This window comes from Oncorhynchus mykiss, chromosome 12 (genome assembly GCF_013265735.2).
Source record: "Oncorhynchus mykiss isolate Arlee chromosome 12, USDA_OmykA_1.1, whole genome shotgun sequence".
NCBI classification, from domain to species: Eukaryota; Metazoa; Chordata; class Actinopteri; order Salmoniformes; family Salmonidae; genus Oncorhynchus; species Oncorhynchus mykiss.
In genome coordinates this window covers 83,467,353-83,755,710 of record NC_048576.1, presented here as the reverse complement: position 1 = coordinate 83,755,710, position 288,358 = coordinate 83,467,353, and the positions used below count along the sequence as shown (strand labels likewise).

The following is a 288,358-nucleotide window of genomic DNA, read 5'->3' as shown; positions in this document are numbered from 1 at the left end:
TAATGTATATTTGCTTGTATGTATAGTATACAATACTACTGTAAGTATGATCTTACTATCCTTTCATATCATTATAATGTTGTATAGCTAATATGTGACATGCTGTATCATAATCAGTCATAAGTCACACTCATTTTCAGATTAGAATCATTTTGTAATTTTAGTTATCTACAAGTAATGGGCTGTTTTGAAATTTCAACTGATTTCACTTAAACACGTTTCCTAACCTATCCAGATTATAGCTGTCACAGAGAATTAACTTAATAAACTGTTGAGGTTTCTGAAAATCAATGTGCAGTAAAACACACTGGTCAGAATGTGTCTTGAGGTTGACATGACTGACGATGATGAAGCTAGTCACATATGTGTATCTTATCATAAGTACTGTATATCATATATTACTGTATCTTATCATAAGTACTGTATATCATATATTACTGTATCTTATCATAAGTACTGTATATCATATATTACTGTATCTTATAATAAGTACTGTATATCATATATTACTGTATCTTATAATAAGTACTGTATATCATATATTACTGTATCTTATAATAAGTACTGTATATCATATATTACTGTATCTTATTATATCTTAATAGGTTTTCTTTTGTTATACAAACGTCCACCGTTTGTTACAGTTCTCCTCTACTTGACTCCATGTCATTAGGTCCTTTGTCCTTGGGGAAAAACACAAGAGTTACAAATATGTTGGAGCAAAAAGAAAACGAGCCCCATCATTTTAGATACCAAGACAAACAGTTCACCAGTTGTCAGAGGATATTAACAGTACTTACTATTAACTCAGGGGGTTTGGTGACTTGGTCCTTGTCTAAGGCCTGTTTGTCCAATAGAGCAGTGGTCTCCTCTGCAGCTCTGTTAGACATGGGAGGTCCTCCATTCATCTGAGGTGGTCCTGGACTCTGTGCACCAGGAGTCGCTTCCTTAGTCTCATCGTTAACCCTGTTGGAGTAATAAGACATCAACATTCACATTCATGATCCACCATAATACTGTTCCCTATAGAGATAACAGGGTTTCCTAAACATGACCTCAACCAGTTATTTAACCTCCTCTACCATCCCATGCAACTTTACACACAGATACATACACATTCTCACCTTCTATATGGCACATGTCCATTGCTCTGAGGTTGACCAAGAAGCTGTGGGTCATCAGTCTGGCTGTTAACCCTGTGGGAGCAATAACAGGGATATCATCAGGATTAAAACTCTTGATCCACCAGAAACAACAGTCCTCCATAGGATTCTGAAGGGAGAAATTAGATTTCATTATCTGTTGAATGACAGATCTACAGTGCCTTGCGAAAGTATTCGGCCCCCTTGAACTTTGCGACCTTTTGCCACATTTCAGGCTTCAAACATAAAGATATAAAACTGTATTTTTTGGTGAAGAATCAACAACAAGTGGGACACAATCATGAAGTGGAACGACATTTATTGGATATTTCAAACTTTAATAAATCAAAAACTGAAAAATTGGGCGTGCAAAATTATTCAGCCCCCTTAAGTTAATACTTTGTAGCGCCACCTTTTGCTGCGATTACAGCTGTAAGTCGCTTGGGGTATGTCTCTATCAGTTTTGCACATCGAGAGACTGAATTTTTTTCCCATTCCTCCTTGCAAAACAGCTCGTGCTCATTGAGGTTGGATGGAGAGCATTTATGAACAGCAGTTTTCAGTTCTTTCCACAGATTCTCGATTGGATTCAGGTCTGGACTTTGACTTGGCCATTCTAACACCTGGATATGTTTATTTTTGAACCATTCCATTGTAGATTTTGCTTTATGTTTTGGATCATTGTCTTGTTGGAAGACAAATCTCCGTTCCAGTCTCAGGTCTTTTGCAGACTCCATCAGGTTTTCTTCCAGAATGGTCCTGTATTTGGCTCCATCCATCTTCCCATCAATTTTAACCATCTTCCCTGTCCCTGCTGAAGAAAAGCAGGCCCAAACCATGATGCTGCCACCACCATGTTTGACAGTGGGGATGGTGTGTTCAGGGTGATGAGCTGTGTTGCTTTTACGCCAAACATAACGTTTTGCATTGTTGCCAAAAAGTTCAATTTTGGTTTCATCTGACCAGAGCACCTTCTTCCACATGTTTGGTGTGTCTCCCAGGTAGCTTGTGGCAAACTTTAAACGACACTTTTTATGGATATCTTTAAGAAATGGCTTTCTTCTTGCCACTCTTCCATAAAGGCCAGATTTGTGCAATATACGACTGATTGTTGTCCTATGGACAGAGTCTCCCACCTCAGCTGTAGATCTCTGCAGTTCATCCAGAGTGATCATGGGCTTCTTGGCTGCATCTCTGATCAGTCTTCTCCTTGTATGAGCTGAAAGTTTAGAGGGACGGCCAGGTCTTGGTAGATTTGCAGTGGTCTGATACTCCTTCCATTTCAATATTATTGCTTGCACAGTGCTCCTTGGGATGTTTAAAGCTTGGGAAATCTTTTTGTATCCAAATCCGGCTTTAAACTTCTTCACAACAGTATCTCGGACCCGCCTGGTGTGTTCCTTGTTCTTCATGATGCTCTCTGCGCTTTTAACGGACCTCTGAGACTATCACAGTGCAGGTGCATTTATACGGAGACTTGATTACACACAGGTGGATTGTATTTATCATCATTAGTCATTTAGGTCAACATTGGATCATTCAGAGATCCTCACTGAACTTCTGGAAAGAGTTTGCTGCACTGAAAGTAAAGGGGCTGAATAATTTTGCACGCCCAATTTTTCAGTTTTTGATTTGTTCAAAAAGTTTGAAATATCCAATAAATGTCGTTCCACTTCATGATTGTGTCCCACTTGTTGTTGATTCTTCACAAAAAAATACAGTTTTATATCTTTAAGCCTGAAATGTGGCAAAAGGTCGCAAAGTTCAAGGGGGCCGAATACTTTCGCAAGGCACTGTACCAAAGGAGTCCTCATGTGGAGATTTTACCTGACAACCTTGGGTACATTCAGTGGATGGGAATCAGCATGTGTCTTCTGACAGATTTCAGTGTCTGCTCTGTCATTGTCTGACAGCTTTCCATCCTCCATTCCTAGAACACCTTCCTCTCCTTGGCCACTAAAGTTGAGATTATTACATTGATAATGATTTAAGTATCTCTATTGGGAACGATACAAATGTTCTCCATATCCATAGCCTACATTACAGAGGACTGGCAGGTGATTAGTCATGTGGTACAGTTTACCTGGCATCTCCATTCAGCAGAGGGTTGTCAGCGCCTGTCTCTTCATTGTCCATGGGCTGCCTGCTCTCCTCTCCTGGCTCACCTCCTTGGTCACTAAAAGTGAGATTATGATGAGCTTAACTGAAAGGATAAGCAAGGCTCTAAAGGCAGGGTCTTTGCTGAAAGTTGTTGCTTGCCAATAGACATTGCTGGTATTTAGAAATGCCATGCGGATCTATTGAGTAATTCTTCCTTCGCCTTCTATAGCAGGGCTTTCCAAACCTTTTCTTGGAGAGCTACCCTCCTGTAGGTTCTCTCTCCAACCCAGTTCTTGGAGAGCTACCCTCCTGTAGGTTCTCTCTCCAACCCTGTTCTTGGAGAGCTACCCTCCTGTAGGTTCTCTCTCCAACCCTGTTCTTGGAGAGCTACCCTCCTGTAGGTTCTCTCTCCAACCCTGTTCTTGGAGAGCTACCCTCTTGTAGGTTCTCTCCAACCCTGTTCCTGGAGAGCTACCCTCCTGTAGGTTCTCTCTCCAACCCTGTTCTTGGAGAGCTACCCTCCTGTAGGTTCTCTCTCCAACCCTGTTCTTGGAGAGCTACCCTCCTGTAGGTTCTCTCTCCAACCCTGTTCTTGGAGAGCTACCCTCTTGTAGGTTCTCTCCAACCCTGTTCCTAGAGAGCTACCCTCCTGTAGGTTCTCTCTCCAACCCCAGTTGTAACTAACCTGATGCAGCTTTTTAACCAGCTTTCAGGGATAGGCAACTTTGATGGGAGCCACAAACATCGGAATTCATTATGAGGGACCACAGTGGCTTCTGTGTACCCACATTCACACTCACACATGCAGTCAGAGCCGGCCTTAAGCAACATTTTGCTATGGGGATTAGAGAACATTTAGCAGGTTTAGAGCAAGTGTGCTGCAATTCTACTCATTTTGCCATAGGGTGGAGAGAAATATGTGCATGTCAATATGATATCTAAGTGAGAGTGACTTACAAAATCAATGCCCCCTGTAAGCAATTTGACGATGATTACTACAAGTTTAGGTAGCGGGTCAGATTCATTTACCAATCTAAAGAATTTAGTGATTTTCAATGACTGATATGACAAGAGGAAAACTCCTGATGCACAGCCAAATTTTGAATTTGCACCTTGTGTATTCTACTATTCTAGCTGTCAACAGTAAAACGGAGGTCCGCAGGCCGCCTGTTTCCCGTCCCTGAGCTAATTATTAGAATCAGGTGTGCTACAGTAGATTAGGGTTGGAGTGAAAACCTACAGGACAGTAGCTCTCCAGGATCAGGGTTGGAGAGCCCTGTTCTATAGAGACAGAAACTAATATAACCCATAGCAACAGCTGAAGACAAGAGAGACTATCATTCAGTGGTTGATTACAGATCAATAAAGTGATGTGGAAAGGTTTACCTGGCATCACGTTGCTCATTCTGCATCAGAGGAATGGAGTTTGGTTCTGGAATGCCCTGACCCGCTTCCACATCTCTGTGGCCTTGGTTGCTAAAGATGAGATTATTACATTAATAAGAAATTAAGGATAATGTTTGATAAACAACATTAACTTGACAAAATGTCCGGCAAGTCTATAGTTTGTAAGTGGCCTGCAAGTTCCAGACTGTTCTCATCCTGTTTGTGACCTGCTAGGACCCCATTGGTCTGACTTTAAACCCTAGTAGTAAGACAGAGAGAACTAGTCTCATAACTAACATAAACCCTCTGCAACAATTCTAATTGACTTAAAGAGCTCCCTTCACAAACACAAAAACAGTTATATAGGATACTCACCACTGTTTGTCTCTCCGAGATTTATACACATAACACAACACTAAGAGCAGACCAGCAATGACCAGCCCGAGAGCAACACCAACTGAAAAACAACATGTAGTCATCAGATATTGACATATTCACACAAATGAAAAGGTTTTAAAATAGCCTTCTAACTGTAGTTGATCTTGGTAACATCATTCTGAGGTCAGATTTACTTGTCATTTGCTCATACAGAGGAAGCTGTGGTGATAGATTTGCGTAAACACTCCCCAATGATTTTCCAGATCAAACTAGTGTCACCACGGTTTCTATCAGGATGGTCTCCATCTATAATGGTGGTATTAGAGAGAATAAAGTTATTTCCATGACATAATCATGTCATGACCCTTTACCCTTTACTCTTCAATTGTATTCCCCAGAGTTGCACTGCCTTCGGGGACCCTTATCCTGTTTTTATTTGGTTCCGATTGTCACTCGGCTTAATTAGCCACTTTCCTAGCTTCATTTTTTGCATTTTTCCTATTATTCCTATTTTTCTTAGCTTGAGTGGTCATTGTTGTAGATTATGGCTCACCAGGTAACAACTCCAATGGTTCATTCACACCACCTTTGTCCTTGGAGCTGAGGAATTATCCTGTTCAACCTCACTCTCTGTCACGACTCCTGCCGAAGTTGGCTCCCCGCCTGTTCGGGTGGTGCTCGGCGGTCGTCGTCACCAGCCTACTAGCCGCCACCGATCCCTTTTTATTTTCGGTTAGTTTAGTCTCATTAGTTACACCTGTTCCAATTTTGTGTGTTCTTGATTTGCTTCCCTATTTAGCGTGTGGAACCCGCCCCTTTGTTGTGCGGGATTATTTTGGTGTTCACGTTACCTAGTCAGCCATGACACTCACTTTCTGTCATTTCAGCTGAGCTATGTGGTATGTCTGCCCTTCTCATGAGGGCAGGATTGTTGTCCTGCACATAGTGTGAGAAAGTTTCTTCTATGCACCTTATGTTTTTCTGTGTAGTAGGACTGTACTCAACCATCTCCTAACCCCCTCTACAGTAGGACTGTACTGAACCATCTCCTGCCCCCCTCTACAGTGGGACTGTACTGAACCATCTCCTGCCCCCCTCTACAGTGGGACTGTACTCAACCATCTCCTGGCCCCCTCAACAGTGGGTTTGTGTCAGCCAGTTCAGTCTACGAGCAGGGCTTTGTTCATCATAAAATACTTTGATCCAGTTTGGGCCAATCTTTACGGCCATGTGATGGGTGCTGCTTCAACATTAACAAAACTTGATGTATTGTGTTAATGTGGAAAGTCATTTGTTCAACTTTGAAATGTATCAACAAAAATATTCAGCCTTATACAGTGAAAGTTCTTCTTACACAAGAATTGATGGATGGTTGATCCTCAAATCGATACACTACATGAAAGTACAAATACCAAAAGTATGTGGACATTTGCTCGTCAAACATCTCATTCCAAAATCATGGGTATTAATATGGAGTTGGTCCCCCCTTTGCTGCTATAACAGCCTCCACTCTTCTGGGAAGGCTTTCTACTAGATGTGGAGAATTAGTGAGTTCTGGCACTGATGTTGGGTGATTATGCCTGGCTCGCAGTCAGCATTCCAATTCATCCCAAAGGAGTTCGATGTGGTTGAGGTCAGGGCTTTGTGCAGGCCAGTCAAGTTCGTCCACACCGATCTCGACAAACCTTTTCTCTATGGATCTCACTTTGTCCATGGAAGTATTGTCATGCTGAAACAGGAAACTGTTGCCACAAAGTTGAAAGTGTTGCCACAAACTGTTGGAAGAACAGAATCGTCTAGAATGTCACTGTAGTGTTAAGATTTCCCTTTACTGGAACTAAGGGGCCTAGCCAGAACCATGAAAAATAGCCCCAGACCATTATTCCTCCTCCAACAAACTTTACAGTTGGCACTATGCATTGGGGAAGGTAGCGTTCTCCTGGCATCCGCAAAACCTAGATTTGTCTGTCAAGACTGCCAGATGGTGAAGCATAATTCTTCACTCCAGAGAACGCATTTCCACTGTTTCAGAGTCCAATAGCGGCGAGCTTTACACCACTCCAGCCGACGCTTGACATTGCGCATGGTGATATTTGACTGCTCGGCCATTGGAAACCAATTTCATGAAGCTCCCGACAAACAGTTATTGTGCTGACCTTGCTTCCAGAGGTCGTTTGGAACTCAGTAGCTGTGGCGGGAAAAGTACTCAATCGTCATACTTGAGTAAAAGTAAAGATACCTTAATAGAAAATGACTCAAGTAAAAGTGAAAGTCACCCAGTAAAATACTACTTGAGTAAAAGTTGAAAAGTAATTGGTTTTAAATATACTTAAGTATCAAATAGTAAATGGAATTGTTAAAGCGTACTTAGGTATGAAAAGTACAAGTAAAAGTATAAACCATTTCAAATGTCTTATATTAAGCAAACCAGATGGCACAATTATTATAAAAAATGTTTTACGGATAGCCAGGGGCACACTCCAACACCCAGACATAATTTACAAATGAAGCATTTGTGTTAAGTGAGTCCGTCAGATCAGAGGCAGTAGGGATGACCAGGGATGTTCTCTTGATAAGTGTGTGAATTGGACCATTTCTGTCAAAATGTACTTTTGGTTGTCAGGGAAAATGTATGGAGTAAAAGGTACATTATTTACTTTAGGAATGTAGTGAAGTAAAAGTAAAAGTTGACAAAAATATAAATAGTAAAGTAAAGTATAGATACCCCCAAAAAACTACTTAAGAAGTACATTAAAGTATTTTTACTTAAGTGCTTTACACCTCTCAGTAGCGAGTGTTGCAACCAAGGACAGGTGAATTTTAGGCGCTACGCGCTCCAGCACTCGGCCGTCCCGCTCTGTGAGCTTGTGTGGCCTACCACTTCACGGCTGAGCCGTTGTTGCTCCCAGACGTTTCCACTTCACAATAACAGCACTTACAGTTGAGCTCTAGCAGGGCAGAAATGTGATGAACTGACTTGTAGGAAAGGTGGCATCCTATGACGGTGCCACATTGAAAGTCACTAAGCTCTTCAGTAAGGCCATTGTACTCCCAATGTTTGTCTGTGGAGATTGCATGGTTGTGTGCTCGGTTTTACACACCTGTTAGAAATGGGTGTGGTTGAAATAGCCAAATCCAGTCATTTGAAGGGGTGTCCACATCCATTTGCTGGGTTCTTAGTTCTCCAGAAGAACAAATGGATATATCTTTCCAGACCTCAGTCGATAAATCCCGAAAATAAAACCATGATATATGCGACTTTGATTTGAAAAAGTCACCCAACAATTCAAGTACTGTTTCTTGCCTCATAGACTATACACATGGTAATATTCTCACACATCAGACAATTCTTATTCTAATATTGTCTTTCCATACAGTATGCTAAATAATATATGTGGGAACTGGTTTGGATGTAGAATAGGCCATTATCATACCTCTGTCGCAACAGGGGCAGGGGGAAAAGACTGCACTTGAATAGCGAATGGAGGACACCTTTCCAGCAGCTCATTTTCAGCCCAGCCAGGTAGGCTACTCCGGTTGTAAAGCGAAGCAATGTGCTTAATATGAGCAAAGTTGAGAAATAAATATAGTAGGCCTAGCCTATAGAAAGCTGATGGGATCCTTTTTAATATAGGCCATCAAAACTGTTTTCTCACGCAAATACAAAGCATAGCCTATAGAAAACTGTTGTGCAACATGGGCCTATATAGGGACACTTATTTTATTCCATGTATCAACCAGTTATAAGGAGCTGGCTCTCACTGAGCAACAGGTGATCCTACTCCACTCAAACTCTGAATGCCAGGGTTCTGTCAGAGTGATTAGAGGGAACACACCATTAGCGACTGTCCGTTGGCAAGTATGGTAGGCTACTAATGATCATCAGCGGCATCAGAGGGCAATTTTGGAGAAGCCTAGTTACCGTGACTCAACGGTCAAGTGGAATTTGACTGCAACAATTAATTGTCAGAGATGCAATAATATTAAAAATAAAATGAAAGACATAGTTAATGACATTTACAACTGAGAATAATTTGATGACTACCCAACAGAGAGCCAGTGGAAACAGCTCTCATTCAATATGCTCTGCTCTGTTGTTACAGAGAAACACTCACCTGCAGTTGTATTCTCACTGTCAGGCTCTTTCTCCAAAGGCTTCTTTGGCTCATCTAGAACAAGACAATATAAACTATATATACACACTACTGTTCAAAAGTTTGGGGTCACTTAGAAATGTCTTTATTTTTGAAAGAAATGCACATTTTTTGTCCATTAAAATAACATCAAATTGATGAGAAATACAGTGTAGACCTTAATGTTGTAAATGACTATTGTAGCTGGAAACGGATGATTTGTAATGGAATATCTACAAAGGCGTACAGAGGCCCATTATCAGCAACCATCACTCCTGTGTTCCAATGGCACGTTGTGTTAGCTAATCCAAGTTCATCATTTTAAAAGGCTAATTGATCATTAGAAAACCTTTTTGCAATTACGTTAGCACAGCTGAAAACTGTTGTTCTGATTAAAGAAGCAATAAAACTTGCCTTCTTTAGACTAGTTGAGTGTCTGGAGCATCAGCATTTGTGGGTTCGATTGCAGGCTCAAAATGGCCAGAAACAAATAACTTTCTTCTCAAACTCATCAGTCTATTCTTGTTCTGCGAAATTAAGGCTATTCCATGCGAGAAATTGGCAAGAAACTGAAGATCTCGTACAACGCTGTGTACTACTCCCTTCACAGAACAGCGCCAACAGCGACATTTCTAAGTGACCCCAAACTTTTGATATAGATAGATATATATACTTTTGAACGGCAGTGTGTGATATATATATATATATATATTTAGCACTTAGAAATGTCCATGTTTTTTTCCTATTCATATATGAATATGAGAAAAAAACAAGGCTCCTCAAACTTGAAAAGCAATATACACGTCTCACCTGATGCACCAGACACATTGAAATGGGTCAAATGCTCCTGAAATAAGATATCAATATCAAATTATGAACATGCAACTGGAATGTTTGGTCTGGTATTGTAGTTTACAAGGTAACTGTACATAAACCTAAACTGCAGTGATAAATAGCCATACTCACAGACCGAGCACTTATGGCAGTGTGGTCTACATTGACACAGTCCAGGAGGGTGATGCAGGAGTAGTTGACATCAATCACATTGTGTGTTTGTGTAGTGTTTTTGTGTTGACAGAGCCACGAAGCAAGCCACGTAGACGTCTGTGGAAGAAAAAATACAAATGTAAAGTTAGACATCTAACACTCAAAAACAATATTCTTAATGTTTGAATACATTTGTCATTAAACTGCATCTACTCTCTATATATTTGTATTTTATTTAACTAGGCAAGTCAGTTAAGAACAAGTTATTTTTACAATGACAGCCTACCGGGGAACAGAGGGTTAACTGCCTTGTTCAGGGGCAGAACAACAGATTTTCAACCTTGTCATCTTGGGGATTCAATCCAGCAACCTTTAGGTTACTAGCCCAACACTCTAACCCTGGCTTCCTGCCTCCCCTGAAGTGTGAAAGACAGTCATATTTCTGATTCTACAGTAGTCTGATAGTGAAGCCTGTGAATCATATTGAATCCCCTCATATGTCGTTGTAGTCACAAGAGTTTTGTGAGATACAATAAACAGATATCTTACCTTATTGGAAAACACTGATTGCCACTCCACACGTTTAGGTTTCTCCTTCTCCTTTACACAGTATTTGTACGCATTTCCAGTTCGGAGGCTTGCACAACTAACATTCTTGGTTTCTTCTCCACCCCAACAGCCTGCAGAAAAGAGGAAGAGATCATGCATGTTGAAAAACAATTACCACAGCCTTCTACAACACACATCTTTATTTACTGCTGTTGAAGAGATACAAAAGAAGATACCAGAAGAAGCAGCCTGCTTTATAAAGACAATAGCATATGATCATGTTTGTAGGAGGGGGGGGGGTAAAACTCATGACCTGTAGCCAACGCCCAAAAAATGCTTCACTGCCAATATGCTTTTGCAGAAAAACTATATGAGGAGAGTTTATTTTTTCCAATCTCTCTTTCCTGAGAATTGTAACTTTTTCAAGAGACCGGCAAATAGCTGAGAGATAAGCAAACACTCAAGACATCGAAAAAACTAAACCAACTACACCACTGTAAATATTTGTCAGGAATTGGGGAGACGAAGACATGGAATGTCAGCGTCACCCAGAAAAAATACAAGGTCAAAACACAATCTCCTTACCTTGATTTAACAGGAGTGTCAATAATAAACTAAACAGATAAGAAATAGACATGGTGGCCTCTTATTACAAACTACTGCGTGCCGAGTTCCAGTCTGTCGGTGCAAAGCAAATCAAGGCGGGAAAGACACTCTTTCTCTTGTTGAGCGGAAGTTACATCATAAGGAGGAGCAACAATAAACACATCTGGTTTTTGGATAAATATTTTAACGTTGTGACAATTAAACTAGATTTTTTTGTATACAACTTAAGGCATTGATATTAAAATATAATATTTTCAATAAATGTTTCTTTCCCCCCCATGTAAAGCCTCCAGTAGGATGACAACTTGACCTGATTCCTACTGGTGGGGCAGTCTGATAATAGTGTTATGCTTTATTCCACTGTAGGTGGTGCACTGCGATGTGTCTGAAGTGCAGATCTCATTACCAGGTCCATGTTACCCGTCTCCTGCCAACATGACCTGTCTAGAAGGTCACAAAGTCAGCAAAAACTCAGGGTCCTGCACACAACACTTCTGACCACTAGACGGGGCTGTTGTCGTACTGTAGGACTGAAGCACATGGTTTTGTTGAACTGTAGGGAAGAGGGGGATACCTAGTCAGTTGTACAACTGATGCCTTCAACTGAAATGTGTATTCCACATTTAACCCAACCCCTCTGAATCAGAGAGGTGCGGGGGGGGGGGGGGTTCCTTAAGCGACATCCACGTCTTCCGCACCCGGAGAACAGTGGGTTAACTGCCTTGCTCAGCGGCAGAACGACAGATTTTTACCTTGTCAGCTCGGGGATTTGATCCAGCAACCTTTCGGTTACTAGTCCAACACTCCACTAGGTTACCTGCTGCCCCATTAACTCAACCTCATGGTAGATAACTGTTCAAATGATTCCGCGGGTAAAGTGATCACTAGTAGTTAGTGTTTTTAACATGTTTATAAAGATGATGAACACTCTAGGTTGACTGTGACATCTGACCCTCAGTGAGTGGAGGGTGTGAAGAGAACATTATTACAGTCACGTGGTACATTTCAGAGTGGGATGAAATAGGAAAACATCAGGAACTCATCATACACACCATACTGTACCACACATACCGTGCCATACCATCATTGGCTCCTGTATGTTACTGGTGAACACATCCGACATCCCACAAAGACAGACATACAGTCTGTGTACATGATCACATGAACAGCTATTGTAGAAACCAGGAGCATTAGCGTGGCATTGTCACGATCGTCGTAAGAAGCGGACCAAAGCGCAGCGTGGTGTGACTGCATCATTTTAATGGATGACGAAAACACGAAGTAAACTGAACAAAACAATAAATGAACAACTACCGTGACGCTATAATGAGAACTGTGCTGACACAAGCAACTAACATAGACAATCACCCACAATGACAAAACAGGCTACCTAAATATGGTTCCCAATCAGCGACAATGACTAACACCTGCCTCTGATTGAGAACCATATCAGGCCAAACACAGAAACAGACAAACTAGACATACAACATAGAATGCCCACTCAGATCACACCCTGACCAAACAAAACCTATAAACATACAAAGTAAACTATGGTCAGGGCGTGACAGGCATGTGTGTGTGTGTGTGTGTGCCTGTATGTGTGTGTGTGTGTGTGTGTCTGCATAAACTTGAAAAACTAAAAACGAGTGACATAAGACTAAATAAATCAGAGTTTGATCTTTCCCTCTCCTCCAGTGTCTCATTTGAAGAAAACACGACCACAAGCTGGAAAGGAATGTTTTAATGATAAAAGGAAAGCAACTCATCATAATATTAATAAGCGTTGTACCAGTCACTGAAAAGTCACTGGTTTGAATCCCTGAGCCGATTAGGTCTGTCGAGGTACCTTTGAGCAAGGCACTAAAGTTGAATTGCTCCTGTAAGACTCTCTGCATAAGAGCATCCGCTAAATGACTCAAATGTTCATGTATTAAATAAAACAAGTTGTGACCAAACACAAAACTCTGCAGAACAGCCGAGTAGATATGACAATGATGTGGAGGTTTGTTCATACAAATAATACAAGAGTATGAGGGACAATTGTATCCATCAGACCTGAGTCGTTCATTAAACAATAATCACTCACTTGTATGGCAATGTATGAGCAGATCATATTAATCCAACAGTCAAAATGCATAGTACTATACACAGTGTACAAACATTAGGAACACCTATCTAATATTGAGTTACATCCGTTTTTGCCCTCAGAAAAAACTCAATTGGACAAGGGATGGACTCTACAAGGTGTCGAAAGCTTTCCACAGAGATGCTGCCCATGTCGACTCTAATGCTTTCCAGAGTTGTGTCAAGTTGGCTGGATGTCCTTTGGGTGGTGGACCATTCTTGATACACACGGGAAACTGTTGAGAGTGAAAAGTCCAGCAGCGTTGCAGTTCTTGACACACTCAAACCAATGAGCCTGGCACCTACTACCACAGCCCGTTCAAAGGCACTTAAACCTTTTGTCATGCCCATTCACCCTCTGAATGGCACCCACACACAATCCATGTCTCAAGGATTAGAAAAAACGTATTTAACCTGTCTCCTCCCCTTCATCTACACTGATTGAAATGAATTTAAGAGGTGACATCAATTCAGGATCATAGCTTTCACCTGGATTCACCTGGTCAGTCTGTCACGTTCTTAATGTTCTGTACACTGAGTGTAAATTGGTCATGAAAAAGTCATAAATAAAACTAAATACATGTGTAAGGTAACTAACCATAAAAGCATCAGGTGAAAGCCACTCATAACAGTATGGGACCAACCCACAGACAGGACATCAAATACATTACAAATAAGTCAAATGAACATAATCAAAAGATGAAGAAAATGAACCTTTTCTGACACTAAGGTTATAAGGTGTCAATGTATGTGGGTATGTCATTCGCCTAAGTCATTTGACCTGACCGACACTCTGACTGAAATAAACATTCTAATTAAACGGTGAACACAAATGTCAACATAGCTACACAATTCCTGTCTAAAGTTGTGGTATTTTTCACAATGTCACTAGTAGGTGGGGATGTGGGGTACAGTTTCTTCTGCAAGACCTGTGGGTAACACTTCCTATGAATACCCTATTCAGAATGTGTGATAAGTGTATTTATAACACCTTATAATCTATGCATTATACATCATATTGCATGACATAGGCACTAATGGCTAATACATTTCTATATTCCTTCAGCATTTTAAGTAGGCAGTATAATGCCTTATGATTATGAAGCTAAGTGGTATGACCTCATGAAAGACTCTTTAGGAAATTGGTCTATACTGTAACGACTTCACGTAGGAGTTCCGCACTCCTGTTAAAGGCACAGTTCACCCTAATTAAAACATGTATTTAGCTTTCTTAAAGCTGTAAGCAGTCTATGGACAAGCTCAGACAGTAATCCATGCTTTGGTTTCGGATGGGTGGACTTATAACGTGAACGTCTAACAAGCCAAAGGTTGCGTGTTCGAATATCATCACGGGATATTTTAGCATTTTTGCTAATTAGCAACTTTGCAATCGCTTACTACTTTTTAGCTTAATGAGCACATAATGTATAATATAACGATCCTAATGTGGCATCTGGCATAGTAATACTTTTCTTCATGAGGCATTACACATCCTGGTGATAATGCTTTATGCAGTTATAGATGTTCATGAGCAGTTATTAGCACCTATGTTGTGCATCCTGATGCATTATGAATAGAAGGTGTTATTAATGCTCCTATATTGCATTATAAAGAGAACATCCTGTTTGAACTGACCAATCGTGCTTTCGTATGAAAACAGTGGTTTAAATAAAGTCTGATGTAATATCATCTAGAGTGTCAAATGAGTAGTAAAATACACTTTTCAGAATGTGCCTTGGGGTTGACATGACTGATTATGATGAAGCAAGTCACAAATGTGTATCTTATAATATGTATATTATATACAGTATTACTGTGTCTTATCATATGGTGTTAGGTTTTCTTTTGTTATACAAACGTCCACCGTTTGTTACAGTTCTCCTCTACTTGACTCCATGTCATTAGGTCCTTGGTCCTTGGGAAAAACACAAGAGTTACAAATATGCTGGACCAAAAAGACAACGAGCCCCGTCATTTTAGATACCAAGACAAACAGTTCACCAGTTGTCAGAGGATATTAACAGTACTTACTATTAACTCAGGGGGTTTGGTGACTTGGTCCTTGTCCAAGGCCTGTTTGTCCAATAGAGCAGTGGTCTCCTCTGCAGCTCTGTTAGACATGGGAGGTCCTCCATTCATCTGAGGTGGTCCTGGACTCTGTGCACCAGGAGTCGCTTCCTTAGTCTCATCGTTAACCCTGTTGGAGTAATAAGACATCAACATTCACATTCATGATCCACCATAATACTGTTCCCTAAAGAGATAACAGGGTTTCCCAAACTCGGTCCTGAAGGGAGAAATGAGATTGTCATTCAATGGACAATGACGATCTACCAAAGGAGTCCTCATGTGGAGATTTTACCTGACAACCTTGGGTACATTCAATGGATGGGAATCAGCATGTGTCTTCTGACAGATTTCAGTGTCTGCTCTGTCATTGTCTGACAGCTTTCCATCCTCCATTCCTAGAACACCTTCCTCTCCTTGGCCACTAAAGTTGAGATTATTACATTGATAATGATTTAAGTATCTCTATTGGGAAGGATCCAAACGTTCTCCATATCCATAGCCTACATTACAGAGGACTGGCAGGTGATTAGTCATGTGGTACAGTTTACCTGGCATCTCCATTCAGCAGAGGGTTGTCAGCGCCTGTCTCTTCATTGTCCATGGACTGCCTGCTCTCCTCTCCTGGCTCACCTCCTTGGTCACTAAAAGTGAGATTATGATGAGCATGACTGAAAGGATAAGCAAGGCTCTAAAGGCAGGGTCTTTGCTGAAAGTTGTTGCTTGCCAATAGACATTGCTGGTATTTAGAAATGCCATGCGGATCTATTGAGTAATTCTTCCTTTGCCTTCTATAGCAGGGCTTTCCAACCTGTTCCTGGAGAGCTACCCTGCTGTAGGTTCTCTCTCCAACCCTGTTCCTGGAGCGCTACCCTCCTGTAGGTTCTCACTCCAACCCTGTTCTTGGAGAGCTACCCTCCTGTAGGTTCTCTCTCCAACCCTGTTCTTGGAGAGCTACCCTCCTATAGGTTCTCTCTCCAACCCTGTTCTTGGAGAGCTACCCTCCTGTAGGTTCTCTCTCCAACCCTGTTCTTGGAGAGCTACCCTCCTGTAGGTTCTCTCTCCAACCCTGTTCTTGGAGAGCTACCCTCCTGTAGGTTCTCTCTCCAACCCTGTTCCTGGAGAGCTACCCTCCTGTAGGTTCTCTCTCCAACCCTGTTCTTGGAGATCTACCCTCCTATAGGTTCTCTCTCCAACCCTGTTCTTGGAGAGCTACCCTCCTGTAGGTTCTCTCTCCAACCCTGTTCTTGGAGAGCTACCCTCCTGTAGGTTCTCTCCCCAACCCTGTTCTTGGAGAGCTACCCTCCTGTAGGTTCTCTCTCCAACCCTGTTCATGGAGAGCTACCCTCCTGTAGGTTCTCTCCCCAACCCTGTTCTTGGAGAGCTACCCTCCTGTAGGTTCTCTCTCCAACCCTGTTCTTGGAGAGCTACCCTCTTGTAGGTTCTCTCTCCAACCCTGTTCCTGGAGAGCTACCCTCCTGTAGGTTCTCTCTCCAACCCCAGTTGTAACTAACCTGATGCAGCTTTTTAACCAGCTTTCAGGGATAGGCAACTTTGATGGGAGCCACAAACATCAGAATTCATTATGAGGGACCACAGTGGCTCCTGAGTACCCACATTCACACTCACACATGCAGTCAGAGCCGGCCCTAAGCAACATTTTGCTATGGGGAGTAGAGAACATTTTGCAGATTTAAAGCAAGTTTGCTGCAATTCTACTCATTTTGCCATAGGGTGGAGAGAAATGTTTGCATGTCAATATGATACTAAGTGAGAGTGATTTACAAAATCAATGCCCACCCCCCCTGTCAGCAATTTGATGATGATTACTACAAGTTTAGGTAGCTGGTTAAATAAATTTACCAATCTAAAAAATGGTTAGCTGACATGGGCTAATTGAGTGATTGTCTGACATGACAAGAGGAAAACTGCTAATACACAACCACATTTCAAAATTGCACCTTGTGAAGCCACTACCAAGATTCTCTGTTCTGATGAAACGAAGATTGAGCTCTTTGGCCTGAATGCCAAGCATGAAAACCTGGCACCATCCCTAAGGTGAAGCATGGTGGTGGCAGCATCATGCTATGGAGATGTTTTTCAGCGGCAGGGACTGGGAGACTAGTCAGGGTCGAGGAAAAGATGAACAGGGAAAAGTACGGAGAGATCCTTGATGAAAACCTGGCACCATCCCTAAGGTGAAGCATGGTGGTGGCAGCATCATGCTATGGAGATGTTTTTCAGCGGCAGGGACTGGGAGACTAGTCAGGGTCGAGGCACAGATGAACAGGGAAAAGTACGGAGAGATCCTTGATGAAAACCTGCTCCAGAGCGCTCAGGGCCTCAGACTGGGGATGAAGGTTCACCTTACAAATGGACCAATACACTAAGCACACAGCCAAGACAACGCAGGAATGGGAAAAAACTCCCCAAATACAGGTGTGCCAAGCTTGTAGCATAAACAGTCTAAATACTTATGTAAATGTCATTTTTCAGTTTAAGATTTTTAATACATTTGCAATAATGTCTCAACAGCTGTTTTTGCTTTGTCATTATGGGGTATTGTGTGTAGACTGATGAGGGAAAACAACTATTTAATACATTTTAGAATAAGGCTGTAACGTAACAAAATGTGGAAAAAGTCAAGGAGTCTGAATACTTTCCGAAGGAGTCTGAAAAAAATACAAATAACAAGAAGACACGTGTCCTCAAACTTGAAAAGCAACATACACATCTCACCTGATGCCCCAGAGACAATGATACAGGTCCAATGCAACATACACATCTCACCTGATGCACCAGAGACAATGATACAGGTCCAATGCAACATACACATCTCACCTGATGCACCAGAGACAATGATACAGGTCCAATGCAACATACACATCTCACCTGATGCACCAGAGACAATGATACAGGTCCAATGCAACATACACATCTCACCTGATGCACCAGAGACAATGATACAGGCCCAATGCAACATACACATCTCACCTGATGCACCAGAGACAATGATACAGGTCCAATGCAACATACACATCTCACCTGATGCACCAGAGACAATGATACAGGTCCAATGCAACATACACATCTCACCTGATGCACCAGAGACAATGATACAGGTCCAATGCAACATACACATCTCACCTGATGCACCAGAGACAATGATACAGGTCCAATGCAACATACACATCTCACCTGATGCACCAGAGACAATGATACAGGTCCAATGCAACATACACATCTCACCTGATGCACCAGAGACAATGATACAGGTCCAATGCAACATACACATCTCACCTGATGCACCAGAGACAATGATACAGGCCCAATGCAACATACACATCTCACCTGATGCACCAGAGACAATGATACAGCTCCAATGCAACATACACATCTCACCTGATGCACCAGAGACAATGATACAGGTCCAATGCAACATACACATCTCACCTGATGCACCAGAGACAATGATACAGGTCCAATGCAACATACACATCTCACCTGATGCACCAGAGACAATGATACAGGTCCAATGCAACATACACATCTCACCTGATGCACCAGAGACAATGATACAAGTCCAATGCAACATACACATCTCACCTGATGCACCAGAGACAATGATACAGCTCCAATGCAACATACACATCTCACCTGATGCACCAGAGACAATGATACAGGTCCAATGCAACATACACATCTCACCTGATGCACCAGAGACAATGATACAGGTCCAATGCAACATACACATCTCACCTGATGCACCAGAGACAATGATACAGGTCCAATGCAACATACACATCTCACCTGATGCACCAGAGACAATGATACAGGTCCAATGCAACATACACATCTCACCTGATGCACCAGAAACAATGATACAGGTCCAATGCAACATACACATCTCACCTGATGCACCAGAGACAATGATGCAGGTCCAATGCAACATACACATCTCACCTGATGCACCAGAGACAATGATGCAGGTCCAATGCAACATACACATCTCACCTGATGCACCAGAGACAATGATACAGGTCCAATGCAACATACACATCTCACCTGATGCACCAGAGACAATGATACAGGTCCAATGCAACATACACATCTCACCTGATGCACCAGAGACAATGATACAGGTCCAATGCAACATACACATCTCACCTGATGCACCAGAGACAATGATACAGGTCCAATGCAACATACACATCTCACCTGATGCACCAGAGACAATGATACAGCTCCAATGCTCCTGATTCAGAAATAAGATAACATCAATATATTTACTTCTTATAATAAAATAGTTTACATTTGGAATGTTTTTTCCCCTGGTATTGTAGTTTACAAGGTAACTGTACATAAACCTAAACTGCAGTGATAAATAGCCATACTCACAGACCGATCACTTATGGCAGTGTGGTCTACGTTGACACAGTCCAGGAGGGTGATGCAGGAGTAGTTGACATCAATCACATTGTGTGTTTGTGTAGTGTTTTTGTGTTGACAAAGTTCAGCAAGCCACGTAGACATAGAAAAGCATTTGACCCGTATCATCAACTCATAGTGAAAGTTATGATACATGGAAGAGGTAGAGTTAACAGTGACGTCTGACTCATTGGGGAAGTATTGCATCCTTATGCAAATCAGTTTCAGCTCTAGCACTGATAAACCTGCAAGTAATTGAAACCCTGTTTTCCTTTCACAATTTCCATGGACCTGATTCCTACTAGTGGGGCAGTCTGATAATGGTGTCATGATTCAGTGCACTGTAGGTGGTTTCTGTAGGACCAGGACAAACTCAGAGAACCAGAGATCAGAGTTGTACCTAGTTAAGTGACATGGCCGGTAATCACTCAGGTCTACATCATTCTGACCACTAGAAGGGGCTCTTGTTGAATAAATGAAACAGAAGACTTCGTCTGATTCGAGTCATGTTGAACTTCACCTCAAGGTATGTAACTGATTGAATGATTCAATAGGTCAAATGAAGTAGGCTGGTGCATAACATGTTTATAAAGATGATGAACCTTCTAGGTTGACTGTGACAATTGACCCTCAGTGAGGGGAGGGTGTGTGGCTAGTGTAGATATTGAAAATAATATAATTATTGTGATCACTTGTGGTTCATTTCAGAGTGGGAAGACATGGGAAAACATCAATAAACCCATCATCCATTCCATTCCATTACTGTCTATAGGGTGAGCACCCATCAGACACCCCACAAAGACAGACATACAGTGCTTTAGACTCAGTACTGTCTGTGTACATGATCACATCTGTGAGGGTCTACAGTAGCTACTGTAGAAACCAGGAGCATTAATGTGTGGCACAAAGGTCACTGTGTGTGTGTGTGTGTGTGTGTGTGTGTGTGTGTGTGTGTGTGTGTGTGTGTGTGTGTGTGTGTGTGTGTGTGTGTGTGTGTGTGTGTGTGTGTGTGTGTGTGTGTGTGTGTGTGTGTGTGTGTGTGTGTGTGTGTGTGTGTGTGTGAGAGAGATAATATGTTTGCGTGTGTGTGATAGCACAGGACATCCTCCTGTTGTCTTTGGGAGCTGGTCCATGGAGACAGCGTGACAACCCTCCCATCAGATTGTGTCTGTGAGAGCAGGAGAGCAGGCGCTCAAAGGGCCCTCTGTCATCTGCCCCTTCACACTCACTCTCTCTTTCTCTCTCACACACACACGCACACCAACAGATAAAGCAGGGCTGCCAGAAGGAGCATGCTTAATTTACAGATTCACTGGTCCAGCGAGAAAACACAGACAGGAGTCTGTCACTCAATCTGGCCCGATCGCTTTCTCCCTCTTTCTGTCTCTTTCCCTTCCCCCCTCTGTCTCTCTCTCTCTCTCTCTCCCAAACTCTCTCTCTCTCTCTCTCTCTCTTGCCCTTAGTCTATTTCAGGCATGTCCATACCAAAGGCCCATCCATAGAGTTGGAGGAAAATAAAAGCTAAGTAATGTTGAATTACACTCCAAGTGAACATGACATGTTCTCAGTTCCTAAACATACTAGAAACCTACTACCTGATTGACTTGGCCTGAGTTACCAGAGGGGAGGGGACTGGGGGGGGGGGGGGGGGGGGTGGAGAGAGTAAGGGGCTCCATACAATCATATTATCAATTTTCCATAGATATCATGTGACAGTAGGAGGTATTCACATCCTGCCCAGGCTGTGTTCCAGAAAGAGAGAGAGAGAGAGAGAGAGAGAGAGAGAGAGAGAGACAGAGAGAGACAGAGAGAGAGACAGAGAGAGAGAGAGAGAGAGAGAGAGAGACAGAGAAAGAGAGAGAGAGAGAGAGACAGAGAGAGAGAGAGAGACAGAGAGAGAGAGAGAGACAGAGAAAGAGAAAGAGAGACAGACAGAGAGAGAGACAGAGAAAGAGAGAGAGAGAGAGACAGAGAGAGAGAGAGAGAGAGAGAGAGAGAAAGCTGGGGACAGGCAGCATAAACAGAGAGAGCGAGAGAGAGGGACAGACAGAGAGAGAGAGGGACAGACAGAGAGAGAGGGACAGAGAGAGAGAGACAGAGAGAGAGACAGAGAGAGAGAGAGAGAGAAACAGAGAGAAAGAGAGACAGAGAGAGAGAGAGAGAGAGAGAGAGAAAGAGAGAGAGAGAGAGAGGGAGACCAAGAGAGACAGAGGGAAGGAGAAACAAAGACTAAATCAAATCAAATTGTATTAGTCACATGCCCCGAATACAACAGGTGTTGACCTTACCGTGAAATGCTTACTTACGAGCACCTAACCAACAATGCAGTTAAAAAATATATATATACAAATAAGAATAAGAAACAAAAAGTAACAAGTAATTAAAGAGCAGCAGTAAAATAACAATAGCGAGACTATATACAGGGGGGTACTGGTACAGAGTCAATGTGTCGGGGCACCGGTTAGTCAAGGTAATTGAGGTAATATGTACATGTAGGTAAAGGTAACAACAGAGAGTAGCAACGGTGTGAATAGTCTGGGTAGCCATTTGACTAGATGTTCAGGAGTCTTATGGCTTGGAGGTAGAAGCTGTTTAGAAGCCTCTTGGACCTAGACTTGGCGCTCCGGTACCGCTTGCCGTGCTGTAGCAGAGAGAACAGTCTATGACTAGGGTGGCTGGAGTCTTTAACAATTTTTAGGGCCTTCCTCTGACACCGCCTGGTATAGAGGTGCTGAATGGCAGGAAGTTTGGCCCCAGTGATGTACTGGGCCGTACGCACCACCCTCTGTAGTGCCTTGCGGTCGGAGGCCGAGCAGTTGCCATACCAAGCAGTGATGCAACCAGGAGGCTCTGAATGGTGCAGCTGTATAACCTTTTGAGGATCTGAGGACCCATGCCAAATCATTTCAGTCTCCTGAGGGGGAATAGGTTTTGTCGTGCCCTCTTCACGGCTGTCTGTTAGTTTGTTGGTGATGTGGACACCAACAAACTTGAATCTCTCAACCTGCTCCACTACAGCCCCGTCGATGAGAATGGGGTGTGCTTGGTCCTATTTTAATCCTGTAGTCCACAATCATCTCCTTCGTCTTGATCACGTTGAGGGAGAGGTTGTTGTCCTGGCACCACACGGCCAGGTCTCTGACCTCCTCCCTATAGGCTGTCTCGTTGTTGTCGATGATCAGGCCTACCACTGTTGTGTCATCGGCAAACTTAATGATGGTGTTGGAGTCGTGCCTAGCCATGCAGTCATGAGTGAACAGGGAGTACAGGAGGGGACTGAGCACTTACCCCTGAGGGGCCCTCGTGTTGAGGATCAGCGTGGCGGATGTTTTGTTACCTACCCTTACCACCTGGGTTTGGCCCGTCAGGAAGTCCAGAATCCAGTTGCAGAGGGAGGTGTTTAGTCCCAGGGTCCTTAGCTTAGTGATGAGCTTTGTGGGCACTATGGTGTTGAACCCTGAGCTGTAGTAAATGAATAGCATTCTCACATAGGTGTTCCTTTTGTCCAGGTGGGAAAGGGCAGTGTGGAGTGCAATAGCGATTACATCATCTGTGGATCTGTTAGGGCGGTATGCAAATTGTAGTGGGTCTAGGGTTTCTGGGATGATGGTGTTGATGTGAGCCATGACCAGCCTTTCAAAGCACTTCGTGGCTACAGGCGTGAGTGCTAAGGCTCAGAAGTTGTTTAGGCAGGTTACCTTAGTGTTCTTGGGCACAGGGACTATGGTGGTCTGCTTGAAAGATGTTGGTATTACAGACCCGGACAGGGAGAGGTTGAAAATGTCAGTGAAGACACTTGCCAGTTGGTCAGCGCATGACAGACAGAGAGACAGAAAGACAGAGAGACTGAAAGACAGAGACAGAGAATGAGGAACATAACATAGGTCTGTAGATGTTACAGTCCCCAAAGTACCACCCTAGATCTGTGTGAAGACTGTGAACTCAGGCTAAGAAAAGCCTAAAAGTGTTATAGAACTCCATTCAACTACAACAGTCTTCAGCATAATCCCTATTCTCATGGTGTGGGATCAAATATGAGCACCATCTCCAGAGGAAGGGCAGGCCGGCTGCAGACCCACCACGGCCCTCTGAAGTGCTTTGGTCTTAGGGTTGACCAGGGGTGGAATATGCAGGGAGCTGTAGTGTGTGCTTGCCCGCGTTCGTTTGTCAGTGTGTGTCGGTGTGTGTGTGACCACGGCCAGGACATCTGAAAGGCCATCTCCACACTATGGAGTTTCTTTGATGAAGAGCTTAAACTAGGTCTGTGTTGTAGAGCTCTAACCAGGTCTGTGCTTTGGAGCTCTAACCGGGTCTGTGTTGTAGAGCTCTAACCAGGTCTGTGCTTTGGAGCTCTAACCAGGTCTGTGTTGTAGAGCTCTAACCAGGTCTGTGTTGTAGACCTCTACCCAGGTCTGTGTTGTAGACCTCTAACCAGGTCTGTGTTGTAGAGCTCTAACCAGGTCTGTGTTGTAGAGCTCTAACCAGGTCTGTGTTGTAGACCTCTAACCGGGTCTGTGTTTTGGAGCTCTAACCAGGTCTGTGCTGTGGAGCTCTAACCAGGTCTGTGTTGTGGAGCTCTAACCAGGTCTGTGTTGTAGACCTCCAACCAGGTCTGTGTTGTAGACCTCTAACCGGGTCTGTGTTGTAGAGCTCTAACCAGGTCTGTGTTGTAGACCTCTAACCATGTATGTGTTGTAGAGCTCTAACCAGGTCTGTGTTTTGGAGCTCTAACCAGGTCTGTGCTGTGGAGCTCTAACCAGGTCTGTGTTGTGGAGCTCTAACCAGGTCTGTGTTTTGGAGCTCTAACCAGGTCTGTGTTTTGGAGCTCTAACCAGGTCTGTGTTGTGGAGCTCTAACCAGGTCTGTGTTGTAGAGCTCTAACCACTGTAATACACATAAACATGCTAAATGTACTTTCATACACACACCATGTAGTTAGTATGTAGCCTACATGTCTATATAGCCTACATGTCTAACATAAAACTCACAAAATAAAGTTCATTACATAGTCATAGAGAGTTATTTAAGGGTACTACAAGTAGAGGTGGCATGGGAATATGCTAACCCACAAATCCCCATACCTCATCCCCCTTTCCCATATCTCAGCCTCTTCTAGACCGAGCCAAACCCCCTCCTCGTCCAAAAACCACATCTCTCTCTCTCTCTCTCTCTCTCTCTCTCTCTCTCTCTCTCTCTCTCTATGCAGCGATGAAGCAGAGCAACCTGAGCTCTCTGAGAAAGTCTTATAAAAGGGAGGGAATAAAACAATCACATCAAGCACATTGACCACCTCTCCCTCACACCCTGATCTGGGACATCCAAGACAACCTGTGTGTGTGTGTGTGTGTGTGTGTGTGTGTGTGTGTGTGTGTGTGTGTGTGTGTGTGTGTGTGTGTGTGTGTGTGTGTGTGTGTGTGTGTGTGTGTGTGTGTGTTTGTGCATGCTTTGTGTGCCCAGGGGCCTATCCTCACATGCATTGATTACAGGAACTGAATGCAGTATAGGCTACTCATGTCACAGTCATTTCCTGTACTATGTCACAGTGATGCACTGCTTATTCACGTACAGTTAGGTCACGTATTGCACAACCGTAGTAAGTCACTTGGACAGCCCCTATGAATCCGTTATCCAGAGAAGAATCTCCTGAGAGGGATCTCTGTCAAACAAACAAATCACTCTTTCTGAACCGCTTCCTTGTGGTAAACTTGTTAAACTCTCTCTTTTTGTGTTGTTTTCCCCCTCTCTCTTCTCCCCTTCTCTTTCTCTATTGTCTCCCTTTTACACTCTCTCTCTCCCTCTCTCTCCACCTCTTCTTTCTCTCTCATCTCCTCTTCTCTCTCTCCCTTTCTCTCTGTTCTTATCCTTCTTCTCCCCTCTCTCTATCATTCTCTTCTCCTCTCTTTTCTCCCCTTTACTCTCTCTCTACAACTCTCTTCCCCCCCTCGCTACCCCTCTTCTTCCTCTCCCTTCTCCCTCTTCCCTTGTTGAGCCTTGTTGACGTGGGCTCTAGTTCTGTTCCTTCGCTCAGTGAACCCAGGGTAAAGAGTGTCTTGTTACACCAGTACTGGCCCTTTTGATAAAGCCCAGTATTGTGAAGGATAACCCTCAGAAACAATCCGGATTTCACACAGACAGCACCGTGTGTATTTCTGCAGTCCCTAAACACAAATATAAACACACCAAGAACATTCACACACACACTCCCATACAGCCAAACATACGTAGCGTACAATCGCTCAAACACACAACACTCCAGGTCAGAGAATGTATTGTTACTGTGCGCTGCACTCATGTGGTGGAAGTAAATATCAGGACAAAACTCACATCAGGTTACAAACTCTCTCTACAGGTTGTTTTCCTTCCTTTGTACTGTATAATTACCCTGGTGTGCACTGCTTCCTCTACTTCACTACTAAAGCCAGCTAGCTACCTCACCACCGATAACTGACGGACACCAGAGATTGGGAAAGGGGAGCAGAAGTAACAGTGTTATAAACGACCTGGAATGGGAATGTCCTTCTTCTCTCTCACTTCCATGTTTATGTATGGAAGGAACTCAGCTCTTACGAACGCAGGCTCCTCCTGGTGCCTGGAATGCTTCCATACAGCTGTCATCATTCCTCATCATTCCTCATCATTTCCGGTGATTGCGGAGGTTCCCAGAGGATTCCCGACATCAGTTTCTCCATCCATCACTGGCCACCAAAGGGAAGAGGAACTACAAGAAAGACGTTGTCATAACTCAACACCCTCGGGTCACACTAATAACCATGGTCACAGCAGGCAGATGGATCGCTGTGAGACCGTGTCATTCTGTCAATGGGCCAATTACTGCAATAGCTGTTAACACTCACATCCTGTGACCTTTGGCCTAGTGTGCCTGTACACCTACAGGCTGTACAGTTTTAGAGAAGTATAGAAACTAAGTGGTTGAGCGACATGGTTGCCACTGTTCTAATGAGGACAGAGATGCGTGTGGATGTCACCCCATTTTAACACCGATTATTGTCTTTGTCTTGTATCAGCACTCAGCGTGACAACACCTTGTGTATCCAAGCCATTCCTACATCTTGGCTTAACTCGTTGCCAAGACACACACACACATCTCTCACATACACACGCACACACATACACACGTTGGTCCCTGTGGCCTCAACCCCACTAGGTTGTCCAGTCCTCCTTGTTGTTTCAGCTGTGAACACGGGAGAGGAATTACTGGTACTACCACTGCACTGATACCACCTTCCTCCCCATCACTGACACCACACACATACTGTACACACACACATACTGTACACACATGCGCACTCTCAAACACACCACACACACACATTGTACTCCAATTCTTTGTAATAGTTCACACACTGAATGATCCAAAAAAACATCTCACAGCACCACGCAACAGCAACAATACGGGAAAGCCATTATGTCAACGTCAACGTCATAATTGTTTGCAGACATTCTCTGAAATGGACTGGTCTAGAGTCAGCTCATCGCCGGCAGACTGCAGATGAATAAGTGCAGAGAAATGGAGAACTGCAGAGCAGATACATCTGTTACTCTACATGGCTCTTCAGCCTCTATAAACAGACCCTGGATGTGTCTCAAGTGCACCCTATTCCCTACCTAGTGCACTACTTTTGGCCTGGGCCTTGGGGAATGGGGTGTCATTTGAGATACAGGCACTGAGTGTCATGTCATGGTAACATGTCAGAGTGTGAGGGAGTGTGAGGCTCTGTGGACTGACCCTGACCCTGGGACCCAGATGGTTGGTTTGTCTCTCCTCCCTCGTCCCCGACACCTCACTGTTCCTTACCATGCTTTCCCTCTCCAGCCCTTGTTTTCGCATTCCAATCGGTCCTTAACGACCCACAATGCCTGGCGTATAGTATATACACACAAGCATGCATGCACTTGAGTACGTAAACACAAACACACACCCACAGGCATGCAGACACATTTCACATACACCCACCCACCCACCAGGCAGGTAGTCTCTCATCCTTTAGACCGTTCAGTATAAACACGTTGCTTGATATCTCTATCAACATGGTGTCTTGTCTCTGTTCTACAGATAACATTGTTTTTTAGCTCCATGTTTTGTCATAGTCCAACACATTCCTTAGGAACCTTTAGACATTCTTACCTGTCGGACTAATCTAGCTGTTTATGTTCATGTGTGAACTGAGGGGTCAAAGTGGCCCCGATAACCTTGACATAGATAGTGGTAGCACTTGATAGCATACCACCCTCAGGGTAATGTACCCGGCAACGTTCTGTTTCACACCGTCAGACACTGTAAAATAACATCCACACATTGAGCAGCCATATACATCCGACAGAATGACTTCCAGGTAGGTAAATAGGGGCCTGTGGTGTTATTCACCGTCCTCAGAGTTAGGCTGTGTTTATTACACATCCCAGGCCCCAAGGGCCACAACTGCTGCCATGCAACAATATTTGAAATAGAGATTATTTACATATCAAATACTGAAATGCTAGATAAAGGTTACAATCCTTGTTAAGTGTAAAGGCTTGGCAGCGAACAGGAAAGGCAATACTATAGTTAATCTTTCCTGTTAATCTTTCCTTACTGTATTGTTTGAGCTGGCACAGCAGCCATGTCCAAAAATGTGTTTTGGGAAGCTGCTAAATTGATAATGTTGAGATTGGATATTTTTTACCAGTCTGTCTCTCCCACAAATGAAACACTCAACGGTGGGATCCAAATATGTGAAAAAACTGCAACTTCACTCATCAATATTCAACGGTAACAAAAGCTCCCCCTCCACCCCGCTTTGGGTCCATCCTTGCCAAAACGGCTATCCTGGAGGCGGTGTGGCCATGCCCAAATGCTCACGCTATGATACTATCCCCATCAGATATATCATACAGGTGTGGACTCTGAGGCATGTGGTCGTCCAGTGGGTTGAGTATGCAGGTGGGGTGTGTGATGCTACGTGTCTGAGACTACACACACACCATCTGCAGAGTTTCCACGTCACACTAATTGCCATCGCAGACCTGACGTACGTCCACCCAGAGGGCTCGAAAAGCTATTTCTGGCACCGTTTGGGGTGTTTTCTTCTCTTTCTGCATACCAAATGATCTGGCCTGGTCTAATCCCCTCGGTGCAGCATGATGAAGGCAGATTTATCTAGCGCTGTGTTGCTGGAGCATAGAGAGAGACTAATGCCTTTCACAGGCCTGTATCAGGAGTCAGGACACAATGTGCCCGCTCTGCTCTGCTCTCAAGTCTCAGGTCTTAATGGCTGCAGCATTCCCAAACTGTCATTGCTGGGATAGATGGAGTATATGGAGGAATATTCAGTCTAATGGAGCTGAGCAGCAGCAGGTCTCAACTCAAGCATACTAAAGAGCCCATTAATCCCTTCTAATTCTATCAAGAATTGAGCTGCAGAGGGATAAGAACCCCACTAAATTCCAATCCAGAGGCTATGTCTGTAATGCCATGGAGACCGACCCTGGGATTATATGCAAAGCAGAAATAGCTCCTCTTTCTCCACTGTTGATTCAATGTACAACAGTAAGCTGCTTGAAACTGTGCCTTATTATGAGAAGTATTTGGCGGACTGTAGAAGTTTCTTGGTCATTACATTACCAGAAAGAAGCCCTCAAAGGAAGCCTGGTGGGGGAGTTTTAAATGCCTGGGTGATGTTATCCCATCTGATAGTATGATAGGCAGACAGCAGGTATGATACAGGTGTCCTCTCCACCTCCACTAGACAGGTATGCAGGTGAGCTACGTGCCCGTCTGTCTGCCTGCCAGCCTGCCTGCAGTAGTAACCCATCACAGGGTTCCCTACCTCCACACCATTGATTCTGATCGCCCGCCGTAACATCCGCCCATGGAACAATTCTGTTTTTAGACCTGTATTTTATCTGAAAAACAAATGTCTTATCAAACGAATTCCCCAGCCCTAAGTATGGGGAAGAGGGAGAAAGTATGCTTTATTTTATTTCAGAATGGAGCGTGGAGACGGTAATGTGTTTTACAGGCTGAGATTAGTGTTCAATCAGCCTCATCTAAATGACCACAGGCCGGCTGGGGCTACTGTTGTATGTGTATACTAAACTACAGCCACAACTCACACAGTGGAGAGGGCTGGAACTAGTGGGACCTTTCAGATAGACAGGACACACGCCTCAGTTAGTCTGGCCTCTCTGCTCTATGGACTGGAGGGAGAATCGGCCTCCTCTTGTCAATCCCATTCATTTGAACAAGGTCAAAGGGTCACCAAGGAAGACATCTACGGAGCAATCAAGATGTCATGTTTGAAAGGCTGTGTTGTAAGCTTAGTAGAGCACCTACTCTTCTCTCCTGCACACTCAAAAAGAAAACACACACAAACAATGATGACCTAGACAAAAACAGATAGACAACATCTTCACAAGCGCAGGCATTTACAGTGCTAAGGAATTAAATGTGTCTCTTAGTAACAGTATTGACACAAAACAGGCCTGACAACCATCGTCACATTCCTTCCCAGCCCGAAGCCCCACACCCAAATCCCTCCTCCCTCTCCCCCGTCACCCCTTCCCCACTGCCAACTGCTCCATTACTCCTTCCCTTCATTACTGAACCCCAGCGTCTCCCTTCATCCCGTTCTCCCGCTGCATGCCAGCCCTCCCCTTTCCTCACCTCCATACCCACCCATTACTCCTTCCCTTCATTACTGAACCCCAGCGTCTCCCTTCATCCCGTTCTCCCGCTGCATGCCAGCCCTCCCCTTTCCTCACCTCCATACCCACCCATTACTCCTTCCCTTCATTACTGAACCCCAGCGTCTCCCTTCATCCCGTTCTCCCGCTGCATGCCAGCCCTCCCCTTTCCTCACTTCCATACACACCCATTACTCCTTCCCTTCATTACTGAACCCCAGCGTCTCCCTTCATCCCGTTCTCCCGCTGCATGCCAGCCCTCCCCTTTCCTCACTTCCATACACACCCATTACTCCTTCCCTTCATTACTGAACCCCATGCCAGCCCTCCCCTTTCCTCACCTCCATACACACCCATTACTCCTTCCCTTCATTACTGAACCCGAGCTTCTCCCTTCATCCCGTTCTCCCGCTGCATGCCAGCCCTCCCCTTTCCTCACTTCCATACACACCCATTACTCCTTCCCTTCATTACTGAACCCCATGCCAGCCCTCCCCTTTCCTCACCTCCATACACACCCATTACTGCAGCCTTCCCTTTCTCTCACTCTGATCTCAGCTGCCTTTTATTCTCCTCACTCAGCCAGGAAGTGGATTGGAAAAGAAAGAGAATAAATAAAAAGGCCTCCACCTCCCCAGCCCACTATCTAGCCAGGCATCGCCATGGCAGCATGATCCCCAAAAAGCCCAGCGCGCTCTGCTGCACTCCAAAGGGATTGAAAGAGAGAGGGAGGTAGAGAAGGGAGGGAGAAAGGAGAGCGGGGTGGTGGAGGGAGAAAGTAGGTGGGTTCTTTCCCAGTCAGAAACTAGAGGTGAAGTCACTTGTGACTTTAGGATTCAATATTTTTTGTTGCTCTCGGTTTCCCCTCTAACTTCTCCTGAACTAAGCTTGAACTTACTTACTGGTCATGTGTGTGTGACGAACAACTGATTCTTTACTCTGTTGAGCATATAAACAGTCAGACGACAAACATTGTTTCTGTGCAGAAAGAAAAAAAGTGTGTGAGACATTAAGGAATATCAGTGGACAATAGGAGGTCAAAAGATTCAACATTCATTTTATTGGTTTGGTTTTTTGAGTACAGTGGTTATGTTCAGCCATTCTGGCATTCACAGAGAAAACAAAAAACACAAAACTGGAAACACGAAATAGCTTTCTGATAATAGCTCTGGCTCAGTCTAGTCGCTATGACAATAACAACAACTCTGCGTACCTGATCAACAACACAGACACATAACACATAAACGTGAAAAAAAACTGTCCAAAAATGGCACTAATAATACTTTTGAAATTCTGTGTGGTTTATAAAAAAGACATATCTATTTACATTCAATTTGAATAATTATCATTTGGAAAAAAACTAAAACATATACCGTATGAGAGTGACATATTAAGAGAAATAAAACACTGATTATTCAAACTTGAGATAAAATATATATAATATCAATTATACTATCAGAGTAGGTTCCATTATGTAGTTCAAGTGCTATTAATAGGAATATACAGGGGACCTCTGCCATAGGCAACACGAGGCAGCCATTTTGGCTCCCCTGTGAGAGTGGCATAACTCAAGGTGCAGCTCAGAGGTCAGGGTAATAGGTCAAAGGTTACAGGGTTCAGTCATAGCTCCGCCTCTGAGACAGAGTAATAAGTGGTTAGTACAGAGTACAGACATGGAAAAGCGTGGGAGTGAAGGGGAGGGGACGTAACCTGGGCAAAGCAGATTTCCACCCTATCACTCCTGGGTAACTGAAGTTAAGATACTTGGTTTAATACAAAGTGTTCTCTTTTGTCTTTGTCCATGACATCCTCTATTAGTTGCTGTGTAGTTAGAGGGTGAAGGATGGAGAGGCATCCACAGAATTAGAGTCAGGGGGCGTCAATGAGACATCCACAGAATTAGAGTCAGGGGACGTCAATGAGACATCCGCAGAATTAGAGTCAGGGGACGTCAAGCTGAAGAAGTGGAGTCCAGCTGATGATGTCATCATCCAGGCTGGTCAAATGACCAATGAAGATGATTTAGAGACACTGACTGACCGTGTGTTTGTGAGAGCTAACCTAATGCACTGCCCACTAACCACCATCACATATAAAACATTTTCTACTTAGAACAGGAAAAAAATCATTATCATTAGCAGCTTCATCTACGACTCTCATTTGAAAAATAGAAACATTTGTCGTTTTTCATATACAAAATATCTGTAAAATTACTATGCATATCTCCATGTGGACGGGTTGTACTCTACAGTGATTTGGTGTGTGTGTGTGTGTGTGTTAGTGAGAGAGAGGGGTGACACTACGTGTGCGTGCGTGTCTTGACGTATTCATCAGAACATGTGTGTACTTGCTAGAACACTCTTTACCTGCTCTACCTCTTATCTCATCCCCCTTCCTTTTCACACACCTTGTCTCCCTCCCTGTGCTGCTCACCTCTGCTATCTGACTGTCTCTCCCTCTCTCTCTCTTTCTGTCTTTTCTCCCATCCGTCCAGGTAAGTGAGGAGGGGTGTGTTGGGGCAGGTGGTGCTAGCAGACGGTCTGTTGGCTAGACAGGGGGCTCTCCAGAGACATGCTGGTGGGAGGCAGGTCTGGACGGTTGTTCTTAAACATGGAGGAAATATAGAAGGCCTGGAGAGACACAGATAAAACACTGTCTGTCAAACACAGATACATAGAGATGGAACACTGTCCGTCAAACACAGATACATAGAGATGGAACACTGTCCGTCAAACACAGATACATAGAGATGGAACACTGTCCGTCAAACACACAAAGGCAACCAAGAGAATCCGTCAAACATAAGACAGATATCCCAACCGCCAGAGAGACTGGTTATACTGCTCAGCCTGACCCAGATGAGATCCCACCCTATAGGGACTGAATGAGACAAATACAGATTGTACAGGCAGATGGATAGGACATGAAGCCCTGTTATTGTTTAGGCAGGCATGGTTGACATTATTTCATCCTGTAAGCCTGACTGACATAGGAGATCATACATCAACACATTTGTTCCCAATCCCACAGCTCCATAGAGCCAGAGGGAGGGGAGAGACAGACACTTACCACCCAGTAGGCGGTGAGGCCTCCCTGGATGAAGCCGGTGATCACGTCGGTGGGGTGGTGGCGGTAGTCAGAGATGCGGCTCAGCCCGGTGTACACGGCTATCATCACCAGCAGGAACTGCAGCAGCGGGCGCAGCAGACGAGCCCCTCGCCATGACAACCGCGCCTGCAGGTAGAACTGGAGAAGGAGAGCAGCGTCACATGATCAGAGCCTTCAAATATGAGAAGTGTGTGTGTGTGTGTGTGCAGGCACTCATGCATTTTTGCATGTGTCTGTGTGTGTGCATAAACTGCAGTGTAGTTGGTTCTTTCCACAGTGATCTGGTCACATGGTACATTAAACACAGTTAACACACACGTCTAGAGGGTGAGGAAGAGGACCTGGCATTAGTCCATCCACACTGGGCTCAGCACCCTAATAAACCTCTCCTCCATCTCATCTTGCCCTCCAAGCCCCATCATTACTACAATAGAGGAGGAGTGTATGTCAGTCAGGGACCAGACAGAGACTGACTGAGGGGTCAGGGGTTAACTGTAGAGATGCATGGTGCTGTTTCTGAGGTGACTGCTGCCAGGCCTGGGCCTGTCACTGGAACATGTGCAACGTATTCCTCCGGAGGGGAGGGGAGCTGGAAGCAGGTGTCAGTCTTCTTGCCCTCCAACCAGCAGCTGGCCCAGGGCCCTGGTTGCATGTCGCTGCAGGTCCCATGGATTCTAAAGGACACAGTCAGTCTGCAGTAGTAGTACTAGCTATACGCCAGGAAGCCACAGACGGGATGGAGGGAAGATAGAGGGAGAAGAGAGGGAGAAGAGGAGACAGAATGAAGAATGAGGCCCCTTGTTTTTCTCAGGACACTCAACTGCTCTCAATGCCTCACTCTCTTTCTCTCCCTCTTTCTCTCTGTCCCTAAGTGGGGGTGAGGAGGGAGGGGAGGACCCGAGAAATCTATTAACAATGTTTTTGAATGGTGTATCCTCTCCTTTTATCAGATTGAAATTGAATGAGTTTCATATATATTTCCCGTAAATAGTTTTGCGATTATTCCAGTCATATTCCGGGCCATTGGAGACTTAATGAAGTGGAGGAATTCCATTTAGAATGTGAAGGAATACATTATGGGAACAAATGCTTGAGCCATGATGGGCTTTTGTCTTCCTCTGTCATTTCTCACCCCACAATGTGTTCCTCACCAATGGTCCAGTAGAGAGAGAGAGGAGGGGAGTGGGGTTCTCTTGTTGAAAGAAGCCTGTGGATCTCTCAGCAGCCTCTCCCCCCCCCCCCCCCCCCAAACAAGGAGTGCTCTGTCTGCTCTACATCTCTCCCTCTATTCATGTTCCCTGTGGAAAACTTCCTCCCTCTCCCTTGTCATTTCAGGCAGGACGGCTTTTGAAAAGTTGCCTTTCTCAGAGTTTGCAACGTGTGTTTGTGAGTGTGTTTGAATGTCTGAGTGTTTGTGAGTATGTGTGTGAGTGAGTGTGCACTCCATCTCTACAGGGACAAAGTGTCCAATATTTTCTTTCATAATTACAGTGAAAGTTAAAACTGTCAAAGATCATTCTTTCCTTCCTTCAACTAATCTGTAGTAATCCCAGCTAAAGCAGGTGACTTCAAGTGTATAAACGTTACTTGGCAGGTGTACTGTTCTTTGTCGCCACAGGCACGTGCAAGTGTGTGTGTGTGTGTGTGTGTGTGTGTCTCTCCAATTGCCAGTGACACTTACCGCCAGGTAGAGCATGGTGTACATGGCAAAGGAGGAATGGCCAGAGAAAAAGGACTTCCTGAAAGATAAAGGGATAACAGGGATGTCATTCATTAACCCAGTTATCTAGTGTCAATATTGCTCCATCTATATCTATGGTAATAAACATTCATAGCAATATTTTCTCACAAAAACAGACTTTCACTTTGACTAGACTAGCGGCGTTTGGGTCTATTCCATCTCAATTCCAGTCAGTGCATGACTTTTCAGGATTGCATAACAATGGAAAAATCTCATATCCAATCCAACTGACAGGAATTGAGCTAGAATTGAGCCCAACTCTGATACACTGAAGCTTGATTCACATTACAGGACCAACCACAACTGCACTGTGCTAGTTCTGATATTTATTTTCACCTTGTGCTTTCCTGCACAGTTCCAGCAACTATGGTGTGTGTTTAACCAGGCCAGCTCAGTTTGGCCAGGCCTGGCCCTATAGTGTGAATAGGGAAGGCGTCTCTCTCGGAACTGACCTGGCCTCCTCCACCATCTTGTGTTTGGGCTGCCTGCAGGTGACCTGGGCCACGTAGGAGCCGGGGACGCAGTTGAGCGAGGCGTATGTCACGTTGCACACCGACAGAAAGTTAGGTCGCAGGCGCCCCACACTCAGCTTGGCCATGTTGGTCAATGATTGGCCCACGCAGCAGCCGAACAGGAAGCTTCCCAGCTCCTTATAGAGGCAGGACACGTAGAGGTTGTGCACGAAGGCCCGTGATTGCACCTCACGAAATCGGACCCGGTAACACTCGCCCAGCGCAATCTGGCCAGGGAAGAAGAGGAGGAACAAGAGTTAGAATCAGTCCTCTTCATAAAAAAGCTGCGCTAGATACCGGTAGTGAAACGACGCTACACTTTCACAGCGTATTGTAAAAGAGAAGGTTTTTTCAATGACCTGACTAAATAAAGGCTAAGTATTGAATGGCTCATAAATACATCTACTTCCAGGTGGACCTCTTGTCTGCTTACAGTGAATGTGTAAGATAGTATGTCATGTGTATATACTCAGTAAGATCCTACAGTGTGTAAGTGGTGTGTTGTGTTGTGTGTCTCACCGTGAGGCCAGTGATGACGATGCCCCCAGCGATGAGCAGTGCGTCAGGGATGGCCTCTCTCTCCAGGTAGGGGTAGGTGATGCTCTGGTCCCCACAGAAGAAACCCCTCCGGTACGGAGTCACCGCCTTCAACTCACACGCAAAGAACGGGATGGAGGCTGGAGAGACAGAGAGAGAGAGGGGGGTTTAGACACAGGTATGAGGGAGATGAAGAGACAGAATAGGAAGACAATATTAGGAGTGTGTGTGTGTGTGTGTGCGTGCGTGCGTGCGTGCGTGTGAGAGAGAAAAGAGTAAGAGTGATGCATCACACAGCGAGCCAAGACAAAAAGGTGTCATTGATCCTTGATCCTGTTTTATATGAGAAGGGTTTAGGAGACAGGATATAGGCCTGGGTGCAATCTGGGGAGGGGGCGGGTCTTAGGCCTGTCAGTCATCCACTGACTGGATTCAAGATCTCCCAAAGTATCTGGCATTCCTTACATACTGGAGCTCCACCAGAGAGGCTGGAGGAGGGGGAGACGAGAGAGAGACAGAGATGACAGTGCAGAATGAAGGATTATTCAGGAGGAGAGGAGACAGAGAGAGTCTATTACACAGAAAATGACAAAGTGGTGAAAGCCAAAGGGTTTTACAGTAAACTAATAGCCAGGCTACAGTATAGACTATAACGTGACGGCAGAGACATCCAATAGAAAGGGAATAGAGTAGTCTTTTGTGTCCAATAATAAGGGAATAGAAATAGTGTAGTGTGGCACAGAGACGCACAAGGAGCGTACAACATTAAACATTAACTACCACTGTATTGGCAGAATATTTATTAAATCAATGTAGTAACACATTACCTTCTTATTTTTATTTCCTGGTTGGCTAACCAATTAAAAGTTTCTGTGTAAGGAAGGCGTAAAGGGTGGTCAAGGTCTGTCTTTCTTAAGCAAACAAACCTCGCTGCAACCTGCCCTGCTGCTGGTGAAAGTTCATTGGGTAAAGATTGTGCAACCTCGTTATGATACTGGCACCAGTCACACAGCAGGGAGGATGAAATCAAATCCAAGGCTATATCTGAAATTAAATCAAACACCACTACACTCACTCTGAACTTCCAAACTACCCTTCTAGTTCCTCTCTCTGCTCCCCACAGCCCCTCTAGCCCATCATGTAGTCCCCTATCCCATGCCCCCATAGCCCTCTCCACCATGGAGCAGGGAGAGCATGGGACTAATGATTAACCTCTCCCTCATCATAGAGCCTGGAACTGGAGCGGGCCCAGGCAAACACTGCTGCTGCCAGGAAATCTCAGAGAGACTACGTGACAGGAGGAGAGGACAACACAGGCCATTAGAGACTGTAGATCAACAGTAGCAGACGGGAGAAGGACATGGCACACTGACCTTCAGTGTGACTTTCTGTGAGTCTACCAGAGTTCAACAGGTTTCAGTCTACCTGCACTATATAACCATGAATACTCTACAGATATATCTCACTCACAGTACCAGTCAGTCAATCATAAATACTACCAAAACAGATCCATACAGTCACCCTTTCACCCCAAGACATACAGTTAAGAACCTACACACATATCAATGTACCTAAGGACCAATACAATTTAGGAATGAAAATGAGGAAGTAGTGTAGCGTCATTGGCTTATAAGCAGGGTACAGTTACTGTAGTATACAGCAAATGTCTGCTTGTGACCTTTGCTAATACTGGAAGTATGTGTTTGTCAGAGAGAAAGACCAAACACAGATAACGACATATCCTCTGGTTAAGAGAAGGCATGGGAGGGCCAGAAAGACAGAGGGAGGGAGGGAGGGAGGAGAGGAGAGGAGAGGAGAGGAGAGGAGAGGAGAGGAGAGGAGAGGAGAGGAGAGGAGAGGAGAGGAGAGGAGAGGAGAGGAGAGGGAAACACGTTGCAGGCAGATAGCAGAGGCTCTGACGACAGCAGAGAGAGAGGAGAGATAGACGGAGAGGAGAGAGCGAGAGAAGAGAGATAGTGCAACATCTCACCTGACCCTGATCTCTGCCTGATCTACTTTGTACAAACACGTGCATGATATACACACACGGCACACACATAAACACACCATGGCGTGCGACTCCAAGCTGCAGCCCTCTACAGAGCCTCTGACATCACGCAAGGGCCTAACTCCAGACCACCGTAGAAAAGCCAGATCTCTCCCAGAGAAGTGAGAGAGAGTGGCTGGCTGGAGTTGGTAAGGACCCAGTACCATGACTCAGTACAAAGACAGAGATGAAGGTAAAGATGTTGTATATGCATTAGGAGGCCTTACTTAGGTACTTAAAGGGGTAGACAAGGATTTTGGCAATGAGGTCCTTTATCTACTTTCCCAGAGACAGATGAACTTGTGGATATAGTTTGTGTGTATCTGCATGCAGTTTGAAGGAAGTTGTTAATTAACTAGCGTTAGCAGCTTGTGACACTACCTCTAAATTCCTTCATACTGGACGCAGATACATACAAATAGAATCCACAAGTTCCTTCCACTCTGGGTAAGTAGATAACGAGCCTCATTGCCAAACTATCCCTTTAAGTGTCTTTGAAGGTCTTCCAGCTTCCTATGATGAACTGACCCGACGGGGGCCGTGAACTGAACTGACGGGGGCCGTGTTCCAGTCAGTCAGGTGAATCTAATAGAGACATGATTATTGTGGTCTAATCAGGTTAAATACCCTGGAGGAGGGGAATCGTCTAAGAAATGTGTTTACTGAATAGACTGTGGGTCACAGATGATAAGGGTTGGCCTGGGTACAAACCCTGATTTTGTTTACTTGGTGGTTCTGGGTCATGAGAAAACTCCAAAAGCGTGAGGTACCCTAGATCATTCACAACACAAAAACATTTGGAACATGAACCCCCTCCTTTGGGTTAGTCCTGTAGAAATCAGCACGCTTCATCACTGTGGTATTCAGTTCCCCAGACATGCCCCCTGGTGAACACCCTGTACAGCAGGATGAGGGTTGCTGGTCCCAAACCCATTTCAATCAGAATCTCTCTCTAACCTTAATCCTCTTATCGATCTAGGTGTGTATTTACGCCTGATCTGGGAAATAGAGTGAAGACACTCAAGAGTGAGATATGCCCTAAACCATAGTGGCGCAGCGATCTAAGGCACTGCATCGCAGTGCTAGAGGCATCACTACAGACCCCGGTTTGATTCCAGGCTGTATCACAATTGGCCATGATTGGGGGTCCCATAAGGCGGCACACAATTGGCCCGGCATCGTCCGGGTTAGGGTTTGGCCGGGGTAGGCCATCATAAATAAGAGTGTGTTCTTAACTGACTTGCCTAGTTAAATAAATAAATACAAATACTTGGCTAGATACTCCAGTGGCCGCTCTAACAATGTTTCTTAAAAGATGGAAAACAGTCGAGATGGGGGCAAGATCAGGTGGGACCATTCTAGCTAATGAGAGGCCAGATATGCATGTGAACATCAGGCACAATGGTTTCCACTAGTTACCACAGCCACAAGGTCAAAATGGTCTATGTGGTAAAAATGTCTGAAAACAAAAATTTGATTTTTGGTTTTAATTTAATTTAAAGGGCCATTTCAAAAAGCCACCTGCTGCAGAAGACACATTTTGGGCCCAGTTATGTCTCTCGCTTCACCTCTTCCTCTCTGACTAAGCTCATCTTAACATTGGCTGTAGAATGAACCCATCACACCTGTTAAGATCCAGAATTAACCAAATGACTGTGCCCAAACAAGGTGGTCTGATCAAATGGCCCATTGACCCACACTGTGACAGGATGTCACCTTTGACCCAGATGTTAATATTAGTGTGCAGCAGCTGCAGCAGCTGCCTTGTGGCAATGTGACAGTCTGGCAGGGCCAACCAACCCACCAATGGTACTTACACAGGCACACATGAATGTCTCATGGTAGTGTGGGGTATGAAAAATGGGTCAACTTTAAGAACCTCCATCTCCTGAATGTTTTTTAAAAACCTTTTTAAAAGTCCCTTTCTGACCACTTCCAACATGGACAAACATGTATGAAAGGTTTCATTCAAACCAAAAGAGGTGCAGTCAGAAAGGGATTGAAATCATATGGAACGGCCCTGAAGAGAGATGTGGTTCTCTTGACTCAAGCACACACTGACAAGGTCAGGGGCTGAAACCCTGTATAGGTTTTATAGCTTTACTCTGAAAACACATGACATGGTGGCTACTTCTTTACCACAATTATCTCTCTCTCTCTCTCTCTGTATCTGGGCCAGAGTTACGGTTATAATCAATGTTATTGTGGTTTGTCGGTCTGCTAATGGACAGCGTCTCCATTCCTGCCATAATAAAAGTGTGGGGCTGGCTGGTTGAGGCGTTAGTGCTGGATCCTCTAGTGTGTTTCTCACAGTAATGGGAGCCATCAACCACTCAGCAGGCAAACTATGACCACGACCCTGTCAATGATGTATTGACCTCTCTGTAAATATGTGTGCGTTGTCATTTCCACATTTGTGTGTTAAAGTCCATAAGCAGCACATTAGAGCTGCTGCCTATATACATAGACTTGAAATCATCGACCACTTTAATAAATGGAACACTAGTCACTTTAATAATGTTTATATATGTTCCATTACTCATCTCATTGATATATACTGCATTCTATTGTACTGTATCTTAGTATATGCCGCTCTGACATTGCTCGCCCATATATTTATATATTCTTAATTCCATTCCTTTACATAGATGTGTGTGTATTGAAATCGTTAGATATTACTTGTTAGATATTACTGCACTGTCGGAGCTAGAAACACAAGCATTTCACTACACCCGCAATAACATCTGCTAAACACGTGTATGTGACCAATAACATCTGCTAAACACGTGTATGTGACCAATAACATCTGCTAAACACGTGTATGTGACCAATAACATCTGCTAAACACGTGTATGTGACCAATAACATCTGCTAAACACGTGTATGTGACCAATAACATCTGCTAAACACGTGTATGTGACCAATAACATCTGCTAAACGCGCGTATGTGACCAATAACTTTTGACTTGATTTGACAGCCTGGGCTCACATGGCCGGGACCCACCAACGCTCGCTTACAGAGCTCCTCAAAATGCTACTCTCAAACAACACAGTCCACACAAAAAAGAGGCCGCCAGTTTGCCACATACCAACCTCAATCCACAAAACACATCTTATACAAACTTCCCAAACACACACCCCTGTGAAACCATGGAGAACACACAGAACACATATGTGATATGTTCTGCAGCAGAACACACACTGTCAACCGAGCCTGCGCCTAGCCTATACAACCTCAGAGGTCTGAGAGGTCTCAGCCAGTCCCAGTAAAGTTCCAGTCTTTACACTGGGGTTTACACCGGCTCTAAACGCTTTCACAAGAAGATGCAAAAGACACTCCAGAGCCCCTCACCTCATCTGTCAGGCAGCTGTGAGCAAACCGCTGCACCTGGCCAAGAGCAGCCTCAGAGGACACAGCAGCAGAGCAGAGTGGAGCAGAGAGAGAGGGAGGGAGGGAGAGAGAGAAACACTAACATAGACCCACACACACACGGGCCAAATGTGCTGTTGGACGGAGTTCTCAAAGTGGGAATGCTTTCAAATAGTCAAAGGGAGAGACCGAGAGAGGGAGGAGAAACAGGAAGAGAGAGAGGGCGAGGGAATGGGAGGAGAGGGGATATGTGCCTCACTCTTCAGAAACTCTTCTGGTTCTAATTTACACTTCTATGACCACAGCCCAGAATGAGCTCACTGTGAGAAGAGAACAACAACACAGAGAAAAAACAGAACAGCCATGGAGAAAGAGAATAAAGACAGAGAGAGAGAGAGAGCAGAGAGCAGGAGGGTGGAGGAGGGGGCAGATGTTACGTGTTAGTTATTATGTGTGTTATTTATGCAGATGCTTTGAAGGCATATTGCTCATAATGTGTACCAGTCAATAAAACAGTGTCAAACTCAAAAGACTAGGAAAACATGATTAGAGGGGGTACGGAAAATTGACAAACAGAGAAAGGGAGAGAGGGGGATGGATAAAGGGTTGGGGGGCTCTAGAGAGGGAGAGAGGGGGATGGATAAAGGGTTGGGGGGCTCTAGAGAGGGAGAGAGAGATTGAGAATTGAGAGATGTGGTGAAGTGTTTCACAGACGGAGACGATTAGCGGTGGTTCTGGAATGTGAGGGTCAGAGAACTGGGCTCTGTTGGGACCTGCTCTGTAAACAGAACCTCGCCTCGTCCAGCAGAATACCCCCAGAACACACACACACAAACCCCACTTGCACACACAAACAACCCACAAAACACCACATGGACTAACACGCAACCAAACAAGCCACATAAAAACCCAAATTACCCACAAAAACCTCAACCAACCATAGCTAACCAAATAAACCACCCTGGAGCCAAAGAAACCACAGCAAACTAAACAACCCATAGACAGGCACTGAACAAACAGACAGACCCAAACTAACAGCTTCACCAAACAGTACTAGTATATTATTAACACATGAATATCAATACTAGACTGTAACATAGCCTACTACTCAACAGGGCATCAACCAACATTTTAGGTGACAGTCACTATATAGTATACCATGGGTGCTGAGTGACCAGTGACCACTAGATCTCTTGAGGGGTGACCCCAACCAACCACCCACTTGGCCTGCTGTTCTGGGCAGGGGAGGGGACAGTCACTGGGGAAGAGAGGAGAACGCTCCCCTACTACCCTCCAGGGGTGGTCCGTCTCTCTTCAGCCAGGCAGGCCTCTGGGGCCAGTGCCAGGGCCTCTGGTCCTCAACCTCAGGTCTAAGCTGCTTGTTTATCCAGAAGTCAATCTACTGCTACTGATGTAGTGAATCGTCACATAGAGAGGTGCTGTTACTCTAACTTTAGTAAACCCTGCTGTAATCCCTAATAATAGCATTGTAACTGGTGTAGTGAATCATCACATAGAGGTGCTGTTACTCTAACTTTAGTAAACCCTGCTGTAATCCCTAATAATACCATTGTAACTGGTGTAGTGAATCATTACATAGAGGTGCTGTTACTCTAACTTTAGTAAACCCTGCTGTAATCCCTAATAATACCATTGTAACTGGTGTAGTGAATCATCACATAGAGAGGTGCTGTTACTCTAACTTTAGTAAACCCTGCTGTAATCCCTAATAATACCATTGTAACTGGTGTAGTGAATCATCACATAGAGGTGCTGTTACTCTAACTTTAGTAAACCCTGCTGTAATCCCTAATAATAGCATTGTAACTGGTGTAGTGAATCATCACATAGAGAGGTGCTGTTACTCTAACTTTAGTAAACCCTGCTGTAATCCCTAATAATACCATTGTAACTGGTGTAGTGAATCATTACATAGAGGTGCTGTTACTCTAACTTTAGTAAACCCTGCTGTAATCCCTAATAATAGCATTGTAACTGGTGTAGTGAATCATTACATAGAGGTGCTGTTACTCTAACTTTAGTAAACCCTGCTGTAATCCCTAATAATACCATTGTAACTGGTGTAGTGAATCATCACATAGAGAGGTGCTGTTACTCTAACTTTAGTAAACCCTGCTGTAATCCCTAATAATAGCATTGTAACTGGTGTAGTGAATCATCACATAGAGGTGCTGTTACTCTAACTTGAGTAAACCCTGCTGTAATCCCTAATAATACCATTGTAACTGGTGTAGTGAATCATTACATAGAGGTGCTGTTACTCTAACTTTAGTAAACCCTGCTGTAATCCCTAATAATACCATTGTAACTGGTGTAGTGAATCATTACATAGAGGTGCTGTTACTCTAACTTTAGTAAACCCTGCTGTAATCCCTAATAATACCATTGTAACTGCTGTAGTGAATCATTACATAGAGGTGCTGTTACTCTAACTTTAGTAAACCCTGCTGTAATCCCTAATAATACCATTGTAACTGGTGTAGTGAATCATCACATAGAGGTGCTGTTACTCTAACTTTAGTAAACCCTGCTGTAATCCCTAATAATACCATTGTAACTGGTGTAGTGAATCATCACATAGAGGTGCTGTTACTCTAACTTTAGTAAACCCTGCTGTAATCCCTAATAATACCATTGTAACTGGTGTAGTGAATCATTACATAGAGGTGCTGTTACTCTAACTTTAGTAAACCCTGCTGTAATCCCTAATAATACCATTGTAACTGGTGTAGTGAATCATCACATAGAGGTGCTGTTACTCTAACTTTAGTAAACCCTGCTGTAATCCCTAATAATACCATTGTAACTGGTGTAGTGAATCATTACATAGAGGTGCTGTTACTCTAACTTTAGTAAACCCTGCTGTAATCCCTAATAATACCATTGTAACTGGTGTAGTGAATCATTACATAGAGGTGCTGTTACTCTAACTTTAGTAAACCCTGCTGTAATCCCTAATAATAGCATTGTAACTGGTGTAGTGAATCGTCACATAGAGAGGTGCTGTTACTCTAACTTTAGTAAACCCTGCTGTAATCCCTAATAATACCATTGTAACTGGTGTAGTGAATCATCACATAGAGGTGCTGTTACTCTAACTTTAGTAAAACCCTGCTGTAATCCCTAATAATAGCATTGTAACTGGTGTAGTGAATCATTACATAGAGGTGCTGTTACTCTAACTTTAGTAAACCCTGCTGTAATCCCTAATAATACCATTGTAACTGGTGTAGTGAATCATCACATAGAGAGGTGCTGTTACTCTAACTTTAGTAAACCCTGCTGTAATCCCTAATAATAGCATTGTAACTGGTGTAGTGAATCATTACATAGAGGTGCTGTTACTCTAACTTTAGTAAACCCTGCTGTAATCCCTAATAATACCATTGTAACTGGTGTAGTGAATCATCACATAGAGGTGCTGTTACTCTAACTTTAGTAAACCCTGCTGTAATACCTAATAATACCATTATAACTGGTGTAGTGAATCATCACATAGAGGTGCTGTTACTCTAACTTTAGTAAACCCTGCTGTAATCCCTAATAATAGCATTGTAACTGGTGTAGTGAATCATCACATAGAGAGGTGCTGTTACTCTAACTTTAGTAAACCCTGCTGTAATCCCTAATAATACCATTGTAACTGGTAGATGTGTCTACTATACAGAGCTGGACTTCTATTCCCTGAAGACTGTTCTTAGACAATGTGTCCTGGCCACAACATAGTGTGTATGTGATCTCTATCTGTGTTGAGTCAGTGAGAGTCACAGAGCAGGACCAGACGTCTTTTGTGTTTCACCTGACATTTAAGGACAAAGAGTCTTTGTATAAAATAGTAGTTGGGTGTGCAACACACACACACACGGACACACACATAGACACACACACGGACACACACACGGACACACACACGGACACACACATGGACACACACATGGACACACACATGGACACACACCCACTATACAGGGGTGAGCCTGGTAAGCCTCAGACAGGAGATGAAGTCATTGGCACCTGGGCTGTGATTATGACTAGTAAACCACCATCCTCCTGATTAGAGCAACTGTGTGTGTGTGTGTGTGTGTGTGTGTGTGTGTGTGTGTGTGTGTGTGTGTGTGTGTGTGTGTCCGCCCTGTTCGAATATGTGTGTGGATGAGCACTACGGTGTCCTTTCTCCCAGCTTTTACTTGTTGGGCTAATTCAGGTGGTACAGGATAGGGGGGGGGGGGGGCGTTGCTGTCCCCTCTCCTAAATTGTCTGGATTGTTCTAACTGGGTGCACTGTTCACTGTTTTGTCTGCCATGATGCCTACACAAAAAGACTGATCATCAAGGGACAAAGCCTGGGAAACAAAAACAGCCCAACGGCATCTCACAGGCTATCTGATATCAGCAGCATCTGCTGCAGCTGGACTCACATACACACACAACCAGAATGTTATTTACTGCACACATAATCACCAACATAATCACTCGATACACAGTCTATCTGTCCCACGAAACAACAGAGCTAACTCAAAAAACAAATCAGGAGGAAGAGATGAAAGCCTACTTCCAATTTCCAAGCCTCTGAACCCCCCTCCCTCCCACCCACTATCGGTAGTGCTGTCTCTAGTTTCCAGGCTGTGTAACTGTTACTGTAGCTGTCGTCAGGTCCAGACACGCTTCCCCCTAGCCTCTCTGTTCTAACCCCACTCCACTGACTTGTTCCTGCAGCACTGCAGCTGTGCTCTGGAGCTAAGAGTGTGTGGCGAGGGTCTCGGTGGTATGTATGTAAAGGGGTTTGGTGGTCTGTGGCGTGGCGTGAAGGTAAGGTTGTGTGTAGTTCAGGCTGGGTGGCTGGAGAGGCGGCTGTCTGTCTGCAGTGTGACAGTAAGGGTGGGGGGAGTGCTCTGTCTGCTTGTCTGTGGTATATGATAAGTGCAGTGAAGACTGTGCTGTCAGACTGTTTGGTTTAGTGGTTTGCCTGTGGTTGGAAGAGATTCAGACAGCCAGACAGAAGAGGGTTGGGGCTGAGGTGGCTAAAGGGGGATCCGGCAGGTAAGATGTGTCAGGAGGATAGGATGATGGGGTAGATAGGGGGCCATGCTGGGAAGGCACCAGGAGGGGGGCTGTCTGAAAGCCAACATGGAGGAGCAGGGGGTAGAAGGAGGACTCATTTGTTTTGACAGACAGGGAAAGGATGGTTGAGGGGGAACCAGAGATGGCAAACCGACACAAGGCTTTACCCTTCATTCTTAACACCGATTATATGGAAAAACTCACTTCAACAAAGGGAGAATAGGGAGAATTTGTAGCAATTTGGGTGTGGGAGATACCCCAAGCTGACTTCTGACCCCTACAGTGGATCTGCTGCTCCCGCTCCCCACCCTGCCTCTCCCAGCCGGGGGCTGTTTCAGGCCAATGGGCGTAACCAACCCATCGATGAGGCTGAATTTCTGAATTTTATTTAGAGGCTCCTATTTAGGCAGTGTAGAGAATTGTTTGTAATTTTAAATGCAATCTCCTGCAATTCTATGCATTTTGCCATAGCTAATTCCATGTTATTTTGCTTAAATATAATAGCAAAATCAATACTGATATATTAATGTTTTGGGAATTTTCTATTCTCCATGACTGTCTACCTTTCATTTTGGTGATTGTTAGTTCTCAAAGATTACAGTACCGTAAAACTTCAATTAAAAGCAGTCTCAAATAGCCACCCGTCCCTTTTAATAGCCGGGCAGCAGCACACATTTCAGCAAATAAATTCCAGTCTCAAAGAAACGGTGGGTGTAAATGAAGTGTTTACGGAGGTTACCATGAATTACCATAATATTTTAAGCAGTTTAATGTTTGATTTGTTACATTAAATAATTCAGTAATGACTCAAAAAAATTATGGCAACTGTCTTTCTTTAAATCGCCATTAAGAACCTTCTAGCCATTTTCTGCTAACAGCTGAGAACTGCTAGCTAACTGGCAAGCACAAAAACAGTCAACAACTTTGACAGTACAGAACCCCCCCCCCCCAAAAAAAATAATAATTTTAAAAATATATATAATTTTTTTTTTTTAAATGGCGAAAATGCAGTCAAAGGAGAATAATTATTGTCAAGGAAAAGGTTGTTTTTTTGAGAGAGAGAGAGAGGGGCATACTATGATAAAAGAAATGTGACAGTGTGTAAATTATAACACATTTGTGAAGGAAATTTTAAAAATTATTACAATTCTGGAAGTAAATACTGGAATTAAACAATTAACTATGCAAATTAGCAAAAGCTGTGTGCAATTACAGATATAGACACCTGACTCAAATAGAAGCCTCACTCTAATACATTTTACGGTATTTTAAAATATATAGGTCCATTGTCTTTTCTACTTACTTTATATGTGGCTTTAGTCATTTAACTTTACACTGAAAGCGTTTTTCCAACCAGATAATAATGATTTTTTATTTACACTATTTGGACCGAAAAAACACTTATGCGGCCCCAGACGACAGAAAGAGGAAACAAACTGTTATGAACTGAACATCATGTCAGCTGAAGGGAGGACAGTAGCAGGTGACCCATCTGTGGTTTGTGACTACTATGATTTCCCATTGTAGTCAATTCAATTGCAGTAATTGCATTACAAATTTTCCAGTAATTCAATTGCCAATTTGGTAACAGAATTACGCGTTTTAATCCCTTAATAATTAATAAACTTATATTAGTAATATTAGTATTAGTATTAGATATTAGTAAAAACACTATAACTAACTGGTAGGTCTACCTTTAACTATTACTTCTGTGAACTTGCATTATCCTCAGTCCTCATGAGGGAGAAAAATGTGAAAATATCTGAAAGATAATGTGTGTTTTTTATAACGGAATTACAAGGCACAAGGCACTGTTTCTTAAACTTACTGGAGGCAAATAAGTTCTCCAAAACTAAATATACAGTGCCTTGCGAAAGTATTCGGCCCCCTTGAACTTTGCGACCTTTTGCCACAATTCAGGCTTCAAACATAAAGATATAAAACTGTATTTTTTTGTGAAGAATCAACAACAAGTGGGACACAATCATGTAGTGGAACGACATTTATTGGATATTTCAAACTTTTTTAACAAATCAAAAACTGAAAAATTGGGCGTGCAAAATTATTCAGCCCCCTTAAGTTAATACTTTGTAGCGCCACCTTTTGCTGCGATTACAGCTGTAAGTCGCTTGGGGTATGTCTCTATCAGTTTTGCACATCGAGAGACTGAATTTTTTTCCCATTCCTCCTTGCAAAACAGCTCGAGCTCAGTGAGGTTGGATGGAGAGCATTTGTGAACAGCAGTTTTCAGTTCTTTCCACAGATTCTCGATTGGATTCAGGTCTGGACATTGACTTGGCCATTCTAACACCTGGATATGTTTATTTTTGAACCATTCCATTGTAGATTTTGCTTTATGTTTTGGATCATTGTCTTGTTGGAAGACAAATCTCCGTCCCAGTCTCAGGTCTTTTGCAGACTCCATCAGGTTTTCTTCCAGAATGGTCCTGTATTTGGCTCCATCCATCTTCCCATCAATTTTAACCATCTTCCCTGTCCCTGCTGAAGAAAAGCAGGCCCAAACCATGATGCTGCCACCACCATGTTTGACAGTGGGGATGGTGTGTCCAGGGTGATGAGCTGTGTTGCTTTTACGCCAAACATAACATTTTCCATTGTTGCCAAAAAGTTCAATTTTGGTTTCATCTGACCAGAGCACCTTCTTCCACATGTTTGGTGTGTCTCCCAGGTGGCTTATGGCAAACTTTAAACGACACTTTTTATGGATATCTTTAAGAAATGGCTTTCTTCTTGCCACTCTTCCATAAAGGCCAGATTTGTGCAATATACAACTGATTGTTGTCCTATGGACAGAGTCTCCCACCTCAGCTGTAGATCTCTGCAGTTCATCCAGAGTGATCATGGGCCTCTTGGCTGCATCTCTGATCAGTCTTCTCCTTGTATGAGCTGAAAGTTTAGAGGGACGGCCAGGTCTTGGTAGATTTGCAGTGGTCTGATACTCCTTCCATTTCAATATTATCGCTTGCACAGTGCTCCTTGGGATGTTTAAAGCTTGGGAAATCTTTTTGTATCCAAATCCGGCTTTAAACTTCTTCACAACAGTATCTTGGACCTGCCTGGTGTGTTCCTTGTTCTTCATGATGCTCTCTGCGCTTTTAACGGACCTCTGAGACTATCACAGTGCAGGTGCATTTATACGGAGACTTGATTACACACAGGTGGATTGTATTTATCATCATTAGTCATTTAGGTCAACATTGGATCATTCAGAGATCCTCACTGAACTTCTGGAGAGAGTTTGCTGCACTGAAAGTAAAGGGGCTGAATAATTTTGCACGCCCAATTTTTCAGTTTTTGATTTGTTAAAAAAGTTTGAAATATCTAATAAATGTCATCCACTTCATGATGGTGTCTCACTTGTTTTTGATTCTTCACAAAAAAATACAGTTTTATATCTTTATGTTTGAAGCCTGAAATGTGGCAAAAGTTCGCAAAGTTCAAGGGGGCCGAATACTTTCGCAAGGCACTGTAAGTGCTGATATTAGTTGGCAGGGGTCTTTACTTCAATATGGATGCATTTCTAATACCTTGTCAGACTTTTCCTGCTAGATGTTGTCTAAGACCCTTTTTCCATCTGTTTGACCACAAATCAAAGTCTTTGCTTATTCCTCATTTTTAGGATGGAAAATAATTGAAAAATGTACATATGCCTTAATTTCTCAAAAATAGACTCTTAGTTTTGATTTGACATGCTCCTATGAACTTAACATGTTGGTGCTCATGGCTCCTTTTACATGGAAATGTCCTATAGCAACTGGGGAAAGAGCAGCATCACTTTTTCCTTCAGCTAATCGTTTGATTGGGTTTCTTTTATTGGAAGCTGCATCTGTCAACGTCAGAATACTGCCATGTTCCCATGTAATGACTTCATCATGTATTCCATTAGGGCTAAAAACATTGAGTGAAAATGCATCAGTGAATTTGTAAACAGAGGCACATGCACACAAGCGCATACTGTTCAACATGACCATGCAAGAGCACTAAAAACACAGAGACAAACTCACACGCACGGTTACACACACAGGCCCAGAGCGAGAGGACTGCTTAAAATATTCCTGACGCAGTGGCATGCTGCAGCATGCTGGCCCTCTCACTGTCTCACTCGACAGCTTTCCCTGCCAGCTGAACAGAAACACAAGCCCACTTACACAAACATATTGTATGCCCAAGAAAACACACACGCACGCACACGCACACTTCACCACGCGTCATCCCCTCTTCTGGACACCTTCCATCCCAAAATAGTTGACGCAAGAAGAAGAAAGAGCGGGAAAGCGAGCGGAGAAAAGCATGAAAGAAGTGGACCTTTGAACTCGCTCTGAGGTTAATGCTATCCCTACCCTAAACCCTATCCCCTATCCTTAATCTAACCCTAACCCTTTTACATGTAAACTTCAATGAGGTAGGGACGTACCAAGGATCCCAGATAACAAGGACCCTTTCTCTGATCACTCCAGGAGATACAGGCCATCCTCTCTGGTGAGCTACCTCAAGTCTTCTTACCCTCCTACACACAGACACACACACACACACACCCAGTCCCACACACACACACACACTCAGTCCCACACACAACCAGTAATCGTCTCTGTGGTGTTCACCGGTCACTGTCTCTCAGGGAGAGCTTAAAAACGTATTCGGGCTAGGGGGCAGTATTCGGAAGTTTGGATGAATGAGGTGCCCAAAGTAAACTGCCTGTTACTCAGGCCCAGAAGCTAGGGTATGCATATAAATGGTAGTATTGGATAGAAAACCCTCTAAAGTTTCCAAAACTGTTAAAATAATGTCTGTGAGTATAACAGAACTGATATGGCATTTGAAAACCCGAGGACAATCCATCCAGAATTCTATTTTTTTCAGTTCACCCCTGATTACTATGGCTGTCAATGGGAATATAAAAGGAATACCTCCCAGATTGCAGTTCCTAGGGCTTCCACTAGATGTCAACAGTCTTTAGAAAGACTTTCAGGCTTGTTTTTTGAAAAATTAGCTAGAATTTGTAGTTTTAGTAAGTGGCTCCCATTTTGGCTGTAGCGTTTGTTGCACGTTCTGGTGATCGTTATTTATCTCCGATAATGGTCTCCGGTATTCTCCGTCTTACATTTTATCGTTTATTTACATATTAGGGTACCTGAGGATTGATTAGGAACGTTGTTTGATATGTTTGGAAGACGTTAATTGGTAATTTACGGGATTAATTTGTATACATTTTGAACGTGGAAACCGATGGATTACTAAGTCAAGCGCGCCAACGAAACTGACTTTTTGGGGGATATAAAGAAGGACTTTATTGATCAAAAGGACCATTTGTTATGTAGCTGGGACTCTTAATATTACGATTCTTGTAATTTGAATTTCGTGCGCTGCAATTTCAGCGGATGTTGTCAAGGTGACACGCTAGCGTCCCAATGATCCGTAAGAAGTTTTAAGTGCTATTCAAAAACATTTGACCCAGCCTAGTTGAGGCAGTTAAAATCCATGCTCTAATTTTGCTATTGATTTGGGTCTAATTTCATCTATGAATCCTTATCCTGAGCAAATATGAAGGACTGCGTGGTCACTGTAATTGATGGTTTTCACAAACCTCTCAAGACTTCAGATCACCTTCCAATTACTTTTAAGGGCCCAAATAACTGTGATGACAGAGTGAGGACCACCTGTGCTGGAGGGAGAGAGACGGCTGTACAGGAGGCAGGCAAGCAGACTTGTCTCAGCCTGCCCACAGGTACGTCAATGACTGACCCTTCACCTCTGACCCTGCCTATGCTGCTGGACGCAGTGTCTCTAGCACAGCATGGCCACAGAACATGGACTCTGTTCAGACCTGAGCTCCTCTTTTGAAAGCTCAATAATGCGTGCAGGAGGAATGCTCACACACAGATTGAGACATCCATCTGTATGCTTGAGAGACATACTGACACAGTAGAAAAATGCTCTCTCTGTGAAACATCAATCATCCCACTTAGACGTATTTTTGATCTGGGGGACAGTATTACCTGGTCACACACACACACGGTCACACACATATGTATTTAAGTCAAAGCCAAAGTGAAAGCCTTCATTATGAATTGATCCTGGTTTTAGGCTCTGATTAACAGTCATTCATAATGCCATACCACCGTGTTAATAACAGTCATTCGTAATGCCATACCACCGTGTTAATAACAGTCATTCATAATGCCATACCACCGTGTTAATAACAGTCATTCATAATGCCATACCACCGTGTTAATAACAGTCATTCGTAATGCCATACCACCGTGTTAATAACAGTCATTCATAATGCCATGCCACCGTGTTAATAACAGTCATTCGTAATGCCATACCACCGTGTTAATAACAGTCATTCATAATGCCATACCACCATGTTAATAACAGTCATTCATAATGCCATACCACCGTGTTAATAACAGTCATTCGTAATGCCATACCACCGTGTTAATAACAGTCATTCATAATGCCATACCACCGTGTTAATAACAGTCATTCGTAATGCCATACCACCGTGTTAATAACAGTCATTCGTAATGCCATACCACCGTGTTAATAACAGTCATTCATAATGCCATACCACCGTGTTAATAACAGTCATTCGTAATGCCATACCACCGTGTTAATAACAGTCATTCATAATGCCATACCACCGTGTTAATAACAGTCATTCATAATGCCATACCACCGTGTTAATAACAGTCATTCATAATGCCATACCACCGTGTTAATAACAGTCATTCATAATGCCATACCACCGTGTTAATAACAGTCATTCGTAATGCCATACCACCGTGTTAATAACAGTCATTCATAATGCCATACCACCGTGTTAATAACAGTCATTCGTAATGCCATACCACCGTGTTAATAACAGTCATTCATAATGCCATACCACCGTGTTAATAACAGTCATTCATAATGCCATACCACCGTGTTAATAACAGTCATTCGTAATGCCATACCACCGTGTTAATAACAGTCATTCATAATGCCATACCACTGTGTTAATAACAGTCATTCATAATGCCATACCACTGTGTTAATAACAGTCATTCATAATGCCATACCACCGTGTTAATAACAGTTATTCATAATGCCATACCACCGTGTTAATAACAGTCATTCATAATGCCATACCACCGTGTTAATAACAGTCATTCATAATGCCATACCACCGTGTTAATAACAGTCATTCATAATGCCATACCACCGTGTTAATAACAGTCATTCATAATGCCATACCACCGTGTTAATAACAGTCATTCATAATGCCATACCACCGTGTTAATAACAGTCATTCATAATGCCATACCACCGTGTTAATAACAGTCATTCATAATGCCATACCACCGTGTTAATAACAGTCATTCATAATGCCATACCACCGTGTTAATAACAGTCATTCGTAATGCCATACCACCGTGTTAATAACAGTCATTCATAATGCCATACCACCGTGTTAATAACAGTCATTCATAATGCCATACCACCGTGTTAATAACAGTCATTCATAATGCCATACCACCGTGTTAATAACAGTCATTCGTAATGCCATACCACCGTGTTAATAACAGTCATTCGTAATGCCATACCACCGTGTTAATAACAGTCATTCATAATGCCATACCACCGTGTTAATAACAGTCATTCGTAATGCCATACCACAGTGTTAACATGTTTACTTCACTGCAGTAAAGAAGGGACCACACTGAGCAAAGTGGATTCCCTCCTAACTTATAAGGCCATTAGAATGGAATGCCTTGGGGGAATTCCAGAGTGACAGTAATAAATGAGTCCCTTGACGGGGCAGATAACGAGGGTCAACAGCCTGAGGAATCTGCTGCTGACATTTAGGGAAATTTGGTTGGAATCCCTGAGACAAGGCATACTGTTGGAGAGGAGACAGAGACAACTAGAGCCACGGCATACTGTTGGAGAGGAGACAGAGACAACTAGAGACACGACATACTGTTGGAGAGGAGACAGAGACAACTAGAGACACGACATACTGTTGGAGAGGAGACAGAGACAACTAGAGACACGACATACTGTTGGAGAGAAGACAGAGACACGGCATACTGTTGGAGAGGAGACAGAGACAACTAGAGACAAGGCATACTGTTAATTCACAATATAGCTGAAGATAGTGACGCCAATCATTATCTATCAAGAAATAACCAAAAGTACATTTTTATTTGTATTTATTTAATTGAACCTTCATTTAACTAGGCAAGTCATTCAAGAATAAATTCTTATTTACAATGACGGCCTACTAAAAGGCAAAATACCTCCTGCAGGGACGGGGGCTGGGTTTTTTAAATAAATAAAAATAAATAACATATGAATATAGGACAAACATTACGACAAGAGAGACAACACAACACTACATAAAGACAGACATAAGAAAACAACATAGCAAGGCAGCAACACATGACAACAGCATGGTAGCAACACAACATGGTAGCAGCACAAAACACGGTACAAACATTATTGGGCACAGACAACAGCACAAAGGGCAAGGTAGAGACAACAATACATCACACAAAGCAGCCACAACTGTCAGTAAGAGTGTCCATGATTGAGTCTTTGAATGAAGAGATCGGGATAAAACTGTCCAGTTTGAGTGTTTGTTGCAGCTCATTCTAGCTGCAGCGAACTGAAAAGAGGAGCGACCCAGGGATGTGTGTGCTTTGAGGACCTTTAACAGAATGTGACTGGCAGAACGGGTGTTGTATGTGGAGGATGAGGGCTGCAGTAGATATCTCAGATAGGGAGGAGTGAGGCCTAAGAGGGTTTTATAAATAAGCATCAACCAGTGGGTTTTGCGACGGGTATACAGAGATGACCAGTTTACAGAGGAGTAGAGAGTGCAGTGATGTGTCCTATAAGGAGCATTGGTGGCAAATCTGATGGCCGAATGGTAAAGAACATCTAGCCGCTCGAGAGCACCCTTACCTGCCGATCTATAAATTATGTCTCTGTAATCTAGAATGGGTAAGATGGTCATCTGAATCAGGGTTAGTTTGGCAGCTGGGGTGAAAGAGGAGCAATTACGATAGAGGAAACCAAGTCTATATTTAACTTTAGCCTGCAGATTTGATAAGTGCTGAGAGAAGGACAGTGTACCATCTAGCCATACTCCCAAGTACTTGCATGAGGTGACTACCTCAAACTCTAAACCCTCAGAGGTAGTAATCACACCTGTGGGAAGAGTGGCATTCTTCTTACCAAACCACATTACCTTTGTTTTGGAGGTGTTCAGAACAAGTTTAAGGGTAGAGAAAGCTTGTTGGGACACTAAGAAAGCGTTGTTGTAGAGCATTTAACACAAAATCCGGGGAGGGGCCAGCTGAGTATAAGATAAGATCTGCATATACAGTGGGGCAAAAAAGTATTTAGTCAGCCACCAATTGTGAAAGTTCTCCCACTTAAAAAGATGAGAGATGCCTGTAATTTTCATCGTAGGTACACTTCAACTATGAAAGACAAAATGAGGAAAAAAAATCCAGAAAATCACATTGTAGGATTTTTTATTAATTTATTTGCCAATTATGGTTGAAAATAAGTATTTGGTCACCTACAAACAAGCAAGATTTCTGGCTCTCACAGACCTGTAACTTCTTCTTTAAGAGGCTCCTCTGTCCTCCACTCGTTACCTGTATTAATGGCACCTGTTTGAACTTGTTATCAGTATAAAAGACAACTGTCCACAACCTCAAACAGTCACACTCCAAACTCCACTATGGCCAAGACCAAAGAGCTGTCAAAGGACACCAGAAACAAAATTGTAGACCTGCACCAGGCTGGGAAGACTGAATCTGCAATAGGTAAGCAGCTTGGTTTGAAGAAATCAACTGTGGGAGCAATTATTAGGAAATGGAAGACATACAAGACCACTGATAATTTCCCTCGATCTGGGGCTCCACGCAAGATCTCACCCCGTGGGGTCAAAATGATCACAAGGTGAGCAAAAGTCCCAGAACCACACGGGGGGACCTAGTGAATGACCTGCAGAGAGCTGGGACCAAAGTAACAAAGCCTACCATCAGCAAGGGCATTGAAGATGAAACGTGGCTGGGTCTTTCAGATTGACAATGATCCCAAACACACCACCCGGGCAATGAAGGAGTGGCTTCGTAGGAAGCATTTCAAGGTCCTGGAGTGGCCTAGCCAGTCTCCAGATCTCAACCCCATAGAAAATCTTTGGAGGGAGTTGAAAGTCCGTGTTGCCCAGCAACAGCCCCAAAACATCACTGCTCTAGAGGAGATCTGCATGGAGGAATGGGCCAAAATACCAGCAAGAGTGTGTGAAAACCTTGTGAAGACTTACAGAAAACGTTTGACCTCTTGTCATTGCCAACAAAGGGTATATAACAAAGTATTGAGATAAACTTTTGTTATTGACCAAATACTTATTTTCCACCATAATTTGCAAATAAATTCATTAAAAATCCTACAATGTGATTTTCTGGATTTTTTTTTTCATTTTGTCTGTCATAGTTGAAGTGTACCAATGATGAAAATTACAGTCCTCTCTCATCTTTTTAAGTGGGAGAACTTGCACAATTGGTGGCTGACTAAATACTTTTTTTCCCCACTGTATATGGATGAGAGAGCTTCCTACTAACTACTTCCTACTATATTAACAAGGCTGATGCCAGAAGAGGATGATGCCAGAGGTGATGGTGGTGAATGGGGGAAGATGGTGATACCAGAGATGATGGTGGTGAATAGAGGAAGATGATGATACCAGAGATGATGGTGGTGAATGGAGGAAGATGATGATACCAGAGATGATGGTGGTGAATAGAGGAAGATGATGATACCAGATATGATGGTGGTGAATAGAGGAATATGATGATACCAGAGATGATGGTGGTGAATAGAGGAATATGATGATACCAGAGATGATGGTGGTGAATAGAGGAATATGATGATACCAGAGATGATGGTGGTGAATAGAGGAAGATGATGATACCAGAGATGATGGTGGTGAATAGAGGAAGATGATGATACCAGAGATGATGGTGGTGAATAGAGGAATATGATGATACCAGAGATGATGGTGGTGAATAGAGGAATATGATGATACCAGAGATGATGGTGGTGAATAGAGGAATATGATGATACCAGAGATGATGGTGGTGAATGGGGGAAGATGATGATACCAGAGATGATGGTGGTGAATAGAGGAATATGATGATACCAGAGATGATGGTGGTGAATGGGGGAAGATGATGATACCAGAGATGATGGTGGTGAATAGAGGAAGATGATGATACCAGAGATGATGGTGGTGAATAGAGGAATATGATGATACCAGAGATGATGGTGGTGAATAGAGGAACATGATGATACCAGACATGATGGTGGTGAATGGGGGAAGATGATGATACCAGAGATGATGGTGGTGAATAGAGGAATATGATGATACCAGAGATGATGGTGGTGAATAGAGGAATATGATGATACCAGAGATGATGGTGGTGAATAGAGGAAGATGATGATACCAGAGATGATGGTGGTGAATGGGGGAAGATGATGATACCAGAGATGATGGTGGTGAATAGAGGAATATGATGATACCAGAGATGATGGTGGTGAATAGAGGAATATGATGATACCAGAGATGATGGTGGTGAATGGGGGAAGATGATGATACCAGAGATGATGGTGGTGAATGGGGGAAGATGATGATACCAGAGATGATGGTGGTGAATAGAGGAAGATGATGATACCAGAGATGATGGTGGTGAATAGAGGAAGATGATGATACCAGAGATGATGGTGGTGAATAGAGGAATATGATGATACCAGAGATGATGGTGGTGAATGGGGGAAGATGATGATACCAGAGATGATGGTGGTGAATAGAGGAAGATGATGATACCAGAGATGATGGTGGTGAATAGAGGAAGATGATGATACTAGAGATGATGGTGGTGAATAGAGGAAGATGATGATACCAGAGATGATGGTGGTGAATAGAGGAATATGATGATACCAGAGATGATGGTGGTGAATAGAGGAAGATGATGATACCAGAGATGATGGTGGTGAATGGGGGAAGATGATGATACCAGAGATGATGGTGGTGAATAGAGGAAGATGATGATACCAGAGATGATGGTGGTGAATAGAGGAATATGATGATACCAGAGATGATGGTGGTGAATAGAGGAATATGATGATACCAGAGATGATGGTGGTGAATAGAGGAATATGATGATACCAGAGATGATGGTGGTGAATGGGGGAAAATGATGATACCAGAGATGATGGTGGTGAATAGAGGAAGATGATGATACCAGAGATGATGGTGGTGAATGGAGGAAGATGATGATACCAGAGATGATGGTGGTGAATAGAGGAAGATGATGATACCAGAGATGATGGTGGTGAATAGAGGAATATGATGATACCAGAGATGATGGTGGTGAATGGGGGAAGATGATGATACCAGAGATGATGGTGGTGAATAGAGGAAGATGATGATACTAGAGATGATGGTGGTGAATAGAGGAAGATGATGATACCAGAGATGATGGTGGTGAATAGAGGAATATGATGATTCCAGAGATGATGGTGGTGAATAGAGGAAGATGATGATACCAGAGATGATGGTGGTGAATAGAGGAAGATGATGATACCAGAGATGATGGTGGTGAATGGGGGAAGATGATGATACCAGAGATGATGGTGGTGAATAGAGGAAGATGATGATACCAGAGATGATGGTGGTGAATAGAGGAATATGATGATTCCAGAGATGATGGTGGTGAATGGGGGAAGATGATGATACCAGAGATGATGGTGGTGAATAGAGGAATATGATGATACCAGAGATGATGGTGGTGAATTAATTTTTTTTCTAATTTTGTCTGTCATAGTTGAAGTGTACCTATGATGAAAATTACAGTCCTCTCTCATCTTTTTAAGTTGGAGAACTTGCACAATTGGTGGCTGACTAAATACTTTTTTGCCCCACTGTATATGGATGAGAGAGCTTCCTACTAACTACTTCCTACTATATTAACAAGGCTGATGCCAGAAGAGGATGATGCCAGTGTCACGTTCTGACCTTTATTTCCGTTGTTTTGTATTTATTTAGTATGGTCAGGGCGTGAGTTGGGTGGGCAGTCTATGTTTGTTTTTCTATGTTTTGGGGCATTTCTATGTTTTTGGCCTAGTATGGTTCTCAATCAGAGGCAGGTGTCATTAGTTGTCTCTGATTGAGAATCATACTTAGGTAGCCTGGGTTGCACTGTTTGTTTGTGGGTGATTGTCTATGTTGATGGCTTGTTTCAGCACAGGTCTCATTTTGTAGCTTCACGGTCGTATTTGGTTAATTGTTTTTGTTACTCGTTTGTATAGTGTTCAGTTTTTCTTGATTAAAGATTTGCCATGGACACTTACCACGCCGCGTATTGGTCCTCAGATCCATCTCGTCTCTCCTCTTCGGATGAAGAGGAGGACGGCCGTGACAGAATCACCCACCAACCAAGGACCAAGCGGCGTGGTAGAAAACAGCGACGACAGCAGCAGCAGCAGCAACAACAACAGCGGCCGGTATCACAGGACTCCTGGACATGGGAGGAGATACTGAACGGAGAGGGACCCTGGGCACAGGCTGGGGAATATCGCCGCCCCAAAGCAGAGCTGGAGGCAGCGAAAGCTGAGCGGCGGCGATATGAGGAGGCAGCACGGCAGTGCGACAGGTACGAGAGACAGCCCCAAAAATTTTTTGGGGGGGGGCACACGAGGGGTGGAGCTAAGCCAGGTAGCAGACCTGCGCTCACCCCTCGTGCTTATTATAAGCAGCGCGATACTGGGCAGGCACCGTGTTATGCGGTTAAGCGCACGGTGTCGCCAGTACGTGTCCATAGCCCGGTGCGCTATAGGACAGCCCCCCGAGAGTGTCATGCGAGTGCGGGCATCGAGCCAGGGCGTATGGTGCCTGCTCAGCGGGTCTGGTCGCCGGTACGCAGTTTTGGTCCAGGGTATCCTGCGCCGGCTCTGCGTGCTGTGTCTCCGGGGCGCTGGGAGGGTGCAGTGCGTCCTCTGCCTGCGCTCCGCTCGTGCCGGGCGAATGTGGGAATGGAGCCGAAGGGAGAGGTGCGTGTAGTAAGCACTAGATCTCCCGTGCTTACCCACAGCCCGGTTCAACCTGTGCCTGCACTCTGGACGGTCCGGGCTAGAGTGGTTATCCAGCCTGGGGAGGTGGTGCCAAGGTTGCGCACCAGAGCTCCAGTGCTCCCCCACAGCCCGGTCCTTCAGGTGCCTCCTCCTAACCCCAAGCCTCCTGAAGGGCTCCCCAGCCTGGTGGTACCTGTGGCAGCCCCACGCACCAGGCTGTCTCTCTGTCTCCTCCCTGCAGGTGGTCCTGTCTGTCCGGCGCCGCTGCCGGAGTCTCCCGCCTGTCCGGCGCCGCTGCCGGAGTCTCCCGCCTGTCCGGCGCCGCTGCCGAAGTCTCCCGCCTGTCCGGCGCCGCTGCCGGAGTCTCCCGCCTGTCCGGCGCCGCTGCCGGAGTCTCCCGCCTGTCCGGCGCCGCTGCCGGAGTCTCCCGCCTGTCCGGCGCCGCTGCCGGAGTCTCCCGCCTGTCCGGCGCCGCTGCCGGAGTCTCCCGCCTGTCCGGCGCCGCTGCCGGAGTCTCCCGCCTGTCCGGCGCCGCTGCCGGAGTCTCCCGCCTGTCCGGCGCCGCTGCCGGAGCCTCCCGCCTGTCCGGCGCCTCTGCCGGAGCCTCCCGCCTGTCCGGCGCCTCTGCCGGAGCCTCCCGCCTGTCCGGCGCCTCTGCCGGAGCCTCCCGCCTGTCCGGCGCCTCTGCCGGAGCCTCCCGCCTGTCCGGCGCCTCTGCCGGAGCCTCCCGCCTGTCCGGCGCCTCTGCCGGAGCCTCCCGCCTGTCCGGCGCCTCTGCCGGAGCCTCCCGCCTGTCCGGAGCCTCCCGCCTGTCCGGCGCCTCTGCCGGAGCCTCCCGCCTGTCCGGCGCCTCTGCCGGAGCCTCCCGCCTGTCCGGCGCCGCTGCCGGAGCCTCCCGCCTGTCCGGCGCCGCTGCCGGAGCCTCCCGCCTGTCCGGCGCCGCTGCCGGAGCCCCTCTGCCCAGAGCAGCTGTCTCTCTGTCCCGAGCAGCTGTCTCTCTGTCCCGAGCAGCTGTCTCTCTGTCCCGAGCAGCTGTCTCTCTGTCCCGAGCAGCTGTCTCTCTGTCCCGAGCAGCTGTCTCTCTGTCCCGAGCAGCTGTCTCTCTGTCCCGAGCAGCTGTCCCTCTGTCCCGAGCTGCCCCTCTGTCCAGTGGGGTCATTGAGAGGGGTGGTCATGCTGAGAAAGCCACGGAGGCGGACAATAAGGCGGACTAAGACAATGATGAGGTGGGGTCCGCGTCCCGCGCCAGAGCCGCCACCGCGGACAGACGCCCACCCAGACCCTCCCCTATAGGTCAAGGTTTTGCGGCCGGAGTCCGCACCTTTGGGGGGGGGTACTGTCACGTTCTGACCTTTATTTCCGTTGTTTTGTATTTATTTAGTATGGTCAGGGCGTGAGTTGGGTGGGCAGTCTATGTTTGTTTTTCTATGTTTTGGGGCATTTCTATGTTTTCGGCCTAGTATGGTTCTCAATCAGAGGCATGTGTCATTAGTTGTCTCTGATTGAGAATCATACTTAGGTAGCCTGGGTTGCACTGTTTGTTTGTGGGTGATTGTCTATGTTGATGGCTTGTTTCAGCACAGGTCTCATTTTGTAGCTTCACGGTCGTATTTGGTTAATTGTTTTTGTTACTCGTTTGTATAGTGTTCAGTTTTTCTTGATTAAAGATTTGCCATGGACACTTACCACGCCGCGTATTGGTCCTCAGATCCATCTCGTCTCTCCTCTTCGGATGAAGAGGAGGACGGCCGTGACAGCCAGAGATGATGGTGGTGAATAGAAGAAGATGATGATACCAGAGATGATGGTGGTGAATGGGGGAAGATGATGATACCAGAGATGATGGTGGTGAATGGGGGAAGATGATGATACCAGAGATGATGGTGGTGAATGGGGGAAGATGATGATACCAGAGATGATGGTGGTGAATAGAGGAAGATGATGATACCAGAGATGATGGTGGTGAATGGGGGAAGATGATGATACCAGAGATGATGGTGGTGAATTGTGGAAGATGATGACAAGCATGCCATGCTGCCCTTTGTCTTGAGATACTTTAAAAATACACTTTCTAAATTGCTCACTCATGTTCTTTCAAGCATGCAACCTGGTGATTGAGTCAATCCTAGTGTTGCAATGCAACCGGCAGTCAGGGATAAGGAAAGTCAACACCAGCGCACATGTTCTCATTAGGCTGAGCTACGAAAAACTGAAAAAGTATATTTCCTTCCCATCTTCTGACTCTGGGCAAGTCAGTCTCTGTCTGGCACTTACCAGACACTTCCTAAACACTTGATGAGTGTCAAGCATGCTACCTAGCAGAGGAGGCAATAGCATACCTGCAGGCAAGGAGGAATAACAGGCTGTACGGTGAGAGTGAACCTGTCTGTCAGTGTGTCTGTCTGGGAAGAAACAGGCAGCTCGTAACCGCCAACGGTGCTCTGGCAGACCTGTCTGTCTGCCTGGACGGGTTCCTCCTTATAGTCCTGTTTGTGTCATGTTAACGACTTCAAAACAAACCACTTTTCCCTGCTTTCACATAGTGCCAGCACCAGAGAGGCTGATCGACCCCCCCCCCCCACCCCATTTCATTTCAGGGGTGTAGTTAGGCACACAATTGTCTTTCACTCATGTTAGTTGAGGAGTAACCAATGATAACTACCACAGAGTAGCAACCCAATAGTCCCTCTGTGTTTGTGAGTGATTGTCAGATTGCCTCATGTTCCACATTATGGCTTAACAATGCTAACCCTATCAGCATTCAAACTGTATCCGGGCCATTATCCAATGCTTTATTGAATTATATAATAGCCTCCTAACTTGGCAGAATAACTTTGTTGCACACATTAGCGATATTGTTGCCAAGTACCTCAACTCGTCCATGGAGTTGAGTGCAGACTAGAGTTCCTTAATAACCTCTGACTCACGATATGCGGATACTTTTTTTAAAATAATGTAATTCTTAAACCATTATCATGTACCTATGTTTGTCCTCTGTTGTTGCTTGCCTTTATTTGTTTGCTGAAATCCATTTTTTTAAATTTAAATTAAACGTTAATCAAATACAACCACTGACTGTTTCCTCATTGGTGGTGCTATAAGATGACAACTCAGCCGCGAATGCCAATTGAATCTCAACAAGGAAAACATCGGTGGTTGTATTTGATTAACGTTTTATTAAAAACATTATGGATTTCAAGCAAAGAAATGCACGCAACAAAAGGACAAACATAGGTGGGCCTACAAGGTAAGTATCGAGGCATAGCGACTAGAAGGAGTTGGAGGTTCAATTCAAAAGCTCTAGAATATGCTCAACTCAGTGGAGTTTAGATACTTGGCGAGGGATAATGCTGTAGTGAAGTGAAGCAAGGCAAACAATGAACAAATGTAATTTTGGCATTAGAACACAAGCAGGGAAGGGGTAGCAACGTGTTTTATTCTAATGTTCTTTTCTTGGGAACCCCATGGATGGTTGTCATGGGAACTCAAGAATTCCCGGGACAACTCTCCTGCCAGCTTTTCTTCAGTGCTTAGCTTAGAGTACAGACAGACTCCTTTTTGCCCTTTTGGTTAAGTGCTGAATTGGCTTTTGAAAGGACTTATTATTGTATTGTGACCTGTTGAACTGCTAGACCTGTTGCACTTTGCCGTTGGTTCTTCTCCTTAACTAATTGTGCGAATAAATGTAACGTTAATGCGTTTAATTAAAACACTTGGACAACATGTGAGAGTGAGCCGTCCTAGATTTATGTGCAATAATTTCCCATCCTGTGGCATGCATACTATTAATTATATTCATGTTAATGATATTGACCTCTGCATATTTTCTCGGAAATAAGATGGAAATACTGAGACAGGCTAATAATTAAATTAATGCAAAACAGACAAGCATGTCATGTTGCTACGTTGAGATTCAGTCAAATAAAAAGGGTGAAATAATATGCAAATGGTTTTACCATAATTCTTACCTACAAACAGACAGAAAACATCCAAGCCGACCAGCATCTTTCTCTTGGTACAGAGTGAACTGTCTGCAGGTTCTGCAAGGATGTGATTCTTCCCAGCGCCGTTTTCCTTCATCGCCTCCCCGGCTCCCCCGTTGTCGGCTAAACGCTGCTGAAGCTCAGCGTCCCGAGGAAGAGTACTGGTGTGTGTCGAGTTGAACTTTTGCATGTTGTCTCGTGTTTAAAATACAACGTTGATGTTGTCTTGTTGCTGTTTACTGACAGTAACGTTAAGTATCCCACAGGTGAACATTCAGTCCGTCCAACGTTGAAAAATACAAATTAATGATGGCTGACTAACTTTAGCTAGCTAGCTGTTATTGAAAACCATGTCCAACAACCACAAGTTAAACTTGACAGGAATCAAACCGTTAGCAACAAGCTTATCTGTGAAATGTAAGACAAATTCGACGACAGCGTAAAGAAGAGTAAAGATAAACTGAAAGAGAAGTGTTCTTGCTAGTCTAAGCAAAGCTGGCAGTTCACTGAGGTGTTGCGAGCTAAAGCGCTCACTGTCCCACTGTATCGTGTTCTGTTCAAAGTCTTCAACTACTGTAGCTGACTAGCCACGTTACATCATACGTTACCCTAAAACCAACTAAATCAATATTTTAAAATAATAACTTGCAAAACACGCATTGCTCAATTCGTCTGTCAACTTTCAAACTTGCCCATATACCATTCATTCAACTATTCCAAATGCCCTCTCCATGTGGACTATTTTCTGTTGAGTCCTCCTGTTCCCTCGCATTTTGTCCCTCCCCAAAACTAGGCAGACCCCCAGGAGTTTGTTTTGCAAAATGTTTATATCTCCTTTGCTCCAGTCGCACCCACTGACAACCCACACCCACTTGTTAGTTAAATACAGTAGTTAACCAAATAGCTACCCGGACTATCTGCATTGACCATTTTTGCACTAACTGACTCAACTCATACACTGCTGCTACTGTTTACTATCTGTCACTTTATGTACAGTACATATCTACCTCAATTACCTCGCACAAGTACCCTGCACATCGACACAGGATTGGTATCCCTTGTATATTGCCAAATTATCGTTACTCATTGCGTATCTATTATGTGTTTTACTTTTCTATTATTTCTCTATTTTCTTTCTCTCGGCATTGTAGGAAGGGCCTGTAAGTAATCATTTCACTGTTAGTGCACACCTGTTGCTTACGAAGCATGTGAAGAATAAAATTGGATTATCTTGATTTTTTGTTTTACACTGATAGCTTTGTATTTTTATTTGTTAACATCTATGTTAAGCTAGAATCAATACTATATTTGAGAGAGAATTAAGAGTATAGAGAAATAAATAAATGTTTATTTAATTGCATTAATTTTTATTTCAGTGTGCTTTGATGACTGTGGTATGTGTATTAAATTAGGTTAGTAATCCAATCGAATTGTATTTGGCACATGCTTCTTAGACAGCAGGTATAGACTAACAGTGAAATGCTTACTTAAGGGTCCTTTTCCAACAATGCGGAGTTAAAGATAAAATAGAAAGTGACAAGAGGAATAAATACACAGCGAATAACAAATAACATGGCTAAATATATGGAGTAGAACATAACATGGCTATATATAGGGAGTAGAACATAATGTGGCTAAATATATGGAGTAGAACATAACATGGCTATATATAGGGAGTAGAACATAATGTGGCTAAATATATGGAGTAGAACATAACATGGCTATATATAGGGAGTAGAACATAATGTGGCTAAATATATGGAGTAGAACATAACATGGCTATATATAGGGAGTAGAACATAATGTGGCTAAATATATGGAGTAGAACATAACGTGGCTATATATAGGGAGTAGAACATAACGTGGCTAAATATATGGAGTAGAACATAACATGGCTATATATAAAGGGAGTAGAACATAACGTGGCTATATATAGGGAGTAGAACATAACATGGCTATATATAGGGAGTAGAACATAACGTGGCTATGTATAGGGAGTAGAACAGAACATAGCTATATATAGGGAGTACCAGTATGAGTCTACTGTATGTGTAGGGGTACGAGATAATTGAGGTAGCTACTGTATGTACTGTACATAAAGGTAGGGGTAAAGTGACTAAGCAACAGGCTAGATTAGACAGTAGCAGCAGCATGTGTGCTCGTGCGTGTGTGTATGGTGTCAGTATGCGTGTGTGCATGTTATGTGGGTGTGGATGTATGCAGTTTGTGTTGTGGTGTCAGTGTAAGTATGTGTGAGTAGATTTGTGTGTAATGAGAGATTCCATTATGTTTCCCAGGCCTACTTAAATTAGAAAAATTAAAAACGAGAGAAAATATTGCCCTTTGCCTTACACTTCAAATGTCATCGTTTCTCCAACATTATCTAATCCTTCCTTTGATCAAATAAATGGATGTATCTCTAGCATCAGTTACTTTCCTGGTCAGTTTATTTTATTTTATTTTACCAGGCAAGTCAGTTAAGAACAAATTCTTATTTTCAATGACGGCCTGGGAACAGTGGGTTAACTGCCTGTTCAGGGGCAGAACGACAGATTTGTACCTTGTCAGCTCGGGGGTTTGAACTCGCAACCTTCCGGTTACTAGTCCAACGCTCTAACCACTAGGCTACCCTGCCGCCCCAGGTCAGTGAAGGCCTAATGGGAGACCATGCAGTAGACCCTATGCCTACCCACCTATTTAATGGACATCTCCAACCCTGAATGTCTCTGCTAAAATAGTTTGTATAGGTATAACACAGTTATTAGCATATATCTTATGACTGTCTTGTAGATGAGAATTCCTTCAAATGTATACCTTCTGATCAGTCTCAGATTTTTCCTTACACAGTATGGAATAGCAGGTACAAGAGGTAGGAGAGTGCCACCACCTGGTGAGAGGTACAGAAATGGTCACCTCTTTCTTTTCAGAACTATATATTAAGGTTTATTAGAGACAGACTACACAAGGCAAAATAACTGCAAATTCGTGCAATAGTTGTACATGATTGGTCTACAATTGCTTGCACAGGAAACATCAAACAAGGCAGCTATGTTCATGAATCAAACACATTTATTCACACGCAGGCCAATATGTTTCTCAAGTCCCTCACCAGCGTGCAAGGTCACTTCTTCTCACGTAACATTCTCAGCAATGCTACAGTCAGCCGTGGCTAGGAGCCTGATAGCATGCAAGGGTACTTCCTCTCACGTAACATTCTCAGCTATACTACAGTATTGTGAGAGAAGAAGAGATGATCGAACAAAATTGAGAAAATAAAAGAAAAGAAAATAAGGAACTAACAGCAAATGATTTAGGCTGTCAGGTCTGTGTCATTACCTCCTTGTCTTATTGAATAGAGCTTCAAACTCTCAACCATTGATCTGAGGACGTGAAGAAAATGTTTTAAGTTAGACAGGACCAATAGGCAAAAAATTGACCAGCACATCTGGCATTTGCCCAAAGATGGTCAATCCGCCCCTGCAGGTCTACCTTTACTTAGCTTTTTCTGTTCAAATGTCAGACTCAAAGGTTATGGGATGAGTCTGGACCCCAGCAAGTGAACTAGATAGAAAGTTATAAATTCACTCGTCTTCAATAGAAGAGCCTAAAGCAGTTAGCAGTAATGTTGATAGCCACTAGATGGCTGTATAAAGTAATTTACTGTGTGATAGGTGGGCCAGGAGAGATGAGAAGCCTGCAGCACAGTGGAGGCTGGTGTGAGGAGCTATAGGAGGACGGGCTCATTCGAATGGCTGGAATGGAATACATGGAACAGAGTCAAATTTGTGGTTTCCATATGTTAGATGTGTTTGATACCATTCCATCATTCCCTTCCAGACATTACAATGAGCCTGTCCTCCTACATCTCCTCCCACCAGCCTCCACTTCTTTAGCAGTGATTAAAGTTAAGCTCGCTAACCAGGCTTACATGTCTGAGAACAAAACTTAGACTATAGCCTACACAATGTGTGGGGGAATTAGTTTCCCCCCCAGAAAAGTTTTCTAATTGCATCCAGTGACACTCCCTAGTGATAACCACTATACATACACCTTACACCTATCTATTATAGGCTACTTAGTACAGCCAGGGTTAGGGAGTAACTTATTACATGTAATCTGATTACAAAAAAAAATGCATCAGTTACATTAGCAGTAAAAATATTGTGATCAGATTACAGATACTTTTGAAGAACTAGAGATGATTGCTACTTGGATCATCTTTAAAATCATAAAATATGTTTGCAAAAACATACAGTACATGTCAAATGTTGACACACCTACTCATTCAATGTTTTTTTTATTTAATTTTTTACTATTTTCTACATTGTAGAATAATAGTGAAGACATCAAAACTATGAAATAACACATATGGAATCATGTAGTAACCAAAAAAAGTGTTAAACAAATCCAAATATATTTCATATTTGAGATTCTTTAAAGTAGCCACCCTTTGCCTTGACAGCTTTGCACAATCTTGGCATTCTCTCAACCAGCTTCATGAGGTAGTCACCTGGAATGCATTTCAATTAACAGGTGTTCATTGTTAAAAGTTCATTTGTGGAATTAATTGTATTCATAATGCGTTTGAGCCAATCAGTTGTGTTATGACAAGGTAGGGGTGGTATACAGAAGATACAGTGAGGAGAACAAGTATTTGATACACTGCCGATTTTGCAGGTTTTTCTACTTACAAAGCATGTACAGGTCTGTAATTTTTTATCATAGGTACACTTCAACTGTGAGAGACGGAATCTAAAACAAAAATCCAGAAAATCACATTGTATGATTTTTAAGTAATTAATTTTCATTTTATTGCATGACATAAGTGATGGTGTGGGAGTGCTTTGCTGGTGACACTGTCAGTGATTTATTTAGAATTCAAGGCACACTTAACCAGCATGGCTACCACAAAATTCTGCAGCGATATGCCATCCCATCTGGTTTGCGCTTAGTAGGACTATTATTTGTTTTTCAACAGGACAATGACCCAACACACCAGGCTGTGTAAGGGCTATTTGACCAAGAAAGAGAGTGATGGAGTGCTGCATCAGATGACCTGGCCTCCATAATCACCGGACCTCAACCCAATTGAGATGGTTTGGGATGAGTCGGACCGCAGAGTGAAGGAAAAGCAGCCAACAAATGCTCAGCATATGTGGGAACTCCTTCAAGACTGTTGGAAAACTATTCCAGGTGAAGCTGGTTGAGAGAATTCCAAGAGTGTGCAAACTGTCATCAAGGCAAAGGGTATTTTATAACACATTTTTGGTTCCTACATGATTACATATGTGTTATTTCATAGTTTTGATGTATTCACTATTATTCTACAATGTAAAGAAAAAACATTGAAGGAGTCAATGTCAAAACTTTTGACTGGTATTGTGTTCTCAGTGATATTTAATTCAGCATTGACAAAAAGTACAAGTTTAAATTTGTTCCAACTGAGCGAGTCTGACCACAAGCATTTCGCTACACTCGCATTAACATCTGCTAACCATGTGTATGTGACAAATACAATTTGATTTGATTTGATACCACTTTGATGACAGACCTTTTTAAACTTCTTCTATTGCCTCTAAAGTGAAAGTAATCCAAAAATAACTGAAACTAATCAGATTACGTTACTGAGTTTGGGCAATCCAAAAGTTACATGTCTGATTACAATTTGTGACAGGTAACTGTAATGGATTACATTTAGAAAGGAATCTACCCAACCCCGAGTACAGCACACCTCAGATGACACTGATCAACTGTCAGTCTACCCCACTAAGAGGGTCAGTGCTAATCCAGTATCCTTGGAATGTCCCTACCATAAACCCGAAACCTAACCCCTAGCCTAAACGTAACCATAACCCTTACCCATTTAAAATGTAACTTCAATCCTAACCAGATTGCACGGACCAATAAAAGGTACTCTGGCCTTGTACAGGTAACCATGTACTACCAAAGGTCACGTTTGAGCTCAGCGCCAACTGACATCGATAATGTGTCTTTTACTCAGGACTCTCTGCCCCACCTCCCAAAGGGCCTGCTCACCTTGGCAACATAATAAACTATGGCCACGGCACGTAGAGGAGTCATAAAAAGAAGGGAACGAGGGAAAATTAACACGACATGCCGCACTCCAGAATAACTATTCATTAACCTTTTTATGCGAGTAAAGTACATGTCAGATAAAGAAATGAGACGCCTGATGGAAACAGGACATTCTTCTGTAAACTTTCCAAAATGTTGGCAAAACAATATGCTAGACAAGGTGGAATCTTTGTGTGCCGGTAAAAATAAATTCTGAGATAAATGTCATTGGAAACGCTTTTATGCGCAAATATTGATTTAATAACCATCACATCAAAGTACATTTGGAGTCACGCGATGACATGTTGGGTAGTCCTCCCAGTACACTCGTCGGGAAAGCATGCAGTTTATTAGGCTACAGATTCAAAAAATTATGAACTTCACGGGGTGGTGAAATAGAAAAGTGATGAGCTTGATGCTCCAGTCCAATAAATATCCTGTTTCTTTTTCTGGTGACATGATAATCGATGCCTGGCTGCCATTTGACAATAATTTCACTCTTTTGCCCATAACAATAATAATAATCTCATCGTGGTCTATATGTGCGCTCTTCGCTCTAGCCAACAGCACGTGCCAATACCAGAGTGGCACACTCGCTATATAACGCAATTTTCTATGTGAGAAAACCAACGGTAGAGTTGAAAATGCGTACATGGGAATTTAACCACAACAGGTATTTATATGTGCAATACCTCAGCACACAGAGACATCCGCAGCAAGAGCATTTCATGTGCATATTGTTATGCAGTTTTAGAATATTTGCATGAAAATCTGTCACCAATACCATGGAAACCTAGCTAGTGATACATTTTATTTATAATTCATAACGTTCGAAGCGTCCATGCCAGCAATCTGTTGCTGTGTAGTACATCAACCATGAATACAGAACTAAGGTACGATTATGTAACCAATGTTAGTGTGGAAGAGGTGAAAAATTGTGGTCTATCCAAGAATAGTAAAGCCCCCTTTACTGGCTCAAATAGCTGACCAATCAGCCTGTTTGACCGGATACGATGCTATTTTACTGTAAACAAACTGACAGACTTTCAACATGCCTATAAGGAAGGCATTCAACAAGCACATCACTTACACAGATGGCTCCTGTTTGGCTCAGAGAAATTGATAATAAAAATATTGTAGGAGCTATTTTGTTAGATTTCACTGCGGCTTTTGACAGTCTGCTGCTGGAAAAACTTGTATTATCGCTTTACTCCCCCTGCTATATTGTGGATAAAGAGTTACCTGTCTAACAGAAGACAGAGTTTTTTTTTTATGGAAGCCTCTCCAACATAATACAGGTAAAATCAGGAATTCCCCTGGGCAACTGTCTAGGCCCCTTACTTTTTTCAATCGTTACCTATGACAGGCTTTGATTAAAGCCAGTGTATCTATGTATGTGGATGACTCACACTATACACGTCAGCTACTACAGCGAGTGAAATCACTGCAACACTTAAAGAGATGCAGTTAGTTTCAGAATGGGCAGCAAGGAATAAGTTAGTCCTAAATATTTCAAAAACTAAAAGCATTATATTTGGGACAAATAATTCACTAAATCTCGTAATAAAGAATGTGGAAATTGAACAACATTGGTGACCAAACTTCTTCAGTAACCCTGGATTGTAAACTGTCATGGTCAAAACAACAGTAGCTAAGATGGGGAGAAGTCTGTCAATAATAAAGTGCTGCTCTGCATTCACTATCAACAAGGCAGGTTCTAGTTTTGTCACACCTGGACTACAGTTCAGTCATGTAGTCCGGTGCTACAAAGAGGGACCTCGGAAAATTACAATTGGCTCAGAACAGGGCATTACATGTACACGGAGCGCTAACATTAATAATATGCATGTAAATCTCTCATGGCTCAAAGTGGAGAACAGATTGACTTTATCACTACTTGTTGACATGCTGAATGCACCTAGGTGTCTGTTTAAACTACTTACACACAGCTCGGACATCCATGCATACCCCACAAGTTTCGTCCCAATCCCCTAGTCAAGAACAAACTATGGGAGGCGCATAGTACTACATCAAATCAAATTTATTTATATAGCCCTTCGTACACCAACTGATATCTCAAAGTGCTGTACAGAAACCCAGCCTAAAACCCCAAACAGCAAGCAATGCAGGTGTAGAAGCACGGTGGCTAGGAAAAACTCCCTAGAAAGGCCAAAACCTAGGAAGAAACCTAGAGAGGAACCAGGCTATGTGGGGTGGCCAGTCCTCTTCAGGCTGTGCCGGGTGGAGATTATAACAGAACATGGCCAAGATGTTCAAATATTCATAAATGACCAGCTTGGTCGAATAATAATAAGGCAGAACAGTTGAAACTGGAGCAGCAGCACGGTCAGGTGGACTGGGGACAGCAAGGAGTCATCATGTCAGGTAGTCCTGGGGCATGGTCCTAGGGCTCAGGTCAGTTGAAACAGGAGCAGCAGCACGGCCAGGTGGACTGGGGACAACAAGGAGTCATCATGTCAGGTAGTCCTGGGGCATGGTCCTAGGGCTCAGGTCCTCCGAGAGAGAGAAAGAAAGAGAGAAGGAGAGAATTAGAGAACGCACACTTAGATTCACACAGGACACCGAATAGGACAGGAGAAGTACTCCAGATATAACAAACTGACCCTAGCCCCCCGACACAAACTACTGCAGCATAAATACTGGAGGCTGAGACAGGAGGGGTCAGGAGACACTGTGGCCACATCCGAGGACACCCCCGGACAGGGCCAAACAGGAAGGATATAACCCCACCCACTTTGCCAAAGCACAGCCCCCACACCACTAGAGGGATATCTTCAACCACCAATTACCATCCTGAGACAAGGCTGAGTATAGCCCACAAAGACCTCCGCCACGGCACAACCCAGGGGGGGGGGGGGGGGGGGGGTGACAGGCAGGATGACCACATCAGTGAATCAACCCACTCAGGTGACGCACCCCCTCCAGGGACGGCAAGAGAGAGCCCCAGTAAGCCAGTGACTCAGCCCATGTAATAGGGTTAGAAGCAGAGAATCCCAGTGGAAAGAGGGGAACCGGCCAGGCAGAGACAGCAATGGCGGTTCGTTGCTCCAGAGCCTTTCCGTTCACCTTCCCAATCCTGGGCCAGACTACACTCAATCATAGCCATGACTAAAGTACATGGAACTCTATTCCACATCAGGTAACTGATGCAAGCAGTAGAATAAGTTTACAACAAAAAAAAGATAAAATCCCCTTATGGAACAGCGGGGACTGAAGACACGCATGCACAATACACACACACGTACATTGTAATATTGTTGTATGGTGGTTTTATAAATTTTGTATTGTAGATATGTAGTGGTGTAATAATGTTATATGATGTACTGCTTTATCTTTTGTTTTATGTGTGACTTAGGTACCTTAATGTGTTTGGACCCCAGGAAGAGAAGCTGCTCCCTTGGCAGCAGTTTATGGGGATCCCTAATAAATAACAATACAAAGAGAAAGTGTTTGAACAGGAATTTCAAGTGATAGAACAAGATGCACCTGCAATTCTTGGGAGATCAGCTTGTCTGCAAATTGGCTTAATACAGAGGATATTCAAGCTTGAACAATGGACAGAGACTGACATTTTGAGTGAAAATGAAGATTCATTCACAGGACTTGGATGTGTTCCAGGAGTTCATCACATACAAATAGACCCAGACGTCTCACCAGTGGTTCATTCACCCAGAAAGGTACCTGTAGCACTAAAATAAAAACTTGAAAAGGAACTGAACCGCATGGAAAAGATGTTGTCGCCAGGCAAACTGAGCCTTCTGAAAGAACAAACAGCTTGGTTACAATTGTGAAGCCAAACAAAATATGGGTATGCATGGACCAACAGGATCTTAAAGCCATCAAGAGAGAACATTATCTTTTATGTACCATTGAAGAGGAAGTTGCTGAAATGCCCAACACTAAGATATTTTCAGTGGTTGATGCAAACCAAGGATTCTGGAAAATCCAACTGGATGAAGAGAGCTCCTGACTACACATCAATACGCCGTTTGGGAGGTATTCATTCACAAGACTGCTCTTCTGAATCGCATCCCTCCAGAGGTGCCTCGCGCAGAATTCGGAAGGTCTGAAAGGTGTCATAAACATCATGGATGACTTGTCTTGGGTGATGACACAGAGCAGCACCACCGAGACTGAGATAGCTACTAGACAGACTGAGATAGCTACTAGACAGACTGAGATAGCTACTAGACAGACTGAGATAGCTACTAGACAGACTGAGATAGCTACTAGACAGACTGAGATAGCTACTAGACAGACTGAGATAGCTACTAGACAGACTGAGAAGCATCAACTTGAAATTGAATACGGCCAAGTGCAAAATCAGAATGACAGAAATTCTCTACATTGACATGTGTTAAGCAAAGAAGACTTGAAACCAGCCTCCAAAAAGGTCAGATCAACACAAGAAATGTCAGGGCCAGAGGACAAAGCAGCGCTTCAGAGGTTCATGGGAATGTTGCAGTATATTGCAAGGTTCATCCCAAATCTGTCAGATGTCAATGCACCACTGAGACAACTGCTGGAAGGAGACATTCAGTGGGACTGGGAGTCTGCACAGGAACAGAGCTTCAAAAGCATGAAAACACTTCATCCCAAATCTGTCAGATGTCAACGCACCACTGAGACAACTGCTGGAAGGAGACATTCAGTGGGACTGGGAGTCTGCACAGGAACAGAGCTTCAAAAGCATGAAAACACTTCATCCCAAATCTGTCAGATGTCAACGCACCACTGAGACAACTGCTGGAAGGAGACATTCAGTGGGACTGGGAGTCTGCACAGGAACCGAGCTTCAAAAGCATGAAAACACTTCATCCCAAATCTGTCAGATGTCAACGCACCACTGAGACAACTGCTGGAAGGAGACATTCAGTGGGACTGGGAGTCTGCACAGGAACAGAGCTTCAAAAGCATGAAAACACTTCATCCCAAATCTGTCAGATGTCAACGCACCACTGAGACAACTGCTGGAAGGAGACATTCAGTGGGACTGGGAGTCTGCACAGGAACCAAGCTTCAAAAGCATGAAAACACTTCATCCCAAATCTGTCAGATGTCAACGCACCACTGAGACAACTGCTGGAAGGAGACATTCAGTGGGACTGGGAGTCTGCACAGGAACAGAGCTTCAAAAGCATGAAAACACTTCATCCCAAATCTGTCAGATGTCAACGCACCACTGAGACAACTGCTGGAAGGAGACATTCAGTGGGACTGGGAGTCTGCACAGGAACCGAGCTTCAAAAGCATGAAAGCACTTCATCCCAAATCTGTCAGATGTCAACGCACCACTGAGACAACTGCTGGAAGGAGACATTCAGTGGGACTGGGAGTCTGCACAGGAACAGAGCTTCAAAAGCATGAAAGCACTTCATCCCAAATCTGTCAGATGTCAACGCACCACTGAGACAACTGCTGGAAGGAGACATTCAGTGGGACTGGGAGTCTGCACAGGAACAGAGCTTCAAAAGCATGAAAACACTTCTAATCTAATCTGTCACATGCACCGAATACAAAAAGGTACCTTACAGTGAAATGCTTACTCACAAGCCCTTGACCAACAATGCAGTTAAGAATAATGTGTTCATTAAAACATAGAAAAGTAAAAAAAATATAAAATGAAAGTTAAATTAATAATTAAAGAGCAGCAGTAAAATAACAGTAGCGAGGCTATATACAGAGGGTACCAGTACACAGTCAATGTGCGGGGGCACCGGTTAGTCGAGGTAATATGTACATGTAGGTAGAGTTAAAGTGACTATGAATATATAATAAACAGAGTAGCAGCAGCGTAAATGAGGGGGGTGGCAATGCAAATAGCCATTTGATTAGCTTGTCAGCAATGCGCCCGTGTTAAAGTACTACGATGTAAAAAAAAAAAAAATACGGACTCTCTTTGGATGATCAAGCTCAGAAGGCTTTGGGAGCTGTGATCCTGCAAGATGGTCAGCCAATCGCTTACGGGTCAAGATCCATCACAGACTGTCAAAAGAGATACGCTCAAATTGAAAAAGAGCTAACGCCGATAGTGTAAGGCTGCAAGAAGTTTTGTCAATACCTGTATGGAAACCAGATCCAGGTGGAGTCAGACCACAAACCCTTGGAAACAATCTTCAAGAAGTCGCTCCAGAAAGTACCAGCCAGACTGCAGAGAATGCTGATGAGACTACAGAGATACAGTCTACATGTGACAGACAAACCAGGAAAGGAGATACACGTGAATGATGCACTGAGCCGAGCATACCTGAAGGATTAGAGAGATACATCGTTTGATGGTGAGCTGGATGTAAACTACATTGATCAAAAACCTCCTGTTTCAGAGGAGAAACTGCAGCAATTCAAAACAGCAACAGCAGAAGATGGAGAGTTAAAACTGGTCACAGAAACAGCTAAAAAAGGATGGCCAGACACGAGAGGGAAAGTTGAAAAGAAAATACAGCACCACTGCACCTTCAGAGAGGACTTGAAATACTCGGACTGCTGTTCAAAAGTTCAAACTTGTCCCTCAGAAAATTAGAAGAAATCTGAAAACTCCATGACGCACACATGGGAAGTTCTGTTCTGGCCAGGCATGGCTAAATAGATGGAAGATGTAACAAAATGTGCAGTCTGCAACAAACACAAAAACAACAACCAAACAGCCGCTCATGTCCCATCCAATATAAGAGAGAGCTTGGGCCAAAGTTAGAGTAGACCTCTTCCATTACAATGACACAGAATTCCTACTGTGTGTGGATTACTACAAAATACCCAGAAATCTCCAAGTTCAGTGGGACAGCAAGTAAACACAATTACAGCACTAAAGTCGATCTTTGCAAGGCATGGGGTGATCAATGTTTTGTGCCCCAACAATGGAAGACCGCTTGTGAGTCAAGAGTTTTCTACCAGCTAAGAGTTCAAACATGTCACGTCGAGCCCTAGATTTCCACAGTCAAATGGCCAAGTTGAGAGAGTAGTTCAGACTTAAGAACCTGTTATAAAAAGCAATTTTTTGTACCTTTATTTAACTAGACAAGTCTGTTAAGAACAAAATCTTATTTACAATGATGGCTTGGGAACATTGGGTAAATCTGCCTTGTTCACGGGGGAAATGACAGATTTTTACCTTGTTGCAAGATCGAATCCCTGAGCTGACCTTTCGGTTACTGGGCCAACGCTCTAACCACTAGGCTACCTACCACCCCACATACAGTGCATTTGGAAAATGTTCAGACCCCTTGACATTTTGTTACGTTACAGCCTTATTATAAATTATTTTTCTTCTCAATCTACACACCCATAATGACAAATTGAAAACATGTTTTTAGAAATTCTTGCAAATGTACAAAAAAACTAAAACAGATACCTTATTTACATAACAAATTCAGACCCTTTGTTATGAGACGCGAAATTGAGCTCAGGTGCATCCTGTTTCCATTGATCATCCTTGAGATGTTTCTATAACTGGATTGGAGTCCACCTGTGGGAAATTCAATTGATTGGACATGATTTGGAAATGGCACACACCTGCCTATATATGGTCTCAAGGTTGACAGTGCATGTCAGAGCAAAAACCAAGCCATGGGGTTGAAGGAATTTTCCTTGGAACTCAGAGACAGGATTGTGTCGAGGCACAGGTCTGGGGAAGGGTACCAAAACATTTCTGCAGCATTGAAGGTCCTCAAGAACACAGAGGCCTCCATTCTTAAATGGAAGAAGTTTGGAACCACCAAGACTCTTCCTAGACCTGGCCGTCTGGCCAGACTGAGCAATCGGGGGAGGAGGGCCTTGGTCAGGGAGGTGACAAAGAACCTGATGGTCACTCTGAATGAGCTCCAGAGTTCCTCTTTGGAGATGGGTGAACCTTCCAGAAGGACAATCATCTCTGCAGCACTCCACCAATCAGGCCTTTATGGTAGAGTGGCCAGACGGAAGCCACTCCTCAGTAAAAGACACATGACAGCCCACTTGGTGTTTGCCAAAAGGAAACTAAAAGACTCAGATCATGAGAAACAAGATTCTCTGGTCTGATGAAACCAAAATGGAACTCTTTGGCCTGAATGCCAAGTGTCACGTCTGATGGAAACCTGCCACCATCTCTACGGTGAAGCATGGGGGTGGCAGCATCATGCTGTGGGGATGTTTTTCAGCAGCAGGGACTGGGAGACTAGTCAAGGTCGAGGAAAAGATGAACGGAGCAATGTAGAGAGAGATCCTTGATGAAAACCTGCTCCGGAGCGCTCAGGACCTCAAACTGGGGTGAAGGTTCACCTTCCAAATGGACAAATACACTAAGCACACAGCCAAGACAACGCATGAGTGGCTTCGGGAAAAGTCTCTGAATGTACTTGAGTGGCCCAGCCAGAGCCTGTACTTGAACCCGATCAAACGTCTCTGGAGAGACCTGAAAATAGCTGTGCAGCGACACTCCCAATCCAACCTGACAGAGCTTGAGAGGATTTGCAGAAAAGAATGGGAGAAACTCCCAAAATACAGGTGTGCCAAGCTTGTAGCTTCATACCCAAGAAGGCTCAAGGCTGTAATCACTGCCAAAGGTGCTTCAACAAAGTACTGAGTAAATGGTCTGAATACTTAAGTAAATGTGATTTCAGTTGTTTTCATTTAATTTCCAAAAATATTTGATTTTTTTTGTTGTTGTCATTATGGGTTATTGTGTTTAGATTGATGAGGGAAAACTGTTGAATCAATTTTAGAATAAGGCTGTTACATAGTGAATACTTAGCTCTCATTGAGTAAAGAAACACCCCTGGATGGAGTAGGTCTCTCACCTGCACACCTACTGATGGGAAGGAGGCTGCAGACAAAGATTTTAAAGTCAGAGAGATTGTTAAATCCAGGACTCTATCAGCATATCAGGAACAGGCTCACAAGCAGACAGAGACAAAACACTACCTTGACCAAAGCACATGTAAGCTTTTGGTCATGAAGGAAGGAGAACGCGTCAGGAACAGACAAGACAACAAATGGCAACCAACGATTTTAATTGGGAAAACATGACCAGCCAAGGTCATACATAGTACAAACACAAAATGAGAGAATCTACTGAAGGAACCCAGAGACACCTGTTAAAAACACATGAAACAACACGCCCAGAGAGACACTCAGAAACCATAATGGACTTACTTACCTTATCCAGTGGAAAGAGAACCTGAAACAAGAGTCAGCCTGGAAGAAAACTACTGATCTGTGTGTTCTCCAACACCAACAACACCAAAACAAACAATGTAAAGCAACAATGTAAACACTGACACACCAGTGAATTCAACTCGTTACGGAAGACCTATCAGAATGCCAATTCTGTCAGTGTTTGTAGTTCAAACAGAGACAAAAACAAAAAACAAAATAGAAGAAAAAATTAAACATTGACAAGACATTAATAATAACAATGTCATGACTATTGTGATGTCTATATTAGGAAAAAAAAGCCATGCTTGTTTGCATATTGTTTGCAATGTGAAACACTGAGTTAAAAGAACATTGTTGAGAAACAAATGATCCAAAGAAAGGGAGAAGTCATGTATATACTTACCCGTAGTGCCTGAGGGCTGCTCTGTTACTATTTACTACATGTCATCATCTGTACTTTGCACTTCACCAATTACGTCAGATAAACATGGTTATTGTACCCGCATTCCTGTGCTAGTATATTACAAAGCCTATTGCTCATATGCCACAAGAAAGGAAAGATCAGTTATTTCCTTTACAACCTAAACAACGTTAGAAACGGAGAGTAGTATCCAACTTTCACTTAGGGAAGTGTTTTTGTTCCATAATGTCGATCTAATCATCATATGTGTAAGTGTTGTTTTGGCCTTTGTCATCACTAACCAGGTCAGTGTACTCAAATACCAAGATTGACACCTTAACCCTGTTGTGTGGTCCGGAAACATTTCCCAGGTCAGCCACAAGTAACCAAAGTGAAACCATAAGAGGTGCACAGCACAGCCTGGCATGCAGCTGAGACTGGGAGATTTTAGAGATGCAAACATTTGAAACACAACCTTGTGACATGTTATCATATTAATGTACTGAAGAGTGGGGTTTGAATATGTTGACTTGACCAGTATTTTACTACAGTACTTCTGCACAGAAAGAGAAAGAGGATAGAAAAAGAAAGCGAATTACACTGACACATCAGAAAAGTGAATGCACTCACATTGAACAGTGCCAAAACACTCAAAATCTACCGGTTCGATTTGGCTTATTGTAGTAGCTGACAAATCACATTGTAAAATCTATTTAGGGGAAAGATGTGAATGACTCATTTTCACTTAAAGGTCAATGTTTATCACGCCCTCGTTTTCTCATTGGTTGTGAGTGGTGTTCCTCTTTCTCTATGAGAGTAGTGTGAATAGTAGGAGGGCCATTACCCTACGTGAAGAGTTATCTTTGTTTTCCTTCAGTCACTCAGGAAAGTACCAGCCCGACCTGCCTCCTGTCCTGGACAGCTACAGAGGAACACAGAGCAGAACACAGACATAAAGACGTCCTCGTCGGATACAGACACAACACACACACACAGCAGTGTTCTGAGGTTTCACAGCAGAGGAAGCCAAGAGGACAAACACACAGCGGCTCCATCTCTCTCTCTCTTCCTGCACGCCCTCTGCTGCATCTCAGGGGACTGAGGTTGCTCTACCCGAGCCTCTCCCCCCCCCCCCCCCCCCCCCCCCCCACGGCCAGACGTTGCAGATTGATGATGCCGCAGCAGTCAATGGATCGCTGTGAGGTTTCAGAGAACTGCCACCATCATAGCCCGGGGGTCCAGGGGAGCCAGCGGCGCCTGGTCAGTGGACTCCTTCTCTGGGTCGGTCTCCTCACCGTCAGCCATGTGGTCTGCATCACCCTACTCGTCATCACCAGGCCACACGCACTGGTAAGACTGCTAACCTGCATAGACACACACTTACACACTCTCTGGTGTGTGTTAGGGAGGGACATAGTTAGTGAAATCAAGTTGAATTAAATCTGAGATATGTATTGTAGCTCACTTTGTGTAAAACTAAGATGAGATCTTGAAGTTGGATTAATGTGTGTCAATAGAGAGGAGTATTGTAGCTGTGGAAACACCTGCCTGTTGCACCTGTTGAGTACGAGCCTCTGAAGTGGTTTCAGTAGCATCACAGCTGGTGGGGGAAACGCATCACTATGTGTGGTTTAGCACTGGTGACATCAGAACCCTGTTCTCCAATATGAAAGGGCTGGGTGTGTGCTACTGAATGATCACTGTGTATATCATATTAATACTGTTTCATAAAGCCTAGAGTAGAGCTGAATACTAATGTCTTTCTCAGGCAAAATGTAGTTACTTACAAGTTACTGATAGGACAATCGTCATGATATTTCCCATCTCCCTCCCCCAGCCTCTGCCAGAAATAGTTTCAGCTCCAAAACCCACAGCAGACTCATCTCTGGTAAGCTAACCACAAGACGGGTTTAAACATGTTTCCAACCTCTAAACAAGTTTTAACATGTCCCATGCAAACGATTTGTTCATTTTGCCCCCTCCAAGACAGAGTATTCATAACATACATGACCTGCCAATAGGATATACAATAGACCAGGGTTTCCTGAAACTCAGTCCTGGGTTCTCCCTGGGGTACACGTTTTGGTTTTTGCCCTAGTACTACACAGCTGATTTAAATAATCAAGGCTTGATTATTTGAATAAGCTGTGGTGTTAGGGCAAAAACCTAAACGTGTACCTGTGGGAGGACCCCGGACCATGTTTTGGAAACCCGGCAATAGATCATTTTGAATGCATCTTGGAAGGGACCTGAGCCTAGGCTAGGCCATACCTCGTCAGTCCCGCTTTCTCTGTCTGACTTATCATCCTCCAGGCTCTCAGACAGTAGAGGGCTCAACCACAAGCCTCACCGCACTGCAGGGAAAGGTGACATGTCATAACATCATATCCACATGCAGGGAAATGCCACTGTGCAGATTTTCCTTCTCTGAAATCAGATTTCAATCTCTGTTTTTCGATCATGAACGTGTGGCATACTCCATTAGTAAGTGTTAATGGAGGCAACTAGTTGAAATTCATTCCTAAATGTGATAGGCATGCAACATCTAGCCCAAATCCAGACACCTTTATTTAATTGATCAATAAGCCGGGTCTCAGGGCATTCCATAGAGCTTGTGAGAAATCGCCGACCCGTTGTCGTACATGTTGTAGCAGCACGTTTCCCGTGTTGGATGGTATCCGTAATCGTTTCTGATGGAAACGTTGTCGTACATGTTGTAGCAGCACGTTTCCCGTGTTGGATGGTATCCGTAATCGTTTCTGATGGAAACGTTGTCGTACATGTTGTAGCAGCATGTTTCCCGTGTTGGATGGTATCCGTAATCGTTTCTAATGGAAACGTTGTTGTTTGCGTCACTGAGCAGTGCACAAGAAAGTATTATATCCAATTGTTTGATGCTAACCCCATCCCCTGCAATTTAATTAAAAGATAGATTCCCCAACTGAGCACTCACATGGCACACTCTCGCTTCTAGACAGGTAAACAGAATGTCAGCAATCAGACAATAAAATGTCACTTAAGGCCCCCTAAAGGTTAGGGCCTGCTCTGACTGTGTGTGTGGATATGGGTGTGGGTATGCAGACCTGCGAGACACTGCAGCCCATCATGATGAGGTCAGATAGTGTGTGGCCCCCTTCCCCATCAAAGTTGCACATCCCTGCCCTATATGGAACATTAATGTTAAAATAACTGTACTTACTGTTATATCTGTATAAGTGACAGCAAACTCTGTAGGGATATGTAACAGCTAGACATAAGTAATATAATAACTACAGGTCCTGCTATGCCCATTGTACGGAAACAGTAGAAAGGCAGATATAACATTTTTAAAAGGTTATTAAGCTTAGAGGTTTAGGTTTGCTTGTTGGACACTAAATAAACAGTAAATATTTCACTGAAATATAAAACGCACAACAGAATAAACAATCACCTTAATGGAGGTCTGAGTCACTTTACTGGTTGCTCTCCCTCTCCAAACACAGAATAGTCTGCAGCCAACTAAAAAATGAATCCACTATTGCAGGGGCAGCACAGAATAGAAGATTTTTAATATTGTCACACATACAGTACCAGTCAAATGTTTGGACATATCTACTCATTCCAGGGTTATTGTTAATTTTGGCTATTTTCTACATTGTAGAATAATAGTGAAGACATCAAAACTATGAAATTACACATATGGAATCATGTAGTAACCAAAAAAGTGTTAAATCAAAATATATTTTAGATTCTTCAAAGCAGCCACCCTTTGCCTTGATGACAGCTTTGCACACTCTTGACATTCTCTCAACCAGCTTCATGAGGTAGCCACCTGGAATGCATTTCAATTAACAGGTGTGCCTGGTTAAAAGTTAATCTGCGGAATTTCTTTCCATCTTGATGCTTTTGAGCCAATCAATCAGTTGTGTTGTGACAAGGAAGGGAAGATATACAGGAGATAGTGCTATTTGGTAAAAGACCAAGTCCATATTATGGCAAGAACAGCTCAAATAAGCAAAGAGAAATGACAGGCCATCATTACGTTAAGACATGAAGGTCAGTCAAACCATCAAGCGCTATGATGAAACTGGCTCTCATGAGGATCGCCACAGGAAAGGAACACCCAGAGTTACCTCTTATGCAGAGGATAAGTTCATTAGAGTTACCAGCCTCAGAAATTGCAGCCCAAATAAATGCTTCACAGAATTCAAGTAACAGACACATCAACTGTTCAGAGTGATTCAACTGTGTGAATCAAGCCTTCATTGTCAAATTGCTGCGAAGAAACCACTAAAGGACACCAATAATGAGAAGAGACTTGCTTGGGCCAAGAAACATGAGCAATGAACATTAGACCGGTGGAAATCTGTCCTTTGGTCTGATGACTCCAAAACTGAGATTTTTGGTTCCAACTGCCATGTATTTGTGAGATGCAGAGTATATGAAAGGATGATCTCTGCATGTGTTGTTCCCACCATGAAGCATGGAGGAGGAAGTGTGATGGCGTTGGGGTGCTTGCTGGTGACACTGTCAGTGATTTATTTCGAATTCAAGGCACACTTAACCTGCATGGCTACCACAGCAATCTGCAGCAATACGCCATCCCATCTTGTTTGCGCTTAGTGGGACTATCATTTGTTTTTCAACAGGACAATGACCCAACACACCTCCAGGCTGTGTAAGGACCATTTGACCAAGAAGGAGAGTGATGGAGTGCTGCATCAGATGACCTGGCCTCCAAAATCACCCGACCTCAACCCAATTGAGGTCGTTCTGGGATGAGTCGGATCGCAGAGTGAAGGAAAAGCAGCCAACAAGTGCTCAGCATATGTGGGATCTCCTTGGAAAAGCATTCCAGGTGAAGCTGGTTGAGAGAATGCCAAGAGTGTGCAAAGCTGTCAAGGCAAAAGGTGGCTACTTTGAAGAATCTCAAATATATTTAGATTTGTTTAACACTTTTTTGGTTACTACATGATTCCACATATTCCATATTTTATAGTCAAATCAAATAAAATTTTATTTGTCACATACACATGGTTAGCAGATGTTAATGCGAGTGTAGCGAAATGTTTGTGCTTCTAGTTCCGACAATGCAGCAATAACCAACAAGTAATCTAACTAACAATTCCAAAACGACTGTCTTATACACAGTGTAAGGGGATAAAGAATATGTACATAAGGATATATGAATGAGTGATGGTACAGAGCAGCATAGGCAAGATACAGTAGATGGTATCGAGTACAGTATATACATATGAGATGAGTATGTAAACAAAGTGGCATAGTTAAAGTGGCTAGTGATACATGTATTACATAAGGATGCAGTCGATGATATAGAGTACAGTATATTCGTATGCATATGAGATTAATAATGTAGGGTAAGTAACATTATATAAGGTAGCATTGTTTAAAGTGGCTAGTGATATATTTACATCATTTCCCATCAATTGCCATTATTAAAGTGGCTGGAGTTGAGTCAGTGTCAGTGTCAGTGTGTTGGCAGCAGCCACTCAATGTTAGTGGTGGCTGTTTAACAGTCTGATGGCCTTGAGATGGAAGCTGTTTTTCAGTCTCTCGGTCCCAGCTTTGATGCACCTGTACTGACCTCGCCTTCTGGATGATAGCGGGGTGAACAGGCAGTTGATGTCCTTGATGATCTTTATGGCCTTCCTGTAACATCGGGTGGTGTAGGTGTCCTGGAGGGCAGGTAGTTTGCCCCCGGTGATGCGTTGTGCAGACCTCACTACCCTCTGGAGAGCCTTACGGTTGAGGGCGGAGCAGTTGCCGTACCAGGCGGTGATACAGCCCGCCAGGATGCTCTCGATTGTGCATCTGTAGAAGTTTGTGAGTGCTTTTGGTGACAAGCCGCATTTCTTCAGCCTCCTGAGGTTGAAGAGGCGCTGCTGCGCCTTCTTCACGATGCTGTCTGTGTGAGTGGACCAATTCAGTTTTTCTGTGATGTGTATGCCGAGGAACTTAAAACTTGCTACCCTCTCCACTACTGTTCCATCGATGTGGATAGGGGGGTGTTCCCTCTGCTGTTTCCTGAAGTCCACAATCATCTCCTTAGTTTTGTTGACGTTGAGTGTGAGGTTATTTTCCTGACACCACACTCCGAGGGCCCTCACCTCCTCCCTGTAGGCCGTCTCGTCGTTGTTGGTAATCAAGCCTACCACTGTTGTGTCGTCCGCAAACTTGATGATTGAGTTGGAGGCGTGCGTGGCCACGCAGTCGTGGGTGAACAGGGAGTACAGGAGAGGGCTCAGAACGCACCCTTGTGGGGCCCCAGTGTTGAGGATCAGCGGGGAGGAGATGTTGTTGCCTACCCTCACCACCTGGGGGCGGCCCGTCAGGAAGTCTAGTACCCAGTTGCACAGGGCGGGGTTGAGACCCTACTATGGTGTTGAATGCCGAGCTGTAGTCGATGAACAGCATTCTCACATAGGTATTCCTCTTGTCCAGATGGGTTAGGGCAGTGTGCAGTGTGGTTGAGATTGCATCGTCTGTGGACCTATTTGGGCGGTAAGCAAATTGGAGTGGGTCTAGGGTGTCAGGTAGGGTGGAGGTGATATGGTCCTTGACTAGTCTCTCAAAGCACTTCATGATGACGGAAGTGAGTGCTACGGGGCGGTAGTCGTTTAGCTCAGTTACCTTAGCTTTCTTGGGAACAGGAACAATGGTGGCCCTCTTGAAGCATGTGGGAACAGCAGACTGGTATAGGGATTGATTGAATATGTCCGTAAACACACCGGCCAGCTGGTCTGCGCATGCTCTGAGGGCGCGGCTGGGGATGCCGTCTGGGCCTGCAGCCTTGCGAGGGTTAACACGTTTAAATGTCTTACTCACCTCGGCTGCAGTGAAGGAGAGACCGCATGTTTTCATTGCAGGCCGTGTCAGTGGCACTGTATTGTCCTCAAAGCGGGCAAAAAAGTTATTTAGTCTGCCTGGGAGCAGGACATCGTGGTCCGTGACTGGGCTGGATTTCTTCCTGTAGTCCGTGATTGACTGTAGACCCTGCCACATGCCTCTTGTGTCTGAGCCGTTGAATTGAGATTCTACTTTGTCTCTGTACTGACGCTTAGCTTGTTTGATAGCCTTGCGGAGGGAATAGCTGCACTGTTTGTATTCGGTCATGTTACCAGACACCTTGCCCTGATTAAAAGCAGTGGTTCGCGCTTTCAGTTTCACGCGAATGCTGCCATCAATCCACGGTTTCTGGTTAGGGAATGTTTTAATCGTTGCTATGGGAACGACATCTTCAACGCACGTTCTAATGAACTCGCACACCGAATCAGCGTATTCGTCAATATTGTTATCTGACGCAATACGAAACATATCCCAGTCCACGTGATGGAAGCAGTCTTGGAGTGTGGAGTCAGCTTGGTCGGACCAGCGTTGGACAGACCTCAGCGTGGGAGCCTCTTGTTTTAGTTTCTGTCTGTAGGCAGGGATCAACAAAATGGAGTCGTGGTCAGCTTTTCCGAAAGGGGGGCGGGGCAGGGCCTTATATGCGTCGCGGAAGTTAGAGTAACAATGGTCCAAGGTCTTTCCACCCCTGGTTGCGCAATCGATATGCTGATCAAATTTAGTGTTGATGTCATCACCATTATTCTTCTATGTAGAAAATAGTCAACCCTTGAATGAGTAGGTGTCCAAACCTTTGACTGGTACTGTATATCAGCATGGGGCGGCAGGGTAGCCTAGTGGTTAGAGCGTTGGACTAGCAAACAGAAGGTTGCAAGTTCAAGCGGACAAGGTACAAATCTGTCGTTCTGCCGCTGAACAGGCAGTTAACCCACTGTTCCTAGGCCGTCATTGAAAATAAGAATTTGTTTTTAACTGACTTGCCTAGTTAAATAAAGATAACATTTAAAATATATATATATATATACAGATAATGTAACAAACACACCTTCAGAGCACATTTGACCTCACCCCAAACTCTTTAAAAAAAATCAGCATGGTTCTCAAAATGGTTGCCCTCAAACATGAACTTGCTCAGCATCAATACAGTACAACATCTCCAAATTCTCTTCAGGGACAAAAAGCTCTCTTGAACAAATACCAAAACTGGTGGATAAATTAAGATAGAAGAAGAATGGCCTGAGTGAACTATGGTACAATGGCGTTCGCAACAATTTGATGTGATGTGCATTCCGCCTGCTACTGTGCAGGTGAATAATAAGGATCCCCAAAAAGGAAATAATGTGGGTAAAAATAAATCAAATATCTTACAATCTATCAAAAAATAAGTTAACTAAACAAAATCAATCTGCTTTTCTGTAAAAAAACAAAATTCCAATCAGGTCCCTACACAGGCTATAAAGACTCCTGTGAGGGCAGGACATTTACTAGCAACAATAGTCCTTGCAGTGCTTCTGCCATGAAGTCCTGGAGCCCCAACAACTTCTCAGCTGCAGATATAATGATGTCCAGCTTCTTGGACTTCTTAGACACTTAGTCACTGTGGCTATAAATGCCACAAAATCCACTTTCTTCACCATGAGTGTATCCAGATCACTCAATTGACTTAAAACACTAGCAACTGGTTGGAATGCATCCACCTCCATATCTTCAACACTGTTGCCTCTTGCTCCTTCAACTCTTCACTGACTCCACATAAGAGATCCACATAAGAAATCTGCTGCCAGCCCTGATTCTTGGCACCTCAACCTCTTTCACCCTAACAGGGCATGCAAGGAAGTCCGGAGAATGATCCCCACCACAGTTGCAACACTTTCCATTGACAGATTCTTCAATACTATACTTCTCCCATCTGCAAACATTTGACACGTAACCATGTCCTTTACAAATTCCACACTGTAATGGTTTGGACACAAATGCTCTCACCATGTACCTCACATACTGTATCCAATCTTCACATATTCAGGTAGAGTCTCCTCAAACAACAATAATATTGATAGGCTTTTCTCCTTCCTTCCATTTACCATATGGGTCAGGTGACGTGCACTGACCACTCCTGGGATTTTTGACTAAGGTACTCATGCACAGACTCCAGCTATAACTCCTTTGGCAGGCATTTATTCTGTTCTTCATCAACACAAACAAGGCCACTTCTAGTCACCTTGATTGAATTCACCTTTCCCACTGCTTTATTCACAGTCCTCGATATTACTAATGGATTTCCCAAATGAATCTCCTTGTCCAAAAAACTCAGTTCAATAAGAAATGCATTATTGGACCGGTCGTTGTCTTCTACTACAACTTTTGATAATTTTGTTCCATTCTTTGATTTCACAATTTCCATTCACTGTCACGCACTTCACTTGCCGCACTTTCAGGTTCAAGCACAGTCGCCATTTCCTCCACTCAAGCCATTTACTATTGACACCAATGCAATGGCAGCTTAGGCTGGTCTGGTCTTGTCTACTTAGTTCATTGACTTTCATCAACCCATGCCCCCATGCCCAGCAAGTTGGGTGTTTCACTTCCTCTTCGGTCTCTGCAGATACTGAGGTGAAAGATTAGTGGAATCTGTGTGGGTAGCTGGACAGGTAGGATGACTGACAGTGAAGGTGAACAGGTGGTCACGTGTCAGGTGACAGAGGAATGGATGAGACTGAGGCAGGAATTCCTTTAACCATAAAGTGGTATATTTACTGAGTAGTCTGTGCTGCATCACAAAGGAAACAAAAAACATGTATCCAATCAAATTCATAATCAAAGATCAAATCAGATCATTCATTATTAACATAAGTTAGGGAGTTCAACAGTTCAGTTCATTAAGTCAATAGTAATCATCCGCGAGTCATTTAGGCTCGTAACTATTTATCATAAATCATGAAAGAATACAAACAGTGAATGGTTATCCAATCTATAATCCCCATTATCAAAGTCAATCAGTTAGCAAACAATGACGTTTCTCATTTCAACCCTTTCAATTGTCTTCATGTGTACATATAATTAATGTCAATACATATGAACCATATCGATTGCATAATTGGCCTATGAGGATCCGTAGGGCCGTGATCATTGACAATTCACATTACACAATATGTTTGAAGCTGCGCTCCAAGCCGCGCTCCGCGGTAATAACTATTAACAGTAACTGAATGGCCCACTCTCCCGATCGCCACAGATAATTCAGATGAAAGGTAACATAGTCGGTGGATTTACGTGGATTCATGGACGCACAGAACTTAAGGAAGAGAAAGCAGCGAGATCAGGCGATGGCAATTTCCTCCTTTTATGGAGTTGAGATCTGTCGGACATTTCCACCTGACCTAATTAAAGCGCTCCCGGCCCAGCTGAGTAAATGGCAATGAATTAAAGGAGTATTCCACCATCTCCATGGGCCTTTTCTACATGAGGGTTGCTTTTATACTTTCCTGCCTGTGCTTCCCTAAACAGGGTCCCCAGGGGAACATAGACAACAGCTGTAGTTCGTACCCTGTCACAGATAAAAATGATAGTTTGAAGATCATACTTTGTTCCAGGGTTGGGGTTAATTATATTTCAATTCCAGTCAATTCAGGAAGTACACTGAAATTCAAATTCCAGTTCCAATTATCTTCAGTGCTTTTCAATGAAAATGACTTTTGAATTGACTGGAATTTAAATGGAATTGACCACAACCCTTCTTTGTTTTACTGTTAGGATTTGATTTGTGATGCTTGGATGCCCACCATTACTTCAATGAGTAGAGAGATCAGTGACTAATGACAAGTTATTTCTGTCTTCACAGAGCATACCCCTGGAGCCACAAAGAGTGCCATGGCAAATGATCACCTTTGAACCCACAGGTATAGATGGTGAGAGTTCTTAGAAAGTTCAGTCTCTTTGAATTTTTAGATATAGTCACAATTTAATTTATATTCCAATTCTAGCCACATTACTGATGCCAGTTTTCAATTTATCATCCACAGATAATGATGTCTCGGTGGAGAGAAGTGGGATCAAGTGGAAGACGCAGTCCAAGGCAAATAATTTTGTCTCCCTAAAGGGCGGATCCCTGACCATCAACCAGGATGGTTGTTACTTCCTGTATCTTCAGGTTACTCTGGAGACACCAGAGGTGTCTGGACAGCACATAGTGAGAGTGAACAAGCCCAACCAAGTCCTGCTGGAAGTAAGGATGACCAACACCTCCCTCAGCACAGGGTTCCTGGGCAGGGCTGTGGATCTAGCAGCCTCTGACACCCTCACAGTCACTGTCTCCCCTGGTGCCAGGATCAACACCACCTACACCGCCACATACCTGGGCATCATAGGTCCAAAATGATATTTGTAGATTCTATTGGATATAGACACTCCTGTCTTCATAGACACATGCTGGGGGCTAGATCTGGAAGTCATTTGGTAGGGGTTGATTGAATAGATCCTGGGGATCTGGAGTTAACTGGGATCAACCAATCATCCCACCACCTGTCAGAGAGAGATGGAGTAGTGGGGAAGATCATGTGGGAGACACCGTGTATTTGACTGAAACTGATTCAGTCCGACTCCCTGCTCATCACAGAAGATTATTCCACTCCTTTATCCTCTACCTAGCCTTCCAACCTGTTTTGAGCTGCAAGGATTTTCTTTCCAGAATTCTACTGATTTTTTAATTAGATTTTTATTAACCGTTATTTAACTAGGCAAATCAGTTAAGAACAAATTCTTATTTTCAATGAGGGCCTATCAAAATGCAAAAGGCCTCCTGCAGGGAAGGGGGATTAAAAAGGTAATATAATAATGTGTCTTGTAATGTTGGAAAATATGTTTAAAAGTATTGGTCATCATGGGTTATGGGTTGTACTGTTACTTTAGCATGTTTCTCTCTTGGATGAAGCAGCATTGTTTTTATCGCTCAGGATTATAGTTAGTATGTTTTTCCAGTAAATATTGTTTTTTAAGCTATGAATGAGGGGATTGTCTTATCAAGTCTTGTGCACAGGGTTGTTGAGAGAATGCACAGTATCAACATATCTTTAATGTTTACTTTAATATTTGCGTATTGCTTTGTATTTAAAATATTTGTTTTTTTACCTATTTATGTCTTATTACAATATTATCTTATTATTATTTTCTTATTATTTATTTTCTATATCTATTTTGAAGGACATGTTGAGTATGTTGTAGGATGAGATGTAGAGATAATCAATGAATGTATGTCACTAACCAGGTTTCCATTCAGACGTTTTATGCCAGTAAAGTACGTCAGGTAAAACATTTAATGACAGGCCTGATGGAAACAGAAAATGTTTCGGTAAACCTTCCAAATGTAGACAAAAGGTGGGATCTTTTTGTGTCGGTAAAACACCTTCATGCCCAAATATTGATGTAATAACCACCATGTCGAAGTAAACTTGGAGTCATGCCACTATGACTCGGGAAAGCATGCAGTTTATTGGCTACAGATTAAATGCATTATGATGAACTTTTCAATAACTTTTCAATAAATATCGAGGGTCTTCTTCTGGCGATGATGATCGATTCTTGGCTGCCTTTTGACAAATACAAATAATATTGCTCTTATCCAATAATCGCATTATGTTGGTAGCCAACCGCACTGTATCTCAAATCAAATGTATTTATATAGCCCTTCTTACATCAGCTGATATCTCAAAGTGCTGTACAGAAACCCAGCCTAAAACCCCAAACAGCAAGCAATGCAGGTGTAGAAGCACGGTGGCTAGGAAAAATTCCCTAGAAAGGCCAAAACCTAGGAAGAAACCTAGAGAGGAACCAGGCTATGAGGGGTGGCCAGTCCTCTTTTGGCTGTGCTGGGTGGAGATTATAACAGAACATGGCCAAGATGTTCAAATGTTCATAAATAATAATAATCACAGTAGTTGTTGAGGGTGCAACAAGTCAGCACCTCAGGAGTAAATGTTAGTTGGCTTTTCATAGCCGATCATTAAGAGTATCTCTACCACTCCTGCTGTCTCTAGAGAGTTGAAAACAGCAGGTCTGGGACAGGTCCTCTGAGAGAGAGAGAGAAAGAAAGAAAGAGAGAAAGAGAGAATTAGAGAGAGCATACTTAAATTCACACAGGACACCCGATAAAACAGGAGAAGTACTCCAGATATAAGAGACTGACCCTAGCCCCCTGACACATAAACTACTGCAGCATAAATACTGGAGGCTGAGACAGGAGGGGTCAGGAGACACTGTGGCCCCATCCGATGATATCCCCGGACAGGGCCAAACAGGCAGGATATAATCCCACCCACTTTGCCAAAGCACATAAAAAAGTATGTTTGATGGAAACATCCCTGGCGGGGGAATGCACATACCTTTTTAGCAGATTTTAGAATATTAGCATGAAAATCTAACGCAAATTGGATGGAAACCTACTTTATAGCGCCAAATAAACTAGGATAAAATGTACGTTGTTACAAATTCCACAAGTGAAGTTCCCACTGGGAAACATGAATGTAATCTATTATATTAAGAAAGCAGTGGATTTTTTTTTTCTCCAAACAAATAAATGAAGTAGAATAATTGACTTGTATATGGCTTTTATTTCACCTTCAAATATTGTTTGTTGAAGTCAAAATGACAGAAATTAGGACTAAATCATGACATGTTGGGAAATTATATAAAAATAAAGCACAAATAGATTTAAGTCTAATTGTGTCATACCAACGCTGTGGGGGGTGAGAGCTATTATAAACAGATGTGAAACCACCAGTTGTGAATCATTACCAACACAGTGAAATAAGGGTCATATCGAACTACAGATGTAGGATCATCATTTGATCCCCCTGTTGCAGAATAACTTGTGTATTTGAGGTTTAAAAAGGCTTCTAAAGTTTGTAATTTCTACACTGATATTTCAGACTTGATTTTCCATTAAGAAAACTGTATCTACAGCGCATTCAGAAAGTATTCAGACCCCTTGACTTTTTCCACATTTTGTTACATCACAGCCTCATTCTAAAATTGATGAAATTGTTTTTCCTGTAACAGCTGTCGTGGGAAGAAGGTGAGGACCAAAGCGCAGCGTTGTAAGTGTTCATCGTATTTAATGAAAATTGAACACTGAATAACAAAACAACAAACAACAAACAAGCTCCTGGCTGACTGACGGCTCCGGCAGCTCCTGGCTGACTGATGTGTGCTGGCGAACCGGGGACCCCATGCGTAGGGCTGGTGCCATGTACACCGGCCCGAGGAGACGCACTGGAGACCAGTTGGGCTGAGCCGGCTTCATGGCACCTGCCTCGATGCCCACTCTAGACCGGCCGATACGAGGCGCTGCAATGTACCGCACCGGGCTATGCACACACACCGGGGACACCGTGCGCCTCACGGCATAACACGGTGCCTGCCCGGTCCCTCTCTCTCCACGGTAAGCACGGGGAGTTGGCTCAGGTCTCCTACCTGACTTAGCCACACTCCCCGTGTGCCCCCCCAAGAAATCTTTGGGGCTGCCTCTCAGGCTTCCAACCACGCCGCCGTGCTGCCTCCTCATACCGCCGCCTCTCCGCTTTCGCTGCCTCCAGCTCAGCCTTGGGGCGGCAATATTCTCCAGCCTGTGCCCAGGGTCCCTTGCCATCCAGAATCTCCTCCCATGTCCAGGAGTCCTGCGATCGCTGCTGCTGCTGCCCGTTACCACGCTGCTTGGTCCTTTGGTGGTGGGTGGTTCTGTAACGGCTGTCGTGGGAAGAAAGTGAGGACCAAAGCGGAGCGTGGTAAGTGTTCATCTTATTTAATGAAAATTTAACACTGAATAACAAAACAACAAAGAAACACCTGGAACAGTTCTGTCTGGTGTAGACACACAGACTGAAAACAAACAACCACGAAACCCAGGTGGAAAAACAGGCTACCTAAATATGGTTCTCAATCAGGGACAACGATTGACTGCTGCCTCTGATTGAGAACCATACCAGGCCAAACACAGAAATAGAAAATCATAGAAAAACTAACATCGAAAATCCACCCAACTCACGCATTCAGTCCCTTTACTCAGTACTTTGCTGAAGCACCTTTGGCAGTGATTACAGCCTCGAGTCTTCTTGGGTATGATGCTACAAGCTTGGCACACCTGTATTTGGGGAGTTTCTCCCATTATTCTCTGCAGATTCTCTCAGGCTCTGTCAGGTTGGATGGAGAGCATCGGTGCACATCTATTTTCAGGTCTCTCCAGAGACGTTTGATCGGATTCAAGTCCAGTCTCTGGCTCCTTGAATCCGCGTTGTCTTGGCTGTGTGCTTAGGGTCATTGTCCTGTTGGAAGGTGAACTTTCGTCCCAGTCTGAGGTCCTGAGCAGGTTTTCATCAGGAATCTCTCTGTACTTTGCTCTGTTCATATTTCCCTCGATCCTGACTAGTTTCACAGTGCCTGCCACTGAAAAACATCCCCACAGCATGATGCTGCCACCACCATGCTTCACCGTAGGGATGGTGCCAGGATCCCTCCAGATGTAACGCATGGCATTCAGGCCAAATAGTTCAATCTTGGTTTCATCAGACCAGACACTCTTGTTTTTCATGGTCTGAGAGTCTTTAGGTGCCTTTTGGCAAACTCCAAGTGGGCTGTCATGTGCCTTTTACTGAAGATTGGCTTCCGTCTGGCCACTCTACCATAAAGGTGTGCTTGGTGGAGTGCTGCATAGATGGTTGTCCTTCTGTAGCTCTGTCAGAGTGATCATCGGGTTCTTGGTCACCTCCCTGAAGAAGGCCCTTCTCCCCAGATTGCTCAGTTTGGTCGGGTGGCTAGCTCTAGGAAGAGGCTTGGTGGTTCCAAACTTCTTCCATTGAAGAATGATGAGTCTCATAGCAAAGGGTCTGAATACTTGTGTAAATACGGTATTTCTGTATTATTAATACATTTTCTGAAATTTCTAAAAACCTGTTTTCGCTCTGTCATTATGGGGTATGTGTGTGTATGTGTATGTGTGTAGATTGATGAGACAAGCATTTTATTTAATCAATTTTAGAATAAGGTTGTAACGTAACAAAATGTGGAAAAAGTCAAGGGGTCTGAATTCTTTCCGAATGCACTGTACCCCTACAAAAATGTCTATTAATTATAAAACACATAATAATTCACATTTCCTGGTGCTAAGGGATTATTTTCCTGCTGTAACCAACTGGCTCAAATTAAGATCCTACATCTGTATAGTTGTGTGACTTACTGAACCATGAGACCCCAGAGATCAAGTGAAAGTAGGAGGTCCTTACAGTGTGTCCCCCACACGTTGGTTGAATAACACATTCAAGGGCCCTCCCTTTAACTATGCTGTTGAGGAACAGACCCTCCAGAGGCTGAGAGCTAAGTAAAGAAGATCTTATATTGGCTTATATTGTAAACTGTCACAGTGGTATCACACAACATATCAAATCAGTGATATTATCTACTTATATCCTTGCAGTAGGGAGAGAAAGTGTTGTGTAGCACAGCATGACTCATCACAACCCAGACACAACACACATTTTTTCCAGTCGTTGGGGCTTTCATTTTTTTTTGTTTTCTCCATTTCAACGATAACCTTACATCTTTCTAATCATTGTAACATTAGCTGTTAAAACCACAGATTCCGATTACGCTCTGAGTTTATCCAGAATGCTGTCCCACGTAAACAGAGAACAGAGACTTGCATCCACCCACTCCTTGGAGAGGTTTCATGAGGAAGCCTAGACCACGTTTCTTAATGTGATGACTTTCCACTGCCAGATGTGAGGTTAAAGACAGGAGGTATGGGCAAGTCCACACGAGAGAGAGAGTGTTTTGTGTGTTTCAGTACGGATGCAGTCCGCGTTGCCTCTGCTTCTTATTTCCACACACTAAGACGTCATCATGACCGTTTCCTCAAAATGTTTATTTTCTCTTATCTCTCTCTCTTTCTCTTTTTCTATCTCTCTCTCTTTTTCTTTCTAATGCTCTTTCTTTCTAACGCTCTGTCTCTCCCAGTCAATGGAAAATGATATTGAAACATACAAATATGATTATCCAGAATTCATAGTTCGCGTGACAATGTTTCTGGAGAGAGCATATGAAATCATGCAACCCAACTGTGAAATGATACTCACATATATATCTAACAGTGTGGAACACATTCATCATGGCATGTATAGGTAACTGACAAAGTAAAGGGAACACTGGAGTAAATGAGGGATACAAAGTATATTGAAAGCAGGTGCTTCCACACAGGTGGTTCCTGAGTTAGGTAAGCAATTAAAACATCCCATCATGCTTAGGGTCATGTATAAAATGCCTAGTGGAACATTGTTTTGGATACCCTGGCTAGACAAAGAGAGCCCAGTGACTTTGAAAGAGGGGTCTTAAAGTGCATATGGAGATTTAAAGTGTGTGTGTGTGTGTGTGTGTGTGTGTGTGTGTGTGTGTGTGTGTGTGTGTGTGTGTGTGTGTGTGTGTGTGTGTGTGTGTGTGTGTGTGAGTGAGTGTGTGTGTGTGTCAGTCACCAGATCTCAATCCAATTGAACACTTATGGAGATTCTGGAGCAGCGCCTGAGAAAGCGTTTTCCACCACCATCAACAGAACACCAAATAACGGAATTTCTTGTGGAAGAATGGTGTGGCATCCCTCCAGCAGAGTTTCAGACACTATGTCTAGGCACATTGAAGCTGTTCTGGCGGCTTTAGCAGCTTGTGGTGGTCCAACGTCCTATTAAGACACTTAGTGCTATTAAGGCATGTTAGTGTTTCCTTTATTTTGAAAGTTAGCAGTAGTTTCAAGTGAAATGTTCAAAGTTGGGACCCCCCCCCCCCACACACACACACACACACACACACAGTTGTTTTATTTTTAATTGTCGCATTCACAGGATAGGTGCAGTGAAATGTGTTGTTTTACTGGGTCAGCCCAAATAGTACAGCGCCCCTGAACCATATTAGGGTTAGGTACCTCAATATGCAATCAATGTGCATTACTTCTTTGTTCATATTTAACAAAATAAATATATTTTACTGTACATATTAACTCAAATGGAATATGTGCCAACACAAATTGGATACAACAATCCAGTCTCTGTTTGGTTCCATATAGAATAAGATGCTGATGTATTTGAAGGAGACACCAGGGAGCAGTGTTTAGCTTTAAGTAGGACCACATTTATTCTCTGGGGTCTCACAACATTTCTCACTGACATTACTCAACACAAGACCTTTCTCAACCCAGGTATTTCCAAAGGTTGTAGGAAACACATAATCCATTAAACTCACGGACAAATCTGAACGTGTTGCCTCTTCAAACTGCTATAGGCCTATTGTATAGACAATCCTTCATAAATGTTCCACTTCATGGTTGGTTGATGACTTCAAATTAAATGGCTGCTACAGGCCTACATTTTCAACATGCTTAGATGAGCCATTAAGGACAGGATAAGAAGTCAAGAACAGTAAGAACTGGAAAATCCAACTGCATCTCATGCAGTCATCTCTGTCTTTCCATCTCTACCACAGAGTTACAGGGCATGGTTAGACCACTGAAGGTTGAAGATGTGGTGATGACTCAAGTATGGACACCTGTCGTACACCTGTACACTGTAACATTATGACATGTCTCAACATGCTGTTTAAACTGAGGCCTAAGTCAGTATGTGTCCAAAATCACACCCTATTTTCTATATATAGTGCACTATTTTTGACCAGAGCCCTATGGTCAAAAGTAGTGCACTAGATAGGGAATGTGATGCCATTTGGGACTTTATGTTCACAGAATTAGACATTCTTATGATTGAAATTTGACCTGTAGAAACACCAGCCAAGTTCATACCAGAACAGTGACACAAGTGTGTTTGATTAAACAAACATTTGGATCATTGTAGAGATGATTACTGAGGGGGATGGGTTCAATATCATATTAGCTGCTCATCTACCCCCCTTCACACGCACCCTACTTGGTTCGTAAATGTACTTGTCCCCAGTACATGGGTTGGAAACTTCCAGAGAGAGAAAGGCCATGAATCAGCGAAACAACAGATATACTGAGCTGCTTGCATCGCCCCCAGCCAGCACCCAGAACCCCCACCTCCACTTCCTCTTCAGTTTACTAATATACAACACACGCCTGCACCCGGGGAGACCTCAAAGAGCTGCTTCTTAGAATAGGATAGAGGTGAGAGGAAAGAGCAAGACAAAGACACAAAGATGTTCTCAGGACTATAAAAAAGTGTATGTGAGTGTATGTGAATGAGTGATTGAAAGTTTTGTATGAACATATACAGTACCAGTCAAAAATGTGAATACACCTACTCATTCAAGAGTTTTTCTTTATTTTTACTATTTTCTACATTGTAGAATAATAGTGAAGACATCAAAACTATGAAATAACACATATGGAATCATGTAGTAACCAAAAAAGTGTTAAACTAATCAAAATATATTTTATATTTGAGATTTTTCAAAGTAGCCACCCTTTGCCTTGATGACAGCTTTGCACACTCTTGGGATTCTCTCAACCAGCTTAATGAGGTAGTCACCTGGATTGAATTTGAATTAACCGGTGTGCCTTGTTAAAAGTGATTTTTTTGGAATGTATTCCCTTCTTAATGTGTTTAAGCCAGTCAGTTGTGTTGTGACAAGGTAGAGTTTGTATACAGAATATAGCCCTATTTGGTAAAAGACCAAAGTCCATATTATAGCAAGAACAGCTCAAATAAGCAAAGAGAAATGACAGTCAACTCAAATTTTATTTGTCACGAATACAGGTATACCTTACAGTGAAATGCTTACTTACAAGCCCTTAACCAACAATGCTTTAAGAAGTTTTAAGAATGTTTTTTATAAAAGTAACAAATAATTAAACAGCAGCAGTGAAATAACAATAGCGAGGCCATATGCAGGGGGTTTTGGTACAATGTGCGGGGGCATCAGTTAGTCGAGGTAATTGAGGTAATATGTACATGTAGGTAGAGTTAAAGTGACTATGCATAGATAATAAACAGAGATGAGCAGCAGCGTAAAAGAGGGGTCTGGGTAGCCCTTTGATTAGCTGTTCAGGAGTCTTATGACTTGGGGGTAGAAACTGTTAAGAAGCTTTTTGGACCTAGACTTGGCTAGCTTGCCGGGCGGTAGCAGAGAGAACAGTCCGTGACTAAGGTGGCTGGAGTTTTTGACAATTTTTAAAGCCTTCCTCTGACACCGCCTAGTATAGAGGTGCTGGATGGCAGGAAGCTTGACCCCCAGTGATATACTGGGCCATACGCAATACTCTCTGTAGTGCCTTGAGGTCGGAGGCCGAGCAGTTGCCATACCAGGCAATGATACAACCAGTCAGGATGCTCTCAATGGTGCAGCTGTAGAACCTTTTGAGAATCTTTTCAGTCTCCTGAGGGGGAATAGGCTTTGTCGTGCCCACTTCACGACTGTCTTAGTGTGTTTGGACCATGATAGTTTGTTGGTGATGTGGACACCAAGGAACTTGAAGCTCTCAACCTGCTCTACTGCAGCCCTATTGATGAGAATGGTGGCATGCTCATTCCTCATTTTCCTGTAGTCCACAATCATCTCCTTCGTCTTGATCACTTTGATGGAGAGGTTGTTGTCCTGGCACCACACGGCCAGGTCTCTGACCTCCTCCCTATAGGCTGTCTCTTCATTGTTGGTGATCAGGCCTACCACTGTTGTGTCATCGGCAAACTTAATGATGGTGTTGGAGTCGTGCCTGGCCATGCAGTCATGAGTGAACAGGGAGTACAGGAGGGGACTGAGCACGCACCCCTGAGGGGCCCCAGTGTTGAGGATCAGCGTGGCGGATGTGTTGTTACCTACCCTTACCACCTGGGGGCGGCTCGTCAGGAAGTCCAGGATCCAGTTGCAGAGGGAGGTGTTTAGTCCCAGGGTCCTTAACTTAGTGATGCGCTTTGAGGGCACTATGGTGTTGAACGCTGAGCTGTAGTCAATGAATAGCATTCTCACATAGGTGTTCCTTTTGTCTAGGTGGGAAAGGGCAGTGTTGAGTGCAATAGAGATTGTATCATCTGTGGATCTGTTGGGGCGGTATGTAAATTGGAGTGGGTTTCAGGTTTCTGGGATGATGGTGTTGATGTGAGCCATGACCAGCCTTTCAAAGCACTTCATTGTTTCAGACGTGAGCGCTACGGGTCAGTAGTTATTTAGGCAGGTTACTTTAGTGTTCTTGGGCACAGGGACTATGGTGGTCTGCTTGAAACATTGGTTGGTATTACAGACTCAGTCAGGGACAGAATGAAAATGTCATGAAGACACTTGCCAGTCGGTCAGCGCATGCTCGGAGTACACATACTGGTAATCCGTCTGGCCCTGCGGCCTTGTGAATGTTGACCTGTTTTAAGGTCTTACTCACATCGGGTACGGAGAGCGTGATCACACAGTCGCTCAGAACAGCTAATGCTCTCATGCATGCTTCAGTGTCACTTGCCTCGAAGCGAGCACAGAAGTAATTTAGCTTGTCTGATAGGATCGTGTCACTGGGCAGCTCGCGGCTGTGCTTCCCTTTGTAGTCTGTTATAGTTACTTTAAGACAATCCGGAAAATGTCAAGAACTTTTAAAGTTTCTTCATGTGCAGTCACAAAAACCATCAGCGCTATGATGAAACTAGTTCTCATGAGGAACCCCAGAGGAGAGGAAGACCCAGAGTTACCTCTGCTGCAGAGGATAAGTTCATTAGACTTACCGGCCTCAGAAATCTGCAATTAACTGCACCTCAGATTGCAGCCCAAATAAATGCTTCACAGAGTTCAAGTAACAGACACATCTCAACATCAACTGTTAAGAGGAGACTGCGTGAATCAGGCCTTAATCGTCAAATTGCTCCAAAGAAAAAGGACACATATAAAAAGAAGTGCCTTGCTTGGGCCAAGAAACATGTGCAATGGACATTAGACCGGTGGAAATCTGTCCTTTGGAGATTTTTAGTTGTTGTTCCAACCGCTGTGTCTTTGTGAGACACATAGTAGGTGAACGGATGATCTCCGCATGTGTGGTTCCCACCGTGAAGCATGGAGGAGGAGGTGTGATGGTGTTGGGGTGCTTTGCTGGTGACTCTGTCTGTCATTTATTTAGAATTCAAGGCACACTTAACCTGCATGGATACCACAGTATTCTGCAGCAATACGCCATCCCATCTGGTTTGCGCTTAATGGGACTATAATTAGTTTTTAACAGTACAATGACCCAACACACCTCCAGGGTGTGTAAGGGTTATTTGATCAAGAAGGAGAGTGACGGAGTGCTGCATCAGAAGACCTGGCCTCCACAATCACCCGACCTCAACCCAATTGAGATGGTTTGGGATTAGTTGGACTGTTGGAACTGGTTGAAAGAATGCCAAGAGTGTGCAAAGCTGTCATCAAGGCAAAGAAAGGGTGGCTACTTTGAAAAATCTCAAATTGATTTGTTTGACATTTTTTTGGTCACTAAATGATTCCATATGTGTTTTTTCATAGTTTTGATGTCTTCACTATTATTCTACAATGTAGAAAATAGTAAAAAATAAATAAATAAAAACCCTTGATTGCGTAGGTGTGTCCAAACTTTTGACTGGTACTGTAGGAACAATATTTGTATAATGTGAGTGTGAATGTATATGATTGCATGGTATACATTTTTAATTGAACCTTTATTTTAACAGGGATTCATAATGAGATCCAGGTCTCTTTTACAAATGAGCCCTGCAGAACGGAAACAGAATACACACATCCAATACAAAATACAGAGCCGGTTAGGAATGACATTGGAAATGCATTTTGTTACATGTTTTCAATCAATGAGGTCAGATACTTTTGGTAGGGAAGTAATATCAAAGTTGTGAGCAAATGTGGTTAGCATTGCTCTAAAACCTGCACAGTGCAGTCTTATCACCTCTGTCACCAGTAAACAAGTTAATCAGGTCAGGGAATCAAGATAACAATCTCTATGCGAACACAGGTCACATACTGTCATATACTCAGGTCGCATACCTTACTCTTATCTATTACCGTTGATTTGAGACCTCTGAGGTATTTTTTCTCTATGTCAGTCAAATGGAGCAAAGACACTGTATAAGGGGGGATTATATGCTTCACTGTATTGCAGGGGGTTGGTAGGGATGGGGGACGGTGAAAAGAGAAGTGGTTTTCACCTCGTGTGGTCGCAGGCTGACTGTCTAAAATGCAACTGAGTGGGTGCAGCATCCGCTGCTACTGAAGCCACGCTCTAGACTCTATTCCAGCACAGAAGACCTTTAGTGACACGATGACTCTGTATGTCTGTTTGTGGTTACATGCCTGCATGCATATATTTTTGTGGATCAATTAAAGTAACAAATAATGCTCACACAGAATTGTAAGAAAGATAAAAAATTCAACATTTATTTATTTGAATATTTGCAGGATAGAATATACAAAATACCCAGTATGTGTTACAGCTATAGCCTACTGCTTGCATAGCGCTAGCGTCCAAGAGGAAGAAAAAAAACATATATTTTTTTTTATTTCTCACTATATATGGAAGTTGATAAGTCGTGTTTATCAGAATATGGAGGACAATGACTACTTTACATTTGTATAAAATGTTAAATAAATATAAAACACCAAAAGGTGAAATACAACATGTTGAGGGTATTGAAATGAGTTAATTACTTGGTCATTTTATGGAGGGTATACAAAGAGGGAAATAGATAGTCCAACATTTGACCTTATCATGAACACATAAAAACATTGGTGGTTTTAAATCACTGATGAAGGATTTTGAGGCTGATTCCCTGACCTGTCAATGTTTTTAATTTGCTGTTTTTTAAATTTTGTTATACTCTTGTGAATTCAATGGTTTTTACTAGATTACTTGTAGTTTTTCATATTGTCTGTCTGTAATTTTTTGTAATGACTTGGTGCTGCCTATCTTGGCCAGGGCGCCCTTGAAAAATAGATTTTAATCTCAATGAGCCCTTCTGGTTAAATAAAGGTTTATTTAAAAACAAAAATGAAAACACTATGCAGTGGTTTACATGCAATTTACCTGAATATCTGGTATTCTTAAATCGTTTAAAAAAGTAGAATATATCTACTTGTCAATATATCGAATTATCTAAATATCTAAATATTTTTCTCTATATCTATATTATGTATTTCCTTATACTATTATATATATATATTCTTTTTAATCAGGTCAATATAACATACAAGTAAGAGAATAAAGAGCTGATGTCTGTAAATATGCATTGAGCCCTAGCATACAGAGGTTACGGTCATGCAGTTCTTTTGTTCTTGTTCTTGAGGGCAGACTATCAACATACTGTGTTACCTCCTGACCAAAACCCCCATCAATAACAACACTACTTACAAAAGAGAAGTAACACTGAGTGAATACAAACATCCCTAATAATGTCATTCAGCACTTTCACCACCAAAACTGATCAAAAAATGGTTTTATTCTACAAAAGCTAAATCAATCAATATATTATAATTTTGTCAAATTTTATGATTTACCTTAGCAACAGGGCCGGATTAATGCAGGGGTTTACCGGGGCTGAAACATCTGTGTCCAGGCCCATTGGGGGCCCAAGAGGCAGCAATTCATTTTTTTGTTTTTAAATAAATGTTTAATTATTAAGGAAATATATACTGTATATATATATATATATATATATATATATATATATATATATATATATATATATATATATATATATTATATGTAGTATATATTATATCTGTAGCATATATTTGATACTTTTTCACTCAATACTCAATCACAGGAAGACTCAGGACCCTGCTCTCAATGAGTCTAGCTGCTGCCTGCTGCCGCTCTACTAATCATCAGATGGGGGGAGGAGAGGAGGTAGGGGGTCCCCTGTCTTGATTGGGTAATTGATTAATAATTTTAAAAAATAACTGCATAATAAATAAATAGGACTGGTCAATTGTGTGAGTCAAGGACTGGGCCCAAGAGGCAAAAAATAATAATACTTTTTATTTTATATATATTTATTTTTTTATCCAACCACAGGCGCCGGCTCTCAATATTCAAAATACACTGAGAGCATAATTTAGCCACAGAGGATAAATCGTTTATTTAAAAAAAAACTGTGAATGAAGTTTTATCACAAGCACATAGATGTCTTCCAAAATTAAGCAAACACCAACAAAAAGTGTCTTAAAAGGGTGCTGCCACTATGAGCTGCCAGAACAGCTTCCATGCTCCTTAGATTATACATGTGGATATAAACCATGCCAGGAAAATGCACCCCACACCGTAACATACTGTATCCCTTGGTTACTCGAGTGTTTCCTTTATTTTGGCAGATACTGGTATGCCTACAGTCAGGAAGGTCATGCGCCCCAAATAGGCTACAGCTTGTTGCTTTTTGGCCATAGATATATACTCCATTGAAATGTTTTGTAACCTCTTACCCTGGGAATTTGACTGTTAAACTCATGGGTACACTAGCAATGAATGCCAGTTCTGACTTGAATGGGAACTGCCATCTATGGATCTATGGATTGTAGATTTCAAAATGAAAATGTGGGAAAAACACACTGTTTGGAAAACAAATGCCTACTGGTGAAAAGAGAAGACTGATCAGTCTTTAGAACCAATAAAAAAAAAATCTTAACAACTCCCAATTTTTAGCTAACAGCAGCACTGTTTTTTCAAAGTAGCTCATCTTGAGATAGGCTATTGCCACAGCTAGCGCATCAGCCCTCACCGTGAGAAGCCTATGGCTTCATCTTCATCATCAGGTGAGTCAGTGTGCCACTCAACGTTTTATTTAGTAACCCACTGTAACCGATGATATACTGTATATATATATATATATATATATATATATATTTCCTCTGAATATTGTACAATCCGTGTGTCGCTTCATTGGCCTGGGCTATTGTTTGTTTGAATTCAAGACCAGATTGATCTCAGTTTGTCAGTGTCAGAGTATCCAGTCATTTCAGTCAGTTGTGTGGTAATTACAAGATTCAACTAATGTCTTTCATGTAAATGACGTAGAACTGCATGACATGCCTTTTTTAAAAGGCAGATTATTTTACGACCCTGCTAAAAAAAATCCATGTGTGGAAATCCTAAAAACGCCTCTGCTCAACTGTAGCCTAGTGTATGGCACATTTATTATAAAGGGGCTTTTTCTTCAACAGTACACTTTCCACTCATCGAAATGCATCTTGATGCAAGGATTTGTTTAAAGAAAATGAGGATGTGCCGGGAAGGGGGAAGGCCCTGCGTAGCAATATTACATGTAAATTGGCCTACAGTATTATTATGCCTTAAACCAATGATAATCAGCCAGCTATCTAAAAAACTATCAACATAATGTGTTATCCTCCTGACCAAAACCCCCATCAATAACAACACTACTTACAAAAGAGAAGTAACACTGAGTGAATACAAACATCCCTAATAATGTCATTCAGCACTTTCACCACCAAAACTGATCAAAAATTGTTTTATTCTACAAAAGCTAAATCAATCAATATATTATAATTTTGTCAAATTTTATGATTTACCTTAGCAACAGGGCCGGATTAATGCAGGGGTTTACCGGGGCTGAAACATCTGTGTCCAGGCCCATTGGGGGCCCAAGAGGCAGCAATTCATTTTTTTGTTTTTAAATAAATGTTTAATTATTAAGGAAATATATACTGTATATATATATATATATATATATATATATATATATATATGTAGTATATATTATATCTGTAGCATATATTTGATACTTTTTCACTCAATACTCAATCACAGGAAGACTCAGGACCCTGCTCTCAATGAGTCTAGCTGCTGCCTGCTGCCGCTCTACTAATCATCAGATGGGGGGAGGAGAGGAGGTAGGGGGTCCCCTGTCTTGATTGGGTAATTGATTAATAATTTTAAAAAAATAACTGCATAATAAATAAATAGGACTGGTCAATTGTGTGAGTCAAGGACTGGGCCCAAGAGGCAAAAAATAATAATACTTTTTATTTTATATATATTTATTTTTTTATCCAACCACAGGCGCCGGCTCTCAATATTCAAAATACACTGAGAGCATAATTTAGCCACAGAGGATAAATCGTTTATTTAAAAAAAAACTGTGAATGAAGTTTTATCACAAGCACATAGATGTCTTCCAAAATTAAGCAAACACCAACAAAAAGTGTCTTAAAAGGGTGCTGCCACTATGAGCTGCCAGAACAGCTTCCATGCTCCTTAGATTATACATGTGGATATAAACCATGCCAGGAAAATGCACCCCACACCGTAACATACTGTATCCCTTGGTTACTCGAGTGTTTCCTTTATTTTGGCAGATACTGGTATGCCTACAGTCAGGAAGGTCATGCGCCCCAAATAGGCTACAGCTTGTTGCTTTTTGGCCATAGATATATACTCCATTGAAATGTTTTGTAACCTCTTACCCTGGGAATTTGACTGTTAAACTCATGGGTACACAATTAGCAATGGATGCCAGTTCTGACTTGAATGGGAACTGCCATCTATGGATCTATGGATTGTAGATTTCAAAATGAAATTGTGGGAAAAACACACTGTTTGGAAAACAAATGCCTACTGGTGAAAAGAGAAGACTGATCAGTCTTAGAACCAATTAGAACCAATAAAAAAAAATTCTTAACAACTCCCAATTTTTAGCTAACAGCAGCACTGTTTTTTCAAAGTAGCTCATCTTGAGATAGGCTATTGCCACAGCTAGCGCATCAGCCCTCACCGTGAGAAGCCTATGGCTTCATCTTCATCATCAGGTGAGTCAGTGTGCCACTCAACGTTTTATTTAGTAACCCACTGTAACCGATGATATACTGTATATATATATATATATATATATATTTCCTCTGAATATTGTACAATCCGTGTGTCGCTTCATTGGCCTGGGCTATTGTTTGTTTGAATTCAAGACCAGATTGATCTCAGTTTGTCAGTGTCAGAGTATCCAGTCATTTCAGTCAGTTGTGTGGTAATTAAAAGATTCAACTAATGTCTTTCATGTAAATGACGTAGAACTGCATGACATGCCTTTTTTAAAAGGCAGATTCTTTTACGACCCTGCTAAAAAAAATCCATGTGTGGAAATCCTAAAAACGCCTCTGCTCAACTGTAGCCTAGTGTATGGCACATTTATTATAAAGGGGCTTTTTCTTCAACAGTACACTTTCCACTCATCGAAATGTATCTTGATGCAAGGATTTGTTTAAAGAAAATGAGGATGTGCCGGGAAGGGGGAAGGCCCTGCGTAGCAATATTACATGTAAATTGGCCTACAGTATTATTATGCCTTAAACCAATGATAATCAGCCAGCTATCTAAAAAAAAGTATCTTCATCATCAACCCGTATTATATCATATAGATACCAAACACGTTCTCTGTGGAATGTTGTATCCGAACTTGAGTGACATTTTTCACTTTGACAAAGATGGAGTCATCTTCAAAGAGGTGGAACACCCCTCCCAGGTAGCTGTTTGATGTGGACATCATTTTCCCAAACTTGGGGTGATATCTCCTGGACTTAAGGAGTTCAATGTCCTTCCCAAGGTACCGTGGAGTAGTTCTGCAGACCGAGTGTGTGAACGCAACATCGACCTCACTGAAGAAGATCTTAGAGTAGACGTAGTAGTAGCCTTCCTTCTGGATGACAAGCTTCCCATCTTTGTACTCCATTTCATGGAGGATTGGTTCTGCCTGCATGTTCCATACCATGACTCCATCTCCATGGGGTGCTTGAGGTCCAGCTGGAGAACAAATACAGGTCAATATGTGGGGAAAGTTCTGTCATTTGAATTTATCTTCATGTACTATTTCAAACACCATACTATCTGATGTACTACTACGTACTTCTATTTCACCCTCTTCTGTCATGACCAAATATTAATATAAAGGGTTGTGTGTAGTTGAAATGGCCTGGTGGTAATGGTCTTACCTGTCAGATGTGCAACAGGTTTTGAAGGCAACACAATAGGGTTTGGTCTTGAAGTTGGGGGAACCTCCTTCGGAAATTCCTCATGGTCTGTTTTGGGAACAAAGTTTATGTTGAAGTGATGCACATTTTAGAAGGTGAATGATTCAGAAATGCATTTATCAAATGTGTACAAAATACTCTACCAAAGATGAGTCCCTTGTCATTTTGTCACAGTGTTTGAACAAGAGAAGGAGAAATAGTATGGGACATACCTTGGATACTCATACCAGCTGACCCTGACTCCACCTGCAGTTGAGAATAGAGATTTCATCATAGTGAACAGAGAGGTTTGTGGTAATACAGTACAGGCATGTGTGAGAATGTTCATTTGTTCCTATTTAAGTGGTTCTTTGGGCCTTCAGCAATGTGACCTTTACATTTTATTAGATGATACGCAGGAAAGATAAACAGAACTGCTTATGGTTTCTGGTAATTAGGCAAAGTAGATCACCCATCCCACCCCAGACCACCCCACCCCGTCTTCCCGTCAGTACATGTGCATGCAGCGAGACTAGGTTAGCTCTATCCTCTTCCAATAAACCATCACACACTTGCCACCAGATTGGGTCAGGGGAAATGATGTCACATGAAGCTCAACATAACCACAAACACCTGACCAACAAACCAATTCTGTGGAACATGGAATGCTGGCCCCTGGTACGTCACGGAACATTCATATTCTCCGAAATGATGCCCAATTCTGATAAACTTCTCCATCTCAACTGTTGCCAAATGTACAAGAATGAATAAAACTGTTAAATGCGTATATCAAGGGGAATCCCAACTCAAACTTTGGGCAGAAACTGCTGACCATGACAGAACTTCACTATGCTGTCATGAGACCTGTAACAAGATAAAACAAAATTGACAGGACAAAAAACCTACATCGTGGTGAATAATGCACTGGTAACTCGGAAATTCATATTTTTTTCTATTCCCTATAGACTTGGAAAATTATTTCACAATTAGAGTCTAACAAAACAACCAATTGTAGCAAGGTTCCAATATTCCAAGTGACATATCACCACACATTACTCTATTCTCAACCAGGATAATGCCATAATAAAATGGAGTAAAGGAACAAATGTAAAAGGCCAACAGTAAATTACTACATTGTACAAAATACATAGAGATAGGGTAACCAAATGTGACTTTATAAATAATCATTTATTAATTGAATGTAGTATCTTGGGTTTTTAACGTATTGTCTTGATGTAACTGTGCATTCTGCATCATTTCAGTCTTGTCGACTGCGACTACGAAGTAAATCAAATCAAGCAATTATTTCCCACATGATGATGCACATGGGTTGTACATGTATTTGTGAGAGAGAAAGAACACATCAACTAATGACACTGGAAATGTATTCACTTTCATTTTGGATTGAACAAAAGATGTTTCTGAGAATAGTTGTACACGTTGTGGGGTTGAGAGCAAGAGATTGGGGAAAATAAAACAGTGAGAGATGAAAGAACATAGTAGAAAGAATACATAGTTGTTACTAGATTTGTGTAGTGAGAGAGAGAGAGATGTGTGAAGAGAGACTCTCAGGTGTTGAGGGAGACAGAACAGAGATGGAGACGGGTAGAAGCCACCTCATGGTGATGATACTCACAGATCCCTGTTTGGAGTAGAGGTGGTAGATGAAGCAGGCCTCTATGGCCAAGCCACACAAAGCCAGACCAACCAGCAAGAACAGCAGGCTTTGGGCCACACCACCCCGACCAGGAGGTCTCGGTTTGGGGGGCAGCGGTGGGTAGGCTGCATGGCTATCCACCATGAACACGGAGGGGTACGGGACACCACCCTCAGCCATGATCTCTCCGATCAGAGAATATAAGGAACTGAAAAAGGATCCTCCAAGAGGTAGTCAAGTAGTAAATGAGCGAGGTCCACGCACCAGGGGTCCCGGAACACAACGAGAGACACAGAGAGATTTCCCAGAGCAAGACCAAGCACTAGTGTGGGTTGTACAGTATGACTCCTCAGGTCGTCTTGTCAGCAGACAAGACAAGACAAAAAGTAGTGGAAGAAACAAATTCCACTTCTAGATATGAGAAATGTGGAAATCCTTCACAGAAACGACCACCTCCCCAAAGAGCAGTCACAGAAAGCAAAACTGGTCTTAACCAAAATAAATCTTGACAGAGAGAGAACGGTTACCTCTGGTGTTAAGTTTCAATCAGTCAGAAAGAGCGAGGCAAATGCAAATGAGCATCTTATAGAGTGGCCATGCACTGAGTATGATCACCTCCCCACTACACTACATACACCCTCCCACTCTAGCCTACTACAGCATACATGGAGTTTCGCAATAATTTGTCTCTCTGTTCACACTTCCTCTCACTCACTCTCACCAACTCTCATGATGAGTATCTGATCTGGTAGAGCGTGGTCTGCTATCTACTCTACCAGCAAAAACAATAAAATCATGACAAGACCAATATATTCATGTTCCTTTACAGTGCAGCTTCAAGTAAAAACAACAACATATGGTTCATTGTATTGTTATTTTTGTGTTGTTAAGACTTTTCATGGTATTGTTTTTTACCACATGCTGTGTTAAGATCATGCTGTGTCAAGATCATGCTTTGTCAAGATCATGCTTTGCCCTCCCTGACATTGGAAGGCTGGGAGTTCGATCCCCAGTCAAGTCATACCAAAGACTGGAAAAATGTGTCTCTGCTTGGTACTTGGAGATGGATTGGGGTTTACTATGTCAGGAAGTGGATGAAAGGTACACAGCAGGGGTGTCCATATATAGCTTCAGCATGCTCTCTAAGGTGTGTTCTAAAAGTCATTTTCAATTATTTTACTTTTCAATTACCCACTAGTGAAAATAATCTACAACTGAACCTATATTCATAATCAGATGTAGGATCAGCACCATTTCCAAACCCCCTTAGCTATCAGGCTGGGGTGTTAGAAATCTGATCTTAGATCAGAGGCAAAGATTAAACCTCATCCAAACTAACAAGAGCACATTGCAATAAGCATGTAAAGCTTTTCCTTTGTCATAGCACCACCCACCACCTCTCTGACCATAATGCACACTTCTAAAAAAGCATATGTCATATAACTAAAACGTACAACAAGTTGTCCTTAAAAATGGTATGTACAAGGCATATGCTGTATGTGTGTACATATTTTTGTATGTTTACTACTAGGTATGCTGTGTATGCTGTTGTGTATGTGGGTTTTTATCTAGACAACTTTTATGTGATGTGTATGTTTTACTGAGTGGACAATTCTGGCAAATTATTTTTAATTAAATGAGTGCCCAGTGAGCAAAAAGACGTTGGAAAGAAGTTGAAAATAAATAATTACGGACGTTGAAGTCACGTTCATTTTCAGTTCTAAGTGAAGGTTGAAAACGTATTTTATGGACATTGATAAAAATGTGGTTAGTCCAGACAGGATGAAATCTGAACCAAACATATGCCCCTCCAGAGCTGACCAAATCTTAAGAAATCATAGATGTCTATGTTCAGGCCAAATCAAGGGTGGTCCAGAGCGGATCAAATCTGAACCAATTATAGACTATTATTCTTGGCACAAATCAAGGCCGGTCTGGAAATCAACCTCTGTTGACGTTCAAATCAAGACCAAAGTGGACTGACCAAATTGTACCAAATTTTCAACATCCATGGACATCCTACGTCAGTCAGTGCTCACTGGATGTGTGTGTGTGTGTGTGTGTGTGTGTGTGTGTGTGGATGTGTGTGTGTGTGTGTGTGTGTGTGTGTGTGTGTGTGTTTAACTATACTTGTGGTGACCAGAAAAGAATAGTAAACAAATGTACTTTTGACTATTTCTAAGGGGTTTAGTTAGGGTTGATGTTAGAATTAGGTGTAGGAGATACGGTTTAGGTTTAGGGTTAGGATTAAGGTTAGGTTTTGGGGTTAAGGTTAAGGTTAGGGTTAGGTTAGGGCAGGGGTTCCCAAACTCTTTTGATATTTAAAAAAACCTGTGACCCCACCATGTAAAAAAAAGGGTGATATAATCAAAAGCCAATGTTGACTTTTTAAAAATGGTCTATTACAAATCAGTCTGACAGTGCTTTTGAAAGTATTTCAATCTGAAGAAAGTATGGTTTGAAGTAACTGAAATGCAAGGTTATGGGAAGTTCAGAAGGTCATCAGGCAATCATTTTGTATGATCTTCTGTGCAGTCTGGTGTAGTGTCTGGTCTTGTCCACTCTGTTCTGAGTGGCTTCTGGGCATTGTAGAGGGTCACATATGTGTTCCTGAGAGTCATGTCTTTCAGTGATGGGGTCATAATATTTTGTAGCTTAAACCATTCAGAAGATAAACCATTCATCTCTGTTTATTACAAGCATAATCTAGCGGCTACCGGAGGTTACTGACATAACCCCAGTGGTGGAAAAAGTACCAAATTGTCATACTTGAGTAAAAGTAAAAAATACCTTAATAGATAATGACTCAAGTAAAAGTGAAAGTTTCCAAGTAAAATACTATTTGAGTATCAAAAGTAAAAGTATAAATCATTTAAAAATCCTTATATTAAGCAGTGGTGGAAAAAGTACCCAGTTGTCATACTTTAATAAAAGTAAAGATACCTTAGTAGAAAGTTACTCAAGTAAAAGTGAGTCACCCAGTAAAATACTACTTGAGTAAATATTTTAAAGTGTTTGGTTTTAAATATACTTAAGTATCAAAAGTAAATGTCATTGCTAAAATATACTTAATTATCCAAAGCAAAAGTATAAATTATTTCAAGTCCCTTATATTAATCAAACCAGGCGGCATCATTTTCTTGTTTTTTCATTTATTTACGGATAGACAAGGGCATGCTACAACACTCAGCCATAATTTACAAACGAAGTGAGCGCCAGATCAGAGGCAGTAGAGATACCCAGGCATGTTCTCTTGATAAGAGTGTAAATTTGACCATTTTTTCTGTCAAAATGTAACAAGTACTTTTGGGTGTCAGGGAAAATGTATGGAGTAAAACGTACATTATATTCTTTAGGAATGTAGTGAATTAAATGTAAAAGTTGTCAAAAAATGTAAATAGTAAAGTAAAGTACAGATACAAAAAAAAGACTTAAGTAGTCCTTTAAAGTATTTTTACCTAAGTACTTCACACCACTGCTATACATTGGTATTGCACACCCTTCCAGTCAATCACACGCGCTACTTGTGAAGTTATTGTCAAAGAAGGGCAACAGGGTGAGATTTTTTTCTGCCAGTGGTCTAATCTAACTTCGATATAATAGGTTATTTTGTTGGATGAGATGTCAAAAAATCGACTCACTTTCAGTTGCGCGCACAGTGGTCAGAACTGATCTGAAGCTAGTTGTTCGGTGAAGTAGGCGACTTGATTCCTGCTATGACTAACTTTGATCACAAGCAATAAATAGCCTACAGCTCGTGGTCGCTGACAGTCTATGGAATATGTACGTATACAATGCGGTATGAGTGAAGCGAAGTAGGCTACTAGACTACAAGAACAAGCATTCATGGCTACCGATGAGTCAACAATGATTGTAACTTTTTCTGAAGTCCAAAGTCGCTTCTAGGCTACAAATGGGTTCCATGTTTGATCTGAGCGTTGCTGTAAGACTCTATTTGCTGTCTTGTTTCGTTGTATCTGTGGACTTCACTTTAGGCTTGGGACAAAGCCAAGATACTGAATTCACGTTTCAACTCCCTGCAGGTAGAACAGAATGTTTCTACCAAACAGCTACGAAGAACGGAAGCCTGGAAGTAGAATACCAGGTAGCAGTCTTGGACAATTTAGTTTTCTGTGGTACTGAAAACAGAGCTGACATTCTCTGTGTCATTCTCTCTCTCTCTCCGTGTGTTTGTGTGTGTGTGGTGCAATTTCGTGCCTCTATTATAACAATGTTATAAGTTGCATTAGTCAGTCAGTTACTGGATGCTTTATTGTTACAGCCAAAGGACTTTGCTCAGATGCAAATAATAAGATAAGGCATCTTCCTTCCATACAGGTGGAGTCTATAAGACAAAGCCAGCTTGACAAGCTGCTGGCATCGGCATGAAGGGTCAAGGCAGGGGAAGTGTTTACAAAGGGATCCACTGTGTCAGCATAAGGCCAGATACTCTAACTAACCTCTGAGCTATAGTAGCTGTAGTAGGCCTGTGGCTTCTTCTTCTCCTCTAGACATGTAAAGAGAAGGAGAGCGATTACCACCAAGTGTAGGCCTACTTGCTGTGTTAGTAGTCATGCGCTTTGCTGCAAAATGCATATTAAATATGAAGCTGCGCCATCCCTGGCCCGACCTTGTTACAATTTATATATAGCATTTTAGTCATTTAGAAGACACGGTTGCAGAGTTAGTCAGTTGACTCGTATAAAAGTGTAAACCACTACAGGTTAGGCTCTTCATAGATTAAAGTTGAAGTGATGCTCATCATGCTACGGTATCAATGCCTACTCTACATACTGGAAACCCTGTTCCCAATCCTCACACTGTACCAAGGTCCTCTGGCAGACACATGACTGTGATAGGATGTCATGTTCCTCACCACCCAACCCGCCAAGCTGTGACACATTTCTGTGGACTGTGTGTGTGTGTGTGTGTGTGTGTGTGTGTGTGTGTGTGTGTGTGTGTGTGTGTGTGTGTGTGTGTGTGTGTGTGTGTGTGTGTGTGTGTGTGGAGCCTGGCAGGCTTACTGTGGTATCCACACAGCAACAGCTGAGACGTACAGGGCTGAGAGAGATGACAGCTTGAGAGAGCAAGCTGAAGGACTGTGGGGATTGGGACGTTTTATACAGCAGTCTGTGGTGTGTGTCTGTCTGCCTGGTTGTCTGTCCGTCTGTTACCCTCTCTTAACCAAGACAATGACACCACACTGGCAATGGTAGTGACTCATGCCTAAGGCCTAGTTTATATTGCCTAACATGCTGTGTTTCCCTCCTTATGTTTCTGCTGCCTGAGAGTGGTGTTCCTTTGACATGAACAGACAGGTGCTGGGGAGTGGGTGTTCCTTTGACATGAACAGACAGGTGCTGGGGAGTGGGTATACTGGCTAGCCTCTCCTTGCTGTTGGATTGTAGCTTTAGCTGAAGCTACTGTCGGTTGATCCTGACCTGGTGGATCTATTTTAACTCATATCTACTGTGTTGTAGAGTTTGAATATGGCAATCTGAGACTGCTAATGACCGGATGAACCATGAGCTGTGCAAATACTTGGAACAAATACTATATCCATTGTTGTAGTGGAAGGTATATGCAGGTATACACTGTATACCCACTTGTTTTTCAGTTGGCATTGCATATACTCACAGTTGGCATTGCATATACTCACAGTTGGCATTGCATATACTCACAGTTGGCATTGCATATACTCACAGTTGGCATTGCATATACTCACAGTTGGCATTGCATATACTCACAGTTGGCATTGCATATACTCACAGTTGGCATTGCATATACTCACAGTTGGCATTGCATATACTCACAGTTGGCATTGCATATACTCACAGTTGGCATTGCATATACTAGTGTAGTGGAGGTATACGCCATATCAGTTAATAAGGCTGATGGAACAGATCAGAATGTTTTGCTTAAAAGGTTGCTAAACTATTATGAGGTAGACCTATGCACAAATGTTCCAAAATGACATTTGAATGACAACACTGTTCTAAAAAGCGATTTCATGGACAGAGATGGAAACATCTGTTAGAAATGTAGAAAGAAGGGAGATCTAAAGATGTAACAGCTATCATGGGTTGCTAATATGACTAGGATAATGCCTTTGGCTGCTAGACAATGACAGAAGATGTATAGAAAACCAATAGTACAGGAGAACGCATATGAGGAAGTCTTTCTAAAGGAATTGCCTCTACGTTTCGATGGTGGGATTTTGGCTTTAGGCTACTTTGAAGCAAAGTAAGACATGACTCATATGAAGTAAAATATCCCGGTTTCAAACAATTAAGGATCAGGAAAAATGTAACAATGCATAGAGGCTTTCCCAAAATCCTTGTCAATGAAATGTTAACTAGCTACAAAGTAGTCTATGCTTACCTGGCAGAATTATATCATGATTACCTGCATCAATTCAGTGATCATTTGTTTTGCAAACTCCATATCATGTGCTACAGAAACACAGCTAACCAAACAACAGTGCTGGGTGCTTGTGCACTTGAATTGAAAGGTAACTACATTCAAAAACATTTTTTATTTATTTATCCCAGACCAGTTTTTCTGTTAAATGTGACTTTGAAAGCAAAAAAAAAGTAAAAACCTGACTGAATTTCTGACTCAGTTGACAGCCTAATTTATCTGTTTCAATAGTAAGCCTGTTAACTTATTAGCACGGTACAGCTTGGTTCAGCCTGACTGTGAAAGACCTTAATGGGATTTATCATTTTAGGCCATTCAGAGTGTATGCCACTGTTTGCCATTCCATTTTTTACAAAGGGCACTTTTCCGTCGTCGGCCGTGCCATTTTGGGAATGGCCAAAATTAGTGTAAAATCACTTCTCCAGGTACCACTACAACACTGACTATACCACCACCACAGTGTTCATGTGTCTACAGTATGTATGGAAGTGAAGACGTGTGTGTGTGTAGACATGGTGGATTTCAGTCTGTCTATAGTGTCTGTCTGTAACACTGGATATTCTCATAGAAACACTTTGAGTTAGATTATAATATCATTTCATCCATTCCCTCCTGTTCCAGGTGATTGCAGGTGCAGGCCTGGATGTGGGCTTCACCCTGATCTCCCCCAGCGGATACAAGCTGGCCTCTGAGTTCAGGACATCTGACGGCATCCACACGTGAGTGGGCAGAACCTACTAACACAACCCTGACCTCCTCTAATTTCTCTGGTATGAAGGTCTCACCATGCTCGATGGTGTTTGATTCAAAGTTTTTGTAAGGTGATGCAAAAGACACCTTTCCATCCTCTGGCTTACAGACAGTAAAGTTCTACACTATTCTATATGACAGTCTGAACACTGTCTGACTTGCTCTGACCCTCTCTGACATCATGTTGTTCTTCCTCATTGGTCTGTCTCCCAGGGTGGAGCCTACAGAGGATGGAGACTACCGGCTGTGTTTTGACAACAGCTTCAGTAAGCTTTCTGAGAAGATGGTGTTCTTCGAGGTGATTGTAGAGGGCCAGCCTGGGGACACCTGGGGCGATGAAGAGTGGGCTGACATGGCCGAGCCAGAGAGTATGGTGGAGTACAAACTGGAAGACATCAGGGTGAGAAGGACAGGACCCAAACGCTCAGCCACTGGGACTGGTGTCTTTATTTTGTCTTTTCATCCTGTTCGTCTCTCCTGTTTCACGTTTTTCATCTCTTTCCTGCTTTCAATGTTCAATACATTCCTGTGTTCTCTCTTATCCTCTCCCACCTTACCCACTGTCTCTCTCCCTGCCTCTCCCTGTAGGAGACCATGGACTCAGTGCACAGGCACCTGGAGCGGAGCCGGCAGCTTCAGACCATGCTGAGGGCCTTCGAGGCCCGGGACCGCTATCTACTGGAGGACAATCTGTGGAGGGTCTCGTTCTGGTCCTCCATGAGCCTCCTGGTCATCCTGACCGTGGCCGTCACACAGGTCTACACCCTCCGACGCCTCTTCGACGACAAGAGGGTCTGCAAACCCTAGTGTCCAGTAGTATCTTCCACCACCCCCACACCCTTCCCAGTGGTATCTTCCACCACCCCCACACCCTTCCCAGTGGTATCTTCCACCACCCCCACACCCTTCCCAGTGGTATCTTCCACCACCCCCACACTCTTCCCAGTGGTATCTTCCACCACCCCCACACCCTTCCCAGTGGTATCTTCCAGCACCCCCACACCCTTCCCAGTGGTATCTTCCACCACCCCCACACCCTTCCCAGTGGCATCTTCCACCACCCCCACACTCTTCCCAGTGGTATCTTCCAGCAGACTCACAAACTTCCCAGAGGTATCTTCCACCATCCCCACACCCTTCCCAGTGGTATCTTCCACCATCCCCACACCCTTCCCAGTGGTATCTTCCACCACCCCCACATCATGCCCAGTGATATATTCCAGCAGACCCACACACGGCCCGATGGTATTTTCCACCACCCCCACACCCTTCCCAGTGGTATCTTCATCAAAGATGCCATAGAAGGGTGTTGGGACTAACAGGACCCCACTGTAAAGTAATGGTTTCAGAGATTGAAGAAGAGACACTATTGACAACAGTGATGACTGTTAGTAAGGATTTAGTGATGTTTGTGTGTGATGAGCTTGATTCAGCTTTTGAGTGGCAGAAAAGTGCATGTTTGTATGTGAGTCATAAACACTGTATAATGATGTTTTGACAATTTATTGTCAATCTATCAAACAAGAAACCAATGCAATAGCAGATCATGTGGTAGTATGTTTTTAACATGGTATCTTAAGAGTGACTTTACAAATATAATTTATTTAATGACATGGTTATAACACAACTACAGCAAAATAAACACACACACAAAAAAAAAAACATTATACTCTTGAAATAAATTAATTCTGGAGAAAGAGTAGCCTTGCAAAGCCACTGATCCCGCAAGCTTACATTAAAAGCTGCAGTGGTTATCAGTCTGTTAATTATGAGGCAAGAGAAATAAGTCTTACATGCATCAATGGCTGTCCTCATGGGATGGTTTTATTGAATTACAGACATTACATTTTTATTGAAATATAGTGTTTGCCAGAGATCTGGTGAGACGAAGCCAAAGAGTTGAGACATTCAAAAAATTATCCCTGCCAGGAGAATGTTGCAAAGTCAACCACAAGCATAGTTGTTATATACACCTCCAACACCACAAAACCAGATCCAATCATTCATTTGAAATTTGAGTGTCAAAAGTGTGCAGCAAAAGAAAATAAGGCAATCTTATTGGCTACCACAAAACAGCACTGGATTAAAGGCATATCGCAAAGTTCTGCAGTTGACATCAGTTGGATCTATTATTGACACTGTACTACATTATAATCACATTACCGGTATATGCCCTTCTTCATACAACTATCCTACTATCCATACTATCATACAACTATCCATACAACTATCCAACTATCCATACTATCCTTACTACAGTATAAAGATAACATACAGCATATGCCATATAGAAGAGGCCTTTATTCAAAGTGATTTACAGTCATCCGCGCATACATTTCCAGTATGAGTGGTCCAGGCAGGATTCAAACCTACGACCCTTGGTGTTGCAAGCACAATGCTCTACCGACTGACCCTTGTGCAAGGCATCCACTGGAACATGCATGGTTTGAAGCTCTCTTCTGAACATGACATGACCCTCGCTGTTAAAAGCTTTGTATACTTCTGTGCTCACTCAGCAGTGGAGGACCCAGCACTACCTGATTAATTGAGCTGTTCCTAACATTCTTCACCTCATCCCTTCAAATAGTCACCTTACCGTTTGGTTTTTGGGGCCCTCCCAATACACTACCATATAATATTAAGGGCTGTCATCATCCCTCATCCCCAACTGACACGTCAATTCTCAAATAATCTACAGTTCCACCTACACACAATGTATTTACAATCATCTAAATAAACCAAACTTCTACACTTCAATCATTTTTATAGGAGTGTTCTACAAACGTGTTCAATAGTCATTCAGACACGGATCTGTTGAGAAATGCCCATATTTTAAAACTGCACTGTACATAAAACCAAGAGGAGAGGTTATGCCCCAGGAGATAGCTAACACAAACAATCACTGGATTTCATTACGAATTTGGCACATGAGCAAACAATTTTATCAATACAAAAATAATTTCATTTTCTCAATGTTTGTTTAGTATGGAAATAGTGAACAGAAGTTGAACCCCTACTGAGAGTGGTGTCAGAATTCAGCCAGGCTACAGCTCGCTAAACCCCCTGGAGGGGTTGGAGTTTTCAGAATACACCCCCCACACTTCTAGAACAGTCTGGGTAGGTGCCAGCTATTAAAGGCCCAATGCAGCTGTTTTTATCTCAATTTCACTTTATGAAAAAAAACTTTTAAAGGAGGCTGATTTTCCTGAAATGCCGTCAGTTATTGTAAAACGAGTACGTTTGACAGTTGCCATTGAAAAAGCTGCCTCTTGTATTTCATGTTATAAACTAAGTTATGGCTTTTAGAGTTTAATCAGCTCTGCAACCTGTTCTTTGGAGAATATTTAAGGTTAAGGTGTTCAAGGTTTATGATTCTTCGCAGGTCTGGTTCTCTTGCTGGTTTGTGGACAGTGCACCCCCAATCCTATCCTGCTTTGGGGCAAGGTCACCACTGGTTACGACGAGCAGGAGCAGGCCGCCTGTTCAGGGACAATCATAACGACAGACCAACATTAATAACTCTCTCCCATTCAAGTATTTTTGATGCGTAATACAGTTTGGTGATTGTAAGGGGTCTAACAGACCTTTTTTTGTAAGGGAAGACTTAGGAACATTTATTTCCTAAAATTGTGTTTGTGTCCATCACATTTTTTACATCTCCCTGCTTTCTTTAGCTAATGATTCCTATTACCATAGCTGCCTGTTTTCTACAGGCAATGTGATCTATTATGTGCAGCAAGAGACAAATCAAATCAAATTGATTAGACCATAAACTTGAACATTTAATTGAAAAACAGCATACTTGTACACCAAAGGCCTTCTACAACCCACCACCACTATTATTACTAACACTACAGCAGAGTATTGAGTTGTATAGTAGAGTATGTGCACCTTGTATTCAGAGAAACATCAGGAAGGAAGAAAAAAGAAGAATGAATAAGTTATTATTCCAGGAATTCCTGTCCTTCACAACTTTCCTTCCACTTTTAACTCAAGTCGAAAGGCAAGCAGCCTGTTGGCACAGAAACACCATAGCAACATCCACAGTGAAGGAGGGGGAAGAAGAGAGGAAGGCATACCAGGAGAGAGAACCATGAGGACAACCAATGAGAGAGGAGAGAGAGGGGGGACCACACAAGACACAAGGAGACACCAACCACCAGTCTCTTTATTGTACACAACACCTCTTTATTTAGCGCTCATGTTCCAAATGGGTTCATTTGTTTATTCAAATCCAGGAAATTACTAGAGGCACTTGACAAGGCTTTGCAAAAACTAAAGAAAGATTGACGCAGGTCAGTTCCCCCCACCCACAAGATGAAAGATACAGAGCATGGAGAGTGTGGGGGGGGGGGCATCCATTATGGAGAAAAGGTCGTCACCAACATCTTACACTTTACAGATCAGGAGATGGGGTGTAGGGGGACAGGCTACAGTGACCGGTACCGTCAGGTGACGTTCATAAGGAGGGGACGTTTTCGATTCCCTTAAGACTCTTCAACATCAGAGAGTGACAGCATAAATGTAAGGCCAAATCTCCTCCTAGTAGGGGTTCAATACTTGGTCAAGAGATTGAAACCTTTTGGAGCATGGATAGACTCCATTTCCCAGAGGCTTTAGTTGGAGTTAGCTGAGATCAGAGTCAGACACCCACTAGCAGCACGGTCACTGTAGACAGACCTGATGGGAAATGTATGGGAAGAAAAGCACATTCTGCCCAGAAAATATGGTTTTAGACCGTTCTTACCAAATTCACCCTCGACCTGTACCACAATCTGTAAGGGGTACAAGGTATTGGACTGAGCTCTATATAGTTTGGACAGGTTCTCCAGGCAGGATGTATATGTACACCAGAAAGAGCAACAAAAGTTGAACTCCCGCCCCCTGCTCACCCTCAATATTCATCACCAAATCAAAACATCAATGTCGTCCATTTGTCACTCACCCTCCAAACTCCCCCCCCCATCCCAACCCCAAAATTCACCCAGCAAAAATCAATGATCAAATTACCATCAGAGGAATCAAATGATATTCATCAGTAGAAAATCCCATCTGTGAAGAGACACTCTTCACTCATTTTTAAACCCTCCCAGTGGCAACAGTTATTCCAACTAGAACCCTGTAGTGGAAGTCGCTACCAGAAAGACATTCAGTCTCCCTTCCAGAGGAGGAGTAGTAGACTGAAGGTGCAGTATACAGCTGACATCATTTCTATCAAAACGATACATGACAAATGCCCAGGGTTATAAATAATGAATTAATGCGATCTGGAGATTACAAATCTCAACATTTCCCTACATCCCAAGCGAAGTCAATATAACGGCTGTGTGTTAGTGCTTCAATTAGTATAACGATTACTACACATTAAAATGTTTGGTTTTCAATGAACACCATTAAACATCATTCTCCATCCATTCTTTTTAAAACTGGAGACATCACCATCTCTGTGTGTCTGTACTGAGACTGTCCATCAGCTATGTACAACGGTGTTTCCAAGACACCGGGAGGATCTCTCGTCCATAAAGACAAATTACCATTGAATTGTGACAGGAAGAAGTGTCGGTCCTAAACCGCCGTCTCTCCAGCTCTAACCACATAGCTCCCCCTTCCCTTTCCCGCCTCTCCACCTTCTCACCCTCCTCCAGGAGAACCTACTGTACTCTCCCCTTTACCCGTCCTTGTCCTGAATGGGACTTTGAATGAAGGTTGGCTAAGGCCTCAGTGAGATTGACTTAAGGTGCTGGGATAACTCTATACTTAAAGATGTGTGGAGAAATCATCTCAAAGTGCTGACAACTCTCTCTCTGTTTATTGTGCATAGTCTTAAATTAATGACAACCTCAACACTACCACTGGATGTATGGATGTACACAGAAGTGCTTCAAGTGGTCAATCTAGATTACATTTTCTCAGCGGTGGCAGGACATTCCAATAATAACAGGCACATTTTAGAAGGCTGCTCTCAGCCTCATGTGTAGCCCTGCACTGCTAAATTGTCTTTTTATGCCTCCTTTTGCTGTGATTTGAGACTGGTTTTAAAGCTACATACAGGGGGCATTAAAACAAGTCACTCAAATAAAATAACAAGAAAGTATTCATCAACACCACCGTAGTCGTAATAATAACTATTTTCCCGTATGAAATCAAGTTAGAAAAACCACAAAAAAATGAACAGGATGTCTGCGTATATTACACAGAGGTGTCGGGTGTAGTAGAGCACGAGGTGAGGACACGTCTAAAGATGGAGGGAGGGAGGGTAGCTAGCCTTTTTATGTTTAGAAAGGTTGTGGACTATGCTGTCGTCCACATTTTCAGAGAGGAAATTAACAATTCTGTTACCACAAAAAATAGTTCGCTTAGGGTCATGTCACTTCCATGTAACCATCCACATCGGATGCCGTGACTGCACCCTGCTGGTCAAAGGTGAGCGATTAAGTCTTGATGAATCTTTTGATACATATGGTACAATATCCAAAACAGTGTAATTACATCTCTTCTGATTCTGAGGAGTCAAGTGGTTATGGTTCCTTTGCTTCTTTAGAATGTGGAGACCAGAGAGCCCACATGTGTAGGAGACTAAGGGAGGGTTAGCAGCTTATATCAGAGAACAGTTTGAGTCGACTACATTAGATAAGTCTGGTTGAAATAGCAGATATCAATGTGCATAGATACTGTATAGGGGCCCCCTCCTCCCCTGCTCTCTAGCCCTCCCCTCTGGCCTCAGTACACACAGTCTCACACACACACACACACACACAGGTGAGCCTGGCTGGTTCTACTGGGTAGTCTAGTCTAGCAGGGAGGGCTCGGCAGGGCGGATTATGGTGGGCCGGTGAGGAGCGCCAGGGGGTCTTCGGCTGCAGGGAGGGAGAGAGAGAGAGAGCAATGAAACAAACCCAGACAGAGCGAGCAGGAGAACAGATGAGAGATTGTGAGACGTGAATGGAGAGAAACACTCCCACTGAGAGAGATAGGGAGAACAGATGATAGATTGTGAGACGTGAATGGAGAGAAACACTCCCACTGAGAGAGATAGGGAGAACAGATGAGAGATTGTGAGACGTGAATGGAGAGAAACACTCCCACAGAGAGATAGGGAGAACAGAAGAGAGATTGTGAGACGTGAATGGAGAGAAACACTACCACTGAGAGAGACGGGAGAACAGAAGAGAGATTGTGAGACATGAATGGAGAGAAACACTCCCACTGAGAGAGACGGGAGAACAGAAGAGAGATTGTGAGACGTGAATGGAGAGAAACACTCCCACTGAGAGGATAGGGAGAACAGATGAGAGATTGTGAGACGTGACTGGAGAGAAACACTCCCAATGAGAGAGATAGGGAGAACAGAAGAGAGATTGTGAGACGTGACTGGAGAGAAACACTCCCACTGAGAGAGACGGGAGAACAGAAGAGAGATTGTGAGACATGAATGGAGAGAAACACTCCCAATGAGAGAGATAGGGAGAACAGATGAGAGATTGTGAGACGTGACTGGAGAGAAACACTCCCACTGAGAGAGACGGGAGAACAGAAGAGAGATTGTGAGACATGAATGGAGAGAAACACTCCCAATGAGAGAGATAGGGAGAACAGATGAAGAAACAGAGAAAGAGAGTTGAGCACAAAAGAGAGAGGAGGTAAGAGATGGGGTTTATGAAACCGAGAAGATAACCACGATAGAGGAAAGAGAAAGGAAGAGAAGTGTGTAAAGAAAAGGTTAAAGTAGTAATGTGAAAGGTGGGACTGGGAGGAAACTTAAATCCATCTATTGACGTCAACAGTCTGTCAGAGCCAGGTGCTGCAGTTACAGTGATAACCTGGCAATTCAACAATGAATTAAGAGGGTTACACAGGTTAATATAGTGTTGATGAGGAGACATTATTCCTGTGTGAGGATATAGGTAGGTAGGAACTGCTCCCTCCTGAGAGGTGGTCTTACCTGGGCACGCCAGGGGGGATGCGAGCGGGCCGAGAGGGGATCAGTGGGGGGGCACTGAAAGGGTCCTGATGGTTGTTGCTGCCAAAGGCGTTACTGGGCGGCGGGCCCGGGCGAGAAGGGATGGGGGGCCCCCCAAACGCTGGGGAGGGGTTGAGGGGTGGTCCCGGCCTTGGGCCACTCACTGCAGGAGGACGGCTTGGGGGAGGGGCTGCTGCGGCCGGGGGGCGGCGCTGGGGGGTAGGACTGGAAGGAGACGAGAACAGAGAGAAAGAGGTGTGGGGAATGGAAAAAGAACAGACAGACAATGAAATATACATTATACAAACACTGCACAACGATAATAAGCTTTGGTCGACTGTATAGTCTCTTACACATGACCCCCTTTAGTTCCCACATGACTCCCTTTAGTTCCCACATGACCCCCTTTAGTTCCCACATGACCCCCTTTAGTTCCCACATGTGACAATGGATGAAGCAAAACATCTTCCATTACATGAATGAAAGAATTTAAGGTACATTCACTCAATCCACATTAATGTCAAAGTCAACAAATCCCTTTTGTATGTGTGAATGTGTACACACACACACACACACACACCTGGCTTCCTGCATCCAGCTGTCGTTGACGGGCGGCGGCACGGGGACCGTCACGGTGGTGGTGGTGATGTCACCGATGATGTGCAGTGCCTCCTTGAGGGCGTGGTACATGCGGAGCATCTCGTCGCGGCGCTGCGCCTGGTCAGCTGACTCCTCCATCAGGCTGTTTTGGTCCCCTGACGAGTACAGGTAGGCCAGCAGCTCTGAGTGGATGAAGTCCTTAGCCTGGGGAGGAGAGGAAGACCATGGACTGCAGAGAAACAGAGGTGTCCTACTCCTTTCACTACTCACATCATACTAGTCTGCATGGAAAGATGGAGTCACTGAATAGTCGATCTTCAGTGATGCTAGAAAACACAAACACCCCGGCGCTTGTGGAAACACAACACAAAGGTACACGAAGCTGTGTGATGGAATCCCTTGCTATAAGACAGAGCCTGCTCAGTATAGACTGTCTCTAGGCTTTTTTCACTCACGCTGTTGATCATGAGGTGCATGATGGTCTTGGGCATGAGGTCCCTGATGGACTTGTTGACGATGCCGATGTAGGAGTCCACCAGGTTACGGATGGTCTCCACCTGCCTCTCCAGCTGGGGGTCCATGGAGAAGGTTTCTGACGGGGCCGTATCCTCAGTGTCCACCTGAGGAACACAGAGCGAGACGTTACTTCTGAGTGAGGACACGTGACCGGTCCAAACAGGTCCTTTGAATTGAGGCCACACGTACCTGTTCTCTGAGTGTTTGAGGTCAATACACGATAGCTAATACTACTGCATGCCATTGGGATACCTTTGCGGTAGATGTATGCCATTGTGAATCATGCATCCAATCGCTCTGATATTAGTACCTCATAATCTCCCTTGAGATTCCCATGAATTGGCGTGCATGAGAAGAAACAAGCAGTAGGACAATCATCAGTGACGTCATCAAGAAGTATAGGTGCATGCCTAGTGTTCATCAAATACTGACAAAGGCTGTCACCACAACGCATCCGTTCGTTTGACCTCTGCTTCGGCTAACATTCAAACTTCAAGGGTCGGTTTACCAGACACAGATGAAGCCTAGTCCTGGACGACAAAACCCTTTCAATGGAGAATCTCTGTTGAGCATGTCCTCAAGTCTGTTGAGCATGTCCTCAAGTCTGTTGAGCATGTCCTCAAGTCTGTTGAGCATGTCCTCAAGTCTGTTGAGCATGTCCTTAAGTCTGTTGAGCATGTCCTTAAGTCTGTTGATCATGTCCTTAAGTCTGTTGAGCATGTCCTTAAGTCTGTTGAGCATGTCCTTAAGTCTGTTGAGCATGTCCTTAAGTCTGTTGATCATGTCCTTAAGTCTGTTGAGCATGTCCTTAAGTCTGTTGAGCATGTCCTTAAGTCTGTTGAGCATGTCCTTAAGTCTGTTGAGCATGTCCTTAAGTCTGTTGAGCATGTCCTTAAGTCTGTTGAGCATGTCCTTAAGTATGTTGAGCATGTCCTTAAGTCTGTTGAGCATGTCCTTAAGTCTGTTGAGCATGTCCTTAAGTCTGTTGAGCATGTCCTTAAGTCTGTTGAGCATGTCCTTAAGTCTGTTGATCATGTCCTTAAGTCTGTTGATCATGCCCTTAAGTCTGTTGAGCATGTCCTTAAGTCTGTTGAGCATGTCCTTAAGTCTGTTGATCATGTCCTTAAGTCTGTTGAGCATGTCCTTAAGTCTGTTGAGCATGTCCTTAAGTCTGTTGAGCATGTCCTTAAGTCTGTCCAGGACTAGTCCTCCTCTGTGTCTGGGAAAGCGACCCAAAGACTATTTGAGTGAGTTTGGGTTCAGTACCTGGTCCTTCTCAGGGTAGACCCCAGCCCTCAGGAAGGAGGCTTTCCAACTGTCCACGTCCTCCTGGGTGTCACAGGCCAGTTCAATCTGACGCAGGTCCTTATACACATTCCTGCTTGATGGATGGCAAAACACAAACACAATCAGGGTGGGTGTAAATTCTATTTAATTTCAGTCAATTCACTAAGTAGATTTCCCTCAATGCTTCTCGATGAGAATTTTGTAACATTTAAATGTCAGTTCACTTCCTGATTCACTGAATTGAAATGACAGACTTGCATGGAACAGGATACACAACACATCCATTTCCCTGACCTGGATTCAGTGTTGAAGACGCCAAATACGTGTTTGGTGGACATGAAGCCTTTCTCCACGTCCCTCAGCTTGAGGTTATCTAGGGGAAGCATGTACTTCTTCTCTTTCTCCTAAAACACAGAGAGAGGGGGGACGGGGGATCTGAACTCAAAAAAATTATTGAGAAACAAATCCTTGAAGCCATTAAAAACACTAAAGTACACAAATAAGAGGAAGCCATGAAGACAGCCATGAAGAAACTGCTTCATGGGTAACTTTGAAAAACAGTGGAATAGAACACTAGGCTTCTCCACCAATGAGCAGAGAGAGAGGAATGCATTTCCTCTGTATAAGACCCAGACCACCAGGCTGGTGAGAAGAGAGGGAGAGAGGAGGAGCATGGGGGAGAGAGAGAGAGAGAGATGGGGGGAGGGATGCCAGCTTTGAACTGTTGAGGAGAAGCATCTGGAAGCGTTTATGTCTGCACTAACACAGAGAGCCGCTCAGTCCCAACAGTTACATCACTCTAAGCCAATGTCCTAGTCTCACACACAGACACACACACAAATATATAACCACACACATGAAAACATACAAACACCCATGTGCTTGTGCAAATGCAAACACGTAAACACATAGACGAATGAAAGTGGCATACAACCACAAACCAAGACAAACATACACCCCCACCCCACACACCTCCCACCCCCCCCCCCCCCCCCCCCCCCCCCCCAACCCGCCCCCAGTAACCCAGTACGATTTCCTGCAAATTCCAAAGGCAGATCCCTGCTGGAACATTTCAACCCGCCTGCCACGTCAGTTTGCTTCCACCATCCTCCCTCGCTCCTTCTCCTCTTCTGCTCCTTCTCTTTCTCTCGCTCTTTCCTCCACAGAGGACTGGTCAAACCTGAACGGTACCAGTTGTTTTGAGGCGTAGTCAGAGTGACAGGTTAAAGGTTTGTCTTCAGCTCTGGTCAGCGGTATCTTTTGAAGCTCTGTGTTTCACTGAGAGAGGGGACATCTTCGCCAAGGCCTGGGCTGCTCTGACCGAACTAATGGTAAGTTTAACAGTCAGACTAGATTTCCCAATGCATCCGTCTGTAAATGTTTAACTTGCCTAGGATGATCCCTAGTGCTTCTGGTTTACTTCTTTAATATTATTTCAACTTTGTTCCAGTAAAACATCATAAAGTATCATCGACATGCCTTTTCCATATATTTTCCAGCCTTTGAAATGGCCTACAGAGCATTTTAAATCTGACTGTAGAGAGTAGTGTGGTCACAGAGTGGGAAAACACTTTTCTGTTTTGTTCATGTGCACAAAGTAAATACAGTAATGGCTGTTGGAACTTTAAGTTGATCCAATTCTATTAAAACAAAGTTGTATGCTCAACATCTCTCCATTACATCAACATACTAAATTAGTCAATACATTTATATATATTTGGACCTCAGTCTGAGTTTGGTTGCTTTCTTTATCAGAGGAATGTTTACTCTCCCTCCATCGCTTCCCCCCCCCCCCCCCCACCTCTGTCCTGTCTCTAGGGCAGTGACCTGCAGCCGGAGCGACCCCGCGGACCTTCCCCCCTCCTCACCCCCCCGCCTGCCCAGTGTTCAGACTACCTGTTCATCAGGCTGAAGCTGAACAGTAGTCTGCACATTGGTTAGGCTGGGCCGGGACACACACACAGGACACATCTAACTACCAGCCAGCAGGGGCTCTGGTGAGAGGCTCTGGCCGGGTCTGATTCTCCACCATGACAATGAGAGGGAGGAGGGAGCATGCAATGCAGATCATATATCAGCCCATGGAGTAGTAGCAGAATCTTTCTGCCAGTTTGTATTGTACTATTTTGTGTTGTACTTATCCCAGCGTTAGACACTCACCTCCTCATCCTTGTACCAGGATAGTGACTCTGCGGTAAGGATGAACCAGTACTCCTTGGAGCCTCCCTTCATGATGCTGATGTTGATGGTGAGCCAGCCTTTGCGGATGACCTGTTAGGGGAGAGATAGGGGTGGGGGAACAGGGGAGCGAGGGGTGGTGGGGGACAAGGTATACCAGGAGGATGGAGGGAAAACAAGTCATTAAAGTACTCATGATTTACCTCCTGGAGATCTTGTGATATGACTAACTTAACTGACCAATAAAAACCTTACCTGGGTACTCAGTGTGAGTTTGGTTGATCCTGTCTTACCAATATAAGCACTAAGATGTTCTACATACTCTAAATGAACTCTTCTATTCTGAGTATAAAGATTTACAATTCCAACAATGTTTCTGAACATGATCCCTGATGCATACGGTGTGGAGATTTAAACAGGAAACCTCAAACAAACCTTAATGACCTCAAAACTAACTAATATGGGTCATCCAGACCAAATGGGACCCACACAGGGTCAGGGATCAAGGGTCGGCGGTGGTATGTTAGAGTGAGCGGGTCAGTAAAAGCTAGCCTATACACGGTTAGCCAAAACAGACTAGGGTTAGTGGGTTAACTGGGCAGAGTCGTCAGACATACACTCCAGCGTAGGACACTGTAGGAGGATAAACACCTTTCTAAGGAACAGGACATAGGGAGATGGAGAGGCAAGAGGAGGAGGGCCAGACTGTGGGAGAGGAATACAGCGATATGCAGAGACAATGGAGACGGGTAGACTGAGCCACAGCTCACGGAGTGGACGGGTAGAGAGAGAGGGATGAACAAAAATAAAAGGATTTAAGGAAGGGAGAGAGGGAAGAGAGATGAGGCAGGGTTGAGAGGTTCTTTCTGTAGACGAGTTGTATGGGGTCCTCAACCTTTTTACGCCCAGGGACGCCCTCGCAGGCAAACCGACAACCCAGGGAACCCCATCCTAAGTTAGCAAACATTGTTTTCACGACTTGTCTTATCAGGTGAATGATAATGTCAAGCAGAAGTAATAACATTTTAAAATGAATATAGTTGGTAAATAGTTTTTCATTATTTTGACCTCCCCACATATAACTGGAAGAGGAAGTGTAAACTAACAGCCTATTTGCTAGAAAAGGTAACTCCAAACACATTTTCGCTAAGAACAACTGTTTAGCGCTGGTTAAACAAAGGTTAGCCATGTCTGGACAAAAATGTATGTCCAAGTCAACAAAGCTTTGCAGCAGCACTTGCCACAGTGGTAGTCTATTCACAGGTGCTGTTTCAAAGCCTATGTCAGATACACCAGTGAGTGTAATTATCTTTAATTAGTGTAATATGTTCAATATTAGGAGTTGAAAAATAAAGTTGACATCAGAAAGATACTCTTATTTTCTACTGCATGTAATTCAACATTTGCTTATTCAGTTCCTAGCGATATTCATAAAAACCTTTAAATAAAAATCATTTTTTTGGGACCCCTGCAGTACCTCGTCAGATATCTAGGGGGCTGCTGACCCCTGGTTGTAGTACCCCTGTATTAGAGTAATGCTCTCATTGTTACTGCCATTTCAAAGAACCATCAGGTGAGGCAGATCTCAAGCTTGGACAAGGATGCTGTCAAGTTATGCCGATAAGACAGAACATCAACCTCTCTCTCCCTCTCCTGTGTCTTAAAGACTGATTGGGGTTTATGACGGGGAAGGGGGTAATTAGTAGGAAAGTAGCAAAAGAAATGAGAGGGGAAGAGGCAGTAACATAGGAGTTAGCTAAATTCTCAGTTTGCCTTGGCGAAGAATTGCCTTACACCCCTCTGTAATGAGAACTTTTATTTATTTATTTTTAAACCTGGCTGGCAGTCAGTGGTCAGTGTCGTAAGTGTTGAAGGTAAAAGACAGACAAGGAGTGTGAGGTGACAGAATAGGGATAGTGAGATGCTTTTAATGCCATGACACTTCTTTCCTCACTGTCTAAACAGAAGCCCTGACATGCAGGATAGGTCAGTGATGACAAAATACAGACATTTAGCCTGTTCCATCTTCAGCTACATCTCATGTTCAGGTTATTATCACTCGAGAAAAGTTAGGCCACTTGATGGCATCATTGCCTCAATTCCTGTCAAAAGTTTCCCTACATTGAAATCACTCATTTCTAAAGTAAACACATTATTTTAGGTCTTCTACCAGCTGGTAAATCAAACATTGATACATTAGATGTATGGAACTATACACATTCCAAATTATTGGAATTATTAATTATTAAACCCAATTTATATTACTTCAAAATCAAATTTGATTTGTTATTTTTTGTAAATTATAATCATTGATTGAATCATGACGCCCACCCTCATGCCATCTACTGCCACCCTCTGGTCCCTGATTGGAATGACAGTCACGAGTCTCCCACAGAATGGTTTGTGGAAAGTTGTGAGGTGTGCTACTAACATATTGTTATAGTGATGATTGGAATATTGAGTTGTGGAAAGTTGATATGCCACGATAAGTTATAAAGAGAGAAAACATCAAGAGGAGATTTCAATGACCCCAAAAGGATGAAAATGTGAACCTCTAGTGTATGATTGTTGGTGATTCATGTCTCCTCCCCCCATTCCTGGAATGATCAGGACCCTTCGACAGCAAGGCAAACTGAGGCGGTCACTACTTAAACCCCTGGACAGGGCAGCATGGGTAAGGACCAAAAGCAGGAGAACTGACACCAGCCACTCTCACATCCTCCCAACTCTTCCATAGTCTTTCACAGGGAATCACAACATTACACTTCAGTGTGATTCAATAATTCAAAAAATACAACAATTCTGCCTGTGCTTGGACAGAACTGGTTTCAACAGGTTTGAGAGTAAATAGTAAATGTTAGTAATATTCTATCTACTTGTCCAATTAAAGACAATTGCTGTCTTGTTAAGTGAAAACAATAATTATTGCGCATAACCCGGATGTTATTGAGAAAGCCGTTACCGATTACGGGTAAGGGGTAAAGCCGACGAGAATTACATCTCTACAATACGACTCTAATTGATCTCCGGTTTGCCATAAGTCTTGAGACTTTGAGACTACTACCTTCTCCTACTCGCCCTCTCTCAGTCCCTGTGGAGTAGGGAAGATATGACGAGAAAAAACAGAGGAGTTCTGTACACAGGAGTAACCTGGAACAAGTTGTCATAATACCAATTCCCATAACCTCCCATTCTTTCCTAAGTGTCAGATGTCTGGCCTCAGTTCTCCTGCTCTGGTGACCTCTGCTGACTCCTAACAGGGTATGGCTTGGATCTGTGGGGTACTTACCAGAATCTCACCCTGCAGGGATGGGAGGGGGGTTGGGGAGTGGTTAGGGCAAAAGATGGCAGGATAAATCATAGACCAGGGAAAAAGGGGGAAGCAAGCAAGCCAGGGAGGGAGGGAGATGGGGGAGTGGCAAAATGGGTAAGGGGGGGGGGGGGGGCAGGAAACGTTTGAAATGGTAGAATGAAAGGTTTGAAGGTGAGAGACAAATGGAAGGAATCAATGAGACAACCGGAGAGATGGAAAGAGGTTGAGGGATAGAAAGAACGAAAGATGGAAGGAGAGAAAAGATGGAGACAGCGAGAGATAGAGAGGGAGGGAGCAAGAGAACAAGAGTTACATGCGATTAGATTTCCTTTAAGTACCACACATCGGTTATTTGATATTGGTTGCTTCATTGAGCGAAGCTGGGTCCCATGCACATTCTGAATTACAATACAAAAAGTGCTTGGGTTAGTTGAAAAACATAAAACAATTCTATGATTGTTGCTTTGCTGTTGGGTATCATGCCTTGGTTGTGTTGTAGTGCCGTGCAAATAGTGATAAAGTAGTGATAGTTGTGGTATAAACAGCTGTTCATTTCCTATGCAGGGAAGCAGGGAGGGCTTGAATGACTCTAGTCTAGGGCAACTCTCCCCTCGCTGAAATACAGTGTTAGAAGGTATTTCTATAGGATGTAATGTATATCCTAGAAAATATGTACCCTTACTAGGTTTCCAGGAACCTGAGAAGTGCACTCCATAAGTGTTGATGACATTGAAGCTGACATAACATAGTCACATGATTTCAGGTATTTAGATATCACATCAATAAAGACTTCAAAACACGTTTACAACTGTTTGGATGACACAGGAAGAGAGGTGCCAGGTTTATAACACAGTGGCCAAGGAGGAAAATTAACATCGGACTTAAAGACAGGATGGTATTTGGCCATGATTTGCAGGGGTTATCTTGAAGCTACTTATGCTTAAGTAAATAAGTGCTGTGAGGTTGTAAGTGTCAGGTTAGGTTACTAGTAGTTGAGTCTATTAATTGGTAGCATAGGGTCAGAGGTCAGGTATGTTACAACATGTAAACATGATAGAGGGGGAAGTGTCAGTCTGGGGCAGCTTAATCTGGGGTTGATTGGGAGGGCTGGGTAAGTAAGAGGGTGGGAGGAGGAGGGACAAAGTGTACCTGGTTTGGAATGGCCCTCTTCTTGTTCTGGTGTATATTTCTCTGCTGGGCACTGTTAGAAAAGGACAGGTTCAGACGGAAAAAAACACATTCAAAACCACAATCAGCATCAACAATGTTTGGGTAATAATGTGTATTGATCAATCAAATCGTTTAACAGCTATCAAACCTGTCCTACAATTCAAGTTATCAAACATAGTCATGGGAACAGTGGGAGTGGGGTCTGGGGGAACGGGCAGAGAGGGACACCCGATTCGTGACAGCCCACCTGTTGTTGCCGTACCCTGGTGGGCTACCATCATCGTGCCTTCTGAAGTCAAGACTGAAAGTGACGCCACGAGAGACACGTTACCACCCCTACCTACCTGACAACACTTCTCAGCAATCCATCAACCCATTCTCCATGCGGATGATTGGAAAGGAACCCGCACGGCATTCAGACCCGCAAGGGGCAATGCTATGTTACGTAATCAGATGCATACCTCAGGCAGAGGGAAGAGACCATAGAAACAGAAGTCATTATATTTCTATGGAAGAGACGTTCAACTCAGCTAGCTACATGCTGTGCATCCTACAGTAATTGCTACACTGGAGACAGTGTAGAGGGCAGAGGTCAACGCATGTCAAGCTCTGGCAGGACATCCAGTATGAGTGTCTAGGGCTGACCTATCAGCAAGATGCAGGAAATCAGTATTCCAAAACATCATGCTATTAGAAATAACCAACGCAGTCAACAGATAAAAACTCCACTCGAACTCACTCAGTTCAATCCCTAAGCACACAACAAATAAGGGTCCTTGAAAAATCAAAACAGCTCCAGAGAGACAGGGTCAGAAAGGGAGGGTGCACAACCTAGCATGCTTGATTCAGCTCATTAGAGGCAGAACTAACCGTGGCGGACCATGCAGCAACGATCTAGCAGAGCTAGATCGACCTTGTCTGACCCCTAGCATAGTATTCTACGGTGTTCTAACCACGTTCATTGATCTGCCTTCATGGCGGATCAATCAGACTGACTGAGTCACAGCTGGTTTATAGCCTGTAGATCAAGGATCCACAGATACAGCCCCTTATTAGGATCAGTAATACAGATAAAAGAAGTGGTAATTGTGGTTTATAACGACAGTGGTCTCTCTGAGTGTCTTTGGGGGTTGTGATAAAGTGGCCGAACAGCAATTGAGGTATTGATTGTTTCAAGTCTATTTGGAATGGCACTTACTGTAGGAATAACTATCAAGCACAGGCAGTCAGGCACACAAGCTTATGGGACTCTACCCGATCCATGTTCAGCAGAGTTCAGTTCAGTCCATGCCCAGTTCAGCAAACAGTACAAATCTGGCTTTGGGCAGTAGTGAGTTAGTCTGGTGCCCAGGACTACATCACAACCACACCTTCAGCTGGGAGCTGAGGCACGAGCATTAGGGAGAGAGGGGGAAGGGGTGCTTGGGTAAAGGGTGTGGTGTATTAGGGTGGTGGTGGGGGGGGGGGGGGTAGTAGGGTTCATACTTGGCGAAGCCTATAAAGTCCTCGTGGTTGGTGTTGATGTAGGACAGCTCAATGTCAATCAGCAGCATCACCTAGAATGAAGACAGAGCTTCACTATGACAATAGAGTTCATTTACATTCACTTAGTCGTTGAACAGACGTCATTAACAATCCGCGCATCAACAACCACTTATCACAATCAGGCAAAGCCAGTCCTAGTACAGACAAAACTAGTGCAAGAAAGGCAAGTACAAACAATCGATTTCAAATGGAGAAATATATTTCTTAAAAATATCCTGTTGGGAGGGTTTCTCTGTCAGTGGTCAGGTCCTGCATTAAAAAAGCATCTCAGAGTAGGAGTGCTGATCTAGGATCAGGTCCCTCTGACCACATCATATAATTCATTATGATCTAAAAGGCTGAACTGATCCTACATCAGCACTCCTACCCTGAGACTCCTCGTAAAAACAGGCTAAATGCACTGACCTGGTCCTTGGTCTTGCCCTCTCTCTCTCTGACGTAGGTGGTGACGATCCTCTCGGTCTCCTCTCTCAGCCGGGGGTAAGAACCCAGCTGCAAGGTTATACAAAACAACTGCAACACTGACCATATAGACAAAGAGAATCACTAGCATACACTAACACTCTGGCATGATTATCCAGGCAGACCTACCTTCCATTTACATATACAACAGACAGGAGATGAAATACACACACTAACACTCTGGCATGACTATCCAGGCAGACCTACCTCCATTTACATATACAACAGACAGGAGATGAAATACACACACTAACACTCTGGCATGACTATCCAGGCAGACCTACCTCCATTTACATATACAACAGACAGGAGATGAAATACACACACTAACACTCTGGCATGACTATCCAGGCAGACCTACCTCCATTTACATATACAACAGACAGGAGATGAAACACATAAACTGAGTATCCAAAACATTAAGAACACCTGCTCGTTCCATGACATAGACTGACCAGGTGAAAGCTATGAAACCGTATTGATGTCACCTGTTAAATCCACTTCAATCAGTGTAGATGAGGAGAGGAAACAGGTTCAAGGATTTTTAAGCATCGATACAATTGAGACACAGATTGTGTATGTGTGCAAGACGAAATATTTAAGTGCCCTTGAACAGGGTATGGTAATAGGTGCCAGGCGCACCGGTTTGTATGTCAAGAAATGCAACGCTGCTAGGTTTTTCACACTCAATAGTTTCCTGTGTGTATCAGGAACGGTCCACCACCCAAAGGACATCCAGCCAACTTGACACAACTGTGGGAAGCATTGGAGCCTAAATTGGCCAGCATCCCTGTGGAACACTTTCGACACCTTGTAGAGTACATGCCCCGACAAATTCAGGCTGTTCTGAGGGGAAAATGAGGTGCAACTCAATATTAGGAAGGTGTCCTTAATGTTTATTACACTCAGTGTGCAGGATAGGGGAAGGACATAGGCATTCAGCAGTGAATATAGTAATCATATTGACTACCACACACACACTCCTTAAATGGGCATGCACACAAGATGAATGTCTGTGATCTATGGCATAAGGGCAGAGCTTTCAGCCTCAGCTGGGAATGACCATGATGGACACCTTGAGGAGTGATGTCATGATGATTAGCTCTTGTTGACTGGAGTCAACCTTTAAATGGATCAATGGCTAAAATACATAGAAACATTTAGGAAATTAGATCATTCAACCTAAAAAAAATAAAAAATAAAGTAAGTTAACACTATTGTTTTCCTGTGACAGTAAACAATCATTCCAAGCTGACGGTGATTGCTGATATTATTTCATGTTAGTGAAGAACAGATCAGGAGAATGAAGAAGAAGAGGGTGAAGGACAGAGTGAAGGGCAAATCCTTTCTTCAGCTGAACTAATACCAGAGGTAGAGTGACAGTGAAAGGGATGGACTGTGGTGGGTCTTTGAAATGCAATTCCCCCCTCCATCCTCAAGATGGCATGGTTGTTGAGCAGCACTGTTGCTATGGCAACACAGCAACAGGGCCCGTGCTGGGTCAGTGAGGGAGCACAGCCTCATAGCCCTGGAGCTCTGCAGGACATGTATACATATAAATATAGCCCTGGAGCTCTGCAGGACATGTATACATATAAATATAGCCCTGGAGCTCTGCAGGACATGTATACATATAAATATAGCCCTGGAGCTCTGCAGGACATGTATACATATAAATATAGCCCTGGAGCTCTGCAGGACATGTATACATATAAATATAGCCCTGGAGCTCTGCAGGACATGTATACATATAAATATAGCCCTGGAGCTCTGCAGGACATGTATACATATAAATATAGCCCTGGAGCTCTGCAGGACATGTATACATATAAATATAGCCCTGGAGCTCTGCAGGACATGTATACATATAAATATAGCCCTGGAGCTCTGCAGGACATGTATACATATAAATATAGCTCTGGAGATCTGGGCTCTGATGTTCTGGTAGACAGAGGTCTGGGTCTTGAGGAGGAGGGGAGATGGGGATGGAGGAGGCACGTGATTTGCAAGTCAATGCTTGATTGGACACGTGTGGCTTGGACAAAAGGAGAGGATGTGTGTGGCGAGGGAGGGATACACACAATCCAGGCACTGAGGAGCGATGGCGTGGGGGATGATTAGGATAGGTTGCTGATTGGAGCGCGGTGGAAGAGAGGTGCGAGGGGAACAGGGACGGGCATTCAATCACAGATGAGAGGATACGCTCCAGAACACTCTCTCTCTCTCTTCCTTCTCTTCCCCCCTCTTTCCTGTGAGGGGCGAGGCTGCTCTTGGTTACCTTGACGGAACACTTCATGACGAGCGCGGTCAGCTCGGACACCACCAGATCCACACATTTCAGGCTGGGCTCTTTCAGTTTGAGGATCTGCTTTTTGACTATGGCCTCGAAGGCCAGGTCAGGGGTGAACAACCCCGTTCTGAGGGGGTACGGAGGGTTGGGGGAGCGTAGTGTAGGGGGGCAGCATAGAGAGAGGGATAGACAGAAATAACAAGAGGAGAGAGAGAGAGAAATACAGGAAAGAAAGAAACAAGAAGATTCTTAGTTTAGTTAGTGATCTGTCAAACTAGAAATCTCGTCTCTAGAAATACGAGTAAAGCAAGAAGATAAGGACAAGCCGCAGGCTTTCACATCCTCTTCTCTTGACAGGGCAGTTCTTCTCAAACTAGGTATATAATATAGATATGTGGGCACATATTCAACTCACAGTACCCACATAACTAACACCCTAGCTATGTCAGTCCTAAGTGTGTATCATTCTTAGACAGATGAGACCTGCAGCTTGTCCATGTGAGACCAGTGATGCTCGGGGAATGGCCATCCCCAACCATCCCGTCTCCACGACGACGACACCACAACCGTCACAAAACACGACAGCAGCACCTGGCACACAGGCTAGCTGTGGCGGGCTGAGGGGGAGTCAAACTGACCCCATATCTGCCCCATCCAGTCCTCTGGACATACACCACACTAAATCTACACACGTGTGTATAGCGTGTTTTTATTTTATTTATTTAACCTTAATTAACACATTTTTATTTACAATGACGGCCTACACCAGCCAAACCTGGACGACACTGGGCCAATTATGCGCTATAGTCCCTATGGGACTCCCAATCACGGCCGGTTGTGATACAGCCTGGATTTGAACTGAGATGCAGTGCCTTAGACCACTGCACCACCCGGGAGCCCCCGGGTGGTTACACAGTAGACGTTCTGCTTAGGGCCAGGAGTTTTTATTTACTAACTAACTACATGAAAATCTCTGGGCCCTAGTTGTGCTAAAGGGTCATAGAGGCCATGGATGGACAGTTGTTTTGGAGCAGAGTGGGTCAGTGTTGTTCCCCCCCCAGTGTCGCCCCCTTGTGGCCAGGCTGGGTCGGGACAGGACGGGAGTCTAGACACCAGGCTGCAGTACCTTGTTGGTGCACTGCCTGACTGTGTTGATGAGCTCCTGAATGACAAGGTCGATACATTTGATACAGGGCTCTTTCAGCTTAATGATCTGCTTTTTCACAATGGCCTCAAACGCCAGGTCGGGAGTGAACAGGCCCGTTCTGAGGACGAACAAAGACACAGACAGGGGGGGGGGGGGGGCGACAGAGATAAGGGAACGGACAAAGGGACAAAAAATAAAAAAAACTGACAGAAGTAGGACGACAGACAAGTTATTGTCCAGAGAGATAGCATACAAACAGACAAAAGCAGATAAAGATGAGTCAGTCCAGAAAATGAGAACAGTAGAACAAATAAAAGATAAAACAGACATTCACAGACAGAAATAAGGAAGAGAGAGCAGAGCCAAGGTTAGCAGCATACAAACACGAAACAGCACACAAATCAGTGATTGATGTATGCACAAGGAAATAAGAAGCAAGATATTACAGAAAAATAGAGGTGGGGGGGAAGGAGGGGGGGAGGAAGGAGTGGGGGAAGATGAAATGAGTTTAGATTTCACATCGAACAACAACCATTTGAGTGTATGATAGGCAGTTCTGTAGGAGAGTGATCTGTGGGCATTTTATGCTAATTGCTCTGTGATTGCTAAGCATGCTGTGGGTCAGTTTTACATGAAAGGAGGAAACAGAGAGGGTTGACAGTGAAGAGGAAAGAGCTGAACACAGTGGTGGTGATGTGTGAAGACACAGGAGAGAAGACACTCCTCTCCTCCACTTGCCTGACACCATGGACATTCTTGATGGCATGACTGATCTCCCTCCTCAACTCCTTCTCATCAAACACAATCTGACAGAGAGAAAAGAGAGAAGAAGAAAGAACAAACAATAGAAACACTGTTAATCCATTCTGCACTCTAAAATTCACACTTCTAAACAAGTCAATCAACTGTGGTCAAAACAGTCAAGCAGGCAGATTAACTTCTCTTGTGGAAATATTGTGACAGTGAGTATTGAGACCGCAGCGTTCACCTTGACCAGCTCGAAGGGGAAGCGCTCGTGGAAGATCCGGTTGATTTTGGCACCGCCCGACAGCTCCGCTGTGTCCACCTGGTCCCCAGAGCCCTCGATACGCTTCTCAAAATCCACCCCAAACTGCTGCACCATCCTGGGAAGAAAGACAGAGAGTCAGGGTCAACTCTGGAGCTACTCATTATGGTGGTGTGTGTGTGTGTGTCCTCTACTCACTGCAGCAGGGCCTTGGTCTTGCGTGTGGGGTCATCGGGACGGAAGTTCTTGTACTCCTCCACCTCTTTCTCCAGGGAGAGCACCTGGCTCTGCAGCTTACTGCGTAGCCCAGGCAGAGTGTCCCTGATGTGGTTGGTCAGTTGCTGAGGAGAGAGAGAGGGACACCGTGAGTGAGGGAGGAGAGAGAGGGACACCATGAGTGAGGGAGGAGAGGAGGGAGGGAGAAGGAGAAATGGAAGGGATAGAATGAGCGAGAAGGAGAATAGGAGGGGAGAGAATGTATAGTGAATGAAAAAGCAAGTGAGTTTCAAGGAACATTATAGCCTGGTTTAAGATCTGTTGGTGCCGTCTCTCAGAGTTCACAAGAATGCAAAACAACTGATCTGGAAGTCAGACTAGAACATCAGTGTAGAATAACAGAAAGGTGAACGTTGAGTAATCTCTCACCTGGTTTAGTTGTTTCTGCAGGTGTGGGGTGCCCATGCGCTCGGCCATGTGTCTGTAGCCCGGGTGAGACAGGAAGAACTTCCTCTCAGCAGCCAGCGCAGCGCGGATGTCCTTCCTGCCATCTATGTCCTTCTGACTGCGGTTCACCACGCCGATATAACCTGGAGAGAGAGCGCACACTTATTCCTCTGCAGTCAATGAGGTGTGTGTGTGTGTGTGTGTGTGTGTCCCCTCACCTCTACGCAGAGGTAGCAGTTTGTTCTCCAGGATGTCTTTAGCATCCGTCCCTTCGTCCATCAGGTCCAGCTTTGTGATCACGCCAATAGTGCGCAGACCTAAACAGAACCAAACAGTTTTCATCTCATCATATTAATCCTGACTACTGCCTGTCCACCATCCACCCAGCCATCCATTCCTCATCTCCTTCAATTCAATACAATTGTTCAGTAGGAAAAACAATGGGGGGAAAAAAATATCAATTAGCGCTTCTTATTGGACAAGTCCAGGTACTGCGTCAATGTTTCAGTCTATTTGGTGCACTAAATTAACACCACCCAGAAATCAAGTGCCCATCCTCATCCTTTGGTCCTGGGAGTTCCAATAGAGAACCAGTACAGCACCACAAGGCTAGTCCCTTACCCTGTGGGTCCACCTCCTAGTCCCTTACCCTGTGGGTCCACCTCCTAGCCCCTTACCCTGTGGGTCCACCTCCTTGGCAATCTTGAGGGCGTCGGAGTTGGCCAGGTCCTGGTTGGCGGGGGTGACGGCCAGGATGAGGCAACTCTCCTTGGTGATGAACTGCAGCAGCATGTCCCTGATCTGGTGCTCTATGTCCAGCGGCTGGTCCCCCACTGCCACCTTAGTCATCCCCGGCAGGTCGATCAGAGTCAGGTTTAACACTGAGGGAAAGATGGAGAGATGGAGGGGGGGGGGCGAGATGGAGGGGGAGGGAGAAGGTTATGACTGTTGCCATGTAGACTGTATGATGTGTGTTACATTGTGTATACATGTCCTTGTATGGCATGGCGAAGGTAGTTTCTTTGAGAGGTTGATACATGAATGTAAGTGTTTGCTGTGCTTTTATGTGTGCATGCGTGTGTGTGTGTGTGCGCATACGTCCAACTGAACATGTGCTTGCATATGTTAAAATGAACACCAAATGAATAACTGTTGGTGAGCATTACCGTTAGGGGAGTAGACCCGGAGGTTGATGGGGATGGCGGAGATGCCCTTGTTGGAGCCTGTGATCCTGTCGGTCTCCGCCTCAATCTCCGCCCGGACTTCCTCAAAGTCCACAAACTTCCTCCCTTTACAGTGTAGGAACTCTGCATACTCTACAGACACAACAGAGAGAGAGAGCGAGACAGACACACAGCGAGCGAGACAGACACACAGCGAGCGAGACAGACACACAGCGAGCGAGACAGACACACAGCGAGCGAGACAGACACACAGCGAGCGAGACAGACACACAGCGAGCGAGACAGACACACAGCGAGCGAGACACAGCGAACAACACAGATAGGTAGAGAGACAGAGAGAAGAGAAGAAAGTCTTTATCAGGATACAGACAGTGTTGTTGAGTGGAGGAGGCAGGTCCATGGCAGCAGCAATGAGGACAGATAAGGCCATGGTTGTATGAGAATTCAGACTCACCGGCTTTGTTAAAGCACAGCTGCAGGATCAGAGGTCTACGGGTGACAATGCCTGATCCTCGAGGAAGAAAATCCCTGAGAGAGAGAGAGGAAAGAAGATAAATTAAATAAGAGAGGAAAAATTAATTGAGGGAGAGAAAAAGAGACCAAGAAAGTGAGGGGGCGAGCCCCAGACAGACAGAAAAAACAGACAACGTCAAATGACTCAGTACACTAAAAGGTCCATTTCCTCACACTATATCCTGTGCGAAATAGATGAGCATGTCACACTTCATGACCCATCTGTCAACAAATTAGAAGTGACATTAAAGTAATTTGGTCTCATGATGCCCCTGAAGATCAATTAATTTGCTCAGCCACTTTGTTGCCACGGTTACATAGATTTAGGTAATGTGGCGATTTAGAACGATGCACTCTGTCACTCGTGGTCTCACAGCACGATGGAACAGGGGAGAGCCTCTTGATGAGGATGCAAGGCGAGGCGCATACTTTCAGTAGAATATTTCAAGTGATTGCGTGTTGCAAGCTGGCTGTGTCAATATGTAAGATACCGCCTAAGATAAGAGTAGTAGCCTTGATACTTGACATTGAGCTGAAGTATATTTAATACATTCACTTATCTGACAATTAAGATGATTCATTAGTCCTAGCCAGTGCACATTGAACATAAACTCAGAAAAAAAAGAAATGTCCCTTTTCAGGACCGTCTTTCAAAGATATTTAGCAAAAATCCAAATAACTTCACAGATCTTCATTGTAAAGTGTTTAAACACTGTTTCCCATGCTTGTTCAATGAACCATAAACAATTCATGAACATGCACCTGTGGAACGGTCGTTAAGACAAAAAAATCTTACAGACTTTAGGCAATTAAGGTCACAGTTATGAAAACTTAGGACACTAAAGAGGCCTTTCTACTGACTCTGAAAAACACCAAAAGAAAGATGCCCAGGGTCCTTGCTCATCTGCATGAACATGCCTTAGGCGTGCTGCAAGGAGGCATGAGGACTGCAGATGTGGCCAGGGCAATAAATTGCAATGCCCGTACTGTGAGACGCCTTAGAAAGCACTACATGGAGACAGGACAGACAGCTGATCGTCCTTGCAGTGGCAGACCACGTGTAAAATCTGCACAGGATCGGTACACCCGAACATCACACCTGCGGGACAGGTACAGGAGTTACACCAGGAATGCACAATCCCTCCATCAGTGCTCAAACTGTCCTCAATAGGCTGAGAGAGGCTGGACTGAGGGCTTGTAGGCCAGTTGTAAGGCAGGTCCTCACCAGACATCACTGGCAACAACGTCGCCTATGGGCACAAACCCACCATTGCTGGACCAGACAGGACTGGCAAAAAGTGCTCTTCAATGACGAGTCGAGGGTTGTCTCACCAGGGGTGATGGTCGGATTATCTTCAAAGCAATGAGCATTACACCGAGGCCTGTACTCTGGAGCGGGATCGATTTGGAGGTGGAGGGTTCTTCATGGTCTGGGGAAGTGTGTCACAGCATCATCGGACTGAGCTGGTTGTCATTGCAGGAAATCTCAACGCTGTGCGTTACAGGGAAGACATCCTCCTCCCTCATGTGGTACCCTTCCTGCTGGCTCATCCTGACATGACCCTCCAGCATGACAACGCCACCAGACATACTGCTCGTTCTGTGAGTGATTTCTTGCAAGAAAGGAATGGCAGTGTTCTGCCATGGCCAGAGAAGAGCCTGGATCTCAATCCCATTGAGCACATCTGGGACCTGTTGGATCAGAGGGTGAGGACTAGGGCCATTCCCCCCCAGAAATGTCTGGGAACTTGCAGGTGCCTTGGTGGAAGAGTGGGGTAACATCTCACAGCAAGAACGGGCAAATATTGTGCAGTTCATGAGGAGGAGATGCACTGCAGTACTTAATGCAGCTGTTGGCCACACCAGATACGGACTTACTTTTGATTTTGACACCCCACTTTTGTTCAGGGACACATTATTCAATTTCTGTTAGTCACAGAATTAGTCACACCATTTCTGTTAGTCTGTGGAACTTGTTCAGTTTATGTCTCAGTTGTTGAATCTTATGTTCATACAAATATTTACACATGTTAAGTTTGCTGAAAATAAACGCAGTTGACAGTGAGAGGACTTTTCTTTTTTTTGCTGAGTTAATTTGAACTTTAATCTGACAGAAACATGGGCCTACAGTGCAGACTAGCCTGACCATGTGCAACTGTGCATAGAGTTGCCTGTTGTTGTTTCTTTCTTGTGTATATTATGTCTGTTTCCCTCTTAAAGTGACAGACCATCACCAGACACCAGTCAGGACCATTCCAAACCCAACAGCCCAATTGAGTCATCTCTCAGAGGGGAACACATACCCCACAACCACCACACCCTGCCTCCCGGGACTCTCCCACTCTGGGCTGGGACCCTGCCTGCCTGCTTGCCTGCCTGCTGTAGCCTCTAGCCTGACTTTGGGGCTCCCGAGTGGCGCAGCGGTCTAAGGCACTGCATCTCAGTGCTAGATGAGTCACTACAGACCCTGGTTTGTTTCCTGTATCACAACCCGGCCGTGATTGCGAGTCCCACAGGGCGGCGCACAATTGGCCCAGCGTCGTCCGGGTTAGGGTTTGGTCAGGCTAGGCCGTCATTGTAAATAAGAATTTGTTCTTAACGGACTTGCCTAGTTAAATAAAAAGGTTAAATAAAATAAATAAAATGTGCAACAGAAAACTCCCTACATCTGGTGGTAATAACGCTGAACTCTGGGCCTGGTACAGCACAGTCTAACAAGACAAACCTACCTCCCTCCTCCTCTTTCTAACCCAACATCTAACGCCACATGCAGAAAGACGCCTGAGGGAATGGAGATAGCTTAGAGTCAGTCTGCTTCAGCTTCTAGTCTGTGTCACACACAGGACAATTAGGATGGAGCCATACGGTTGACTATTAGAGGCACTCTCACTATAGACTAGACCTGTTGAACAGTGGGAACATTCTGGATGGCCTGAGTTCAGCACTAATGTAGTGTGCTGCAGATCATGTAGAGTGTTTTGTTTGTCATAGAGAAAACCAGCCTAACTGGGAGAGTGGGATGCCAGTATAGAAAAGCTCTGGCAGGGGGTGAGAGAGAAAGAGAGAGGTGGAGAGAGAGGGAGGAAAAAGGGAGACGGTGCGTGAGGGAAAGGGAGAGAGGGAATAGGGGAGCCGGGAGAATAGGGAAGAGAGGGAAAAGGAGAGGTGGAAGGGGAAATGGGGCATGAGGGAATAGGGGAGAGAGGGAGAGGGAAATGGGAAAGCAAGAGCTGGACTTGCCTAAGTGGAGTGGACACAGAGAGCAGACTGAGGATGTGTTGAGAGAGGGAGCTGAGGAGCAGAGGGCTGACCTCTCCAAGTGTTAATGCCTTACACTAGTTATACATCACCACCACTCTCACTGGACCCGTCCTCCTCTCCATTCACACACACTTCATCAGTTCAACTGGACAAAGACGGACACATGATCACAGTATCACACAGATAGTCAGAGATGCGGCCAGAACAAGATACTTCTGTGAGTCCATGCACCTTGTGCACAGAAGAAATGCATGACCTAACACACCCACACCATATCCACAGAGATATACAGCCATAAAAGCCCCCACTAGAAGGGAAGAGAGGACATGTGGGTGCATGTCCATTATTGATGTGCTGTAAATGATAGAGGAGCTGAACAGATTGTGTATCATTCTATGCATTATGAATAGGCCAAGCAAAGACCAGCAGTCTCTGAGCCTCCCTCCTTCAATGCCGCAGAAAATAGATACAGTGGGGCAAAAAGTATTTAGTCAGCCACCAATTGTGCAAGTTCTCCCACTTAAAAAGATGAGGCCTGTAATTTTCATCATAGGTACACTTCAACTAGGACAGACAAAATGAGAGAAAAAAATCCAGAAAATCACATTGCAGGATTTTTTATGAATTTATTTGCAAATTATGGTGGAAAATAAGTATTTGGTCAATAACAAAAGTTTCTCAATACTTTGTTATATACCCTTTGTTGGCAATAACAGATGTCAAACGTTTTCTGTAAGTCTTCACAAGGTTTTCACACACTGTTGCTGGTATTTTGGCCCATTCCTCCATGCAGATCTCCTCTATAGCAGTGATGTTTTGGGGCTGTTGTTGGGCAACACGGACTTTCAACTCCATCCAAAGATTTTCTATGGGGGTTGAGATCTGGAGACTGATCTGATCTGCCTCTCACTACCAGGGATTCCACAGCCATCGGGTTTGGGGTGAATTCCATCTAAATTCAAGATCAGGGTTTGAATAGGATCCCAATGGAATAAATCTACTGACAGAAATTGAATTGTTCCCAACTTCAACCGACCCCGACTGTTATACTGAGGTTGGAAGCAGCCCGGCATGGTCTGGTTCAGAGTAGCCTATGTACTATGAAAATGCCTGGAATGAGTAGGTGTCCAAACTTTTCACTGGTACTTGCTTAACTGACTTGCCAAGTTAAATAAAAGGTTACACTAAGAGCATAACATTTTCTAATTCTAGTCTAACCAATACACACAGAGATTCAGAGAAAGTACAAATCTTATTGATATATCAAGAACAGTCCCCATGCCTTTCTCAGAGCAGCGGGAAAGGTTCTAAAATAGTTGCTTCAAATCATATTGCTTCTATCTTCAATATTCTCTTTAAATAAATAAGTCATACACCACATTACTCAACACTAGTGAGACTCACATCGTCTACGGTAGGCCTAAAGTATATCAAAAAATATGGCATGACTCTCCGCCAATAATTACATAGAGGATTGGAGGAATCTAAATTAAAACCAAAAGCCACCTCATGGGTTTCCCGGTGGCGGCCGGCACGGGTATCGAACCTGCATTTGTAGCAACGCATTTTGCACTGCAGGAGCCCCCCATCAACAATGTATCAAAATACAGAGAGGTGTTGGTAAAGGTATATTGTCCTGCTAATAGCTCATAATGTGCTTTTATAATACTGTACATGGTGTCCAGGCCAAAACATTTATTTATTAAAGACTATCAGAAAGCATGTTGGTACTTATTTATTTTGATCCAAAGCCATGAATGAGTGAATCACTCTGCTTTATGTAGGTGCTGGGCTATATGACTATGTCATCAACTTGATAATATATAACGATATTTGAGGTTATTTTGTTTTTAAAAAAGCACAAAAAAACATGAGCGATTGTAGTCTGAATAAAGGCCAAAATAATATTTGTAAATGCCAAAACATTTATTTCTGTTTTTAGAGGGAGAGAAACGCTGGGCCAATTGTGCGCTGCCCATAAAGGCCAAAATATAGCCCTGCTAATATACTTTATGGAGCTGTACAACGTGACCATGTGTGTTTGAAAGAGTATTTTCCAGTAAGCAACAATCTGTTTACCTTCATTAGACAACTTTGTTCCAATATTTCTGTAATTCAGGGATATTTATTCCCATAGTAATTCGTTATGGATCCATAACTAAACAAACATCAGCATTTTGAAAGAGTATTTTTGTAATTAATTTATTAACGAAAGCATAAAGATGCCATTATTAGTTACATTGTTTTAGTTTGAACGTGCAGACTGGCACTAAGAACAGAACAACGGGAACGTTTCCCTAGTCAGTGCCATTATGAGTGCAATGCCCCATAAGGTGTTGCCAGTGCACTAAAGCACAAATTTCCTCCAAGTCCCGCAGCATAATTGCAAAACTTTTAGTGGAGCAACTACTGTACATTCCATGAGACTTTTGGAAAAAAACATGCAGGACCTGTCATTAACCTGTTTATCCACTTGTCCTTCAGACAAGGTGACTGAAAATGTGTTGTTTGATGCAAGAAACCCCTTTACAAAATAAAATGCATTATTCCCATTCCATTATTACAGAGAATCAGACAAATTATGCTACCCTCTGCCTATTGTTCCACTTAGCTTATTCAATACAGTCTCAAAATACAACACCACCCATTTAAGACAAAAGAAAAGCTCTTTAACTGACTCGCTTTTCAAAGATGTCTAGAAATGCCCACATTTTGAACTCTTCTATGAAGTAACCACTCCATTGTTGACTAGAAGTTAGCTATGACTGGGAAAATAACTCACTAACTAGCAAGGAATATGAACACGTGCACAGGTGGCTACATGCAGCTCTTGCTTTGATCTCAAAACAAGCGCATCTACTAGTGACCGCTCATGCTGTAAACACAGTCCAAAGTTCAGTTCAAAGTGAATGGCAGATCCATATATGGCAATGGCTATTTGCATATAGGCCTAATGCAGCTGTGACTGGTTATGGTGCGCCGGTCTGTGTAGAGTACTGGCCTGATCTCAATATAAAATGTTTCCATAGTAAAATGTTTAAACAAAGACAAAAGTTTAGCATGTTCAATTCATAAATATTATTAATAATGTTTGTCTGTTTTCATTAAGATGCAAAAAGATTAAGATAACTGTAGTAGACTGTGTTTCTGGATGACGCTGTAGTAGACGGTGTGTAGTAGACTGTGGCCATGGATGACTGTGTAGTAGACACAGTCTACTAGTACTAAAATGTACTGGTAGAGTACTACACAGTACTAAAATGTTGAGGTCACTGTATGGTTTACTAGGAGGGGTGTGGAACACAAACATGGGTCTGAGGTTTGGTGAGAGGCGTGGGATTAACTCATGTGGCATTTTAGACCTCTATCATTATGGTTCCCACATTCACAGCCTCAAGTCTGACTGCCTCGCCAGGCTTTCAGTCCACTTTCAAGAATGAAACAGACTGCAAAAGCTGAGTGGACAATGTATGTGGCTGAGCTTTTGCAAAGATGCAGCTTGATGTACAAGACAGATTTTAGATGGTCAACATTCCTATTGCTTTTCCCTCCAAGGGGTTTGCATCATCTCCCCTCACTTTGTTACCATTTAGGCAAAACATTCCAATTCACAAACCATGAGAGTCAGTCAGTTCCTGGTCACCTCCCAGGTTCATAGTCCACTAGTCTCCTCTACTCCGCTACCAGCACTGGCACAGCAAATCAGATAACAGCCCAGCCCCAACCAGCTTGTACAGCTAGATATGACCTCCATACTACCGCCCCCAGGGACAATGACATCACAGTCCAACAGACACACAGAGAGCTAGAGTGGCGACCACATGATCCTCAATGATCTACATCAAGTTATTCAAAGTCCAATAACAGACATACACATAAAAAAAGAGAAAAGCATGGAAAATGTCATTTTACTAATACCAGAGTGCAATTCAGCACACAGAACCATTCTACAGAAAGCCAAAGCAGAGTGGTAACCATTTAATGGCAGCATCTGCTAATAGCGTTTTTATTGTCCTTGGCGTGGTATTTGTTTATTAGAGTACAGGTGTTGGTAGTATTTCAGCAGTTTAGATGCAGCCATGTCAGATGACTCTCTGAGAAGAGGAGCAACAAGGGTTAGGCTAGTGCCCCTCTATTACTTATTCACCCTGGACAGGAACTTAGGTCATCTAAATTAGCTTATTGCCATGCTCAAACGCACAGATGCATTTAACCAGTATTTCAAAATATCCTCCTGGGTGTCAGCAAAGTCTGATATGAACCCTTTGGTTGTCCTTATGTACATAGACACACACACACAGTTGCTGGGTGAGTGAGTGTTTTTATTTTATATTTAACTAGGCAAGTCATTTAAGAACAAATTCTTATTTACAATGATGACCTACCAAAAGGCCTCCTGCAGGGACGGGGGATTAAACAATAAAATTAAAATATAGGATAAAATACACATCACGACCAGAGAGACACCACAACACCACATAAAGACAGATCTAAGATAACAACACAGCTTAGCAGCAACACATGACAACACAGCATGGAAGCAACACAACATGACAACACGGCAGCAGCACATGGCAGCAGCACAAAACATAGTACAAACATTATTGGGCACAGACAACAATACATCACACAAAGCAGCCACAACTGTCAGTAAGAGTGTCCATGATTGAGTCTTTGAATGAAGAGATTGAGATAAAACTGTCCAGTTTGAGTGTTTTTTGCAACTCGTTCCAGTCTCTAGCTGCAGCGTAATTAGATTCGATGTATAAACATGTCCTAAAATCACACAAAAAACAACCACTAGTCAGTTTCAGGGAACAACAAGGAAAGTCGATCACGTCTCCAACATGAACAGAATTCCACAGGCAAACGCCATCCCTCCTGACCAGCGACAGTCAATAGCAGCAGGGCACCTGGGAGACGGAGGTCCACATTCAATTAGACTGCCTTATGAAATGCCTACTTCAACTTCTGCTACACCACTCATTACAAGATATCTTGCGGTGGTACATTTCACTGACATCCGAACTGACTTTTGCATATTGTGAAACGTCATAATCAATGGAAGAGGAACGCATGAGTCAGAGTCGAAGACTTAAGCGACTGCCAGTCAACCATTAATCTAGATGACATCAGAGCTCAACGGAATTCACCTAGCACAACAAAAGTGTGGAGGCAGGCAGCCAAGGCGGGACAGAACAAGAGCTGCTCTAATTTCTAGGGTGTATTCCCACTCCCACTACTACTGCTGGACTCATTCATTGTTGCTGCTGTAGACAGAGGAGATATACTATGGCTGTCATTACACTTCTCTGGCATGTCTGAGTGTCCACACTGACAGAAATGACCATCTTCACCCCCAGAGGAACTTCTGTGATGGTATGATGCTACTTCAAAGAATATTCAGAAAAATTAGTCAAACACTCCACTTCCTCTCAGAAGGTTTCTCTTTCACCCACATGCCATGTATGTTTGCTTCTGTAGCTTGCATTATGCCACAGGAGCCATACTTTCTTAAAGTAATCCTGTCTCAAACCAAGACCTAAAACACTTCATATAGCCTAAGCACCTCTTAACACAACAACTTGATATCAGCACACTGGCATTTGTAATATTCAGTCTATTTTGTAAATGCTTACAATAAATCCTTAGTGATTACTTGATTTTTAAGGACTTTATTGTCAACTTTTATACTATTAATGACAGTATTAGTTTTAACTGGTAATGGTATTATTACTGCAGTTTTGAGGAGCTATTACTGCAGTGTTACACTGGCAATACTAAAGTGCCTATAAGAACATCCAATAGTCAAAGGTCAATGAAATACAAATGGTATAGAGAGAAATAGTCATTAAATTCCTATAATAACTACAACCTAAAACTTCTTACCTGGGAATATTGAAGACTCATGTTAAAAGGAACCACCAGCTTTCATATGTTCTCATGTTCTGAGCAAGGAACTTAAACGTTAGATTTCTAACATGGCACATATTGCACTTTTACCTTCTTCTTCTCCAACACTTTGTTTTTGCATTATTTAAACCAAATTGAACATGTTTCATTATTTATTTGAGGCTAAATTGATTTTATTGATGTATTATATTAAGTTAAAATAAGTGTTCATTCAGTATTGTTGTAATTGTCATTATTACAAATAAATGTAAAAAATAATTATAAAAATTACATATCGGCTTTTTTTGGTCCTCCAATAATCGGTATCGGCGTTGAAAAATCATATTCGGTCGAACTCTAGTCTGGGTAGCGAGGCAAGGGCAGTCGGGCAGTGGAGGAAGCTAAGCTGTTAGCATCACACTGACCCCCGTTACACGTCCCTCTCATATGGACATAACTCTAAATGCTTTGTTGTGCATTTGTGTAGGCATGTTTGCGTGTGTACCTGTGTACAGCTTTCTTCCCTAAGAGCTGTCAACAGGGGAATGTGGGAGGTCATTTCTGGCAGGAAAATTGAGGTCAGCAGCAAATGACTAACGTTAATTACAGCAGAGATCTGTCAAGTGCTGTTTGAGTGCCAAGTCCCTCATCTGAAACTACATGTGTGTGTTGAGTGGTCATCTAGTATGCTCCCATTTGACTATGGAAATGCTCCATGTATTTGAGGTGCAAGGCAATGCATAGCTAGAAAAAGTGTGTGTGTGTGTTTGTGTGTAATATTCTTCTGAGTGAGTCTTTGAATTGGGAAAACCTGCTTAACAAGCTGCTTTCATGGGTGCTTGTTTTGTGTCTTTATATGAAGGGTGATCTCACACACTGCTGATGTGGGAGACAGAGACAGGACCAGCCTGTTAAAGAGGGCTGTGGGTTAGATCGCACAACACCAACAGGCAAGGAGAGATTGTGAATTTCTACTGTTCAATAGAAAACAATCAAATGGGGTGAGAAAGAGGAAGCACTCAAGTGGAAATGATGAGTTGCCTAGTTCTGCAATAAGCTGTGACTCAACACAATGCTATAGTCATGAAATTCTATTGAATGCCTATTTCTTGCTGATAGATCATTTTTGTTTAAAAACAGACTAGGCTAGCGAGAAAATAGGAAAGGATGACAGACCCCACAGGGCCAGGTACACACCTGCTGTTTATACATCATACACACATCCTATCCAACAGTCTCCTCAGAGCCAACACTAAACTGGGTTAGTGAGTGATATGGACAGTCAGTGCATTATAAATTAACAAAACTGGTGCAGCTCAGGTATAGAGTACATATTTTCATTCATTAGCCTCAAAGGGGGAAAGGATTATTCCCAAGGCGATTATGTGCAACACAAAAGTATATGCTGTAGCCTAGTGATAGACTGACATAATATAGGTTGTGCATAGTGGGTCCTGTCCCGCTGCCGATTTCCGGGTGTGGCATGGAACTTATAAATAGACCAGTGGGAGACAAGCCTACACCTAGGTTTCTCTTTGAAACAAGGGCAGAACACCAGTTAGCCCAACATGTACTCTTAAGAAGTCTACCATTACTCATTGAAGGTCCAAGGATCTTCTGTTGTTATTTTCAGAGGTAGACTGGCTCTGGTAGCCCAAAACTCCATCTAAAGGTGAATCGATTCTTAATTGCGAAACGGTTCTAGAATCATAAAGCCCTTTACTTTTAATGTTACACCAATATCATTTCACTATGCAAAACATACACTTAGTATACAATGTTTTAGCAGGCTTTATCACATGACAGTATTTTCAGTGACAACACGTTTCTGGCAGCCATCTTCCGTCACACACAGGTGCGCTAGATAGCTAATTAGCATATGTCTCGCATAAACATGTGCTGTAACATGGAGATATGGCGTTGTGAGAACAGTAACCCTAACCCTATAAAAAAGGTGTATATCAATTTATGCTTTCGTTTTAGAAAAGTATTTCCCGCGGATATGAAAGATAACGTCCGTATGCTTCCAAAACCGTACCCCAAGCGATGCACGTTACGCCTCGGGCACACCTAGTGTCCTTGCGCAAAATGGTTTGCAGCATCTGGATGGTGTGCAACAAAAGTTTAACATTCACCTTCTGCTAACATTTTTGTCAAGCTGTCTATGCGTACAGTTGGACGCATACCTTCGATAAATCCAATGTATGCCCCACACAGAACGCACTGCTGCAAGGCAAACGCAGTGTTCCATTGGAAATTAATGTACTCCTGGTGTACCAAAATGCAATGACACTGTCAGTGCGATCAAGGCGTTAATGTTCAGACCGAGCGTTGGGGATATTAACAAAACTCCTTCCTCCAATGACTTGTGTAATGTAATGGAACGGAGTCATTCAAGGGCTAAACACCAGTGTGACATCACACAAAATACATTTTTCTCCAGTCTACACTTCACCCACCTATTATCTCTGTACTCGCCCACTATAAACAAGTTATTTGGACCAGACAAAAATATACAGCATATTTACGCAGGATACATTGCCTAAATACCGGTAATATTTTTGGGTTTTTTTAACAGGGAACGGGTATAAAATTCATAAGGGTATAGAAATTATACATAACAGCAAATCCTATGCAAACACCACTGGGAAACCAATGTTGTTGGACTCTTTGTGGCACCCCAACTTGCCAAGTGCAGCATCATATTTAAGTGGATTAAAAGGGGGACAAGCAGCCTAATATTCAACTAAATGTTTTCATATACCTAAATTCTAGACTACACTCCATACAGATTATGATCAACATAGCCATGTCAGACTGAAACAAGCAGCTACTGTAGTTAGTTGTGTTCTGTTGTGTAATGTCATCATGTCACCTAGAGAGTTATAAATGACATACATCTCAAATGTAAAACAATTCAATGTGTACTGGGAAGTCTACAATACACAAAAAAAATAAGTTATCAATCTAATCTACTGATCAGTCGACTGAAGTAGCCTGATTTAATTTCCGTGTTCGGCCCTGCTGACAACCGCTGACACTATTGCAGGAGCAAGTTTCCCCCAAAACGCTAGGTAGCTAAATTATTTGGTCCATATTTATTGCATTTTGTTTTATTTCCTTACATAAATAGATACTAATATGTAATATGTCTGGTTCTAGACCAGTGCCTCCAGGCAACTTTTCACGATTTCCTTTGAAACATTTGTCATCCGCCCTGGCTTGCCACGCAAACGTCGCATCTAACGTCAACATTTCGTTCCTCCTCTTTCGTTATGTTTTGTTTGCTTACGCCAAGTGCGTAAATGAGTATGTGACCAAATACCCGTTTAGGAGCACGGATCATCTCACAACTTTACCAACTGGTTATCTAGCTAGCGAAATTCCTTACTAAAAGCTGACTCCATGGATCTTTTGCAAATTAAGTTGAGTGAGCTAAACCACAAATATGATAGCTGTCTAGCTAACGTTAGCTTTGAGCACCACCAACCTGCCAACGAAATTTTCCAAGACCGAGCTTTTTCCAGCACTCTGCCCACCGACCACAGCAATTTGCGGTAAATCCAAGTTACAACTCTGGCCGATGGAACTGAAAGCGTCCTGAAGTTTGTTGATAAGGGGGATCAAATCTTCCATCCCCCGGTTCCCCATGGTTTCGTTGGAACGGCTCCCCTCCCGAACTAACGTTAGCCTACTACGTTAACGTTACTAGTTAGCAAGGTGCTCGGGTTACTCCGAAATGTTGAATTCCAACTTTCAAGCGGCCCTGTCTTCACTCTGTCAAAGGAAAATATGATGTTTACAAATTGTGTAACTCCCAATTTAGTGGGATTACAATAACGTGTTCTTATAAACACGAAAATACTCAAAGTCAACCAAACGAAACGGATAGAAAACTCACAAAACAAAACTTCCACCATCCGGTCAGGCAAGTCGACATCCGACCTAACCGGTGATAAGGCTACCGCCTCCTGTCAATGAAATAATTGGTCAATCTCACTGCTCGTCTCCAATCACTCTCCTTTCATTGGCTAGTTGTTTTCAACGTCAAAGGGGTGTGTTCACCCCTGGACATTGCTTCAATGGGCAAATTAATACTTGATGACACAATTATTAAATGACAAGACGTGCAAGGATAGCTTCTACGAGTTTGCTGTCAATGATATTGTAATGAATACATATTTTTGACAACTCAATGCAAATATTAGATTACTGTAGTTCCGGTATGTCACGTGCTTGTTGACGTCGTCTGTGTGCAACAACATGGCTGCGCCCATAAACAGAGGAGCTGCAACGAGCAGCCTTGAAACAGGCATGGTTGTCAAGAAAGCCGTTTCCATCGTTGTTCCTCTTGCTCTCCGAATCATCGCCGAATGTCCAGTGACTAAAGCGAGGGCTTGTGATCTCAAACTCCCTCACTGTACGGTCAGCACCCCAGTGTTCATGCCTGTTGGTACACAAGGCACGATGAAGGGAATCACTGTGGACCAACTCGATGATCTGGGATGTCAGATTTGTCTTGGCAACACATACCACTTGGGCATGAGGCCGGTAAGTGTAGCCCAATAATGTAAGAAAGGAGCCTAACGTTACTCGTTATAGTCCAAGGACCTTACATGTTCTGTTTAAAGGGGCAATCAGAATTTGCTACATCCATTTTTGGATTTATACATGAATGATATGTACCCATTGATTCTTGAAGAACATAATTTATAAATGCCTCATGAGCTTAGTTCAACTGTCATACCTCCAAAATATATACAATATAACTTTGTTTTACTCCAATCTTTGTAAACAAAGTTAATGTAAACAAACACAGTACAGCCTCAAAACATGGTCAAAGCTATAATTGGATGGTCAGATATCATGGATGGTCAGTCCTTGCAGCCATAGCTCTGTCTATGAATTTGAGAATGGTTACATATCTCCAGCCCCATCCCTCCACTTTTTACTGAAACAGTGGTGGAGAGGGTTTTTTGTTATTGTTTCAACTGCTGATTTGCACTTTAAAGGCAAATTTGCTCAGGAAGCCAAAACAGCCAAATATTCCATCTAAACGTTAATTGATTCTCACTTGCGGTACAGTACTAGAAACATAAATCCCTCTACTTTCATATCACATCAAAATAATTTAGCAAATGCACACTTACTGTTTTAACTGGTTTAACACAGTTGCGGCCAACAGTGTTTTTCAGTGACGTAAAGCTGTGTATAACCCTATAAAGCGTTGTATAACCCTACAAAGCTGTGTATAACCCTATAAAGCTGTGTATAAATTTAACCTTTTGTTTTTTGAAAATGATTTATTGCTAATATGAAAGATATAAGGTCCTTATGCTTCCAAAACTGTACCTCAAGTAATGCGTGTTAATGTTCAGACTGAGCTTCAGGGCTCTTAACAAAACTCCCCTGTATAGAAGACACCTTCGTCCAATAACTCTTATGTGTAATGTAATGGAACTGAGAGATATTATCAATGGCTACATTAAGTGGTGCTAGGGCTATTCACATTGTGTATCAAAGATGATTGACCTTGTAGACAGCTCTTTGTTGTCAGTGTCTGGTGTGCTGCAGACAGTGAGGATGGTGTTGTCTGTCTGTCCCATCACAGGGTCCTGAGCTGATTGAGAAAGCAAATGGCCTGCATGGCTTCATGAACTGGAAAAGAAACCTTTTGACTGTGAGTATCAGCTAATGTGTTGACTGCGTAAGTGGGCTAAAAAGAACAAGGGTCTCTTTCACCCAAATATCTGCTTTTCAAGATATGTGAGCGTCATATGATGCAAAATGCATCATATGGGGAGGATTTATGTATTTTGAAGGTCACATATCTTGAAAACTTGAGTGCTGACAAGAAAAACATTTTGGGACTACAGTATGTCAACGATGGACTATTGAAACACAAACCAAAAGATAGTTTTTGGTTGGAATTTTCCTTGAATCCCTACCATTTCTACATAGGACAGTGGGGGCTTTCAGATGGTGTCTCTTGTTGAACTATCTGAGGTTACTGAGGAGGGGGTCAAGTTCAAATCTCCTTACGATGGGAAAGAGATCCTTCTGAGTCCTGAGCAGTCAATCGCCATACAGAACAGTCTGGGTAAGAAGGACACAATCCAGTATCCACTCCCAATGAATCAGTCTGGAAAGTAAAGCCACTATACTTCAGGTAGTACTCCTGTTCTTAATTTTAATATCGCACCATTTCTGTTTTGTCCAGGGTCAGACATCATGATGCAGTTGGATGACGTGGTCAGCAGTACGGTGACGGGGCCGCGGGTGGAGGAGGCTACGTGGAGATCGATTCGCTGGCTGGACCGCTGCATTGCAGCCAATAAGAATCCAGATAGACAGAACCTGTTTGCCATCATCCAGGGGGGCCTGAACACAGAGCTGCGCAAAGCCTGTCTAGACGGTAAGATGTTCCCCCCTGTTTCATCTATGTCTATCAATGACTAACCTCCCTCAAAGCCTTTCAGCACAGTAAATTGCTCTGTCTTCATGCCAATTAGCTAATTAGTTTAACATCTTATTTTGGAAATACAGTGGAAAAGAGCTAATTAAAAATACATTTTGTGCAGATGCTGATACCAAATTATGTGAAATTTGCGTATTTCCAGAGGATCCATGTTTTAAAAATATTTTTCTGTTCCTGTGCTTTTTACAGAAATGACAAAACGGGATGTTCCTGGCTTTGCTATTGGTGGGCTGAGCGGAGGTGAGGAGAAGGATGATTTCTGGAGGATGGTGACACTCAGCACAGACCACCTGCCTCGGGAGAAGCCTCGCTACCTCATGGGGGTTGGGTATGGCTGCCATCTTCCTTATGTTATAACGGCACATTTACATGCATAAATGACATAATGTTATAACAGCACATTTACATGCATAAATGACATAATGTTATAACAGCACATTTACATGCATAAATGACATAATGTTATAACAGCACATTTACATGCATAAATTACATAATGTTATAACAGCACATTTACATGCATAAATGACATAAGTGTCAAATGTTTTGTGGTGCCGTACAGATATTTCTATGTATGTGGTTCATGTGTTTTGCTGTGGGTCACAGTTATGCAGTAGACCTGGTGGTGTGTGTTGCTCTGGGTTGTGACATGTTTGACTGTGTCTTCCCAACACGCACTGCAGTAAGTATTCCATTCTCTTACATATTATGAGTCACCTACTCTCTATTAATTTACTTTGAAATAAGTATTCTTATCACAAGTGCAGAGAAACCCAATAGCTTCTTTTATAATTTAGTCCATAGCAGTACTACTTTCTTTATAATGATTATATTGATGATTGTGGTTATGATGATAATGAAGTGATCTTCTTCCTTTCATCCCAGAGGTTTGGCTCAGCTCTGGTCCCGTGGGGATCTCTGACGATTACCAAGAAGCAGTTTGCCAAGGACCTACAGGCAATAGATCCAGACTGCCAGTGCCCCACCTGCAGGAGGTAAAGGCATATTAACCCTGGTACACTGAGGGACAGAATACGGAGGGTTGAAGGAATGGAGTATGTAGGGGTTTGAGAAACTGGTTTACAAATCTCAATTCTCTTCAATGGATGTTTTTAAGTTGTAGGCTGAATGATTCTGAGGATTGTTTTCTCGTGGGGCGTCAGGGTAGCCTAGTGGTTAGAACGTTGGGCAAGTAACCGAAAGGTTGCTAGATTGAATCCCCGAGCTGACAAGGTAAAAATCTGTCGCTCTGCCACTGTCATTGTAAATAATATAACTGACTGACTTGCCTAAGGGTATCTTCTTTTAAAAAAAATACATTATCTGTTTTATTTCCAGGCACAGTCGGGCCTATCTGCATGCTCTGTTCAAGAGTGACACCGCAGCCATGCATCACATTACCATCCACAACATCTCCTACCAGGTCTGTGTTTCTATAATGGTTAATAGTTTCCTTTAGTTACTATTTGCCATAGATGAGATAATAACCTTATCCTCTATCTTTGCGTCCAGCTCACTCTGATGCGGTCGATGAGACAGAGCATCATAGATGGTCGCTTCCCAGACTTTGTGAGGACATTCATGAAGAGAATGTTCCCCTCTCCTGAACAGTATCCAGGCTGGGCGGTAGATGCTCTAGGAACAGTCAACATCACATTGAATTAAACTGCTTTATACAGCCTGGGACTTCCTCTGAAATGGCCAATAAGACCTTTTTATATGAGAAATCAGATCTCCTTTTTAAAAATGGTTTTGTTTGTTATGAAATCGCTTTTTCTACTTTCATGCTTCATTTGGGTAATTGCTTCTGCCTGTATATTCTGTCAGACTTATTACTGAATGGTTCAATGATGGTGATGTACCTGAATATTTTACTGTCTTTATGATTTAGTTACGTTCATGTTTTGTTACAGTACGGTTCTTTTTTTGTGTCATTTATATGCTAAACATTCTGTTGAAAGTTCTGAATTTACATTCTACTGCTTTCAACTCCTGTCAGACATACAGTACTTTTGTGACATCCAGTTTTCACTCTGCAGACCTTTTCAGTGTATGATAATGTAGGAGTGGAGTAGTGTTGTTGAAGTCCAGGAACTGTCTCCTCTGATATATTCAGACACTTTTAGTTGTTACCATGGCTACAGACCAGCGGCCCACCCTCTTTAAATTCCATGCATGACTTCTAACACAGAAATGTGGTCATAAACTAACAATTAGAGACATTTCGGAACATTTCCTAGGGCTTATTATCGACCTTTACCAGCAGGAGGAAGCGAATACATTTCTATAATTGAGAACTGTTTTGTTGTGCAAGAGATGAGGACACAGGAACCCACATTTGTGTGCTTTTGACTTTGGGCCACTAGAGGGCAAAAATATTCTAAACCTGATGAAAATGCACGTGAGCCAGATTAGGCCATCTGTTTAGTTGACATGCTGGAGAAGTTTCATAGGAAGGAATGGGAATTCTACCCACCCAGTTTGGTTCAAATGCAGAGAAGTAGAGCATGTATGGTTTAGTCAGATTTGCATGCTGAGGGCAGACAAGAGTAGTGGCAAACCAATTCTCAAGGAAGTGGCTTAGGGGATCACAATTTCCTGTCTCTCCGAAGTGCTACTTTCTCAAACAAAAAATGACACCCAATACAATGAGTTCCGGTAGTCAAGACAGTCGGAGGACAGAGAATGATACGGTGTCATAATCTGCCATTGAAGCAAACCAGGATCAAAGACACATTGGAAAACAATAGGCAAGATATTTTTGTAGATTCCAATGTTTAGGTTTTTGTTCCGGAAACAACATTTTGTTTGATTGGTTCCTGTTTTTCTATTAGAAATTGAGGTCCTTTCTGACATCTAATTAAAGCTTTAATAGGCTACGTTGCAGTTGTAAAAGCACCTGTTGCCTCTAGTTGAGAGACGAGATCTTTAAATAAAGACACCCTGTATAGGCTACAGAGTTTATACATGGGTTGTAATTGTTAATACCTGTCAGTGATTAGTTTATAATGGTAAACATATAATAAACATGTAATAGTAATGAGCAAGTTATTCTTTAATGAATCAACACAGTTGACAATCACATTTTTACCTAAGTCTGTGCGTGTCACTTGAATTAGATTATTTTATGGGATATTGTAGTCCTATTGGATGAATTCTCTAAGAAAATCGACTTTATCTACAGTCGTGGCCAAAAGTTTTGAGAATGACACAAATATTCATTTTCACAAAGTCTGCTGCCTCAGTTTGTATGATGGCAATTTGCATATACTCCAGAATGTTATGAAGAGTGATCAGATGAATTGCAATTAATTGCAAAGTCCCTCTTTGCCATGCAAATGAACTGAATCCCCCAAAAAACATTTCCACTGCATTTCAGCCCTGCCACAAAAGGACCAACTCACATCATGTCAGTGATTCTCTCGTTAACACTGGTGTGAGTGTTGAAGAGGACAAGGCTGGTGATCCCTCTGTCATGCTGATTGAGTTCGAATAATGGACTGGAATCTTCAAAAGGAGGGCGGTGCTTGGAATCATTGTTCTTCCTCTGTCAATCATGGTTACCTGTAAGGAAACACGTGCCGTCATCATTGCTTTGCACAAAAAGGCCTTCACATGCAAGGATATTGCTGCCAGTAAGATTGCACCTAAATCAACCATTTATCAGATCATCAAGAACTTCAAGGAAAGTGGTTCAATTGTTGTGAAGAGGGCTCAGGGCGCCCAAGAAAGTCCAGCAAGCACCAGGACCGTCTCCTAAAGCTGATTCAGCTGTGGGATCGGGGCACCACCAGTACAGAGCTTGCTCAGGAATGGCAGATGGCAGGTGTGCACGCACAGTGAGGCAAAGACTTTTGGAGGATGGCCTGGTGTCAAGAAGGGCAGCAAAGAAGCCACTTTTCTCCAGGAAAAACATCAGGGACAGACTGATATTCTGCAAAAGTTACAGGGATTGGACTGCTGAGGACTGGGGTAAAGTCATTTACGCTGATGAATCCCCTTTCCGATTGTTTGGGGCACCCGGAAAAAAGCTTGTCTGGAGAGGACAAGGTGAGCGCTACCATCAGTCCTGTGTCATGCCATCAGTAAAGCATCCTGAGACCATTCATCTGTGGGGTTGCTTCTCAGCCAAGGGAGTGGGCTCACTCACAATTTTGCCGAAGAACACAGCCATGAATAAAGAATGGTACCAACACATCCTCAGAGAGCAACTTCTCCCAACCATCCAGGAACAGTTTGGCGATGAACAATGCCTTTTCCAGCATGATGGAGCACCTTACCATAAGGCAAAAAGTGATAACTAAGTGGCTCCGGGAACAAAACATCGATATTTTGGGTCCATGGCCAGGAAACTCCCAGGAAACTGGCCAGACCTTAATCCCTTTGAGAACTTGTGGTCAATACTCAAGAGGCGAGTGTCAGAATTTGTGGGTTTTTGTTTGTCCAAACTCCAAGCATTGATTATGCAATAATGGGCTGCCATCAGTCAGGATGTGGCCCAGAAGTTAATTGACAGCATACCAGGGCGGATTGCAGAGGTCCTGAAATTTTTTTTGGAAGGGTCAACACTGCAAATATTGACTCTTTGCATCAACTTCATGTAATTGTCAATAAAAGCCTTTGACACTTGTGAAATGCTTGTAATTATACTTCAGCATTCCATAGTAACATCTGTCAAAAATATCTAAAGACACGGAAGCAGCAAACTTGGTGGAAATTAATATTTGTGTCATTCTCAAAACTTTTGGCAATGACTATACACAGCTGCACATTTATTTATTTTGCACAGTTGCCTGCATAACAATTGGCACGCCATGCAAAATCAACCAAGTGTGAACAAATACAACTTAACTGTTTCTTAATGCACTTTGGTAAAAACCAACGACCAGGGGGGTCTAACTCATTTTGCCCCAGGGGCCGCATTCTGTCTTCAACAAGGTCCAGATCGGCCGCATTGAAAATGTGTTATATTTCCTTGTAGTCAAATTTTGCTAAAAATATTTGACTATCCATCATTTTGGGAATGTTCTGTGCTCTCTGAATGTTTGGGGATTAGCCTATTATCAAGCTAGACAGTCAATAAATTGTATGAATGTACAGTTGAAGTCAGAAGTTTACATAGACTTAGGTTGGAGTCATTAAAACTTGTTTTTCAACCACTCCACAAATTTATTGTTAACAATCTATAGTTTTGGCAAGTCGGTTAAGACATCTACTTTGTGCATGACACAAGTTATTTTTCCAACAATTGTTTTCAGACAGATTATTTCACTTATAATTCACTGTATCACAATTCCAGTGGGTCGGGAGTTTGCATACACTAAGTTGCATACACTAAGTACACTAAATTCCATGAATTGTTGTCATGGCTTTAGAAGCTTCTGATAGGCTAATTGACATCATTTGAGTCAATTAGAGGTGTACCTGTGGATGTATTTCAAGTCCTACCTTCAAACTCAGTGCCTCTTTGCTTGACATTATGGGACAATCAAAAGAAATCAGCCAAGACCTCAGAAAACAAATTGTTGACCTCCACAAGTCTGGTACATCCTTGGGAGCAATTTCCAAACACCTGAAGGTGCCACGTTCATCTGTACAAACAATAGTACGCAAGTATAAACATCATGGGACCACGCAGCCGTCATACTGCTCAGGAAGGAGACGCGTTCTGTCTCCTAGAGATGAATGTGCTTTGCTGCGAAAAGTGCAAATCAATCCTGAACAACAGCAAAGGACCCTGTGAAGATGCTGGAGGAAACCGGTACAGAAGTATCTATATCCACAGTAAAACGAGTCCTATATTGACATAACCTGACAGGCCGCTCAGCAAGGAAGAAGCCACTGCTCCAAAACCGCGATAAAAAAGCCAGACTACAGTTTGCAACTGCACACAGGGACAAAGATCCTACTTTTTATCTGATGAAACAAAAATAGAACTGTTTGGCCATAATGACCATCGTTATGTTTGGAGGAAAAAGGGGGAGGCTTGCAAGCCGAAGAACACCATCCCAACCGTGAAGCACGGGGGTGGCAGCATCATGTTGTGGAGGTGCTTTGCTGCAGGAGGTACTGGTGCACTTCACAAAATAGATGGCATCATGAGGTAGGAAAATGATGTGGATATATTGAGGCAACATGTCAAGACATCAGTCATGAAGTTAAAGCTTGGTCGCAAATGGGTCTTCCAATTGGACAATGACCCCAAGCGTACTTCCAAAGTTGTGGCAAAATGGCTTAAGGACGACAAAGTAACGATTTTGGAGTGGCCATGACAAAGCCCTGACCTCAATCCTATAGAAAATTTGTGGGTAGAACTGAAAAAGCATGTGTGAGCAAGGAGGCCTGCAAACCTGACTTAGTTACACCAGCTCTGTCAGGAGGAATGGGCCAAAATTCACCTAACTTATTGTGGGAAGCTTGTGGAGGGCTACCCAAGGATAACCCAAGTTAAACAATTTAAAGACAATGTTACCAAATACTAATTGAGTGTATGTAAATTAATGACCCACTGGAAATGTGATGAAAGAAATAAAAGCTGAAGTAAATCATTCTCTCTACTATTATTCTGACATTTCACATTCTTAAAATAAAGTGGTGATCCTAACTGATTTAAGTCAGGGAATTTTTACTGGGATTAAATGTCAAGAATTGTGAAAAACTGAGTTTAAATATATTTGGCTAAAGTGTATGTAAACTTGCGTCTTCAATTGTAGGCCCATTGACTGCAAAGTGATGATTAGTGAGCTGGACAGTCAATAAACTATGAATATAAGTCCATTATCATTTCTACACAGTTTTGATTTGGTTTTAGTCATTTAAAAGTATATAGAGAAATTAGGTCCTTAAATGGATTAACTTAATATCGCGTATGACTCATAATGGTTTATTGAGCTTACATTAACAAGAATTAGAGCATGTCCTGAATAAATGAACAAAAATAAACAAGGCATCTTCAGTAAAACGACAACACATCACTATAAAGCTTATGCAAATATGATTAGCTTGTTCAGTATTTAAAATGTGCCCTGCAGGGATTTGGGCTTGTAACCTACTGCTCGTAGACTAAGATGTATGTAATTGTTCGAGCAAATGGGTCTGCTTTCGCTGCGTCCATAAGGAGCCAGCGGATGTTCAAAGAGACAACCAGTTGCTCCGCATCCTGTCAAGCCAAAAGTACTCACGTGCATGTCACGGCGGAGCATCCTCGACCTGTTGCATTGGAAGAAGAAAGATATTACATTGTGTCAGTAATAAATTAACAACATTTTAGGGTGCTCATGTGTTATTTGGAAATTGAATAACAAAAGAATAGTTAATTTTGATAAGCCCTTCTAGAGGCGTCTCTGTTCGCCTCTCAATCTCTGGCATTGTGCGCTCGTGGGTTCGGCGCTCAGGAGGGGACCATGGTAGAGCTGGAGAAGGAGGTGCTCCCGCTGCCTCCACGGTACCGGTTCCGAGACCTGTTGCTGGGTGACTGGCAGGCTGATGACAGGTAGGAAATCTATTCCAACTTGTTTATTCTGAAGAAACATGTGTTGGCGCACAACAATCTAGCCTACCCATGGTACCCTGTAATTGCTCCAAATTAAATCAATCGTAATTTGCAGTCCCTCACTAAACTAAGAAATGCATCTTTGCGTTGCCATCGCAACCAAAAAAAGAGAACGTAGGCTACTGTAATAATGTCATTTTTATTGATCTGGCTCTGTTGATGGCGCTGTGAAAGAGGATAGGCTACAACGAGCCACTGTGCAGCAGCAACAGGTTTCATAATGGAAAAGACTGAACTAAATGCACAGACTCCATGTTAATGCTTATGTGTGTGTGCATGCGTGTGTTTGCATAGGCATTACGTTTTTTCAGCTATGCATCTTGTCCATGCGTGGAAGTCAGGCATGTGAAATCCATTTTGATATTTATAATTATGAACGTATATTTGGGAAGGTGTTAATAATTAGGTAGTAATGTGAGCCTCTGGCAGCCATTAATTTAGTCATTATACCACCTATCTATTATTTTTCAAGCCTTAGATTGGGTTGACTTAGCATGCTCCCTTTCTTTACCCTGGCTAGGTATGGTCAGGGCTGTTCCAAAAGCAGAACATATGGCCCTACCAAGAGTGTCTGTTAACCTGTACTTAACCATCAATTTTCAGGATCATGTATTTGTTATGGTTTCCCCATGCATATTTATTAATATGAGTATGCTTGCCACACTTGGTGTGGATATTTCATTATAGGGACTAATGCAATACTGAACCACCATTTCACAACTGGACCCCTGGTTGGTAGGTTAAATTGAGGACCAAAATAGCAGGCAGGCGTTTTAATTGGGATGAGTTTTGTCCTGGAGGCATAACTGAGCGATTTATGATAGATAGGCCAGCTGCAAAGTCAAAATTCATGACGAAAAACACTAACCTGCACCAAAACACGTGCTTGTGGTCTTCTTCCTGAGTGGGTGTTTAAAATCACATCATTTAAGAAGACTATATGTACTGAACAAAAATATAAACGCACATGTAAAGTCTTGGTCCCATTTTCCATGAGCTGAAATAAAAGATCCCAGAAATGTTCCATATGTACAAAAAGCTTATTTCTCTCAAATTGGGTGCACAAATTTGTTTACATGCCTCTTGGTGAGCATTTTTCCTTTGCCAAGAGAATCCATCCACCAGACAGATGTGGCATATCAAGAAGCTGATTAAACAGCATGATCATTACACAGGTGCACCTTGTGTTGGGGACAATAAAATGCCACTCTAAAATGTGCAGTTTTGTCAGACAACACAATGCCACAGATGTCTCAAGTGTTGAGGGAATGTGCAATTGGCATGCTAACTGCAGGAATGCCCAACAGAGCTGTTGCCAGATAATTTAATGTTCATATCTCGATCATCAGTGGCCGACAACGTCGTTTTAGAGAATTTGGCAGTACATCCAACTGGCCTCAAAACCGCAGACCACATGTAACCACGCCAGCCCAGGACCTCCACATCCGGCGGAGGCGTATTTCTGTCTGTAATTAAGCCGCTTTGTGTGGAAAACTCATTCTGATTGCCTGGGCCTGACTCCCCAGTGGGTGGACCTGGCTCCCATGTGGGTGGGCCTATGCCCTCCCAGACCCACTCATGGCTGCGCTCCTGCCCAGTCATGTGAAATCCATAGATTAGGGCCAAATTAATGTATTTCACATTACTGAAACAATATCTGAGATATGTCACAAATGGGGTGTTATAATCATATTTGTCTCTCAGAGCTGAAAAGGACCCTAGCTTCACTTGCAATACTATTATTTCCCAAGAACTCCCAAAGGTCTTATTGTTAAGTGTGAAGTACAAGCCTTGTGGTCTGTGCATGGTCATCCTCTCACCAGTAGCCTCTTGTAATGTGTAACCTCACTCAGATGGGGAGAAAGATACATCCTGGTTACAGTTCAGTGGTGAAAGCCAAGGTTGTCTTTAGCACAGTGAGGCCCTTTCCTTTCTTCAGAATGCGGTTAGAATGTGATCTACATAGATGTCTGTCCATCCAACCCCTAGAAAGAGTAGAAGATCAGTCTTCTTGGTATTAACTAAAACACCGTAGCCAAATGTCTGAGGAGGAGGATGGAAAATGCATATGACAGAAACAAAGTGGACATTAAGTGGGGAACATAGGGGCCATAAACATCGGGACTGTCCCCATTGTCTGCATGGCTGAGAGCTTCCAGGAACACTGAGCAGATGTGCTTCAACTGCTGCTCCCAGAGAGAGCACATTGTTGTACTACTTATGTATAATATATTCCCTGCTGTAGTGTTTTGGAGATGGCTGGGTGCTCATCACTCCAAAGGCTTCAGCAGGCACAGTGCTGCTCAGAGCGACACTGTGGGATCTCTTCATGTTCACTCTGCACTCCTCTTTGTTGTGTTGAATGTGGCAGCAGACACACTCTCACAAACTCTCACACACACACACACACACACACACACACACACACTCTCACAAACTCTCTCACACACACACACACACACACACACACACACACACACACACACACACACACACACACACACACACACACACACACACACACACACACACACACACACACACACACACACACACACACACACACACACACACCTCCTCTAATCACACACCCAGCAGTTGGAACTGAGTGCCACTCCTCTTCAATGGGACTGGGTTTCAATAAGAGAAAAGTGACTAAATGATGTTCGAAGCTGGTGTGGTGATGGGAATGTAAGTGTTTGTGTGTGTGTGTGTGGGGGGGGGGGGGGGGGGGGGAGTGAGCGAAAGAGTGAGCAAAAGACAGAGACAGAATGAAAGCGAGAAGGAGGGATGCAGGGCATTTTATCCTATTCTGATTCATGGTGTTGATCCCAATGGCTGTGGGAGTATTACCAGGTAAAAATGGACTCGGTGCAGGAGAGAGTCGGCTGATTAATGGTGACAGACAGCTTAATTACCAGGCTGAATCACAGACAGTTTGTCCCGCATGTCACAATGTTTGCTCTATTAATCAATGCTTCAACACTCTCACACTTACACACACACACACACTTACACACACACACACACACCTACACACACACACACTTACACACACACACACACACACACACACACACACACACACACACACACACACACACACACACACACACACACACACACACACACACACACACACACACACGGAAACAAACAAACACGTACATACTCACACTAGGATCCTCACACATGCTTACATATGCACACATACACACGTACATATCACATACTCACACACACACACACAGCCAGAGAATGTTCACATATCTACGTACATAGTCACACATGTTCACACATCTTGCACGCACAAGTCATATTTTTTCACATACACACACATTGTGCTCTGGGAAAACACACATTACTGAGCCCTTTAACTCCCCCTCCACTCACTCCGTCGCCCATGGACCCTCTTCCCCCTTCACTATTTCCTCAACACATGGTTCCATGTCGTTACTTTACCCTCCTTGAACTCCCTCCTCCCCTTTCCATGTTTGTTTTGATTGCTGGAGTGCCTCTTGTCTTCACACACCACAAACACTCTACTCAGACTTCCACTGAAATAGCCTCATGGCAAACATTCCTGTAAAGCTCGCGAGATCAGGCGGCTTACAAGGCCGCTCAAGGCCTCTCGTCTGGATTCTGAATTCTGAATTTAACTACAGCAGTGGTGATATTGTAAAGTTTATGCTGTGATATGCTAAAAAAAATTATTTGTCAACTATCAGCGAACACTATTGTTACAGACAGTACATTCTGTTAGCAGATATGACACAAGTTTTGTAAACGTTCATCCTGAGATGAAATGCAATGATCACCACAACAGACAAGGGTTTACAGCTTGAAGTACAGCTGTAAACTCTTGTTATTTTCTGCCGGTTATTGCCTTTCAGCTCAGAGTGAACCTTTACAATTGCTTCCCTCGTTTGTTTGACCTATCATCATCGTATAGGTCAGGTGAAGGGAGCTGGACTTGCTCCCTCATTGGTTGTTCCATGTGAGCGGTTATGGAGTTGTCTAGTGACGAGGATATTTTCCTTTCATTAGTAAAGCAGTGATGGTCTTGAATCAAGCACTTGATGGACCATTTGTACACAACCCAGAGCTTAATACTTCATCAAGTGTTTGTTTGATGGTTGTCTATACACAACAAGAATAATGTCTGTGCAGCCTTCATACTTGGCGCTCACTATGGCATGGCAATCTATTCAAGTGCCAATGTTTCGCTCCAACACCCACTTGCCAGTCTGAGGTTGGATGACACACACACACACACAGACACACACAGTTTATGACACACACAGAGGGAAAGGAATCCCCCCCACAGTATGACTTGTTTGGCTGAATTGTTTAGAGTGGAATGAGACAGTCTCATCACAGCAGCCAGTCTCATTGGGGCTTAGAGCAAAGTCTGGTATTATCATACAAATGAGAGCTTTTTGTCTTTAAGACTAAATCTCTTTTTGACCGTCGCCTTCCCCCATCATCCCTCATTCAATCTCACCCACATCTCTGCTATTTTCTCTTCCAATGCTCCAGCTCCTTCTGGCTCAATTTGGCAAGGATGAAAGAACCGGAACATGATTAGTAGCCATTGAAACTGCTAATATTCATAGTCTTTTTCTCCCTGATCACTATGAGGAAGTGATCTGTTGCTGCTCTATATCTAGATCTGAGATGGGTTTTACATCTTGTAAATTAACTCATCTAATGTGATTCTCCGATAAGGAATCCATCACTTAAGAGAATTATGCAGCACAATGGTTGATACGAGGGACAGAATAGTACAAGGAGAGTGATACAGAGATACAGATGGAGTCTGTGATCAGATCTGAGGCAGGGAGAGAGGAGGTGGTGGAGGTGAGAGGGGCATTGTGGGTGTCAGAGTCCACAAAGCTCTAATGAGCTTCCTGATTGATGTGAAGTTTTTTGGGTAACCCTCCAACACACCCAGTAGGTAAACATTAGCATCAAAGGAAACACACAAAAAAACAGTTTTAATGTGCATTAATTTGGTTGAGGTTTTTAATTGGCAGGCAGAATCATCCACAATGTTTAGCCCTGAAGCTGAGGCACGGTGGGCAGATAATGGTGGCATCTCAGCCTTGACAAATTAAACAGTGCCGGTGACCCTGACTTTTATTGACAAAAATAAACTGGAGCTGCCTCCATACTCTGTATCATAATAATACTGTATAATGTTGGGGTTGCCTCCATACTCTGTACCATAATAATACTGTATAATGTTGGGACTGCCTCCATACTCTGAATCATAATAATACTGTATAATGTTGGGGCTGCCTCCATACTCTGAATCATAATAATACTGTATAATGTTGGGGCTGCCTCCATACTCTGTACCATAATAATACTGTATAATGTTGGGGTGCCTCCATACTCTGTACCATAATAATACTGTATAATGCTGGGGCTGCCTCCATACTCTGAATCATAATAATACTGTATAATGCTGGGGCTGCCTCCATACTCTGAATCATAATAATACTGTATAATGCTGGGGCTGCCTCCATACTCTGAATCATAATAATACTGTATAATGCTGGGGCTGCCTCCATACTCTGACGCATAATAATACTGTATAATGTTGGGGCTGCCTCCATACTCTATCATAATAATACTATATAATGCTGGGGTTGCCTCCATACTCTGTATCATAATAATACTGTATAATGTTGGGGCTGCCTCCATACTCTATCATAATAATACTATATAATGCTGGGGTTGCCTCCATACTCTGTATCATAATAATACTGTATAATGCTGGGACTGCCTCCATACTCTGTATCATAATAATACTGTATAATGTTGGGGCTGCCTCCATACTCTATCATAATAATACTGTATAATGCTGGAGTTGCCTCCATACTCTGTATCATAATTAAGCAATAAGGCAGGAGCGTGTGTGATATATGGCTAAAATATCATTGCTAAGGGCAGTTATTTTGCACGCGCAAACCGGAGTATATCATATACCCCCAGAGTGCCTTATTGCTATTATAAACTGGTTACTAACGGAATTAGAACAGTAAAAATAAATGTTTTGTCATACCCATGTTATGAGGACTGATAGACCACGGCTTTAAGGTAATCAGCATTCAGGGCTCGAACCACCTGGTGTATGATGTTGTATAAAGCTGTGTCTCCCCTCTCGTGGTCTAAGTAAGAATGCTATGTATCGGAACATTGTGTACCTCACCTGTGGTCACAGTGTAATGTATAAAACCTCCCTCTGTGCAGTGTTCCTCTCCTAGCCTTAAGAGTGTTAAGTATGATAATTGACTGCTAAGAGATACAGTAGGGATCATTTGATAAGAACTTGTTGACTCCACAGTGTGATAGACCATACGGCATGTCCTTTTTACGTTTTTATTTAACCTTTGTTTTGACTGGGAAGATTGAGACCTAGATCTCTTTTCCAAATGTGCCCTGTATAATACAATAATAAATACAAAATATATATATATACACTATATATACAACAGGATGTGGGCACCCCTTTAAATTAGTGGATTCGGCTATTTCAGCCACATGTATTAAATCGAGCACACAACCATGCAATGTCCATAGACAAACAATGGCAGTAGAATGGCCTTATTGACGAGCTCGGTGACTTTCTACGTGGCACAGTCATAGGATGCCACCTTTCCAACATGTCAGTTCATAAAATGTCTGCCCTACTAGAGCTGTCCCGGTCAACTGTAAGTGCTGTTATTGTGAAGTGGAAATGTCTAGGAGCAACAATGGTTCAGCCGCGAAGTCGTAGGCGGTACAAGCTCACAGAACAGATTGTCTGTCCTCGGTTGCAACACTCACTACCGAGTTCCAAACTGCCCCTGGAAGCAACGTTAACACAATAACTTTTCATTGGGAGCTTCATGAAATGGGCTGGAGGTGGTGTAAAGCTCGCCGCCATTGGAGCATTGGAAACACGTTCTCTGGAGTGATGAATCACACTGTCCGACGGACGAATCTGGGTTTGGCGGATGCCAGGAGAACACTACCTGCCCCAATGCATAGTGTGAAGTTCAACTGTAAAGTTTGGTGGAGGCAAAATAATTGTCTCGTGCTGTTTATCATGGTTCGGGCTAAGCCCTTTAGTTTCAGTGAAGGGAAATCTTAAGCATACAATGACATTTTATATGGTTCTGTGCTACCAACTTTGTGGCAACAGTTTGGAAAAGGCCCTTTCCTGTTTCAGCATGACAATGCCCCTGTGCACAAAGCGAGATCCACACAGAAATAGTTTGTCGAGATCGGTGTAGAAGAACTTCACTGGCCTGCACAGAGCCCTGACCTCAACCCCATCAAACACCTTTGGGATGAATTGGAACACCGACTGAAAGCCAGGCCTAATCGCCCAACATCAGTGGCCAACCTCACTAATGCTTTGGTGGCTAAATGGAAGCTAGTCCCCGCAGCACAGCATCACTTCTTGTTTTTTTTATGAGAAATGTTACAGTGATGAAAATTCCAAATTGTCTGTATAAACAAAAAAACATACAGTTCTGACAGACATACAGTACGTATCCCACCAGACATGCCACCAGTGGTCTCTTCAAAGTTCCCAAGTCCAAAACAAATTTAAGGCAACGCATAGTATTGTATTGAGCTATGGTTACATGAAACTCCCTTCCGTCTCAAATTATGAAAGCAAACAACAAAATCAGCTTTAAAAAACGAATAAAACAACACCTCACAGCCTCTCCCCTATCTGACCTAAATAACATATATACAGTGTATTTGGAAAGTATTCAGACCCCTTGACTTTTTCTACATTTTGTTACGTTGCAGCCTTATTCTAAAATGGATTACATTTTAAAACATCCTCATCAATCTACACACAATACCCCATAATGACAAAGTGAAAACAGGCTTTTATTACAAATGCATAAGTATTCAGACCCTCTGCTATGAGCCTCGAAATTGAGCTCAGGGGCATTCTTTTTTCATTGGAGTCCTCCTATGGTAAATTCAATTGATTGGATATAATTTGGAAAAGCACACATCTGTCTATATAAGGTCCCACAGTTGACAGTGCATGTCACAGCAAAAAAAAAAACATGAGGTCAAAGGAATTGTTCGTAGAGCTCAGAGACAGGATGCAGCATGGAAGGTCCCCAAGAACACAGTGGCCTCCATCCTTCTTAAGTGGAAGAAGTTTGGAACCACCAAGAACCCGATGGCCACTCTGAGACAGCTCCAGAATTCCTCTGTGGAGATGGGAGAACCTTCCAGAAGGACAACCATCTCTGCAGCACTCCAACAAACAGGCCAAGACTGAAACCACTCCTCAGTAAAAGGCACATGACAGTTGGAGTTTGCCAAAAGGCACCTAAATGACTCTCAGAACATGAGAAACAAGATTCTCTGGTCTGGTGAAACCAAGATTGAACTCTTTGGCCTGAATGCCAAGCTTCATGTCTGAAGGAAACCTGGCAGCATGGTGGTGATTAGCATCATGCTGTGGCGATGTTTTTCAGCGGCAGGGACTGAGAGACTAGTCAGGATCAAGGGAAGGAAGAACGGAGCAAAGTACAGAGAGATCCTTGATGAAAACCTGCTACAGAGCGCTCAGGATCTCATACTGTGGGCGAAGGTTCACCTTTCAACAGGACAACGACCCTAAGCACACAGCCAAGACAACGCAGAATTGGCTTCGGGACAAGTCTCTGAATGTCCTTGAGTGGCCCAGCCAGAGCCTGGACTTGAACCCGTCTATGCATGTGTGTGTGAGCTTATGTTGTCTGTATTGTGTGTTGGAGTGTGTGAGTGTGTGGATAGAATATAGTGAGTGTGCATAGAGCCAGTGCAAGAGAGTCAGTGTAGTATGTGTGTGTGTGTGTGGATAGAGTATAGTGAGTGTGTGGATAGAATATAGTGAGTGTGCATAGAGCCAGTGCAAGAGAGTCAGTGTAGTATGTGTGAGTGTGTGGATAGAGTATAGTGAGTGTGTGGATAGAGTATCGTGAGTGTGTGGATAGAGTATAGCGAGTGTGTGGATAGAGTATAGTGAGTATGTGGATAGAGTATAGTGAGTGTGTGGATAGAGTATAGTGAGTGTGCATAAAGTTTAGTGAGTGTGTGGATAGAGTATAGTGAGTGCGCATAGAGTATAGTGAGTGTGCATAGAGTATAGTGAGCGTGCATAGAGTATAGTGAGTGGGTGGATAGAGTATAGTGAGTGTGTGGATAGAGTATAGTGAGTGTGTGGATGGAGTATAGTGAGTGTGCATAGAGTTTAGTGAGTGTGTGGATAGAGTATAGTGAGTGTGCATAGAGTATAGTGAGCGTGCATAGAGTATAGTGAGTGGGTGGATAGGGTATAGTAAGTGTGTGGATAGAGTATAGTGAGTGTGTGGATAGAGTATAGTGAGTGTGCATAGAGTTTAGTGGGTGTGTGGATAGAGTATAGTGAGTGTGTGGATAGAGTATAGTGAGTGTGTGGATAGAGTATAGTGAGTGTGCATAGAGTATAGTGAGTATGTGGATAGAGTATAGTGAGTGTGTGGATAGAGTATAGTGAGTGTGCATAAAGTTTAGTGAGTGTGTGGATAGAGTATAGTGAGTGCGCATAGAGTATAGTGAGTGTGCATAGAGTATAGTGAGCGTGCATAGAGTATAGTGAGTGGGTGGATAGAGTATAGTGAGTGTGTGGATAGAGTATAGTGAGTGTGTGGATGGAGTATAGTGAGTGTGCATAGAGTTTAGTGAGTGTGTGGATAGAGTATAGTGAGTGTGCATAGAGTATAGTGAGCGTGCATAGAGTATAGTGAGTGGGTGGATAGGGTATAGTAAGTGTGTGGATAGAGTATAGTGAGTGTGTGGATAGAGTATAGTGAGTGTGCATAGAGTTTAGTGGGTGTGTGGATAGAGTATAGTGAGTGTGTGGATAGAGTATAGTGAGTGTGCATAGAGTATAGTGAGTGTGTGGATAGAGTATAGTGAGTGTGCATAGAGCATAGCGAGTGTGCATAGAGTATAGTGCATGTGCATAGAGTATAGTGAGTGTGCATAGAGTATAGTGAGTGTGTGCATAGAGTATAGTGAGTGTGTGGATAGAGTATAGTGAGTGTGCATAGAGCATAGCGAGTGTGCATAGAGTATAGTGAGCGTGCACAGAGTATTGTGAGTGTGCATAGAGTATAGTGAGTGTGCATAGAGTATAGTGAGTGTGTGCATAGAGTATAGTGAGTGTGTGGATAGAGTATAGTAAGTGTGTGGATAGAGTATAGTGAGTGTGTGGATAGAGTATAGTGGAAAACACTGAAAATCAAATCAAATCAAATTTTATTTGTCACATACACATGGTTAGCAGATGTTAATGCGAGTGTAGCGAAATGCTTGTGCTTCTAGTTCCGACAATGCAGTAATAACAAGTAATCTAACTAACAATTCCAAAACTACTGTCTTGTACACAGTGTAAGGGGATAAAGAATATGTACATAAGGATATATGAATGAGTGATGGTACAGAGCAGCATAGGCAAGATACAGTAGATGGTATCGGGTACAGTATGTACAAATGAGATGAGTATGTAAACAAAGTGGCATAGTATAGTATAAAGTGGCTAGTGATACATGTATTACATAAGGATACCGTCGATGATATAGAGTACAGTATATACGTATGCATATGAGATGAATAATGATAGTGAGTGTGTGGATAGAGTATAGTGAGTGTGTGGATAGAGTATAGTGAGTGTGCATAGAGTATAGTGAGTTTGTGGATAGAGTATAGTGAGTGTGCATAGAGTATAGTGAGCGTGCATAGAGTATAGTGAGTGTGTGGATAGAGTATAGTGAGTGTGTGGATAGAGTATCGTGAGTGTGTTGATAGAGTATAGTGAGTGTGCATAGAGTATAGTGAGTGCGCATAGAGTATAGTGAGTGTGTGGATAGAGTATAGTGAGTGTGCATATAGTATAGTGAGTGTGTTGATAGAGTATAGTGAGTGTGCATAGAGTATAGTGAGTGTGCATAGAGTATAGTGCGTGTGTGGATATAGTATAGTGAGTGTGCATAGAGTATAGTGAGTGTGTGGATAGAGTATAGTGAGTGTGCATAGAGTATAGTGAGTGTGTGGATAGTGTGTGGATAGAGTATAGTGAGTGTGCATAGTGAGTGTGCATAGAGTCAGTGCAAAAAAAATAAAGAAAAAATATATAATAAAGGGGATCAATGTAAATAGTCTGGTGGCCATTTGATTAAGTGTTCAGCAGTCTTATGGCTTAGGGGTAGAAGCTGTTCAGGATCCTTTTTGTCCCAGACTTGGTCGCCTCGATACCGCTCGTTGTAGGGTAGCAGAGAGAACAGTCCATTTAAAAAAAAAAAAATTTAACTTTTATTTAACTATGACTTGGGTGGCTGGAGTCTTTGACCATTTTTAGGGCCTTCCTCTGACACCGCCTGTTATAGAGGTCCTGGCTGGCAGTGAGTTCGGCCCCAGTGATGTACTGGGCTGTACGCCCTACCCTCTGTAGCATCTTGCCACCGAATGCTGAGCAGTTGCCATACCAAGCGGTGATGCAGCCATTTAAGATGCTCTCAATGGTTTAGCTGTATAACTTTTTGAGGATCTGAGGGCCCATGGCCATTGTACCCCTGTACACTGACTCTGTAATGGTACTCTGTGTGTATAGTCAAGTTATTGTTACTCATTGTGTATTTATTTCTCGTGTTATTATTATTATTATTATTATTTTCTCTCTGCATCATTGGGAAGGGCCCGTAAGTAAGTGATTTGAAGGGAACGTAAAGTTGTGAGAACATTTGTTGTTAGCTGGGTAGAGCTTGGCTAGAAATCGGTTTGAGTAAAAGGGTATTGAGCACACTTACTTACTGTCATTGGGGCCTGCACAGTGCACAGCCCTGGTAAATGATGACTTTCATTTTGTGTACAGGGGGAAAGGGCGAGCATCGGAGGCTCAAGCAAGGATAAACAATCACATCAGTCACAGTGCAGAAGACAACTAGTGTTTTCCGTCATATCATACTAACTGTATACAGCCACATGATCTTCCTCACCCCAGGCCTGTGGTTGGCCTGAGGCAGCTGTAGCGAGGATAGACCAATGGGATAGACCAGAGAGCCTTGAGCAGATCGTGAGTGGTTATCTTATTCTCAGGCAGTGAGGCGCACGGCCTCTGAGGGAGCGGCTGCATTAAATCCACAGTTTTGTTTAACAAATGTTTATTTCCTGCCCAACCGCTATGCGTCAATGAGCCTGGTATGAGTATTCCCCAACCGCAATGCGTTAATGAGCCTGGTATGAGTATTCCCCAACCACTATGCGTTAATGAGCCTGGTATGAGTATTCCCCAACCACTATGCGTTAATGAGCCTGGTATGAGTATTCCCCAACCGCTATGCGTTAATGAGCCTGGTATGAGTATTCCCCAACCGCTATGCGTTAATGAGCCTGGTATGAGTATTCCCCAACCGCTATGCGTTAATGAGCCTGGTATGAGTATTCCCCAAATACAAGGGGCGGCTAGCGCCCAGCCTATTGGCTGTCTCTGCTGAACTGGGGTCAGTGCTGTGTGCTTCAGATAGGTGAGGCCTTGTGATATCAGTGTGTGGGGGGGGGGGGGGGGGGGGGGGGGGGGGGGCGATGGCAGTAATCGGCCAGCCAAAATTACCACAGTACCTGTTCGAATATCAGAAAAACATACATTCTGTATTTGTATTATTATTATTTATTTATTTTGCTATTCTAATGATTATACTGTATATTAAATAGTTATGACGGTTATTTTATTTTCATGACGGTCTCCGTCCATAACCGTCGGTTACACGGTTATACAGTAATTGTGCCAGCCTATGTAGCAGTACACTGAAGCATGGGAATCAGAAGTAAACCTATACACCTGAGTAATGATGACAGATAGACTAGAGGGATGGGTGTTTTCATAGAAATGTCATGCATTAAATCCAAGGCCTCCTTCAATGTTATGTTACATAAAGTCTTGTGTCATAGTTAGCCATATAGCCTGTTAGGCTGTCAACTTCATGTTCTCCTGAGGGCTTGTTACTGAAAAATACACTACCGTTAAAAAGTTTGGGGTCACGTAGAAATGCAAATTAATTACTTAAAAATCATACAATGTGATTTTCTGGATTTTTGTTTTAAATTCTGTCTCTCACAGTTGAAGTGTACCTATGATAAAAATCACAGACCTCCACATGCTTTGTAAGTAGGAAAACCTGCAAAATAGGCAGTGTATCAAACATTCCCCACTGTATATACAGTGCCTTGCGAAAGTATTCGGCCCCCTTGAACTTTGCGACCTTTTGCCACATTTCAGGCTTCAAACATAAAGATATAAAATGTATTTTTTTGTGAAGAATCAACAACAAGTGGGACACAATCATGAAGTGGAACGACATTTATTGGATATTTCAAACTTTTTTAACAAATCAAAAACTGAAAAATCGGGCGTGCAAAATTATTCAGCCCCTTTACTTTCAGTGCAGCAAACTCTCTCCAGAAGTTCAGTGAGGATCTCTGAATGATCCAATGTTGACCTAAATGACTAATGATGATAAATACAATCCACCTGTGTGTAATCAAGTCTCCGTATAAATGCACCTGCACTGTGATAGTCTCAGAGGTCCGTCAAAAGCGCAGAGAGCATCATGAAGAACAAGGAACACACCAGGCAGGTCCGAGATACTGTTGTGAAGAAGTTTAAAGCCGGATTTGGATACAAAAGGATTTCCCAAGCTTTAAACATCCCAAGGAGCACTGTGCAAGCGATAATATTGAAATGGAAGGAGTATCAGACCACTGCAAATCTACCAAGACCTGGCCGTCCCTCTAAACTTTCAGCTCATACAAGGAGAAGACTGATCAGAGATAGAGCCAAGAGGCCCATGATCACTCTGGATGAACTGCAGAGATCTACAGCTGAGGTGGGAGACTCTGTCCATAGGACAACAATCAGTCATATATTGCACAAATCTGGCCTTTATGGAAGAGTGGCAAGAAGAAAGCCATTTCTTAAAGATATCCATAAAAAGTGTCGTTTAAAGTTTGCCACAAGCTACCTGGGAGACACACCAAACATGTGGAAGAAGGTGCTCTGGTCAGATGAAACCAAAATTGAACTTTTTGGCAACAATGCAAAACGTTATGTTTGGCGTAAAAGCAACACAGCTGAACACACCATCCCCACTGTCAAACATGGTGGTGGCAGCATCATGGTTTGGGCCTGCTTTTCTTCAGCAGGGACAGGGAAGATGGTTAAAATTGATGGGAAGATGGATGGAGCCAAATACAGGACCATTCTGGAAGAAAACCTGATGGAGTCTGCAAAAGACCTGAGACTGGGACGGAGATTTGTCTTCCAACAAGACAATGATCCAAAACATAAAGCAAAATCAACAATGGAATGGTTCAAAAATAAACATATCCAGGTGTTAGAATGGCCAAGTCAAAGTCCAGACCTGAATCCAATCGAGAATCTGTGGAAAGAACTGAAAACTGCTGTTCACAAATGCTCTCCATCCAACCTCACTGAGCTCGAGCTGTTTTGCAAGGAGGAATGGGAAAAAATTTCAGTCTCTCGATGTGCAAAACTGATAGAGACATACCCCAAGCGACTTACAGCTGTAATCGCAGCAAAAGGTGGCGCTACAAAGTATTAACTTAAGGGGGCTGAATAATTTTGCACGCCCAATTTTTCAGTTTTTGATTTGTTAAAAAAGTTTGAAATATCCAATAAATGTCGTTCCACTTCATGATTGTGTCCCACTTGTTGTTGATTCTTCACAAAAAAATAGAGTTTTATATCTTTATGTTTGAAGCCTGAAATGTGGCAAAAGGTCGCAAAGTTCAAGGGGGCCGAATACTTTCGCAAGGCACTGTATATTTTATATATATATTTATATATTTTATATAAATATTATATATTTTATATAAATATTTATATATTTTATATTTATATATATTATATATATTTTATATATATTTTTACATTTATTTTACACATACAGTGACTCTTTGCTGACCTCTTTACACCACACATGATTTTATCCACAAACTGGTTATGAATATGTTGTGTAAGATAAGACCTACATAATGCTATCTAGTAAAACTTTGTAAATTCCCAAAAGCCAGGCTTTAAATAAGACAAAGGAGACTGGAATGCAGGATGGATGAAAGAAGACCATAGGAAATCTGCCTCACAATGGTCTTGATCAATAAATAAATAACCTCTCTAGAAATAATAACTAACCTAGAAATAACCTCTCTAGAAATAATAACTAACCAAGAAATAATCTCTCTAGAAATAAGAACTAACCAAGTATTAACCAATCTACTCTACCTAAAATGCAATACATGGGGTATGGTTGCATAAGTGTATTTTGTAAAATGCAATTATCCACTATAGTGTGGAGGGATCACAAACATATCTTATCGCTTCTCTGTGTGTGTGTGTGTGTGTGTGTGTGTGTGTGTGTGTGTGTGTGTGTGTGTGTGTGTGTGTGTGTGTGTGTGCTCGTGTGGAGGGATCACAAACACACGTCCATCTGATTGCTTCTCTCCCGGTACCAAATCATATTAGTGTAACACGCTGCAGGAATTGTATCGTGCTCCAAGCAGCCCATGAGACACTGAGAAGAGGACACAGAGATGAATCGGCTCATATTTCACCCATCGGAGTACAACACATCATGTAGAATGAGGAGATTGGTAGATGAAATGCCACAGATGGTCGGATTGTCATTGTCTTTCTGAGTAGCTGGAATAAGAAAACTTCTACAGTATTTAGTTGAGTAGCAGTGGTTTATCTTTTGTGATTGGTAGTGGTAGGGGGAAATAAGGGTCTTTACTGAATAGAGGTCTTCGCTACAATAGGAATCGATCGTCCCAAGAACATCCTACTTCACTTACTGTAGTTCAACCCAAAGTGTCCTATCGTAGCTGACACCCAATTCTTTCTGCAGACATATTGGAATCCCGTTCTATCACTCAAAGCCTTTTAACCCCCCATTCAAGTAGGATAGGAGAGACGAGACCGTGTCTGAGTAAACACAGGTTCCCGGAGTGAGAGAAGAGAGTGATGGAGACAGGGATGGAGACAGGGATGGAGACAGGGATGGAGACAGGGATGGAGACAGGGATGGAGGAGGATTCACTGAGATGGGGGGGTGAAGGGAAGGTAGCATGGAGGACAGCTGCACTGATGATGTATAGCGTGGTTTAATCAGTAAAGATCTAACATTAGAGCTTGGCTGGAAATGGTAGTGAAAGGCTGTTGAGCACACATGCTTACTGTCATTGTGGCCTGCACAATGCACAGACCTGGGAAATGATGACTTTCATTTTGTGTGCAGTGTGTGAAGGGATTGCGGGGGCAGGGGAAAGGTGAGCATCGGAGGCTCAAGCAAGGATTTACCTTCATATCAGCCACAGTGCAGAAGATGACTGGTGTTATTTTCCCCTATAGCATACTAACTGTATACATCCGCAACCTAGAGATAGAGAGAGAGAGAGAGAGGGAAAGAGAGAGAGAGAGAGAGAGCAGAAGAGAGAGAGAGAGAGAGAGCAGAAGAGAGAGAGAGAGAGAGAGAGAGAGAGAGAGAGAGAGAGAGAGAGAGAGCAGAAGAGAGAGAGAGAGCAGAAGAGAGAGAGAGAGAGAGAGAGATAGAGAGAGACAAAGAGAGAGAGAGAGAGAGAGCAGAAGAGAGAGAGAGAGAGAGAGAGAGAGAGACAGAGAGAGAGACAGAGAGAGAGAGAGCAGAAGAGAGAGAGAGAGCGAGAGAGAGCAGAAGAGAGAGAGAGAGAGAGAGAGAGAGAGAGAGAGCAGAAGAGAGAGAGAGAGAGAGAGAGACAGAGAGAGAGACAGAGAGAGAGAGCAGAAGAGAGAGATAGAGAGAGACAAAGAGAGAGAGAGAGAGAGAGAGAGAGAGCAGAAGAGAGAGAGAGAGAGAGAGAGAGCAGAAGAGAGAGAGAGAGAGAGAGAGAGAGAGAGAGAGAGACAGAGAGAGAGACAGAGAGAGAGAGAGCAGAAGAGAGAGAGAGAGCGAGAGAGAGCAGAAGAGAGAGTGAATCTTGAGGTGTTATAGCCAGAGCCTTGAGACTGATAAAACCTTTAGTATGGGGATGTGAGGAATCTGTGTCTACAGTGGTGTGTTGATATAACATTGTCTGTGTTCAGCTGGTGAATGTGTTGATAAAAACAATGAATTATGTTCTGTCTCTTCACAGTGAATACATACTATACATTCTCAGTTCTGTATAAAAATAGTAGAAAGAAAAACAACATGTTCTCAGCTTATAGCCTGTTGAGGAAAGGGAACGGGTTTTTCCTTTCACAAAGAAACCCTCCTTTTCCTCTTCTTCAATACCCAGTGTGTATCTGGGTCAGGGTCGCGTTGCCCCTGCCTGGCTCTCCTTCAATGGTGGAAGCAGAGTGGAGCACACCTAACACTGTGAGACTAGGCTGCCATAGTGGTGTGCAATTTCCCTGCCTCCTGTCGCCCCATTGAATTCCTCTCTCCTTATTTGTAGGCTGTGTGATTGGCGTTGTTGCCGCACTCTTTGTCTGCCTGTTCCCGTGTCTCCAAGTCATCTCTGACTGCTCTTCAACTTCCCCACTCTGATTTAAACAGTCACTCATTAATCCTTTATCTATCACCTTTGTTCTTCTAAATCAATGCATTGTGGGTCTTGGGACACACCAGGCGTATCTCCGCTCACAGAATGTTTATTGGGAGTAAGGTGACAAATGAAATCTCTTAATCGCTCAATTAAAGAATTCAAATGCACGTCATTGTCATCGCACACTATCAGTGTGATTTGTGACAGCTTTTTAAAGGCCTTATCTTTTGAGAGAGAGTCCTCTTTTTTCATTTTCTCTTTTCCATGTACTTTTGAACCGGCATACTTACTATCAAAAGAAGGCCCCTGAACATTTCAAAAGGAGTTATGCAAAGCAAGGAAGGACACAGAGTTAGTCAAATGGATGTTAAATTGTTCTACCTTTTGTATTTCTACCTTTTTACCTCTTTCTACCATTGTATTGTGCGCGATGTATAACATTAAAGAAGTCTTGAGGTATTGCTCGCCTGTGAGTATCTTAAGATAAGCTATATACCACACTATCTACCAAGAGAGTTCTCATCCATATTATTCGGAGCCGTCTATTTACCACCACAGACTGATGCTGGCACTAAGGCCGCACTCAACCAACTCTATAAGGCCATAAGCAAACAAGAAAATGCTCATCTAGAAGCGGCGCTCCTAGTGGCCGGGGACTTTAATGCAGGCAAACTTAAATCAGTTTAACCAAATTTCTACCAGCATGTTAAATGTGCATCCAGAGGGAAAAAACTCTAGACCACCTTTACTCCACACACAGAGACACATATACAGCTCTCCCTCGCCCTCCATTTGGCAAATCTGACCATAATTATATCTATGGATTCCTGCTTACAAGCAAAGGCTCAAGCAGGAAGTACCAGTGATTAGCTCAATACGGAAGTGGTCAGATGACACGGATGCTACGCTACAGGACTGTTTTGCTAGCATTTTTTGGAATATGTTCCCGGGATTCATGCAATGGCATTGAGGAGTATACCACCTCAGTCATCGGCATTGTCAATAAGCTCATCGACAACGTCATCCCCACAGTGACCATACCTACATATCCCATCCAGAAGCCAGAGCTGCCACTTTCAAGGAGCGGGACAGAAATCCGGATGCTTATAATAAATCCCGCTATGCCCTCAGACGAACCATCAAACAAGCAAAGCGTCAATACAGGATTAAGATTGATTCCTACTACACCTGCTCTGACACTCGTCGGATGTGACAGGGCTTGAAAACTATTACGGACTACAAAGGGAACCCGAGACACAAGCTGCCCAGTGACGCGAGCCTACCAGACGAGCTAAAAGCCTTTTATGCTCGCTTCGAGGCAAGCAACACTGAAGCATGCATGAGAGCACCAGCTGTTCTGGATGACTGTGTGATTATGCTCTCGGTAGCCGATGTGAGCAAGACCTTTAAACACGTCAACATTCACAAAGCCGCGGGGCCAGACGGATTACCAGGAGGCAAGTGTCTTCACTGACATATTCAACCTCTCCCTGACCGAGTCTGTAATACCTACATGTTTCAAGCAGACCACCATAGTCTCTGTGCCCAAGGAATCAAAGGGAATCTGCCTAAATGATTACCGCCCCTCACATTGGTAGCCATGAAGTGCTTTTAAGGCTGTTCATGGCTCACATCAACAGCATCCTCCCGGATACCCTAGACCCACTCCAACTTGCATACCGCCCCAACAGATCCACAGATGACGCAATATCAATCGCACTCAACACTGCCCTTTCCCACCTGGACAAAAGAAACACCTATGTGATAATGCTGTTCATTGACTACAGCTCAGCGTTCAACACCATAGTGCCCACAAAGCTCATCACTAAGCTAAGGACCCTGGGACTTAACACCTCCCTCTGCAACTGGATCCTGAACTTCCTGACAGGCTGCACCCAGGTGGTAAGGGTAGGCAACAACATGTCTGCCACGCTGATCCTCCACACTGGGGCCCCTCATGGGTGTGTACTTAGTCCCCTCCTGTACTCCCTGTTCACCCACGACTGCGTGGCCAAACACGACTCCAACACCATCATTAAGTTTGCTGACTACACAACAGTGGTAGGCCTGATCACCGACAACAATGAGACAGCCTATAGGGAGGAGGTCAGAGTACTGGCAGTGTGGTGCCAGGACAACAACCTCTCCCTCAATGTGAGCAAGACAAAGGAGCTGATCGTTGACTACAGGAAAAGGTGGGCCAAACAGGCCCCCATTCACATCGACGGGGCTGTAGTGGAGTTTCAAGTTCCTTGGCATCCACATCACCAACAAACTAACATGGTCCAAGCACACCAAAACAGTCGGGAAGAGGGCACAACAAAACCTTTTCCCCCTCAGGAGACTGAAAAGATTAGGCATGGGTCCCTAGATCCTCAAAAAGTTATACAGCTGTCCCAACAAGAGCATCCTGACCGGTTGCATCCCGGCCTGGTATGTCAACTGCTCGGCATCTGACCGTAAGGTGCTACAGTGGGTAGTGCGAACGGCCCATTATATATATAATAGGCGGTGTCAGAGGCAAGCCCATAAAATTGTCAGAGACTCCAGTCACCCAGGTCATAGACTGTTTTCTCTGCTATGGCACGGCAAATGGTACCGGAGCCCCAAGTCTAGGACCAAAAGGCTCCTTAACAGCTTCTACCCCCAAGCCATAAGACTGCTGAACAATTAATCAAATGGCCACCAGACTATTTACATTGACCCCCCCCCCCCCCTCCATTTGTTTTGTACACTGCTGCTACTCGCTGTTTATTATCTATGCATAGTCACTTCACCCCTACCTACATGTACAAATTACCTCAACTAACCTGTACCATCAGTGCTGTGATGGGGATGGTCAGTGTCTCTCTGACTCAATACCGGTACCACCTGTACAGTATATAGCCTCGTTATTGTTATGTTATTGTGTTACTTTTTGCAATTTCTTTGCTTTAGTTTATTTGGTAAATATTTTCTTAACTCTTCTTGAATTGCACTGTTGGTTAAAGGCTTGTAAGTAAGCATTTCACGGTAATGTCTACACTTGTTGTATTCGGCGCATGTGACTAATAAAGTTTTTTGATTTGTATTGTATTAACTGCTGTATAAAGGTTGTGATGGGTCAGTAGTGCTGTGATGGGGATGGTCAGTGTCTCTCTGGTGCTCACTCAGGTCAGTGCTGTGATGGGGATGGTCAGTGTCTCTCTGGTGCTCACTCAGGTCAGTGCTGTGATGGGGATGGTCAGTGTCTCTCTGGTGCTCACTCAGGTCAGTGCTGTGATGGGGATGGTCAGTGTCTCTCTGGTGCTCACTCAGGTCAGTGCTGTGATGGGGATGGTCAGTGTGAGGTCTGTTGTCTCTCTGGTGCTCTCTCTCTCTCTTCTCTCCCTCCCTCACACTTTCTCTTATGCTCTCATAAATGCAATTTCAGAAATGCAAATGTCTTCCCTCAGGCCTAATTTTGCATGACTCACAATTAGATGAACCCTGGCCTTTTCTCTCTGTAGTCTTTTATCTAGCAGGGAACGTTTTTTTAGTAGTTTGTTACTTTTTATTACCGTCAGGGAAGACCTGTGGTTTAAATTGCCATGGATCCTTTATTATAGAAAGGAAGAATTAGTTTGATAAATTACACTTGAACTGATAGTAAAAGCTTCAAACGGTTTGTTCTGTTTCCTCTGTTTTCCAATGGCTGTCTTCTCCAGGGCAGGTTAGTGTATCGCTTGTCACCTGGTGACTGTCACACCTCACACACCACCATTGGTCAGTGTGAGGTCTGTTGTCTCTCTGGTGCTCACTCAGGTCAGTGCTGTGATGGGGATGGTCAGTGTCTCTCTGGTGCTCACTCAGGTCAGTGCTGTGATGGGGATGGTCAGTGTCTCTCTGGTGCTCACTCAGGTCAGTGTTGTGATGGGGATGGTCAGTGTCTCTCTGGTGCTCACTCAGGTCAGTGTTGTGATGGGGATGGTCAGTGTCTCTCTGGTGCTCACTCAGGTCAGTGCTGTGATGGGGATGGTCAGTGTCTCTCTGATGCTCACTCAGGTCAGTGCTGTGATGGGGATGGTCAGTGTCTCTCTGGTGCTCACTCAGGTCAGTGCTGTGATGGGGATGGTCAGTGTCTCTCTGGTGCTCACTCAGGTCAGTGCTATGATGGGGATGGTCAGTGTCTCTCTGGTGCTCACTCAGGTCAGTGCTGTGATGGGGATGGTCAGTGTCTCTCTGGTGCTCACTCAGGTAAGTGCTGTGATGGGGATGGTCAGTGTCTCTCTGGTGCTCACTCAGGTCAGTGCTGTGATGGGGATGGTCAGTGTCTATCTGGTGCTCACTCAGGTCAGTGCTCAAAAACATTAAAGGCACAATCAGTGATTTCAATAGCCTGGGCCACTGCCTTTCGTAAGCTGAAGGATGGATCACGGTTAATGTAAACACTGAAATTCGTAGAGCTATGGATGCAACGACTTGATCCATGAGATCAACATCATCATTTGATTGATTGTTATAAATGACATTCCCCGTCTTAGTACAAGTGTCTGTTTTACCCACAATGCAAGGTTGTATTACTTCATCCATTGTTTATCAATCATTGCATTTTCTCACTACAACCATTTGTAAATCAACAGTTGTTACAACAGCTGTTCCAAGTTGTTCCAAGTTCTTTGCAGTAGGTTTTTGTCATTTTAGTCGGTAAACAATTATTTTTGTTGTTTAAAAACATGTTTAATTAATGACCGTTGAACCACATTAAATCTTATAGATGATGTATTTAGAGAACAAAAATAATCAATCATCAATACTAATCAACCTTACCTCTGGTTCTATCTGACATGTTTCTTTGTTTCAAGCAATATTTGCCCTTTTTCCACTAATACAATTCAAAGATTTAATCTACCAAAGCAATTATTTTGAGCAATTATCTACTCTTACATCATAATGAGTAAAGCTTTTTGGGAAAGTAGCCGGGTTATTGCTAGGAGCGATGTGTTATTGTGTGGTTTGTTCTTCTTTGGCTCTGAAATAATGTTCTTTGTGAGTTTTTAGTGTGTTTTTCTTGTTTCCCTCCTTTAGATAACAATCACACTATAATCTATCCCACGGCTATATTTCCACTTTACTTCTTCTCTTCTGTGGCCCCCTCAAGTCTCAAAGCTGCCTCTTAGAAGCACATCAGGAGCAGAGTGACTTCTCAAATGATTTGTTCGTTGCTGTGGAAAGTTGCCATGGCTTCTTTCAGAGTTGGAGGGACTATAAAGAGACTCATAAATAGAGATATGGATGGTTGGTCGGCTGAAAGGGTGATCACCTTTAGTGTGTAGAGTAAGGAAATAACACTAGTGGGAAGAGGCAGGGTGATGGAATGAATAAGAGATGGGTAATTAACAGCAGACTGAAGGTAGGAGGAGGATGGGAGAGGGAAGATATGAGGGGATGGGAGAGGGAAGATAGGAGGGGATGGGAGAGGGAAGATAGGAGGGGATGGGAGAGGGAAGATAGGAGGGGATGGGAGAGGGAAGATAGGATGGGGATGGTAGAGGGAAGATAGGAGGGGGATGGGAGAGGGAAGATAGGATGGGGATGGGAGAGGAAAGATAGGAAGGGGATGGGAGAGGGAAGATAGGATGGGGATGGGAGAGGGAAGATGGGAGGGGGTTGGGAGAGGGAAGATATGAGGGGGATGGGAGAGGGAAGATAGGAGGAGGATGGGAGAGGGAAGATAGGAGGGGGATGGGAGAGGGAAGGTAGGAGGGGATGGGAGAGGGAAGATAGGAGGGGGATGGGAGAGGGAAGGTAGGAGGGGATGGGAGAGGGAAGATAGGAGGGGGATGGGAGAGGGAAGATAGGAGGAGGATGGGATAGGGAAGATAGGAGGAGGAGGGGGATGGGAGAGGGAAGGTAGGAGGAGGAGGGGGATGGGAGAGGGAAGGTAGGAGGAGGAGGGGGATGGGAGAGGGAAGGTAGAAGGAGGAGGAGGATGGGAGAGGGAAGGTAGGAGGGGGATGGGAGAGGGAAGATTGGATGGGGATGGGAGAGGGAAGATAGGAGGGGGATGGGAGAGGGAAGATAGGATGGGGATGGGAGAGGGAAGATAGGAGGGGGATGGGAGAGGGAAGATGGGAGGGGGTTGGGAGAGGGAAGATATGAGGGGGATGGGAGAGGGAAGATAGGAGGAGGATGGGATAGGGAAGATAGGAGGAGGAGGGGGATGGGAGAGGGAAGGTAGGAGGAGGAGGGGGATGGAAGAGGGAAGGTAGAAGGAGGAGGAGGATGGGAGAGGGAAGGTAGGAGGAGGAGGATGGGAGAGGGAAGGTAGGAGGAGGAGGGGGATGGGAGAGGGAAGATAGGAGGAGGAGGGGGATGGGGATGGGAGAGGGAAGGTAGGAGGAAGAGCCTGATAGGGTTTAGTTGTAAGTAAAACAGATTCATGTGTGGAAAACAGGGACAGGTGCCAGAAAGCAGAGCACTCACCATTTTTACTTTGTTTATCTAAATTTAATTTAGAGGCTGTTGCTGTACAGAAAGTTCCAGATCATAGTACTGACTGTGAAGAGGACTGTTCCATTACAAAGTGGAACATTTTCTAGAGCTAATGCTTTGATCTTATCAGTGCTAATGTAGGAATTAGTACGGACCCAGTTCAAATCCACTGCCACAATACCATACCATCTAAACCCCAGCCTGCCTAATGTACCATGGCTTTAGCTCTGTATCTAGTGATAATGAGGGTCATTGAATCATTTAAAGTGCGACACACACTGTTCCCAGATCTGCCGTATTCTTTAACTGTTATGACTCTGTTACCTATTTACATATATTGTGGTGTAGCAGGCAATGTGTACTATAAGGCCAGATGTTAATGAAGGGTAGAGCCTACAGTAAATATGTTATGGGACATGTGTGTTTCATGGTAATGGTTGTCTGCAGATAGGAGTAATCCATCTCTTTAGCCTCCCTACTGCCACTTTAATGGCAAGTGCATTGTGTAAAGTTTTCTCACTGCATTCAGTTGCAAATACGTATTTTACCCAATGGTGCATTTTACTCTCCTTGGTGTTTTTTTTAGCATTTGATCCAGCATGTTCATGTATACAAAGAGTAGGCTGACAGATCTACAGTGTGTGTGTGCAAACGCGCGTGTCTGAGAGAAATATCGACAGAGAGAAAGATGCTCCATCACCATAGCAACAAAGAGCAACGTCCCTATGTGCTAAGAGTGTATGGTTGCTAACGGTGCGTGTGTGTGTGTGTGTGTGTGTGTGTGTGTGTGTGTGTGTGTGTGTGTGTGTGTGTGTGTGTGTGTGTGCGTGTGACTGACTGACTGACTGACTGACTGACTGACTGAGGGACCACTATGTGGGGTCCTGGTTTTCATCTACAGTATTAAAACCCTGTGAAGACCCCCACCAGTAAGGAGATTAGATTGTGACCTGTGTGTGCTGGGCCTCTGTTTTCATCCTGTGTCTGGGCCATCCAGCGCTTCCTTCCTCTACGCCACTTTCTGTAGGATGAAAGAACAGAAGAAGTGGCCAATCTCTCATGAGGGGGTCTACCAGGAAATGAGATTTCTTGGTGACAGTGTGTATGTGTGCGTGCATGCTGGACTGGACTGTGTGTGTGTGTGTGTTCATATGTATGTATCCATGGAGTGCACTCACTACTCTTGTCTTTGTTTTGCATGTTATCCCATGTGACTGAGTTCCTTCCTGTATGTGTCCATATACCGATATAGGATCTTAATGGCATATGGAGGTGTATATTTCAGGCGTTGGCTGTGTGTGTACTATATGGTCTGTCTGGCAGTAGGGACTGAGGGGGGTGAGGGAGGAGAGAGCAGTAATTATGGACTCTTCATATTCAGCAGAACAGAGGGAAGTCATTTGTTGCTCTATATTTAATCAGCAGAGATAACGAGGCTGACTGCAGCTGCCATGGCAGGCTGACTGACTGGGGAAGACACACAGCGACATCATTTCCTCCTGTCTTTAATATAACCTAACCACACTGTTATTTATTTCCCAACTTATTGCTGCTGTTCCTATAACCATTATCACCTCTCTCTATGTCTCTCTCTCTCTCCACCTCTATTCTCTCACTCCACTCTCCTCTTTTCATTCTCGCTCTCTGTTGTCTCATTTCTTTCCTTTTATTTTCCCATATCTATCTACCTCTCCCTCAATCTCCACTACTCCCCCTCCCTTAACTTTGGTATTCACCTGTTACCCATCTTCCTCTTCACTGGTCATTCTCCATCCATCCCTCCCTCTCTCCATCCCTCCCTCTCTCCATCCCTCCCTCTCTCAGGGTGCAGGTAGAATTCTACGTGAATGAAAACACTTTCAAGGAGCGCCTCAAGCTGTTCTTCATCAAAAACCAAAGATCCAGTGAGTTGTCAATGTTCAGACAGGGAGTTCCTACTTATTGTCCTATAGACTGGCTGTCATTACATAATCCTTTCTGTTTGGGTGTTCCTTCACATGATTGGTTGCTTCGTTAAGTGCTCTGTCGGTGGTCTTCCCTGAGTGGTTTTGACTGTGTGTGACATGTTGTCCTTTTGCTCTAGGTATATTCCTGTATGTCTATATGTTCTGTATGTCCTATCAATGTCCTCTGTGTCCCATTCATTTTCTCAATAACCAAATGGCTGTGTTTACACTGGCAGCCCAATTCTGATCTTTTACCCAATTATTGACAAAAGATCTGATCGGATTGTTCAAAAGACCAATTAGTGGCAAAAGATCAGAATTGGGCTGCCTGTGTAAACACAGCCATTGATTGATGATAATGTATTATGTTTAATTAATTCATTCATTGACTTTATTGATTAAGTCCTTGACTTGCTGTGGTTGGTTTATGTGCTGCAGGTCTGAGGGTGAGGCTGTTCAACTTCTCTCTGAAAGTATTGAGCTGTCTCCTCTACATGGTCAGAGTCCTACTGGACGACCCACAGGAGGAGAGACAGGACTGGTGAGGAAGGGGGGGTAAATAAGCGTGGCTTTAGTATTGGAGAGGGAGTAGGGAGTATTGGTGGAGAGGGAGTGAGGAGTATCCATGGAGAGGGAGTGAGGGGTATCAGTGGAGAGGGAGTAGGGAGTATTGGTGGAGAGGGAGTGAAGAGTACCAGTGGAGAGGGAGTGAAGAGTACCAGTGGAGAGGTAGTGAGGAGTATCAGTGGAGAGGGAGTGAGGAGTATCAGTGGAGAGGGAGTGAGGAGTATTGGTGGAGAGGGAGTGAAGAGTACCAGTGGAGAGGGAGTGAGGAGTATCAGTGGAGAGGGAGTTATGACTATTGGTGGAGAGGGAGTTAGGAGTATTGGTGGAGAGGGAGTGAGGAGTATCGGTGGAGAGGGAGTTATGACTATTGGTGGAGAGGGAGTGAGGCGTATCAGTGGAGAGGGAGTTAGGACTATTGGTGGAGAGGGAGTTAGGAGTATTGGTGGAGAGGGAGTGAGGAGTATCGGTGGAGAGGGAGTGAGGCGTATCAGTGGAGAGGGAGTGAGGAGTATCGGTGGAGAGGGAGTGAGGCGTATCAGTGAAGAGGGAGTTAGGACTACTGGTGGAGAGGGAGTTAGGAGTATTGGTGGAGAGGGAGTGAGGAGTATCGGTGGAGAGGGAGTGAGGCGTATCAGTGGAGAGGGAGTGAGGAGTATCGGTGGAGAGGGAGTGAGGCGTATCAGTGGAGAGGGAGTTAGGACTATTGGTGGAGAGGGAGTTAGGAGTATTGGTGGAGAGGGAGTGAGGAGTATCGGTGGAGAGGGAGTTAGGAGTATTGGTGGAGAGGGAGTTAGGAGTATTGGTGGAGAGGGAGTGAGGAGTATCGGTGGAGAAGGAGTGAGGAGTATCGGTGGAGAGGGAGTGAGGAGTATCGGTGGAGAGGGAGTTAGGACTATTGGTGGAGAGGGAGTTAGGAGTATTGGTGGAGAGGGAGTGAGGAGTATCGGTGGAGAGGGAGTTAGGACTATTGGTGGAGAGGGAGTTAGGAGTATTGGTGGAGAGGGAGTTAGGACTATTGGTGGAGAGGGAGTTAGGAGTATTGGTGGAGAGGGAGTGAGGAGTATCGGTGGAGAGGGGAGTGAGGCGTATCAGTGGAGAGGGAGTTATGACTATTGGTGGAGAGGAAGTTAGGAGTATTGGTGGAGAGGGAGTGAGGAGTATCGGTGGAGAGGGAGTTAGGAGTATTGGTGGAGAGGGAGTTAGGAGTATTGGTGGAGAGGGAGTTAGGACTATTGGTGGAGAGGGAGTTAGGAGTATTGGTGGAGAGGGAGTTAGGAGTATTGGTGGAGAGGGAGTGAGGAGTATCGGTGGAGAGGGAGTGAGGAGTATTGGTGGAGAGGGAGTTAGGACTATTGGTGGAGAGGGAGTTAGGAGTATTGGTGGAGAGGGAGTGAGGAGTATCGGTGGAGAGGGGAGTGAGGCGTATCAGTGGAGAGGGAGTTATGACTATTGGTGGAGAGGGAGTTAGGAGTATTGGTGGAGAGGGAGTGAGGAGTATCAGTGGAGAGGGAGTTAGGAGTATTGGTGGAGAGGGAGTTAGGAGTATTGGTGGAGAGGGAGTTAGGAGTATTGGTGGAGAGGGAGTTAGGAGTATTGGTGGAGAGGGAGTTAGGACTATTGGTGGAGAGGGAGTTAGGAGTATTGGTGGAGAGGGAGTGAGGAGTATCGGTGGAGAGGGAGTTAGGAGTATCGGTGGAGAGGGAGTTAGGAGTATCGGTGGAGAGGGAGTTAGGAGTATCGGTGGAGAGGGAGTTAGGAGTATCGGTGGAGAGGTAGTGAGGAGTATCGGTGGAGAGGGAGTGAGGCGTATCAGTGGAGAGGGAGTGAGGAGTATCGGTGGAGAGGGAGTGAGGCGTATCAGTGGAGAGGACGTGAGGAGTATCGGTGGAGAGGGAGTTAGGAGTATTGGTGGAGAAGGAGTGAGGAGTATCGGTGGAGAGGGAGTGAGGCGTATCAGTGGAGAGGACGTGAGGAGTATTGGTGGAGAGGGAGTTAGGAGTATTGGTGGAGAGGGAGTTAGGAGTATTGGTGGAGAGGGAGTTAGGAGTATTGGTGGAGAGGGAGTTAGGAGTATTGGTGGAGAGGGAGTTAGGAGTATTGGTGGAGAGGACGTGAGGAGTATCGGTGGAGAGGGAGTTAGGAGTATTGGTGGAGAGGGAGTTAGGAGTATCGGTGGAGAGGGAGTGAGGAGTATCGGTGGAGAGGGAGTGAGGCGTATCAGTGGAGAGGACGTGAGGAGTATCGGTGGAGAGGGAGTTAGGAGTATTGGTGGAGAAGGAGTGAGGAGTATCGGTGGAGAGGGAGTGAGGCGTATCAGTGGAGAGGACGTGAGGAGTATTGGTGGAGAGGGAGTTAGGAGTATTGGTGGAGAGGGAGTGAGGAGTATCGGTGGAGAGGGGAGTGAGGCGTATCAGTGGAGAGGACGTGAGGAGTATTGGTGGAGAGTGGTCAGTCAGTACTTACTATGGAGCAAGAGGGATAGGTAAAGACGAGATGTAAGGTTAGGTTTAAGGTAGTTTCGCTTGGCCAGGGGCTGGGAGATAGAGACCAGATGTAGGGAAGGATAGTGGAAAGTGAAAGAGTAGGGGATAGAGAAATGGGTCATGTTGAGAGCACCGGCATTACAATTCTGGAGGAAACAGAGAGAGAGAAATTTGAGGTCATATAGGATGTGGTAGAGGAACACAGGAAGCTAAAACTCTTTGACTGTCCAAACATGACACGTTTCAGTCCTCTTGTTATGCATGTTTCCCCCTTTGGTCTGGCATGTTCCAAACATGACACGTTTCAGTCATCTTGTTATGCATGTTTCCCCCTGTAGTCTGGACTGTTCCAAACATGACACGTTTCAGTCCTCTTGTTGTGCATGTTTCCCCCTGTAGTCTGGACTGTTCCAAACATGACACGTTTCAGTCCTCTTGTTGTGCATGTTTCCCCCTGTAGTCTGGACTGTTCCAAACATGACACGTTTCAGTCCTCTTGTTGTGCATGTTTCCCCCTGTAGTCTGGACTGTTCCAAACATGACACGTTTCAGTCCTCTTGTTATGCCTGTTTCCCCCTGTAGTCTGGACTGTTCCAAACATGACACGTTTCAGTCCTCTTGTTATGCATGTTTCCCCCTGTAGTCTGGACTGTTCCAAACATGACACGTTTCAGTCCTCTTGTTATGCCTGTTTCCCCCTGTAGTCTGGACTGTTCCAAACATGACACGTTTCAGTCCTCTTGTTGTGCATGTTTCCCCCTGTAGTCTGGACTGTTCCAAACATGACACGTTTCAGTCCTCTTGTTATGCATGTTTCCCCCTTTAGTCTGGACTGTTCCAAACATGACACGTTTCAGTCCTCTTGTTATGCCTGTTTCCCCCTGTAGTCTGGACTGTTCCAAACATGACACGTTTCAGTCCTCTTGTTATGCTTGTTTCCCCCTGTAGTCTGGACTGTTCCAAACATGACACGTTTCAGTCCTCTTGTTATGCCTGTTTCCCCCTGTAGTCTGGACTGTTCCAAACATGACACGTTTCAGTCCTCTTGTTGTGCATGTTTCCCCCTGTAGTCTGGACTGTTCCAAACATGACACGTTTCAGTCCTCTTGTTGTGCATGTTTCCCCCTGTAGTCTGGACTGTTCCAAACATGACACGTTTCAGTCCTCTTGTTGTGCATGTTTCCCCCTGTAGTCTGGACTGTTCCAAACATGACACGTTTCAGTCCTCTTGTTATGCATGTTTCCCCCTGTAGTCTGGACTGTTCCAAACAGAATGCATCGGTCCACCCCAGCAGGACCCAGTTTGACTGGTAAGTTTACATGTTTATGTCCCATTCATCTTTAATGAGGAGCCAAGACTGGTCTGAGAGTCTAATACAGAGAGAGAGATGTTCATCTTGTGTCCACCACAGAGCACTGTAATGAGACCATGTACAACAGACAGTTAATAATACTGTGAGTAATAGAGAGGTTGGAGATGTAGACATGGTACATTATGCAGGTTGACGTTTATTGTCATGACTCTTGCCCTGGAGGCAGAACTGAGCGATTTCCGCTTGAAGGGTCAACTGCATAGAAAAAATGGGTTATATCCTAAAAATGTATGAAAACAAAAATGTGCTTTTTGGTCTTAATATAAAGTTATGGTTAGGCATTAGGGTTAGCAGTGTGGTTAAGTTTAGGGTTAGGTTTTGATGACTTTGTGGCTGTGCCAGCTAGTGACCATTCTGCCTCCAGGGCAAGAATCATGACAATAAATGCCAACCTGCAAACATTACATTATTGCAGTAGCACATTCGTTTGTCACAATGTTACCTGTATGGTTTTCATGCCAACATAATATGTACTGTATGTAGTATCCATATAACCTAATTAGCACCTGCTGTCTGTAAAACAATCAAAGACTGATACATGAAATATCTTGGGGCTGCTGTGAGTGTGTGCACTAGACCAGAGCCTGAAGGCTAAGTAAACAGAAACTATTTGAATTAGGAGTCTTGGGACTGATGATTTGCACTTAAAAGTGAACTTAGTTTGCACTCATCCAAAATGTCCTTACTAGGACTGGAATGTCCAGTGGTGTGGACTGAGATTCAAAGGCACGAGTGAGTGAGTGAGTGAGTGAGTGAGTGAGTGAGTGAGTGAGTGAGTGAGTGAGTGAGCGAGTGAGTGAGTGAGCGAGTGAGTGAGTGAGCGAGTAAATGACCAACAAACCGACCATCCAACTGACTATGTCCCAGATGTGACTGGGTCCTTGGGCTCTGCCTCCAGTCCTGCTCAGGGACATATTTATTTAATTGGCGGCTGGTGACACTGTGTAAACTCTGGCTATAAATGAATAAGGAGTATGACAGAGTGTGCTTAATAAAGACTTTGACTGGCCGTTGCTCCAGGCAGCACACTAAGAGGACACAAACACACACTCCAGGCAGCACACTAAGAGGACACAAACACACACTCCAGGCAGCACACTAAGAGGACACAAACACACACTCCAGGCAGCACACTAAGAGGACACAAACACACACTCCAGGCAGCACACTAAGAGGACACAAACACACACTCCAGGCAGCACACTAAGAGGACACAAACACACACTCCAGGCAGCACACTAAGAGGACACAAACACACACTCCAGGCAGCAGACTCAGAAGGCAGCAATGATAAGCCCCGCGAGGCCTCTGGATAGAGCCTCTTTCTCACAACAGAGCTGTAAATCTGCATTCATGTTATCTGCGAACATTGATTGTGATGCTTTTTCACAGAGGAAGTCTAATGGCAGCGGTAGTTCAGAACCACTCGCTTGTGAACAACATAATTACAAGAGGCGTTATGTCGTTGGATTGATCATATTTGAAAGGGAGTCCTTTTAATATTTACCCCTGTTACATCTCCTTTTTCTTTTATTCTCCCTCTTCTCCCTCCTTTCCTCTCCTCCCTCTGTGTCATGTATGATGTGCTCTCTTTGTTCTGTGTCTGCAGGTCTCTTATCATCTGGGTGAATAGGCCTCTGCCTCTGTGGGCTCTACAGGTCAGACACAATGTTGAACTGTCATATTAACAAGGCTGTCTGTACACACATGCAAGCACACACACACACGCACGTACACACACACACGCACGCACGCATGCACACGCACGCACACACGCACGCACGCACGCACACACACACACACACACACACACACACACACACACACACACACACACACACACACACACACACACACACACACACACACACACACACACACACACACACACACACTCTCTCTCTCTCTGGTTTATTGCTTCACTTTAACTTCTTATTGATGGAGTTCAATCATCAAAATTATGATTCCACCCACTCTCTGTCTCTCTCACTCTCTATTGCTGTTACTACTCCAATCTTTATCTCTCTCTTTCTTTCTCTCTCTCTCTCTCCTTTCATCTCTCTCCAGGTGCTTGTAGCTTTCATCAGCTTTTTCGAGACCATGTTGCTTGTGTACCTCAGCTACAAGGTGAGTACACTGTAAATCTGTTCCCTGTAAATGTACAGAATTATACTGGAACCAGAGTTGCCAACTTAACATTGTAATTTTGCTGTAATATATTTTACAGTACTATTTCCCTTAAAACAGATTACAGCATCCCAAAATTACAGTATTGTGCTGGTATCTCTGGTGCCAGGTCAATGCTGTAAATTTACAGTGAAATTCTCACTGAAATCTAAATGTAAGAAAAACTTAATTTGTACGTAAAATAAATATATTTAAATTGGTAACAATATTAACAACAAATTACACAAAATAATTGACTATAGAAGTAACAACAGTTGACACATGTAAGTTAAGTTACACAGTTAACCAAATAAGAGCAACACTACAACACTAATTTAAAAACAATATTGTTTGCCTGTGTGTGGGACGTGTGGGTAGACAGAGACTAAGAGAGAGAGGAAGTTCAAATTGGGATTGGGTACAATCCTAGACCTATGATCAGGGGCAAACTCTATTCGGGGTAAGGGTGTTCAGAGGCGGTGAAACACACAACGGGACAGTATGTACAGTAGAGCATCCAGGAGAGAGAAGTCAGCGCTGAATCAGGTGTTCATCATGGGGCTCCTTAACAATCCTCCTCAGTTCTGATTTGTCAGCTCTTCTCACCCTTAGGACAAGCATAGAACAATACATAATAGAATGAGAGACAGAGAGACAGAGAGCACCAGGGATGTTACCCTGAGGGTTAAAAGATAGGTGACAAGGGACATATCAAGCTGGTGTTGTGTGTGCGTGTACTTACCTCACTAGAGGTCATTCAAACTGAGAGCCCAGTGAACCCAATCAAATCAAATCAAATCAAATTTTATTTGTCACATACACATGGTTAGCAGATGTTAATGCGAGTGTAGCGAAATGCTTGTGCTTCTAGTTCCGACAATGTAGTAATAACAAGTAATCTAACTAACAATTCCAAAACTACTGTCTTGTACACAGTGTAAGGGGATAAAGAATATGTACATAAGGATATATGAATGAGTGATGGTACAGAGCAGCATAGGCAAGATACAGTAGATGGTATCGAGTACAGTATATACATATGAGATGAGTATGTAAACAAAGTGGCATAGTTAAAGTGGCTAGTGATACATGTATTACATAAGAATACAGTCGATAATATAGAGTACAGTATATACGTATGCATATGAGATGAATAATGTAGGGTAAGTAACATTATATAAGGTAGCATTGTTTAAAGTGGCTAGTGATATATTTACATCATTTCCCATCAATTCCCATTATTAAAGTGGCTGGAGTTGAGTCAGTGTCAGTGTGTTGGCAGCAGCCACTCAATGTTAGTGGTGGCTGTTTAACAGTCTGATGGCCTTGAGATAGAAGCTGTTTTTCAGTCTCTCGGTCCCAGCTTTGATGCACCTGTACTGACCTCGCCTTCTGGATGATAGCGGGGTGAACAGGCAGTGGCTCGGGTGGTTGATGTCCTTGATGATCTTTATGGCCTTCCTGTGACATCGGGTGGTGTAGGTGTCCTGGAGGGCAGGTAGTTTGCCCCCGGTGATGCGTTGTGCAGACCTCACTACCCTCTGGAGAGCCTTACGGTTGAGGGCGGAGCAGTTGCCGTACCAGGCGGTGATACAGCCCGACAGGATGCTCTCGATTGTGCATCTGTAGAAGTTTGTGAGTGCTTTTGGTGACAAGCCAAATTTCTTCAGCCTCCTGAGGTTGAAGAGGCGCTGCTGCGCCTTCTTCACAATGCTGTCTGTGTGAGTGGACCAATTCAGTTTGTCTGTGATGTGTATGCCGAGGAACTTAAAACTTGCTACCCTCTCCACTACTGTTCCATCGATGTGGATAGGGGGGTGTTCCCTCTGCTGTTTCCTGAAGTCCACAATCATCTCCTTAGTTTTGTTGACGTTGAGTGTGAGGTTATTTTCCTGACACCACACTCCGAGGGCCCTCACCTCCTCCCTGTAGGCCGTCTCGTCGTTGTTGGTAATCAAGCCTAACACTGTTGTGTCGTCCGCAAACTTGATGATTGAGTTGGAGGCGTGCGTGGCCACGCAGTCGTGGGTGAACAAGGAGTACAGGAGAGGGCTCAGAACGCACCCTTGTGGGGCCCCAGTGTTGAGGATCAGCGGGGAGGAGATGTTGTTGCCTACCCTCACCACCTGGGGGCGGCCCGTCAGGAAGTCTAGTACCCAGTTGCACAGGGCGGGGTCGAGACCCAGGGTCTCGAGCTTGATGACGAGCTTGGAGGGTACTATGGTGTTGAATGCCGAGCTGTAGTCGATGAACAGCATTCTCACATAGGTATTCCTCTTGTCCAGATGGGTTAGGGCAGTGTGCAGTGTGGTTGAGATTGCATCGTCTGTGGACCTATTTGGGCGGTAAGCAAATTGGAGTAGGTCTAGGGTGTCAGGTAGGGTGGAGGTGATATGGTCCTTGACTAGTCTCTCAAAGCACTTCATGATGACGGAAGTGAGTGCTACGGGGCGGTAGTCGTTTAGCTCAGTTACCTTAGCTTTCTTGGGAACAGGAACAATGGTGGCCCTCTTGAAGCATGTGGGAACAGCAGACTGGTATAGGGATTGATTGAATATGTCCGTAAACACACCGGCCAGCTGGTCTGCGCATGCTCTGAGGGCGCAGCTGGGGATGCCGTCTGGGCCTGCAGCCTTGCGAGGGTTAACACACAGGGTTGTGACATCTGAGAACACTGTGTCCCTGTGTTGTTGCCGTTCATGCTCTCCCCTTTGAGTAGCCTGTATCAAGGTGACATCTAGATGGCTACCAATATCAGTTATTTATTGTGTAGGCTGCTATCCCATTTGAAATATAATCCTGGGGCGGAAAAAATTGGCACTTTACTAGCTACCGCCGGCAACACTGTGTTACAGCTGCTCAGTGGCAAGCACCTTAGGTCGGCAAACACCTCGATACAATACAGGTGCAGTGCTCATTCCAATCCGCTTTGGTGGCTCCCGACTGGTGTAACAGCCCACGACGTGGTTTATGTGTCAAATTCAGCCTGTCAATCAGGAAAAATAAACGCTGCGAAGGTAATAATATGGGTAATATCTTTTGAACTGCTAGAAACAAACCATTATCTCTGTAGTAGCGGTGAAAACATAACAGTCCCTAATCTGTGCTCAGCTTATCCTCTATGGCACTCAGAGGTGTACCTAAAAGCCTATAATCACAACAGTTATTATCTGGGTTGTGTCAACTTGAGCTAGCTAACTAGCTGGCTAGATAGATAGAAAGCAAACGTTAGCCAGCTAGCTAGCTAGGTTAGCTAAGAAAAATGGCAGTAATTCAACGTTAGCTAGCAATAAAAATACTTATAAACAAATCAAGGCACCTACCCAGAAGCTGCTGAAAATATTCTTCCACTTCACAGCTGCTTCAAGAAGATATTTACTAAAATAGTAATGTGTCTCACCCGACAGGTTGGCGCCTGAAACTGATCATTTGAATCTACAGTAGGCATAAGCTATTAGTGTAAAAAAAATACAATATGTTAGAGTAATTTTTACAGGAAGCTTCCAATTACAGTCAATAACAGTATTTTTGACCTGTTCACCGGATGTTCTACCTTGTCCCGGACCTGCTACTTTGGACCCTCTCTCTACCGCACCTGCTGTCTCTAACTCTGAATGATCGGCTATGAAAAGCCAACTGACATTCACTCCTGAGGTGCTGACCTGCACCCTCTACACACCACTGTGATTATTATTATCTGACCCTGCTGGTCATCTATGAGCATTTGAACATCTTGACCATGTACTGTTATAATCTCCACCCGGCACAGCCAGAAGAGGACTGGCCACCCCTCATAGCCTGGTTCCTCTCCAGGTTTCTTCCCTAGCCACTGTGCTTCTACATCTGCATTTCTTGCTGTTTGGGGTTTTAGGCTGGGTTTCTGTATAGCACTTTGTGACATCGGCTGATGTAAAAAGGGCTTTGTAAATAAACTTGATTGATTGATTGATTCTTTTTCAGCATTTTACCATAATGCAGTGCTATCTACAGCATTAATTCTGTAAAACACATGTATTGTATTTTACTGGGAGTTCTACAGTGTTTTAGTGTTGGGATTACAGCAACTGAGTCCCTTCACAGACACTGCTGGAGATGGATAGCTATTTTGGTGCCCCACAAAACAACAAGCCTCAGTCTGTGTATGTCTATGTAGATACACGTGACATGTCCTGGGGGAATGTACTTTACATCTCATCATTTGATCCTCTGATATACAGTCTAGATTAAGCATATATCTGAGCAGGGCCGTCTCCAGGCATAAGTGACGTAAGGGGTTGCTTAGGGCCCCCGGTACCCACATTTGTTTTGGGGGGGTGGGACTCAGTCGAGGTCTCAAATTACTGTTGAGAGTTAGAATAGTAGAATAACCAAGGTTCACTTTCGAAAAGTGGTTGTGCATCAGCAGTTTTTCTATTGTTATGTCAGTCACTGACTGTCACTCAATTCACCAGGTCAGCTAACGATTGTTAGATTGGTAAGTTAGGCTAGCCAGCTATCTAAACTTGTAGCATAATCATAGCTGAATACCGACCAAGCACGCAGGGCACGTGCCCAGTTGCCCTGACCTCCAAGAGGCCCCCATTGATTTTCTTGATCACTTTCACTCAGATATCATTAACATGTGTAGAATTACATGACATGTGTTATAAAAATGGTTAAACTTCTCTCCGCGCCATTGCAAAATATGTAGAATTGCAGAAAGCTTGCTTTAAAACTGCACCATTATATCTACTCCCCCTGTCAAAATATGTAGAATTGCAGAAAGCTTGCTTTAAAGCTGCACCATTATATCTACTCCCCCTGTCAAAATATGTAGAATTGCAGAAAGCTTGCTTTAAAACTGCACCATTATATCTACTCCCCCTGTCAAAATATGTAGAATTGCAGAAAGCTTGCTTTAAAGCTGCACCATTATATCTACTCCCCCTGTCAAAATATGTAGAATTGCAGAAAGCTTGCTTTAAAGCTGCACCATTTTATCTACTCCCCCTGTCAAAATGTGTTTAATTGTAGGAAATTAACTTTAAAACTTAAATTCAAGAGGGGGGGCTGTAAAGAGGGAGGCCACTAAAATGGTTTGGGGGGGGGGGGGGCAACCAAATCGCGCTTAGGACCCCTAAAAGCTCGGGCCGACCCTGTATTTGAGGAGCCTCAACAGGCTCTCCCTATTGAATGATGCATGAGAGTGACTGGGATAAAGGAATCCCCCCAGAGAGAGGCAGCGTGTGATCTGATCCCCCATGGAGGGTTACCCAGCATCCCTGCTCTTTGATGTACGTAGCAAACTAGCGGTGTGTCTATTGGTCTGTGGAGCTGTCACACCATGGCTCACACTGCCTAGCCTGCTACAGTGTCAGTCAGGGGGCAAGGAGGGGGTGGAGGTTTTAATGCTTAAACCTCATCGATAACTCTGTGGACATACACAAGGCCTGGTTCTGGCTGTCCACCCACACAAACCAGGTCTCTGGTTAGCTATAAGCAAGCTGTGGCTGAACACATAAAAAAGCGACATGATATTTGACATCTTAATTGTACAAGAAGCTTACAGACTGAAACCTGAGTAATGCCTCCTTTTTAAGTGGAAGTGAACAGGTAGAAAAGGAGGGTCACCCTTGTCCATGTCCGTGTTCAACAGTGTAAACGTCTCATTCACAAATCCAGTCAAAGGAACACTTTATCTGGTCATCCCCGAAGTTTCTCTGACCTCCGTGTGTTGTTGTGTTTCCAGGGCAACATTTGGGAGCAAGTGTTGCGTGTTCCCTTCATCCTGGAGATGATCAGTGCTGTTCCCTTTGTGATCACTGTGAGTCCAATCAAACGCATGCATTATGGAACATTATGCCTAGTGTGCTATTTGTTCTTTGATCGTGTTGTACAGTAGTTTCAACCCTGTACAGGGAATACATTTCACACAATATATAGGATGTTGCATGCCTGTACTCAGTAAGATACTCTACCCTATGTTGTTGCTGCAAATGCTCCTTCCCCACTGGCTATTTTTCCCTTCAATATCTCACCAAACTTACAAAAGATAAGGACCTTTGATAAGGCATGATGATGAATAATGCCGTTAGCACTCACCAAAACACAGACTAAATCTCTTTCTCCTTCAGGTGATTTTGCCCTCCCTCAGAAATCTGTTCATCCCTGTGTTTCTCAACTGCTGGCTGGCCAAACATGCCTTGGAGAACATGATAGTGAGAAAATACATATTTATTGCTCAGTTTATGTCACTCCATCTCTCCATCTCACAACTGTTCTCTCAGGTGTTTCTTTATCTCATCTCTTCCACTGTTTCTTTCAGATGAAATCTCTGCACCTCTTAAAAACATTGTTCTCTATTTCTCTTTATACCACAAGTTTTGACTCCCACTCATTCTTACAGATGTAAGTGCATGTATTCTCTATTATTTTCTTGTATTATACACATCATATTCCTTTTGTCCTTGTCCCTCAATTATCTTTACGAAGATGCAGTGGCTTTACACTTATCCTCCCCACGTCACAACAGTATATTTTTCTTATCACCCTTCTCTCTCTCTCACTCTCTGCCCATGTTTCTCTCTCTCTCTCACTCTCTGCCCATGTTTCTCTCTCTCTCTCTCTCTCTCTCTCTCTCTGCCCATGTTTCTCTCTCTCTTTCTCTCTCTCTCTCTCTCTCTCTCTCTCTCTCTCTCTCTCTGCCCATGTTTCTCTCTCTCTCTCTCTCTCTCTCTCTCTCTCTCTCTCTCTCTCTCTCTCTCTCTCTCTCTCTCTCTCTGTGTGTGTCTCTGTCTCTCTCTGTCTCTCTCCCCCGCTGTGTTTCAGAATGATCTGCACCGGGCCATCCAGCGTACTCACTCAGCTATGTTCAACCAGGTCCTCATCCTCATCTGCACCCTGGTCTGCCTCATGTTCACCTGGTGGGTCACCACAATCACTGCTAGCAATCACTGGGAGGAAGAGTTTTTTCCCCCTCTACTTAAGCCCAATGGCAGGTATAGGAATGGTGTAGCAGTATTGAGTGGTTGGTAGAGGCTAGCTTGGAGTAATAGCCTAGGCTGATATAGCATAATATTAGGTCCTGGAGGTCTGAAAAGCTTCCTATATGAGACTGGCTGACCTTATCACTACTGACAGCACAATGTTGACCCAACCGGCCCTTCAGCTCTGGGTAAACACACACTAGTCATATACACACTGTGCACAAACACTTTGCTGTTGACAGACGACAGACGTGCATGCCCGCACACACACACACACACACACACACACACACACACACACACACACACAGTAGTTCCCTCTGGTCTTCTCATGCTTACTTCCTCCTTCCCATCTGTCCATCTCTCTCTCCTCCTGTTCCTCCCCTCCCCCTCTGTCTCCCCTCTCAATCCCCATCATAATTGGCTTTCTTCCTCTCCTCAATCTCTTCCCCTTCTACATCAACCTCTCTTCACCTCTCCATCACCTCCATCCTTTTCTTCTCTCTTCAACAACTCTCCTTCCTATTGTCCCTCTTCTCCCTCTTCCCCTCCACCTCCCCCTCCTCCATCCACATCCTCCATCTCCACCTCCTTCTACACCTCTTCCTCCTCCTTCTCCGCTTCTTCCTCTTCCTCCACCTCCTCCTCCACCACCTCCACCTCTCCTCAGTATATGTGGGATCCAGCACCTAGAGCGAGCAGGAAACAACCTGACTCTGTTTGACTCTCTCTACTTCTGCGTGGTCACCTTCTCTACTGTGGGCTTCGGTGATGTCACGCCCCAGATATGGCCTTCTCAGCTGCTAGTGGTCATCATGATCTGTGTGGCGCTCATCGTGCTTCCCATACAGGTGAGGGGAAAATCCCATTGCTGTTGTTGTTGTTGTTTTCATTGTATTTTTATGGATCATTTAGCTGGTGCTATTTTCCAGTATTTCTCCCTGATGTATTCCCCACACATACGGCTGAGGGGAGGATTCGACCGAACAATAATATTGTACATCAGATATTCCAATTATACAGAAGAGCATAGTGTCACTGTTTCAGTGAATCTGTCATTTCCTGCCCATAGTAGTATCCCTCTCCTCTCCCCATGTCCCATTACTATCATTTCAGTTGTGATAATAGGAACCTTTTATGTGTGTGTGTGCGTGTGTGTGTGTGTGTGTGTGTGTGTGCGCGTGTGTGTGTGTGTGGTCTGAGCCGCTGTACTGTTGTGCTCTGGGAGGCATGTTTGAGCAGGACAGGAAATGGCACACAGAGCCATGTAGCCCTCTCACTCCCTCTCCCTGTCTTTCATCCATAAATACCCCCTGACATTTACTGGCTGCCCAACACCTCCTCACCCCCTCTGAGTGTGTGGGTTTCAGAACCTCCAGTCTCCCTCCCTGCCATCCAGCCTGTCTGATGCATGGGGATGCCACAGAGCACATTAACATGCAGTCAGCCTCCTGGTTCAAATATAAACAACTGTTCATCACTACTTACCTACTGTCTGTCTATCACTACGTCAACCCACCTAGGTCTGTCTATCACTACCTCAACCTACCTACTGTCTGTCTATCACTACCTCAACCCACCTACTGTCTATCTATCACTACCTCACCCTACCTACTTTCTATCTATCACTACCTCAACCTACCTACTGTCTGTCTATCATTACCTCAACCCACCTACTGTCTATCTATCACTACCTCAACCTACCTACTGTCTATCTATCACTACCTCAACCCACCTACTATCTATCACTACCTCAACCCACCTACTGTCTATCTATCACTACCTCAACCTACCTACTGTCTGTCTATCATTACCTCAACCCACCTACTGTCTATCTATCTATCACTACCTCAACCCACCTACTGTCTATCTATCACTACCTCACCCTACCTACTTTCTATCTATCACTACCTCAACCTACCTACTGTCTATCTATCACTACCTCAACCTACCTACTGTCTGTCAATCACTACCTCAACCTACCTACTGTCTGTCTATCACTACCTCAACCCACCTACTATCTATCACTACCTCAACCTACCTACTGTCTATCTATCACTACCTCAACCTACCTACTGTCTATCTATCACTACCTCAACCCACCTACTGTCTTTCACTACCTCAACCCACCTACTGCCTTTCACTACCTCAACCCACCTACTGTCTTTCACTACCTCAACCCACCTACGGTCTATCTATCACTACCTCAAACCACCTACGGTCTATCTATCACTACCTCAACCCACCTACTGTCTTTCACTACCTCAACCCACCTACTGTCTTTCACTACCTCAAACCACCTACTGTCTTTCACTACCTCAACCCACCTACTGTCTTTCACTACCTCAACCCACCTACTGTCTTTCACTACCTCAACCCACCTACTGTCTTTCACTACCTCAACCCACCTACGGTCTGTCTATCACTACCTCAACCTACCTACTATCTATCACTACCTCAACCTACCTACTGTCTGTCTATCACTACCTCAACCCACCTACTGTCTATCTATCACTACCTCAACCCACCTACTGTCTTTCACTACCTCAACCCACCTACTGTCTTTCACTACCTCAACCCACCTACTGTCTTTCACTACCTCAACCCACCTACTGTCTTTCACTACCTCAAACCACCTACTGTCTTTCACTACCTCAACCCACCTACGGTCTATCTATCACTACCTCAACCCACCTACTGTCTTTCACTACCTCAACCCACCTACTGTCTATCACTACCTCAACCCACCTACTGTCTTTCACTACCTCAACCCACCTATGGTCTGTCTTTCACTACCTCAACCCACCTACTGTCTGTCTTTCACTACCTCAACCCACCTACTGTCTTTCACTACCTCAACCCACCTACTGTCTTTCACTACCTCAAACCACCTACGGTCTGTCTATCACTACCTCAACCCACCTACTGTCTTTCACTACCTCAAACCACCTACGGTCTATCTATCCCTACCTCAACCCACCTACGGTCTATCTATCACTACCTCAAACCACCTACGGTCTATCTATCACTACCTCAACCCACCTACGGTCTATCTATCACTACCTCAAACCACCTACGGTCTATCTATCACTACCTCAAACCACCTACGGTCTATCTATCACTACCTCAACCCACCTACTGTCTTTCACTACCTCAAATCACCTACGGTCTATCTATCACTACCTCAACCCACCTACGGTCTATCTATCACTACCTCAAACCACCTACGGTCTATCTATCACTACCTCAAACCACCTACGGTCTATCTATCACTACCTCAAACCACCTACGGTCTATCTATTACTACCTCAACCCACCTACTGTCTTTCACTACCTCAACCCACCTACTGTCTTTCACTACCTCAAACCACCTACTGTCTATCTATCACTACCTCAAACCACCTACTGTCTGTCATTATCACTACCTCAACATACCTACTGTCTGTCTATCCCTACCTCAACCCACCTACTGTCTTTCACTACCTCAACCCACCTACTGTCTTTCACTACCTCAAACCACCTACTATCTATCACTACCTCAACCTACCTACTGTCTGTCTATTACTACCTCAACCCACCTACTGTCTTTCACTACCTCAAACCACCTACTGTCTATCTAGCACTACCTCAAACCACCTACGGTCTATCTATCACTACCTCAACCCACCTACTGTCTTTCACTACCTCAACCCACCTACTGTCTTTCACTACCTCAAACCACCTACTGTTTTTCACTACCTCAACCCACCTACTGTCTTTCACTACCTCAACCCACCTACGGTCTGTCTATCACTACCTCAACCCACCTACTATCTATCACTACCTCAACCTACCTACTGTCTGTCTATCACTACCTCAACCCACCTACTATCTATCACTACCTCAATCCTCCTACGGTCTATCTATCACTACCTCAACCCACCTACTGTCTTTCACTACCTCAAACCACCTACTGTCTTTCACTATCTCAACCCACCTACTGTCTTTCACTACCTCAACCCACCTACTGTCTTTCACTACCTCAAACCACCTACTATCTATCACTACCTCAACCTACCTACTGTCTGTCTATCACTACCTCAACCCACCTACTGTCTATCTATTACTACCTCAAACCACCTACTGTCTTTCACTACCTCAACCCACCTACTGTTTTTCACTACCTCAACCCACCTACTGTTTTTCACTACCTCAACCCACCTACTGTCTTTCACTACCTCAACCCACCTACTGTCTTTCACTACCTCAACCCACCTACTGTCTTTCACTACCTCAAACCACCTACTGTCTTTCACTACCTCAACCCACCTACGGTCTATCTATCACTACCTCAAACCACCTACGGTCTATCTATCACTACCTCACCCACCTACTGTCTTTCACTACCTCAAACCACCTACTGTCTATCACTACCTCAAACCACCTACTGTCTATCACTACCTCAACCCACCTACTGTCTTTCACTACCTCAACCCACCTACGGTCTATCTATCACTACCTCAACCCACCTACGGTCTATCTATCACTACCTCAACCCACCTACTGTCTTTCACTACCTCAACCCACCTACTGTCTTTCACTACCTCAAACCACCTACTGTTTTTCACTACCTCAACCCACCTACGGTCTGTCTATCACTACCTCAACCCACCTACTATCTATCACTACCTCAAACCTCCTACGGTCTATCTATCACTACCTCAACCCACCTACTGTCTTTCACTACCTCAACCCACCTACTGTCTTTCACTACCTCAAACCACCTACGGTCTATCTATCACTACCTCAAACCACCTACGGTCTATCTATCACTACCTCAACCCACCTACTGTCTTTCACTACCTCAACCCACCTACGGTCTGTCACTATCACTACCTCAACATACCTACTGTCTGTCTATCCCTACCTCAACCCACCTACTGTCTTTCACTACCTCAAACCACCTACTGTCTATCTATCACTACCTCAATCCACCTACTATCTATCACTACCTCAAACCACCTACGGTCTATCTATCACTACCTCAACCCACCTACTGTCTTTCACTACCTCAACCCACCTACGGTCTGTCTTTCACTACCTCAAACCACCTACGGTCTATCTATCACTACCTCAAACCACCTACGGTCTATCTATCACTACCTCAAACCTCCTACGGTCTATCTATCACTACCTCAACCCACCTACTGTCTTTCACTACCTCAACCCACCTACTGTCTTTCACTACCTCAAACCACCTACGGTCTATCTATCACTACCTCAAACCACCTACGGTCTATCTATCACTACCTCCACCCACCTACTGTCTTTCACTACCTCAACCCACCTACTGTCTTTCACTACCTCAACCCACCTACTGTCTTTCACTACCTCAACCCACCTACTGTCTTTCACTACCTCAAACCACCTACGGTCTATCTATCACTACCTCAAACCACCTACGGTCTATCTATCTATCACTACCTCAAACCACCTACGGTCTATCTATCTATCACTACCTCAACCCACCTACGGTCTATCTATCACTACCTCAACCCACCTACTGTCTTTCACTACCTCAACCCACCTACTGTCTGTCCATCACTAATTACACTAATGTAATTCTTCCCATCTGTAGTTTGAGCAGCTGGCCTTCCTGTGGATGGAGCGCCAGAAGTCTGGGGGGAACTACAGCCGATACCGGGCCCAGACGGAGAAGCACGTGGTGCTGTGTGTCAGCTGCCTCAAGATAGACCTCCTCATGGACTTCCTCAACGAGTTCTTCGCTCACCCCAGACTGCAGGTCTCTCCATAAAACCTTAACTAGGGCAGGGATGGGCAACTTTGATGGGGGTGAGGGCCACAAAAAAATCTGATCTCATCATGAGGGGCCTCAGTAACTCGCTGGTCTGCGTACCCACATCTATATCCACACATGCAGTCATGCAGTCAGAGCCGACCCTAGCCTTATGGGAGCCGTAAGCTAAATGTTGGCCCCCCCCTCTTGACAGCAGTGAAAAAAAATACAAGTTTTAGAGTTAATTTCCTTCAATTCTACACATTTTTCCATTGGGAAGATGAGATACGGTGTGACTAACATCTGTGTGCACGCAGGTGTGTATTCATGTGTGTGTGTGGGTGTACATCTCTGTAATCCTCTCCAGGAGCTGAAGCAGCTGAGGTTAAAGCAGGGGATTCAATCAGCATTAGCATAGATCAAACAACATGTTTTATTTTCAGGAGCAGCTGGGTGAGGGTGTGTCTTCATTATTGACTGAGTGTGTGAGAGAATATTTGTGTGAGACCCTCTCTGCCCTCCCATTAACCCCAGTGTGTGCGTGTGTGCGTGCTTGTGCATGCGCGTGTGTGTGCGTGCGCTTGCGTGTGCGTATGTGTGTATGTGTGTGCGTGTGCATGTGCGTGTGCGTATGTGTGTGCATGTGTGTATGTGTGTGTGTGTGCATGTGCATATGTGTGTGCGTGTGCGTGTGTATGTGTGTGCATGTGCGTATGTGTGTGCGTGTGCGTATGTGTGTGTGCGCGTGCATGTGCGTGTGTGTGTGCGTGTGTGTGTATGTGTGTGTGTGTGTCCATCTATAGGACTACTACGTGGTGATCCTGTGCCCAGCAGAGATGGATGTACAGGTACGGAGGGTCCTCCACGTGCCCCTGTGGGCACAGAGGGTCATCTACCTGCAGGGCTCCGCCCTCAAGGACCAAGACCTCATGAGGGCCAAGTGAGTCCCCTGCATCGGGTCCCCACTCAGGCGCCCAAAATCACAGCCATGCTACAGGGAAAGGGAAAGGAATGTGGTATACCTAGTCAGTTGTATAACTGAATGCATTCAACTGAAATGTGTCTTCTGCATTTAACCCAACCCCTCTGAATCAGAGAGGTGCGGGGGACTTGCAAACTGGAAACGATTTATCCGGCGGCTGCATTCATTGTAGCTGGGGATTTTAACAAGGCTAATCTGAAAACAAGACTCCCTAAATTTTATCAGCATATCGATTGCGCAACCAGGGGTGGAAAGACCTTGGATCATTGTTACTCTAAATTCCGCGACGCATATAAGGCCCTGCCCCGCCCCCCTTTCGGAAAAGCTGACCACGACTCCATTTTGTTGATCCCTGCCTACAGACAGAAACTAAAACAAGAGGCTCCCACGCTGAGGTCTGTCCAACGCTGGTCCGACCAAGCTGACTCCACACTCCAAGACTGCTTCCATCACTTGGACTGGGAGATGTTTCGTATTGCGTCAGATAACAACATTGACGAATACGCTGATTCGGTGTGCGAGTTCATTAGAACGTGCGTTGAAGATGTCATTCCCATAGCAACGATTAAAACATTCCCTAACCAGAAACCGTGGATTGATGGCAGCATTCGTGTGAAACTGAAAGCGCGAACCACTGCTTTTAATCAGGGCAAGGTGTCTGGTAACATGACCGAATACAAACAGTGCAGCTATTCCCTCCGCAAGGCTATCAAACAAGCTAAGCGCCAGTACAGAGACAAAGTAGAATCTCAATTCAACGGCTCAGACACAAGAGGCATGTGGCAGGGTCTACAGTCAATCACGGACTACAGGAAGAAATCCAGCCCAGTCACGGACCAGGATGTCTTGCTCCCAGGCAGACTAAATAACTTTTTTGCCCGCTTTGAGGACAATACAGTGCCACTGACACGGCCTGCAACGAAAACATGCGGTCTCTCCTTCACTGCAGCCGAGGTGAGTATGACATTTAAACGTGTTAACCCTCGCAAGGCTGCAGGCCCAGACGGCATCCCCAGCCGCGCCCTCAGAGCATGCGCAGACCAGCTGGCCGGTGTGTTTACGGACATATTCAATCAATCCCTATACCAGTCTGCTGTTCCCACATGCTTCAAGAGGGCCACCATTGTTCCTGTTCCCAAGAAAGCTAAGGTAACTGAGCTAAACGACTACCGCCCCGTAGCACTCACATCCGTCATCATGAAGTGCTTTGAGAGACTAGTCAAGGACCATATCACCTCCACCCTACCTGACACCCTAGACCCACTCCAATTTGCTTACCGCCCAAATAGGTCCACAGACGGTGCAATCTCAACCACACTGCACACTGCCCTAACCCATCTGGACAAGAGGAATACCTATGTGAGAATGCTGTTCATGCTCGTCATCAAGCTCGAGACCCTGGGTCTCGACCCCGCCCTGTGCAACTGGGTACTGGACTTCCTGACGGACCGCCCCCAGGTGGTGAGGGTAGGCAACAACATCTCCTCCCCGCTGATCCTCAACACTGGGGCCCCACAAGGGTGCGTTCTGAGCCCTCTCCTGTACTCCCTGTTCACCCACGACTGCGTGGCCACGCACGCCTCCAACTCAATCATCAAGTTTGCGGACGACACAACAGTGGTAGGCTTGATTACCAACAACGACGAGACGGCCTACAGGGAGGAGGTGAGGGCCCTCGGAGTGTGGTGTCAGGAAAATAACCTCACACTCAACGTCAACAAAACTAAGGAGATGATTGTGGACTTCAGGAAACAGCAGAGGGAACACCCCCCTATCCACATCGATGGAACAGTAGTGGAGAGGGTAGCAAGTTTTAAGTTCCTCGGCATACACATCACAGACAAACTGAATTGGTCCACTCACACAGACAGCATCGTGAAGAAGGCGCAGCAGCGCCTCTTCAACCTCAGGAGGCTGAAGAAATGCGGCTTGTCACCAAAAGCACTCACAAACTTCTACAGATGCACAATCGAGAGCATCCTGGCGGGCTGTATCACCGCCTGGTATGGCAACTGCACCGCCCTCAACCGTAAGGCTCTCCAGAGGGTAGTGAGGTCTGCACAACGCATCACCGGGGGCAAACTACCTGCCCTCCAGGACACCTACACCACCCGATGTCACAGGAAGGCCATAAAGATCATCAAGGACATCAACCACCCGAGCCACTGCCTGTTCACCCCGCTATCATCCAGAAGGCGAGGTCAGTACAGGTGCATCAAAGCTGGGACCGAGAGACTGAAAAACAGCTTTTATCTCAAGGCCATCAGACTGTTAAACAGCCACCACTAACACTGAGTGGCTGCTGCCAACACACTGACACTGACTCAACTCCAGCCACTTTAATAATGGGAATTGATGGGAAATGATGTAAATATATCACTAGCCACTTTAAACAATGCTACCTTATATAATGTTACTTACCCTACATTATTAATCTCATATGCATACGTATATACTGTACTCTATATCATCGACTGTATCCTTATGTAATACATGTATCACTAGCCACTTTAAACTATGCCACTTTGTTTACATACTCATCTCATTTGTACATACTGTACTCGATACCATCTACTGTATCTTGCCTATGCTGCTCTGTACCATCACTCATTCATATATCCTTATGTACATATTCTTTATCCCCTTACACTGTGTATAAGACAGTCGTTTTGGAATTGTTAGTTAGATTACTTGTTGGTTATTGCTGCATTGTCGGAACTAGAAGCACAAGCATTTCGCTACACTCGCATTAACATCTGCTAACCATGTGTATGTGACAAATAAAATTTGATTTGATTTCCATAATCAACATCCACGTCTTTGGCGGCTAGGTAACAGGTTAACTGCCTTGCTCAGGGGCAGAACAACTGATTTTTACCTTGTCAGCTTGGGGATTCGATCCAGCAACCTTCAGTTACTGGCCCAGAGCTCTAACCACTAGACTACCTGCTGCCCCTCCAGGGTCCCCAAAACAAGACATGCTTACAGGGGCATATCTCATAGGCAGTGTTAGACAGTTATCAGGGCAGATAGCAGTTACTGTACACTGGCTCTGTTAAATAAAGACAGCAAATAAAATGATTGTATTTTCTCCTCCTCGTCTCTTCTGCTGCCCGGGTTGTAACTCGCAGTGAAGTCGTGTGTGTTAGAAGAACAAATGTATTGTTCTATTGTCCTGTTCCTCCTTTGTTCTCTCTCAAAAACATGACAACAACAACATCCACCCCCCCTCTCTCTCCTCTCATCCTTTCATCTCCTGTTCCTCTCTCCTCCTCCTGCCTCTATCTGACCTGTGTCCTGTCTTGGCCTGACCCCTCCTGCTGCTCTACTAACTGGCTGTAGGATGGACGATGCTGAGGCCTGTTTTATCCTCAGTAACCGATTCGAGGTGGACCGCTTCGCTGCTGTACGTTCCTCAATCTCCTTTTAAGACTTTTAATCTCCACAACGCCACCCTCCTTCTTTTCCTGTCCTCCACTCTTCTTTCCCTCCTTCACAGCTTTCTCTCTCTACCTCTACTATATTTTTATCAAAATGTAAATGATCATCCTAAGAACTATTTCACAACTTTTATTTATCTTCTTATTTGACCCTGGCTCCTATTTTCCTCTCTGCGTTGCCGTTCTTAACAGACTATTTCACACCTGTGACATAATTACGGGAATTTTCCTTTCTGGTGTGGCTATAGCCTGTTAGTTCTGTTGAAAGCTCCGTGCCCTAGTTGAAGAGGCTTACTAAGGGGATTGTACATAGAGGAGATCTGGAGAGGAATCTGTGACTGTGGTGGAGCTACTGGTGCTGCTAATGATTTGAGTCTCCTTCTTGCTACTCTATCCCATCCTCCCTTCCTTCCTTCCTCCCTCTCTTTATATCTCTCTCTCTCTCTGTCTCTCTCTCTCTTTCTTTCTCTCTCTCTCTTTCTCTCTCTCTCTCTCTCTCTCTCTCTCTCTTTCTCTCTCTCTCTTTCTCTCTCTCTCTCTCTCTTTCTCTCTCTCTCTTTCTCTCTCTCTTTCTCTTTCTCTCTCTCGCTCTCTCTCTCTCTCTCTCGCTCTCTCTCTCTCTCTCTCTCTCTCTCTCTCTCTCTTTCTCTCTCTCTTTCTCTTTCTCTTTCTCTCTCTCTCTCTCTCTCTCTCTCTCTCTCTCTCTCTCTCTCTCTCTCTCTCTCTCTCTCTCTCTCTCTCTCTCTCTCTCTCTCTCTCTCTACCAGGATCACCAGACCATTCTAAGAGCCTGGGCGGTGAAGGACTTTGCCCCAAACTGCCCCCTGTATGTCCAGATCCTCAAACCTGAGAACAAGTTCCATGTCAAGTTTGCAGGTCAGAGCATTGAGTGTGGGAATGTGTGCGTCCGTACGACTATGTGTGTACAGTTGTGTGCCTATGGGTCTTTTTATACATAATGGGGCCAATGTGTGACATTGGGATAAATATTTTCAAATGGTTTAAAAAAAATAATAATAATGTAGTTCCACATTTGTACTTAGAGGAATAAAAGGTAGTATATGCAACATGGCCCATAACTCCACCTATTCAACAACATAGACCTAGGACTATACCTCCTTTAAGCAGGGTTCATACACACATTGGCAAGTCAAATTCAAGGACTTTCAGGGACTTTTTCAAGTACTTAATTGTAATTTTCATGGACCTCAATGTTATACGATTGTATATGTTATATAGTTGTACTTATAGGGCCTAATATAGAACCCTCCCTCCCCCCAAAAAGCTATCAAAACGTGTCAATAAAGTAGACCATTACCACTAAAAATAATGCATTTTTTAGGCCTTGCAAATGCATTGATATTCACATTATTATTACATTATAAAATATGTGAGAATAATGTGGACATTGCCTGACTAAATAAATTGGATGCATGCATGGCGACCTTTCTGTAGCCTATGTGGCCGACGCAGGCACACATAATAAATCCATGAATAGCTGTAGCATTACAATCTCACCACCTCTTTTTTTATACTGACCAAGTAACAAATAACCAGGTTCCTTTTTTAATGGAAGGATTTGTATGTATGGTCAAGTTGAAGAGAACAACGGATGTTGTCGTCATCATAATAACATGGTTTTACAGCAGCAGAGTAGTGCAACGCAACACCCTTTCATTGAAGTGGTGGGAAACAAACGAAAGTAACCACATCTCTCACAAAACTCATCAAAAATGAAATCACAGATAATGAATGATGAGGGAGCAGGAGAACTTGTAAATTGTCTTCAATAATTACAAGGACTTTTCAAACACCAATCTGAGGAAACGTCAGATTTAAACAAATAAAAAAAAACATAAAAAAAACCATCAGAAAACATTACCTTGATGTTTTCTCTGTTCAATCTAACAAGACCCTGCTGTGAATCAAGCAGACAACAGATGATCAACATCAATTCGCTAGGGATATTAGATCCAACATGAATCCAGGCACAACTGTCTTCACCATAAGGAATGAGACACCAAAACACATTTTTTTCCCAGCACTTGGGCTGTTGTTGCATCGCATGCACTATCACAACAACTGTTCATCACTTGACTCTCATTCAGAAAATTCCTTCCTGGATCAGATGATGATGTGTGAAAATAAAGCAGCGTAACTAATCACCTGGACACCATATGTGCATCCAACAAGTGTTATTCATAGTTATTGAAGAACCACGTTAAGGACAGTATCGATGTAGGTTTGAAGTATCAAGGTAATACTCTTTCGGTTAGCAATCACATAATTTGGGATTTGTGTGCCCATGAAAACTGTGTTCACCCCCTGACATAAGGAGACACAAAATGTTATGTAGTTACACTGTATTTCTGAGATCTCTATACAAAAAACTGACTGCCAGATCCAGAATTCTTACAGGGTTCAAGTTCAATGTTTAACTGATTAATGCTTAATATATAATATAACGATATCCTACACTTCCATAAATGCAAGGACAGAAAAGTCATGTTTTATGTCACACGATTTCGGACAAATCCGTCAAGACACCAACCATGATAAAGGGTTAAACATACGTTTTAAATCAATTGGTGAATTTGATTAAGTAGAGCTGTGATCCCCCTTATATCTTAATATAATGACTTGAAAAAAATTGACAGATTATTATCAAGGATTTATCAACAGCTGTAACAAGTTGTCAAGTGTAGGAAATCCTCACTGGTACCCTATTTTAGAGAAAGACCCATATGTGTCTTTCTCTGTTCCAGCATACTATGAACTGACAGCCATTTCCCCAGAGTTTCTGGTCTGCTTGATTAAGAGCCAGTCTCATTTTCCACCTGAGCACCTCCTGTGATTTGTGACAGTCTTTGCAGGTGTATTCTATGCATTTCCTATCAGACAAGATAGTATAAAGCAGGATACCCATTCCATTCTCTCCGGCTCTCCCGTGATGGACAGATTGTGTTGGCAGCGTGTCTGGGAGGAGTAATTTTATTAGCATGGACACTTTGCCTCCAGGGAAACAAAGCCTTTTCCTGTTCAGCAAACCGTCATAAAGCACCAATCAAGCAGCACTTGTTAGGAATAGGAGAGAGAAAAGATGAGGAGGCAAAGACATCACTTTTGGCCTTCACCTTCTCGTTCTGTATCTCTCTCAATTCAATTCAAAGTGTCTTTATTGGCATGGGAAACATGTTTACATGGCCAAAGCAAGTGAAATAAGCAATAAATAAAAGTGAGAAGAAACAAAAACAACATCAACCAAAACTTATCACAATTTAACAGTAAACATTGCAAATATAAAGGCATTTCAAGTGTTATATTAGATACAATGTTTTACCAATTATAGTTTGAGTAGTAGGGGAAGATAAATAAACATATAAATATTGGTGGTATTTACAATGTTGTTTATGTGCCCTTTTCTCATGACAACGGACCACAAATCTATCACCATGTGTGCTGCAATGGCCAATGATGGTTTGCTTCTCAACACACCACTCATTGGCCCATACAACACAGAAAGGCTTATAGCTTTGGCAAGGTTAAATCCAGCTTCATCGATAAATACAAATGAATGTGGTCTTTCCAGTGCTTCCACCTCCATTACTCTCTGAAAAACAGTAAGTGCACAGTTTTACTGTAGAAATGCTAGTGTTTTTTTTTACTGTAAATATTTTGTATAGCTGTGTACGTAACCTCAGACGTCTTACCTGAACATATTGGTATCTTTGCTCTTTTACCCGTTCACTGTTTCTCTCGAATGGTACAGTGTATAACTGTTTCATTGTAACTTGGTGTTTCTTTAGGACTCGACCAATAGTTGTTGTGCTGACAGAATTAACATTTTCAAATATATCATTATCAGCCAGCACTCTATCTTGAATCTCCCGCAGTTTTATTGCATTGTTGACAACAACCATGTCAACAATAGCATTTTCCTGCGCATCTGAAAATATTTTTCCTCTTCCCCCTGTTGGGGGCAGCCTTTGGGTCCTGTTGTAAAAATATATTTTACAGTCAAACTTACTGTAATATATATCTGTGTAAATATTCTATAATTGCAATACAAAATACATTCCTGTAATGTTTTCATTTACTGTAAGGATGTAACTCTCACCTGTTTGCATGATGGAAAATTCGCATTACAGATGCCACTGTGGATCTTTGCAGATTGGGTTGCACCCTCAACCCTGCCTCTCTCAATGAGAGACCATGGTTCACGACATGGTCTATAAGTGTAGCCCTTATTTCATCTGAAATAACAGCTCTTTGTCTTCTTTGTCTTCCTCCACGCATCCGCCCTCTCCCTTCCACCCTTCTCCCTCCACTTTTGTTCCATTTCCAAAATGAGTCTTTCTGAGCTCTACCTATATATACTGTAATATGTGTGTGTGTTCACTAGCAAGTCTAAAACAAGACACCTGCTTAGCCTTTCAGCTGAAATTGCAATCAGCAGTGTTTGAAAGGCACAAGGCTGAAATCTATTCCGTTTTGAATGTGTGGTTCACAGTTTTGACAGCAGTGTGTTAGCATTTGAACAAAGTGCTGTAAATCCACAGTGTTGTGCAGGTTGTGGTTAAAGTCATGGGATAAGTGTGTAGAGTTTTGAAAACTGTGTTCAAGCAATGAAAAACGAACTAGAGTTTGGTCCACATGAACTGCTGCTGTGCAGACTGTAGTTAGAGTTTTGCACATGTGACTCCAGTTGTGTCCACTGTCGTTTAGCAATCTAAAAAAACTGTAATCTCTCTGTATGTGATGGCTTTGTTAAGGAAGGTTTGGGAATCGCTTCCTTTTAGATGGTTGTAGAATTATTGAACTGCTCTTTTCTCAATTTTAATAATTAGCAGATATCGGCCTAATTCTGCTCTGCATGCATTATTTTGTGTTTTATGTTGTACACAGAGGATTTTTTTTTTGCAGAATTCTGCATGCAGAGTCTCAATTTGGTGTTTGTCCCATTTTATGAATTCTTGGTTGGTGAGCGGACCCCAGACCTCACAACCATAAAGGGCAATGGGTTCTATAACTGATTCAGGTATTTTTTGCCAGATCCTAATTGGTATGTCAAATTTAATGTTCCTTTTGATGGCATAGAATGCCCTTCTTGCCTTGTCGCTCAGATTGTTCGCAGCTTTGTAGAAGTAACCTGTGATGCTGATGTTTAGGCCGAGGTAGGTATTGTTTTTTGTGTGCTCTAGGGCAACGGTGTCTAGATGGAATTTGTATTCGTGGTCCTGGCAACTGGGCCTTTTTTGGAACAGCATTATTTTTGTCTTACTGAGATTTAATGATGGCCCAGATCTGACATAATCTGTGCAGAAGATCTAGGTGCTGATGTAGGCCCTCCTTGGTTGGGGACAGAAGAACCAGATCATCAGTAAAGAGTAGACATTTTTGACTTCAGATTTTAGTAAGGTGAGGCCGGGTGCTGCACTGTTCTAGTGCCCTTGCTAATTCATTGATATATATGTTGAAGAGGGTGGGGCTCAAGCTGCATCCCTGTCTCACCCCACGGCCCTGTGGAAAGAAATGTGTGTGTTATTTACAATTTTAACTGCACACTTGTTGTTTGTGCACATGGATTTTATAATATCGTATGTTTTTCCCCCAATTTCTATAGAAGACCCTCATGCCAAATTGAGTCAGAAGCTTTTTTGAAATCAACAAAGCATAAAAAGACTTTGCCTTTTGTTTTGGTTTGTTTGTTTGTCAATTAGGGTGTACAGGGTGAATACGTGGTCTGTCGTACGGTAATTTGGTAAAAAGCCAATTTGACATTTGCTCAGTACATTGTTTTCACTGAGGAAATGTACAAGTCTGCTGTTAATGATAATACAGAGGATTTTCCCAAGGTTGCTGTTGACGCGTATCCCACCGTAGTTATTAGGGTCAAATTTTCCTTTACTTTTGTGAATTGGGGTGATATTGCAGAAGATGCCAAGAGTTTGATGTTAAAGAGTTTTAAAAAACGAATTGAAATTTGTGGTCTGAATATTTTATCATTTCATTTAGGTCAACATCACAGGCCTTTTGGGGTCAGAGGGTTTGTATTTTGTCCTGTAGTTCATTGTAGCTCTCTCTAACTCTGTCTCTGTCTCTCTCACCAATATCGCACTTCTCTAATTTCATCCTCGGGAACGTCAAACTCAATCCTATTTCCCTGCCTTCTCAATTAATGATTCATATTTTATCCCATTACATTAGTCAAGGAAATCCAGTTTCTGCCTGCCTAATATGCTTGCTGTATGCAGGGAGTCATCTATCGGCACTGCCTTACCTTTTAACAGTCGGAATTCCATCTGAATGCATGGGTTTGTTATTAGTTTAGGCTGGGGTGTTACCAAGGAGATGGAATAGCATGAAGCTGCTTTTTCTATTCTCCAATGTCTGCCTATCTCCTCTACTGTGTTGCTTCTCTCGGTCACGTACCAGTCCTGGAGGTCTGAGGAGAGCTCTGTGGCGATTTCTGATTGGTGCTGTAGGGCAGAAAGCTGAATGTTATGGTATCGGCTAGCCAATAGTTCAGTTGTGAAAAGAAATGTTGAATGTGTTCCAATCTGGCTCGTATAGTATTAAGTGGAGGAATGTGTCATAGATAGAAAACCTACTAGTGCTTCTACAGTTAGCTTGCATACGGGATAGTAGCTACATTGAATAGAGCTGAAATGCTACCTGAATCACAATGAAGACAACATCACAGAGAGGAATGGTTTCGCAACATTTCAATTTATCCTCAAAATAAATAAATTAATGCATGTGAGTCAGTCACAGCCAATCTCTTCATATCAACACAATAAAGCCACTACTTAATACAGTGTTCTTCCTGTCAGTGGTCAAGTAACCAGAGTGGAGGAAACTGGAGGAACCAATTGGTGCAGCAATGGGCTTTTAGTGGCGTGGACAGGCACGTTGTAACAGGGTGCTGAATTCCCTCGTTAAGTGCCAGTGTGGGTGGCACTAATGAGACGCAGTGGAGACTTGATTTGATCCCCACAAATAGCTTAACAACTGACTAATGTCTATTATGTTAAATCATATACACTGAGTGTACAAAACATTAGGAACACCTTCCTAATATTGAGCCTTTTGACATCAGAACAGCATCAATTCATTGGGGCATGGACTCAGTCCATGGTGATGCTGGCCCATGTTGACTCCAATGCTCTAATGCTTTGACACAATTGTGTCAAGTTGGCTGGATGTCCTTTGGATGGTGGACCATTCTTGATACACATGGGAAACTGTTGAGTGTGAAAAAATCCAGCAGCATTGTAGATTTTGACTCAAACCGGTATGCATGGCACCTACTACCATACCCCGTTCAAAGGCACTTAAACCTTTTGTCTTGCCCATTCACCCTATGAATGGCCCACATACACAATACATGTCTCAAGGATTAAAAATCCTTCTTTAACCTGTCTCCTCCCCTTCAGCTACACTGATTGAAGTGGATTTAACAGGTGACATCAATAAGGGATCATAGCTTTCACCTGGATTCACCTGGTCAGTCTGTCATGGAAAGAGCAGGTGTTCCTAATGTTTTTTTACACTCAGTGTATTTTGGGATGGCTCTATGCAGAGAGGCAGAGAGAGAGACTGCCACTCAAGTTCTCTCTCTGTGTGTGGAGGATCAGAGGGGGTTTATATGAATCAGAATTGGCTTGTGGGTTGACTGGGTTGCATGGTGTTGATTTTCCCTGACCAAATGTTGAACAACAATGACCTGGTGTTTCTGGTGGGCTGAGCTATATTAGCCCGGTCAATAGCCTGGTAACTTACACATACCATCACACAATAACTGCATGCTGATTTAATTAGGGTTGCTGTTTGGGCAGACCTGCAGTAATTACTATCTGCTGCCAGCGTGGGAGTTCACCTCGCACAGAGACACACACAGAGACATACACGTTTAGCACACACAGAGACACACACAGAGACATACACGTTTAACACGCACAGAGACACACACACATCCTTCACACACACATACACCTCTCACACACACTGAACAACTCTCCATACCAAATGTATTTAATATTGTCTGCTTAAACTGGAACATAGTGGATGCACAGTAACATGCTATACATGACTCCAGAGGTTTGGCTCTGCGCTTCACAGCACTGTATGGGTTTTGACAGACAACCGTTCTGAACTTGAGCATCTGTAAATTCCGATGAATCTATGTATTTTGAAAGATGAGACGTTGAGGATTATAATAAATACCACTTTGATGTCATCGAAGCAAGCCAAAGACTCGTGAGTCCAAATGTGCACTTCATAAAAAACTCATGTCATATACAGTGTCGATGTTTCTGATCACTATGTTTGATGTACAGTTACAATATGAGATGGTGTTCTACCCTGGGTTGTCCTGAACAGAATTAACCTGTTTGTTGTATTATGATGAACATTTTCCGAATCTGAATGAACTCGTGACTCCGTTCTATGCACACCGTACGACCTGCTTTTCTAATAGCATTGTGAAAGCCTAACACCGTAAGATTGTAGTTTATCATTTAGCTGGTCATGTTGGCAATAGAACAAGCTTTCAAATCATGCCCACCTGACCCAGATTGCGATTTTATAATGGACCGTTACTGGTTGCGTGAACAACAACAGTAGTTGTGTAAAGGCAGGGATGCAGAGCTGTGTTCCAACGTGCTCTGTATTTCCTCAACGACACTGCTAGGAGAACTAAAGTAAAACACCTTATAGTTGAAGACTCTTTGAGTGTGTTGAAATGACTTGGGAACTGTGCCCACACTGGAGGGGTGTGTGGCCACTTGAAGACACCAGCTAGTCCTCTCACTCAAACCCTTGTCATATTTTTGTGTTATGTTGCACCTACACCACATTTTCCAGAAATATTCTTATCATGTTACTGAATGTATCCAGAGTTTTTTTTTCGATTTCATTATTGACAAATGCTGTGAAAAGTATAGTTAACGTAAAATGCACATGAAATCAACAGTGTAACGTTTGGATTCATTCAGTCTTGTGTCAGGTGAACTAAACTCAGCAAAAAAAGAAACGTCCCTTTTTTCAGGATACTGTCTTTCAAAGATAAATCGTAAAATCCAAATAGCTTCACAGATCTTGATTGTAAAGGGTTTAAACACTGTTTCCCATGCTTGTTCAATGAACCATAAACAGTTAATGAACGTGCACCTGTGGAACGGGCGTTAAGACACTAACAGCTTACAGACGGTAGGCAATTAAGGTCACAGTTATGAAAACTTAGGACACTAAAGAGGCCTTTCTACGGACTCTGAAAAACACCAAAAGAAAGATGCCCAGGGTCCCCGCTCATCTGCGTGAATGTGCCTTAGGCATGCTGCAAGGAGGCTTGAGGACTGCAGATGTGGCCAGGGCAATAAATTTCAATGTCCATACTGTGAGACGCCTAAGACAGCGTTACAAGGAGACAGGACGGACAGCTGATCGTCCTCGCAGTGGCAGACCACGTGTAACAACACCTGCACGGGATTGGTACATCCGAACATCACACCTGCGGGACAGGTACAGGATGGCAATAACAACCTCCCGAGTTACACCAGGAATGCACAATCCCTCCATCAGTGCTCAGACTGTCCACAATAGGCTGAGAGAGGCTGGACTGAGGGCCTGTTGGCCTGTTGTAAGGCAGGTCCTCACCAGACACCACCAGCAACAACGTCGCCTATGGGCACAAACCCACCATCGCTGGACCAGACAGGACTGGCAATAAGTGCTCTTCACTGACGAGTCGCGGTTTGTCTCACCAGGGGTGATGGTCGGATTCACGTTTATCGTCAAAGCAATGAACATTACACCGAGGCCTGTACTCTGGAGCGGGATCAATTTGGAGGTGGAGGGTCCGTCATGGTCTGGGGCAGTTTGTCACAGCATCATCGGACTGAGCTTGTTGTCATTGCAGGCAATCTCAACGCTGTGCATTACAGGGAAGACATCCTCCTCCCTCATGTGGTACCCTTCCTGCAGGCTCATGCTGACATGACCTTCCAGCATGACAATGCCACCAGCCATACTGTTCGTTCTGTGAGTGATTTCCTGCAAGACAGAAATGTCAGTGTTCTGCCATGGTCAGCGAAGAGCCCGGATCTCAATCCCATTGAGCACATCTGGGACCTGTTGGATCGGAGGGTGGTAGGCCATGGTGAAGAGGTGGGTATTTAGGTGGAACTTAAAGATGGTGAAGACTCCATCAGGGATGGTTGTGGAGTTCCAGAGCCTCAGCACAACCCTGGAGAAGGCCCTGTTGCAGCTTGGGAAAGCTTGGGAAAACAAGGTGACCTGTTGTGATCAGGGCCAGTTCCAGGCATAAGTGACATAAACTCAGTCGGGGTCTCAATCTACTATTGTGAGTAAGCTAACATGTCAGCTAACAAATTTTAGAGTGGTAGTTAAACTAGCCAGATATCTAAACTTGTAATCGTGGTCAAATACCGACCGGGCACACAGGGCACGTGCCCATAGGCCCTGCCCTCCAGTGGCCCCCATTAATTTTGTTAGTTATTCTCACTCAGATAACATATTAACTTAAGTCATTACAAAATGTGTATAATTGCAGGAAAATAGCTTTAAAACTGCAAAAATGTCTCTCCAACTCATGACAAAAATGGTAGAATTGCAGTAAATTTGCTGTAAAACTGCAAAACAAATTGTTTCTGCCCCATGGAAAAATGTGTGGAATTGCATAAAAAGTTTTACTTTAAAACATACATTTCTCTCCACCATTAAGAGAGGGGCCACTAAAATGTTTTGTTGTGAGGTGGGGGGCCCAAAAGGCTTGATCTGAGTCATTTTGTTCTGTTCTCTGCTGTAGCAGCATTGATAGGAACATAAGGCTAGCAGGGTACTGATGATTTGATCCCAAAACATTAAGCTGTCATGATTCATTACACAGAATACTACAGTACTTACTATAAAATTCTGTAGAAAACGGTATTATACTGTCGAATTCTATACTATACACTGTAGTATACCTCGATCATGTATAGTACTTACTATAGAATGTTGTAGTATACTGTAGAATACCATAGTAAATAGTAGAGTATACTACAGACCACAAAAACACTACAGTAATTACTACAGTATACTACAGTCCGCAAAAACAATTCAGTAATTACTATAATATAAACCAATATTATTTTCTTACTACAGTATTTTACTATAGTAAACTGTAAATATTAGTCATATCTGCAAAACTATAGTAAATACTAGAGTATTCACTGTAGTATATACTATAGTGAATACCACAGTAAAGTCTGCAAAAACAATACAGTGAATACATGGTTTTTCTTCATTTGGGTACATGTTATGATCCAAACATTCTTTCTATCCCACTATGCCTGTAATTTATACAAATAGTATCATCATCAACAACATTTTCCTCTCTGTTGGTGAGTCTATTGGAAGTAAAGCTGCTAGACAGAAAGGACCTGTGTCTCATTGCTTTTATGTGTTTACTAGCTACTAACCTTCTCCTGAGGCACGAGAGGCGAGGCTGGACAATTCTAGCTACCAACGTTTCTGTCGACAATCAATATGCAAAGCACATCTGGGCATTTAAGGCCAAGATCTCATTTGTACCAAACACTGTACCCCTAATAATATTTGTCCACTGATTACAGCATATAATGTAATCAAGAATTACACAGCAGGGAAAATGACTGCTCCCTGAGCCTCATTTTATTGGTCATAACTCTATATTGTTTTTTGTCACAAAGAGATGAGAGAGAAGGTAGCAGAAAAACAAGAGAAACAGACAAGGCAGGAACAGTGAAGGTGGAGTGATGGGTGTTATCTATGTTTGTTCAGGCTGGTTCCGTTTTCTCCCTCCTTCCCAGGCCTTTGCTAAGTGTGTGAGAGTGTGAAATGTCCTTTAATAAGACACTGCACTGCAGGGGTGTTGCCAGGTCCCCTTAAACCCAAAATAAGATATAGAGCAAAGAAATACAAAAACAACCCAAAATATGAACTGAACAGGTAAAAACAACCCCGAATATAAACTGAACAGGTAAAAACAACCCCGAATATAAACTGAAAGGGTAAAAACAACCCCGAATATAAACTGAATTGGTAAAAACAACCCAGAATGTAAACTGAAAGGGTAAAAACAACCCCGAATATAAACTGAATTGGTAAAAACAACCCAGAATATAAACTGAAAGGGTAAAAACAACCCAGAATGTAAGCTGAAAGGGTAAATACAACCCAGAATGTAAGCTGAAGGGGTAAAAACAACCCAGAATGTAAACTGAAGGGGTAAAAACAACCCAGAATGTAAGCTGAAGGGGTAAAAACAACCCAGAATGTAAACTGAAGGGGTAAAAACAACCCAGAATGTAAGCTGAAGGGGTAAAAACAACCCAGAATATAAACTGAAGGGGTAAAAACAACCCAGAATATAAACTGAAAGGGTAAAAACAACCCAGAATGTAAACTGAAAGGGTAAAAACAGCCAAGAATGTAAACTGAAAGGGTAAAAACAACCCAGAATGTAAACTGAAAGGGTAAAAACAACCCAGAATGTAAACTGAAAGGGTAAAAACAACCCAGAATGTAAACTGAAAGGGTAAAAACAACCCAGAATATAAACTGAAAGGGTAAAAACAACCCAGAATGTAAACTGAAAGGGTAAAAACAACCCAGAATATAAACTGAAAGGGTAAAAACAACCCAGAATATAAACTGAAAGGGTAAAAACAACCCAGAATATAAACTGAAAGGGTAAAAACAACCCAGAATATAAACTGAAAGGGTAAAAACAACCCAGAATATCAACTGAACAGGTAAGAACAACCCCGAATATAAACTGAACGGGTAAGAACAACCCCGAATATAAACTGAAGTGGTAAAAACAACCCAGAATATAAACTGAAAGGGTAAAAACAACCCAGAATGTAAACTGAAGGGGTAAAAACAACCCAGAATATAAACTGAAAGGGTAAAAACAACCCAGAATGTAAGCTGAAAGGGTAAATACAACCCAGAATGTAAGCTGAAGGGGTAAAAACAACCCAGAATATAAACTGAAGGGGTAAAAACAACCCAGAATATAAACTGAAAGGGTAAAAACAACCCAGAATGTAAACTGAAAGGGTAAAAACAACCCAGAATATAAACTGAAAGGGTAAAAACAACCCAGAATGTAAACTGAAGATGTAAAAACAACCCAGAATGTAAACTGAAGGGGTAAAAACAACCCAGAATGTAAACTGAAGGGGTAAAAACAACCCAGAATGTAAACTGAAAGGGTAAAAACAACCCAGAATATAAACTGAAGGGGTAAAAACAACCCCGAATATAAACTGAAGGGGTAAAAACAACCCAGAATGTAAACTGAAGGGGTAAAAACAACCCAGAATATAAACTGAAAGGGTAAAAACAACCCAGAATATAAACTGAAGGGGTAAAAACAACCCCGAATATAAACTGAAGGGGTAAAAACAACCCAGAATATAAACTGAAAGGGTAAAAACAACCCAGAATGTAAACTGAAGGGGTCAAAACAACCCTGAATATAAACTGAAGGGGTAAAAACAACCCAGAATATAAACTGAAGGGGTAAAAACAACTCAGAATGTAAACTGAAGGGGTAAAAAATAATCCAGAATATAAACTGAAAGGGTAAAAACAACCCAAAATGTAAACTGAAGGGGTAAAAACAACCCAGAATGTAAACTGAAGGGGTAAAAAATAATCCAGAATATAAACTGAAAGGGTAAAAACAACCCACAATTTAAACTGAAGGGGTAAAAACAACCCAGAATATAAACTGAAAGGGTAAAAACAACCCAGAATGTAAACTGAAGGGGTAAAAACAACGCCGAATTTAAACTGAAGGGGTAAAAACAACCCAGAATATAAACTGAAGGGGTAAAAACAACCCAGAATATAAACTGAAAGGGTAAAAACAACCCCGAATATAAACTGAAGGGGTAAAAACAACCCCGAATATAAACTGAAGGGTTAAAAACAACCCAGAATATAAACTGAAAGGGTAAAAACAACCCAGAATATAAACTGAAGGGGTAAAAACAACCCAGAATATAAACTGAAGGGTTAAAAACAACCCAGAATATAAACTGAAAGGGTAAAAACAACCCAGAATATAAACTGAAGGGGTAAAAACAACCCAGAATATAAACTGAAGGGGTAAAAACAACCCAGAATGTAAACTGAAAGGGTAAAAACAACCCAGAATGTAAACTGAAGGGGTAAAAACAACCCAGAATGTAAACTGAAGGGGTAAAAACAACCCAGAATATAAACTGAAGTGGTAAAAACAACGCTGAATATAAACTGAAGGGGTAAAAACAACCCAGAATGTAAACTGAAAGGGTAAAATCAACCCAGAATGTAAACTGAAGGGGTAAAAACAACCCAGAATATAAACTGAAGTGGTAAAAACAACCCAGAATATAAACTGAAGTGGTAAAAACAACCCAGAATATAAACTGAAGGGGTAAAAACAACCCAGAATGTAAACTGAAGGGGTAAAAACAACGCCGAATTTAAACTGAAGGGGTAAAAACAACCCAGAATATAAACTGAAGGGGTAAAAACAACCCAGAATATAAACTGAAAGGGTAAAAACAACCCAGAATGTAAACTGAAAGGGTAAAAACAACCAGAATGTAAACTGAAGGGGTAAAAACAACCCAGAATGTAAACTGAAGGGGTAAAAACAACCCAGAATATAAACTGAAGGGATAAAAACAACCCAGAATATAAACTGAAGTGGTAAAAACAACCCAGAATATAAACTGAAGTGGTAAAAACAACCCAGAATATAAACTGAAGTGGTAAAAACAACCCAGAATATCAACTGAAGTGGTAAAAACAACCCAGAATGTAAACTGAAGGGGTAAAAAGAGACGATGCCCTAAGGAGGAGAAGAGAAAATAATCTGACATGACAGGGAGTTGACTGTCTTTTTGACGAATGTATATCTCTGCTAATTGCATCATGTTGAGTTGTCAAGTAAGTGCCATTGAGTTAATAATAGATTACCTACTTGATGGAGGCAGGGAGGGAGCATCTGGGTAAATGATGTTGAGATTAATGAAGATGTTTTAATTCCATCAGATTTAATTAGTGTTCTGCATAAACCACAGCGTTTACACTTAGCTAACAGGCCAGACTTCATCTCAGCCTCTGACTGAGATATCAATTACCACAGCCTTTGGGATGCACCTGCACTAATAAGGTGGCTTTGATCAGACAGACAAAGAAATGCACTCACTCTTGCATACAGGTACAGCAGAGGAGACAGAGCATGTTTGACCCACTACCTACCTCTGAAGACACATCCACTAGACCACCTTTACTCCACACACACAAATGCATACAAAGCTCTCCCTCGCCCTCCATTTGGCATATCTGATCATAATTATATCCTCCTGATTCCTGCTTACAAGCAAAAACTAAAGCAGGAAGTACCAGTGACTCGCTCAATACGGAAGTAGTCAGATGAAGCAGATGCTACGCTACAGGACTGTTTTGCTAACACAGACTGGAATATGTACTGGGATTCATCCAATGGCATCGAGGAGTATACCACCTCACCTCAGGCTTTCGACTCTGTCAATCACCATATTCTTATCGGCAGACTCAGTAGCCTCGGTTTTTCTAATGACTGCCTTGCCTGGTTCACCAACTACTTTTGCAGACAGAGTTCAGTGTGTCAAATCGGAGAGCATGTTGCCCGGTCCTCTGGCAGTCTCTATGGGGGTGCCACAGGGTTCAATTCTCGGGCCGACTCTTTTCTCTGTATATATCAATGATGTTGCTCTTGCTGCGAGCTCTTGCTGTGATCCACCTCTACGCAGACGACGCCATTCTGTATACTTCCGGCCCTTCCTTGGACACTGTGCTATTTAACCTCCAAACAAGCTTCAATGCCATACAACACTCCTTCCGTGGCCTCCAACTGCTCTTAAACGCTAGTAAAACCAAATGCATGCTTTTCAACCGTTCGCTGCCTGCACCCGCACACCCGACTAGCATCACCACCCTGGATGGTTCCGACCTAGAATATGTGGATATCTATAAGTACCTAGGTGTCTTGCTAGACTGTAAACTCTTCTTCCAGACTCATATCAAACATATCCAATCTAAAATCAAATCTAGAGTCAGCTTTCTATTCCGCAACAAAGCCTCGTTCACTCACGCCGCCAAACTTACCCGAGTAAAACTGACTCTCCTACCGATCCTCGACTTCGGCAAACTGGATGCAGTTTATCACAGTGCCATCCGTTTTGTTACTAAAGCACCTTATACCACCCACCACTGTGACCTGTATGCTCTAGTCGGCTGGCCCTCGCTACATATTCGTCGCCAGACCCACTGGCTCCAGGTCATCTACAAGTCCATGCTAGGTAAAGCTCCGCCTTATCTCAGTTCACTGGTCACGATGGCAACACCCACCCGTAGCACGCGCTCCAGCAGGTGTATCTCACTGATCATCCCTAAAGCCAACACCTCATTTGGCCGCCTTTCGTTCCAGTTCTCTGCTGCCTGTGACTGGAACAAATTGCAAAAATCGCTGAAGTTGGAGACTTTTATCTCCCTCACCAACTTCAAACATCTGCTATCTGAGCAGCTAACCGATCGCTGCAGCTGTACATAGTCCATCAGTAAATAGCCCACCCAATTTTTTATATTTATTCACTTTTCTTCTCTTTTGCACACCAGTATCTCTACCTGTACATGACCATCTGATCATTTATCACTCCAGTGTTAATCTGCAAAATTATAATTATTCGCCTACCTCCTCTTGCCTTTTGCACACAATGTATATAGACTCTTTTTTTTCTACTGTGTTATTGACTTGTTCATTGTTTACTCCATGTGTAACTCTGTGTTGTCTGTTCACACGGCTATGCTTTATCTTGGCCAGGTCGCAGTTGTAGCCTAGCCTACCTGGTTAAATAAAGGTGAAATTAAAAAAAATAAAAATAAAAAGTAATCGGGTTCATCAATAAACGCACCGACGACGTCATCCCCACAGTGACCATACGTACATATCCCAACCAGAAGCCATGGATTACAGGCAACATCCGCATCGAGCTAAAGGCTAGAGCTGCCGCTTTCAAGGAGTGGGACACTAATCTGGACGCTTATAAGAAATCCCGCTATGCCCTCAGACGAACCATCAAACAAGCAAAGCGTCAATACAAAATGAAGATGGAATCCTACTACACCTGCTTTGATGCTCGTCGGATGTGACAGGGCTTGAAAACTATTACGGAATACAAAGGGAAACCGAGACACAAGCTGCCCAGTGACGTGAGCCTACACTGAAGCATGCACGAGAGCACCAGCTGTTCTAGACGACTGTGTGACAACGCTCTCGTAGCCGATGTGAGCAAGACCTTTAAACAGGTCAACATTCACAAAGCCGCAGGGCCAGACAGATTACCAGGACAAAGCCATATCTCAGACTGGCCAATAAAACGAAACGATTAAGATGGGCAAAATGACACAGACGCTGGACAGAGATATGGCTTTTTCTTTGCAACTCTGCCTAGAAGGCCAGCATCCCGGAGTCGCTTCTTCACTGTTGACGTTGAGACTGATGTTTTGCGGGTACTATTTAATGAAGCTGCCAGTTGAGGACTTGTGAGGCATCTGTTTCTCAAACTAGACACTCTAATGTACTTGTCCTCTTGCTCAGTTGGCACCGGGACCTCACATTCCTCTTTATATTCTGGTTAGAGCAAGTTTGCACTGTTCTGTGAAGGGAGTAGTACACAGCGTTGTACGAGATCTTCAGTTTCTTGGGAATTTCTCGCATGGAATAGCCTTCATTTCTCAGAACAAGAATAGACTGATGAGTTTCAGAAGAAAGTTTCTGGCCATTTTGAGCCTGTAATCAAACCCACAAACGCTGATGCTCCAGATACTCAACTAGCCTAAAGAAGGCAGGTTTTATTGCTTCTTTAATCAGAACAACAGTTTTCAGCTGTGCTAGCATAATTGCAAAAGGGTTTTCTCATGATTGCTGATAATGGGCCTCTGTACGCCTACGTAGATATTCCATTAAAAAATCTGCCGTTTCCAAATACAATAGTCATTTACAACATTAACAATGTTAATTGTTCAGGCAACATGCAGGAGCCTTCCAGCCCCTCAACAGGTCAGTGTGTGTCACTGTCCTCCTAAACCACAGTGTATTTCTGATTTGATGCTATTTTAATGGACAAAAAAATTACTTTTCTTTCATAAACAAGGACATTTCTAAGTGACCCCAAACTTTTGAACGGTAGTGTAGACTCGGTACCGGTATACCCTGTGTATAGCCTCATTGTTGTTATTTTATTGTGTTACTTTTTGTTATTTTTTACTTTAGTTTATTTGGTAAATATTTTCTTCGGTAAGGTCTACACTTGTTGTGTTCGGCGCATGTGACTAATAAAGTTGAATTTGATTTGATTACTGTATACTGAGTGTTACTGGTTTGTCTCCTTTGCTGCCTTTGTCTGCAGATCATGTGGTGTGTGAAGAGGAGTTTAAGTATGCCATGCTGGCCCTGAACTGTGTGTGTCCTGCTACCTCCACCCTCATCACCCTGTTGATCCACTCCTCTAGAGGACAGTGAGTACACACACACAAACCCACACACACACTCTTTTTCCAATGGGCGTGGGTGGTACCAGACAGAGGCAGTGGAGTATGTCCTTTGGCCTAACAGATGCTGAGTACATTGAGCTGTACACAGCAGATTAATCTTGGTAGATCGACTACTGACCTAAAGTAAACCCAGACCAGTCATGATCCTCTTAAACCCAGACCAGTCATGATCCTCTATCTACTTTCAGAACAGCACCCCCAGAGGCCTTCAGGCAACATGCAGGAGCCTTCCAGCCCCTCAACAGGTCAGTGTGTGTCACTGTCCTCCTAAACCACCGACAACTCCCTCCCCCTCCCTCCGTATCCCTGATGTGCGGTGACATTAACTCGGCCAGGCATGCTGTCCCCATGAAACGGTCCATTTATTATTTACAGACGACAGTTGTTTCTGTAATGCAGTCCTTCTCACATCACCGCCACCCACAGCCACACTCTCCGCCCCACACCCTTCCTTTCTCACCTCCTGTCTCTCAACTCATCCTTTCTAAAGGCAGACAAGGTGAACACAGCCCGTGTGTGAAACTCTCTCGATGTGTAGCGTTCAGCGGCGTCTATCTTGGTAGCTGTGTTGCTCTGATAGTGTCTGTGTCCCTGTGTGTGTCTCAGTGCTGATTGAGTTATTGATTGGTTTCTGACACCGTTGTAAAGTGTTAACACTGCAGCCTTGAGGGGAAGTGTCTTTGATGTGTGGTTGATGCTGAAAGGGAAGCTGCGTGCAACGCTGTTTAAAAGGTCAACTCTGTCCCCTAATGACCAATCCATTCCCTGATCGTGTCTCAGGGAGGGTGGGGCATGCTCAGCTGACCAGTGGCAGCGCACCTACCGCCGCTGCTCGGCCAATGAGGTGCATCACATTTGTCTGGAGGAGAGCAAGTTCTTTGGGGAGTACCAGGGGAAGAGTTTCACCTTCGCCTCCTTCCACGCACACAAGAAGTGAGTCAACAAGCAGACATACACAAAGTTTACATTTGACATTTTAGTCATTTAGCAGACACTCTTAACCACATACACACACACACCACACCACACACACCCACACACCACACACACCCACACACACCCACACACCCACACACATTTGACATTTTAGTCATTTAGCAGACGCTATTAACCACAAACACACACACTTCCTGTATCTGATCCTCTCCACCTCGGTCAGGTATGGTGTGTGTCTGATTGGAGTGCGGAGGCTGGAAAATGCCAACATCCTGCTGAACCCAGGTCCCGGCCACATCATGGGTGGCTCAGACACCTGCTTCTACATCAACATTTCCAAGGAGGAGAACTCAGCTTTCGTCAGGGGCCACAGAGAGCCCACGCGGGGGGGCCCCAAGGGCAGTGACAGGGGGGTGGGGCCCCAGACCATCTACCATGGACTCACCAGACTGCCTGTCCACAGCATCATCGCCAGCATGGGTCAGTCTCACTGACTCACCGTGACACAGTTACACTCAGAACCTTTGTCCAAGTGCACTTAGCATAATGTTTCTTATTATACAATTCTGACTTTCCTGATCCATGTACATGGCACAGATTAGGACATGTTTTACATGTTGATCCACAATAGGAAGATCTTTCCTGATCCATGTACATGGCACAGATTAGGACATGTTTTACATGTTGATCCACAATAGGCAGATGTTAGAAGCCTAACAGTTGTATGAGGAATAAAACCATATCTGATTGTACGTCTCTGGTGATAAAAGCATCTGCCAACCCAGTGAAATGTATCTGGCATGTACGTTTCCTTTTGTTTTGTTTTTACAACCACACCCCCTGGTGGAGAACTCTGGGACTTCTGGTTCTCAAAGTTTGAAAGTGAAAATGTGCCCCAGAACAATCACAGACACGGATGCAAACATAGCACACAGGGCAAGCACAGATCCACAATCAGTACTATTTGGCTTTGTGAGAGAACAATGGTACTCCCAGTCACAGGACATTGGTACTCTCACAAATCCAAATAGTACTGATTCTGGATCTGTGCTTGCCCTGTGTGCTATGTTTGCATCTGTATCTGTGTTTGTTGTAGGGCACATTTTCCCTTTAGCTGTGCTTGTATGGACAGGACAATGCTATAACTGTTTTCTACTAAGGGTGTGGACTGGTCATAGATTGTATGTGTCCTCTGTCCCCCGTAGGCACGGTGGCCATTGACCTGCAGGACTCCAGTGACAGCAGCCCAGAGGGCCAGGGCCCGGGGGGCATGACCATGGGCAGTGGGGGAGGTGGAGGTGGCAGGGCCAGCCGGACTGAGGGGGGGTTGGGGGGCACTAACACCCTGGCCCTCCCAGCCACAGCAGACTCTGCCGAGGAGAGACGCCACAGCATCGCCCCTGTCCTGGAGCTGGTGGACGGGGTCAACTCGGCAACCTTCGACCCGTTGGGGGACCAATCAGAGGACGAGGGCGGGGACGAGGGGAAGGATGAGGGGGACGGAGACGAGAATGGCCAGTGTTGGGGTGGATGCTGCGAGTAAGTGTTTAGGAGTTGCCTGAGGTCTGATGTGTGTTTGAATTAGTTTAAGTCCTACCATGTTGTGCCCTCAGACCCAGGTGTAAATGTGTTTGTTTCTGTGTGTGTTTCTGTGTGTGTGTGTGTGTGTGTGTGTGTGTGTGTGTGTGTGTGTGTGTGTGTGTGTGTGTGTGTGTGTGTGTGGCAGGTGGGTGAAGGGGTACCCGCTGAACTCTCCGTACATTGGCAGTTCCCCTGCCTTGTGTCACCTGCTGCAGGAAAAAATGCCCTTCTGCTGCCTGCGCCTGGACAAGGTGGGAATCAGACGACTTCTGCCTTTCTTATCCTCAACTAGAACCATCCTAACTACCTGACCCCTCTTCGATGATGATGATGACCTTCATGTAATCCAATGTATTTCCTGTGTCTTTCCTGTGTCATCTCCCTCCTACAGGCCTGCCACCACATCCCGTTCGAGGACGCTCGGTCGTACGGCTTTAAGAACAAGCTGATCATCGTGTCGGCGGAGAGTGCAGGAAACGGCCTGTACAACTTTATCGCGCCCCTGAGGGCTTACTACCGCCCCAAGAAAGAGCTCAACCCCATCGTGCTGCTACTGGAGAACATGTGAGTGGAAACAGACACACTGCAGGAAAACATAGAATTACATAGATATAGAACACTGTAAATCTCTATGGTGCAACCACACTGCAGGAAAACATAGAATTACATAGATATAGAACACTGTAAATCTCTATGGTGTAACCACACTGCAGGAAAACATAGAATTACATAGATATAGAACACTGTAAGTCTCTATGGTGTAACCACACTGCAGGAAACTATAGAATTACATAGAACACTGTAAATCTCTATGGTGTAACCACACTGTAGGAAACTATAGGTTTACATAGATATAGAACACTGTAAATCTCTATGGTGTAACCACACTGTAGGAAACTATAGAATTACATAGATATAGAACACTGTAAATCTCTATGGTGCAACCACACTGCAGGAAAACATAGGATTACATAGATATAGAACACTGTAAGTCTCTATGGTGTAACCACACTGTAGGAAACTATAGAATTACATAGATATAGAACACTGTAAGTCTCTATGGTGTAACCACACTGCAGGAAACTATAGAATTACATAGATATAGAACACTGTAAATCTCTATGGTGTAACCACACTGCAGGAAACTATAGAATTACATAGATATAGAACACTGTAAATCTCTATGGTGTAACCACACTGCAGGAAACTATAGAATTACATAGATATAGAACACTGTAAATCTCTATGGTGTAACCACACTGCAGGAAACTATAGAATTACATAGATATAGAACACTGTAAATCTCTATGGTGTAACCACACTGCAGGAAACTATAGAATTACATAGATATAGAACACTGTAAATCTCTATGGTGTAACCACACTGCAGGAAACTATAGAATTACATAGATATAGAACACTGTAAATCTCTATGGTGTAACCACACTGTAGGAAACTATAGAATTACATAGATATAGAACACTGTAAATCTCTATGGTGTAACCACACTGTAGGAAACTATAGAATTACATAGATATAGAACACTGTAAATCTCTATGGTGTAACCACACTGTAGGAAACTATAGAATTACATAGATATAGAACACTGTAAATCTCTATGGTGTAACCACACTGTAGGAAACTATAGAATTACATAGATATAGAACACTGTAAATCTCTATGGTGTAACCACACTGTAGGAAACTATAGGATTACATAGATATAGAACACTGTAAATCTCTATGGTGTAACCACACTGCAGGAAACTATAGAATTACATAGATATAGAACACTGTAAATCTCTATGGTGTAACCACACTGTAGGAAACTATAGAATTACATAGATATAGAACACTGTAAATCTCTATGGTGTAACCACACTGCAGGAAACTATAGGATTACATAGATATAGAACACTGTAAATCTCTATGGTGTAACCACACTGTAGGAAACTATAGGATTACATAGATATAGAACACTGTAAATCTCTATGGTGTAACCACACTGCAGGAAACTATAGAATTACATAGATATAGAACACTGTAAATCTCTATGGTGTAACCACACTGCAGGAAACTATAGAATTACATAGATATAGAACACTGTAAATCTCTATGGTGTAACCACACTGCAGGAAACTATAGAATTACATAGATATAGAACACTGTAAATCTCTATGGTGTAACCACACTGCAGGAAACTATAGGATTACATAGATATAGAACACTGTAAATCTCTATGGTGTAACCACACTGTAGGAAACTATAGGATTACATAGATATAGAACACTGTAAATCTCTATGGTGTAACCACACTGCAGGAAACTATAGAATTACATAGATATAGAACACTGTAAATCTCTATGGTGTAACCACACTGCAGGAAACTATAGAATTACATAGATATAGAACACTGTAAATCTCTATGGTGTAACCACACTGTAGGAAACTATAGAATTACATAGATATAGAACACTGTAAATCTCTATGGTGTAACCACACTGCAGGAAACTATAGAATTACATAGATATAGAACACTGTAAATCTCTATGGTGTAACCACACTGCAGGAAACTATAGAATTACATAGATATAGAACACTGTAAATCTCTATGGTGTAACCACACTGCAGGAAACTATAGAATTACATAGATATAGAACACTGTAAATCTCTATGGTGTAACCACACTGCAGGAAACTATAGAATTACATAGATATAGAACACTGTAAATCTCTATGGTGTAACCACACTGTAGGAAACTATAGAATTACATAGATATAGAACACTGTAAATCTCTATGGTGTAACCACACTGTAGGAAACTATAGAATTACATAGATATAGAACACTGTAAATCTCTATGGTGTAACCACACTATAGGAAACTATAGAATTACATAGATATAGAACACTGTAAATCTCTATGGTGTAACCACACTGTAGGAAACTATAGAATTACATAGATATAGAACACTGTAAATCTCTATGGTGTAACCACACTGCAGGAAACTATAGGATTACATAGATATAGAACACTGTAAATCTCTATGGTGTAACCACACTGTAGGAAACTATAGGATTACATAGATATAGAACACTGTAAATCTCTATGGTGTAACCACACTGCAGGAAACTATAGAATTACATAGATATAGAACACTGTAAATCTCTATGGTGTAACCACACTGCAGGAAACTATAGAATTACATAGATATAGAACACTGTAAATCTCTATGGTGTAACCACACTGCAGGAAACTATAGAATTACATAGATATAGAACACTGTAAATCTCTATAGTGTAACCACACTGCAGGAAACTATAGGATTACATAGATATAGAACACTGTAAATCTCTATGGTGTAACCACACTGTAGGAAACTATAGGATTACATAGATATAGAACACTGTAAATCTCTATGGTGTAACCACACTGCAGGAAACTATAGAATTACATAGATATAGAACACTGTAAATCTCTATGGTGTAACCACACTGCAGGAAACTATAGAATTACATAGATATAGAACACTGTAAATCTCTATGGTGTAACCACACTGCAGGAAACTATAGAATTACATAGATATAGAACACTGTAAATCTCTATGGTGTAACCACACTGTAGGTGGAGCATAGAGAAACTTGTCCTGGAGAGGCCCTCTTTAAACACACTGTCAGGGAAGAAGGGATGGTCTCATTTTAAGAGTTCCATTAACATAATTTACTGTATGAAAATGTCTGTGTTTCAAGAGTTTATGGGCACTCTGCAGTGCACTGTGCACATAATATGAAATATTACTGTGGTTTCTCCTGGTGCAAAACCCCAATATGGGCATATTAAAGTGTAATCCAATAAAAGGACAATGAAAAGCTGAGTCATGGCCGTGTAGCGCTTTGCTCTCCCACTGTTCTCTGCACACAGCAGCCACGACTTTATATTTCAAATCAAAATCAAAAATCAAATCACATTTTATTTGTCACAGGTGAAATGCTAACTTCCAAGCCCTTAGCCAACAATGCAGTTCAAGAAACAGAGTTAAGAAAATATTGACTAAATAAACTAAAGTAAAACATTTAATAAAAAGTAACACAATAAAATAACAACAACGAGTCTATATACAGGGAGTACCGGTACCGAGGTTATATACAGGGGGAACCGGTACCGAGGTTATATACAGGGGGAACCGGTACCGAGGTTATATACAGGGGGAACCGGTACCGAGGTTATATACAGGGGGAACCGGTACCGAGGTTATATACAGGGGGAACCGGTACCCAGGTTATATACAGGGGGAACCGGTACCGAGGTTATATACAGGGAGTACCGGTACCGAGGTTATATACAGGGGTAACCGGTACCGAGGTTATATACAGGGGGTACCGGTACCGAGGTTATATACAGGGGGTACCGGTACCGAGGTTATATACAGGGGGAACCGGTACCGAGGTTATATACAGGGGGAACCGGTACCGAGGTTATATACAGGGGGTACCGGTACCGAGGTTATATACAGGGGGTACCGGTACCGAGGTTATATACAGGGGGAACCGGTACCGAGGTTATATACAGGGGGTACCGGTACCGAGGTTATATACAGGGGGTACCGGTACCGAGGTTATATACAGGGGGAACCGGTACCGAGGTTATATACAGGGGGAACCGGTACCGAGGTTATATACAGGGGGTACCGGTACCGAGATTATATACAGGGGGAACCGGTACTGAGGCTATATACAGGGGGTACCGGTACCGAGATTATATACAGGGGGAACCGGTACTGAGGCTATATACAGGGGGTACCGGTACCAAGGTTATATACAGGGGGAACCGGTACCGAGGTTATATACAGGGGGAACCGGTACCGAGGTTATATACAGGGGGTACCGGTACCGAGGTTATATACAGGGGGTACCGGTACCGAGGTTATATACAGGGGGAACCGGTACCGAGGTTATATACAGGTGGAACCGGTACCGAGGTTATATACAGGGGGTACCGGTACCGAGGTTATATACAGGGGGAACCGGTACCGAGGTTATATACAGGGGGAACCGGTACCCAGGTTATATACAGGGGGAACCGGTACCGAGGTTATATACAGGGAGTACCGGTACCGAGGTTATATACAGGGGGAACCGGTACCGAGGTTATATACAGGGGGAACCGGTACCGAGGTTATATACAGGGGGAACCGGTACCGAGGTTATATACAGGGGGAACCGGTACCGAGGTTATATACAGGGGGAACCGGTACCCAGGTTATATACAGGGGGAACCGGTACCGAGGTTATATACAGGGAGTACCGGTACCGAGGTTATATACAGGGGTAACCGGTACCGAGGTTATATACAGGGGGTACCGGTACCGAGGTTATATACAGGGGGTACCGGTACCGAGGTTATATACAGGGGGAACCGGTACCGAGGTTATATACAGGGGGAACCGGTACCGAGGTTATATACAGGGGGTACCGGTACCGAGGTTATATACAGGGGGTACCGGTACCGAGGTTATATACAGGGGGAACCGGTACCGAGGTTATATACAGGGGGTACCGGTACCGAGGTTATATACAGGGGGTACCGGTACCGAGGTTATATACAGGGGGAACCGGTACCGAGGTTATATACAGGGGGAACCGGTACCGAGGTTATATACAGGGGGTACCGGTACCGAGATTATATACAGGGGGAACCGGTACTGAGGCTATATACAGGGGGTACCGGTACCGAGATTATATACAGGGGGAACCGGTACTGAGGCTATATACAGGGGGTACCGGTACCAAGGTTATATACAGGGGGAACCGGTACCGAGGTTATATACAGGGGGAACCGGTACCGAGGTTATATACAGGGGGTACCGGTACCGAGGTTATATACAGGGGGTACCGGTACCGAGGTTATATACAGGGGGAACCGGTACCGAGGTTATATACAGGTGGAACCGGTACCGAGGTTATATACAGGGGGTACCGGTACCGAGGTTATATACAGGGGGAACAGGTACCAAGGTTATATACAGGGGGTACCGGTACCAAGGTTATATACAGGGGGTACCGGTACCGAGTCTATATACAGGGGGAACCGGTACCGAGGTTATATACAGTGGTTACCGGTACCGAGGTTATATACAGGGGGAACCGGTACCGAGGTTATATACAGGGGGTACCGGTACCGGTACCGAGGCTATATACAGGGTTACCGGTACCGAGTCTATATACAGGGGGTACCGGTACCGAGGCTATATACAGGGGGTACCGGTACCGAGGTTATATACAGGGGGAACCGGTACCGAGTCTATATACAGGGGGTACCGGTACCGAGGCTATATACAGGGGGTACCGGTACCGAGGTTATATACAGGGGGAACCGGTACCGAGTCTATATACAGGGGGTACCGGTACCGAGGCTATATACAGGGGGAACCGGTACCAAGGTTATATACAGGGGGAACCGGTACCGAGGTTATATACAGGGTTACCGGTACCGAGTCTATATACAGGGTTACCGGTACCGAGTCTATATACAGGGGGTACCGGTACCGAGGCTATATACAGGGGGAACCGGTACCAAGGTTATATACAGGGGGAACCGGTACCGAGGTTATATACAGGGGGAACCGGTACCGAGGTTATATACAGGGGGTACCGGTACCGAGGTTATATACAGGGGGAACCGGTACCAAGGTTATATACAGGGGGTACCGGTACCGAGGTTATATACAGGGGGAACCGGTACCGAGGTTATATACAGGGTGTACCGGTACCGGTACCGAGGCTATATACAGGGTTACCGGTACCGAGTCTATATACAGGGGGTACCGGTACCGAGGCCATATACAGGGGGTACCGGTACCGAGGTTATATACAGGGGGAACCGGTACCAAGGTTATATACAGGGGGTACCGGTACCGAGGTTATATACAGGGGGAACCGGTACCGAGGTTATATACAGGGTTACCGGTACCGAGGTTATATACAGGGGGAACCGGTACCGAGGTTATATACAGGGGGTACCGGTACCGAGGTTATATACAGGGGGAACCGGTACCGAGGTTATATACAGGGGGTACCGGTACCGGTACCGAGGCTATATACAGGGGGAACCGGTACCAAGGTTATATACAGGGGGTACCGGTACCGAGGTTATATACAGGGGGAACCGGTACCGAGGTTATATACAGGTGGAACCGGTACCGAGGTTATATACAGGGGGTACCGGTACCGAGGTTATATACAGGGGGAACAAGTACCAAGGTTATATACAGGGGGTACCGGTACCAAGGTTATATACAGGGGGTACCGGTACCGAGTCTATATACAGGGGGAACCGGTACCGAGGTTATATACAGTGGTTACCGGTACCGAGGTTATATACAGGGGGAACCGGTACCGAGGTTATATACAGGGGGTACCGGTACCGGTACCGAGGCTATATACAGGGTTACCGGTACCGAGTCTATATACAGGGGGTACCGGTACCGAGGCTATATACAGGGGGTACCGGTACCGAGGTTATATACAGGGGGAACCGGTACTGAGGCTATATACAGGGGGTACCGGTACCCAGGTTATATACAGGGGGAACCGGTACTGAGGCTATATACAGGGGGTACCGGTACCGAGGTTATATACAGGGGGAACCGGTACCGAGGTTATATACAGGGGGTACCGGTACCGAGGCTATATACAGGGTTACCGGTACCGAGTCTATATACAGGGGGTACCGGTACCGAGACTATATACAGGGGGTACCGGTACCGAGGTTATATACAGGGGGAACCGGTACCGAGGTTATATACAGGGGGTACCGGTACCGAGGTTATATACAGGGGGAACCGGTACCGAGGTTATATACAGGGGGTACCGGTACCGAGGTTATATACAGGGGGAACCGGTACCCAGGTTATATACAGGGGGTACCGGTACCGAGGTTATATACAGGGTTACCGGTACCGAGGCTATATACAGGGGGAACCGGTACCCAGGTTATATATAGGGGGTACCGGTACCGAGGTTATATACAGGGTTACCGGTACCCAGGTTATATACAGGGTTACCGGTACCCAGGTTATATACAGGGGGTACCGGTACCGAGGTTATATACAGGGTTACCGGTACCGAGTCTATATACAGGGGGTACCGGTACCGAGGCTATATACAGGGGGTACCGGTACCGAGGTTATATACAGGGGGTACCGGTACCGAGTCTATATACAGGGGGTACCGGTACCGAGGTTATATACAGGGGGTACCGGTACCGAGTCTATATACAGGGGGTACCGGTACCGAGGTTATATACAGGGGGTACCGGTACCGAGGCTATATACAGGGGGTACCGGTACCGAGTCTATATACAGGGGGTACCGGTACCGAGGTTATATACAGGGGGTACCGGTACCGAGTCTATATACAGGGGGAACCGGTACCTAGGCTATATACAGGGGGTACCGGTACAGAGTCTATATACAGGGGGTACCGGTACCGAGGCTCTATACAGGGGGTACCGGTACCGAGGCTATATACAGGGGGTACCGGTACCAAGGCTATATACAGGGGGTACCGGTACCGAGGCTATATACAGGGGGTACCGGTACCGAGGCTATATACAGGGGGTACCGGTACCGAGTCTATATACAGGGGGTACCGGTACCAAGTCTATATACAGGGGGTACCGGTTAGTTGAGGTAATTTGTACATGTACTGTAGGTAGGGGTGAAGTGACTATACATAGATAATAGAATATATGACTTGTGTGGCTGGAATCTTTGACAATTTTTTGGGCCTTACTCTGACAGCACCAAGTATATAGGTCCTGGATGGCAGGAAGTTTGGCCCCATTGATGTACTGGGCTGTTCACACTACCCTCTGTAGCACCTTACGGTCAGATGCCGAGCAGTTGACACACCAGGCGGTGATGCAACCGGTCAGGATGCTCTCGATGGTGCAGCTGTAGAACCTTTTGAGGATATGGGGACACATGCCAAGACTTTTCAGTCTGCTGAGGGGGAATAGGCGTTGTCGTGCCCTCTTCACGACTGTCTTGGTGTGTTTAGACCATGATAGTTTGTTGGTGATGTGGACACCAAGGAACTTGAGTGGGTAGTGCGTACAGCCCGGTACATCAAGGGGGCCATAGCTTCCTGCCATCCAGGACCTCTATACCAGGCGGTGTCAGAGGAAGGCCCTAAAAATTGCCAAAGACTCCAGCCACACAAGTCATAGACTGTTCTCTCTGCTACAGCACGGCAAACGGTACCGGAACACCAAGTCTAGGTCCAAAAGGTTACTTAACAGCAGCTTCTACCCCCAAACCATGACACTGCTGAACAATTCATCAAATGGCCACCCAGACTATTTCCATTGACACCCTCCTTTGTTTTTACGCTGCTGCTACTCTCAATTATTTATCTAAACACAGTCACTTTACCTCTACCTACATGTACTAATTATCTGAATTCCATTGACTAACCTGTGTCCCCACTCATTGACTCTGTACCGGTACCCCCTGTAAACAGCCTTGTTACTGTTATTTTATTGTTGCTCTTTTATTATTTTGTACTTCAGTTTATTTAGTAAATACTTTCTAACACTTATGTTTCTTCAAACTGCATTGTTGGTTAAGGGCTTGTAAGTCAGCATTTCACTGTAACGTCCAGCCACACAAGTCATAGACTGTTCTCTCTGCTACAGCACGGCAAACGGTACCGGAACACCAAGTCTAGGTCCAAAAGGTTACTTAACAGCAGCTTCTACCCCCAAACCATGACACTGCTGAACAATTCATCAAATGGCCACCCAGACTATTTCCATTGACACCCTCCTTTGTTTTTACGCTGCTGCTACTCTCAATTATTTATCTAAACACAGTCACTTTACCTCTACCTACATGTACTAATTATCTGAATTCCATTGACTAACCTGTGTCCCCACTCATTGACTCTGTACCGGTACCCCCTGTAAACAGCCTTGTTACTGTTATTTTATTGTTGCTCTTTTATTATTTTGTACTTCAGTTTATTTAGTAAATACTTTCTAACACTTATGTTTCTTCAAACTGCATTGTTGGTTAAGGGCTTGTAAGTCAGCATTTCACTGTAACGTCCAGCCACCCAAGTCATAGACTGTTCTCTCTGCTACCGCACGGCAAGTGGTACCGGAAGTCTAGGTCCCTGTTGTATTCGGTGAATGTGACAAATAACATTTGATTTGATTTGATTGGGGTTCTCTAGTAGCCTGGTTCCCAGATCTGTTTGCGCTGTCTTGCCAACTCCTATGGTGATTGACGCATGACAATAATAAGAGATAATGGGAGTTACAGGAGTTGGCAAGACAACACAAACGGATCTGGGACTCATGCTACTTCTCTGTCTCTACCACTGCAGGGAGCCTGTTTATTTGTTGTGGTAGGTGTAGGTTTGTGCTGTATGGGTCTCCTGGTAATCCATATGTGTTGTGATTGATTCAGACCCGAGCCAGACTTCCTGGAGGCTATCTGCTGGTTCCCCATGGTGTTCTACACAGTGGGCTCCATTGACAAGTAAGACAATCCACCTCAGTACCCTGGTGGCATCATCTGCTTTTCACTCCTACTCTACTTCTTTTCCTCTACTGCTAATTCATACTGGAGCAGCTACACCCCCCGAAGCTGTATATGGACTGACTTTGTTCTGTACTGTATATCACATCAGTTTGTCAATCCTGCTCACTGCTATTTGTCTATATATGGACAATGTCAGTTCTGTTCCAATCTTTGTCTTTCTGACATAAATTCTATAATCCCAAGCCCCTTTCTCCCTCCCTCTCTCTCTCTCCCTCCCTCTCTCTTTCTCCCTCCCTCTCTCTTTCTCCCTCCCTCTCTTTCTCCCTCCCTCTCTCTTTCTCCCTACCTCTCTCTTTCTCCCTCCCTCCCTCTCTCTTTCTCCCTCCCTCTCTCTTTTTCCCTCACTCTCTTTCTCCCTCCCTCTCTCTTTCTCCCTCCCTCTCTCTTTCCCCCTCCATCTCTCTTTCCCCCTCCCTCTCGCTTTCTCCCTCCCTCTCTCTTCCTCCCCCCCTCTCTCTTTCTCCCTCCCTCTCTCTTTCTCCCTCCCTCTCTCTTTCTCCTTCTAGCCTGGACAGTCTGCTGCGTTGTGGGGTGACGTTTGCTGACACCATGGTGGTGGTTGACAAGGAGAGCTCCATGATCGCTGAGGAGGACTACATGGCCGACGCCAAGACCATAGTCAACGTCCAGACCCTCTTTAGGTAGGCTGCTCAGCCATACACAATCATTATACATCCATCACACCGTACCATCCTGCACAATCCAGCAGTTGTTTGTGTGCATTCATAGATATCTGCATTCAGCAAGCACTCTATGTCTAAGAATTTGATTGTGTCTCTTTTCTCTGTCCTCCCAGACTGTTCCCAGCCCTCAGCATCATCACTGAGCTCACCCACCCAGCCAACATGCGCTTCATGCAGTTCAAAGTCAAAGACCACTACTCCCTGGCTCTCTCCAAGCTGGAGAAGGTAACATTGTATTATGGTACTCTCTGTGGTGAGTCGGACCATCCTAGTCAGATCATCTAATGATGTGGGAATGTCAAAGGGAAGTGGTACTCCGTTACTGTAATGCTTATCCATTTCCCTGTCCCTCTTTCTTTCCCCCCCCTCTCTCTCTCTCTCTCTCTCTCTCTCTCTCTCTCTCTCTCTCTCTCTTCCTCTCTCTCTCTCTCTCTCTCTCTCTCTCTCTCTCTCTCTCTCTCTCTCTCTCTCTCTCTCTCTCTCTCTCTCTTCTGTTCTCTCTCTCTCTTTCTCTCTCTTCTGCTCTCTCTCTCTTCCTGTCTCTCTCTCTCTTCCTGTCTCTCTCTCTCTTCCTGTCTCTCTCTTCCTTTCTCTCTCTCTCTCTCTCTTCTGTTCTCTCTCTCTCTGTTCTGTTCTCTCTCTTCCTCTCTCTCTCTTCTGTTCTCTCTCTCTCTTTCTCTCTCTTCTGCTCTCTCTCTCTCTTCCTGTCTCTCTCTCTCTCCCTGTATCTCTCTCCTTGTCTATCTCTCTCCCTGTCTCTCTCTCAATTCAATTCAAGGGCTTTATTGGCATGGGAAACATGTGTTAACATTGCCAAAGCAAGTGAGGTAGATAATATATAAAGTGAATATATAAAGTGAAATAAACAATAAAAATTAACAGTAAACATTACACATACAGAAGTGTCAAAACAATAAAGACATTACAAATGTCATATTATATATATATATATATATATATATATATATATATATATACAGTGTTTTAAATAAATAAGTATAAATATGGGTTGTATTTAGAATGGTGTTTGTTCTTCACTGGTTGCCCTTTTCTCGTGGCAACAGGTCACAAATCTTGCTGCTGTGATGGCACACTGTGGAATTTCACCCAGTAGATATGAGAGTTTATCATAATTGGATTTGTTTTCGAATTCTTTGTGGATCTGTGTTATCCGAGGGAAATATGTCTCTCTAATATGGTCATACATTGGGCAGGAGGTTAGGAAGTGCAGCTCAGTTTCCACCTCATTTTGTGGGCAGTGAGCACATAGCCTGTCTTCTCTTGAGAGCCATGTCTGCCTACGGTGGCCTTTCTCAATAGCAAGGCTATGCTCACTGAGTCTGTACATAGTCAAAGCTTTCTTTAATTTTGGGTCAGTCACAGTGGTCAGGTATTCTGCCGCTGTGTACTCTCTGTTTAGGGCCAAATAGCATTCTAGTTTGCTCTGTTTTTTTGTTAATTCTTTCCAATGTGTCAAGTAATTATCTTTTTGTTTTCTCATGATTTGGTTGGGTCTAATTGTGCTGCTGTCCTGGGTGTGTTTGTGTTTGTGAACAGAGCCCCAGGACCAGCTTGCTTAGGGGACTCTTCTCCAGGTTCATCTCTCTGTAGGTGATGGCTTTGTTATGGAAGGTTTGGGAATCGCTTCCTTTTAGGTGGTTATAGAATTTAACGGCTCTTTTCTGGATTTTGATAATTAGTGGGTATCGGCCTAATTCTGCTCTGCATGCATTATTTGGTGTTCTACGTTGTACACAGAGGATATTTTTGCAGAATTCTGCGTGCAGAGTCTCAATTTGGTGTGTGTCCCATTTTGTGAAGTCTTGGTTGGTGAGCGGACCCCAGACCTCACAACCATAAAGGGCAATGGGCTCTATGACTGATTCAAGTATTTTTAGCCAAATCCTAATTGGTATGTTGAAATTTATGTTCCTTTTGATGGCATAGAATGCCCTTCTTGCCTTGTCTCTCAGATCGTTCACAGCTTTGTGGAAGTTACCTGTGGCGCTGATGTTTAGGCCAAGGTATGTATAGTTTTTTGTGTGCTCTAGGGCAACAGTGTCTAGATGGAATTTGTATTTGTGGTCCTGGTGACTGGACCTTTTTTGGAACACCATTATTTTGGTCTTACTGAGATTTACTGTCAGGGCCCAGGTCTGACAGAATCAGTGCATAAGATCTAGGTGCTGCTGTAGGCCCTCCTTGGTTGGTGACAGAAGCACCAGATCATCAGCACTCTCTCTTCCTGTCTCTCTCTTCCTGTCTCATTCTCTCTCTCTCTCTCTCTCTCTCTCTCTCTCTCTCTCTCTCTCTCTCTCTCTCTCTCTCTCTCTCATTGTCTCTCTTTCTCTCCCTGTCTCTCTCTCTCTTCCTGTCTCTCTCTCCCTGTCTCTCTCTTCCTGTCTCTGTCTCTCCCTGTCAATTCAATTCAATTTAAGGGCTTTATTTGCATGGGAAACATATGTTAACATTGCCAAAGCAAGTGAAGTAGATAATAAACAAATGCGAAATAAACAATTCCAAAAGAATAAAGACATTTCAAATCATTTCAAGTCATATTATGTCTATATACAGTGTTGTAATAATGTGCAAATAGTTAAAGTACAAAAGGGAAAATAAATAAACATAAATATGGGTTGTATTTACAATGGTGTTTGTTCTTCACTAGTTACCCTTTTCTTGTGGCAACGGGTCACACATCTTGCTGCTGTAATGACACACTGTGTTATTTCTCCCAATAGATATGGAAGTTTATCAAAATTAGGTTTGTTTTGGAATTATTTGTGGATCTGTGTAATCTGAGGGAAATATGTCTCTCTAATATGGTCATACATTTGGCAGAAGGTTATGAAGTGCAACTCAGTTTCCTCCTCATTTTGTGGGCAGTGTGCACATAGCCTGTCTTCTCTTGAGAGCCATGTCTCCCTACAGCGGTCTTTCTCAATAGTAAGGCTATGCTAGTCTGTACATAGTCAAAGCTTTCCTTAAGTTTGGGTCAGTCAGAATGGTCAGGTATTCTGCCACTGTGTACTCTCTGTTTAGAGCCAAATAGCATTCTAGTTTGCTCTATTTTTTTTGTTAATTCTTTCCAATGTGTCAAGTAATTATCTTTTTGTTTTCTCATGATTTGGTTTGGTCTAATTGTGTTGCTGTCCTGGGACTATGTGGGGTCTGTATGTGTTTGTGAACAGAGTCTTCTCCAAGTTAATCTCTCTGTAGGTGATGACTTTGTTGTGGATGGTTTGGGAATCACTTCCTTTTAGGTGGTTGTAGAATTGAATGGCTCTTTTCTCTCTCTCTCCCTGTTTGTCTCTCTCCCTGTCTCACTCTCCCTGTCTCTGTCTCTCTCTCTCCCTGTTTATCTCTCCCTATCTCTCTCTCTCTCCCTGTCTGTCTCTCTCCCTGTCTCTCACTCTCCCTGTCTCTGTCTTTTTCTCTCCCTGTCACCCTCTCCCTATCTCTCTCCCTGTCTTTCTCTCTCCCTCTCCCTGTCTTTCTCTCCCTGTCTTTCTCTCTCCCTCTCCCTGTCTTTCTCTCCCTGTCTCTCTCTCCCTATCTCTCTCCCTCTCCCTGTCTTTCTCTCTCCCTGTCACCCTCTCCCTGTCTGTCTCTCTCCGTCTCTCTCTCTCCCTGTTTTCTTATTCCTGTGTATGGGGATCTGATAGAAAGAGAGAGAGAGGGGCTCCAACCTGGTCTTCATGTTTCGTCTACCCTTCGCTGCTGGGAAAGTGTTCAGTGTCAGCATGCTGGATACTCTACTGTATCAGGTTAGTCTGAACTCTCACCCCAGCACAGCAACGCTCCATATTTCAAAACTCAGTCTACAATATTTGTATTGCCCCTTTATTACTCAATGACCCTCTGTTGTTTGTTGTGTGTTCCCACCAGTCCTTTGTGAAGGACTACATGATTTCCATCACCAGACTGTTGCTGGGACTAGACTCCATGCCTGGCTCAGGCTTCCTCTGTGCTGTGAGTAACTCATCTGCTCATGTTCTCAATAGTTATCATCAGAAAGCTATGAAATGTGATGATCAACAATATAATGTATAGTATACAGCCCTGCTTAGATTTTACTAAGGTTGAAGGGACATTAGTGTAGATGCCTGGTACTGAGGTTGAAGGGACATTAGTGTAGATGCCTGGTACTGAGGTTGAAGGGACATTAGTGTAGATGCCTGGTACTGAGGTTGAAGGGACATTAGTGTAGATGCCTGGTACTGAGGTTGAAGGGACATTAGTGTAGATGCCTGGTACTGAGGTTGAAGGGACATTCGTGTGGCTGCCTGATACTGAGGTTGAAGGGACATTAGTGTGGCTGCCTGGTACTGAGGTTGAAGGGACATTAGTGTGGCTGCCTGGTATTGAGGTTGAAGGGACATTAGTGTGGCTGCCTGGTACTGAGGTTGAAGGGACATTAGTGTGGCTGCCTGGTACTGAGGTTGAAGGGACATTAGTGTACCTGCCTGTTACTGAGGTTGAAGGGACATTAGTGTAGATGCCTGGTACTGAGGTTGAAGGGACGTTAGTGTGGCTGCCTGGTACTGAGGTTGAAGGGACATTAGTGTGGCTGCCTGGTACTGAGGTTGAAGGGACATTAGTGTGACTGCCTGGTACTGAGGTTGAAGGGACATTAGTGTGGCTGCCTGGTACTGAGGTTGAAGGGACATTAGTGTGGCTGCCTGGTACTGAGGTTGAAGGGACGTTAGTGTGGCTGCCTGGAACTGAGGATGATGAAGGTGGGGTGTTTGGGGTCTCATAGATGAAGATCACTGAGGAAGACCTGTGGATCCGCACTTATGGTCGACTCTACCAGAAACTGTGCTCCTCCACTGGTGACATCCCCATCGGCATCTACCGCACTGAAGCCCAAAAGTTACCAGTCTCTGAGGTACCTGTCTGGACAGAAAGATCATCATTTACAGGAGTCAATGACACCAAGCTGTACATCATCATGATGTTTTAGTGATAAAACATCAACACCCAAAATAAAAACTCAACTCACTCAATAACAACTCACAATAGAAACAGCTGCTGCTTGATATTGGTCTGAGCTGTGTGTGTGTGTGTCTCTCTCTCAGTCCCAGGTGTCCATCACAGTGGAGGACTACGAGGACACCAGAGAGCCCAGAGAGCCCCTGCTGTCCCGGAGGGGTCCCCACCGCAACTCCACCTCTTCCGAGCCCCCCTCCTCTTCCTCCCACTCCTCGGACCACCCCCTCCTCCGGCGGAAGAGCATGCAGTGGGCCAGAAGGCTGAGCAGGAAAGGGGGTCGGGGGCCCAGCGGGTCGAAGGGGGCCACAGGAAGCGCTGCGGAGAGGATCAGCCAGCAGAGACTGACCCTGTTCAGACGCTCTGAGAGACAGGAGCTCAACTCCCTGGTCCGCACACGTATGAAACACCTGGGCCTCTCAGCCACAGGATTCAGTGAGTACTGTTAGATATGTTCTGTGGGGTGGATGTGTGGTCATGTAGCACTGCACTGTGCCTGCCTAATGGAATAGAACTGTTTGTTCATAGCTTTGTGTTTTCCTCCACTATTTTTTTGTCAACATTACTAAGGAACAACTTAATTGGCATCATTTGAGTTCCTGTGACATGTCATGTTTATTTCCTGTCTTGTGGTGTGTACTTCCTGTGTCAGATGGGATGACGGACCAGGGCAACAGGTTGTCTTACATCCTCATCAACCCCTCTCCTGACACCAGGCTGGAGCTGCACGATGTGGTGTGAGTACCCAATATCCTGATGGTCAGTCAAATCACACATCATCAGAAGGCAAATTCACACAATTTCACTCAATATACTGGTCCAACTTAAATTAAGTCTTGCACATTCACTCAGGACGCAATCACTAAAGTTAAGTGGGTAACCCTTCATAACAAAAGCCTGCAGGTATAATGGTTTATAACTTGTTATAAGAACGTATTAGCATTTGTTAAATGTATTATTCATCTAAGTGTGTCTTGGTGTGTGTGTCCCATGTCCAGGTACTTGATCAGACCAGACCCTCTGTCTCTGTTGCCTAACCAGGGGGGCACTAGGAAGGTCAGCAACAGCCGCTCCGAGGGCCACAGGTTCGACACACAGAACAGCACCCATTTGTGAGCATTTGTGACAACAGAACTCAGCAGCATAGTGGGAGTGGAGAGAGAAACGAGAGAGAGACAGAGAGAGAAACGAGAGAGAGAAAGAGAGACAGAGAGAGTGCGCGAGAGAGACAGAGAGAGAGCGAGGGAGAGAAAGAGAGAGAGAAACAGAGAAAGAGAGAGGGAGGGGGATATTCTATAGGGAAGGACACATGTTCCACATCTACTCTGAACAGACAGTCACAGCTGTCACGTTGTTTTGTATTCAGAAACTCAAAGGCATGGACCTTTTCTACAAGCTGGTTTGTTTCATTTATGCACCGTTTCATTTTTGAAGTGGAGAGCTGGGGACACAGAAGTGCATTCTATGACCTTGTATTTGTATTTATGTATGTGCATGTACTGTATGTATGTTATGAGCCAGACACTGACATTTATATCTGGACAGCCAAAGGAACACATTTCCAAATGACTGTTATTTTTCTGTCTCTATGTGGTTGTGTGTGTCGAGGTGATTGCAGCCGAGCCAACAGTATGCTCATCTGGGGTTTCATGAATATTTTCTGTACCTTTTTATCTGATCGTACTGTTACTTTAAGTCTCAGTCAGTTCCCACATTCATCTTTTAGCTCACCAGCAGCAGAGGAAGCCAAAGAGCAGTGATCACCTGTCAATTTCCACAATTAGAGAGCTAGCAGGCATACACTAATGCTGGATGATCTATAACACCATGTACTGTCTTCAGAAAGAAAGGGAAAAGATTTTAAGGAGTGACCCAGTCGATGAGTATCTCTTGAACAAAGTTAATATTCGTTTACTGATTCATGTAACTTTATGGATAGTTCTAAGTGGCCAAGGCCAGCCTTTCTGTCTCTGTTAATTAGTTAGTTAGTTATTTAGTTAGTGTTTACCCTTCCCCACGTCTCCTCAACCAGCTCGCTATTCTATTATTGTCATGCATGTTGGAGAGTCATGCATCTGGAGACCAAGGTCTTGAAAGCCGTGTGAATCTATGTCTGAAACCCAGCAGAGGTTTATCAGAGATGGTGGCGCCACCGTGTGGTGAGAATGCTGCTCAGCATCCCTGCACTAGAAGTGCCCTCATTCAGTGCTGTTTCAACAGATATGGAAATATGTATATATTAAAGTTGCTATACATCTACTCTTTCAATGGCTCAATTTGATTTCCAATTCATTTTCAAAGCTGTCATTATACTCTCACACTGTAGCCAGGCTTGGCTGCCGTGCCATCTTGTTCCCCCAGTTATGGCTTGCTGTGATCATATGTTTGTATTGGTGCCAGTCTGCTCTGAAGGCTATGCATATCAATAGAGGTGTTTTCCTACCCTTATGAATCCCCTAATGGTCTGAATACAGTCTCCGATAACGTGGGAACATTGCCTTTACATTTTAACCGTGCTGTAACGCTGAATTTAAGTGATACAGTTGTATAAACATACAGAACATATACTGTATATAATTATAAACAGGGTGGCTCGGGCCCTGAATGCTGATTGGCTGACAGCCATGGTATATCAGACCGTATAGCATGGATATGACAAAAAATATATTTTTACTGCTCTAATTACGTTGGTAACCAGTTTATAATAGCAATAAGGCACCTCGGAGGTTTGTGGTATATGACCAATATGCCATGGCTAAGGACTGTGTCCAGGCACTCCGTGTTGCGTCGTGCTTAAGAACAGCCGTTAGCCGTGGTATATTGGCCATATACCACACCTCCTCGGGCCTTAGTGCTTAAATAGACCACCATTATGACCACCATTATATGTATTAGGGTTCCTTCACTTTCCATTTATCACACTGGTTCACATTCAGTCCTACTCTCACAGAAACCCACTGCCTCTACTATTATACTCGAACCTACTCACACACTCACAAACAAATATACAGTTGTTATTAATGACTCAATAGATTAGATTACTCCTGCAAGGAAACACACACTACCCTCTAACACAATAAATCCCTGTCATTGTGTGTGTGGCAGTAGTAGGATGATTAAGGGTGTCACTGAGAGGGAAATCAGCCATATCACCTCCCATGAGCAGCGTCATCATGAGTCGTTCACCTCCCTCTAAGAACCACACTGCTGGCCCAAGTGCTTTCCACTTCTTTTTATTTAACCTTTTTTAAACTAGGCAAGTCAGTTAAGAACACATTCTTATTTACAATGACAGCCTACCCTGGCCAAACCCTCCCCTAACCCGGACGACGCTGGGCCAAACCCTCCCCTAACCCGGACGACGCTGGGCCAAACCCTCCCCTAACCCGGACGACGCTGGGCCAAACCCTCCCCTAACCCGGACGACACTGGGCCAAACCCTCCCCTAACCCGGACGACGCTGGGCCAAACCCTATCCTAACCCGGACGACGCTGGGCCAAACCCTCCCCTAACCCGGACGACGCTGGGTCAAACCCTCCCCTAACCCGGACGACGCTGGGCCAAACCCACCCCTAACCCGGACGACGCTGGGCCAAACCCTCCCCTAACCCGGACGACGCTGGGCCAAACCATCCCCTAACCCGGACGACGCTGGGCCAAACCATCCCCTAACCCGGACGACGCTGGGCCAAACCCTCCCCTAACCCGGACGACACTGGGCCAAACCCTCCCCTAACCCGGACGACGCTGGGCCAAACCCTCCCCTAACCCGGACGGCGCTGGGCCAAACCCTCCCCTAACCCGGACGACGCTGGGCCAAACCCTCCCCTAACCCGGACGACGCTGGGCCAAACCCTCCCCTAACCCGGACGACGCTGGGCCTAACCCGGACGACGCTGGGCCAAACCCTCCCCTAACCCGGACGACGCTGGGCCAAACCCTCCCCTAACCCGGACGACGCTGGGCCAAACCCTCCCCTAACCCGGACGACGCTGGGCCAAACCCTCCCCTAACCCGGACGACGCTGGGCCAAGTGTGCGCTGCCCTTTGGGACTCCCGATCACTGCCGGTTGTGATACAGCCCTGGATCAAACCAGGGTCTGTAGTAACGCCTCTAGCACTGAGATACAGTGCCTTAGACCGCTGCGCCACTCAGGAGACGGTTTGTCCAGGCCTTGGGAAGCGTCCTCTCATCAGCTCCCTGAATCTGATCCACCTTCTGCTCCCAAAGCTGAGTTGTTTACATTACCTAGGCTCAGGCTGCGTCCCCATTACCTAGGCCCAGGCTGCGTCCCCATGCCTACTGTTGGCTTAGCCCTCATCACAGTTTACATGATGTAACTTCCCACTGGGCACAGACTCAATTCAACGTCTATTTCACGTTGGTTCAACGTCATTTCATTGAAATGACGTGGAAAGAATGTTGATTCAACCAGGGAGTGCCCAGTGGGTTCTATTTCATTTGCAACCATCAGGTACGGTATTAACGTCCTTAATTTCCCATACACAACCCCTTCTGCTCATGGCACGCACACACACACACACACACACACGTCTCAGCATACTACCTCATATACACAATCTGATGTGGACTGGGTGTGGTGCGGCTACAGAATAAACACTCAATGAAAATAATTGACGTTATAAATGGGGTGAGAAGGAAGAGCCCCGAACAGTCACATACTCCAGGTCGAGGCAGAGACTGAAACGAGAAGAAATGGCAGCTAAAGCATGCAGCGTCCTGATCACGGGGGCCAACCGAGGCCTGGGTTTGGAGATGGTTAACAGATGGTGGAGTCTCCCTGGCCGGTCCGCCAGTTATTAGCCTGCTGCCGAGACCTAGACGGGCTCAGAGCTGAGGTGAGAGCAGAGCTGCTGCTACTGGAGCAGAAGGAGGAGATTGGAGTGTTCATTATTCCATGATGTTCTTGAGGGCAGAGCCATGTATTTAGAGAGTTGGGTCGACTTTTAGAATGTTGTATTTTGTTTTAATTCTAGACATTCAGTTACATAGCCTTATTTAAATCAAATCAAATCAAATGTTATTGGTCACATACATACAGTATATTTAGCAGATGTTATTGTTTGTGTAGCAAAATGCTTGTGTTTCTAGCTCCAACAGTGCAGTAATATCTAACAATTCACAACAATACACACACATCTAAAAGTAAAATAATCTAATTAAGAGGTATATAAATATCAGGATGTTGTAGTGGCATTGACTAAAATACAGTACAATAGAATACAGTATATATGAGATAAGTAAAGCAGTATGTAAACATTATTAAAGTGACCAGTGTTCCATTATTAAAGTGACCAGTGATTCCATGTCTATGTATATAGGGCAGCAGGCTCTAAGGTGCAGGGTTGAGTAACCGGGTGGTAGCCAGCTAGTGATGGCAATTTAACAGTCTGATGGCCTTGAGATAGAAGCTGTTTTTCAGTCTCTCAGTCCCAGCTTTGATGCACCTGTACTGACCTCTCCTGCTGGATGATAGCGGGGTGAACAGGCCATGGGTCAGGTGGTTGATGTCCTTGATCTTTGTGGCCTTCCTGTGACATCGGTGCTGTAGGTGTCCTGGAGGGCAGGCAGTGTGCCCCCAGTGATGTGTTGGGCAGACCACTCCACCCTCTGGAGAGCCCTGCGGTTGCTGGCGGTGCAGTTGCCGTACCAGGCGGTGATACAGCCTGACAATTATGCATCTTTAAAAGTTTGTGAGGGTCTTAGGGGCCAAGATTAATTTCTTCAGCCTCCTGAGGTTGAAGAGGTTCTGTTGCGCTTTCTTCAACACACTGTCTGTGTGGGTGGACCATTTCAGATTGTCAGTGATGTGTATGGCGAGGATCTTGAAGCTTTCCACCTTCTCCACTGCGATCCCGTCGATGTGGATAGGGGCGTGCTCCCTCTGCTGTTTCCTGAAGTCCACGATCAGCTCCTTCATTTTGTTGGCGTTGAGGTAGAAATTATTTTCCTGACACCACTCTGCCAGGGCCCTCACCTCCATGTTGGTAATCAGTCCTTCTACTGTTGTGTGGTCTGCAAACTTGATGATTGAGTTGGAGGCATGATTGGCCACGCAGTAATGGGTGAACAGGGAGTACAGGAGGGAGCTGACCACGCACCCTTGTGGGGCCCCTGTGTTGAAGATCAGTAAAGTGAAGATTTCCTAAATTCCCCACCTGGGGGCGGCCCGTCAGGAAGTCCAGGACCCACCCAGTGGCACAGGGTGGGGTTCAGACCAGGGCCCCAAGCTTAATGATGAGCTTGGAGGGTACTGTGGTATTGAAGGCTGAGCTATAGCCAATGAACAGCATTCTTAGGTAGGTATTCCTCCTGTCCAGATGGGATAGGGCAGTGTGCAGTGCATGGTGATTATTAAATATTAACCATATTTTGTCACATGGCTGCCATAGAATGTTGAAATAGTGTCATGTAAATGCATCATAATGCACAAACCTCAATGGCCCAACCCTCTAAATACATGGCTCTGCTTGAAGGCAAACTCCACTGAATAAGGAAAACTCTACTGAGCAAATATAGAAAATAAAGCCTTCCTGGAGATGTATTTTCTGTGTCTAACCAACAATGTGTCCTTTGTGTTTAAGGGTCTGCGAGACCTGGCAAAGAAGCACCCCAATGTCATCACTGTCGTCCGTCTTGGTGAGTACTCGCTCTGTTCCATTCTTCTGTTTCTTCACACTCTAGCACTAGGATTATTGAGCCTATTAATGGCACTGTTGTCAATCTCACCAGTCACAGCATGCACTTGTATAGCCTGTACTGTATGAATCACATAGCAGAGTGCCAGGTTACTCTGAGCTGGCCAGCTGGGATGTTAGACTGGATACTGGGGTTGACTAGCCCCATATCTGTTTGTGCTTTCAGGACAATTACTGTTAGGGGTGGCAAGACAGCACAAACAGATCTGGGTTTAGTCTAGCGGTTGACTGACAGACTTTTTCTCCTCTGTGTGTCAGACGCCACAGACCCCTGCAGCATTAAGGAGTCAGCCAGGTGGGCAGTCTGGTGGGGAAGGCTGGGCTCAACGTGCTAGTAAACAACACGTGGGTGCTGACTCACGGCACCATGCAGACCACAAGTACCCAGGAAATACAGGCTGCATTCAACACCAACATCCTGGGCCCTATGGACATCACTAAGGTGAGGGCAGAGAGCCAGAAAAACACACATACAGATACGTTTTAGAGGACATTCAAAATTTATTTGTTTTTCCTAATGTCGGCAAACAAAAGGTGCAGAATACTGAAGAATGATTCATCATTTTTGTTTTCTCTGTCTCCCTCATAAGGAGTTTCTGCCCTATCTGCAGTCAGCAGCCACAGCCAGTGGGAAACCAGGAATGTCCTGCAGTAAGCCAGCTGTGGTCAGCATTTCCAGCATGGTGGCCTCCATGGCAACCATCAAGGAGATGTGTTCTTTCTTCCCTATGGCATCAGCAAAGTAAATAGACCTCTGTTACCCTGCCTGTCATAACACAGCCTCTCACATCACATTATATTCCCTGTCGGGTTAGCCCAGCCATGTCAGTGGAGGCTGGTGTCATTTTAAATCGGCAGACAGGCTCTTTGTAATGGCTGGAATGGAATACATGTCATGTGTCTGATGAGTTTGACCTTTTCATTCATTCCGTAGTCATGGCTCTACATCCAATCTATTGTCCTGTATCCTCTCCTCTTTAATAGCCTCCCTCCCTTCTCTCTTCCTGCTCCTCCTTTCCTCTCCTCTCAGGCTGGTCTGAACATGCTGACGCTCTGCGCTACAGAGCAGTTCAGGAAGGATGAGATCCTGTTTGCGGTCCTGCACCCGGGCTGGGTCCGCACTGACATGGGTGGAGAAGGGGTGAGTCTGACTGGCAGGGTGGAGAAGGGGTGAGTGACTGGCAGGGTGGAGAAGGGGTGAGTCTGACTGGCAGGGTAGAGAAGGGGTGAGTCTGACTGGCAGGGTGGAGAAGGGGTGAGTCTGACTGGCAGGGTAGAGAAGGGGTGAGTCTGACTGGCAGGGTGGAGAAGGGGTGAGTGACTGGCAGGGTAGAGAAGGGGTGAGTCTGACTGGCAGGGTGGAGAAGGGGTGAGTCTGACTGGCAGGGTAGAGAAGGGGTGAGTCTGACTGACATGGGTGGAGAAGGGGTGAGTCTGACTGGCAGGGTGGAGAAGGGGTGAGTCTGACTGGCAGGGTGGAGAAGGGGTGAGTCTGACTGGCAGGGTAGAGAAGGGGTGAGTCTGACTGACATGGGTGGAGAAGGGGTGAGTCTGACTGGCAGGGTGGAGAAGGGGTGAGTCTGACTGGCAGGGTGGAGAAGGGGTGAGTCTGACTGGCAGGGTGGAGAAGGGGTGAGTCTGACTGGCAGGGTAGAGAAGGGGTGAGTCTGACTGGCAGGGTGGAGAAGGGGTGAGTCTGACTGGCAGGGTGCTTCTATTGAGTGCATTGACCTCAGGGTGGGAAAAGATGTAATGAACTATGTTTAAGCACCTTAGAGCAGTGTTGTCCCAGTAGTCCATCAGGAGCAGGAGTCAGAACCCAATAGTGGGTCGTGGCATAAGCCTACAACTGGGCTTTGGTCTGATGTTCTGTTTTGATTATCTGGTGGGGTCAAGACAAAATTTGAAAGGCTTTGATTAGTCATGGCCCAATATAAGTCTAATACCACTACTGCCACAGATGCCGACCATGTATGTGTTTACTATGACCACCAGGGGGCGATCGATGCTCCAGAGAGTGTGGAAGGACTCCTGAGCGTGATGGACGCCCTTACAGAGAAACAGACTGGAGTCTTCCTGGACTATGAGGGAAAAGTCACGCCTTGGTAAACTCACTGGATTGTACTGAACACTGGAGAACTCTGAACACAATCTTTTATAATCGTTCTATAAATACGCATCAAATAAACATGAGTAAAATCAAGTGGTATCCCCCCCCAAAGTTTATTCAATTGAGAAGGAAAAAAACAACCTTTTGGGGCATTTATATACAGGAATTGTAATATTCATTGTGTGGTATTGAATATCTTCATTCATCTCACACGTGCTCTTTACTACACATTCCATAACATGGCAAAAAGCCCTTGTCAAATGGAGTCTTTCAGTAATAATCAGGATCTCATTTCTTCTATCGATAAAGTCAAAAGGCAATCAAAAAAAATCTCTAAAAGATCTTACAAAATGTTTTCCACACACACCGTGCCAAACATTTCACTACGCCATTACCTATGTGTCTTGAGGCTGGATGTGTGCCTTGGATGTACAGCTACCACTCTCTTTGAATGGTGCCGTCAGAACCCCTCCTCATCACCAGGTGGCGCTGTTCCACACAGCCACTTTGACCGGGCAGATCTTCAGCGGGCCGGGGTTGTTGCCGTTGATGTTGGCTCCGGGGCAGAAGAAGGGGAACATTCTCTCAGTGAAGAAATCATTGAAGGTGTAGATGGACGTCATATTAACAGGGTTGGAGAAGGTCACCTCCCCAGACTCGTAGTCCAGCTGTACCCTGACCCTCTTCAGCTCCCCTGTCAGTTTGAGAGGGGTGCGTGGCCGGGTCACGGCCATATACTCACCCTCGCAGTGGGAGATCATCCACAAGCCACCCTCAGGGCAGCCTGAGATCCGGCCCTTCCTGTTAATGGACTCCTTGACCACACCCAGCATCCAGTCGTCCTTGTCCCCCACCTCTACCTCCCAGGCGTGGCAGCCGGTGGTGAAGCCCTCAGAGCCCAGGACGAACACGAAGTGGTCAAAACGCTCTGGGTTGTCTGGGAGCACCTGCACATGACCACTGTTGGTCACACTGGTCAGGTCCTTGTTCAGAGAGAGCCAGGAGTAGGCTGTGTTAGGATCCAGAGTCACAGGAGCTGGGAGATGGAGAAAAGGGCTTTAGTGATGGAAACAGTTTTAGAAAATATTTACAAGTTGTGGATCTAGTAAGAAATGAATTAGCGTACATCTATACGAGTTAGTAGAAGTTCACTAGAACGTTAGTTAATGCAGTTATAGCTAGCTAGACACCCAACAAGCCAAAGACTGGAGCATAAACAGACAACTGTAGTCTTGCTATACATACTGTACTCCACCAGCCCCACCATCTTCTCCCAGACCTTGTACTTGAGGGAGCTGACATGCTTCGCCACGTTGATCATAGCACCTGAGATCTCCTCTGGACTCTTCTGAGGTATCACAGCTCTACAACAATATAACAGCCACTTAGTTCTAGTTGGAGTTTGGTACATTACATTACAAGGGTATTAGGTACTCAAGTCAAAACACTTACCTCTTCTTTGTGTTTCTGTAGTTCTGAAAATGGAACAAGACACATGTTTTGTAATTGTTTGTACTGTTAATACTGCTGGTTTATAAAAGTTAATATTCTTCTTACCTGGAGGAAAAGAGCATCACTGGAAGCTATGTCATTATCAATAGCGATGATGGCATGAGAGAGGGTGAGGATGTCTGCCGTGATGCCCTCTGCCTTCTTCCTCACCAGATGTCTCTTCTGCTCATCTTCCTCCTGTAGAATAGCTATCCTGGCTTCCTCCTCATTCTGAAGGAACTGCCTGAGCTGCTCAAACTCCTCTCTGATGTGATTCTCTGTCTGCTGGGTCTGGCTCTGGACAAACAGGAAAAACGGGTCATAGGAGAGATACAATCTTATATATAACTCTAGAACAGAGGCACACAATTGCAGACATTTGTCAAAACATTGTTTTGGTAGGCAAGCCATTGACAACAAAGTCTCTTACAACCTAGACATGTCTGATTTCTGTGATAAACTCAATCAATTTAAAATAACTTTATTGTCCCTCAAGGGGAAATTGCTTGGTCAAACACCAGGCACTTGTACTGCTTGCTCAAATACAAGGCACAAAGCATATTGACTGCTTTGTCCACATGAGGATATACTGTACACAAGTTATAAGACCATATTTTCAAGGGTTTGTTTTTTCAAAGGCACTGTTTACAGACTAACAGTGTGTGAGCTAAACATCAGTCAGTGCTGTGTTGTGATCTGCTGATGTCCCACGGTTTCAGACGCCCTGTCTGTTGATACCTTGATGTGCACAGTTGTGTCATCACACTCCTGCTTGGCTTCATAGAGGCCACGGAGGCTCTTCTTCAGAGGGATCAATTCTTTCTTCATTTCTTCCTGAGGGAGAGAGCAGAGGGGGAGAGAGAGAGGGGGAGGGGGAGAACGTTTTTAGAGATACAACTGTAGTGTGTAAGAGCGTCTGGAAGTTTAGCTCAAGCAAATCTAGCCATGTAAACACGAACGTCAACGGCAGAGCTTAAGCTCATCTGAGGTCGTGCATAGGCTGCTGTTTAACCGTAATCAGAATATTTTTTGGGTGACACCATATTCTATGGTTTTTGGAGTACCGTCTGCAACTGCACACAGACGTTTACAATAGAAAAGTTTATTCTGAATCGAGAATTAAAAAGTATCACCAGGTAAGGGTTAGGTGAAAAATTGCTGCCAGTGCTTTGCACTAGCATACGGTGTAACCATGTAAGGAAGCATTCACGTATCACCTTACAATGTGTAGTTTTAAAAAAAAATATCCAACTAGCAGATACAGTATCAATGGATCTGGCTCCCTTTCGAAATGTTACTGCTGTGAAATCTGGCACATCAATAATAATAATAATGTTTCACAATAGTTATGTTTGATTGCTGACTGTACTGCTTCAAGTTTTATACTGGTGCTAAAACAAGCTGGATTAAGAATACATTTTCAAGGTAATATGGTCAATATAAAGTAGTATATCTGAATAAAAACTGTGAAATTAAAAGATTCTGACAGAATACAATATTTGCAACACCATAAAAGAGGGTTACACAACCATCCAAAACGGAATGATACGAGACAAGCCATTCTAACCTTGAGCTCCTGGGCCCCCTCCTCCAGTGGGATTACACAGTGGCCCTGGTGCCTCTTAGACGTGTGACACACACAGCAGAGAACCTCGGCATCGTCCTGGCAGAACAGCTTCAGCACCTCTCCGTGTGTGTGGCACTTCGCCTCAGACTTCACTGGGACGCCCCCTCTGTCTGGCCCCCCGCCCGCCTCGCCCTGGCTCCTCTGCTCCCTGAAGAAGGTATCGGCCACGTTCTTCAGAGCCAGGCTCACTGTGGGCTCTGTCAGGGAACACTTTCTGCGGCACACGGGACACTCGCGCCTCGCCTTCTTCTGGTTCCAGAACTGCTGCAGGCAGGCCCGGCAGAAGCTGTGGGTGCACTTGAGCACCACAGGGTCCCTGAAGATCTCGCAGCACACAGAGCAGGTTAGCTCATCCTCCAGCATGGAGCCCGAGTGAGAGGACACGGCCCTGGGCCGCAGAGCCATGACCACCTTGGGGCTCTGTAAGAACGAAGGTTTCCCAGGCTGGGAGGAAGCCCGTGGGCGCAGCGCCATGACTGGCTCCTGCACTGTAGCTAGAGACTACTGTGGTGTATTCCCTTTTCAGTGGAGGAAATATCTTTCAGCAGTGCTGTAGCATCTACTCTTTCCTGAGGAAAGCTCTCTGCCAGCTCTCTCACATCCAGGAACAGACACTGGACTAACAGCTAAGGACACACAACATAGTAAATGAGGGACATGAGATCACATCCTATGGGTGACCTGGACTTGTAGAACAGGTCCTGCTCCGCCCCCCAAGGGAAAAATGTCTTTAAAAGCCAAATCACGTCCCCTGGCCTCCTACCTGCCCACAACAGGATTCTAAGAAACTAGTCATTAGTTATTATGCCTAGCCCAACTGACCTCCCAGTCAGAGTCAGTCTGCCTGTTTCTGAGAAACGAGTGTCATGTGTGGGTAGAGCCTGGAGCAACAGGGAGTAGGGCTAAGAGGCCTCCGACTGGCCACAAACTGGTTGAATCAACTTTGTTCCAACGTAATTTGTCAGTGTATTGTGACGTGGAATCTACATGGAAAATAAATTGGATTTGAAAAAAGTCAAAGTAAACTGTTGTTTTGAGGGTGAAATTTCAACCACGGGATTGTGTCATCATTGTAACAAATGTTTAACAGACAAATCTTCCCACTGGGCAGATGTCAATTCAACGTCTATTCCACGTTGGTTCACAGTAATTTCATTGAAATGACATTGAAACAACGTTGAGTCAACCAGTGTGTGCCCAGTGCGTTGTATAAAATATGTTGAATTTGTACCTTTGAAATGAAGTCAGATGCAGTGGCTGCCAATCCATTAGGGTGTTAGGGGTGGTGCCCCACATAGTTCAACAACAACAAAAATCTACACACACACACACACACACACACACACACACACACACAGTACCAGTCAAAAGTTTGGACACCTACTCATTCTAGGGTTTTTATTTATTTTACTATTTTCTACAACCTTTATTTAACTAGGCAAGTTAGGAACAAATTCTTATTTACAAACTATGACAACCTACCCCAGCCAAACCCAGAATACGCTGGGTCAATTATGTGCCACCCTATGGGACTCCCAATCACAGCCAGATGAAATACAGCCTGGATTGAAACTAGGGACTATAGTGATGCCCTCTTGCACTGAGATGCAGTGACTTAGAGCGCTGCGCCACTCGGGAGCAGCAGTAATAGTGAGCAGAATAATAGTGAAGACATCAAAATTACAGTTGAAGTCGGAAGTTTACGTACACAGGTTGGAGTCATTAAAACTAGTTTTCAACCACTCCACAAATTTCTTGTTAACAAACTATAGTTTTGGCAAGTCGGTTAGGACATCTACTTTGTGCATGACACAAGTAATTTTTCCAACAATTGTTTATCGACACATTATTTCACTGTATCACAATTCCAGTGGGTCAGACGTTTACATACACTAAGTTGACTGTGCCTTTAAACAGCTTGGAAAATTCCAGAAAATTATTTCATGGCTTCAGATTGACTCAAATGATGTCAATTAGCCTATTGGAGGTGTACCTGTGGATATATTTCAAGGCCTACCTTCAAACTCATTGCTTGACATCATGGGAAAAATCAAAATCAGCCAAGACCTCAGAAAACAAATTGTAGACCTGCACAAGTCCAGTTAATCCTTGGGAGAAATTTCCAAATGCTTGAAAGTACCACGTTCATCTGTACAAACAATAGTACGCAAGTATAAACACCATGGGACCACGCAGCCGTCATACCGCTCAGGAAAGAGACGTGTTCTGTCTCTTAGAGATGAACGTACTTTGGTGCGAAAAGTGCAAATTAATCCCAGAACAACAGCAAAGGACCTTGTGAAGATGCTGGTGGAAACAGGTACAAAGTATCTATATCCAAAGTAAAACGAGTCCTATAACGACATAACCTGAAAGGCCGCTCAGCAAGGAAGCCGCCACAAAAAAGCCAGACTACTGCACATGGGGACAAAGATCATACTTTTTGGAGAAATGTCCTCTGGTCTGATGAAACAAAAATATAACTGTTTGGTCATAATGACAATCGTTATGTTTGGAGGAAAAAGTGGGAGGCTTGCAAGCCGAAGAACACCATCCCAACCGTGAAGCACGGGGGTGGCAGCATCATGTTGTGGGGGTGCTTTGCTGCATGAGGACTGGTGCACTTCACAAAATAGTTGCATCATGAGGTAGGAAAATTGTGGATATATTGAAGCAACATCTCAAGATCAGCCAGGAAGTTAAACCTTGGTCGCAAATGGGTCTTCCAAATGGACAAGCATATTTCCAAAGCTGTGGCAAAATGGCTTAAGGACAACAAAGTCAAGGTATTAGAATGGCCATCACAAAGCCCTGACCTCAATCCCATAGAAAATGTGGGGTCAGACCTGAAAAAGCGTGTGCGAGCAAGGAGGCCTACAAACCTGACTCAGTTACACCAGCTCTGTCAGAAGGAATGGGACAAAATTCACCCAACTTATGGGAAGTTCGCGGAAGGCTAATCGAAACTTTTGACCCTAGTTAAACAATTTAAAGGCAATGCCACCAAAAACGAATTGAGTATATGTAAACTTCTGACCCACTGGGAATGTGATGAAAGAAATAAAAGCTTAAATAAATCACTCTTCTATTATTCTGACATTTCACATTCTTAAGGTAAAGTGGTGATCCCGACTGACCTAAGACAATTTTTACTAGGATTAAATGTCAGGAATTGTGAAAAACTGAGTTTAAATGTATTTGGCTAAGGTGTATGTAAACTTCCAACTTCAGCTGTATGAAATAACACATATGGAATCATGAAGTAACCAAAAAAGTGTTAAATCAAAATATGTTTTATATTTGGGACTTCAAAGTAGCCACCCTTTGCCTTGATGACAGCTTTGCAAGCTCTTGGCATTCTCTCTACCAGCTTCATGAGGTAGTCAGTCACCTGGAATGCATTTCAATTAACAGGTGTGTCTTTGTGGAATTTCTTTCCTTCTTAATGTATTTGAGCCAATCAGTTGTGTTGTGACAAGGTAGGGGTGGTATACAGAAGATTTGGTAAAAGACCAAGTCCATATTATGACAAGAACAGCTCCAAAAAGCTAAGTGAAATGACAGACCTTCATTACTTTAAGACATGAAGGTCAGTCAATCCTTAATAGTTCAAGATCTTTTAAAGTTTTTTAAAGTGCAGTCACAAAAACCATAAAGCGCTGTGACGAAACTAGATCTCATGAGGACCGCCACAGGAAAGGAAGACCCAGAGTTAACTGCACCTCAGATTGCAGCCCAAATAATTGCTTCAGAGTTAAAGTAACAGTTACATCTCAACATCAACTGTTTTTTATTTCACCTTTATTTAACCAGGTAGGCTAGTTGAGAACAAGTTCTCAATTACAACTGCGACACAGAGTTAGACATGGAATAAACAAGCACAGTCAATAATACAATAGAGAAAGTCTATATACAGTGTGTGCAAATGAGGTAGGATAAGGGGGGGGTGAGGCAATAAATAGGCTAGAGTGGCGAAATTATTACAGTATGGCAAATTAAACACTTGGGTGATAGATGTGCAGAAGATGAGTGAGCAAGTAGAGACACTGGGGTGCAAAGGAGCAAAATAAATAACAATATGGTGATGAAGTAGTTGGATGGGTTATTTACAGATTGGCTATGTACAGGTGCAGTGATCTGTGAGCTGCTCTGACAGCTGGTGCTTAAAGTTAGTGAGGGAGATATGAGTCTCCAGCTTCAGTGATTTTGCAGTTTGTTCCAGTCATTGGCAGCAGAGAACTGGAAGGAAAGGTGGCCGAAGGAGGAATTGGCTTTGGGGGTGACCAGTGAAATATACCTGCTGGAGCGCGTGCTGCGGGTGGGTGCTGCTATGGTGACCAGTGAGCTGAGATAAGGTGGGGCTTTACCTAGCAAAGACTTAGATGACCTGGAGCCAGTGGGTTTGGCAACGGATATGAAGTGAGGGCCAGCCAAAGAGAGCATACAGGTCACAGTGGTGGGTAGTATATGGGGTCTTGGTGACAAAACGGATCGCATTGTGATAGCAAATTGGATGCAGTCTGAGTAGAGTGTTGGAGGCTATTTTGTAAATGACGTCGCCGAAGTCAAGGATCGGTAGGATAGTCAGTTTTACTAGGGTGTTTGGCAGCATGAGTGAAGGATACTTTTTTGCGAAATAGGAAGCCAATTCTAGATTTAACTTTGGATTGGAGATGTTTGATGAGAGTCTGGAAGGAGAGTTTACAGTCTAACCAGACCCCTAGGTATTTGTAGTTGTCCACATATTATAAGTCAGAACCGGAGTAGCGATGCTGGACGGGTGAGTAGGTTTGGGCAGCGATCGGTTGTAGAGCATGCATTTAGTTTTGCTTGCATTTAAGAGCAGTTGGAGGCCACAGAAGGAGAGTTGTATGGCATTGAAGCTTGTCTGGAGGTTAGTTAACAGTGTCCAAAGAGGGGCCAGAAGTATACAGAATGGTGTCTTCTGCGTAGAGGTGTACCAGAGAATTACCAGCCGCAAGAGCGACATCATTGATGTATACAGAGAAAAGAGTCAGCCCGAGGGTTGAACCCTGTGGTACCCCCATAGAGACTGCCAGAGGTCCGGACAACAGGCCCTCTGATTTGACACACTGAACTCTGTCAGAGAAGTAGTTGGTGAATCAGGCGAGGCAGTAATTGATGGCGGTTATGATATCGTTTAGGACCTTGAGCGTGGCTGAGGAGCACCCATGACCAGCTCGGAAACCAGATTGCATAGCGGAGAAGGTACGGTGGGATTCGACATGGTCGGTGATCTGTTTGTTAACTTGGCTTTCGAAGATCTTAGAAAGGCAGGGTAGGATAGATATAGATCTGTAGCAGTTTGGGTCTAGAGTGTCTTCCCCTTTGAAGAGGGGGATGACCGCGGCAGCTTTCCAATCTTTGGGGATCTCAGACGATGCGAAAGAGAGGTTGAGCAAGGTAGTAATAGCTGTATGAATGGTCGAATTGCTGCAAAGAAACCACTATTAAAAGGACACTAATAAGAAGAGACTTGCTTGGGCCAAGAAACATGAGCAATGGTCATTACACCACTGGAAATCTGTGAGTCCAAATTTGAGATTTTTGGTTGTGTCTTTGTGGTTTTTCTCTGTGTCTTTGTGAAACGCAGAGTACGTGAACGGGTGATCGCCGCATGTGTGGTTCCCACCATGGAGGAGGTGTGATGGTGCTTTGCTGTTGACACTGATTTATTTAGAATTCAAGGCACACTTAACCAGCATGGCTACCACAGCATTCTGCAGCAACACTCCATCCCATCTGGTTTGCACTTAGTGGGATTATCATTTGTTTTTCAACAGGATAATGACCCCAAAACACACCTCCAAGCTGTGTAAGGGCTATTTGACCAAGGAGAGTGATGGAGTGCTGCATCAGATGACCTGGCCTCCACAATCACCTGACTTCAACCCAATTGAGATGGTTTGGGATGAATTGGACCACAGAGTGAAGGAAAAGCAGCCAACAAGTGCTCAGCATATGTGGGAACCCGTTCAGAACTATTGGAAAAGCATTCCTCGTGAAGCTGGTTGAGACAATACTAAGGCAAAGGGTGACTACTTTGAAGAATATCAAATATATTTTGATTTGTTTGACACTTTTTTGGTTACTACATGATTCTATATGTTTTATTTTGATGTCTTCACTATTATTCTACAATGTAGAAAATAGTGAAAATAAAGAAAACCCTTGAATGAGTAGGTATGTCCAAACTTTTGACTGGTACTGTAAATATATAAACTCAGCAAAAAAAGAAACGTTCTCTCACTCTCAACTATGTTTATTTACAGCAAACTTCATGTGTGTAAATATTTGTATGAACATAACAAGATTCAACAACTGAGACATAAACTGAACCTGTTCCCCAGACATGTGACTAACAGAAATTGAATAATATGTCCCTGAACAAAGGGGGGTCAAAATCAAAAGTAACAGTCAGTATCTAATGTGGCCACCAGCTGCATTAAGTACTGCAGTGCATCTCCTCCTCATGGACTGCACCAGAATTGCCTGTTCTTGCTGTGAGATGTTACCCCACTTCTACCAAGGCACCTGCAAGTTCCCAAACATTTCTGGGGGGGGGGGGGGAATGGCCCGAGCCTTCACCCTCCGATCCAACAGGTCCCAGACATGCTCAACAGGATCCGGGCTCGTCGCTGGCCATGGCAGAACACAGACATTCCTGTCTTGCAGGAAATCACATACAGAACAAGCAATATGGCTGGTGTCAATGCCATGCTGGAGGGTCATATCAGCATGAGCCTGCAGGAAGGGTACCATATGAGAGAGGAGGATGTCTTCCCTGTAACGCACAGCGTTGATTGCCTGCAATGACAACAAGCTCAGTCTGACGCCTCAGACCATGACGCCTCAGACCATGACGCCTCAGACCATGATGGACCCTCCACCTCCAAATCAATCCCGCGCCAGAGTACAGGCCTCGGTGTAACGCTCATTCCTTCGACGATAAACGCGAATCCGACCATCACCCCTGGTGAGACAAACCGCGACTCGTCAGTGAAGAGCACTTTTTGCCAGTCCTGTCTGGTCAAGCGACAGTGGGTTTGTGCCCATAGGCGACGTTGTTCCTGGTGATGTCTGGTGAGGACCTACCTTTACAACAGGCCTACAAGCCCTCAGTCCAGCCTCTCTCAGCCTATTGCGGACAGTCTGAGCACTGATGGAGGGATTGTGCAACTCGGGCAGTTGTTCCCATCCTGTACCTGTCCGGCAGGTGTGATGTTCGGATGTACCGGTCCTGTGCAGGTGTTGTTACATGTGGTCTGCCAGTGTGAGGACGATCAGCTGTCTGTCCTGTCTCCCTGTAGCGCTGTCTTAGGCGTCTCACAGTACAGACATTGCAATTTATTGCCCTGGACAAATCTGCAGTCCTCATCAAATCAAATTTATTTATATAGCCCTTCGTACATCAGCTGATATCTCAAAGTGCTGTACAGAAACCCAGCCTAAAACCCCAAACAGCAAGCAATGCAGGTGTAGAAGCACTCATGCCTCCTTGCAGCATGCCTAAGGCATGTTCACACAGATGAGTAGGGACCTTGGGCATCTTTCTTTTGGTGTTTTTCCCAGAGTCAGTAGAAAGGCCTCTTTAGTGTCCTAAGTTTTCAAAACTGCGACCTTAATTGCCTACCGTCTGTAAGTTGTTAGTGTCTTAACGACCGTTCCAGAGGTGCATGTTCATTCATTGTTTATGGTTCATTGAACAAGCATGGGAAACAGTGTTTAAACCCTTTACAATTAAGATCTGTGCAGTTCTTTGGATTTTTACGAATTATCTCTGGGCTATTTGCCTGCCGCCCAGGGCTTGGATTGCATTGCCAGCTATTACATTGTTTGCTATTGCTGGGGGGACTTCAGCGATGAGATAGCAAGATTTCATCACGATTTTCCCATCGCACAGTAAATGGACCTTCCTGGGGCGTTGAGGTACTGAACAGAGAGCAAATTGCAATTAAATAACCTGAACCGGACATGCATCATCAGTCGAAGGACAGAGGGATACACTTGCTATAACCTTGCGGATCTCGTAGGACAAAAAAAACATGTCTCTGTGCCAGTGGCGATTTTAGAATGTACATATTGGTGGGGCAAACAAAACAAAATTGTAGATAGTGGGGCAAAAAAGTATTTAGTCAGCCACCAATTGTGCAAGTTCTCCCACTTAAAAAGGTGAGAGAGGCCTGTAATTTTCATCATAGGTACACTTCAACTATGACAGACAAAAATTTTTTTTTTTAAGAAAATCAAATTGTAGTATTTTTAATACATTTATTTGCAAAATATGGTGGAAAATAAGTATTTGGTCACCTACAAACAAGCAAGATTTCTGGCTCTCACAGACCTGTAACTTCTTCAAGAGGCTCCTCTGTCCTCCACTCGTTACCTGTATTAATGGCACCTGTTTGAACTTGTTATCAGTATAAAAGACACCTGTCCACAACCTCAAACAGTCTCACTCCAAACTCCACTATGGCCAAGACCAAAGAGCTGTCAAAGGACACCAGAAACAAAATTGTAGACCTGCACCAGGCTGGGAAGACTGAATATGCAATGGGTAAGCAGCTTGGTTTGAAGAAATCAACTGTGGGAGCAATTATTAGGAAATGGAAGACATACAAGACCACTGATAATCTCCCTCGATCTGGGGCTCCATGCAAGATCTCACCCCGTGGGGTCAAAATGATCACAAGAACGGTGAGCAAAAATCCCAGAACCACACGGGGGGACCTAGTGAATGACCTGCAGAGAGCTGGGACCAAAGTAAAAAAGCCTACCATCAGTAACACACTACGCCGCCAGGGACTCAAATCCTGCAGTGCCAGACGTGTCCGCCTGCTTAAGCCAGTACATGTCCAGGCCCGTCTGAAGTTTGCTAGAGAGCATTTGGATGATCCAGAAGAAGATTGGGAGAATGTCATATGGTCAGATGAAACCAAAATATAACTTTTTGGTGAAAACGCAACTCGTCGTGTTTGGAGGACAAAGAATGCTGAGTTGCATCCAAAGAACACCATACCTACTGTGAAGCATGGGGGTGGAAACATTATGCTTTGTGGCTGTTTTTCTGCAAAGGGACCATGACGACTGATCCGTGTAAAGGAAAGAATAAATGGGGCCACGTATCGTGAGATTGAGTGAAAACCTCCTTCCATCAGCAAGGGCATTGAATATGAAACGTGGCTGGGTCTTTCAGCATGACAATGATCCCAAACACACCGCCCGGGCAACGAAGAAGTGGTTTCGTAAGAAGCATTTCAAGGTCCTGGAGTGGCCTAGCCAGTCTCCAGATCTCAACCCCATAGAAAATCTTTGGAGGGAGTTGAAAGTCTGTGTTGCCCAGCAACAGCCCCAAAACATCACTGCTCTAGAGGGCCAAAATACCAGTGTGTGAAAACCTTGTGAAGACTTACAGAAAACGTTTGACCTCTGTCATTGCCAACAAAGGGTATATAACAAAATATTGAGATAAACTTTTGTTATTGACCAAATACTTATTTTCCACCATAATTTGCAAATAAATTAATTACAAATCCAACAATGTGATTTTCTCGATTTTTTTCCCTCATTTTGTCTGTCATAGTTGAAGTGTACCTATGATGAAAATTACAGGCCTCTCATCTTATTAAGTGGGAGAACTTGCACAATTGGTAGCTGACTAACTACTTTTTTTGCCTCACTGTACATGCCAGCAAAGCCACTACACAACACTGAACAATACATGAATTGCACTATAACGGTGACAAACAGTGCCCATAAACTGTTAGGGCCTACATAAAGCTGTCCCAACAGCAGAGCTTTCTTTTCAGCGCCATGGAGTGAATCCTTACCACTGCTACACCTGGCTATCATCTGAACTTTGTCTGGCAGTGAAACAGATAAAATCAGCCTCATTTATTGCCTTTTAAAAAACATAGCTGTTATAGCTGACTTGCTTAAACAAATGTGGTTGCTACTGACAATTGAGATGTACAAACTATTGCATAAGGGGACGACAAGCGGATAAGAGGCAAGCCGTAATTTCAATTTAGACATTGATGAGCTAGGACGGACATAGTCCATATAACTATTTGTTCAGCACTTTTGAAATGTAAAGCGACAGAATTCAGAACATGGGCCATTTTTACAGTGTTCTCCCTGTACACCAAGTCAGAACCATAGGATAAATAAAGGGGGCATATAAACAGACAATGGAAGCTCTTACAATATTCAATGATACATTTCTCTAAAACAGGTTATATGCTACATGTGCACCACCAAGTCAGAACAGTAGGCTAAATCTTCAACATTATATCCACTATCAACAAAAAACACTATAGGCTGGGCAGCACCTCCTACTGGCGAGTTGATCTACAGCTATTAATTTGGTCTCCCATCCAGGGTTTTAACCAAACTCGGCTTTTCTATTTGCCACTGACTACTACCAATGTGCTATCATGAGAATGATTATTAAGAGACCTATTAATAACTACATATATGCACTGTTGCAACCTAAGTCATTCCAAAGGATAGGTTTAACAAAGCAAATTAAATGTAACCACACTTTATAAGTCATATATCAATGATACTATTTAGACATATATAGCATTTAAGGCAGCTATTGTTTCAATTCAACCCAGGGTTCAACTAAAATGATAAACTGTGTAGTTTGAGCCCTGAATTCTGATTGACTGAAAGCCGTGGTATATCAGCCCGTATACCACGGGTTTGACAAAACATGTAATTTTACTGCTCTAATTATGTTGGTAACCAGTTTATAATAGAAATAAGGCTCCTCTGGGGTTTGTGATATATGGCCAATATACCACGGCTAAGGGCTGTGTCCAGGCACTTTGCGTTGCGTCGTGCATAAGAACAACCGTTAGCCGTGGTATAGTGGCCATATACCACACCTCCTCAGGGGTTATTGCTTAAATATACAATAAATATTGGCCAAGGATTTTAAGCTGTGGTTGATTTCAAATGCAATCTTCAAAATAATCATTGATATTGGATTTAAGTCTCCATGTCAACCAAAAACCTAAGTTAACAGATTGATTTGATACTAACTTCATTCAAAATGCATTTAAAGTTTGATTAGATTTCCTCCTATTCTTTAACTTAGATTTGTGAATCCAACATATACATTTTTTATTTGAAAACAAACTGGAATTTGTTGACAACTAAACACAATTCAATATTCCTTTTGCAATAAAGTAAATAGCCTATTAACTTGTCATAGGCAAGATGCAACAGATGGTATAAAATACAGTATATACACATGAGATTAGTAATATAAGATATGTAAACATTATTAAAGTGGCGCTATTTAAAGTGACTAGTGATCCATTTATTAAAGTGGCTAATGATTTTAGTCTGTATGTAGGCAGCAGCCTCTCTGTGTTAGTGATGGCTGTTTAACAGTCTGATGGCCTTGAGATTGAAAAACAGCTTCTATCGGTCCCAGCTTTGATGCACCTGTACTGACCTCGCCTTCTGGATGGTAATGGGGTAAACAGCTAGTGGCTCAGCTGGTTGTTGTCCTTGATGATCTTTTTGGCCTTCCTGTGACATCAGGTGCTGTAGGTTTCCTGTAGGACAGGTAGTTTGCCCCCGGTGATGTGTTGTGCAGACCGCACCACCCTCTGGAGAGCCATGTGGTTGAGGGCGGTGCAGTTGCCGTACCAGGCTGTGATACAGTCCGACAGAATGCTCTTAATTGGGCATCTGTAAAAGTTAGTGAGGGTTTTAGGTGACAAGCCACATTTCTTCAGCCTCCTTCACCACGGTCTGTGTGGGTGGACCATTTCAGTTTGTCCGTGATATGTACACTGACACCTTCTCCACTACTGTCCCGTCGATGTGGATAGGGGGGTGCTCCCTCTGCTGTTTCCTGAAGTCCACGATCATCTCCTTCGTTTTGTTGACGTTGAGTTCAATCTTGGTTTCATCAGACCAGAGAATATTGTTTCTCATGGTCAGAGTCCATTAGGTGTCTTTTAGCAAACTCCAAGCTGGCTGTCATGTGCCTTTTACTGAGGAGTGGCTTCTGTCTGGCCACTCTACCATGAAGACCTGATTGGTGGAGTGCTTCAGAGATGGTTGTCCTTCTGAAAGGTTCTCCCATCTCCACAGAAGAACACTGGAGCTCATTCATAGTGACCATCAGGTTCTTGGTCACCTCCCTGACCAAGGGTTTTCTCCCCCGATTGCTCAGTTTGGTTGGGTGGCCAGCTCTAGGAAGATTCTTGGTGGTTCCAGGTCTGGTGGTTCCACTGTATCTTACAATGCTGAAGAAATGTTTTGGTACCCTATCTGTGCCTCGACAGAATCCTGTCTCAGCATTCTACAGACAATTCCTTCAACCTCATGGCTTGGTTTTTGCTCTGACATACACTGTTAACTGTAGGACATTATATCAACAGGTGTGTGCCTTTCCAAATCATGTCCAATCAATTGAATTTACCACAGGTGGACTCCAATCAAGTTGTAGAAACTTCTAAAAGATGATCAATGGAAACAGGATGCACCTGACCTCAATTTCAGGTCTCATAGCAAAGGGTCTGAATACTTATGTAAATAAGGTATTTGTTTTGTATGTTTAATACATTTGCTAAAAAATGTTTTCGCTTTATCATTATGGGGTATTGTGAGCAGATTGATGAGGAAAAAATATAATTTAATCAATTTTAGAAGATTTAGAGCATAGTGATAACACATTAGGAATTCAACAAACTTCTGGCTGTCTTTGAGTGGGTGAATAAAGGTTGAAATCACATTGATCAACATCTCAACCAAATATTACCCACATTTCAATGTTGAAATGACGTGCTGTGTCCAGTGAACTGTATGCAGTAAACATGGTTGTTTTGGGGATTCAGATCGCTAAAGGTTGACCATGGCAAAAACTTCCAGAACGTGGGATGCTGAGCCGAGCTTTTAGAGGCTGTATATATTCCATCCCAGGACTAAGATTAGTATCAGTACAATTACAAATTAAATCATAGATGTGACTCTCAAACATTGACACGCCATATCAAATTCCCATTGTGTATTGTGTTCCCAAACTGTCCTACTATTGAGGGCTGAAGGGAGTGATTAGATGCATGTATTTTTTGAGGTGAGAACAGGACCTGATTACACACCTATAAACACACAGCACTCCAGGGGGTGATGTGTTTGTCTCTCTAAGAAGAACATGTTTCCATTCGCAGGTGAACACCAACTCAGCCAGCCTGTGCAAAATATCAGCTTGACTACGACCTGACGTTAGTTCATTTTCTTGTCCCACTAAGGAAAATTACAAAAACTTTAAAAAATCAATAAGATTTGGCACTTTTTTCTGCTAAACAATCTGACATAATATAGTAATATGAATTACATCTAGGGAAATATTTCCTGTTGAAGAGTCCAAGGCAACATTTGTGTATTCAACTGAGGGAAAGACATGGAAAACATCTTATTTCATAATCTTCGTCATTATTATTGCCATTATAAATCAGACATTGTTATAGAAAGCCATCCAAAACAATGTCCTCAGTATTACAGTGCCTATTATCAGTATTTTATGACAGTAACCATCTAGATATACTTCAACAGCATTGATAGACAGAAAAACAACCAAACAATTTACTACAAAAATATGTTGTTCATTCAGAGATAGACTATGGAAAAGATAAAACCCCAAAAAGTTATGAAAAGAAATATTTTCTATGTTGAGTAATTCTTTTCTATATCTTGGAACTTTGACCCATATTGCATGTTTTTTTATTCATCTATAAAGAAGTCACTAAAAGCCAGATGACTTTGCAGAAAGTAGTTTGGTTTGATAATGACATCATTCTGTTCCTATGGTAGTGTCCAGGTTCTTTCCTAAAGTAACAGTGTTGGACTTGGTCCTTCATTTCATTGCAGAATTGCATAATGGTGCATTTTCTTTTCATTACTTGACCGCTCCATGACTTATGTGCATAACTATTTGGCTCCTTCATGTTGAGACTGTCTGGTCCCTAAAAAAATGCAGTCTATTGGAAATGCCAATGCTTTTGGCATGGATATCAGTTTTCATTTTTACCACCAACTCAATTAAAACAAAGGAAATTCCTCATCAGTTACACAACGCTTTTTCATTTAAAACACCACTCCTTTAAAAAAATCCTGCAAAAACATTTCTTAAAAAATTAAAGGCTCAGTCTACCAATAAGTCAATAGCTTTAAAAAAAAAAAATGTTTTAACATGTACTTCAAATTCTTGAGTATTCTTGTAATACTGTAATATAACACTGCTTTTCTTAATACTGGAGTTTCCCTGGCAAAGGGGACCATTTAAGTATTAACCAGACTATCTTTGTTAACAGACTGAGATGTGCTACAAGTGCAGCTTGTTTCTCTATACCTTATTCACTTCAGAAAAACTGAGTGATTGTAGTTTGAACCATAGAAAAAGCTGCAGCTAATTTTGTAGTGACAGTCTACGCATTGTGAACCTTCAGCAGCCAAAGCACTCCTTCAATAGTGACACTCAACAGCACATAAAACCAAAAGAACTCACAACGAGGAGACAAACAATAATAGCACGGGCTAATAAGATGTTTTTTCTGACCATGCGATTTGACCAGGACATTCTGGGCATGAGCCTCTCAATACGCCTCTCTCTGAACAACACCGCACAGAACACAAATACTGTAGTCCAGTTCTATGCACCAGTGCAATGTAGTGAGTGACTGCTCCAGTGAAGTACAATGCACTTTTCTTATATTTTCTACAGCGCAGTGCAAGACAGTGCAAAGTGGGAGGAGGAAAATCACAGTTTGTTTGAACTCAAACTTCAAAAGGTAGGTGTATGTAAGCCGTGGTCCCTCACTTCTCCACTTGTTGTTCTCGAGATTGTTCCTCAGAGGACTAGTGGAACAAAGACCTGGGCGTTAACATGTGACGTGTTCAAGGTCAGGAGGTGTGTCCACAACCACAAGACCTGGAAGAAAATTGAAAAGCACTTGCAGTTTGAACACAATAACCTCCACGTATTGCATTCAATAGTCTGAGTCTGATGAGAGTATTTTCAGCCTGATCGAGTGATCAGAGCTAGTGATCAGAGTCCTCTATCCTCTCCCATACACTGTCTATATCCTCCCAAAGAGTCTCCCCCAAAAGTATCCCAACAAGAGTAGTAAACTCCACGTAAAAAAATAATAAGTACACAGAAAACAATAAGTAAATCACATGATGGTAGTGTGGTGTTTCCTAGTAGTTCTGTTTTTTGCAGGTTGGTGCCTCAGCATTCAAAACCACACACAGGTTGGTCCCCTGCTCCCTCCGGTTACAGCCGGCCGACCTTGGCGTCCCCGATGGCACCCCAGACGTCAAAAACAAATTCATCCGGGAAGGCGAAGTCACCAAGAGTCTCGTCCAACGCCTCGGCAAACTCATCTGGGTTCTTTTTGTCCTTCCCCAGCTCCACCATTGTAGCAGCTGACAGTGAGGGAGAGGGGTCAACCACAGCACAACAAAGTAATAGGAAGTTAAATAGTTAACCAAATAGCTACCAAGACTATTTGCATTGACCCTTTTTGCACAAACTTTGCCTCATCACATACGTTTATTATTTGTCACTTTATTCCTAGTCAAATGTACACATCTACCTTGTACCCTGCACAGACTCAGTACTGGTACCCTGTGTATATTGCTTATTGCTGGTACCCTGTGTATATTGCCAAGTTATCGTTACTCATTGTGTATCTGTTATTACATGTTTTACTTTTCTATTATTTCCTTCTCTCTGCATTGTTGGGAAGGGTCCGTGAGTAAGCATTTCACCGTTAGTCTACACCTGTTGCTTACAGCATGTAACAAATAACATTTGATTTGAAGTGGCAACACACAAGTCACCACTTTGCTAACAGGAGCTGCATGTGTGAATCACATTCACACGTATACACACACCGTCTCCCTTACCCAGCTCACTGTCTCTGATGCCCATGTAACTCTCCAGGAGGTCATCCACTTTCTCTATGGCCTTCTCCTCAAATGCAGAGGGCTGTCAAACAAATACAACAAACATAGTCATGACCTGAAACCATGTTAACCTTATTAAAGGTAATAGAAGAACCAACACACACTCACCAGCTCCTCCACCGTGGCTGGGCCTTTGGAGCGTAAACGCAGGGTGCCCTTCCCTGTCCCCAGCTGGGTTCCTGAGCCAGCCCGGGCCCCTCCTGACCTCTGGCTGATCATGTCTACAGGTAAGGGAGACAACATAACATGTCAAAGGAGCATCAGGTTTCTAACCTCCTAATTCTATATCTAGCTAGTCAATGATAATATAAGAGCAATTAGTAAAAGGCATTACAAAGTTTGATAAGTGCTGACTCATTCCTAAATATAATCTGTCACACCATAATATGATTCATAATTACTGTGTCAGCACACACAATCTCTTATACACACACATACACAAACCCACCGAAGGCTTTCAAGGGCTCCACCATCTTGAGAACAAAGTCCTTCCCCTTGGGCAGCTCCTTGAGCATCTTGGCCACCTCGTAGTGTCGACAGCCAATGAGACTGTGGCCGTTGATGGACTCAATCATGTCTCCCACGTTGATGACCTGGATCTGATGGACCACGCTACCCTCCCTTATTCTCTTGAAGGGACAGGATGAGACAAAGTAAAAATCCACCATTTCACACAATCAGCCAATTTGGCAGTGGGCAACATAAACAACTCTATAATGTGCATAGGCAACTAACTAACATCTTATATTCAGTCTACTGTACATTCCACACTGTCGCTGCAATTGAGGCTCTGCGTTTCAAACGCTCCCATTTTGTTCTATTTTTAGTCCTCTGTGTGTGATGCTGATGCATTTCCTTCCACTGCCAGACCTATCAGAGGTGACAGACACAGACGACTGATTTCCTAGCCAGTAACCATGCCCACCTTGATGAAGGCGTATCCAGCTCCATTATCAGTGATGGTCAACCCCAGGGCGTCCTCCCCCTTGAACACCTCCACCTCCTTCCTCTGGCCTTTGATATGGGCGAAAATAAAGTCCTCCAGCCCAATCTGACCCCCCAGTAACTTGTCCATGTCCACCTTGTGAGTGTTCAGAGTGCAGAACATCACCTGAAGAGTTAGAAAGTGAGTCAGTAAAGGGATAAACTGAAGCAGATCTCTCTCTCTCTCTCACACACACACACACACACACACACACGTCAGTCGTCATATTGTTCACCTCTGGTGGTGCGATCCCAAAGGCCTCTCCGATCTTGGTGTAGAGCTCTCGCACGTTGCTGAAGCCCTCGATGCGTCCCGTGGGGCTACCGTGTGCTAGCTGGGTGTGGAAGATCAAACGAGGTCTCAGGCTGGTGGGTGGGGGTGGCAGACCCTCCTGGGTAGTACCCTCCCCGAGCCCCACACCACCTCCATCCAGGCCGTCCATTCCTGGGACATTAAGACCCGCTCGGATCGGCTCGGCTTCCTCGTTCTCCACTAGTGGAGATGCTTTCTTCCTTCTACCCAATCCAAGAGGCATTTTTATCCTTCTGTCTGTCTGTGGAAGTGAACAGATGCTGCTTTGGTAGGTAGCCAAAGGTCCAGCAAAGGACTCTCTCTCTCTCAAGTCTTCTTCCACCTGATGATTCACCAGTGAACCACAGCTATCTCTTGATGGTGGTCGTTGTTGCTAGCTACTGTTGTTGTTGGGACAATAACTTCAACTGTATGGCAACTAGACATTCAGAGTGCATCTGTGAACAGATTGTGACAGGTTAGTTAAGCATTACTACCAAACCCCATCGCTGGTGCGTCACATCACAATACACTGGAAGATAGCTTTCAAAAACGAGTACCAAAACGCCCAGGAGCTAACTAGCCAGCTAGCTAGCTCACCCTTAAAACACTTATTCTGCCTACTTGGCTTGCCATCAAGTTACATGGCATTAGATAAGATGATAAACATCTCAACTTGAATCAGAGATTGCACTTAATTTGACACACCTATTTTTTTTAAACAGATTGCCAGTTAGGTAGCTAACTTGTTAGCTAGTTAGCTTGTTGGCTAACACAATATTATTAGCTACTAGCTAGCTGAGAATGAAGGAATATAGCAGTCAAGGTAAGCATCTTACCAGAGCTTTAGCTAGCTAACTCGCTGTACGAGGTGATTGATTCAAGCCAGACGTGGAATGGAACATCAAAACACTAGGTTACTTCTTGATCCAAAGGTTGTGAAAGTAAAGTTGCATCGCATTTGAATCGCTAGTCGTGTGAGATACGCTAACAAGAAAATTAGAGGAAAGGATGATCTGATGGGTATGTATGTAGTTCAGCAGGGGTGTTTTCATTAGATAGCACAGCCACAAAGTCAGAATTGGCTATGTCGAGAGAAGAAAAAAATAAGGAAAACAAAATGTGCTTTTTGGTTTTTATTTATGTTTTGGGGTTAGGAATAAGGTTAGCAATGAGGTTAAGGATAGGTTTAAAATCAGATTTTAAGAAGAGCAATAGTAGAACCAGGCGGGGTTTATCACTTTGCGGCTGTGGTAACAATTGACGACTGCAGGGGTGGGACTTCAGCACTGTATAATGGCCTCCTCCACTATAGGATTCCTCTCCTCGTCTCTAGCTCTTCGATGCCCCCTACTGTAAGGCAGGTTTTTCAACCCTCTGTCCTAGGAATTCCAATAGTCCTCCTGGCATGAATAATTAATCTACACTGCCTGTAATGCATTTTATTATCTACCTAGTATAGATGACAGACAGGCTTTTACAAAAAATGCTCAGCTTTTGATTCTAACTTGTAACAGATTCAGTTCCCATATGTCTCTCACTCCATTTAACCCCTGGATGTGGATGTGTGTTTTTCAGAAGATTGCTTGTTTGACAATCTGCTCCAGGTAGAACAAAATGCACTCTGTTACAATGGTGCTTTGATCCCAATCCAGTTAGCTAGTCCCTAGTTGGCAAACTTGTTGCATGTGTAAAATAACTGTGTTGTCAAATCAAATCAAACGTTGTCACATTTTTTAAATTGTACCTTTATTTAACTAGGCAAGTCAGTTAAGAACAAATTCTTATTTTCAATGACGTCCTAGGAACAGTGGGTTAACTGCCTTGTTCAGGGGCAGAACGACAGATTTGTACCTTGTCAGCTCGGGGATTTCAACTTGCAACCTTTCAGTTACTTGTCCAACACTCTAACCACTATTTTATTTTATTTTAATTTCACCTTTATTTAACCAGGTAGGCTAGTTGAGAACAAGTTCTCATTTACAACTGAGACCTGGCCAAGATATAGCATAGCAGTGTGAACAGACAACAACACAGAGTTACACATGGAGTAAACAATTACCAAGTCAATAACACAGTAGAAAAAAAGAAAAAAAAAATAGAAAAAAAGAGTCTATATGCATTGTGTGCAAAAGGCATGAGGTAGGCGAATAAGTACAATTTTGCAGATTAACACTGGAGTGATAAATGATCAGATGGTCATGTACAGGTATTTTGCATACTGGTGTGCAAAAGAGCAGAAAAGTAAATAAATATAAACAGTATGGAGATGAGGTAGGTAAATTGGGTGGGCTATTTACCGATGGACTATGTACAGCTGCAGCGATCGGTTAGCTGCTCAGATAGCAGATGTTTGAAGTTGGTGAGGGAGATAAGTCTCCAACTTCAGCGATTTTAGCAATTTGTTCCAGTCACAGGCAGCAGAGAACTGGAACGAAAGGCGGCCAAATTAGGTGTTTGCTTTAGGGATGGGTGTTGCCATCGTGACCAGTGAACTGAGATAAGGCGGAGCTTTACCTAGCATGGACTTGTAGATGACCTGGAGCCAGTGGGTCTGGCGACAAATATGTAGCGAGGGCCAGCCGACTAGAGCATACAGGTCGCAGTGGTGGTCGCAGTGGTGGGTGGTAAACGGATGGCACTGTGATAAACTGCATCCAGTTTGCTGAGGAGAGTATTGGAAGCTATTTTGTAGATGACATCGCCGAAGTCGAGGATCGGTAGGATAGTCAGTTTTACTAGGGTAAGTTTGGCGGCGTGAGGCTTTGTTGAAAAAAAGCCGACTCTAGATTTGATTTTAGATGTTTGATATGAGTCTGGAAGGAGAGTTTACAGTCTAGCCAGACACCTATAGATGTCCACATTTTTAGTTTACGTTTATTTAACTAGGCAAGTGAGTTAAGAACAAATTCTTATTTTCAATGACGCCAATGGGTCATTGAGTGGGTAAACTGCCGTTTCAGGGGCAGAATGACAGATTTGTACCTTGTCAGCTCGGGGGTTTGAACTTGCAACCTTCCAGTTACTAGTCCAACGCTCTAACCACTAGGCTACCCTGCCGCCCCATATTCTAGGTCGGAACCATCCAGGGTGGTGATGCTAGTCTGGCGTGCGGGTGCAGGCAGCGAACGGTTGAAAAGCATGCATTTGGTTTTACTAGCGTTTAAGAGCAGTTGGAGGCCACGGAAGGAGTGTTGTATGGCATTGAAGCTCGTTTCAAGCTTAGATAGCACAGTGTCCAAGGAAAGGCCAGAAGTATACAGAATGGTGTCGTCTGCGTAGAGGTGGATCAGGGACTCGCCCGCAGCAAGAGCAACATCATTGATATATACAGAGAAAAGAGTCGGCCTGAGAATTGAACCCTGTGGCACCCCCATAGAGACTGCCAGAGGACCGGACAACATGCCCTCCGATTTGACAGGCTACGCTGCCGCCCCGATAAGTGTGGACTTACAAACCCTTAAACCAACAGTGCAAATAAACTAAAGTAAAAAAATAAATAAAAAGTAACACAATAACGAGGCTATATACAGGGGGTGACCAATACAATTTGATACCGAGTCAGTGTGCAGGAAAGCAAAAAGTAGCTGGTTCGCGCTCCATGTGGGGCAGAACTAAATCCACTCAGTTACTTTAAAAGTTTGATGGGGCTAAATAAGACAGAACTACATCATTTTGTACAATTTTATTTTATATTTACAAGTTTGCCAGTCTTTGCAACAACTAAAATACCACAAAATGCCAAGGGGACCTCATTTGTTCAAAGGATAGGACAAATAAAATAAAATGTTCAGTTTCATACAATTTAAAAGCAGATTGCTAACACTTATTTCTCAAATACAATTCTGGGTGCCTAATAATAATAATAATAATAATAATAATACAGAATGTCTGCAAATTTTATAAAAACTATTTAAACTTTTCCATCAAAGGAAAACATTTGCAAATAGAGCAAATATTTTTTAGCAAAAAAGTTAAACCGAGATTACACATCTCTACATTCATGTTAAACCACATGTATCTGTTCAAATTAAATAATAGTGGAACTCTACTTGGAGTGGAATGATAGATGGGTAAGTGTTGACTGATCATTACAACCTCAATGACAATCAATCAAATTCATTACATTTCGCAACGGAAACCATTTAGCGTTTGAGAACCAAACAGCATGAAACGATGCAGGACCTACCTGAATTTGTCCAATAAAAACAATGTTACAAAACATTTTCCATTTGGCGTAGAACTTTTGTGCAACAGAATCAGCGTAATGAATGCACCCCAGGTTAAAATATGTATTTCAAGTACTTGAAAATGTAACATTATTCAAATAATTCAGACATATTTTAACAATAAAACTGACTCACTACTTGACTATTTTAGTTTGTCAACTGTCATTTTTGGAATGATTTTCTTATTTACCACAGATGCTTAGGCTTGCTTTATCTCAAACAATTGCTTCAAAAATCAGTTCACTACATACTTTAGGCTGCATTCACACAGGCAGCCCACTTCTGATCTTTTTCT

At 43.8% G+C, this 288,358-nt stretch overlaps 10 protein-coding genes, 1 long non-coding RNA gene and 1 pseudogene across 28 annotated transcripts in view; 5 read left to right on the top strand and 7 right to left on the bottom strand.

Moving 5' to 3' along the window:
- The window catches only part of LOC110539179, a 12,214-nt gene extending 801 nt beyond the window's left edge, over positions 1-11,413 (bottom strand). Inside the window, exons 1-13 of the mRNA XM_036938850.1 lie at positions 11,261-11,413; positions 10,676-10,806; positions 10,106-10,243; positions 9,950-9,986; positions 9,122-9,175; positions 5,256-5,312; positions 5,004-5,085; positions 4,629-4,718; positions 3,226-3,318; positions 2,970-3,098; positions 1,125-1,196; positions 801-966; positions 1-683 (exon numbers count right to left, since the gene is read on the bottom strand). The exon at positions 1-683 is cut by the window's left edge and continues 801 nt beyond it. Coding sequence (XP_036794745.1) covers positions 639-683; positions 801-966; positions 1,125-1,196; positions 2,970-3,098; positions 3,226-3,318; positions 4,629-4,718; positions 5,004-5,085; positions 5,256-5,312; positions 9,122-9,175; positions 9,950-9,986; positions 10,106-10,243; positions 10,676-10,806; positions 11,261-11,312 — 1,146 coding nt within the window. The 5' untranslated portion in view covers positions 11,313-11,413 and the 3' untranslated portion in view covers positions 1-638. The remainder of the gene's footprint in view (positions 684-800; positions 967-1,124; positions 1,197-2,969; positions 3,099-3,225; positions 3,319-4,628; positions 4,719-5,003; positions 5,086-5,255; positions 5,313-9,121; positions 9,176-9,949; positions 9,987-10,105; positions 10,244-10,675; positions 10,807-11,260) is intronic.
- The window catches only part of LOC118937755, a 20,023-nt gene extending 3,905 nt beyond the window's left edge, over positions 1-16,118 (bottom strand). The window contains exons 1-3 of one of the 2 annotated variants that reach the window (XR_005035160.1): positions 16,024-16,118; positions 15,437-15,896; positions 14,951-15,320 (exon numbers count right to left, since the gene is read on the bottom strand). This is a non-coding gene — a long non-coding RNA (uncharacterized LOC118937755). Of the gene's footprint in view, positions 1-14,558; positions 15,321-15,436; positions 15,897-16,023 lie in introns of those variants that run through there. The other variant, XR_005035159.1, reaches the window with a different exon arrangement.
- Positions 16,119-31,620: 15,502 nt separating this feature from the next.
- ppap2d (phosphatidic acid phosphatase type 2D) lies at positions 31,621-65,979 on the bottom strand. The gene is made up of 6 exons (XM_021625643.2): positions 65,099-65,979; positions 36,464-36,621; positions 35,885-36,171; positions 35,373-35,430; positions 33,653-33,829; positions 31,621-33,213 (listed from the first exon to the last, which is right to left on the bottom strand). Exons 1-6 carry the CDS (start codon positions 65,301-65,303, stop codon positions 33,112-33,114), a joined length of 987 nt encoding a protein of 328 aa, XP_021481318.2. The 5' UTR covers positions 65,304-65,979; the 3' UTR covers positions 31,621-33,111.
- tnfsf18 (TNF superfamily member 18) lies at positions 64,122-93,336 on the top strand. Of its 3 annotated transcripts, none has more exons than XM_036938849.1 (5): positions 64,122-64,377; positions 81,616-82,088; positions 82,576-82,626; positions 91,423-91,480; positions 91,604-93,336. In XM_036938849.1, exons 2-5 carry the CDS (start codon positions 81,909-81,911, stop codon positions 91,957-91,959), a joined length of 645 nt encoding a protein of 214 aa, XP_036794744.1. In that variant the 5' UTR covers positions 64,122-64,377; positions 81,616-81,908; the 3' UTR covers positions 91,960-93,336. The 3 variants fall into 3 exon arrangements, with proteins under 3 accessions (XP_036794744.1, XP_036794743.1, XP_021481639.2); XM_036938848.1 differs by having other exon boundaries at positions 91,423-91,489; XM_021625964.2 differs by lacking the exon at positions 64,122-64,377 and having other exon boundaries at positions 80,666-82,088; positions 91,423-91,489.
- An 11,952-nt stretch (positions 93,337-105,288) lies between these two features.
- light (TNF superfamily member 14) lies at positions 105,289-112,566 on the bottom strand. Of its 2 annotated transcripts, XR_005034827.1 has the most exons (5): positions 111,175-112,566; positions 109,772-109,805; positions 109,521-109,607; positions 108,885-109,332; positions 105,289-106,877 (listed from the first exon to the last, which is right to left on the bottom strand). XR_005034827.1 is itself a non-coding variant. In NM_001124567.2 (4 exon segments), coding segments are annotated over 4 exon segments (717 nt in total). In that variant the 5' UTR covers positions 111,376-111,753; the 3' UTR covers positions 108,699-108,937.
- A 2,191-nt stretch (positions 112,567-114,757) lies between these two features.
- On the top strand, positions 114,758-122,676 carry tmed1a (transmembrane p24 trafficking protein 1a). Of its 3 annotated transcripts, XM_036938845.1 has the most exons (5): positions 114,758-115,300; positions 118,237-118,334; positions 118,579-118,765; positions 118,954-119,181; positions 119,215-122,676. In XM_036938845.1, exons 1-4 carry the CDS (start codon positions 115,109-115,111, stop codon positions 119,170-119,172), a joined length of 696 nt encoding a protein of 231 aa, XP_036794740.1. In that variant the 5' UTR covers positions 114,758-115,108; the 3' UTR covers positions 119,173-119,181; positions 119,215-122,676. The 3 variants fall into 3 exon arrangements, with proteins under 3 accessions (XP_036794740.1, XP_036794741.1, XP_036794739.1); XM_036938846.1 differs by having other exon boundaries at positions 114,758-114,978; positions 118,954-122,676; XM_036938844.1 differs by having other exon boundaries at positions 118,954-122,676.
- LOC110538675 (dynamin-2) lies at positions 120,166-157,341 on the bottom strand. 12 transcript variants are annotated; one of them, XM_036938832.1, is made up of 23 exons: positions 157,254-157,341; positions 156,843-157,129; positions 144,141-144,214; positions 143,669-143,818; positions 143,180-143,383; positions 142,721-142,819; positions 142,485-142,645; positions 142,038-142,180; positions 141,822-141,957; positions 141,572-141,639; positions 140,813-140,951; positions 137,340-137,426; positions 136,875-136,945; positions 135,637-135,690; positions 135,369-135,420; positions 134,196-134,207; positions 130,889-130,999; positions 129,023-129,132; positions 128,708-128,822; positions 127,381-127,545; positions 126,906-127,129; positions 126,308-126,550; positions 122,533-125,222 (listed from the first exon to the last, which is right to left on the bottom strand). In XM_036938832.1, exons 2-23 carry the CDS (start codon positions 157,001-157,003, stop codon positions 125,153-125,155), a joined length of 2,649 nt encoding a protein of 882 aa, XP_036794727.1. In that variant the 5' UTR covers positions 157,004-157,129; positions 157,254-157,341; the 3' UTR covers positions 122,533-125,152. The 12 variants fall into 12 exon arrangements, with proteins under 12 accessions (XP_036794732.1, XP_036794727.1, XP_036794728.1 ...); XM_036938837.1 differs by lacking the exon at positions 122,533-125,222 and adding an exon at positions 120,166-121,844 and having other exon boundaries at positions 156,843-157,305; XM_036938833.1 differs by lacking the exon at positions 140,813-140,951 and adding an exon at positions 139,675-139,813 and having other exon boundaries at positions 156,843-157,307.
- Positions 157,342-157,483: 142 nt separating this feature from the next.
- On the top strand, positions 157,484-162,813 carry LOC110538676 (queuine tRNA-ribosyltransferase catalytic subunit 1). Its single transcript, XM_021625641.2, has 9 exons — positions 157,484-157,903; positions 158,964-159,032; positions 159,314-159,452; positions 159,573-159,767; positions 160,020-160,158; positions 160,437-160,512; positions 160,716-160,825; positions 161,169-161,253; positions 161,343-162,813. The coding sequence occupies exons 1-9, from the start codon at positions 157,616-157,618 to the stop codon at positions 161,493-161,495; spliced, it is 1,254 nt and encodes a 417-aa protein (XP_021481316.1). The 5' UTR covers positions 157,484-157,615; the 3' UTR covers positions 161,496-162,813.
- A 3,640-nt stretch (positions 162,814-166,453) lies between these two features.
- Positions 166,454-256,882, top strand: LOC110539004 (potassium channel subfamily T member 2). The gene is made up of 30 exons (XM_036938831.1): positions 166,454-167,322; positions 193,285-193,364; positions 193,845-193,947; positions 197,710-197,766; positions 199,439-199,487; positions 199,897-199,956; positions 205,724-205,798; positions 206,109-206,192; positions 206,803-206,897; positions 207,631-207,811; positions 212,578-212,742; positions 213,540-213,676; positions 217,061-217,124; positions 217,926-218,034; positions 235,656-235,764; positions 235,989-236,045; positions 236,581-236,733; positions 236,960-237,216; positions 237,942-238,275; positions 238,463-238,568; positions 238,709-238,881; positions 248,786-248,857; positions 249,427-249,561; positions 249,717-249,828; positions 253,269-253,370; positions 253,492-253,575; positions 254,366-254,494; positions 254,685-255,030; positions 255,248-255,332; positions 255,594-256,882. The coding sequence occupies exons 1-30, from the start codon at positions 167,234-167,236 to the stop codon at positions 255,709-255,711; spliced, it is 3,720 nt and encodes a 1,239-aa protein (XP_036794726.1). The 5' UTR covers positions 166,454-167,233; the 3' UTR covers positions 255,712-256,882.
- A 2,385-nt stretch (positions 256,883-259,267) lies between these two features.
- LOC110539003 lies at positions 259,268-263,477 on the top strand (annotated as a pseudogene).
- A 40-nt stretch (positions 263,478-263,517) lies between these two features.
- Positions 263,518-267,163, bottom strand: LOC110539002 (tripartite motif-containing protein 35-like). Its single transcript, XM_036938830.1, has 6 exons — positions 266,485-267,163; positions 265,656-265,751; positions 264,984-265,214; positions 264,879-264,901; positions 264,672-264,790; positions 263,518-264,462 (listed from the first exon to the last, which is right to left on the bottom strand). The coding sequence occupies exons 1-6, from the start codon at positions 267,016-267,018 to the stop codon at positions 263,903-263,905; spliced, it is 1,563 nt and encodes a 520-aa protein (XP_036794725.1). The 5' UTR covers positions 267,019-267,163; the 3' UTR covers positions 263,518-263,902.
- Positions 267,164-279,329: 12,166 nt separating this feature from the next.
- Positions 279,330-284,982, bottom strand: LOC110538674 (PDZ domain-containing protein GIPC1). The gene is made up of 7 exons (XM_021625637.2): positions 284,674-284,982; positions 283,779-284,292; positions 283,484-283,669; positions 283,007-283,187; positions 282,667-282,779; positions 282,499-282,580; positions 279,330-282,015 (listed from the first exon to the last, which is right to left on the bottom strand). Exons 2-7 carry the CDS (start codon positions 284,076-284,078, stop codon positions 281,864-281,866), a joined length of 1,014 nt encoding a protein of 337 aa, XP_021481312.2. The 5' UTR covers positions 284,079-284,292; positions 284,674-284,982; the 3' UTR covers positions 279,330-281,863.
- Positions 284,983-288,358: the final 3,376 nt, after the last annotated feature.

Excerpts from the sequence above, each read along its gene's own strand:
- ppap2d (XM_021625643.2), bottom strand. The coding sequence starts at position 65,303 with ATGCAAAAGTTCAACTCGACACACACCAGTACTCTTCCTCGGGACGCT. Across the intron at positions 35,431-35,884 it reads AAGATGGTGGAGGAGGCCAG|GAAGTCCTTTTTCTCTGGCC; the intron begins GTCAGTTCCGAG and ends TTTATCTTTCAG. Across the intron at positions 33,830-35,372 it reads ACACCATGCTCTACCTGGCG|TTCTACCTGCAGGCGCGGTT; the intron begins GTAAGTGTCACT and ends CTCCTTCTCCAG.
- tnfsf18 (XM_036938848.1), top strand. The coding sequence starts at position 81,909 with ATGATGCCGCAGCAGTCAATGGATCGCTGTGAGGTTTCAGAGAACTGC. Across the intron at positions 82,089-82,575 it reads TCACCAGGCCACACGCACTG|CCTCTGCCAGAAATAGTTTC; the intron begins GTAAGACTGCTA and ends TCCCTCCCCCAG. Across the intron at positions 91,490-91,603 it reads TGAACCCACAGGTATAGATG|ATAATGATGTCTCGGTGGAG; the intron begins GTGAGAGTTCTT and ends TATCATCCACAG.
- tmed1a (XM_036938845.1), top strand. The coding sequence starts at position 115,109 with ATGGGTTCCATGTTTGATCTGAGCGTTGCTGTAAGACTCTATTTGCTG. Across the intron at positions 115,301-118,236 it reads GCCTGGAAGTAGAATACCAG|GTGATTGCAGGTGCAGGCCT; the intron begins GTAGCAGTCTTG and ends CTCCTGTTCCAG. Across the intron at positions 118,335-118,578 it reads ACATCTGACGGCATCCACAC|GGTGGAGCCTACAGAGGATG; the intron begins GTGAGTGGGCAG and ends TCTGTCTCCCAG.
- LOC110538675 (XM_036938832.1), bottom strand. The coding sequence starts at position 157,003 with ATGGGGAACCGGGGGATGGAAGATTTGATCCCCCTTATCAACAAACTT. Across the intron at positions 142,646-142,720 it reads ACTGCTACCTCTGCGTAGAG|GTTATATCGGCGTGGTGAAC; the intron begins GTGAGGGGACAC and ends CTCTCTCTCCAG. Across the intron at positions 127,130-127,380 it reads TGCACCTCATGATCAACAGC|GCTAAGGACTTCATCCACTC; the intron begins GTGAGTGAAAAA and ends TCTCCTCCCCAG.
- LOC110538676 (XM_021625641.2), top strand. The coding sequence starts at position 157,616 with ATGGCTGCGCCCATAAACAGAGGAGCTGCAACGAGCAGCCTTGAAACA. Across the intron at positions 160,159-160,436 it reads CGCTACCTCATGGGGGTTGG|TTATGCAGTAGACCTGGTGG; the intron begins GTATGGCTGCCA and ends TGTGGGTCACAG. Across the intron at positions 161,254-161,342 it reads TCCACAACATCTCCTACCAG|CTCACTCTGATGCGGTCGAT; the intron begins GTCTGTGTTTCT and ends CTTTGCGTCCAG.
- LOC110539004 (XM_036938831.1), top strand. The coding sequence starts at position 167,234 with ATGGTAGAGCTGGAGAAGGAGGTGCTCCCGCTGCCTCCACGGTACCGG. Across the intron at positions 235,765-235,988 it reads ATCCACTCCTCTAGAGGACA|AACAGCACCCCCAGAGGCCT; the intron begins GTGAGTACACAC and ends ATCTACTTTCAG. Across the intron at positions 238,276-238,462 it reads TGTTGGGGTGGATGCTGCGA|GTGGGTGAAGGGGTACCCGC; the intron begins GTAAGTGTTTAG and ends TGTGTGTGGCAG.
- LOC110539002 (XM_036938830.1), bottom strand. The coding sequence starts at position 267,018 with ATGGCGCTGCGCCCACGGGCTTCCTCCCAGCCTGGGAAACCTTCGTTC. Across the intron at positions 264,902-264,983 it reads GTGATGCTCTTTTCCTCCAG|AACTACAGAAACACAAAGAA; the intron begins GTAAGAAGAATA and ends TTCCATTTTCAG. Across the intron at positions 264,463-264,671 it reads GGTGGGGCTGGTGGAGTACA|CTCCTGTGACTCTGGATCCT; the intron begins GTATGTATAGCA and ends TCCATCTCCCAG.
- LOC110538674 (XM_021625637.2), bottom strand. The coding sequence starts at position 284,078 with ATGCCTCTTGGATTGGGTAGAAGGAAGAAAGCATCTCCACTAGTGGAG. Across the intron at positions 282,581-282,666 it reads CAGCCACGGTGGAGGAGCTG|CCCTCTGCATTTGAGGAGAA; the intron begins GTGAGTGTGTGT and ends TTTGTTTGACAG. Across the intron at positions 282,016-282,498 it reads CATCAGAGACAGTGAGCTGG|CTGCTACAATGGTGGAGCTG; the intron begins GTAAGGGAGACG and ends CCTCACTGTCAG.